This window comes from Sciurus vulgaris (genome assembly GCF_902686455.1).
Source record: "Sciurus vulgaris genome assembly, chromosome: 2".
NCBI classification, from domain to species: Eukaryota; Metazoa; Chordata; class Mammalia; order Rodentia; family Sciuridae; genus Sciurus; species Sciurus vulgaris.
Window position 1 is genome coordinate 136,191,559 of NC_136462.1, and position 288,358 is coordinate 136,479,916.

General features: G+C 40.2%; 2 protein-coding genes and 2 long non-coding RNA genes across 5 annotated transcripts; 3 read left to right on the forward strand and 1 right to left on the reverse strand.

Annotated features, from left to right (window-relative positions):
• The first annotated feature begins 329 nt into the window (after positions 1-329).
• Positions 330-100,363, forward strand: TTC23 (tetratricopeptide repeat domain 23). The gene is made up of 11 exons (XM_079129076.1): positions 330-533; positions 17,842-18,041; positions 23,797-23,920; positions 28,276-28,426; positions 28,606-28,731; positions 41,052-41,229; positions 67,002-67,107; positions 78,523-78,650; positions 83,010-83,159; positions 97,727-97,809; positions 98,653-100,363. The coding sequence occupies exons 2-11, from the start codon at positions 17,862-17,864 to the stop codon at positions 98,765-98,767; spliced, it is 1,341 nt and encodes a 446-aa protein (XP_078985202.1). The 5' UTR covers positions 330-533; positions 17,842-17,861; the 3' UTR covers positions 98,768-100,363.
• A 1,345-nt stretch (positions 100,364-101,708) lies between these two features.
• Positions 101,709-127,267, reverse strand: SYNM (synemin). Of its 2 annotated transcripts, XM_079129074.1 has the most exons (5): positions 126,331-127,266; positions 122,074-122,198; positions 109,911-109,981; positions 104,593-107,012; positions 101,709-103,674 (listed from the first exon to the last, which is right to left on the reverse strand). In XM_079129074.1, exons 1-5 carry the CDS (start codon positions 127,138-127,140, stop codon positions 103,354-103,356), a joined length of 3,747 nt encoding a protein of 1,248 aa, XP_078985200.1. In that variant the 5' UTR covers positions 127,141-127,266; the 3' UTR covers positions 101,709-103,353. The 2 variants fall into 2 exon arrangements, with proteins under 2 accessions (XP_078985200.1, XP_078985199.1); XM_079129073.1 differs by having other exon boundaries at positions 101,709-107,012; positions 126,331-127,267.
• Positions 125,357-138,055, forward strand: LOC306654986. The gene is made up of 4 exons (XR_013762150.1): positions 125,357-125,593; positions 129,683-129,753; positions 130,197-130,279; positions 137,406-138,055. It is a non-coding gene; the product is annotated as an uncharacterized lncRNA (long non-coding RNA).
• Positions 138,056-173,002: 34,947 nt separating this feature from the next.
• On the forward strand, positions 173,003-181,179 carry LOC306653482. The gene is made up of 3 exons (XR_013761732.1): positions 173,003-173,205; positions 177,765-177,895; positions 179,222-181,179. It is a non-coding gene; the product is annotated as an uncharacterized lncRNA (long non-coding RNA).
• Positions 181,180-288,358: the final 107,179 nt, after the last annotated feature.

Below are 288,358 nucleotides of genomic sequence, written 5' to 3' on the forward strand. Positions count from 1 at the left end.
CCAAATTGACAAAAAAAAAAAAATGGACAAGTGATTTTGTGATATTAGAATATCCTATGACCACTCTTTAGATCTCTCAATTTATAGTCAATTTACATATATTTGTCATACTTAAAACAAAGTTGGAGAACCCTTTAAACTGGTGATTCAACAGTCTTCAACAAAATTTAACACAGGTGGCGATATCACTTTAAGAAAATTCCAATGAAAAGACAAACCCATTTTAAAATTCCCACCTCTGGCTTTCAAGGATTGGGTTGAAAACTTCGACAAAATGCTCTTCTCCACTTCCTATTGGTGAATGCTCTATCATTCATTCTTCTGCCTGAAGTTCTGTGAGGTACTGGGCTGCTTTACTGGGGGGAAAGCCTGTTCCAATTTAGTCTGAAACTGCCCTACTTTAGACTTTGTGGGGTAACCAATCTCTACAAGAATCCCAAACCAAGACAGCGGAAACCAAACTGACAAATCTGACTGTCAAGACAACTGTGATTCGATTGAAAAAGAAACGGAGATTTTGTCCAGCCAACTAGGTAAATTGACAAAGGATTTTACGACATGTAAGTGGAAATCTGAGAGTTGAAGAAAATTTTCTGGTTTTTCAATGTTTTAAAGAAGTATCAAAGGAAAACCAGAAAAAAAAAAGGCACTCTGTAAGGGAGGCAGGATAAGGAGTCTGCAAGAGGGTGTTTCTCTTTAGGACGAAGTTGGAAAGCATTTCCCCTAGATTATCAGTGGGGGTTTGGAAAGTAAAGCAACCAAGATAAGATTAATAATAGATTATTTTCTACTTTAAGAAACTGCTCTGTTGCTATTGTAGCTGAAATATGGATTGACAATAATATTGTAATTTTTAAATGAAATGAATGTTTGTATACCTGGTATAATAGAAGAATCCATCTATTAAAAGATATAACAAAATTAGAGTTGAATTTGGACCCAAATTTTGTATATATTTGTAAACTGTGAAATCCGGATACATCTGCCTATGTCCAAGGTAGTTCATGCAGTATAAATTTCCAAAATAGAAATCTGGCATTTATATTTTCGAAATGATATTTTTTATTAAAACTAAATATAAAAGTTCAAGAAAATATTGATAAAAAAAATTGACCACTATTAGTCCATATTAGAGAATATAAAATAATAAAACATAAGAGGAATGAGATGCTAAATTAATGTACCCAAAACCACAATTTTTCTTTTTAAAAAAATAAAACTAAGAAACTAACATTAATTTTTTGAAATTGTTTTTCTGTTGTTGATCTATTTTGCATGTATGTGATTATTCCAATATTAACAAGTCTAATTATTTGGATTGATTCTTAATAACTGATGGATTTTTGCTTTTACATAAAAATCCTCCAGAAGCTCATACCGAAACTCTAGAAAAAATGAGCCTCAGAATAATGTTCTGAACAATTCTTAATGCCCAAATGACTGTTGTAAACCATCAGTGTTTCAGGAGCTCAGATCAACATGAGCAGGATTCTTTAAGGAGAGCTTCACAGTGTGGTACCAGTTTGAGTAACTGGCAAATTTTTAGTAGATAGAAAAGAAGGGAAGTGGCATCCCAGATAGTGGGTAATTTGTCAGCAAATATGCATAGCTTAAGGAAGAGTAGGTTGACTGCAGAAGTGTGCTTTGGGAAGCTTGGCTAAAATAATAATTTTTGAAAAGAATGAGAAGTTACATGAAGAGCCAAAATTACCAGGATTCAGGAGTTTGGTCCTGGATTTTTGAATAGGAGGAATATCTTGTGAAATGAATATTTTAAGATGATAAAACTGGCACTGTAATTTAAGGTGGCTTGAGAGCAGACACCAACAGCCATGGTGCTCAGTGATACAAATACCAACATACAAAATGGTTGCTAAACTTCTTAAGGCGTTTTATCCATATAGCTTTACTTTACCATTGTTGTTGATGCATTTCTTTGTAGTCTCGGAAATCATTGAGTTTATTTCTAGTTTAGCACTACAAATAACTTATCACATTGAATGTATTCTTTCTCCTTTCCTTATAGAATTTACCTTTGATTTGTTTTGTTTTGCAGTACTGGGAATCAAACCCAGGGCCCATTGCATGTCAGCCAAGTACTCTACAGCTAAGTTATACCGACAGTACTTTTTCTAAATTTTATTTGAAACATTGTCTTGCTAAATTGTCCAGGCTGGCCTCAGACTTGAACTCCTCCTACCTCACCCTCCTGAGTAGTCAGGATATGCCAGAAAAATCTGACTTTTAATTGTGTTTCCTTGACTCTATTTAAGTGAAGGCACTTCCACCAGCAAAAACTTAGACTTGAAGATTACCATGGGAGGCATTGTGATTGAGACAAAACATACACTCTGTGAGCTGCTGCGATATACCAGACTCTATGCTCAATATTGGGAAAACAAATCAAAGACCATCTCCCAAAAAAGAACAAAGTGCTTTAGAGGACACCTACTGGAGTGTTTGTCTCCAGCCCATCTTATTTTTTGCAACAAAACTTGCTTCTCACAATCTGAAGCTCATCTATCCTAGGTCAAGGAAGAAGAAATCTCTAGCTGTGCAGGGTGGTACACGCCTGTAATCCCAGTGGCTCAGGATGCTGAGAAAGGAGGGGGTACAAGTTCAAAGCCAGACTCAGCAACTTAGCAAGACCCTAAACAACTTAGTGAGACCCTGTCTCAAAATTAAAAAATAAAAAAGGGCTGGGGATGTAGCCCAGTGGTTCAGCCCCCCTGGGTTCAATCCCTAGTACCCAAAACAACCCAGATCTCTAGCTGTGGAAAACAACTCTGAGACAAGGTCCCCTACTACAGTTGACTGATGTGGCAGACAGCAGTGCTCATCAAATATCCATTTAATTCCCCTGGATAGCCCAGCCCTCTTGAATTTTAGGAAAGCTAAAGAAATGTGATGAAATTGAAGTGACTTGTATCACTTCTGGGCAATAGCAACAAGAAGCCCATGAGTAATTTCCAATAATTCTCATATTCTCTCATGACTCTTGTCATGTATAGTTGAGTCTTGGTCAGCCTGGGTCTCTGAGTGAGTCTGTGAAGCAGTCATTTCCATCCCCAATCCTCAACCAAGTGAACCTGTAACATGAAAGAGTTAATACTTTACCTCCTTGTAGCCTACCCATTCAGGACTAACTCCACCTATTAACAGGATGTCCCCTGAAGATTTTGGCATTTCATTTTTGTTTTAAGTTAGGGGGGAAACACCTTAATCAACTTGTTTTAGGTATCAAATAGTTGAGGCATTTGGGGAGAAAAATCACTTTATAAGTATGATTTAATTGCTCATCTAGTAAGCATTTATTTGGGCCAATTTAGATGCCAGGCACTCATGTCAAGTGATCCATCTATTTGTACAGTAATGATATTAATTTGAGATTGATTTTAAAGATTGTTGAAGCCTCTGCCATATTGTCTTTGGAAATCAAGGCTGCCCTATCTTATAAAAGTCTTGTAGTCATAAGACACATAAAAACCAGAATTATACATAAAACATTTGTGGTTTCATAGCCATTTTAACAGTTTTAGTGAGGATTCATAAACCCATAAAATTTGCTTATTATAAAGATAGAACTCAATGATTGTTTTTTAAAATTTTACAATTGTACAACCAGTGCCATGTGCTAATCTTTAAAAGTTTCTGTCACCCCCAAAAGATAATTTGTGCCCATTTAGAGACAATTCCCCTTTGCTGTCCCAGCCCCACCCAACCACTAAAAGATTTTCCTTTTATTTACCTTCTCTGGAAATTTCATAACAATGGAATCATATACATAGGGTTGTTTGCATCTGGGAGCTTTCATTTAGCATAATGTTTTTGAGGTTTATTCATGTTGTAATATGTACTCTTGCTTTATTTCTTTTATTGCCAAATAATAATCTATTGCATAGCAATGCCACATTTAATTTATCTATTCATCATTTGACAGACCGTAGGATTGCTTTTGGTATTTAGCTGGTATGACTAACACCACTATGAAGATGTGTGCAAGTTTTCATGTAAATATGTGTTTTCAGTTCTTTTGGGTTCATACCTAGGAGTGGAATTGGTGAATTATACACCAATAACTTTATGAAGAATATTGCAACTGGTTTCCAAGGTGAAGCACAACCATTTTATATTTCTACCAGTAGAGTAAGAGGATTCCAGTTTCTCCAGATCTTCAACAGCACTTCTTAGGGTTTTTATAGCATGGTCATTCTGGCAGATGTGAAGTGGTATCTGATTATAGTTTCAATTTACATTCTGCTAATGACTTGTAATATTGAGCATCTTTTCATGTGCTTATTGGTCACTCCATGTATCTTCTTTGAAAATGTCTTTTCAAATATTTTGAATATCTTTTAATTGGACTATTTGTCGTCTTATTGTTGAGTTTAAATAGTATTTATATAGTCTGGATAAAAGTCCTTTATCAGATATATGACTTACAAATATTTTCTCCTAATCTGTAGGTTGACTTTCACCTTTACTAATAGTATCCTTTGAAGAAACAAGTTTTTGATTGTGACGAAATCCAATTAATCCATTTTTTCTTTTATCACTTGCCCTTAATGTTTTATCTAAAAATCTTTGCCTAACCCAAGCTCATAAAGACTTACTTCTGTGTTCATAAGCGTTTTGTTGTTTTAGCTCTCAATTTTAGGTCTTTGCTCCATTTGGAGTTAATTTTGATTATGAGGTAGAGGGCCAGCTTCATTCTTTGGCAAGTATTTATTCTGTTTTTCTAGCACTATTTATTGAAAAAACTGTTCTTTAACCCATTGAATTATCTTGGCACCCTTGTCAAAATAATATTGATGTGCAAGGCCCTGGGTTTGATCCTCACCAACACACATATCCCAAAATATTGACCATATATGTCAGGCTTTGATTTTGGATTCTTGACTTTTTTCTGTTGTTCTGTATGTCAACCTCATGTCCATACCACACTGCTTTGTTAGAGATGTTTTTCCTCAGCTTTATTGAGTGATGATTGACAAATGAAAAGTTGTACATGTTTAAGGTGTACAACATGCTGTTTTAATATAATTGTACCTTATGTAATGATTCCTACAATCAAGCTCACATAATCCAGTGTATTACATTAATGAATTCACATGTTAAACCAACTTTCTATTCTTGGAATAAATCCCCTTTGATTATAGTATATAGTCCTTTTTATATGTTGCTAGATTTGGACTTTGTATGAGATAATACTGACTTCATAGAATGAGTTTGAAAAGTTTTCCTTCTGTATTTTTGGACAGTTTGTAAAAGACACATTTTGTTTCTTCTTTAATTGTTTGGTTCAATTCACCATTGAAACCACTTGGACCTGGGCCTAGCCTTTATGTAATCATTTTTCATTATTAATTCTTTTGCTAGTTATAGATCTGTTTAGATTTTCTGTTTCTTCTTTATTCAGTTTCAGTATTTCATATCTTTCCAGAATGTTTTCCCATTGCCTCCATGTAAATATGGCTCAGATTGGTTTTTAATTCAGTCTCATACATTCATAATGGTTATCTCCTAAGAGCCACTTACCTGAGTGCCCATGCCCCTCCCTCAACCCTCCTATATCTATCTCCTCACAAGTCAGCACCCAAAAATTAACACCTGGAACAGCAGGGGACCTTCAGCATAGATTCCACCTATACAGATGAATTAATCCTTCTGTTCTTCCAGTTATTAAATATTTTAAACATCACCTTTTGGAAATGGAAGACTAAGACTCCTCTTCAGACCTCTTCTTCCTCCCACATTAATCTGGGGCTGATCATGTGCTTCAGTATTCTACTAGACAGGTCTGGCAGAAGGAGCAGCATCAATTGATTGGATAAACCTGAATGGCAGTTGTGGGTACAGATTGAGAATCCTGGGAAGCCAAGCCCAAGGCTGGCAGGGAGAGGGTGGTGTGTGGGGCCTGGGCTGATTTCTAATGAAATTTTAAGCCCCAGCTATGGCTATTACAAAGAAAAGGAAAGTGGCCGATGATAAGCATGTAGCTCAAAGTAAGTGAACTAAAAAGTATGTCTTATGCTAAAGGTGTTACTGTGAAATATAACACACATTGAAACTGACAACATATTTAAGGCAAGGTCACAGGATCCAAATCTTTTCAGAAGCCAGGCAGGTAACATGCCTCCTTTCATTAATTCAGAGACACACATTTCCTTTGGCATTTAAACATTTCTGAAATTAGAATGGACATTGCAATTGATGGCAAGTCATAAATGGGATATAAAATACCAATGTCCAATAATCAAGGATGCTTTTAGATTATTTGAAATGAGTGGCATGGGCAAGAAAAATCACATCCCTCTATTTGACCTTTTACTTTGAAAAAGATGAATACAGAGACCTGATATAATAAGAAACAAACACACACACACACACACACAAGTACAATGACAAATGACAACTACTTTGCTGCCTCTGTGCCCATGAGCCAGTAGGGAGTGGTGGCTACTGTCAAGCTAAAGAGTGTCGCTGCCCCCAGGGACAGCAGCCCCTCCATCCTGGCCACTGGTTGCCTATAGTGACAGAGGCCCAGTGTTGACAGGTGTTCTGAGTGTTCAAAAGAAGGCAAAGCCCAGTAGATCTTTATATGAAAATCCTGATTTTTGAATAATACCTCAATTTTTTTAAACTGGCAAAGAGAGAGAGAGAGAGAGAGAGAGAGAGAGAGAGAGAAAGGAAAAGAAAAAAAAATGCACACAAGTTAGATCCAGCCTATGAACACTCAGATTATTATATATAATCTCTGTTTTTAGGATGTTATATTGAGGCAGCATGAGACAAACCACTTTTTTTTATGGTGAAGCCATAAAAGTTTAGCAGGAGATTCAAAGGTCCAGAATAACAAATATTGAGGACATATTGGTTATGTCATTTTAAACATTATTTTCTGCCTCTCTCTCTCAGGAAAATAAGAGAATGTGGTTAAATCCACTGATGATTTCGCATTACCTTTTCATAAAAATACATGGTCACTTTTAAAATGCAGATTTATGTTTGCAAAGTAACAGTATTTTCTTCCAGTACTATAGACTGTGGTCAGTGAATGACAGGATGACATAGTAGAAAATCACTAAATTGTTTAAAAAGCAGAGTCCTGGACCTGGTCCTGTGATTTTGTGCAAGTAATTTAGCTTCTCTCAGCTTCATTGGCCACATTTATAAAATAGGGGTAGGAATGCCTGCCCCTTTTGTAGCTCACATGGTTATAAAGTAAGGGCCACATGAGGTAAAACATGGAAAATAGTGTGTTACATAAATATCAGTTGTTACTATTGCCCAAATAGTATGGGTAGCTGGGCAACACAGGTTATTGAATCTCAGATTCCTCATCCCAGTCTATTGCTCTGGCTCTAGACCATGGCACCTATGGAAACAGTCAATTCATCAGCCAGTGTGTTGAGTAGATGAAGATAGTTTTGTAACTCAGCCAGCATCCGGGGATCTGAAATAGTACTGAGTCTCTGAACAAAGAGGTTTAGGCAAATCTTAGATGGTAACCCTAAAGGATTAGTCTTTCACATTTTCCAAGGCTACCCAGGAATGAGAGAGTTGCCTGGATCTTACATCAGCCTCAGTGGCTTCTCACAGTTTGAACTTTGGCTGCTTCCTTCCCTGTTACATTTTTTCAATTCTGTATTGCTTTATAGGGAATAGAAAACCTCCTACCTTTTTCTTGGTGGACATCTCTTTTGGTGAAAATGTAAAGCTCTGTTGTGTATCCTTAAGGAGTCTATACACTACTATGGTGACTATATCTATCTGTTTCAACCTTTATCTCATTTAGATTTTTTTTTTTTTTTTTTTTTTTTTGGTGGTGCTGGGGATTCGAACTCAAGGCCTTGTGCTTGCAAGGCAAGCACTCTACCAACTGAGCTATATCCCCAGCCCTCTTCAACCTTTATCTCTATCTAAAATCTCAAATCCTATTGGAAGAAAGCATGGAATAAGTTATTCATTTTAAAAAAGGAAAAGAAGATTGTTGCCTTTGAAAAATGTCACTCAGAACTAGTGATGTTTTTAACTTCTCTTTTTTTTTTGGTACCACGGAGTGAATTCAGGGGCACTCAATCACTGAGCCACATCCCCAGTCCTTTTTTGTATTTTATTTTAGAGGCAGGGTCTCACTGAGTTAACTGTGTTGATATGTTGCTGAGGCTGGCTATAAACTCACTATCTTCCTGCCTCAACCTCCTACCAAGTCGCTGGGATTACAGGCGTGGGTCACCATGCCCAGCGTGTTTTTAACTTATACGTTGAACATTTTTCTGTAAATTTTCTTTCACAACCTCAACTTCAGTCTGGTTGAAAATAAGTTGTTTGTCTTATCAAAATGGTTACCCTCCTTTATGCTACTACTTTTGTTTGTGGTATCACAGTTTTTAGGGTTTGGTGAACTTTTTTCCGTAAAGGACCGGACAGTGAATATTTTAGGTTTCAAGGACTGAGGGTTTCCATCACTACTTACCTCTGCTGCTATAATACAAAAGCAGATATAGGCAATATGTAAGGAAATTAATGTGACTGTGTTCCAATAAAACTTTATTTATAAAAACTGGACCCAATTTGGCCCATGGCCATAGTCTGCCAACCTCTGTTTTTGAATCACAGAATGAAAATGTCATGGCTATTCTTGACTATCCTCCTTTAAGTTATATATCCAAGCAACTCTCAAACATCCAAGCTATGCTCACGTTATAATAATTATTCCTTTCAGCAGTTCCCTTCATCACTTCTCTCTCTTCCCTTCCCACTGCTGCTGTGGAACTAACTTCATTCTGTATAATCACAGTAACATTCTGTATTTTTTTTTCAACTGGAAGCTAGGGAGTGACTGTTTCATCATATACATTTACTGAAGCGGTATGAGAATTTCTTGGGAGAAGTTTCAGAAGCATAAGGAATTTTAAAAGTTTATTATTAAGGACAAGGCCTACGTAACCAACATATAAATTACAGAAAATAAAACTTGATGAAATCCTGGTTGATAGGTCATGGTTAAAAATGGTTATGCAACATTGCTAGGATTTCCCAAGGTCTGCAATGATTATAATCGTGATGTTAGGTAGAGCACAGACATACTTTTAAAAGATTAATACTATGTTTATATTTTAATGTGCATGAGGGGAAAATGTAGCTAGCATATCAAACCCATAATACCATTTACTCATTATTAGGATGAGTCTGAAGCAAGCATTTAAGTTTTTAAAAAGTATATGAGTTAAAAGAAAAAGTTAATAATAATGAGTGCAAGCAGACTACAAATACAGAAAGTCATCAGGATGGTACTAGAATGTTGAAAATCAGTGGCCATTTTGCCTCTTGTAGTTTGACTATTATATTTGTCCAGTATTTGCAGATCAATGTCATAGGAACATTTTCATTTCCCTTTTCTGGGGGAAACCTTCAGTGGCTTACCACTTCCTGTCCATTGAAGTCAATCAAACTGTTGGCCTGAAATCAATGCCTTCTTAGGCTGAAATCCATATTTCCACTTTTCCCTTATCATAGGGTTTCTCAAACAATGTTCAAAAAATGATAGTTCCATAAGATTTCATCAGTGTTCCTGAAAAAAAAAAAAAGAGAGAGGGAATTTCATGGTCAAAAGTTTAGGAAAATGCTTCATTCTATATCTTTCTCTGAGATATTCCATTCACAAGGTATTATATACCATAGTAAAAGTTTTGAGAGGAGAAAGGAATTGTTCATGTTTACCCATGTATTTGATCGTAAAACCCTTCTTTTGTGGAACCAATACTTGTGTTTGCTAACTCATTAGATCCCCTTTGTTAGTGACCCCTCTTTGTAAAAATTCTGTGCTCTCCTGTGGTGTGGCAAATGCTGTTCTTTACCCATGCCCCCCACCTCATAACTTACTAGTAGTCACATATTCATTTCACTTTAGTGCTTCCAATTTTTTTTTTACTAATTATTCACTTTACTTGGGATGATTTTTCTTCTCTGTCCTTGCTCTGAAATCTTTTCAAACAAACCAAAACATCAAAACAGCAATGATTCCTATTTCTGAAGTCTTAACCACTATTCCCTCTTCCAGCATGTGTACCAGCTAGTATCATGCTCATGTATACCTTATCTATTTTCCTGCTGGATCTTACATTTCTTGGGATTACTGTTTTCCATATAGTGTTTTAGTCTGGTACATTGCTTTTAGTCGTTAATAAATAAGCAAATAACAGTAGTATAGATTTTAAAAATGTTTTCTATAGTAAGTAGTAGATTTGGGCAATGAGAAGAATGAGGAGCCATCTCTGATCTATGTGTATTTTTAACAGCTTTATTAATTGGCATACCAAAGTATACAATTTGATAAGTTTTGACATACGTGTACACATGTGAAACCATCACAATCATGAGAACATATCCATCATTCCAAGAAGTCCTTACACCCCTTTGTTGTCCCTCCAATCCGCCTCCTCACATTTCCCCACCTCTCTCCACTTCCCTTCACACCACCACCCCCTTTGCTAGTGTAAGGACACCACTGATTTGCTTTTGATCACTGTACATTGCTATAGATTTTCTCTAAATTTTTATAAATAGAATCACACAGTATGTATTCTCTTTCATCTAATTTCCTTCCCTTAACATAACTATTTAGATATTTATTCATGCGGTAGTGTTCAATTCTTTTTAATGCTGAGTAGTATTTCATTATATAGCTACACCACAGTTTGCTCATCCATTTACCTATTGATAGACGTTTGAGCTGATTATAGTTTTTTGGCTAATAAAAATAAAACCACTGTGAACATTTGCATATAAATCTTTACGTGAACATATGCTTTCATTTCTCTCATGTAAATACCTAGGAGTGAAATGACATCAAAAGCACAGGCAACAAAAGAAAAAAATAGATAAGTTGAACTGTATCAAAATTTAAAACTTTTGTGCATCAAAGGATGCTATCAACAGATTGAAAAAGGAACCTATCAAATAGGAGAAAATATCTGCAAATCATATTTGCTGGGGGGTAAGATCTTGGATATCTAAACAACTCCTACAAACCAAAATGAAACCAAAAAACAACCCAATTAAAAATGGAGAAAGTATTTGAATAGACATGCAGGTCAATAAACACATGAAAAGATATTCAACACCTATAACCACTATAATCTTTAGGGCAATGCAAATCAAACCCTCCATGAGATGTCACTTCACACCCATTAGGTTGACTGTTATGTATAAAGAGAGAGTGTGTTTTGGTGAGGGTATAGAGAAATTAGACCCCTTGTGCGTCACAGGACTGGAAAGTGGTGTAGCCACTATGGAAATCAGTATTTTTTTTCAGATATTTCATGAAAAAACATAAAAATTATGACAAATCTTACCTTGATTCAGCAGTTCAACTTCTGGACACATAGATACAACAAGCAAACAAAAACAAAACAAAATCCACTAAGGCCCTTGTTTGTAGTGGCATTATTCACAATAGCCGAAAGATGGAAGCAACCCAAGTGTCCACTGATGGATAAGTGGATAAACAAAATATGGTTGTACATAGTATTCAACCTGAAAAAGAAAGAAAATGCTGACACAGGCTACAGCACGGATGACCCTGGATGGCATTATGCTGAGTGAAATAAGCAAGTCACAAAAGGAAAAATACTGTGTGACTCCACTGATAGGAAGTACCTCAAGTAGTCAAATTCCTTATCAGAGAGGAGAGTGGTTGTCAGAGGCTTGGGTGAGGGGAGCATGGAATGATACTGTTTAATGGATGGGGTTCTGGAGATGGATTGTTGGTGATGGTTTGCACAAAATGCAAATGTACTTCATATCCCTGAACAGTACACTTTTTTAAAATATTTTTTTTTTAGTTGTAGATGGACACAATAACTTTATTTATTTATTTATATTTATTTATTTCTATGTGGTGCTGAGGATTGAACCCAGTGCCTCACACATGCAAGGCAAGTGCTCTACCACTGAGCCACAACCCCAGCCCCTGAACAGTAAACTTAAACATGATTAAGATGGGAAACTTCATTAAATTTTGTATATTTTACCAAAATTTTGAAAACTCTCCTGAATTATACTCCAAAAAGATGGCATCATTTTACATTCCCAATAGTGCATATGCATTCCAGTTGTTCCTGGTCCTCACCAATGCTTAGCAAAGCCAGATTTTTACTTTCAGTCATTCTAATTAATATAAGTGACATCTCACTGTAACTTTAACTTGCATTTCCCTGATGACTAATGATGTTGAGCACAAAGCATGTGTTTAATGGTCCTGAGTCCATCTTCTTTGATGAAATGTCTGTTAAAATTAATTGTCCGTTTTTATAGTGAGCTATTTTATTGAGTTGTTGAGTTCTGTACATAGTTAAAATACATTTCCTACATCAGATACATATTTTTGAAAATTTTTCCCAGCCTGTCTTTTTATTCTCTTATCAATTTCTTTTGAAAATTTTACTTTTGATGAAGTTTTATTTTTCATTTTGCTTTTTTTATGATTCTTTTTGGTGGCCTAACTTGGAGTCACAAGGGTTTTCCTCTAGCTGTTTTTTTTTGTTGTTGTTGTTTTGTTTTGTTTTTGTTTTGGGTTTTAAATTTAGCCCTAAGTTCCATTTTGAGTCAATTCCTGAATATAGTGTGAGGTTTGGATCAAAGGATTTATGTTTGGTTTTACATGTGAATTTCTAGTTGTTCCAGCATATTTGTTGAACAGACAATTTTTTTCTCCAGTGAAATTCCTTTGACCCTCTGTTAATAATCCATTGTTTGTGTATTGTGGTTCCATTTTGGAACTCTATTCTGTTCCATTGTTCTATTTTTTTTTTTTTTTTATCTTAACAGTAATACAAAGTGCCTTGCCTACTGTAGCTTTATAATACCTCTTAAGGAAAAATTATGTTAATTCTTCAACTCTGTTCTACTCTTACAAAGTCATTTTGGTTTGTAGATCCTTTGTGTTTTCATATGAACTTTAGAAAATTTGTCAGTTCCTACCAAAACCAAAACCAAAACCCATGCACATATTTGAATTGGGATGGCTTTAAATGTGTAGATCAATTTGGGGAAAATTAACATCTTAATAATGTCGAGTGGGGAAAATTAACATCTTAATAATGTCGAGTCTTCTAACCCATGAACATGGTGTGTGTTTCCATTTATTTAGGCCTTTACTTTCTGCTTTTTTGTTTTGTTTTGTTTTTAGTTTCTCTTACTAGTGTTATGGAGTTTTTAGTTTTGTTCATCTTATTCATCTTTTGGAAGATTTATTTTTATTTCCTACTTTTATGCTAATGCACATAGTATTATAGTTTAATTTCAATTCGATTATTCATTGCTGATTTATAGAGAAATATTTTATTTTTCCATATTTTTATTGGTGCATTATGATTATACATAATGGCGGAATTCATTTTTGCATAGTCATACATGTACATAATATAACAATATAATTTGACCGATATCATTCCCCAGTATTTCCCTTTTTCCTCCCCTCTTCTCTCCTCTTGATCCCTTTACTCTACTTTACTTATCTCCCTTTGATTTAGAAATATTATTTTATATAATGATCATATCATACAACTTTGCTAAATACACTTATTCTTATTAGTAGACTTTTTCCATATTCTATCAGTATGCATTTCAACATAGATATCTTTGTGAATGAACAGTTTTACTTCTAATCTAGATACCTTCCCCCACACTCCCCCTTAGTCTTCCTCCTGATTGACTGTGCTGGCTAGATGCTTCAGTATAATGTCAAAGTACTGAAAGTGACTCCTTGTTTTGTTTCTGATCTTGGGTATAAAGAGTTCAGTCTTTCACCTTTGAGTCTGATTTTAGCTGTAGGCTGTTCATAGATGCCTTTTATCAATTGAAGAAGTACAATTCTGTTCCAACTATACTATGAATTTTTTTATTAGAGTTTTGTCAAGTGCCTTTTCTATGTTGATTGAGATGATCATATAGTTTTTCTTTTTAAAATTAATATTGTGAATTGCATTGATTGATTTTTAAATGTTCAGCCAGTCTTTAACCATGATGTATTTTCCCATTTATATATTGCTGGGTCTAATTTACTAACTTTTGTTGTGAATTTTGAATCTGTTTCTGAGGCATATTGATCTGCAGTTTTATTTTCTTGTACCATGTTTGTCTTGTTTTCATATCAAAGTGCCACAGAAAGATCAGGAAATATTCTCTTCTTCAATTTTTTGAAAGAGGTGGTATGGAATTGATATTCTAGCTTCCATAAATATCTGGTACAATTCCTTAGCAAAGTTATCTAGGCCTGGAGTTTTCTTTTTTAGGTTTTTATAAATTCATTTTCTTTAATAGATATTGAGCTATTTACATATCTTATCTTCTTGAGTGAGCTTTGGTAGTTTGTGACTCTAAAGGAATTTGTCCATCTATGTATAATGTTGAATTTATTGACATAAAGGTATTCAAAATGTTCTATTGTTGATCTTTTAGTATTTGTTGAGTTGGTAGTAAAGTCTATGCTCTCAATACTGCTAATGATGATTTGTGTCTTCTCCCTTTTCCTGATTAGCCTCATTAGAGATTATGTTACCGATCTTAAAGAACCAGCTTTTAGTTTCATTGACATCTATTATTCTATTTTTATTTTATTGAATTATGAGTTTATCATTATTATTTACTAATAATTTTTTTCTTCTGTTTATGTTGAGTTTAATTACTCTTCATCTTTACAAAGATAAACAAAGGTGGTTAATTTAAGGCCTGTCTACTTTTCTAACATAGGTATTTAATGCTATAAATTTCCCATAAAGACTGCTTTTCTGTCATTCTTTAATTCTTATATGTTATATGCTTTCATATTAATTCAGTTCAAACTGCTTTCAAATTTCCTTTTTTATTTCTTTGATGTATTGGGTGTATTTAGAAAAGTATTTCTTAGTTTCTAAATATTTGAACAAATATTCTCTTTCTGTTATTGATTTATGATTGAATCCATTGTGGTCAAAGAAGAATATGCTTTGTATTACTTGACTCCTTATAACTCTATTGAAACTTGTTTTATGACCCAAAATAAAATCTGTTTTAGTCAATTTTCATGTACACTTGAAAAAGATGTATATTCTTTCTTGGGTAGAATGTTCTAATAAATGCCAAATCAAGTTGCCCGATGATGTAGTCCAAATCTTCTATATCCTTAGTGATTTTCTGCCTACTTGGTATATCAATTATTGACAGAAATAATGAATCACCTGACTATAATTGAAGATTTATTGATTTCTCCTTACAACCCCATCCATTTGGGACCTTTTATTTTGCAGTTGCTATTAGGTATATAAACATTTGGGTGATTATGTCCTCTTGATGAATTGACCCCTTTGTCACTATGAAATTACCCTCTTTGTCCTTGGTAAATTCTTTGCTGCAATATATACTTTAATATTAATATAACCACTCCAAATTCATTTTTGATTAATTTTGACTCTTGTTTTCCATCCTTCCATATTTAATCTCATTGTCTGTCAATATTTAAAGTGAATTGCTTGTGAGCTACATGTACTTGAGTTTTGATTTTTATTCACTGTGATGATCTCTGTCTCTTAATTGGGGTGTGAGATCACTAAAGGTTAATGAGTACGATTCAGTTCTATTGCCTTCTATTTTATCTCTGTCCCATCTGTTCTTCCTTCATACTTTCCTCTTTTTCTGTTGAATTATTTGTCTAACTCTATCTTTGTCTCTTTTTTAAGCTTGATAATTTGCAAATCTTTCTTTTGTTATTTTAATGGTTGCCATAGCTTTATACTCTATGTCTTGAACTTATCTCTATCTTCAAGTAATGTTATACCAATGCACATCTTCTATAAGAACTTCACAACTCCATCCCTGTCCTTAGATCTAGATTTCCATTTGCTTTTATTTTCCTTCCTTCTGAAGACTTTAATGTTTCTTTAAGAACATTGCAGTGAAAGTTTGCTGGTGATTAACTGTTTCAAGTTTTATTTTTGAAAGGTATTTTTACTGGTAGAAAATTTGAGATTGACAGCTTTTTTTCTTTCCTTACTTTAAAGATGTTGCTTCACTCTCTTCTGATATGCTTTTTCCTCCAAGAAATCTGATCTCATTTTTATCTTTATTTTTTAAAGTACATAATGTTTCCTTTTTTAATTTATTTTTCTTTTTTTTCTTTCTGATCTCTTTTAAGCTTTTCTCTTTCTCATGGTTTTGAGCAATTTGGACACCATGTTTTGTTGTAGTTTCTTCATGGTCCTTGTATTTAGAGCTGTTGAGCTTCCTGGACGTCAAGCTTTATGCTTTTCTCAAATTTGGAAAAACTCTGGCCTGGTTCTCCCCATATTTTTTCTGCCTCACCCCCTCTGCTTGCCTTTAGAGACTTAAATTGCACCTATATTGAGTAAGTTGAAGTTGTTTCATAGCTCAGATATTTAGCTATCATTTTGATTATTTCTATTGCTATTTCTGCAAGTCTACTTACCTTTTCATCTGTAATATTTAATATGCCTTTGATCCTATTGTATTTTTCATCCCACCCATTATAATTTTTATGTCTCTAGTTCACTTTGGGTCCTTTTTTAATATCTTCCATGTCTCTATTTACTTTTTTTGTGGGGAGGGTGGGAGGGGAGGTTACCAGAGATTGAACTCAGGGGCACTTAACCACTGAACCACATCCCTAGCCCTTTTTTATATATTATTTAGAGACAGGGTCTCACTGAGTTGCTTAGGATCTTGCTAAGTTGCTGAGACTGGCTTTGAACTCACGATCCTCCTGCCTCAGTCTCCTTAGCTGCTGGGATTATAGGTATACAGTACCACATCCAGCTCTAGTTACCTTTTTAAACTGATGGAATACAATTACAATAATTGTTTTAATGTATTTTTTGTTAATTTAGCATTTGTGCTAATTTGTGGTCCATTTTCATCAATTCATTATTCTCTTTGTTATGGGCCTTTTTTTCCTACCTCTTTTAAGTTTTGTTAGGGGGGTCTGAGTAGTAGTCTAGGCTAATTATTCTCCACTGTGGAGATAAAACTTCTGAGTACTTCGCCCAATGCCTCCTAAGTTGAGTTTTTCTATTCCAGTTTGTGTGAACAGGCACTGCTAACCCTGTGTGAGTGCTCGGCACTGTTCTTTTAAGTCTTATTGGAGAATTCTTTTCTCCAGACTCCAGTAGTTTTCTTACATGCTGATCAGTATCTCTCCCCATACTTGAGGGGTCCATCTGCTCACTTCTAAGGACCTCTCTCTGTGCAGTCTTCTCTTCTACAATAATCTGTCCTGTCAACTTTGCCATCTTGGTCACCCAGACTCTCAGCTCAATATCCTCAACTTAGATAGTCCACTGGGTCACTTCTGGGTCCCCTCTCCCTAAACAATGTCTTGGATGCTCTCTCAAAGCAATGAACTGGGGTGATCTTGGGTTGAACTTTATTTTTTCCATCCTTAAGGAATCACTCTTATTGCCTGAGTCCTGTTTTATAGCTTATCTCTTTGGGGGTTGTTGATTTATTTATTGGTTGATTGGTCATTTTAGGCAGTAGGACAAATTTGGTTCCAATTATACCAGGCTGGCCAGAAGTAAAGGTTTAACATCAGTCATTTACTTTCTGCCTCAAGGTCAGTTGTGGTTCAGTTGATCCAGTATGAACCCATTGAGAGCTGTTCGGGCTCAGCTAATTTCTACTGGTGACCTTTTGGTATATAATGTTACTAATTTCAAACCAGTCATCAGTATAATGATGAAATTTTCCTAGATTCTAAACTCAATTTCTAGGAAAAAATATGTATTTCTAAAAAGTAACTATGGAAATTATCATTTAACTCCTTTCTTTTTTATTTAAAATTAGAGGACAATGTATCTAAAAATATGCAAGAATCACAGGAAACCCACATAACCAACCACCTAGATGAAGTTGTTGCTGCTGTCAGCATCACTCCTAAAACCAAGATCCAAAACAAGCTGCCACAGACAGCTCTGTTCCAGCCGCCAAGAGAGAAGCTCCACCTCTGTGAAGAGAAAGCAAAGTCCTTTTCCAGGAGTCACGATGTAAGGAACCTTTCACTTCCTTGCCTATACTCTGGGAATTTGGCTATCACACACTATCAAAGGAAGTAGAGTATCTTAGGCAGGTGTGGTGGCACACACCTGTAATCCCAGCAGTTCAGGAGGCTGAGGCAGGAGGATTGGAGTTCAAAGCCAGCCTCAGCAACTTAGCAAGGTCCTAAGCAACTCAGTGAGACCCTGCCTCTGAATAAAACACAAAATAGGGCTGGGCATGTGGCTCAGTGGTTGAGTGCCCCTGAGTTCAATCCCCAGTACCCACAAAAAAGGAAAAAAAAAAAAAAAAAAAAAAAAAGAAGCAGCAGCAGCAGAGTATTTAAGATTACATTCCTCATCACAGGTGAGTGCCTTTATTATGCCATGAGTGAGTGTGGACCCTCAGGGCTCCAAGCCCAGTAACTGGTGTGGTCAATGATAAATATGTGTTGAACTTTTACCACATCCCTGGTCTAAGCACAGTAATGCAACACAACGCAGATAAAGCTTCTAGAGTTTAGAATTCCTTGTCTTTAATCTTCTTGATCTTTGCACACTTCTTTCCCCTTCACCCCTCAGAAGTTTTTTTGTTTCTTTTTCCCCCTCAGAAGTTTTACTCATTCACTCATCCAGGCCATTTGTCCATTCATTATTTCACATATGCCCATTATATGCCTAATATGTACCAGGTGCCGTCAAGGTGCCAAGGGCCCAGAGGGGAAAGCACAGCCTCTTCCTCAGAGGGATGTGTGGTCTGGCTGAGATGATAGGCAACAGATAATGGTAGTCAGTGGAATAAATTCTGTGAGGAACACAAACTCAGAAAGACATACATGCAAAACAGAACGGGGTAGACAGTAAACCTGGAGGTGGTAGAGGGACAGCAAATAAAGCACAGTTTCTAGGATGGAAGTTGCTTGGTTAGCACTAGTTAGAGCACTTAAGAGTTGACCAGGTAAGGAGGAACATTTAAGTGCTCTGGGAAAAAAGTAGTAGATGCTGAAAAGCTGTGGACCTGAGGGGGCACAGTCTCACTGGGGAAGTACAAGAAGCTGTCTAGGACGAAGGCTCTTGTGACATAGGGAAATGAAGCTGGCTTATGGGTAGGAGCTGGGCCTGGAGGATACTTGATGCCCGGAAAAAGAGTTTTGGATTTCTCATAAAGATACTGGAGGAATGTTCTAGGATTATAAACAGACGAAAGCTATAAAGCAGGTTTGAGTTTAAGAGTGATCATTTCTGCAGCTCTTTAGTGGATGGATGAGAAATGAATTAAACTGGAAGAAGGAAAGGATATGTGCCATAATCCTGGCAAGGAATTATGAGGGCCTGAACTATGTAGGGCGGAGGCAGCAGAGGTGCTGAGACCTTTTGAAAGGAATGTAGAAATGCCAGTTGGTGGAACTGGATGATCAAGGGAACATAGGAGGAGAGGTGAGAGCAAGGCAGAGTGGGTATGAAAGACCCTGAGTTTGGTCTAAGTCTGCTCAGGTGATGTGCCCTTCACTTGTACAGTGAATATAGGAAAAGAGCAAGATTATAGCAAGAGGTCATGAGCTGGTTTTGGTTGTGTGCATATTCATTATACAACTGGTGTTTATTCAGTACCAGGCCCATGCTAGGTAAATTTTTGGTCAGTAACCTTCCTCAATGAAAGTATTATAAGAGAATTAATCCTAATGCCCGAAGGCATTTAGCATATGTGAAGAATTAACTTCTATGTGCACAGAATGGTACTTTAAAACATTTCTGTGATCTCTGGTTCCTGGGACACCAAAGTGAACAGGATAGACAAGGTGTATGCCCTCGTGGAGCTACAGGACAACTAACATAAAAAAACAGATGGTGGGCCCACTGGGGTCGGGGAGCTCTCTGTGAGGAGGTAATAAATGAGCTAAGAACTGAGGAACAAAAGAACCAGCATGGAGGAAATGAGTTCTAGAAGAGAACACAGGTAAAATCTGCAAGGTAGGCACAGTGTTAAGAGCAGAAGTCCTGGGATGCAATGAAATATGGTTGGACAAACCATCAGTTCAGTTAGGATCTTGAGGTTTCAATGCTCTGTGCCCTGGGAGATTTTCAAAGAATCAGTGAGGATCCACACAGTGTACTTCACTTTTAAAAATATCCATTTTGGGGGATGGGGCTATAGCTCAGTGGCAGAGCACTTGCCTAGTACTTGTGAGACACTGGGTTCAATCCTTAGCACCACCTGAAAATAAACAAACAAAATGAAGACATACTGTCCAACTACAAAAATTTAAAAAAAAAATAATTATCTACATATCTATTTCGAGGGTTGGTAGAGTGCCTGCCTCACATCTCACATGCACAATGTCCTGGGTTCAATCCCCGGCACCACAAAAAAAAAAAAAAAAAAAAAAAAAAAAATATATATATATATATATATATATATATATATATATATATACACACATACCCATTTTGGGGTAACTTTTTATTTTATAATAATTTTTGACTTTGGTTAGTTTTCAACAGTTGTTAACATTTTCTTTATGCTTTTTTAAGGGTTCGTTATTGTTGTTTTGTGTTGTTGGTGTTGTTTTTGCAGCTGGGATGGAACCCTGGGCCTCATGCATATTCAGCACACTCTGCACTATGCCACACCCCTGCCCACTTTATTATTCACCCTTATTCTTTCTCTCTCTCTCTCTTTCACTCTCATGTTTTGTCTGAGAGTAGGTTACAGATATAATGATCCTTTACCTCTAAATACTTCAGTGTCTATTCCCTAAGAATAAGGATTAAAATTAGGAAATTATTATTAGTATAATGCTATTACCTAGCTTATAAACCATAATCCATATTTCTCTATGATAAGCTCATTTTGGGGAAAGAAAAAAATCAGATCCATAGTTCAGTCCGTGATTTCATGTTAAATATAGATGTCATGTCTCTTCAGTCTTCTTTACTCTGCAACAGTAACCTATGTTTGTCTTTTGTGATGTCAATACTTTTGAAAAGTATACTCCAGTGATTTTGCAGAACATCTCTCCATTTGAATTTGTGTTATCTTTCCTTGTGATTCAATTCAGATTATGCATTTGCAGCAGGAGTAGCACAAGCACTACCCTAGAGCCTTCTGGGTACATAGGAGGAGGTACATAGTGTCTCTCGGTCTCATTACTGTGATGTTAATCTTGAATACTTGGTTAAGGTTCTGTCTAACAGGTTTGTACACTGTAGAATTACTATTTCCCCCTTTGTTATTGTTGGGACTAATGACATATTAACTAACTCAGGCTGACTCCTTACTCCTTGGCGAAGTTATTAGTATTTTGGGGGGAGAGGCATCAAAACTGTGTATATACTTAAAACTTCACCCCTTAGTTTTAGCATCCACCAATGATTCTCACTTGAATCCATCATTACTATGATATTTGTCAAATAGTAAATCTCTGACTTCAGTATTCTTTCAGCATTTATTTGTTTGCATTCCATATAAGAGCTTTTCCTTCTTCACATTTTATTTGTCATTCATTTATTTACATCAGTACAGGTTCAGAAAATTGTGTTTTACAACCTACCATTTTTATCAAAACTTGAAATTGTCCAATATTTGCCAGTGGGAGTGCCTACAAGCTGGCTAAGTCCTTGATTTACCACTCACTTTTTGAGCACTTTCTTAAGTTATGACACAGTAAGACTTTTTAGGTTTGTTTTGAGCTTCCTTGTTCCTTATATCCATACAAGCTATTTAAAGAGTAAAACACTAAGTAAAAACTAAATATCCAGTAACAGTGGACTGAGTAACTCAGTTATGCTATGCCTATGTAATAAAATATGATATTGCCATTAAAACTTTTATCATAGAAGATGACATGGGGGATGTTCATAAATTGTTAAAACAGCAGGTTGCAAACCTATAGCTTGTCAAGTCTATTTTGAAAAAAAAATGGAGATATATTTATACAATAAAGGGATATTTAGTTACCTCGTTATCTCCAGGAGGTGAGCTCGCAGGTGATGTTTAGTTTTCACCTTTTTTGCTCTTGTACATTTTGACAAGCATGCATTACTTTTGTAAAAAACAGCCACAGTCACACCTTATTTCAATGCTATGGAGTAAGCTTCCTCCCTCAGCTTCCTCTGTTGGGTCACAGAAGTGACTCTGTGGTTAACTGGATGTGCATTTTTGTCAAAAATGTTGTTTCAGGGTTAAAGTGTTTCTAGTCGGCATTGCCCAGGGTGCACACTGGGTCTTCTAGACTTCTCCACAGCTCTATTCTCCTTCCTATGTTTCTTCCTCTTCTTTCCCTACTTCAGCTGGTTTTTATTTGGTGTCTTACCTCTCATCTCTTCTCTTGCTGTTCTGGCTTATCTATTACTACAGAACACCCTGAAACTTAGTGTCCTGAAACAAACCATTCATTTAACTCATGAACCTGCAATTTATGCAAATCCCACTGGAGTCTGGTCAGTTGTGCTTCATGTAGTATATACTAGCCTAGGTGGGCATGGAGACTCTACTGTCAAGATGGCTCACTCATATGGTTGACTAACTGGTGTCAGCATGGAGCCATTTAGTCCTCCTCACAGTAAGGTGGTTGGGTTCTGTATTACTTTACTAGGGCTGTCATGAAAAAATGTCACAGGCTGTGGGGCTTAAACAGCACAAGTTTATTTTCTTGCAGTTCTAAAGGTTGGAAGTCCATGGTGCAGGGGTTGGTAGGATTGATTTCATTCTGAGGCCTCTGTCCTGGGATTGCAGATGACTGCTCTGTGTCCTCACATGGTCCTTTCTCTGTGCACATGCATCCCTGGTGTCTCTTCCTTTTCCTTTGTAAGGACATGTCGTAGTGGATTAGGGCCTTCCTAACAGCCTCATTTTAACTTAATCACCTCTTTGAAGGCCTTATCTCCAAATATGGTTGCATTTGAGGTACAGGACATTGAAACTTCAATGTTTGAATTTGGAGGGGAAATAATATAGCCCTTGTTCAGGTTCCAAGGGTGACACCCAAAAAGAAAAAGTGGAAGCCACCAGTTTCTTAAGACTTGGGCCTGAAAACTAGCACCACGTCATTTTCTCCACAATTCATTTTGACCAAACTGTCACAAAGTTCAGATCCAAAGAGAAGGGAACATAGATATCCCCCTGCCATCTCTAGGTGGAAGGAATGTCAAAGAATTTCAAAACTGTCGTGTTTTGAAACTATTAGCCTTGCTTCGAATATATACCTCCTCTGAACTGACCTGGAGCTGGGAATCCACAGTTCCTATTCTCTTTGTCCTGGCTCTGAATGAAAATGTGCTTCTCACTGCTTTAATAAAGTCTGTTTGCCAGTCCTGCTGATTTTATTTGCTATGCTACTGACATAAGCTTTGAAGGAAGGTTTCAAATTGAGAATGAAAGTGTGTTATTTGAAAACCACTACCATTTGTCCACTTGTACCTGAATATGTAGGAGCTGTTAATGGAGGGACAGTTGGAAAACATAGGAAATAATTACATGTCAGTTCTACTTTTTCAATTTTTTTCTTTATTCTATTATATTTTTTACTTTTAAATGTACTAAAAGTTGTATTCATTCCTTATGTTTGCTGTTATTTCACTGGAGCATACAAGCACTCTACCACACAAAATGAATCTTTTTTTGTGATGTGTCCCAAGGGCCTAGAGCCATGCTGAGAACATAGTAGACACTCAATAAATATTTGTTGAATAAATAAAAGTATAAGTAGATATTATACTTTGTGACTCTAAAGTTTTAAGCCATCTAACTCATTTCTTTTTCTAACAGTATAAACAGGCTGTGCAGGAGCTTGTACGTTGTATACCATTGACAAGAATTTGCTACGGCAACTCCCATTGGAAACTAGCAGAGGCACATGTCAATCTGGCTCAAGGCTACCTCCAGCTGAAAGGTGAGCTCATCTCATACCAAGGAGGACCAGTTGGTTGGCTATTGCTGTTCTCCCCAAATCTGATTCACACTTAAGTAGAAGGACTAGGTTTTTGGATATTCTCCTCAAATACTGAGAAGCCATTTCCTTTTGAAGTCAACTAAGTATATAACATATAAATAATCAAAGGGAAAACTATAAACTTTTGGGTTTGTTTTTTCATGATCTTAAAATTAGGTTTCTTAAGAGATAATCTATTAGATCAGAAGAAAGAAAACACAAAACAAGAAATAAGAGCTCAGAATGGAATCCATTTGCATTTTTAAAAATTTTGTTTTGTTGGTACCATGGATTGAACCCAAGGATGTTTAATTAGTGAACTACATCCCCAGCCGTTTTTTATATTTTATTTAGAGACAGGGTTTCCCTGAGTTGCTTTAGGACCTTACTAAGTTTCTGAGACTGGCTTTGAACTCATAACCCTCCTGCCCCAGCCTCCCTAGCCACTGGGATTACAAGTGTGCACCACCTTGCCTGGCCATTCACATTTTTGATGGAGAGTCTCTTCACAGTCAATAACCAAAAAATTATAAATAAATAAATAACATGAATTGGCATAACTAAAGTGTGTTGGCTTATACAACTTAAAAATCCAAGGGTAAGGCTTGCTTTAGACTTAGCATATCTGATGTTGGAAGTAACCAGGATTCCATTTCTCTTTTCTCATCACTTGGCTCTATTTTTCTTTTCTCTTTTAAAATATTTTCTTATTCTTTTTAGATATACATGACAGTAGAGTATATTTTGACATATTATACATATATGGAGTATAACTTATTCTAGTTAGGATCCCATTCTTGAGGTAAAACATGATATGGAGTTGCATTGGTCGTGTATTCATATATGAACATAGGAAAGTTATTTCCGATTCATTCTATGGTACTTCCTATTCCCATCCCTGTTCCCTTCCCTTCATTCCCCTTTGTATAATCCAATGAACTTCTATTCTCCCCGCACCTCTTGTTGTGTGTTAGCACCCACATATCAGAGAGAATATTTGGCCTTTTGATTTTTGAGATTGCCTCATTTCACTTAGCATAAAAATCTCCAGTTCCATCCATTTACTGGCAAATGCCATAATTTCTTTCTTTTTTATGACTGAGTAATATTCCATTGTGTATATATACCACATTTCTTTATCCATTCATCTGTTGAAGGGCACTTAAGTTGGTTCCATAGTTTAGCTATTGCGAATTGAGCTGATATAAACATTGATGTGGATGCATCACTGTATTTTGCTGATTTTAAGTTGTTTAGGTACATACCAAGGAATGGGATAACTGGGTCAAATGGTGGTTCCATTCCAAGTTTTCGGAGGAATCTCCACACTGCTTTCCAGAGTGGTTGCACCAATTTGCAGTCCCATCAGCAATTTATGAATGTACGTTTTTCACCACATCCTCGCCAATATTTATTGTTATTTGTATTATTGATAATTGGCCATTCTGAGTGGAGTGAGATGTAATCTCAGTGTATTCTTTTTTTAACACATGTTTATTTAGTTGTAGGTGGACACAATACCTTTATTTTATTTTTATGTGGTGCTGAGGACCAAACCCAGGGCCTCATGTGTACTAGGCAAGTGCTCCAGCACTGAGCCATGACCCCAGCCCCCTCGGTGTGGTTTTAATTTGCATTTCTCTAGTTGCTAGAGATGTTGGACATTTTTTCATATATTTGTTGACCATTTGTATTTCTTCTCTGAAGCGCCTGTTCAGTTCCTTTGCCCATTTATTGATTGGTTTATTTGGTGGTGGTGGTGGTAGTGATTTTTTTTTTTTTTTTTTTTGGTGTTTTTTGAGTTCTTTATATATCCTGGAGGTCAATGTTCTATCTGAGATGAGATACAGGTGGCAAAGATTTTCTCCCACTCTGTAGGCTCTTTCTTCACGTTCTTGATTTTTTTTTTGTTTTTGTTTTTTGTTTTTTGTTGTTGTTGTTGTTTTCCATGAAGAAGCTTTTTAATTTGATACCATCCCATTTATTGATTCTTGATTTTATTTCTTGTGCTTTAGGGATCTCGTTGAGGAATTCAGTTCTTAAGCCAACATGATGGAGAGTTGGGCATACATTTTATTCTTGTAGGTACAGGGTCTCTGGTCTAATGCCTAGGTCCTTGATCCATTTTGAGTTTTGTGCATTTTGCTACATATGGATTCTGGTTTTCTCAGCACCATTTGTTGAAGAGACTATCTTTTCTCCAAGTATGTATATGTTGGCTGTTTTTCTTAGTATTGGCTCCATTCTTAGACAAACTTTGTCTACATGGTGGCAGCAAGCCTGCTGAGAACTTTAGGTTTCATTTTTAAGCATTCCCGGGAAAGAATGTCCCACCACCAAAACATCTCGGGGACATCCCACTTAGACCAACTTGAATTGTATACCGCAGGCCAGGAATAATCTGATTGACCAGACCTAACTTTTCACTTCAGTGGGTGCTTGGGAAGAAACTGGCTTTGTAGGTTGCACAGATTGGATGTGCAGGGACCAAACATCCCAAAAGGAAAAAGAAGAAGAGAGGAGGGATACAGGAAGGGGAAAACAATAGATAGCAACCAGGATATATCTTCTAGTCACTGACTATACAGCCTAGGGCAAGATGTATAAGACTACATCTTTGCACTCAGTTTCTTCAACTGAAAAGCTATGATAAGGCTGACGATGGGGGCATTGAGTTCCCAGGGTTGGTTCCATGAGAAAATAAAGCAGTAGAAGTGGAAAATGCCATAGTGCTAAGCATAGAATTATCACTCAATAATTTTGGCCAGAACTTATTATAGACTAGTCTTACCTATTAATTCAAAGACCATTGGAGCCAGAGGGAACCTTGAGGATCATCTCATTTACCTACCCTCCCCACCACCCACCATTTTCTAGATTCTGAGGAAACAACAAATCTGAATTGAAACAGCTTGCCCTAGATCATACTGTTAATAAGTAGCTGATTCAAGGCTCCAATGTAAGATTTTACATGTCAGTCATAGTGTCCTGCCATCTTGGTTTTCAAGTAATGCTTTCCTTCTACAGTCTGCCTCTTTTCTGCATGAGTCTTTCTTCTCAATTAAAAGTAAAAGTAGTATCCAGTATTTAGTAAGGTCTTACTGACTGCCTGGTGCCTTGCTGTTTTCCATGTGAGGTATGAGGTCCTGTGAGGTGGTGTTATTACCTTTTTGTACATTTGGGGATGCTGAGGACAAAGTCTTCTAGTAAGTGGTAGAGCAGCAAATTTTTCTTGGATAGTCTGACTTCAGAGCCAATGTTCTTGAACCTCAACCTATGCTACCTCCAGTAGATTCAAATTCATGTTCTTAAGGGAAGAAACCCGAGTTGGAAATCCAGTTTGCAATGTCTTTTGGTATATCACATGCACCATTGGCACTAATAAATTTCTAGCAAGCAGTTGAGTATATGCTTTAAAAAAGAATAAGATCCATAATGTTCTGTTAGAGATTTCACATAAAGAGCATAGCCTTGACTTTCTCCTTTAGAAAGTATATTGTTTCTGCTTTATAGACATGAGAATAGAATTAACTTCATATTTTGACAGTCTTTTCAGAGATCTGAGTTTCAGATCCCAGCATAGGACCAGGGGTGTATGGGCGTGAGTGGAAGAGGGTGTCAGTGTTGGAGAGGAGGATGGGAACGTGGGAAGTATGAAGCATGGGATCCCAGCTGGTGATCCTTGTGTCACCCCACCCACAGATTAATAAACCTGGGGAAGAGCACTGGAATCCTCTGGGAAATCAGTTCTCAGGAGTAATTTTTCATTGTTCTATTTTGTTTCATATTAGCCTACTACCCCACAGGAAGAGCTTGTGGCACAGTAGTCCATGATCTCACTGCAATTGTGTTTGTATTGTTAAAATAACTGTAACATCACATTTATAGATGGGTGAGCAGAAGATTCAGAATTCTTTGTATTTCATTAAGATTGCTGTCACAAAGCCAGGATTAAGGTTCATGATTATCTTACTTCCTTCCCAGAATGCTGTAGTCCTTGTATTCCATTTGTTTTTTTATGATTATTGGTCACATGTTTTACATCTGATATTGGTGAGGTTTCAAATTTGTTCAATTCCAGCTTGTTTGTGTATTTTAATTTCTAAAAATGGCCATTTGGGGAAATTTTTTTCTTGAGCACTTGATATGAAACAATTCTTTGGTTACTATAGTCATGACAATATTCCCTGTTGCCCAAATACATCTCTGTGTGACACTTGACAATACCGTGAGACTTTGTTAAATTCACTAGCCATAGAGAACTGTATTAGTCCAACCGAGATCAAGAGAAACTGAGACTTCTTTTCTGTCCACAGGATTTGCACTACAAGCAAAACAACACACAGAGAAAGCCAAAGAAATCCTCACCGACTCCATTGTACCTCCTTATAACGACAATTCAGATGTTTTTAAGTGCTCCATAGAACTCTTCCATACCATGGGGAAAGCCCTACTCTCCCTTCAAAAGTATCCTTTTATCTGTGATCTTTACAAATAAAGATGCTGGTTATATAATATTTATATATAATTCTCAAGATCAAATAAAAAACTAACAGATGACTCAGGAAGGGTGAGAGCCAAGAAAATTCAGGACTTGGGGTCCCAGAATCTAGGACCAAGAGGAAACTTTCCTAAACACAGTTCAGATTTAAGGAAGCTGCAGAGAATTTGAGAAAAGCAGAAAGACTTTCAAAGGAGCTGCTACAATGTGGAAGGATTTTAAAGGAAGAGTGGATAGAAATCCAAGCACCGATCAAATTGTCTTTTGCACAGTAAGTGTCAAGTCTAAGACTTTGTATGCATGGCAGCTAGAGGTTCTTTGCCAATAGAATCTGTCTTCAGATAGGAGGAGCTTCTACATGGGACTGTGATGGCTTCTCCCAAAGCCGTTGTCCAGATGTAGAAGAGGAGCACAGACTGTCACAGCAGCCCCCACCAAGACATACATTCGGGACACTTCACTTGATGTCAAGTGCTCTCATATCCATCCAGGGTCTTACAGTTCTGATCATTATCCCCTTGACTTTCTGCCTGATCTCCCTCTCCACCTGCTGCCCCTGCGTCCTTTCCCTTCCTTGTCTTCATTGTCTTCATTGCTCCCTTCTTCAGTAGATTGATTTTGGGATGAGGACCTCCAAGGAGAAAGACCTTTAAGCATATCCAGTCTGTGGCGTTGAGAGGATTGTTCTTTGTTCCTCATACCATGCCACACTCACCAAATAACCCCAGCTGGGTTATTTGTTGTAGAGAGAAAGTGATGGGACCTTGGTCCTGTGCCCAAGCCCAAGCCCATGCCGATTCCCAGAGTGTGGGATGGTAGAGTACCCATGCTCTTCAGAAGGATGGCTTAGTGAGGCCGGAGGGTGGAGAAAGGTCTATTCTAGAAGAGGCAGAGCATCCCAGTTGACCTACATGACCTCCCTTGGCCAAAGCTGGAAGGATTCAATTTACATTCACAACCAAGAGAACTCAAAGAACCGCTAGGATCATTTTGAGAGAGGTAATGGCAAAGGGCCCCAGGAGAACACACCTAATACTACCATATGAATAGAAATTGAGAAGGACCAGCCCTGACTCAAGCTTTTAAAGGTTTTTCTTTTGTGATTACAATTCTACCTTCTTATTTTGTTTTGTTTGGGGTTTTTCCGGACTGCTAGACCAGCATTGTCTGTCAGTCTAAGCCCTTTGGTGTGCTTTTTTAAATTAAAATTTTCCCTTAAGCTCAGATTTTCACCCTCATTCTCTTCCCTCCCATAGCATAGATATATATTTGAATGATGATCTGTCTTCTAAGATGGATCTCTGAATAATAAATAGTATTGTTTTATGTATTAGAATTGTGTATTTATGTGTTTTAAGTTTGCAAAAATTTGTAGTACATGTCTCACTGTTTCCTACTTTTTTCTGTTCAGTACTTTAATTGTTGCCTGTACTTCTGCTCCTATGCATTTGCCACATTTTGCTCCTCCATCCTCCTAGCAACTGACGTCCCCACACAACAGTGCTGTCACTGATACTCATATGCAGCTTCACTTATGTAAGTAAGTGAGACTCTTTCTGAGGTTTATGCCTCAGGGATTTCTGGGTCACTGGGGAGAACGGTACTTCAGGTTCTGTAAGCACTGGCTGATGGCTACTGCCATCTCAATTCCCACTTGCAGGACAGATGGGTTCCCTTTTCCTCACATCCCCAACACTGTTTGGCCTTGTTGATCTTTCTAATTGCTGCCAACCTCACGTGTGTAACATGCTAATTATTTTTTAGGTCTATTTACATTTCTCCTATTAAAGAGTTCAATTACCTCTTCATATTTTTCTTAGCTATTTCTGACTCCCCACCTGTAAATAGCCTATTAGTATTCTTTCTTATTTTTCTTTTGGGATTTCCTATGCTTTTCCTTTTGATAATCAAGATTTTCTTATATGTTATAAATATTAATGATATTACATCTATTTTCTTACATGCATTGCCCATTTATTAATTTTGTGTATAGTGTTCTTCATGGAATAGAAATTCTTCATTTCACTAGAGTCACATTCATTCTTTTGTACCTTTTGGTTTATATGTTAGGAGTTTGTTTAGAAAGTGTTTCCCACCCAAAGATATTCTCTGAATTTTCCCTATAAGACCTGCTTTAACTCTACTTCATATATTTAACATGCAACATTTATCACTGTCTTTATGTTCTTAGTTGGAAATTACCCCTTAGTCCAAAGATTATTCAATGATGTGTTTTAGTTTGCAGATATATGTGATCTTTCAAGGTATTCTGATGCACTGATTTATAATTTTATTGCCTGGTGGACAGAAACATATTTTCATATTATCGACCCTTTGAAATTTATTGACACTTCTTTTGTGACCTAGTCCATGGTTGACTTTTGTGAATGTTCCAAATATGGTTCAAGAGAAATTATAGTATTTATTTATTATGTTTAATGTTCTAAGTAAATCTGAATTAGGTTGACCTTATTAATTCTGTTATTTGAATTTACATCTTTATTTTTGCCAATTTAATATATTAGTTTTTAAGATGAGTATGTTTAAATCATCTAGGATCATTAGTGGTCTATCTACATCTCCTGGTTCTGCTAGTTGTTATATATACTATGGGGCTGCTTTGTAGAGGGGAGGAGAGTTCAACAGCAACATATCCTCTTAATCTATGACTCTGTTGAATCAGTGTATCTTCCTTGTCCTTTTTTGTCCCCGTCTCTGTATCTTGCCTGATACTATATCATAGCTCTCTTGGTACAAATTTTCCTAAAGTACCTTTCCCCATTTAAAAAAATCTTTATTTGTGTTTAAGTTTCCATTTGTCCTATCCATTGTCTGTTCCTTTCTTGCTTTCTTTTAGTCAAAATGTTTTTATCATTCCATTTTCTTACCTACTGACTTGTAAGTTATGTCTTGTTTTATCTTCTAATGATTACTACTGAGTTTGTAATTTATATACCTGACTTATTATAATCTAAAAATAAATTAATCAATTAACTGTTTACTGCACAATGCAAGGACATGTAACCATGTTAACACTCTTTACCCCATTTGGGCTCATACTGTCCTGTATTTAAGTCATCATATATTTTACACCACAGGTAAGCACCAAGAAGAAGATATTTATAGTAAATACAGTTGATAAAAAGTCTATGTATAGACTCTGTAAAGAATCCCCCTGGGGTTGGGGTTGTAGCTCAGTGGTGCAGCACTTGCTTAGCATGCATGAGGCACTGGGTTTGATTCTCAGCACCACATATAAGTAAATAAAATAAAGGTCCATTGACAACTAAAAAAAAAAATCCCCAGATGTCATTAAAATGAAAACAACTGAATAAAAAAAATTTGAACAAGAGACTTTTCACAGAAAAGGATAGCCACCTTACCAATAAATATGTTCAGGAAATGAAAACTAAAGTCATAAGTTACCACTCCAGTCTCACTTGAATGGCTAAAACTTTGTAAGAGACTGATAGTATCCAGGGCTGGCAAAGATGTGGTGCTCAGATATTCTCTCTGCTATGCTGCTGTTTGAAATATATTTGGTATAACTACTTTAGAAAACCAATTGGCATTTTCTACAAATTTGAACATTTGAATATCCTTTGACCCAACATTAAAACTCCTAAATATATATCCAACAGAAATGCATGCATATATCCACTAAATGATAGAGCCAAGTACATTCAAAACTGCATTATTTGTGATGACCAAAAATTGGCAACAGCTCAAATGTTCATCAAAAGTAGGATATTCAAAATCATGGTCTGTTCATACAAATTGTCAGATTTCTACCTTAACATCACAGATGACTTACAACATAATTAGTTATAGAAACAAGACACAGAAGAATCATACTGTAGGATTCCACTTATGTAAGAAAAAAGAGGGTTGGGTGATTGAGAAGAATTACACAACCAGGCCCACCCAGAATCTCTTCCTGCCCAGAATATTAGACACTATTCTATATTTTAAGGCAGAAAATATACAAATCAGAGGTACAAGATCTGATAATGTGTTGCATCTGCTCAGACCCGACTAATGTATCAGTACTTAGTGTTGAACAGTGTTGCTACAAAACAGTAAACTATCCTCGGCCGCCAGAATCTGGCACCGCCTCGAGTACTTTCCAAACTAGCAGTACCAAGCCTTGCCAGCAGATGGCGGGCTGTGTACGCATCTATGCCGAATGACCAACAAGAACTAAAGTTCAGGTTCCAGGCTGTTCTACAAAGTTACTTCAGTGTTTAGCAGAGTTTTAAATTTTGTCATTTCTTTTCTTTCATATTCTTTATCCTGACATCTTCACTGGAACGCATATGTCTCAACCATAGGATTATCATTCATTTACTTTGCTTTGTTTCCTTGTTGAAATGTGAATATTTGGTTTAAACTGAGATGCTTTAGAAAAAAAAAATAGGGCTTCATTTTTATACATTTCTGTAGTTACCCTTGAACTACAAGGGCCTTTTGTTTTGCCAGGTCTTGGAAGTAGAAGGTCAGGATAATTTCTCAGGCAGCCCTTGTAGGATTTATGTTCCTCTTAGAAGGTTATCTTTTAGTGTATTCTCTTCCTCTGTCTTTCTCTCCTTTTATGGTACCCATCAGGCCTGGCCAGTGCCTTTCTCCCTGGCCTGACAGATAAGTACTTCAGGGTGACTCATGTTCCATACCATCCATCCCTGACTCGGCCTGAAGCTTCTTCCCTCTATGTTTCCTCCTCTGTCCCAAACTTACTTCATTCAGTAATGGTTTTTGGAGACTGAATCCCAATCATATATACCGGTGTAATATTTCTTTATATCTGCTAAATTTAGAGAATCACGAGAAAAAAAGCAGGAAAGCTTCCCCCACAGATTTTAGAATTGTGTTCTGTTCTGATTACTGACAGATAGATCCCAGAGACAGATCATTGTCTTTATGTATATAAGCTTCCACCATTGCACCTGTGCACACGCACGTGCACACACACGCACATTCCTTTTAAAATCACCTTTCTGTGTGGCATGAGATTGCTGCTCCAGAACATATGACCTGACTGCCTATGACTTCCTGACACTGTCTTTGGAGACTTCCAGAGCTTTCCCAGTGTGAGCAAATGGCCTGGTATGGCTGTGTTGAACTAGCCAAGGAATAAGCAAACACTTTTTTTTCTTCAGAGTATGAACAGGACACCTGCCAGGTATTTCTAGGCAGTGTGACATGGTACAATTAATAATGTGGACTTTGGAGTCAGAACCCCTAGGTTCAAGTCAGTGTTTATTCAGATTATCCTGCTGTAGAAACTTGGGCAAGTACCCTGCTTCTTATGAGGCTCACTCTACTCCTCTGTTAATATCAAAATGACAGGACCTCAAAGGGTTGCTATGAATATTAACCATGGACACCATGTTAAAGCATCGAGGTACATAGTAGACCCTCAAAAATAGAAAGAAAAAGAAAATAAAGAGGAGAAAGGAAGCAAAGAAGAAAGGAAGGAGGGAGGGGGAAAAAAAGAAAAGTCCAGATCACATTAACTACCTATTATTGACCACCTTCTGTGTCAAGCTATTGCTAAGTGCTTTGCATACTTCATCCATTTCATCCTCAGTTCATCATGTGAGGTGGATATTCTTATATTTCTATTTTCAAATGAAGTATCTGAGGCTGAGAGAAGGGAGGTCATTTCCAAGGTCACACTGTGAGGACATGTCCGGGCAGAACCTAGTCTATCAAACTCTGGTGTCCAACCAGCTAACCACAGCTTGGATCACAGTTCCCTAATGCAGAAGGGAATTCTCAAAATGTGCTCAACAGCAAAGCTTCCACTTGTATGGAGAGAGATCTAGGTGTCTTTCCTTACTTTGACTCTAGAAAACTCCCACTATTCTCTTTTGGGATTGGTTTCTCATCAGATTCCAATCATCGGTGACATTTCTGCAAACACTTTCCTCCTCACTGTTGTACAATATTCTCGCCAAACTCTAGAGTTTTTATATGGAAGCTCTCTGTTGCCTTAGTAATACCAGAGGAGATTGCATTTGTTTATTGCATGTTAAAATGACTCTCCATCCCTGTGAGATCTCTGAAACTTGTCTGAGATGAGATGTCATCATGTGCTCTGTGGATATATTTTCATTCAATAAAATATGCCATGGTTTAAGTTGTGGACCTGCCAAATTAACATACTGCCACATTCTGTTGTTCAAAATTATCTATCTTTTCATCTGTCTAGTATGTTTCCTAAAGCTACCAAACACGTTATGGACACACTAGATAATAAATCCTCAAAGCATCCCCCACAGGTAAATGAAAATGGAAAGGAGAAAATATTGCTATCCCAAACATTGCATAGGAGAAAATGGAAACAGACAAGATTATCTGAAATTGACTGATGCTTTAAGTGAGTTGGAGATGGAGGTAAGACTATAATTTAGTTATTTCTTGATATAGTACTCCCTCTCAATTCATTTTTTATTAAATATATTGTGAAACTGAAGTAATTTTATTTTCTATTTCGCCTTTTCTTTTATGTGAATAGTGTACTCTCGGTGAGCTTCAGAAGGCTCATTGTGGGCTGCATTAGCTCAATAGCCTCCATTTCTGGCTGCATTAGTGCCAGGACCCTGTAATGGTACAGTACAGTGATTTCAAGGGAAGCAGGGTAGAGCATGTGCTTCCTCCTGGGTACGCAATGAACAACAATGTTGTCTCTGTTCATCTTTTTAATAAAACATTTGAGGCATAATGAAGGATAGATATTATTCAAATTCTCATGTACACATCGCCAAACTTAGACAAAAAGAGAAGATTTCAGATAAATGAAAGTTTGCTATATGTTCTCTCCAATCCTGTTTTCTTCCCCCACTTTGCAGGTAATTGTTATGCAAAATTTAGTATTTTTCACTCTTCTCAATGTTTCTGTACCTTTGCTGCAAACATGCATGGCCATAATAATGTTATTTTTCATGTTTTTGAACTTCATAAGATTCTTTCTGTGGCTGCTTTTTTCTCTGTAACAGCTGTAGTTTTGAGTTATATCCATATCAATTGATAAATACAATTCTAGTCTCTTTATACCTCCATATAGTTTTAATTATCTGTTTTTTCCCCCTAATTTAATTATCCATTCTCATGAGAGTGAACATATGAATTGCCTCCAATTTTTTACTACCATAGACCCTATTTGCATGATCATTCTTATATATGTCTCTTTGGGGACATACATAACACTGCCTCTGAGGTATACACCCGGGAATGTAATTGCTTACTTGGCAAGAATCCACATCCTCAACTTTACCAGGTTTTCCTGAACACTTTCCACCAATTTATGCCCCTATTAGCAGGGTATATAAATTCCTGATACTCCACGTTCAATATCTGATGTTATTGTCCAGCTTTTTACCTTTGCCAATCAGATAGATATAAAATTATATTTCATGGCTTAATTAATTACATTTTCCTGATGGTGGGATTGAACATCTTTTCATGTTTCTCAGTCATTTAGAATTCCTTTTCTGTGATTTATCTAATTCACATTGATTGCTCATATTCTATTGGGTAATTTGAATTTTTAAAAACAAACTTGTACAGCCTTCATAATTCTGGCAACAAGTCGCATGCTGGCTACAGGTAACCCTGTGTGCTCCCAGTGTGTAGTTTGCCTCTTCAACTTCCTCTGTGCTGCTTGATGCACAGGAATTTTTCTTTAATGTGACTGAATTTACCTATCTTCTCTGTTGCTTGGCACTTATTTGTTTCTGTGTAAGAAATTCTTCCCTACCTAAAGTCACAGGATTACTTTTCCATATATTTTCTATCAAATATATAATAGTTTTGATTTTTAAATTTAGGCTTCTCATCCATTTGGAGCTTTTGTATTCATTCTGTGATGGTCCTAATTTCATATATTTAAAAATTTTTGTTTACCTGTCTTTTCTAACTTTTCATCATGAATGTGTATTGTTCTAATAGTAACACACTAAATTTTTCAAAAGTTCAGTTGGGTAAGTAAAAATGTTTGCCTCGCATAATGCTTTCATCCCTTTGAATTGAATTCTGCCTATTATTTTGACTTGCCAGAATCTTACGTGGGTAGTTGTGGGGTAGAATGAGACCACAACAGAACCTATTTCTACATGAGGACAGCCTGAGGCAGAGTGCAGGTTGGGAGGGAGAAAGAGTAAGATAGGATTATATATAGGCATTTAATACCAACCTGTATGGCTCACTTCCATTTGCAAAGCACCTTGACTGACATCTTATTCAATTCTCATAGTAGTCCTATCAGACACCAGAGTTCAGATGAGGAAACCAAGGTTCAGAGACATCTGATTCTTGTTCAAATTTTGTTAGGTGCAAATGCTCAGAATACAGTTTGCATTTTCTCTCCTGCTGCAGTACTTGTAACTGACTGACCTGCCTGTGTTACCTTTCTTTCTTTTTTTTTTTTTAAAGGGGTTTCACTGGGTAGTCTAGTTTGTCCTCAACCTTGTGATCCTACCACCTCAGCCTCTTGACTAGCTGGGATTACAGTTGTGCCCCATCAGGCTGGGTTTCCTCCTGCATTCTTTTCCATAAAAATTTCTATAAGAAGCAGTATTTGAAGGATGACTTTTGACACCTGAAGAGAAGATGTGGCATTAACATATTAGTAGTAATATGCTGTACTTTGGGCTAAAATAGTAGGTGGCTACAAGTTGCCCACAGTCTCCATCATTACAAACTCCCAAACACTTCTCTTTAGTATCCTGTCTCAGGAAAGGAAGAATTGTTGCTATGTGAATTAATACATACATTGTTATTGTTTTCTTTTTTCTCATTTATAAGCTTGATTACTAAGCTTTGACATTTGCAACTTGTTGTTTATATTTGCTTTATTAGTCTTCCATGACTTTAGTAGGCACCCTTAGAAACAAAAGACCCATTCTTTACTTCCTGAGCACAATCTGCATCATTTTTGAACATAGAGAGGAAAAAGATGAAGAAGATTTTCCTCTGCTCAAATATCAATGGCATTGTCTGAGTTCTCTAGGATAAATTAGGTGGAAAAAAATCTAAAGTCATTTCGAAAGTATACAACTTTCTCTAGATTATAAACAGAGATCAACAAACTTTCTGTAAAAGCCAAGGTAGTAAATATTTTAGGCTTTATAGGCTTTATGATCTTAGTGACAACTACTCAACTCTAGCATTGTAGTTCAAAAACAGCCATAGGCAAAATGTAGACCAGTGGGCACTGCGGCATGCCAATAAAGTTTTACTTACAAGAACAGACGGTGAGCAAATTTGGCCTCCAGACCAGAGTTTCCTGACCCTCGTTTTGCATGACTTCAGCTTTGTCTACCAGGTATCTAATTCTTTGACTAAGTGATTTCTTATCAACCACATATTTCAGAGCCTCTTTCTATTACCAAAGCTTCTAATGGTTTTTTTTTTCTGCAAAAGTAAAGTATGATAATTGCAAAGATAATGATGACCCACTACATTCTAAACTCATTAAGAGTCAAAGGGAAGTCTGGTATTATAGGTCATCTATTAATCTCTTTGTTTCCAAGATTAGGGTTGCTGTGAGCTATATAAACTTACTTGGTTCAGGCATATATTAATCCCCAACCTCTTACTGTGTTTTAAACCTCTTCAACAATGATAGAAGACACACAGATTCATAAATTGTCCAGTCAGCATTTTATTCCATTATGGTCATCAGAACCACAGATCTGAAAAGTATCTTTCCTTTATCAGTTAATTCCTTTAGAGAGCAAAGAGGTATGAAAAATATTCAATGACTGAGTTGAAAATAAGACCTGTTTTTTGCAGTCATTTAGTCACTTTCTCCCATTAGGTCTCAGTTTACCCATGTGCCATTTGGGAATTGTAATCCCTTTTTATATTAAAGACTTTTGTGGCACCAGAATAACCAAAGCAATCCTGAGCAAAAAGAACAAGAGGAGGCATCACAATACCCAATCTCAAAATACACTATAGAGTCATTGTAACAAAAACAGCATGATATTGACATTAAAGAGTGATACATAGATCAGTAGAACAAGATAGAGGACCAGGAATAAACTCATGCATCTATAGTCATCTGATTTTCAACAAAGAAACCAAAAACATACATTGGAAAAAAGACAACCTCTTCAACATATGGTTGAAGAGGAAAAACTGAAAATCCACCTGTAGAAGGTTGAGACTAGATTTCTCTCACCCTGTACAAGAGTCAACTCAAAATGATGAAAGACCTGAAACTTTGACATTGCTGGAGGAAAAGAGAGGAAGCACTTCAAGATATTGGTACTGAAAAGGACTCCATTAGCTCAGGAAATAATAGTAAGAACTGAAAAATGGGATTGCATCAAATTAAAAAGCTTCTACATCGCAAACAGTCAACAGTGAAGAGACAATATATAGAATGGAAGAAGTTCTTTACCAGCTAGTTACCTGACAGGATTAATATCCAGAATATATAAAGAAAAAAACTCAAAAAAAATTCAACACCAAAAGGACAAGTAGCCCAATCAATAAATAGACAAATGAGCTGAACAGAAGAAGAAAGTATAGATGACAAATAAATATATGAAAAAAAAAATACTCAACATCTTTAGCCATCAGGGAAATGTGAATCAAAACCATATTGAGATTCCATCTCACTCCAGTCAGAAGGGCTATTATCAAAAAAACAAGAGTGACAAATACTGGTAAGGATTCCAGGCATAGGGAACTCTTATACACTGTTGGTGGGAATGTAAATTAGTACAGTCACTATGGAAAACAGTATGGAGGTTTCTCAAAAAAACTAAAAATAGAGCTATTGTGTGATCCAGCTAATTCACTCTTGGGTATATATCCAAGGGAAACAAAGTCAGCATACAAAAGAGACCTGCATACTCATATTTATAGCGACTCTGTTCACAAATACCAAGTTATGGAATCAACTCAGATGCCCATCAACATATGAATGGATAAATAAAATGTGGTATATATGCACAATGGAGAAATATTATTCAAGAAAGAGTGGAATCCTGTCATTTTCAGGAAAATGGATGGAAATGGAGACCATCATGTTAAGTAAAATAAGCCAGTCTCAGAAAGACAAATATCACATATTTTCTCTCATATATGGAGATAGGAAAGAAAAGAAAGACAACATGAGAGCAGAAGGTGGCCTATCAGGAAGGGAAAGAAGATCAGGGGAGAAGAAATAGGGGTAAGAGAGGGTAATAGGGAGGATGGATCAAAGCATGTTATATACGTATATGGAAATATCACAATGAAGCCCGCTAATCTGCACAATTAAAGTGCATCAATACTTATAATAATAATAAAAAGATTCTAAGATGGAGGGCAACATAGGAGGGATTGATTCTTTCATTATGAATTTTGTACATAAAATCTTTCCATGAAAGAAAATAGTCTTAGAAAATATTTTGGAGAATATTTTTAAATGTTTGTCTTTCTGTTTGTTGGGCAATATCTAGGGACACATTTTTTATATGCAAGATTCTTATCCTAAGAAGGTAAAAGAATATTTTCCCACTGCCACCTTTACTTATAACATTTAAATTAGCATTTTCTAATATAAAAGTAATACAGCTTTATAGAAGAAAGTTTGGGAAATTTAGAAAAGCATAAATAAGAAAATTAAAATCACTCAAACCCAACTGTTTAGAAAATGAACAGTTGCTAACATTTGTTGATCATTTTTTGACATATCTCTATGCATTTGTGTCCATGTAGATTAGCTATAACATTTTCACATGCATGAGATGATGTATAAACCATTTTTATAACCCGCCTTTTTACTGAAGAATATAAAATGGATATGTTTCTAGGTTGATGAGTAAGGACTGACATTCATTTTAATGGCTATATGACATCCCACAGTATAGATGTACTTAGGGTAACCTGCTTGAACTGTTCCCTAAGTGATTAATTTAAGTGATTTGTACTTTTCCTTTATTTTAGAGAGTGGCAAAGTAAACATTCTTTTGTGTTTCTTCTTGTCCCTGTCAGAGCATTGCTTCAAGATAAATTCCTAGAAGTGATATTTGCAGAATTATATATGTGCATATATACCATGTTGTATAATTTTAATACCAAGAAGTGTATGCCCAAATTATATTTTCCCTAACAGTTAATGCAGCCTCACCAATAGTGGGAAATTTCTCAGCAGATCAGTTATCAGGATCTCAGTATCCTTCCTGGTTGCTATTGTTGTTTTGTAAAGTATTTTATATTTTTTAAACCAACACCTGCATAACACTTATTATGTGTCAGAGACTATGTTTGGTATTTTTGTGAAAATTAACTAATTAATAAACTAATGGAGTGGACACTGTTATCATTCTTAAATTACCCACAAGGAAACTGTTGCATGATTTGAAGGTCATATATCTAGTAAGTGGGGGAGTCAGTACTTGAACCCTCCTGGTGATCCCATAGTCTGTCATCCCCTTGACCACCACGCCCAGCTGCCAAGAGGAGAAAAAACTCAGCCATCAAGCAAACAAGCCTGAACATCAGGGGTTAGAGAGATCCTGGCCACCAGACCACAAGTATTTTTAGCATTTTCTATTTTAATTACTTAAAAAATATTGTTGAATTTTTTTTTAGGATGCATCAAGCTCAGAGGAAATCAAAAGAAGCTTTGCCCTTCTACAAAGAGGCTTTGGAATATACTGAGATCAGCAAAGGTGAAAAAAGTCCTGAGCGTATATCAGTCTTGAGGGAATTAGCAGCTGTAGAGCAAGCGCTGGGATTGCATGACATGGCCATTAATCATTTCCTACAGGTAAGGTGTGACATACTGGCCACCAGAGCTGTGTTAGACCCAATACTTTTCATAAACAAAAGTGGTACAGCATCTTTGAAAGTGCCTGACTTTGTTGTTTTTTATGGATAAAGCAGAACACTTGGCCTAGAGTGGATGTTCAGCAAAGATTTTCTTATTAGGTGGCCAAGCAGGTGGGTGCTGGGTACTGTTCCCCCGAGTAGTTGTACATCCTGCCAGCAGCCTGAGGTGGATTTTCTCAAATTATGTGCCTAACTTAAGTCCTGTTTCCAAGATGAAGTATTTATTCAGAGTTCATATTGCTGAATTGATTAGGACTTTTTCTTTAAGAACAATGTAAAAACTTTACCTGGAGCCACTTAGAGTTGTTATCAGTTAGCTAGTATTCTACTTTGTCACCATAAGCTCCTACGGTAAGTGTCTCAGTCAGAGTACTCTGGAGAAAAAGAACCAGTAGGATCCATCTCTTTCTCAATATATATATATTTAGAGAGAGAATTATTTTAAGTAATTGGCTCATGTGCTTTTGGGATTGGCAAGAAATCCACAGGACAGGCCAGCAGGCTGGAAACTTGGGCAGGATTTCTCTGTTACAGTCACAGGCAGCTTGGAAATGTGGGCAGGATTTCTATGTTACAGTCCTAAAGCTGAATTCCTTCTGCTCTGGGAAATTTCAGGATTTTTGTTGTTGTTATTCTTTAGGTCTTCAACTGAATGGATGAGGTCCACTTATATGAGTGAGAGCCACTTCCGTTATTTAAAAGTAAATGATTGCAAATGTCGATCACATCTACAAAATATAGTCACAGCAAAATCTGGACTGGTGTTTGACCAAGCAACTGGGCCCCATAACCTAGCCAAGTTTGCACATACCATCAATCATGTCTTTATATCATAGCATAGGTGAAAGCACTTTTTAAAAATTTTCTAAGAATGCAAAATATAGACTAACCCATTCCTGTTATTTCTCAAAGGAGATATAATGACATGGTACTGAGAATACGTTTTTGCTGTGTCTTTTTAAATTTGTCTGACAATTTATACTCCTACTCACGGTGTTAGAGTGCCCCATTCTCTCACTTTATCTGGATCATCTCTTTTAATCATTATTACCACTCTGTAACATGTTATTTCCAGCTTATAGAGAAGGAAGATAGGAATTAAAAAGGTTGAGTGATATGCCCAGGAGAATGCAGCCAATAAATGGCATAGCCCAGATTTAAAACTGGTAATTTTTTTAAAGCACGATTCTCCTGGCTGATGTGTAGAGAATAGATTGGGAAGGTTGTGCCAAGCATGGAAGTGGAGAGATCAGTCAAGAGGCTACTGAAGTAATGAAAGTGAAAAATGATAGTGGCGTGGAGTAGGACGAAGGTAACAGGGATGAAGAGATGTAGAACCTGAGAAATATTTAGGAGTCAGAATTGATAGCACAGAGAGGTTGTTTGAATGAGACAGGGGAAGTCCAGGATGGCTCCCAGGTTCCTGGTTTAGAAGACTGTGGGGATGTTTGGGCCATTTACAGTGGAGGAATAGGGGTGACCCAGTAATGCAGAGATGGGGAGCCCTGTTTTGGATGATGAGTCGGAAAGGCCTGTGAGGCATACAAGTGGGAGTGACAGCCTGGCAGCTGGGTAACCAGGACTGCAGCTCGGGAAGACATTCATTTATATACAGGGAGGATGTGGTCACCCAGGCAGAAGGAGGAGGAAGAGAGGAGGGAGCCAGAAGAGAATACTCTGACTGATGACAGAATCTTGAAGAACTTCCATAATCATTGGTTAAGTGAAGGATAACCTGGTACACACACAGAGAGAGAGAGAGAGAGAGGAATTTGCCAGGGGTTAGGGGTGCGGGGAAACAGAAGGAAAAGTAAAAATGAGAGACCTGCCTTGTTTATCACTCTTTTCTGATATCTTTTACTATGGAAACAGGATATGTTCGTAGGATAAATGTTACTATTTGTAAAGTGCTTAGCACAGTGCCTGATACATAGTGCTACATGTAGATTTTTAAGAATTTCTCTCTTTCTGAAAGGTCTTTCCTTTTCTGTCCCCCCACCCCTACCTTTTTTTTTTTTTTTTTTTTTTTAATTCATTTCATTGGTCTTTAGGGAAAAACTGAAGACAGAAAGCAGATTATATAGAGAGTGAGATGTGAGGAATTAAGACACTAAATGCAGTTACTAGCCCAGCAAGAGGGAGGAGCTCAGGAAAAGGCCTGAAGGCGAGACAAAGAGTAAACACTGAATTCTGAATATGATGCCATGCCCTGGACCACAGGAATGATGAAGGCAGTAGACAGATATCCTACGGATAAGAGTCGGAAATCATGTTAAGGAATCTGCGCTTCCTCCTCAGGGCATTGGAAGGTTTTCAAGCAGGGAGATTGATCAGTCTAGAAGGAATTTTCTAAGGAGTGGAGAACATGGTGGTGGATAAATAAGCAGGTGATCACCCAGAGATGACCACCACAGGTCAGGCAGGGGATGATGATGGCCTGGATTCAGGATGTGTCACTGGGAATGGAGACATGGGGTCAGATTTGTGAGATGTGGGGAATAGAGATGACAGGTGGGGGGGTGCAGATGAGGGGGTGTGAGGGAGGGGAGGAGTCCAGGCTTATGTCAGGTTTCCATTGACTCTAGGAATCACCGCTTATCCATTCACCTACTAAAGGATATCTTGGTTACTTCCAAGTTTTGCCACTTATGAATAAAGCTACTGTAAAAATCTGAATATGGGCTGTTATGAGGACATAAGTTTTCAACACCCGTGGGTAAATGCCATATGGTAAGAATAGTTTTATAAGAAACTGCCAAATTATCTTCCAAAGCAGCTGTACCATTTTGCATTCCCACCAGCAATGAATGAGGATTCCTGTTGCGCCCTATCGTTAGAGTTGTCAGTATTCTGGACCATTTTATTGGTTTTAATTTGCATTTTCCTGATAACATGATGATGTGGAGTATCTTTTCATATGCTTATTTGCCATCTGTGTGTCTTCTTTGCTGAGGTGTTTGTTAAGGTTTTGGGCCCATTTGTTAAGCAAGTTTATTGTTTCTTATTGTTGAATTTTTAGAGTTCTTTATATATTTTGGATAACAGTCCTTTATCCAGAAGTATCTTTGCAAATATTCTCCCAGTCTGTTGCTTGTCTTTTTATGCTCTTGATATTTTCCCTCATAGAGCAGAAATTTTTAATTTTAATGAAGTTCAGCTTATAAATTCTTTCATAGATCATACTTTTGATGTTGCATCTAAAGAGTTATCACAAACCCAAGAGCAGCTAGATTTTCTATAGCTTTCTATTTTACATTTAGGTTTGTGGTTCATTTCAAATGAATTTTTTTTGTAACAAGTTTAAACTGTATTCCTAGATTCTCCCCCCCCTTCCCCCGCCCGGCGTGAATGTCTAGTTATTCCAACACTGTTGAAAAGACTGTCTTTTCTCCATTGTATTGTCTTTGGTTCTTTGTCAAAGATCAATTGAGTATATTTATGTGGATCTAGTCCTGAGCTTTCTGTTCTGTTCCATAGATTTATTTATCTATTCTTTTGCCAATACCAGACTGAAGCTTCATAGTAAGTCTTGAGGTGATATAGTGCCAGACCTCCAATTTTGTTCTTCTTCAATAATAAGTTGGCTATTTGGGGTCTTTTGCTTTTCCATATAAAATTTAAAATCAGTTTATCAATATCCATAAAACAACTTGCCTAGATTTTTATTAGATTTGCATTGAACCTATAGATCATTTTGAGAAGAATTGACATCTTAACAATACTGAGTCTTCCTGTCTGTGAATATGGGATAATTCTCCATTTATTATTTTTTAATTTCTTTCATCACAGGTGTAGTTTTGTAGTTTTCCTCATATAGGTATTATACACATTTTATTAATTTTCATTTTGTAATGAAATTAAATCTTAAGGAAATCCCATTATTTCATTTTGGGGGTGCTAACATAAATATTATGGTGGGTTTTTGTTGTTGTTGTTGTTGTTTATGTGTGGTACTGGTGGTTGAACCCAGGAGCACTTAACTACTGAGCCACATCCCCATCCCTTTTTTATGTATTTTATTTAGAGAAAGGATCTTGCTGACTTGCTTAAGACCTCACTAAGTTGCTGAGGCTGGCTTTGAACTTGTAATCCTCCTGCCCCAGCCTCCTGAGCCTCTGTGATTATAGGCATATGCCACCATGCCCAGTGTTATTTGCTTTTAATTTCAAATTCCATTTGTTCATTGCTGGTATATAGGAAAGCAATTGACTTTTGTATATTTAATTTTATATCCTACAACTTGATATAATTCCTTATTAGTTTCAGGAGTATTTTTGTCAATTAATTTCAGATTTTCAACATAAATTATCAAGTCATCTATAAACAAAGACAGTTTTATTTCTTTCTTTGCAATCTGTATACCTTTTATTTCCTCTTCTTATATGTTTGCATTATCCAGAGCTTCTAGTGTCATGCTGAAAGCAGTGATGAAAGGAGATATCTTTGCCCTATTTCTGATCTTACTGGGAAAGCTTCAAGTTTCTCATCTTTAAATGTTATGTAAGCTGTAGTATTTTTAAAATAGATATTCTTTATCAAATTGAGAAAGTTCCCTTCTATTCCTAATTTACTGAGATCTTTTTTTTTAAAATCATGAATGGGTGTTGGATTTTGTCAAATGTTTGTCTGTATCTAGTGATATGATCATGTGATTTTTCTTCTTTAGCCTGTTGATGTGATGGATTGTATAAATTGGTTTCAAATGCTGTCCCTAAATTTTTTATGACTAAATATAGATCAACCCTTCAAGTCTTTGCTCTACCTTTGCTCTACCAATTTCTAAAGTTGAAAGACAGATATCAAATGATAATATGTTCAGAGTCATTCACCAAGGGCCATTACCCCTGACAAAATTCACTGGAATGAAAGATGGCTTCTGAGACCCAACATCAACAGTATGCGTTCAAAGATTCGATTTCAGTTTAGAGAAGTATTCTCCAACCTAGGTTATATAGCATACTAGTTTGTAGGTCTTCCTGGAAAGTGTGTTTATGGTTTAAAACAAAAATCAATATTAAGTTAACATTAAACAGTTACTTAACACATGCTTTTACAGTACATTAAATGTGCCAATGTGGATTTTTAATAAAGAGGGTAATCTAATGAGTCTGTAAGACACTAATGTCATCCAAGTCACAGTTTAGGACACATTGGCTAAGAGAAAGTAATATAAATGTTCAAAAGCAGGAATCAGCAAAGCGACCTTTCAGAATAGCAGGCCTTTTCAGTCAGAAGTCCTTAGTACTGTATGAATGGGAAGTGAGTTCTGTTCGTGAGGCCCAGACTCACCATTTTAAAGTAATTTGTCCCATTTGTTTTCCTTACCTATGTGTATGTGTCTGTATTTACATATATATTTGTATATAGATATATATTTGCACATATTTATATACAGGTATGTATTTATATATACAGACATTTACATAATTTGAGGAATAATTATTTATGTACTTAATCATTTGAAAAATGTATCTAATATATATTATGTTCCTTTACCCATGAATATGTCAGTGTACTGTAATATGTGTTTTATAAGCATAACGATACTCTCTTACATAAACATAATATAGTTATTAAATTTAGGAAATTAAACATAGTACAAGTCCTGTTTATTTTCTTGATTATCCCAATTATGAGCTTTTCCCCTCCCATACAAGATCCAGTGCAGGAACATGCGTTGCATTTAATTGTCATGGCTCTGGTCTCCTTTAATCTAGAATAGTTTCTTACCCTGTCTTTGTTATTTATGATGCTGAAATTTTGAAGAACACAATTCAGCTGCTTCATAAGCTGTTCCTCTGTTTGGATTTGTCTGATGTTTTCTCGAGAGTAGATTCTGGTGATACATGCTCAGTAAGAGCATTATGAAAGACTGGGCAGGGTTAAGGTATTGCCCAATGTCCATCTGTCCTTCATTGGTGATGTTAATTTTTATCATCCATTCATGATATAGTTTCTTTACTACATAGTAATGATTTTCCCCCTCACAGATAATAAGCATTCTATTATGAGATATTTTTTCTCTTTTGTTATTTATTCATTTTAGATATACATGACAGTAGAGTGTATTTTGACATATTATACATACATGGAGTATAACTTACCATTCTTGTGGTTATACATGATGTGGAGTTACATTGGTCATATATTCATATATGAATTGGAAATTTATGTCTGATTCATTCCATCTTTCCTGTTCCCTTTCCCCTCCCTTCCCTTCCTTCCCCTTCATCTAATCCAATGAACTTCTATTCTTCTGTCCCCAACCCCTTATTGTGAGTTAGCATCTGCAGATCAGAGAGAACATTTGGTTTTTGGTTTTGGGGATCGGTTTATTTCACTTAGCATGATAGTCTCCAGTTTCATCCATTTACTGGCAAATGCCATAATTTCATTCTTCTTTATGGCCGAGTAATATTCCATTGTGTATATATATATATATATATATATATATATATATATATATATATACCACATTTTCTTTATTCATTCATCTGTTCAGGGACACCTATATTGGTTCCATAGCTTAGCTTATAATGAGATATTTTTAGACTATGTAAATATTCTGCTTCTCATCAAAATTTCCCCTGTAGTTTTAGCATCCATTGATTAACTTGGAAAGGAACCAGTCTTAATTGTGATCATTGTAAAATAATGATTTTCCTTTCTGGTATTTCATCTACACTTATTGTTGACATTCTGCTATTAGAAATATCCCTTTTTCTCTCCCCACCAAGTTATTTATGTTTATTTGTATGTTTGCTTTTTTTCATTTATTAGAATATCTAGAAATCATGTTATAGCAGTTTAAGAAACCTCTATCATTGACTTGTGCATATAAATAATACATTTTATACATGTTTAATAGGGTGGGTTTCTTTCCAAATAATTTCCTGTTTGGACATTTAGATAGGTATCAATATTTTGCAATTATTTTCATATTATTGGCATTGTATCTTCAGAGTAAATTCCTAGACATGGGACTGTTAGGTCAAAGAGAATATGCTTTGTTATTTTCATATGATTGTGTAACTTATTAATATTTTGTCTTATTGCTATTGTATCATATTGCCAAATTGCCTTTCAACTGGGCTTTTATACCCTTTGCATTTCCACAAGCGATGTGTGAGAATGCCAGTTTCTGCACAACTTGTTCCAACAGAGTATATTGTCAAGCTTTTGAGTTAGTTCCAATCTGATGAGTTTAAAAAAAATGACATCTCAGTATAGTTTTAATTTGCATTTCTATTTTTTAAGTGGAGTTTTGAATATCTTTTCAGATGCTTAAGGCATGTTAGTATTTTTGTGGATTGTCTTTTTTTGTGAATTATTCTTATCACTTGCCAATTTTTGAACAGAATTTTTTAAAATCTATTTTGCCTCAACTGTTAAAAGTTCTCCATATCTTACACATATTGCCCCTTTTACTATGATAATATGTACTAAATATTTTCACCCAATTTGGTCTCATTTGTTTTTTAATTTTGCTCATCACATTTTTATTGAGGTAATTTATATACCATGAAATTCATTATTTTAAAGTATCCAATTTATGGTTTTATTATGTTTACATACTTTTTTTTTTTTTTTTTTTTTTTGGTACTGGGGATTGAACTTAGGGATGCTTGACCACTGAGCAACATTCCCACCCATTTTTTATTTTTCATTTTGAGACAGGGTCTCCCTAAGTTGCTCAGGGCCTTGCTAAATTGCTGAAGCTGACTTTGAACATACTATCCTCCTGCCTCCGCCTCCCAAATCACTGGGATTTCAGGTGTGTGCCACCACACCTAGCTATATTTACACACTTTTGCAACCATTACTATTTTCTAATTCCAGAACATTTTCAAGAAACCATGTACCCATTAGTAGTCCTTTTCCATTCTCTTCTCTGTCCTTTCTCCTAGCAACTACCAGTTTCCTTTCTCTCTATGAATTTGCCTCTTCTTGATGTTTCATGCAAATGAAATCACATGATATAGGTGGCATCTTCTATTTAGCGTAATATGTTTATGGTTCATTGATGTTTAGCATGTATCAGTACTTCATCTCTTTTATGGTTGAATAGTATTCCATTCTACAGATAATACCACATTTCTTTACTGATTCATCAGTTGATAGGCATTTGACTTGTTTCTACTTTGGCTATTTTGAATAATGCTGCCATGAACATTTGTATTCAAGTTTTTTTTACATGGACACACCTTTTCTTTTCTCTTGAGTGTGAGACTAGGAGTGGAATTTATGACCCATATGGTGACTCCTCTGTATTTAACTTTTTTGAGGAACCACCAAGCTGAAATTCAAAGTGACCTCACTATTTTATACTCCTGTCCACAATGCATGAACATTCCAACTTCTCCATATCCTCATCAACACATTTTATTTTCTGTCTTTTTGTTTTAGCCAGTCTAGCAAGAAGAGTGAAGTGATATCTTCTTGTACTTTGTTATTTTAATTTCTTTCATAACTAATGCTGTGGTGCATTTTTATGTGTTTATTGGCCTTTCTATATTTTATTTGGGTGAATATTGAATCCAATATTTTCCCCAATTTTAAATAGGATTATTTGTCTTTATTGTTTGCCGAGGATTTATATGTTCTGAATGCTAGATTTTAAATGTGCATCAGATGTATGATTTGTAAACATTTTTATCCTTTCAGTGTATTGTCTTCACTCTTACTAGTGTCCTTTGAAACACAAACGTTATTAATTTTGATTAAGTTCACTTGGTTTAGTTTTTTCCTCCTCTTTTTGTTGGGGCTTTTGGCTTCACATCTAAGGAACTGTTACCTAATCCAAGTTCACAAAGGCTTACATTGATTTTTTTTCTAAGAATTTGATAGTTTTTAAGCTCTTACAGTTAAGGCCTTTGATCCATTTTGTTAATTTGTTTATGTGGTACAACATAGAAATCCAACATCATTTTTTTTGCATGTGACAGTCCAGTGTCCCAGCACAATTTATTGAAAAATATGTCTTTTTATTATTTTTATCAAGTTTTTAACCATTTTTTTACCATTGGCACCCCTTGTCAAAATCAACTGACCATAAATGTAAGGGTTATTTCTGAATTCTCAACTCTATTCCATTGATCTGTATGTCTATGCTTTGCCAGTATCACATCAATCATTGTTGTTCCATAGTAAGTTTTGAAATCAGTAAGCATGAATCCCCTTTTTCCTTCTTTTTCAAGAATATTTTTACTATTTTGGATCCCTTGCATTTTCACAGGAATTTTAGAATCAGTCTTTCAGTTTCTGCCAAAAAGCAAAACAAAACACCAACAAAAACCCTTTGGAATTTTGATAGGCATTATATTGAATCTGTATTTCAATTTAGGGATTATTGACATTTTAACAATATTAACTCTTTCAATCCATGAACATGGGATATCTTTCTATGTATTTGATTCTGTTTTTTTTTTTTTTTTTCAACTGTGTTTTGTACTTTTTAGAGCTTAAGCTCAAAAAAGTATAAGCATTTTTTGGTAAATTCATTCCTAAGTATTTGTTCTTTTGATGCTACTGTAAATGGCTAGTTTTCCTTACTACCTTTTCTGATTGTTCATTGCTACTGTCTAGAAAAATGATTTATTTATGTTCATCTTGTCTTCTGCAACCTGACTGAACTTGCTATGAGAACTTTTTGCCATGCAATTTTTGTAGTGCATTCAAATTTTCAATCTTTCCCTCTATTGTGTTTGAATTCTGAGTCTAAGCTGGAAGGATTTCCCTGTCCCCAGGTCAAAGAAAAATTCACTCATTTTCATAATACCTACAAAGTTTGATGGGCGACTCTTCTTTTTATTTTTTCTTGAGATTAATAATGATTAGAGTATTCTAAATAGAAACATTTTGATCATTATTAAAGAAATAGGTTGATGAAGCGAGACTAACTTTGGGTTTAAAGCCAGAAAATATGGGTTGTAGTACAGATTCTGTTTACCAGCTGGTTGATTACAGGCAAGTCATTTAACCTCCACACCCTGCAAATAATAATAATAATTAATAATAACCTTCACAAAAGACTCTATCCACATCACAGAACTACTCAAAGTTTCAAAATGGAAAGTGCTTTGTGAACTATTAGGCCTGCTGCCAGTATAAGCTGTTTTTTTTTTTTTTTTTTTTTTTTTAACAATAATTATTAAACATTTGTAAATGCTTTCTTTTATTTAGTAGATTTACCTAAGATACAGAAAGGTACAGGATAGCCACCACTCTCCAAGAGAACCCATGTATAAAAGTCATTTATTAAGTATACACAAAGGGGTTTTGTTATCTTCCCTGTTGTTTTTCACTCTTCATTCCTTTGCAGTGAGAGAAGCACCCAGAGAGAAAAGACCTTTTATTTCTTGTAGAATGTAGAAAAGTTCTGCAGTATTTTAGGAACTGAACCATAAAAATGGAGAAAAATAAACCAAGTCCCGCAAAGCCACACAAGGAAGGCAGCAGTCCCAGGGACTGATGAAAGAGACTTCACCCCCTCCATCCATCCCTATGCAGCAGGGGTCCGTGAGAAAACCATGGAAATAGATTGTTTCTGAAACTCCTTATTGGCAGATTTTGGCAATAAAACCTATTTTCCTACCCAAAGAATAAGAAAATCCCAAGATTTCATTTATGTGTGCAAAAGCATGTTTATGGTGTGTGTTTCCAAGGGATATAAATTAACACTGGAGCTTGGGTTGCTTTTTCACATCTCTGACACTTGAATTGCATATCTCTTTTCAGTTTTCAGGGCTGCTCTGTCTGACTGGTTCCCAAATTTAGGAAATTTTTATTTGCAAAGTATGATGAAATCATTGAATTTATCAGTTGCCCTCAAAAACTAATATGAGGTCTGCTCTGGGCTTGTTATTGGCTTTGTTCAGGCCTAGGATGATGGCTGCTCATGCTTACATGTAATGCTGGGCAGGTACAGAGTGCTATTATAAAGAGTAGGTCTTTTTCTCCCCAGAAAAAATGGCAGTGATTATCTAATGTGTAATTACTTTAATACAAAATACATTTATTATAAATCATTAGACTAATGCTGTTTTTAATTTTAAAAGCTCTGAAAATACCAGTCTTTTTGTTTAAAATTTTAAAATATGTAGAATGTAATTTGATCTTACAATTATAAAAAATTTCTAAGAATGATATAAATCTCAGTGCCGTAAATGGAAAGATTATTGTTTCTTTTTAAGTAACAACTACCTTTTATAAATTTGATATATTATCTTTATTTTAAAAAAATATGAAACCATACAGAAAAATACAAAGACATGAGTCACAAGTCACCTAAGTCTTCCCTGCCCAGAAAAGCCAGTACTGACCCTGGTCAAATGCCTTTCCTCTGGATATGAACACATGGGTATAGATTAGGAGACAGAGTGTAGAAAAAAAAGGAAGGAAGAAAGGAGAGGTGGTGAATTTGACAGTATGGAAATGAAGGACTATGACAATATATCATAAAGTCAAAAAATGTCAAAAAGGGAAAATATTTTGATGCTACTGTAAATGGCAATAGTTCTTATAAAATCTTAGATCATTCTTATAAAATCTAAATGAAAAGACAATAGAAACATGGAGAGAAGACTTGAACAGACAATTACAAAAGAGAAATCAAATGGTCAATAACAATGTAAAAATAATTGTCAGCCTCAATTATTGCTGAAGAAATGCAATTTAACTGTCTTCCCACTGTGGCCAGAGGCCAGAGCAGGTCATGGGAAATAAAGCTGCAAGGACAGGGCCAGGTTAAGATCCGTGTGTGTGTGCGCGCACGTGTGTTTGTGTGTGCACTTCTATACACATATCAATATATTCAGGAAACTGTTCATAGTGATTAGCAGTTAGGAATTAGAGTAGGAATGGGGGAAAAGAGGATGAAACACATAAACAGAAGCGAGGGAGTACTTTTTATTTTTTATTTATTTATTTTTGTTGTTGTTGTTCTTTTCTACCACTAAAGATTTTTAAAGATTTTAAGATTTAATTATATGCATTGAAAAATCTAGTTAAGTTTTAAGGAAACTCATGCAACAAAAAGAAAACAGTATAAGCCCCTGACACATCTATTTCAGTGCTAACTCTTATAAAGAGTAGGGCTTGTTCTCTCAGCCCTTTGGAAGAGCTAAAATTGATATCTGGAAAACTGCCACTGAGTACTTTCTCTGACTATTAAAAGAAACTGGCTTAGTCCAGGGCCCTCAGTTTTCAAATGCTCTCTGCCCCCAATGCCTACTGGTTCATCCAATCCCCCCAAGGGATTCCCAGCTCCATCTTTTTCTCAGCTGAGCCTCTCCAGCTGCCCTCTACTCCATCCCAGGGAAGGGTTCCCTACTGGATAGAGATAGAAGAAGAAAGGAAGTGGCAACCTTGAGCTGCAACATAACCCTGTCTTGCTTAAGGGTGTCATCTCAAAGCTGAGGGGTGGAATGGCCAGCTTTGGCAAGGCTGAGAGAGAAAGCTATGCAGCTTCACAGCTGGTCAGTTATAAAACAAACACAGCAAGCTCACAGCTCAGTGACAAGAGGACTTGGACTTCTGTTGAGAAAACGCTTGAACTAAAGCAGAAGGTGGACTCTTGGTGGACGATACCTTAATGTCTGCTCCATCCACATGCTCTGCTTTCCTCCCCTCTGTGGTGTCCCTTTAAAGTCCTCAGAGGCCACCTGGGTCTCTCACTCTCTCTCTGGAAATCCACTCCATTTCTGGGAGAGTCTGCTGTTCAGCAACCTCTTTCACTGGCCCTTAAATAGCCCTTCATTATGTTGTTTTAAAAAATCATCTTTCTGGAACTTCTACTATCTTGATTACCAAGTGTTAGTCTAGAAAAGCATACTGTTCAGAATTACTGACCTCAGTTATAATCTCTGCTCTGCCACTGACCTGCCATGTGACCTTGAGGCTTCATTTCCTCATCTGTAAAGTGGGCTTTCAATATCACTCAGTGGTCATTTTGTGATTCTGCAAACTGGTATATATAATCTGCTTGGCAGCACAACTGGCAAAAGTAGGTGCTTAATCAGTGTTGGTTCCCTTCTCCCGCTATCCTTCTGTAGTGCCAGTCTTCAGTACATTGAGACCCTGGCTATTTATTACCAAGTTGGGGCTTCCCTGTCTTCCCCATGAGTGTGATATCATCTCCAGGATAAGCATAACTCAGTTTTAGATCCACAAATTATACAACGAGTTATTTGTATACTTATTCTTCACCTTGCTATAGGAGAGGACATGACCTCCCAGTCAGTGATCATTGCCAGGTTGGAAGAAATATATTCCCCTCCTCCAACACACCCTGTCCCTGATAGCTATGGTTGCACACTCCAGTTATTGAGTGTTCACATGCTGGGATCTGCCTGCATAAACAGAAATACTTCTTCATCCTTTTTACTATCATCAAGCTTTCTCCTGAAGAAATATTGCATGTTTTACAAATCCAAGGAGACAGGCCCAGTTAGATAAGAGTCTGCCAGCTCTGGCTCTGGCTGTGGTTATTGACAGCTGGATTTGCATGGAGCAATCCATGGTTCCCCCAGAAATGCACACAAGGCAGCAGAAGAAACAGCTGCTCTGTTCCTTGGCAAGGGTTGAGGTAGCTGGTCTTGTGAGTGACCTTTTTCAGTTAATGACCTTGTTCAATGTGTATATTAAAGGGTTTTTATTTGTTATTTTTTTTTTAACCCAGACCAACATGAAGCTGCTCAAAAGGTTTGGGAATATTAAGCATTCTTCCTCAGCTTTAAGATTACAGTTGATAAGCATATAACCATAAGATATTGAAAATAAAGGCTATGAGGAGAAACCAGAGCCCTCGGGAGATTAATAAATGATGCAATGAAAGAGTGGGTGCCATCAGGCTGCAGAGCCCCAGGAGGGCCCATTATTTAGGCTCTTCTGGAAAGCCAGGAGAAGCAAGCAGGGTTCTTACAATTCTGTTCACTGTGATTCCTTCTCCTTAAATGCTCTCGGTTGCATCTAATTGGGGTATGTATTTATTCTCTCAGCAAATAAAGTATGTTCTGAAATTGTGAACAGTGGTTAAGTTTGGCAAGATTGTATCATCTAATCACCAACCCTGTCAACAGCCTTCACACTCACTCCCTGAGGGCCTCCCTGCCCAGAGTGGTTCTCAATCTGTGTCTCCTGGAGCCCTCATGTTCCATGGAGGTTCTTCTGGGGCAGCTGTGTGGGAGTAGGTGTGCTTCCAGACCCCCTCTACCTGCTTCAGTACGAGGAACTCTGTTTACTGCTGTGTGTATTAGAGAACCATGGAAAATTTGATTTGGAATGAGAGGGGCACTTCTCCTTCAAAAAAGAAACTTGAAAGTCAGCGGTGCCAAGGTGTCTGCATCCTTTTGCAAGTCACTTTTTCTACTCACTGGTGTTTCTGAAATGTTATCAGGTTGATATATAAAGTTCCATCATTGTATGAATGAATCACAATATATCTGTTCCCCTGCTAATAGGTATTTAGATGATTTCCCATTATCACCACCTGAAATATTCTTCAATACAGGTGAGGACATTTTTCACATAGACAATGATCAGTGCACTCCAAGCTAGACAAGACGGAAAGGGAAACCAGGGGGTTTGGATGGCTATTGAGAGCACGGTGAGTGGGTAGCAGAGTAGAAGGCTACAAACTACATGGATGTAATAGAGCCAGGGCTCCTCTACAAAATATGGTCAGTAAGCTGGTAACCAGTAGTAAGGCCAGGAGTGTGACCTGGATACTGGGCATTTGAACATACCGAGGAAAATGAGTCTGTGAGAAACCCAGGAGGCCAAGGTGTTAACTTGGACTTTAGTTTGCTCCTTCCGCTCCTCTCTGCATGCTTCTCAGCCCTGCTCTGTGCCCTAGACGCTGACCTTTATGTCCCAGATTAAGTCTCTGCTGAAAGCCACATGACATGAACTGCAGACCATGCAGAGGGAGTGGAGACAGGGTTTTCAGCATCCCCAGTTCCTCCCAGGAGACTCCCTGCAGGCAGGTTGCATCCCTGTCCTGAAAGCGCTCACCTCCCTGCAATTATCTTTCCAGATACAGCAAATGCTCCTTGTCTTGCTCACCTGGCCAAGGGCAGTAAAGCACTTTGCCCTGGGATCCTGGACTCTCATCACTGGATTTCATCTGTGGGAAGAATCATTTCATTGACCACTTTTAATCTGTATGCGTGCGTCATCTTTCTTTTCTGATAGGCACAGGCTGATCATGTGGATACTGAAATCACTGGAAAGAGGAGCCTAGAGAGGAAGTTAGTGAGCCCGGTGCTTAAACCTAGTGCAGGAAGGTGTTTGTATAACTATGTGAAAATGAAACTATCCCACATTTTTTGTAGTTCATCTGTGGTCTCCTTTAAAATCAAAATTCCTGCTCGATTTTTTTGGTGAATTCCTAGTATTTGTGCGATATCTGGCAAGTTGAAGATACTTAAAAATGAAAAAAAATAAATAAATAAATCAAAAAGAAATGAATTCCACTAAACAGAATTGAATGGAATTTTACTGAATAAATAAGATACTAATTTGGCACATTCAAAATATCCTGGATGTTCCCTACTCCCTCTTCCTCCAGCATGTGGTTTCATGAACATCAAATAATAAATTAGATCAGGGAAATGAGTTTCTGAAATAAATAATAAATGTTTGTTAATACAGTATTAGTGTCTCACATAGAAAAACATTGAGGTCATGAAAAATCTGTGATAAATTCAGATTCCCTTGAGCTTTCAGGACCCACTTGCTTAATATCATGAGCTTTCTATTTATTTATTAATTTATTTTCCTGTCAGAAAAACATTGCTTTTTGTCTCCAAGGCAAAATGCAACACAATACTTCCAGAACATGTAATTATTCATTTGAAAATAATTTTGATAGACATGTATTTATTACATTTCCTTGAATTTGAGTAGAAACAAAATAGAAATATTTTTTGGATTTGAGTCTTAAACTAAAATAGTGTGTATTGAGTCTTTGTAACAGTCTGAGGAAAACCTTCCCTGGCATCACAGAGTGGTTGTTCTCAAATAGCAGATAGCAGAGATAGATAATCAAGGCGGAAATGCAAATAAACATGGCTCAATTTGCAGTTGAGGGATTTTGTGAGGGGAGGGATGTGTCACTCTTTTTTTCCCTTCTCTAAACACTAGACATGTGACAATTTAACTCTCGGTTGGCTCCTATAGCCTGTGCATTCCTAAAGTTGTATTTTGAAGTAGTCATGATTTGAAAATCGAGGACAGTAACTAATGTGGGCTTGCCAAAATCCCTTATTCAGTTCTTCATATCTGATAATGAGAAAAGGAATTTTAAAGCAAAGGATATTGTTAGCATTATGAATAAAGAATTCTGATTGTTCTGATGTAGCAGAAGTTACTGCCAGCAATCTTGATCTGGAGTAGCCCCTTCACCAGAAGTGCAGAGCTAGCCACCCAGATTTTAACATGTGACAAGTGATGCACCTGACTAGAATTGGAGATTATATTCCAACCTGATTATAATTTCAGCTGTTCATCAGAGGAGTGAGTGCTGCTTGGTGCAGGCTAGAAGGCTCTACAGGGATGACTTTATCTCCTATACCAGCTCCATGGATTCATTGGAGCTTCTGGAGGCTGGATCAGTGTGCTCCTAGGAGTGTGCTGGTATCAGCTAGTGACATTTGCTATCTTGGGTTGGAGAGACAAATAGCAGCATTCGGCACATGGTACTGAAAGCAGAATTTGAGATCAGAGTATCAAAGTCAGAATATCATCTCCATTCCTTATTAGCTGTGAATCTTGGTCACTCACTGTATTAGCTTTCCATTACTTTAATAATGTTACTGTTATACATCAACTTAAAAAGAGGAAAGCTTTATTTTAGCTCATAGTTTTGGAGATTTCAGTCTATGATGGGGTGGCCCTGTTGTTTTGGGGACTATAGCACATCATGGTAGGGAGCTCTTGTAGGACAACGTTGGTCAAATCATGACAGCTAAGAAACCAAAAGAAAGGAGGAAGAAGAAGAGACTGGAGTCTCACAGTTCCCTTCAGGAACATGTCCCACTAGGCCCCACCTATTAAAGATTTCCACTACCTTCCAATAGTGCCAACCTGGGGACTGAGGCTTTAACACATGGCCCTTTGAGGAATTCTAAATCCAAACTATAGCACTCACCCATTCAGGACTCTCAGTTTTGTCATCTATAAAATAAGGATCATAAAAATTATCAAGAAAATTAAAAGTGGTATCACAAAAAAAGTATTAATAGCTGCTCGAATCTTAGTTGTTGCTAGTACAATTTGCCTACCCCAACCTGGTGTTTCCCTCTTTTAAATTTACAGTATTTTAGTCTTTCTGTTACTTTCTGGCAATTAATTACAAACTCCCTACCATCTCACATTAGTTTATTATATTACTTTGCCATATTTTATTTCCGTTTTCTGTAGCTGCCCACACCTTCTTGCCCATGCCTCTCCTGTTGTAGGCAATCTGTAAGTATCTATTTATTGGATGAATGTAAAAATATTACTAACAGTATTTTTAAAACTAAGTATTGACAAGGAGATGAGTAGTAACTCTTTATTCAAAGGGATGTATTTTCTATTTTACTTGGAAAGATTATTATTATTTGGTGTTCATAGGGTCATGAGTGAGTGAGTGTGTGTGTGTGTGTGTGTGTGTGTGTGTGTGTGTGTGTGTTTAATTTTAAAATGAACTTTTTTTTATTGTAAACAAATGGGATACATGTTGTTTCTCTGTTTGTACATGGCGTAAAGGCATACCATTTGTGTAATCATAAATTTACATAGAGTAATGTTGTTTGATTCATTCTGTTATTTTTTCCCTTTCCCCCACCCCTCCCACCCCTCTTTTCCCTCTATACAGTGCTTCCTTCCTCCATACTTGCCCCCTCCCTAACCCTAACTCTAACCCTAACACTAACCCTTCCCTCCCCCCATTATGTGTCATCATCCACTTATTAGCGATATCATTCTTCCTTTGGCTTTTTGAGATTGGCTTATCTCACTTAGCATGATATTCTCCAATTTCTTCCATTTGCCTGCAAATGCCATAATTTTATCATTCTTTATGGCTGAGTAATATTCCATTGTATATATACCACAGCTTCTTTATCCACTCATCAATTGAAGGGCATCCAGGTTGGTTCCACAGTCTGGCTATTGTGAATTGAGCAGCTAGGAACATTGATGTGGCTGTATCTCTGTAGTATGCTGATTTTAAGTCCTTTGGGTATAGGCCAAGGAGTGGGATAGCTGGGTCAAATGGAGGGTCCATTCCAAGTATTCTAAGGAATCTCCACACTGCTTTCCAGAGTGGCTGCACTAATTTGCAGCCCCACCAGCAATGTATGAGTGTACCTTTCTCCCCACATCCTCGCCAACACCTGTTGTTGCTCGTATTCTTGATAATCGCCATTCTAATTGGGGTGAGATGGAATCTTAGGGTGGTTTTGATTTGCATTTCTCTTATTACTAGAGATGTTGAACGTTTTTCCATATGTTTGTTGATTGCTTGTAGATCTTCTTCTGTGAAGTGTCTATTCATTTCCTTAGCCCATTTGTCGACTGGATTATTTGACTTCTTGGAGTAGAGTTCTTTGAGTTCTTTATAGATTCTGGAGATTAGTGCTCTATCTGAAGTATGATTGGCAAAGATATTCTCCCACTCTGTAGGCTCTTTCTCCGCATTGCTGATAGTTTCCTTTGCTGAGAGAAAGCTTTTTAGTTTGAATCTATCCCAGTTATTCATTCTTGCTTTTATTTCTTGTGCTATGGGAGTCCTGTTGAGGAAGTCTTGTCCTAAGCCGACATGTTGAAGATCTGGACCTACTTTTTCTTCTACAATCTGCAGGGTCTCTGGTCTGATTCCGAGGTCCTTAATCCATTTTGAGTTTAGTTTCGTGCATGGTGAGAGATATGGTAGTTTAGTTTCATTCTGTTGCATATGGATTTCCAATTCTCCCAGCACCATTTGTTGAAGAGGCTATCTTTTCTCCATTGCATATTTCTGGCCCCATTGTCTAGTATGAGAAAATTGTATTTATTTGGGTTTGTGTCCGTGTCCTCTATTCTGTACCATTGATCTACCTGTCTATTTTGGTACCAATACCATGCTGTTTTTGTTACTATTGCTTTGTAGTAGAGTTGAAGATCTGGTATTGCAATACCCCCTGTTTCACTCTTCCTGCTAAGGATTGCTTTAGCTATTCTGGGTTTCTTATTCTTCCAGATGAATTTCATAATTGCTTGCTCTATTTCTGTAAGGTACGTCATTGGGATTTTAATTGGAATTGCATTGAATTTGTATAGCACTTTAGGTAGTATGGCCATTTTGACACTATTAATTCTTCCTATCCAAGAACATGGAAGATCTTTCCATCTTCTAAGGTGTTCTTTAATTTCTTTCTTTAGTGTTGTATAGTTCTCATTGTAGAGGTCTTTCACCTCTTTTGTGAGATTGATTCCCAAGTATTTTATTTTTTTCGAGGCTATTGTGAATGGGGTAGTTTTCCTAATTTCTCTTTCTGAAGATTCATCACTTATGTATAAAAATGCATTGGATTTATGAGCATTGATCTTGTAACCTACTACTTTACTGAATTCACTTATGAGTTCTAAGAGTTTTCTGGTGGAATTTCCAGTTTCCTCTAAATATATAATCATGTCATCAGCGAACAGGGATAGTTTGAGTTCTTCTTTTCCAATTCGTATCCCTTTAATTTCTTTGGTTTGTCTAATTGCTCTGGCTAGAGTCTTAAGAACAATGTTGAATAGAAGTGGTGAAAGAGGGCATCCCTGCCTTGTTCCAGTTTTTAGGGGGAACGCTTTCAGTTTTTCACCATTTAGAATGATATTAGCCATGGGCTTAGCATAAATGGCCTTTACAATGTTAAGGAATGTTCCCACTATCCCTATTTTTTCTAGTGTTTTGAGCATGAAGGGGTGCTGTATTTTATCAAATGCTTTTTCTGCATCTATTGAAATAATCATGTGATTCTTGACTTTAAGTCTATTGATATGGTGAATGACATTTATTGATTTCCTGATGTTAAACCAACCTTGCATCCCTGGGATGAAACCCACTTGATCGTGGTGCACTATCTTTTTAATATGTTTTTGTATGCAATTTGCTAAAATGTTGTTGAGAATTTTTGCGTCGATGTTCATTAAGGATATTGGTCTGAAATTTTCTTTCCTTGATGAGTCTCTGTCTGGTTTAGGTATCAGTGTGATATTGGCTTCATAGAATGAGTTTGGGAGGGTTCCCTCCTCTTCTATTTTATGGAATACTTTGAGAAGTATTGGAATGAGCTCTTCTTTAAAGGTTTTGTAGAACTTGGCTGAGAACCCATCTGGTCCCGGACTTTTCTTTGTTGGTAGGCTTTTGATGACTTCTTCTATTTCAGTACTTGAAATTGGTCTATTTAAATTGTGTATGTCCTCCTCGTTCAGTTTAGGCAATTCATATGTCTCTAGAAACCTGTTGATGTCTTTGAGGTTTTCTGTTTTGTTGGAGCATAGATTTTCAAAATAGCTTCTAATTATGTTTTGTATTTCAATCCTGTCTGTTGTGATATTTCCTTGTTCATTCCGAATTTTAGTGATTTGGGTTTTCTCTCGTCTTCTCTTTGTTAGTGTGGCTAAAGGTTTATCAATTTTGTTTATTTTTTTGAAGAACCAACTATTTATTTTGTCAATTTTTTGTATTGTTTCTTTTGTTTCAATTTCATTGATTTCAGCTCTGAGTTTAACTATTTCCTGTCTTCTACTACTTTTGGTGCTGTTCTGTTCTTCTTTTTCTAGGGCTTTGAGCTGTAGTGTTAGGTCGTTTATTTGTTGAGTTTTACTTCTTTTATTAAATGTGCTCCATGAAATAAATTTCCCTCTAAGTACTGCTTTCATAGTGTCCCAGAGATTTTGATATGATGTTTCTTTGTTCTCATTTACCTCTAAGAATTTTTTAATTTCCTTCCTAATATCTTCTGTTATCCATTCATCATATAATAGCATTTGTTTAATCTCCAGATGTTGGAATAGTTTCTTTGTTTTACTCTTTCATTTATTTCTAACTTCAATCCATTATGATCTGATAGAATATATGGTAGTGTCTCTATCTTCTTATATTTGCTAACATTAGCTTTGTGGCATAATATATGGTCTATTTTAGAGAAGAATCCATGTGCTGCTGAGAAGAAAGTGTATTCGCTCTTGGTTGGATGGTATATTCTATAAATGTCTGTTAAGTCTAAATTATTGATTGTGTTATTGAGATCTATGGTTTCTTTGTTCAATTTTTGTTTGGAAGATCTGTCCAGTGGTGAGAGCGGCGTGTTAAAATCACCTAGTATTATTGTGTTATGGTCTATTTGGTTTCTGAAATTGAGAAGGATTTGTTTGACATACATGGATGAGCCACTGTTTGGGGCATAGATGTTTATGATTGTTATATCTTGCTGATTTATGCTTCCCTTAAGCAGTATGAAATGACCTTCTTTATCCCTTCTGACTAACTTTGGCTTGAAGTCCACATTATCTGAAATGAGGATGGATACTCCAGCTTTTTTGCTGAGTCCATGTGCATGGTATGTTTTTCCCCATCCTTTTACCTTTAGTCTATGGGTATCTTTTTCTATGAGGTGAGACTCTTGCAGGCAACATATTGTTGGATCTTTCTTTTTAATCCAATCTGCCAATCTATGTCTTTTGATTGATGAATTCAGGCCATTAACATTCAGGGTTATTATTGAGATATGATTTGGTTTCCCGGTCATTTGGTTCATTTTTTAAATTTTATTTATTTATTTGTTTGACACAACTTGGCTCCTCCTTTATTTGACAATTCCTTTAGGATAATTCCTCCCTTTGCTGATTTGCTTTTTTGTTTTTCATCTCTTCCTCATGGAATATTTTGCTGAGAATGTTCTGTAATGCTGGCTTTCTTTTTGTAAATTCTTTTAGCTTTTGTTTATCATGGAAGGATTTTATTTCATCGTCAAATTTGAAGATAAGTTTTGCTGGGTATAAGATTCTTGGTTGGCATCCATTTTCTTTCAGGGCTTGAAAAATGTTGTTCCAGGCCCTTCTAGCTTTTAGGGTCTGGAGTGAAAAATCTGCTGATATCCGTATTGGTTTCCCCCTGAATGTAATTTGGTTCTTTTCTCTCACAGCCTTTAAAATTCTGTCTTTATTTTGTATGTTAGGTATTTTCATTATAGTGTGCCTTGGTGTGGGTCTGTTGTAATTTTGTGTATTTGGAGTCCTATAAGCCTCTTGAACTTGATTTTCCATTTCGTTCTTCAGATTTGGGAAATTTTCTGATATTATTTCATTGAATAGATCGTTCATTCCTTTGGTTTGTTTCTCTAAGCCTTCCTCAATCCCAATAATTCTTAAATTTGGCCTTTTCATGATATCCCATAGTTCTTGTAGATTCTGTTCATGATTTCTTACCATCTTCTCTGTTCAACTTTGTTTTCAAGGTTAAATATTTTGTCTTCAATGTCTGAGGTTCTGTCTTCCAGGTGTTCTATCCTACTGGATATGCTTTCTATGGAGTTCTTAATTTGGTTTATTGTTTCTTCATGTCAAGGATTTCTGTTTGTTTTTTTTTTCAATATCTCTAACTCTTTATTGAAATGATCTTTTGCTTCCTGTATTTGCTCTTTTAACTGTCTATTGGTGCGATCATTCAGTGCCTGCATTTGCTCTTTCATCTCATCGTTTGCTTCCCTGATCATTTTAATTATGTACAATCTGAACTCCTTTTCTGTCATTTCTTCTGCCATGCTGTCATTGGGTTTTATTGATGTAACATCTAGATTTGTTTGCAGCATTTTCTTTCCTTGTTTTCTCATATTGTTCAGGTATCAGTGGACCGCTGAGATATTGCAGATTTCCTTTATTGACTTACAATGTCCCTGAAGATTTCTATATATATCCCCTCTTAGCCTTCAGTAGGCTGAAGTCTTGGAGGAAGTTGATAATGTGTGCTCCACAAGGAATCTGCCTCTCTAGGAGTGGTGGCCTTCAGGTGGGGTATAATCCCTGCTAGTGGGCAGAGGTGTCTCCACTTGTTGACCAATGGTCATCCAACGGGGAACTAGGCTGCGGGCTGAGGCAAGGCCTGTTTGGGCCTGTGTCTCTGGTTTTGCTGTCCTTGTGGGGAAACCTCACCCAGCAGGGAAGACTCACCCGGTGGGGAGGTCTCGCTGGTCAGTTCCCTCCTAGAGGTTCCCCTCAATTTACAGCTACCGCCTGGGCTGGGCTGCCTTCCTCTGCAAAGTTCCCAGGGGCCTGGCCCTACCTTCTGGGCCTGGGAGCCTCACCCTTCGCAGATGAATCTCCTTAGGCTGTCCCTCCTCAGAGAATCTGCCCGCAGTCCTGGAACCTTTGCTCCGCCCCTAAGCCTGTCTCTGTGCGGCTCTTCCACCAAGAAGCCTCCTAGATCCTGGGACCCTGCTCTGCACCTAATCGCCTGGCTTTGCGGCCCCTCCTCTGAGCAGCCACCTGTGGCCCCGTACAATCGCTCTGCGTCCCAGAGAATCGCCACACGCTTCTTCCTCCAGACAGACGCCCAGTATTCCTGTGCGGTCACTAGGAGTCCAAGCAACTCACTGCATGCCTCCTCCTCCCACCAACCACCCGTAGCCCGGGGCAATCAATCACTCTGAGTCGAAATGACCCTCCCTGTCCCTCCTCCTCCTCCAGGTAACCCCCCGGGTGTTCAGGAGCGGTCACTCTGAGTGGCTCTGAATCCACGTGACCCGCTGCACGCGTCCTCTGGGCAACCGCCCGGAGCTCTGGTGCGGCCACTCGAGACCAAGGGACCCACCACGCTTCTCCTCTAGGCAGCCCCCCTGTGTTCAGGAGCGATCACTTTAAGTCCAAACAACTCATCAATCGCCTCCTCCTCTGAGCAGCCGCCTGGAGCTCTAATGCAGTCACTGCGAGTCCAAACGACCCGCCGCGCTCCTCCTCCTCCTCCTCCTACTCCTCCGGGCAGGCCCCTGTGTTCAGAAGTGGTCTGAGTCCAAACAGCTCGCCACGCAGCCCCTCCTCTGGCAACCGCCTGTAGCTCTGGTATAGCCACTCCGAATCCAAGCGGCCGCGCTCCTCCTCCTCCTTGTCCTCAGGGCAGTCCCGGTGTTCAGAAGCAGTCGCTCTAAGTCCAAAGAGCTCGCCGCGCGGCTTCTCCTCTGGCAACCGCCTGTAGCTCTGGTGCAGTCACTCCAAATCCAAGCGGCCACGCTCCTCCTCCTCCTCCTCAGGGCAGGCCCTGGTGTCCTGAGTCCACACAGTTCTCCTCGCCGCTCCCCCCCTGGGCAGCCTCCGGAGCCCCAGTGGTTGCTCCGAGTCCCAGCATTGTGCTGAGCGGCCTCCTCTACAACGCTCCCAGTTGTCTGAGTTCACTGCTCTAGTGGGGGGAGGGGTGTCTCGCCGGGCAGCTCTACTTCACAAAGTTCCCTGCTTCCAGGACTACCGCCCCATCCGGGACGCCTCCCCAATGGGAGAGACTCACCTGGCTGCTTTGAGTTGGTCCCAAGTCTCTCAATTTCTCCTCTTTTGAATCCTGAGTCCTGGAGCCACATGAAATGCAGCCACCCTCTAGGCCGCCATCTTGAAACTCCTAAAATGAACTTTATCTCCATGCATATTTCAGTGATAACTCTGGTCTTTTAGAGATATAGTTCAAAGTTTCCTCATATTTTAATAATTATGCAAATAATAAAAAACTACCTCGCTTTAATTATAGTTTTCTGCACATCATATACATAATTTGGTACTCATGGAAGAAGGTTTTATAAGTGTAGGTGTTCTCCTGATTCCTATAAAGGTTAATTGCTGTTTTTTGTTCCCTTGGTCAGTGTATGGTTTGTATTTTTTAACTTGACATGGATTATATTCCTCAAGTTGGATGATATGAACAATATCAGTGTTACACTTACTGTTGGTAAATAGTACTTTTTTGTTGTTTCAAACTGAATTTTACTGTGAGATACATCAAATGCTATATTGATAATTTAAAATTTTGGTCACTCAGTCTAGATTTTACATTATATTGTTTAACCTTATATTGAATATTTTGATTTTGTTCTTTGTTTTTGTTTTTATTGTAAAGGTGGACATTCCTGATATTAATTTGACACAGAAAAGCTTTGGGATTTTATACTTTGCAAATGCAAAGCTTAATTTGATTCAAAATAAAGTTTGCTTTTATTCAGAAAAAAAAAAAAAATGAACTCTATTTCCAAAGAACCTAAATGTTCAGGCAGCTCCCATTAGCGAGTTTGCAGAGGGTGCAGACACACAGGCTTGGTGGATCAGGCACGGATCATCACCTATGAGTAGGTCCCAGTTTCTAGGGTGATCAGTAGGCCAAGAGCTGGGCTTGTTCACTTTCTCCACATAGCACTGATGCTTTGTACTTCTTGACCACCACCCCCATCCTCTTTGCTGACTCAAATGATCGTAGACTTTTTAATGGTTTACTTAGTGATAGGCCCCAGCCATAGCATTAAGCCAAATGGATTCAGTACCCAGTGTTCTCTCCACCACTCAATGCTTTTAAAACCCAGCCCTCCTAAGAGTCAATTGTGCTTCCACATCAATCATTGCTTCCAACTTGCTTGACTTTCTGCTTATCATTGTAAGGACAGTTTGGGTTTGCTGCTGCCAAGCATATAAACAACTTGTTTTTTCTTTCTGTGGTACCAGGCCCATCTCATCGTCCTGAGTAGAAATCCCTCTCAAGAGGAGGCAGCCGACTCCTCACACTTTGTTGCCCGTGCTGCTGTCGCTTCTGGGAGGCCCGAGCACCATGGTGAGAACCAGTCTTTCTTCCTCCTGTCTCACATATATGCACCTAGGTGGTGGGTGAACAGGTAGATGGGGTCCCAACAGGATCCTTCAGAGAACCTTCACTGTTTCCTCTGATTTGTAGTTTTGCTTCTCTGCTGCTTCCCAGTGTCCTTCACTCTCTATCTCCCTGTAGCCTCCCTCCGACCTTCTCCTCTTCAATGTAGCTACTCTTCATCCATAGCTATTAAGAACCCAAGGGAACTGGTGCTGGGCTCACAGGGAAATCTGCTCTGCTTTCAAAGGCGACAGTTTTCAATGATTGTGGTGGAACTGCTGCAGGAACAGCTCTGACCTGCAGAGTATCAGTGAGAGCTTTCAACTGGGATGCACTTTCACAGCTTCAGGATCCCAAAAGGAAGTTGCCACCTATGGCTCATATGGTTTTCCTCATCTTTGTGTAATAGGTATCGCAGCAAGCTTCGGAAATTCTCTACTCCATCATCCCAGGCTCAGAGCATCTACTGACAGGAAGTACACATTCTAGTGATTTTGCTGTTGTTTGGGTCAGAATATTCAGAAATGGAATACAACTCATAAAGAAAGCCTAGGGGTGTATTCCAAGAAATCAGAGAAAAATAGTTATATACTGAGTAAAATAAGGTGCTAGAAAACATAAAATCAGTGCCTGGAAGACTTGGGGCTGACTCAGGAAGCAGGAATCAGACTAAGCAGAAATCAGCCTAGCAGGCTAGGCTTGGGAGAAAATGAAGGGGAAGCCCCGATGAGCAGCATGGTCTGAACAGATCCACAGGCCCAACAGGGAACTCTGTCCATGGATAAAGAGCTTCCATTTTCATCCACCTGACTACCCCACCTTGCAGACCCCTCATTCTGTCCTCCTAGAGCTTGGAGCAACCTGGCTAGGGACACAGAGAGGACAGAGAGAGATGACTTGTCTGATCCTCCCTCCCTAGAACACTCCACATTTAACAATCAGAACTGCCTTCAAAACTGTCAAAGAACCATTTTGACCAGTTTCTTGGTGCCTAAAACTCCTTTAAAATAGGCAAAGAAACTTCCATTCCATAACTACTAAGAAAACACTTAAAATGCAAATGCATCTTTGTTTTAAACCCCTAGAATTCGGGAGTCACATATCCAAATATCTACAGGAACCAAGTAAGCAGTGTGAGTGTAGTGGGTATAAACCAAGAGCAGAGGCAGGTATAATCATAAATGGCTACTTATAATCAGCTGCAGATGAGAGACAATATGGAGTGAGGCCTTTGGCATACTAGAGAAGCCCACACCCTGCTCCTTAGCTCCACCCCATCACTCCATGTGGCAGGCAGGCTTATATTCCCAGATCTGGTTTTTTCAAGAGACTGCAAAAATTTGGATTTTTATGTGAAATCTCCAGATTTTAATTAATGGTAATGAACTCAAATATGTTTCAGGTTCTATGTGAGTCAAAAACAAGCATTAGGACCAGATTCATAACCTGGGCAGCAGGAGTGTGAATAAGTAAATGTCAATATTTTCCTGATTTTCTTGGGGGATCCCGAGTTAAGACAACTGGAAGGTTCTCAACATTTAAATTGGTAGGAGGTAAGAGAGGAGGGTCTGTTCCTGAGATAATACCAAGTAAAGGCCAAAAGAGCCTCTTTTTAAGGCCTAGAGGGATTCTGGTCCCCAGCACTTCACCTAGCGCTCAGCATACTCATTTGTTGAGTGTGCCAACTGGGTGGGGACCAATAGAAACATCCCTAAGATGTTTTTGCTCCAAAACTGCAAAGTTAGGCTACTCTGCACAATTTATAGAATCGATGGAAATTCTATTTGAATTACATTTTTCCAGTTAAGATATGTTACTGATATTTCCTCCCCTATAAATTGAGAATAATATTAATAATACCTTTTTTAGTTATTAATCCACGTGAGAATTAAATGACCTCACAGTAATAGTAACTAATGCTTACATAGGACATAACTGCCCATGACTCTAACCATGGTACATTTATTAGCTCAGAAATCCTTACAACCAATCTATTACCTAGGTACAATTATCCCCAGTTTTTGGATGGAGAAACTGAGGCATCAAGAGATTAGATGATTTTCCCAAGGGCTGACAGCCAATGAATGGTAGAGATTGGAGCCCAGGCAGTCCTCCCCAGAGGCCATTTGTCGTTGTGTCATATTTGTCATTTGTCGGAATGGGCATTGCACATGTCACCTTTCCTTCCTACACCTGCCCGCTTAGACCTGCAGAGACTAGGCAGACAAGGCACCCCAGAAGAGCAAAGGCAGTCCAAAAAAGGGGTTTGGAAAGCCTTCAGGAAGGGTCAGGGCCCAGGAGCCTGTTCAGGGTCTCAGTTCCACCCTCGGCTCCACATCTCTGCTGCTGCTCAGGGCATCTGGTGACCTGCACTCAGAAAGCCACTTGCCAATTGGAATTGAAATGCATGAGGAATATGAAGGTAGAAAAGTGAGGAGAGGACTTCTCCCAGGAACTGAGCATTGGGGCTGATGGCTTTCCAGGTTAGGAGTTGGGGTGGCTTCTGCTTGAAGCTGGAGCATTAGTTGCTTGGAGCATAGACAGCATGTGACTCAGGGAATCGTAATAATAATAACAGTAAGAACAATAGCAGCAGCATTTGAGCACCTTTGGTATGCAGGTGCTGAACTTTCACAGATGGCTTGTTTAAGACTTTAATAACCCTTAAAAACAGGACACTACCTCCCAGTCTACAAAGGAGCTCACACAACCAGGTCTGCCTTCCAGAAAGTTCCATCAACTTTCTCTCTCCTTACTGCTTTACCCCAAAAGGATAAAGTCCAGCTCAGTCTGTAGGCTGCTCCTATGTGGACCCTTCTCAGACTCAGCACAACCAGCTGAAACATATGTCACTTTGGTGTCACTGGGAGAACATTTACCAAAGCCCTGAAGGCAAGGCAGTTGGGCAGAGAAGCAGCAGGAGAGAAATAGATGAGAATCCTCCCACAGAAACATGAAGCCCTGGAACAGGGGCAGAAAGGAGCACAGACCCTCCTTCTAAGGTCTCAGTGGATCACCTAAATGGGCAAACCAGATGAGTCAAAGAGAAGAGAAACCCCACGCTATCCCTACCTCGTGACTCTAGTTTGAGAACTATTGCTGTCAGAATCCTTGCTCCCTTACTGGCAAGTGTGGAAAAGGCTGAAAAAATGAGGCTGCTGGACCAGCATATGGAGATGCAGACAGTCCCAGCTCTTTGCTGCAAGTACCTACATGTGGCATGGGCAGAATAGGTGCTGCGGTGGAGCATGTAAGGCATTAGCTTCCCTCTGGAAATAGGAATGAGACAGACACAGCCCAGCCAGGGGCTGCTGCAGGAACCTGGGTGTGTACACTCCCCCATCCTTGATTGTCATCTTTCTTCTGTCCCCTCATGTGGTCGAAGCCCCTATAGTAGGAGTGAGAGAAACCAACCCAGGACTAGGGTTTCTTCAGGCCTCTGCTGCCTCCAGCAGGGGGAAATGAAAGTAGACAATTGGAACTCACCTTTGTCTAACAACTAAGGGGAGACCTGGTACCCCAGCTCTCACCCAAATAGGACTTTTTGACCTGGAATTTGGTGACTTCTAGTTCAGAAGCCCAGGCCAGATCCCACTGAAGCAAACCTACAGTTCTTTCAAGTTGTGTGTGTATGTGGAGGGGTGATCTGAGCTCCATTTATCTATATTTAAACCCATCTGTGCAGAGTAAGAGACCTTTTTGGGTTTTGGTTTGGGGAAAAAAAAGAATTTTAATGAGAAAAAAATCTCATTGGAGAACTTTCTGAGGCTGGCCTGCTTGCTTGCTGGATGCCCATTGAAGGCATTGCTCTCTAACAAACCAAGTATTTCAGTCTCCATGCTCAAGATAATCCCTTTGCCTTGTACCTTCCCTGCATTCCTCATGCAGATGAAACTGCCCTAGAAGCCAGGAGGGTTGTGATTGCATAAAGATTCCCAATTCAGGCTCCTGGAATGTCACTAACCTGAGCCTGGCCAACGTCCCAGAGCAACCATCGACATACTTGGTATTAACAGCTCTCCCAGCCTGGCTAAGTGTTCAGGACCTTGGCCTTGTGTTTATAAATCTTCTAAAGGATATGAAAATGAAATGGTTTGAAGCCAAGTACATCTCAGAGTGAACCTTTGGGCAACGGAGCCTGCTGAGTGGAGAAAGCCTTGTTTGGAAGTGGCCCCATCTGTGGCCTGGGCTCCTGCAGCCTGGGGAGTTCTGCCAGATCCAGTGACAGTGGATGGAATGGGCTCTGCCCCCTTGGAGCCTGGGGGTAGGAGCAGGGATCCCTGACTAAGTGGATTCCCAGCATATAATTTTCTGTGCACAAATATGTGTATCTCCCCAGCCCCCACCGACCCTAGCCCCCCCACACTTTCACACAGTAAACATGAAAAAGGCACAAATCTGAGGCTAGGCACTGTGTCTCACCCAAGTTTCCTCTTTTTACCTTATATATCCTCCCTTCTCTCAATTCTTCCTCCTGTGTCCTTCCTCCTCAGCTTGCCTTGTGCTGCCCCCCTCTTTCTCAACCCCTGTTTCCAGGGTCCCTGAACTTGGCCTCTGAGCTCCCCATGCAGGTGTCAGTGTCCATGCTGGCTCTGTGCTCCACAGGGAGCAAGTTAGAGAGGGGAAGACAGTGCAGAGGGTGAGGCCAGAAGAAACTTTTTATAGTTTGTTCCAGTGTTAGAAGTATCCCCTCTCAGAAACTTCTGGAAGTTACTTGGAATCATCAGATCTAAAGGATTGGAGACAAAGGTCACTCAGCAAGTTAGAGGCATGGCTAGGCCTAGCATGGAGCTCAAGTGCTGCCTTCATACCATATTCTAAAACCAGAGAATTAATCATGCTGTGGAAGCCTCCACCTGATTGCCAGAAGTCCAGGGAGACAAGAAGCCCCAGAAGACAGCTGGGGGGTGGGGGCTGCAGGGATGGGCAGCCCTTGAGGCCAGCAGAGGAGGAGGGGGTGACCATTCCCCAGTGCAAGTCTGTGCTGTTGGCCTTTCTTCCCAGAGGGCAGCCAGCAAGCCTGGCTGATCAACTGCTTTCTCTCCTCTGTATCTAGAGCGAGGCTGCAGCCTGCTCATGCCTCTTCTAGGGAAGGCAAAGTGCAGGGGCATTGTGGTGGCCACTTTCACCAGGATCAGGTCTTCTACTTTGACACTGTCTCATCATTTATATTCAGAACTTTTCAGAAAAGTCTGCTATTTATGCCCTAACTTGGCTTCAGAGGATTTTTAAGGTGGCATATACTTCACCGAGACAAGTGACTAGAGCCACAGGTCCTAGGCCACTGGGTGGCCCCAGGTGGGACCCTGAGTAGTGGCCAGCTTCTTGAGAGTGAAGACATTTAAGACAGGCAGATCTGATGGGACTGCTCACCAGGACCCACAGGTGCAAGGCCCTCTGTGGGTACTTGGCACCTTTATGCCCTGAGCCTCCCCCACCAGCTGCCCTCTTGGGCACCTCCCTTTCCAGACGCACGCCTGTCCCCATAGATAGCCTTGGACTTCCTCAGATCACACAGCCAGTGAGCAGCAGCTCTGCTACTCCCAGAAGCCATATCATAGGTCAGCACCAGTATCCCTCCCAAAGAGGGTCTGCTGTGCAGAAAGGATGAGAGGAGAGTGTGCTGGGCTTTGTGTGTCCTCAGGCCTCCCTTGTGGCCCCCACAGATGGCAGGTAGCCTTGGGCAGCAGCCACAGCAGGGTCCAAACAGTTCAGTCTGTTTGTTTGCTGGATGAATGCCAGGCCAGGATTCGAGACTTTCCATTTTTAAATTCCCTGGGATCTTTAAAGTCTTTGCAGTTAGTATAAAGACTATTTTCTAAGACTATTTTTAAAAAAAGATAATTATCACATTGTACACGGAGACCTCCCTCTTAATGAAAGCTGTCCTTAATGTTCCAACTCTTGACTCAGGATCGCCTCAGGAAGCAAACCCCAGGTTACCAGAATTTATTTTAATTAAAGCCTCTGACCTCCAGTGGGCCACATTGCAAGCCCTCTTTAAAGGAAGCCTCATTTTTCTCTTGCCTGTATGTGAACATCTTGACGACATTCTGCCTGGAAAGGGCATGACTTTGAATCCCAGACAAAGACAGTAAACCACTCTGTCCACCCAGCCATGCTCTTCCCCCAATACCACCCCCACCCCCTGACTCACAGAAACTAAAACTTTCTGCTGGGGTAAATATTGGAAGCAATTCGTGGCCTTGGAACACCTCTGCCACAGGGCTCAGATTTACAAGCTAGGTCATGTTCCTGTGTTTTAGAAAGTGACCTCATCTTTCGCCCAGGCCACCAGCATCAGGTTGCAGAGGATTCTAGAAGTGTTTTTTAAAGGTAGGGACAGTCATGTGCAAGAACACAGAAACTTCTGGCTCTCTGTGAACCACACCCAGGACCCAGGGACATGAGGGAGGTGGCTTCCTGCCCCAGGGGCTATGGCTTCCTGTCTCTCCGGAAATCCTGCTGTCACTTATCCCAGAGGGACCTCTGGGATGCCCATCCCTGACAAACTCAGTTTATCAGGAAATGGCTCCTTTGCTGTGGGAATAGGACTTACTTTCCCCCAAAGGCTGGACTTGTGGATTGTCCTTCACAAAGTTAATTTGGGAGGTTGAAGAGGTTGGGGAATGTAAGTCAGGGTCTTACGGCGAAGAAGTTTTCCTGAATCAGGTAAAGATAAGAGTGATTTCAAATGTACAGACAGGAAGGGGACCACTGTGGATGACTGAGACCTACTTTTGTTCCCATGATTCAAGGTTGTCCTAATATAGATAGGTCCTACCACGAGGTCATAAATGCCCGATGTGTGATACAGCTGGCATGTGACAACACTGTCAGGAAAACCCTTCTCCCTTGCTTCATTGCCCCCACTTGACTACATTGCTTCCAGGAACAGAAGTAGGAAAACACACAGACTTTAGAGAAATTGGGGGCTCAGAAAGGGAGGAAGGGAAGCAGGACCTGAGGAGCCTGTTCCTGGAGAGCAGATTCCCAGGCAGGGCCAGTCCCCTCCTACCCACGCAAGGCCTCTGTAAGCTATATGGCCTTAGTTTAGGTAATACATTCCTTCCTTCCTCCGTCACTTCCACTCCCTCTTTTAGAGATTCATATTTGCCTACAGGCATCCTCTTTGGAAAATATATATTGATCTTCCTGAGCCCTTCTTATAAGTCATTTGCACATGAGTTTGAATTAGGCCCAGCAGCTTCCTTTCCCAGAGTCTCTGTCAGCTTAGGTGCATTGAGGGCAAGCAGCATGCTGCACTTGGAACCTAAATGGGGTGATTTAGGGCATGATTGACCAGCCCATGACCATCCAGGGGAGGAACACTGGGAGGTAGGAGGATGTTAAAGGTAAAGGTGTCCAGCACAGCTGTCCACTGTGCCTGGGGGACTGGCTCCTGACCCAGGAGAGGGGAGGAAAATGCCCCCCAGTGCTTTTGGTTTTCACCTTTCTATGTGCAAGGCAGCACCACTTCTGCTAACACCAGGGTCTGAAACTCAGTGCATTCCAGCTACGACTCCTTCCCATACCCCTTACATCCGCTACCCTTCACAGTTAGGGCCTGTCTCCAAGGGGATAGGACTGGGTGTGGAAAGAGATTTACTTTTTTATTTATTTTTGTACTAGGGATTGATCCCAGGGACACTTAACCACTGAACCACATCCCCAACCCTTATATTTTTTGTTTTAAGACAGGATCTCACTAAGTTGCTTAGGGTCTCGCTAAGTTGCTGAGGCTGTCTTTGAACTCGCAATTCTCCTGCCTCAGCCTCCCGAGTCACTGGGATTACAGGCATGCACCACTGCACCCAGCCTGATCTTTACTCTTAAAGAAGGGCTGAGTTTTATTTTTTAGTTAATTCTCAATTACTCAGAAACTTAAAATATCAAAAGTACTCCATTTCTGAATATCCTCTATCACTTTAGACATGGAATGTCCCGTTCTAAAATGCTTTTAGAATTAACAAAACAAATGATACATCACCCCCAACATTTGCTGTCATCAGATTATCAAAGTAGCCAAAGTTAATAACTTAGTTTGAGCATTAAACCTGTAATATTTTCTCCTATGAGTCAGTTGTGAGCAAAAGAGATGTAACATTGTCCATGTGGTGGAATTTTCTTCTACCAGGACAAAAACTTGAGCAATATGGCAGGAATGTACCTGCTGGTCTGAGAGAGAGGAACAGGGAAACTTCTGCCCAGCTACAAACCCTGGGCGGAGACCTACCTCCCTGGGAGCAAATGCGGGGCAGAGGGATTCCTGCATCTGTCTAGCATCTGCCTAGAATCAGCACAGTGAACGATGTGGATGAACACAACTTATTTTCAGACTGAAGTTTTCTTTAGGTTGACTAGTCTTGGCAGACATATTTCCCAAGGTTTGCTTCTCTCCTTTCTAAAGGAGGTCTCACAGAATGTACTTGGATCTTTTCTCAACATTTAGGACTCTCACTGTGAATTTCCAGCATGTTTTCAGAGCTGTTGAGGTGTGCAGGGTCATTTATCTACACATGATCTCAGACTTCTGTGTCTTTGAACTTTCTGTCCATTTTCATAACATTTCTGTCCTTTCAGTGTCCAACTCTGCTGCTTGCTGCCTCCAGTGCACCTGCTCTTCAGGCTGGTATAGAGGAGAAACCCATAGCAACAATTATGAAACTGACATATAGCTGGGTATGGTGGCACTCAACTGTAATACCCGTGACTCAGGAGGCTAAGGCAGGAGGATTGCAAGCTGGAGGCCAACCTTAGCAACCTAGCAAGACTCTGAGTAACTTACAAGACTCTGTCTCAAAGTTTAAAAAAACAAATAAATAAAAGTACTGGGATATAACTCAGTGGTAAAGCACCCCTGGGTTCAATACCCAATACCAAAAAGAAGGACTGAAAAATAAAAAAGAAAACTGACATATAGTTGACTCTCAATAAATGTTAACTTTTAAGACAATTTTCATAATTGTAGAATTCTACTTTCTTCCAAATATTTATTTTACGGCTGTGGCCCCTGGATGGGCAGGCTTACAACCTCCCCTCAGACCAGGGCAGTGGTTCTCATCACCATTTTAGGGATTCTTGGCTGTTCTATTCTGTTCAAGCTACTATAACAAAATACCATAGATCAGATGGCTGATAAAAAACAGATAAGAGGCTAGGCACTGTGCTTCTCAAAAGTTAGAGACTGGGAAGCCCAAGGTCAAAGTGCTAGATTTGGTACCTGAAGATGGCGTGCTTCCTGGTTTATAGACTTTTCAGTGTCTTCACGTGGCAGAAAGGGAAGGAGAGTTTTCTGGGGTCCCTTTCATAAGGGCACTAATTCCATTCATAAGGGCTCCACTCTCGTGCCTAATCACCTCTGAAAGACTCTACCTCCTAATGCCTTAGGTTAGGATTTCAACATGGAAGTTTGAGGGAGCATAATGTTCAGATCACAATATAAGCTATTTGTTTGCTTTTACTTCATGAGAATTAAAGCTGTTTAAATACCCATTTATTAGCTTACAGCTCTGCAAATCATAAATCTGGCACAATAAGGTTGGCTTCTCTGCTTAGGCTATCTCCGTCGTCTCCTGGAGTTTGGGTTCTTTTACAAGCTCATTCCTGCTATTAGCAGATTTCAGTTCCTTGCTGCTGTAGGACTTAAATCCCTCTCGTGACCATTGGCCAGCGACCCTCTCAGCTCCTACTGGTTGCTCTCCGTCCTTGCACCACATCCCTCTCCATAGCAGTGGAGAACTTCCTTCTTGTCATATCGTTCTAAGGCTTCTGTGTTTGTCAGATTTGTGTGGCTGCAAAAAAATACCTGAGATAAACAACTTAAAAGGTGGGAATTTTTGTTTTGGTTTATGATTATATAGGTTTTAGTCTATAGTCACTTGGCCCTGATCCTTTGTGGTGGCCAGGGAGCAAAGAAGAAAGGGCTGTGTTCCCAATGCCCCCTTGAAGGGCATGCCCACCAGTGACCTTACTTCCTCTAACTAGTCCCGACCTTTTAAAGGCTCTGCACCCCCAATAGCAGCACAGACTGAGGACCAAGCCTTTAAGCTTTAGGGGACATTCCAGATCCAAATCTTAAAAGCTTCTGATCTGACTTCCTTTTCCGATACCACCTGGAGAATCTCTCTACCTTTAAAGGGTCTGTATGATTAAGTCAGGCCCCAGGAATAATTTTGCTTTCTTAAGACCAACAGTGCCCTATAGCATGACTCATCACAGAAACCCTTATCACACTCACAAGTTCTACCCGGAAACAAAGGGTAGGGGATTATACAAGGGTGAAGGTTACTGGGGTCATTTTAGGATTCTACTGGCTACCCTGGCTTTTTGCCAGGAGCTCCATTCAGTTTCCTACCATGGACAGGCCTCAGGCCTTATCCCCAGTCCTACTCAAGCTTAGAAAAGAATAAAGAATATGTCATTTTTTCTAATATGCTCATGGACCATTCAACCTCAGCTCTATTCTGGTATAGTTTGGTAAGTGTCAAAGTCTTGGCCCTGTCCTGTAGCACTATTGAAGGTGGGGCCTAGTAGAAGGAAGTTAGGTCATTTGGGGCATGCTCTTGAAGGCAATACTGAAACCCAAGCCTCTTCTTATCTCTGTCTTTGCTTCCCAGCCACTTTGATGTTCTTCCTCACCACAGGCCCAAAAGCAACAGAACCAATGATCATGAACTGAACCTTCCAAAACTATGAGACAAAATAAACCTTTCCTCTTTTTAAATTGGTTTATCTCAGGTATTTGTTACAGCAATGGAAAGCTAATGAACACCCACTCACTACTCTGGCTTTCAAGTCCCTCTTCATACCTAAACTTTTCCCTTTTTGCTTTCATGATTGGCATGTATTTTAAAATATTTTTGTTAAATTATAGCCAGTATTTTTAAGGACTTAGAATGGTTGGGGATTTTCCCTCAACAGCATGTCAACTATTTTCCAGATTTTTTCATGTTGTAGAAATATGTAACAAGATTACAGTTAGAGTCCATTAAAAAAGTGGGCCCTGAGGATCCTAATGTCAGTGAGGAGCAACCGAAGTTATAGGAAGAATTATTGAACTATCGGCATGGAAACTTACCACCGTCCTCAGGTTATGGGGGATGGTTTCTCCTCTTGCATTAAGTTTGCCTTTTCTATTACAAGGAAAGCTAAAATGTATGAAAATTAAGGAAAGGAAATTGCAATATCCTTCTGAGACCTAAATCTTTTCTGGTAAAACAGGCAGGTTAATGGGGAAAGAGCAATCTCCTTAACTGGTTTCTCTTGTCCAAACACTTATTATTTTCAAATAGTTTACCACTATTAAAAGCATAATTGTTCTGTTTCCATTTCAAATCTGTGAACAATTGTCAAGATTGTTATTATGATGCTTTTCTTCAGATATGGCCGAACAGTATTTTCAAGACAGCATGGCTCTTCTTAAGGATTCTGAAGGGACAGGAAGAGCCAAATTTCTTTCAATTCAAGATGATTTTTGCCATTTTCTACAAATCACTGAACAAAAGGAGGTGAGTTCAGATGTCGAGTTGTTCATATGGCCAACTCAGCTGATATCTGAAGGGCTATTCCTTACTCTGCAAGTATCCATTACTACCTATTATGTGCAAGGCATGTTTCTCATCCTGAAAGGACACAAATAAATAAGACCAGGAGGCCACTTTGGGTAGCTTCCAAACAACTTACAGGAAGAAACTAGAAAACTGTTAATGAGAATGTAGATGTCACGTTCACATACAAAAGCTCACGAAGGGTTAGAAACTTTGAGAACCCACTGGACAAAACCCTGCTTACCGCAGCCTACAGTTCGGGCTGGGATAGAGTGAGACAGCTAGTGTGTCTATTCTTCTCTCCTCACTTTGGGTAATAAATGGTATTTGCATATCTAGTGAAAAACTACACAGTGCACAAGTTTCAGCTCACTCTCTTTTACCATGGATCCATCCAGGCATGCTTGACGTGGACTCTGAAACTGAAATAAGACCCAGAGTTTGTATTCTTTGGTAACGAAACCCTTGGGAACTTATTCTCTGTGAAAACTAAAGCTACCAGGAAGCCACGGTGCATAGCTCATTTTTTTTCCCAACCTATCATAGCAGATCTTGGAGGTGAAAACTTTGTTTTCCTTGCCATCTGTAGACCTCCTCCCCTTCAGCTCTTCCCTCATCCTTAATCCTCTATCGATTAAGGAACACAGGCTTTGAATCTAGATGCATCATGTTTCTTAGGCCAAAGTAAGGCCACAGTCACCATAACAAGTGGAGTTTCACTGATTTTCTAGATCACTCAAACAAGGAGAGAGGGGCCTTCCAGAGGCCTCAGAGTCCCACCCTCAGGTCTATCTCTAGACATTCTATGAGGAGTGCTCAGGTAAGAAGAGTCTGGGTAAGTCTGCCCCTCATGCCTCACCCCACCCAACTCCTCAGCCATTTTTCTCTCCAAAATAGATCTTGAGTCCATCCATTGTTTTCCCCTTTCCTCCCATCAGGCATCATCTCTTGCCTGGGCTATGCCAGCAAGCTCCTATCTTCTAGCTACTTCTATGCTTGCCCCTTTCTAATCCCTTCAGAACAAGGAAGCCCCAGTGACCTTTCAAAGAGCAAATCAGATTAGTGAACACTCATTTGTAAAATATTCCATTGGCCCCTCAGTGCCTTTGGGATCAACCAGAAGCCCTCTATGCCCCATAATACCTTCTATGACATGGACTCTGCTGACATTTCTGATCTCAATTTGCCCCTGCTCCCCAATCTGTCTTCCTGTGACACTGGCCTTTTCTAATTCCTATGTTTGGGCTGTGTCTGCTTTCTTCTCCTCCCAGATGCCCTTCTCCATCCATTTCAGTTTAACACCAGTGCATCCTTCAGTTCTTACCAGGTTCCCTGCTTCTTCTCCCCAGTCTGTATTTGACTCTCCCCATGAGTCTACAGAATTCTGTATGCTATTGAAAAGTATTCATATGTATAAATTTGTGTAGACATTTGATGTCTCTTGTGTGACTATACTGAGTTCCATGAGAACAGGGACCTTCTTATTTATTGTAGGAAGTGATGAGCAGATGGGTGGGTGACTACTTGACTGCAGGCCAGCTGACTTCTCTGATGGCCACAGCCATGTGTCCCATTCCTATTCCCATCTGCTTTCCTGCCATGGTGTCTGCTGCTAAGGCACTGATGCCAGGTGTCACTGATGCTGTGCCTCTCTGCCATTGGTTGCCCAGTTTACCCAAATCAGTAGTGTTGATTAAAAGATGCTCCTTGCTCTCCCAGGCTGCCATTGAAGATTTTAGCAAACACTGTTTTCATTCTAGGGTCACTGATATTCCTTCCAGTGCAGCTTATAAGAACAGAAAAGCTATCCCTTGCTCAGGTGGACACAGCCCATGCCAGAGCACAGTGCACAGAGGGTGCAGCATGGGCTGGCTCCAGCCCTCTCTCCTCTGTCAGGTGCCCTTGTGCATGGTGTAGCCTGCCCAGCTGAACGTGGCAGCCTCATACTGTTCTCACAGACTTCTCCCTGTGGGGTCTAGCAGGAGTTAGTCAACAAGGGCTGGGCCCAAGGACAATCAGAGAGACAAGCAAGACGTTCCCAGATGTGCTTACAGCCTACATGTGAGTCAGAAGCTTGCATCAACAGGAAAGTGATCTTTGGGAGGGAAATACCTTTTACAATAAAATGTAAGTGAAGGTCACTCTACTGCAGGTTAAGATGTAGGGGGAGGGAGGAGGAGCTGCCTCTAGTGGTGCCACTCTCCTTCTCAAGAACTTTCTCTGACTTCTTATTTCATGTAAGAAAATCCAATTTCCTGAGCCTGGCACAAAGCAGCTCATCTACCAGACCCATCTCTCTCTCTTCTCTGCTTCATAGTTTGTTGCAGTCAAATGAACCTATTCACTTGCCTTAAATAGGTTCTGTGCTTCTCCTGGAGCTCTCCCATTTTCTGGAGCTCTTCTCACCTAAGTCCTAATTGTTCTTCACTCCTGTCTGTTAAGCTTTTCCTATTTCTTCTAAACCCAACGTCATCCTTTCCGTTGTCATCTTGACTTGCCATCCATCTCTAGTCTCCCCAGTCAGGCTGTAAACAGCATCAAAAGCTTCATTTAGGAAAAGGGATCTCAGCTTTTCTTTCCATCCATAGTTCCCTAAAGACTGACAGTTCAATTCCCATCACAAAGCCACAAAACAGAACACTCCCATCAGTCTGTGCCCTTGCTCACAGATGTTAGAAGGGGATGCAATGGTCCTTACCCTCAGGTAGGTTCTGGATTGAAATCTTAGTCCTTCATGTTCTTCTTTGGACCACATGTGGCAAGTCAATCACGCTGCTCCTAAAGCAGTTTTTCTTTCTTCCTAAGAAATTGATTTCTGCCTCATCAGCACCTTTAATGTGGTGTCCCTACCACCACCATTCCGGCCCAGCCCCTAACTCACATTATTGCCAACCAAAGGATGGAAACCCTTCATCCCTTCCATCTGTGGGACACCATCAGGACACCTATGGGGCTGTGTTATGGGAAGCCCTTTCACAAGTCCCTGCTTTATTTGGCTGTTGGATACAGCATTTTTGCTTTGCAACTCTAAGTGTGCTTTCATGTGGAATTTCATAGAAGAATTTCAGGAGGAAGTGTGGGAGACCAGCATGCCTAAACAGGGTCTTAGTCCTGGTGTCTGGAGAAATTGTCAGGAAATATTGTTTTCTGACGAACTAACATTTTTTATTCCAAGTTGACATAAATAAGTTGAATAAACCAAACAAAATGTCACATCATGTTGAAATGTTTACTTTTGGTTTCCTGAACTATTTTTTCCTGAGAATAGAAAATCCAGAGCATGATCTGGATGTTCTCTTTAGTTTTCTCTTGTAATAAAGAACATCATAGAGGAAGAAGAGCATGGATCTGAAAGGTATTAAAATTACCAGCCAGATACAGAGCCTAGCTCCATCATTGGTGAGCTGATGCTTGAGCAAATTTCTGCTGCCCTATGCTTCAAGTTTTCCCCTCTGACAAATGAGGATTAAAATTGTAGCTGTTTAATTAAGACAGAATTAAATGAGATCATACATACAAACTGTACAGTGCAATTCCTGAAACATAAGGACGCCATTAATACAGGTTAGCTTTTATTCTTACTACCCAGTGGAAGTGGACTTCAGTAATAGCTGAAGTGAGTTCCCTTCCCAAGGTGGCCTTAGTGCATGCTCTTTTCACACTTTAACCTTCTCCCTCCAAAAAGTTATTTTCTGTCTCCTATTTAAACAGAGAACAGTAACCCCAGTCCATGAGACCTCCAAGCCCATTCCTCTAAAAAAAGAAAATCTACATCAGTTATATATTAGTCAGCTTGTCATCACTGTGAACAAAATTCCTGATGTAAACAACTTAAAGGAGGAAAAGTTTATTTTGGCTCATGATTTCAGAGGTGTCAGTCTGTGGTTTGCTGGCTCCAGGTGAGGCAGAACATCATGGTGGAGAAAAGCTGTCGACTCATGGCAGCAAAGGAAGCAGAGAGAGACAACAAGCAAAGGGTCAGGGACAAGATATTGTCCCCAAGGGCATGCCCCTAGAGACCTACTTCCTTCAACCATGCTCCACCTGCTTAAAGTTTCCACCTCCTTCCAGTGGTCCATTCAAATTATTAATCCATTAAGTGGATTAATGCCCGGAAAAGGTTAAAGCCTACATGATCCAATCACTTCTCCAAAACCTGACATCTGGACATTGCCGCACTGGGGGCCAAGTCTTCAACACATGAGTTTTGAGGGACAATTCAGATCCAAACCATAACAGTTAAATAATTATCTTAAGAAACCACTGATCTTAATCAGTCTTTGAACTTTTTAACCAGACAGCTTTTTGTCCCTTTCTCAGAGAGCAACCTTGATCCTGAGAGATTCCCTGGAAGCCAAAGTGGAAGTATTTGGCGATTTCAGCCCTGAGGTGGCAGAGACATACCGGCTCCTGGGTGGGGCAGACCTGGTGCAGGGGAACCACAGGGGGGCCCACAAGAAACTGAAGAAGGTAAAGTAGAAGCCAATACTAACCCAAAATGAGTCTCTTCCTTCCTCTCCCCTGTCAAGTTAAACTATGTAAGTGGTTTATTTAGGTAAGATATCAATATTTTTGCAGTAGACCTAAGATAACACTTGAGGTAAAAATTTCCTCTTAGACACATACATTTTTTAAATGATTTATCAATTATGTTTGACCCTGCAAATATTTTACAGGGTGTAATTTATCAAACCTTTGTTTTTATTGGACTCTCTCTGTATGTTCAGTTAATAGAGGAATTCTTATACTTTTCTCCTATTCTCCTTTTATTTTTACTTTGGAATTTGTTTCTGTGGTAATGTAATGTATCTGTCTAATGTTATCATTTTTCCAGATGACAACCTCATTGTCCAGCATCGTTTCATTTATTAAAGAGCCCACCTATGTACCAGGGATTTAAGATAGCACATTCATCATATACTAAATTTTCACATATACTTGACTCTATTCCCTGATTTGTACTCTAGTCAACTAATCTCTATTTATTCATGTGCCAGTATCTCACATTTTCAGCTGTAGAGATTTTATATAATGATTTAATGTGAAATAGAACTGGATAGCCCTTGTGACTCTTTTTTTTTTTTCCTAAAATATCAAGGTTTCTAGATATTTGCATGTTTATTTTTCTACATGATTTTTATATCACTGTATTTAGCTGCATAAAGAGTTTGCTGGCATTTTGATTAGATTATATATATAAATGAATTTTAAGAGAACCAACATTCTTATGATGTTGAGTCATCAACCCAAAAAGAAGGGCTATCTTTCCATTTGTCCGTGTCAACTTTTATATCTTTTGGGTACATTTGAAAGTGTTTCTATAGGTTCTGCACATTTTTTATTAAAATTTATTTCTAAAGCGTTTCATTATTATTATCATAAGTAGCAATTTATTCTATTATCTTTTGATTTGTTTTGTGATTATGAAGACCATTGGTTTCTCCACCTTCTTTTATTGCTTAAGTTAATTTGAGGATTGATTCAGATTGAGGTATACTCTTGCATTATCTGCAGATAGGCATAGTTTTACTTTGTTTTCAAATTCTCTGCCTCAAATTGATTTCTCTTGTCTATTTGCATTGACTTGTGACTCCAGAGCAATAATGAATAGGAGTGGAAATAATAGGCATTTTTGTCTCATTCCTGATCTTAGTGGAAATACTAATAGTGATTCTTTACTTAATATATGGACTAAAGTTTATATATTTTATCATGTTAAGGAAGTATACATCAATTTCTAGTTTCATGGGTGTTCTTTAAGTTAGAAATAAATTTTGAATTTTATCAAAGGCTTTTTCAGCATCAATGGAGATTATGAGATTATTCTTCATAACTCACTGAAATGGTGTGTTTTACTGTGATATTGAGTCAACTTTGCATTCCTGGAATAAATCTCCCTTAGGTTTAATTATTTTCCTAACACAATATTGTCTGAGTTCTTTTTGTGCTGCTGTGACAGAATACAGACACTAATTCGTAAAGAATAGAAATGTATTTCTTATAGTTTTGGAGGGTGGGAAGTCCAAGATCAAGGGGCTGGCATCTGTTGAGTGTCTTCTTTCTGTGTCATTTCATGGCAGAAGGCAGAAGGAAAGGGAGTGAGAGAAAAGAGAGTTGAACTCAGTCTTTTTTTTCTTTTGGTAATATTGGAGATTGAACCCAAAGGCATTCTATTACTGAGTAACATTCCTAGCCCTATTTATGTATTTTTTTGTTTGTTTGTTTTGAGACAGTGTCTCCCTAAATTGCCTAGACTGGCCTAAATTGCAAGATTCTCCTGCCTTAGCCTCCTGTATAACTGGGATTACAGGGCATGCGATGGTAGAACTCAGTCTTTTATAATGGACCCTCTCCTATAATAATGAATACACTTCTAAGGCAACAGCATTAATCCATTCACAAGGGGACAACCCTCATGACCCAATACCTCTCATTAGATCCCACTTCCCAACACCATTGCATTGGAAGTTAAGTTTCCAGTACATGCTTTTTAGGGGACACATTAAAACCATAGCAGATATTTTTTCTGTTCACTAATATTTATTCTAGGATTTTTGCACTAATATTTGTATGTGGTATCCATTTAATAAATAGTGTTACATTTACTTCCAAAAAATAATTTGGAAGTTACCTTTATTTTTCAAGCATTTAAAGAATTCATGCAACTTTGAAACCACGTGGTGTTTGAAAGGTTAGACCTCCTGCAAAATCCTTTAAGCATGGTTCTGTGGTTGTGGGACAATTCCTTTAAAACTTCTTTCACTTTTACACAAAAAAGTGATCTGTTGAAGCTTTCTATCTCTAATGAAGTCATTTTGAAAAATTGTATTTTTCTAGGTAATTATCCATTTCACTTATACTTTCAGATTTATTTGCATAAAATTTGCTGAGTAATCTCGTGAATTTAAAAAATTTCCACTTTTTAGTAACTATTTCCCCAATGTTATTTCTTGGTTTTATTTTTTTTTTTTTTCCTCCTCTTTCCTTGGTTTGTCTGTTAATTTTTCCAAAAATAAGGATTTTAATTCCATAGATCAATTGTCTTCCTCTTCTCCATTTCATTAATTTATTATTTAAATCTTAATCATTTCTCTCCTTGTGCCTTATTTTATTTTGCTTTATTGACATTTTCCCCCATCTTTAAGAATTAAGAATTTAATTGTTTTCACTTTTATTGATCTGTTTGTAGCTATGAATTTTTTCTTGTCACTGCTTTAAAAAAATCTCTTAAGTTTTGTTATATTAAGTTTTCATTATACTAATTAGTTTTATAATGAGGAAATCCTGGTAATCTCTCAGTAACATAACTGGCTAAACCTAAAAAATTTACTTTTGTTCTGAGTAAGTTGTTCTATAAGTTAAGTCATTTTCTCTTCTTCTAATTTTTCTGACTCTGCTGCAAAAAATAACAGGATTGGTAACGTGTGGTACCAAGGTACCAGTTTGTAATGAGATGATACATCTCTTTTGTCAACAAATAATATTGAGTACCCTGTATGGACCAGTTGCTGAGCTAGCCAGACCTGGGGGAGGGGCCAGAGTTAGGGACCAAATCAGGTATGAAGGGGTATCTATTTATTGACTTGTGGTTTCCAAAGAGGGTGGCATAGCCAGATGAGCAGCAGACAGACCTGCAACCGAACCCTGGGAAGAACTGCCAGGAGGGCTCCAATGCACAGGACTCCTCCCTGCCTCTCTCTGCACATGCTCCTCCTCATCCTTCACAACACTATCTACCCCCAAGATGGAAATCATGGCTTCCAGCACTCCTGAGTGATACCTCTGTCCCTGTGCCTTTTTTTTTTTTTTTTTTTTTTTTTTCCTCAGCTTGAAAGACCTTAAGGGAAGACTGTGGGGTATGTCTTGAATCCAGTGCCCACCCTTAGATCAGTCAGCAAGGCCAGGAGAGTGGTAGACTATGAGAGCAGGATGCTTCCAAGGTAGCTAATGACTTAGAAGAGGTGGCACAAGAAAGCAGGGATGCCCTCTTTCACCACTTCTATTCAACATCGTTCTTGAGACTCTAGCCAGAGCAATTAGACAAACCAAAGAAATTAAAGGGATACGAATTAGAAAAGAAGAACTCAAACTATCCCTGTTCGCTGATGACATGATTATATATTTAGAGGAACCTGGAAATTCCACCAGAAAACTCTTAGAACTCATAAGTGAATTCAGTAAAGTCGCAGGTTACAAGATCAATGCCCATAAATCCAACGCATTTTTATACAAAAGTGATGAATCTTCAGAAAGAGAAATTAGGAAAACTACCCCATTCACAATAGCCTCGAAAAAAATAAAATACTTGGGAATCAATCTCACAAAAGAGGTGAAAGACCTCTACAATGAGAACTATACAACACTAAAGAAAGAAATTAAAGAACACCTTAGAAGATGGAAAGATCTTCCATGTTCTTGGATAGGAAGAATTAATAGTGTCAAAATGGCCATACTACCTAAAGTGCTATACAAATTCAATGCAATTCCAATTAAAATCCCAATGACGTACCTTACAGAAATAGAGCAAGCAATTATGAAATTCATCTGGAAGAATAAGAAACCCAGAATAGCTAAAGCAATCCTTAGCAGGAAGAGTGAAATAGGGGGTATTGCAATACCAGATCTTCAACTCTACTACAAAGCAATAGTAACAAAAACGGCATGGTATTGGTACCAAAATAGAAAGGTAGATCAATGGTACAGAATAGAGGACACGGACACAAACCCAAATAAATACAATTTTCTCATACTAGACAAAGGTGCCAAAAATATGCAATGGAGAAAAGATAGCCTCTTCAACAAATGGTGCTGGGAGAATTGGAAATCCATATGCAACAGAATGAAACTAAACCCATATCTCTCACCATGCACGAAACTAAACTCAAAATGGATTAAGGACCTCGGAATCAGACCAGAGACCCTGCAGATTATAGAAGAAAAAGTAGGTCCAGATCTTCAACATGTCGGCTTAGGACCAGACTTCCTCAACAGGACTCCCATAGCACAAGAAATAAAAGCTAGAATCAACCACTGGGATAGATTCAAACTAAAAAGCTTTCTCTCAGCAAAGGAAACTATCAGCAATGCGGAGAAAGAGCCTACAGAGTGGGAGAATATCTTTGCCAATCATACTTCAGATAGAGCACTAATCTCCAGAATCTATAAAGAACTCAAAGAACTCTACTCCAAGAAGTCAAATAATCCAGTCGACAAATGGGCTAAGGAAATGAATAGACACTTCACAGAAGAAGATCTACAAGCAATCAACAAACATATGGAAAAACGTTCAACATCTCTAGTAATAAGAGAAATGCAAATCAAAACCACCCTAAGATTCCATCTCACCCCAATTAGAATGGTGATTATCAAGAATACGAGCAACAACAGGTGTTGGCGAGGATGTGGGGAGAAAGGTACACTCATACATTGCTGGTGGGGCTGCAAATTAGTGCAGCCACTCTGGAAAGCAGTGTGGAGATTCCTTAGAAAACTTGGAATGGACCCTCCATTTGACCCAGCTATCCCACTCCTTGGCCTATACCCAAAGGACTTAAAATCAGCATACTACAGAGATACAGCCACATCAATGTTCCTAGCTGCTCAATTCACAATAGCCAGACTGTGGAACCAACCTAGATGCCCTTCAATTGATGAGTGGATAAAGAAACTGTGGTATATATATACAATGGAATATTACTCAGCCATAAAGAATGATAAAATTATGACATTTGCAGGCAAATGGATGAAATTGGAGAATATCATGCTAAGTGAGATAAGCCAATCTCAAAAAGCCAAAGGACGAATGATATCGCTAATAAGTGGAGGATGACACATAATGGGGGGGAGGGAAGGGTTAGTGTTAGGGTTAGAGTTAGGGTTAGGGAGGGGGGCAAGTATGGAGGAAGGAAGCACTGTATAGAGGGAAAAGAGGGGTGGGAGGGGTGGGGGGAAGGGAAAAAATAACAGAATGAATCAAACAACATTACTCTATGTAAATTTATGATTACACAAATGGAATGCCTCTACGCCATGTACAAACAGAGAAACAACATGTATCCCATTTGTTTACAATAAAAAAAAAAAAAAAGAAAGAAAGAAATACAAAGTAAGAAAATCTGGGACAGGGTCACTAGAGCCCCTCCTTATTTGGGAAGGAGGATATGCAAACAATAAAATAGGAGGAAGCAGTCCCTTCCTTTAAGAATGTCCCAGACCATGCTGGATGCAGTGGTGCATGCCCGTAATCCCAGCAGCTTGGGAGGCTGAGGCAGGAGGATCCTGAGTTCAAAACCACCTTCATCAAAAATGAGGTGCTAAGCAACTCAGTGAGACCCTGTCTCTAAATAAAATACAAAAAAGGGCTGGGGATATAGCTTAGTGGTGAATACCCCTGAGTTCAATCCCCAGAACCCACCCATCCACAAAATAAAGAATGTCCCAGACCAGTGAGGGAGTTATAGACTGTAAACTCCCAAGTATATTTTATGCAAAGTCCCATGCTACGAGTTCAGACTGGGATCTATGGGAGACAAGGCTTTTACGGAAAGCATATAGATAAGTAACCATGAAAGAGTAGAGACAAGTAGAACGAGGAGTTCACTGGCTGGGAAATGGAATAGAAGAAGAAGGCTCCAGGGCAGAGAGTAAAATATGTTTAAGGAACTAAAAACAGTTAGGCTTGGGGACAGATCTCTGAGACTGTAACACAGATGTGCACAGAAACCGGAGCAGGGCTACACAGGCCTTCAAAGCAGTGGGTCTGGGCTGGTACTCTGCACCCCCCCATGGCCCCACCACAACCCCCTTCAAGGCCCCACCCACTGCTGCCAGGGGCAGCTCAAACATCATTCCCCGCAGCCCAGTTTATAGAGAAAGGGACTGAGGCTCCTGAAAGTTGTCAATTGTCCCCAGGGCAGTTTACTCTTAAATAAAATCCAGCTCTTTATAAGTCTTAAAGTTCCTGCATTGGGGTCACCTTGTGAATCATTCTCTGTGGAAATCTTTATGTTTGTCAGCTTCCTGGGGAAAGAGAGACTGAGATTCATTGCTTTGGACCATACTGTCACTCACAGGGCTGAAAATCAGCTCAGCTTCAAGAAACTCTTAGGTTGCTTCATCCGTAAAACCTGCAGTGGAAGTTGGAAACCTCTTTTTCCTTTCATTTGACCTCATTAACCATCAGTCCTGAAAACAGTGACTGACATCTTAAAGCTCCCTGGCCCTCTGCCAGAATCAGAGAGAAAGCGTTGGAACTTGTATGCACGAATGTTGTCTGCTGTGGTACATGTGGTTCTCGTTTCCACTTCTCCACATGCACCCATCTGAGGACAAGGCTGGCTGCACCAGAACACCAGGGCACAGACAGGGACTTTAAACATGCCTTTGACATCTGCAGCTCACTGGAGTTTCTCAAATGTCATGTTTAGCGCTGTGCTCTGTAAACTAGCAACTTTCTAAAGGGACCAGAGAATATTTCTCTTGTTTATGTAACAACAGATGTATTGCCTGAGTTTTCAACTCAGTAGCAGGAAGCCACTGAATAGGGGTGTTTTCAGATGTACCCTCCTGTGCTGAATTGTCCAGGCAGAGGCCTGCAGGCATGGAAAACAGGAAGGCTGGAGAAACAAAGCAGACAGCACTATTCAATTACCGAAAAGGAAACCATATTATTGATCTGTCTTTTAAAGGCATCTGCCTGCAGGGGAAAATTGGAGAACTCTGTGGGCTCCAGATGGAAATTTCCACAGCAAAAGTTCACATAGAAACCTGGTTTGCTTCTCGAATAGGCATCCTAAATCATTTCCATCCCTGTGAAAGGCTGCAAAGATAATTTCTTGAGGCTGTTTCCTAGGTCAGTAACATCTTGGGAACTTACTGGGCCTGAGTACCATGTGAAGTCAGGCTGGGGTCCAGCTTTGATCTGGCCTCCACAGCAGTTACTGTCCATGGCAGGATTTGGTCCATTGCCTCTGTATTTTGCAATGTGAGCATTATACATGACCATAAAAGAGTAACATAATTTTGTGACCTCTTTCTCTAAAAAATCTTAAAGCCTGCTATAACGAATCTTTTGAAGATAGGAGCTGAAACATGATTTGTATTCAGATTGTAGACAAGAAAACCAATGCCAGACTGGTCTTCTGAGATCCTGGGTCAAGGCTGAAGAACAAGTTGTGTGGTCCTTACTGTGTCCAGTCATTCCTCCAACCAGCTACATACCTAGAACCTTCTTAGAGATAGTCATATTTTATACACAATTCATAGCCCATGATTCCCTCAGTGGTCCACTTCATTTTACTTTCCCTTTTGCACATTTGGTGTTTTCCTTGTGGCCCTGGAGCCACAAGGAAATTCTGGAGCCAAGAACCACCAAGCCAGCCATCTCACCTTCATGTGTAGAATCTCATTTGTCCCTGACACTGATTCTTCTAATTGTCTTTGACTGATCCCTTGTTGGGTGCAGCAGCCCATTGTGTTTAGAGAAGAAGCATGATGATGTTGATTTCATTAAAAAAAAAAAAAAAAAAATACTGTCTTGGACTGAGAAATGCACTTAAAGGTTTGAAGATGTTTGTAAATCAGCTATATGAAAATGAGAACTGATACATAAAGGGATCAAGTCATTCATTCTTAACTTTCTGAAGGGAAAATGTGGAGTCCTCCTTCTCTGCTGTAGCCTGGTTGGAAGGGAGAATTCCAGGTCCCCTGGATACTGGTCACCCTGGTGTAATCTGCTGCAGGAAGGAGGAGCTCTCCTGAGGTTAGGACCCTGGCAGCCCAGACACAGTGCCCTGCTCCCTATTTTTGCTGTCCCTTAGAAAGCCCAAATGGAGAGTGGACAAGGACTGTCCACAGATCCAGCTACATTTGCTCCTCAAATATCAGAACTCTTACTGGGGCTTAACAAGTGCACAGTGCCTTCAAATTCCACAGTTGGCATCATTGTCTGGAGGGACACAGAACTGTGAGTCCTGGCCTGAAGCTATCTGGCAACTCATCAGAGCTTCACTAAATGACCGGAGAACAGGATTTTTTGGGTGATGGCCAGGCAACCAGACCTCCTCCTGCATAAAATGAGTGTAACCTTAAACAAGTTGAAAGAATGTTGGTCAAGAGTGGCTGATACAGATGGCATGAATTCCAGAAGGATCAACTGAGATCAATGAGCTCCACATCATCAGGGAAATGTGCCAAGAAAAAGCAGCACAAAGGACTTGGTCTTAGGAAAGTCTCCTCCCCACCCTGCCTGCTCAAACAGGCCAGCCCAACCTTTAAACAGCACGCTGGCACTCCACTTTCCAAATGAAGCCCTTCTTTGTGCATGGGTGCACAGCAGGATCTACCTCAATAGCATGTCCTCCTGGTGCACCTGTTTCCTAAATATTTTTTTTTTATTTTTTTAGTTGTAGGTGGACACGATACCTTTATATTATTTATTTTTATGTGGTACTGAGGAGCGAACCCAGTGCCTCATGGTTATTAGGCATTCGCTCTACCACTGAGCCACACTCGCAGCCCCTGTTTCCTAAACATGTGTTGCAGTTGTCCTGGAGAAGGATGATGGTAACTTGCTTCAAGACAGCAGCCAAGGGGTGGAACAAATCATGGGGGAGTCAAGGTATGATGATAAGGACACAGACCCCACAGTCCTTGGCAACCTGGAGGTGAGGAGAGAGGAAATCACAAGGATGGTGTCCACACCCTCAGGCAGGCACCCAGGAGGTACTCAATGACAGCTTTCTCAGAGGGTCCACACAGAGCCGCTATGCGGGCAGCTGTGCCTGGGCCTCTCTCTCCCTCATCTCCCACTTCTCTCCACAGCTGAGGATCCTTCTCCCACCTTACCTGTTTTTCTCACAGGAGACTCCCTACCCACCCATCAGTGTATCAGATCTCAGATCTTTGGTTAGTGACCTTCCAAGGAAGGGAGCTAGGGGGTGGGCGTGTGTATGAGAGACAGACACACAAAGTTTCCCCAGACACTTGGAATTCCTTCTCCCAGGGATCCCCATCACCACTACCTCCTCCCTCCTTGTGGTCTTCACCTGACTGACTCACCATCCTGCCATTCTCAACTCTAATGCCACCTCCTCACAGAGTCCCTTCCTGACCCAAGCGCCCTCTGCCACCCACTCACATCCCTTTTATTCTTTCCCTTGGCCTGTTAGTCCTCCTCCCCGTCCTCTTCTTCTTGTAGTTCTTATCACAAGTTGAGAAGTCATACATGTGGTTCCCTTCCATTGCACTAGAAGCCCTAGTGCAAGGCACACATCTGCTCATTACCTGCCACATCCTAATGTGGGTACAGGGTAGGTATATTACAGGTGCTCAGAAATCAAAAGCTGCCAGCAGGAGTGGATGAGGAGGATTGTGCCCTGGGCTGGGCCCCCGGCCCTTACTGCCTCCATAGTGGAGTGCTGTGATGAGCTGTGCTCTGCTTGACCCTTTCCATTCCCCTGAGTTCTCCTCTGCAGTCTGCCTTGCAATGATTTGTAAATGAAAGCCTATTTGTATTTCTTCAAGCCTTTAACATTTCACACTTCCATGTTTGATGGTTTCCAAGTCTCTTTCTCTCTTAATAGTAGCCTTGGGAATTGACATGAAAACAGAAGCACAATTTGTGAATTGAGTTTCTCCTCCATGTAATAATCTGGCAATCAGATAATATGTGTAAAAAAAGAGTAGTGATTTCAGATCCTCAGCATTAGAGTAGTCCACACACTACCCTGGCTCTTTTCTTTTTCCATGTAAATAAAATACAAGTAATAAATAGTGTGACAAATTTGACTTGGACCCTTACCAGAAATGAAAAAATTCATCTTTCTCAATTTTCTATTATGGAGTCATGTAGCCTTGTAATTTAGATGACTCTTTTTAGTCATAGTCCTTGCTGTACTGCCTCTGTTAATAAACAGGATATGTTTCATCAGCACTTTCATTATCTGAAATTTCCTAATAGAAATCATGCTATGACTCTGGGACCTTGGACTGGAGGGTAAGAGAGGAAGGAAATATACTTCTGCAGAGGTCCTGCCTTGCAGACAGCCTAAGTCATGGCAGTCCATTTTCAGAGATCCCCCAAAACAGAAAACATACTTCCTTGTGAGTTTGGGTATTTAACTCTTGTGTTTTATTTCTAACACAGAGTGTAGTTGGTTAGCTAATCTCTGTGCCAGCTACCCCTGAGCCACCCTCTATCTACAGCGGGAGGGTATTAGCTTAGAAGCACAGAGGTAGGCCACAGCTAGGAGGACAGCAGACCGATGGCTCTATCCCAGCTTCCAGGGCTCCTGAATTCCTTTTAAACCTAGCTTTCAAACCTCAGAGTCACATCAGAAATAATTCTTAGCCTGTAATCCCAGTGACTCAGGACAGAGGCAGGAGGATTTCGAGTTCAAAAGCAACTCAATGAGACCCTGTCTCTAAATAAAACACAAAATAGGGTTGGGGATGTGTCTTAGTGGTCAAGTGCCCCAGAACCCAATCCTCAGTACCCCCTGCATAAAAATAATAATAATAATTTTAAAAATTTGCATCAAATACTTACTTATCTCTTAACTTTTCAAATGACTCCTAAGAGAAACCAGCAAATAGTGACAGCACTCTTCATACTACTGAGCTTACTTGGAGTATGATTTTGAAGGTTTTCAACCCTGCGCACACCATGGAGCTTCCTCACCAGAAGGTTCAGTAACTTATGAATCCCTGCAGCCCAGGGTTCCAACCACATCTCAAAGCTCCATATAAGAATTTCCTCAGTTTATCTGCTTGTTCACTTATTTAATATTGGTTCATTTAGTAAATATTGCATCTACTTGTGTTCCAAGAACTGTGCCAGGCCCTGGAACACCAAGGTAAGCAGGACAAACGCAGCCCCTTGTGGGGACAGCTGGCTGGCTAGTGTGAGAGGCAACATCCCCTGTTGTCTTCCACAGGAGATGGAAAAGCTCCCTGTTTGGCATTTAAGGAATAATAGAAACACAAGTGACGGCTTACAGCTCCTACATGCAAAGTCAGAAGAACAACAATATAAGGACTCCTTAAAATTTATCTGGATACTTTGAAGCCAGCCTCAGCAACTTAGTGAGACAGGGTAATGGTGGTAAAGCACCCCCTGGGTTAAATCCCCAGTACCAAAAAAAAACCACAACAGTTTCTGGTGGAAGTATATGTTGCTATTTAAAAGGGTATCTTGCTTCATGGTGGCTACTGAGTTCAACCTTTCCAGGCCTCACCTCTCAACTGTCCCTGATGTATTTTTCTGTGGTCATTCTTTTGACTTGCTGAAAGGCAGTTCTCAAAATGCCACCTGACAAGAAGCAGTCGTTTGAGAATCTGGTTGAGGAAGACAAATCTCCTGTGTAAGGTTGGGGGTCATTGGAAGCTACGGAAGAGGCACAGCGTGTGCTGTTGTGTGTTGTAGGGTTGACTAAGGAACTTGCCCTTGCTGTCACTGTGCACAAACCGAAGGAGAGATGATGGATCATCAGCATTCCAGTCTCTTCTTTAGTACTTCTAAGATTTTCTCTGGGAAAAAGTTAATTTTAGCTTCACAAAGTTATTTTTGGAATTTTAAAAATAAAAAGCAAAGAATTTTACCAAACTGATGTGAATAAATATAAAATTTTATGTATGTCCAAATGAGGACATGGAGTTGAAAATATTATTTTAAAAATCTCATTAAAATTGAAGGAAATTTGGAAAATACATAAAAGCATAATGGAAATTTGAATCCCCTTTGTTAATGATTTTCTTTCTTTCCTTTTTCTGTGCATTTGTTTTCATCTTAAGTGACATATTATATAAATGCCTTTTTAAAAATTAATTAAAAATAAGAAAGGTATGTTGAAGAGCAGTTTGGTGAATGGGTGGATTTGTAGAAATCCTATTGATTACCTTCTCATTCTTCCTGGGAATTCGAGACTATTCACCAGACAGCAGCATCTCTTCCCTGGAGAGTGAGAGGCCAAGGAGAAGCTCAATCACTAAAACAGTAGGATGGAAATTCCTCCCATGTTTTGATTTTAGGGGCCATCTGTTAAGGCAGAGTGAGCTGAGACCTCAGACTCTCTCAATCATTATTGTCAGTAAAAGTCTAATGCCACGCTGAATGAATTAACACCAAGCCACATCAACTTCAGCTCCTCTTAAAATGGGCGGCATCGAAGGGACTCATAAATATGTAAACAGGGAACTTGGGGTGGGTAAAATTAGATCTCATCTCTTGCGTGCAACAAAGGAGGAAATGAAGTCTATTCTGGCAGGAAGAGTGAGCCCTTGAGAGAGGGGCCTTTCGCTGACTGCTTGCCTCTCTTGTCCCCTGTCCCTTTCTGAGCACCCCCTCCTCTGTCAGGCCTGTGTGAAGTAAGTCTTCCCACCTCCAGGGTCAGAGGTACCAAGGCTTCCCACAACTGTACCCCAAGCCGAGCAAGCACTGGAAGAGTTTTCAACCAGTGTCATGGCTCTCAAAAAACATGCCCCACCCCTCTCCTCAAAGCAGCAGAGCTTTCTGAAGGTTCCTGAAGATCCAAGGTCACAATAGTCGATCTGTGGATTAAAGCAGCACTGGTTTAACCCATGGAACAAAGTAGCTCCTTGCCGAGACCAATCCAAGATCTCAGTGCAAATTTAGAAAGTCAGAGATTCATCGGAAGAGAGGGGCTGGGTCCCTTGCCTTTGCAGAACTTGATTTATGTACTAAGTAAAATACTAGTTTTCTACTGCTGGGTGCTCTATACTTCAAATAAGAAACAGTGAATGTTTTCTGTTATTAAAAAAAAAAATCTGTCATATTCTTGTTTGATATTTCCTTCCTCCAAGATAACCACATTTCCAGATTCCAGGACCCCAAACATTCTCAGGTCCTTGAGACTGAAATAAATGTTCAGAGAGTCTTGATGTTTTCCATAGCTTATGAAGACAAAGCAGTTCGACTACTTGCATTTTCATGTTCTTGAAGACCCGAAAATGGTTGGCAGAACAAAATGAATCAAGTCTTCAGTTCTACATCCTCAAACTTCACACTTTTTTTAAAAACTCAAGCTGTTAGCCATGTAGAAAACTTAATTCAATCTTTAAAAAAATTAAGAAATATTTCAGATATGAAAGTATGAGTAATATAACACCTGTGAACTCACTATTCGATGTAAGACTTAAACATGAAACAAACAGTTGAAGTTTCCTATTAGCCCACCCAGAATAAGCACTATTTTGAATTTGATATGACTTCTATGCTTTTCTTATTTTATTGTAGTTTTGTTTTACATGTCTTAAAGCTTTATATCATATGCACTTACTTGGAATTTGCTTTTTCCTCTTAACTTTAGAATCTTGAGAATCATCTATGTGAGTGCATACACACACACACACACACACACATACACTCATATGCATAACATTTGTATGATGTCATACATATGCATACAATCACTCTTTACTTATGCATTACTAAATATAGCTAAATTGTTTTACAAAGGGGTTGTACTAATTTTAACACCATCAATATATAAAATAGTTCTTTTTGCTTCCTATCTTTGACAAAGCTTGATATCATCAGAGTATAATTTTTGCAGTCTGATGGGTAAAGGGGCATTCATTGAAGTTTTTGTCTGTGTTTCTGGTTATAAGTGAGATTAAGCATGTTTCTTAGCCAGTTTTCAACTCTTCAAATAATCTGTTTGTATCTTTTGACCATTTTTCTATCAGGAGGATGTGGGTGGTGTTTCTCCTTGCTTTTTAGAAGTCTGTTATGTATTCTAAAAGCTAAACCTCTCTCGGTTATATGCATTGCAAATATCTTCCTTCGGTCTGTTTTGCCTTTGTATTTTGCTTATGATGAATTTTGGTGCAAAGATATTTGACATTTCCGTGTAGGTCAGACTATGCCAAGGATTAACCCCCAGAAGGCACTAATTCCTTTGCAGTATGGATCTCAAAGTGAAACAGTCTTTCTCTCATCCAAGGGAGACTTTATTTTCCTGCAACGTGCTCTCGGGAACATTTCCATAACCTCATGATGTCTCCTTGGTGTTCTTCAGTGTCTTCAGATTCAGATGCTCTTATATGGATCACAAGACAAGAGGACCCTGGCCACCCAGCAGTCCGTGGACACTCTATCCAAGTGAGTTGGCTTTCCCTTGCTCTTCTCTAAGTATCCCATTCCTTCACCATTCAGAATCCCAGAGAAGGCTGATTCTATAAGTTTCTGTGGAATGGTTTACTGGCTTCCCACAATTTGCATAGTTAAATGCAGGACCTGTTCCTTTGAAAACTCAGTCGTAAAATATCTTCCTTGCCTAAATACTAGAAAAGAATTTGCTTTTAAATAAGTTCAAAAACACAAACTAGATTCCATCCTCCCACAGATTGGCCCCCTGCAGGTTAAGGCACCCATTGTGGCGCAGGGAGGCGTTCTGCTGGAGTTCTGCCCAGATTCTCTCAGCCCTTGGGGTACCCGTCAGGATAGGAGCCAGAGAGTCCCTGACCTCATCTTGAAGGCTTGCCCATCCGTTTGCAGACCCTGAGCAGAAGTCCAGCACTTTGCCAAAAGATCCCCCACTTCACATAGCCTATGCCTGCTATGTCCAGTATACCAGTAGACTGGGGTGGAACCCTGGACCAGCCAACAGGAGCATTGTCACCTTTTAGGGTGGGGCAGGTGAGCCAGCCTGGCCTCCTGTGCAACCTTGATACCCTTTCCTGCTCTTGTCCCACTCACTGAGCTAAAAGGATTGAGTGGCTCAGCTCAGCCAGGGTGGTGGCAAAGAATCAAGACAGAAGAAAAGTGTCTTGTGTTTGATGCTCTTGTGCCATGATTCTCTCACTCACACGCCCTCCTGAGACTGGTGAAATGTTTCTGGTCAGCCGCAGGGTTCCCATCACAGCAGCAAATAAACTGTGGAAGTGGAGACCTTGCAGAGGTCCGAAGGGGCCACACTCACCCCACTCTTTTCCTTGTTTACAGGGCCCCCGAGGTCACCGGAAAGCCAAGGAAGTCTCCAAAAGCCAGAGTGGCATTCTGCACCACTGTCCCTCAGCACACTGCAGTGGGAAAGGCCAGGCCCAGCCTGGCAGACTGAGACCACCACCCCCACTTACACCAGAGAAAGCCTTGGGCAGTCCTGGGCACTGCCATTGAGGGGTGGTACAAACCTGTTCAACTAGAAGACGGAACTTACCCATGCACAGGTTCTCCAGGCCAACCGTTTGCTCCAACATGCAACAGTAATACCAAAACCTCTGTGGGTCACATTTTGACAGTGGATGCCCTTCAGGCCAGTCTGGCACTTGTGTATGTTGTCCTTTTGTCACCGCTTGTGGGTTTTCTTGCCAACAAGAATTTACCCATCAGCACCACTGTGGCCGAGAGATTTCTCTGCAGAAGTTCAGAACTTCCTTGTGCATGTAGCCCCTTGCACAGATCTGGAGTCAGATTCAGAACACAAGATTCTAGAAAAGGCCCTTTCTTATAGGAAGGTAATAGGGGTTGAGAATAGAATGCCAATAAAGGGAAACACAAAAGTACAGGTGTTGGTGTGTGTTTTTAAAATGAAGACTAGGGTGTAGCTCAGTGGTAGAGTGCTTGTCTAACATGGTCAAAGTTCTGGGTTCCATGCCTCACACTGGAAGAAACAAACAAATGAATACTACCCAGCATTCCTCAGAGCCTGAAAAGGTGCACAGAGATGCTGTCCATTCTTGTTCTTGGTTGTTCAGTGAATTTTGCTGAGCACCTAGTATATATCAGGTCTGTGTTAAGAACTGTGATGTAATAGACAACACACATACAGTCCCACTTTTCGAGTTTGTGACCCAATATGACACTAGTATCAAACATGATGATGGAATTAGTAAATGATAGCAGAGATTAATAAATGTCCTCAGAGAACTGGGGACAATGGGGTGGGTGGAAAGTGGTCCTCACTTGGACATGAGTTCAGGGGAGGCAGCTGTAAAAGGATCAGAAGAAAGGTGAGCAGGATGGAGGCCTGCACGGAGGGGTACTACCTCACCTCTTGCCCACAGCAATGAAATCTGCTGTCCATGGACCGAACCTATGAAACCATTAGTCAGAATAAACTTTTCCTCTTCTAAGTTGTTCTTGTCAGGTTTTCTGGTCCCAGTGATGAAAAAGTTGACTAAAACAAGCCCTAATTGATGGTAGTTGGAGAGGAGGCTTTCGGGAAATAATTAAGTCACTTGTTTATTTCCCTGGTGAATGGGAATGGTGTCCTTAGAAGAGAAGGGAGAGAGATGATCTCTAGTCCCCACATGACGCCAACTAGAAAGTGGCTGTCTGCAGGCCAAGAAGCGAGCCCTCAGAAGAAAGTGAATCTGCAGGACCTAACCAGTGTCTGGAACCATGAAGTCAATGTTGTTCAAGTCACCCAGGCTGTAATATTCTGTCACGGCAGCACATTTAAAGAAATATGGATTATAATTTGGTTTTTCTTCATATCTGTATTTCTTGGAGGGTGTCTTGGAATTACAAAAATAAACACATCTTTTAAATTTGGTGCCCCACCGCAAGCCTGGGAAAGAGTGCATTCAGGAATGTCTCATCAAATGTCACCTATCAATTAAATCTAACTTCTACAAGAGAGGAAAAATACAGCTATTTGTGTTTTTGTTTTTGTTGGTAGAAGGCTAAAAGTTTACAAACAGGTAAAGATATCTAGCTACAATTTTTTGAAGTATCTACGAAACAGTCATGACTAACTAACCTTCTTGTTTGCACTTAAGGTAAGCAACTGTCCCACGACAGTTTGATTTTAGCACAGAAAGTCCTCTGTCCCAGGAAACCCCTTGGTCCTGGGCACAACGAAGAAGATGGTCACATCCTGCTGGCACTTGTCTTCCAGGCTGTGATGACATTTTTACCACTAAGTGTCCAGGCTATACTTAAACACCAGCCAGGTGGCTTATGCTCTGTCCACCATCCTAATTCTGTGCCTACAATACTGAGTTCTGACTCAGGTGAACTAGAACTTCCTATATATATTCTCCCCAGTAATTCTGTGCTACCATGAAGACATGCATGTAAACTCATGTTTGCTTTCATTAGAGTTTAAAAGAAAACACATCAAGTTCGAATAGAAGACATTCATTCTCTTTAGGAACAATACAGGTTTTTTTTTCCCCTCAGATTTTTTATTTCTCCACATTCTTGTGACATTTCCCTTTATGAACAGGAGGTTAGCAAAGTCATCTTCTTAGATGATTCCATTCTAAACATACATCCTAAACAAACTATCAAATCAACCAGTGGGAAGTTCAAAAACATTCAATAAGCACTGTTTTGTCCACATAATAATGAATAGGAAAAGACTGTATTCCCACCCTGGCCAACCACAGTAACTGGTTTTAAAGAACATGGAGCTCTGGAGTGACCTGCCATGATGTCAAGAGCAAGCCCTGCTCCTGGGTGATCCAGAGACTTAGCAATTGATGACAGCTCATGACTCCATACTGGTAAATACTTCTGGCACAATATTTCCTTGAAGACATGCATTCCAACTTGGAGATGAATATTAAGGTCTAAGATGTTTATTTTCCAAAATAAGTAGAGGTGGGTTGTCCTGCTTACATCAGCATTCATTTACAAGTCAATGAGCTAGGACACTAACATCCAGTTAAGCCCACTTAGACTCATAATAGACTCTTCATTGTCACTTTGTCTTGTCATCAAGCAGGAAGTTGTCACCTGGACCAAACTCTAATAAATCACTTAGACAAATGCCATTACCAAATACAGTGAAAATAAGTCAGCACATCTCCAACTGTGTCGGAAAGGACAAGCCTTTGCAAAGCAGTCACCTCTATGCTATTCTGATAACCACTAGTTCATTTGGCAGATGGATAACAAAGATCTAAACTTGAAATTCAAATTAACTTCCTTTCTTTACCTGGATTCATACTGGTTTTTTTTTTTTTTTGTTTGTTTGTTTGTTTGTTTTTAAGACAGATCATCTTGAAAGTCATTCTATATTTCTTCTCCACTTATTGACTAAGAAAACTAACTTTTCCTAACCTCCCTGTCATCGCCACCATCCTTACAACCTACCTGCAGGTGGCGTTACTGCGGATCCTTCTTCCTGAAATCACTACAGTCAGATCTATCACACTGCTACAGGAAGCAAAGCTGAGCCCACATTTATGTGAGAGCAACTAGTCTGGACTAAAATAAATCTGTGCTGCTATAAACACTATTAATATGTGATGCTGCATCTTTTAAAGATGGGAGCTTTAAAAACAAGACACATGTGCAAAATAAAACGAACCCAAATGAGCACACTCCTCCTAACCTCTTAACTCAGTGGTGTACATCTGCAGGTCCACATTGCGTGGCCTGTGAGAGTGGGGCCTCTGCCAACTTCCAGGGCCTGTCCTGGGTGCCTCACTGATGGACTGGGGCCTGTCCTGGGAGAGCCACCCAGTTTCTCCCCACACACACCTTGTTTGATCTAATATGTTATGTGTTTCATTGGGCAAAACACCCCCACTGTCAGGATTTCTGTTTAAAGTGCAAAAAGCTTCCATGAGGTTGGCTTATGGTTGCTGCATTTTCATCCTTCACTCTTCGAGCTCAGACAGAGCTCCAACTCACAAGTGGGCAGTTGAGAACAGCCTCTTTGGGAGGCACGGTTCACCTTGTCCTTCTGTTTTCCTGCACATGGTCACCTTGCCAGTCCAGGTGCAGTCTGAGCATCAACACCCTCCTCACTGTGTACAGGGTTCTACCTCTCACCAGTGAAACAGAACAGTGGGGCTAAGGGCTGAGGCACGGAGATGCTCAAGAATGCAGACTCTGACAGGAGCCAGTTACTGCATAACTTAGGCCATTACAAAAAAAAGAGTATTCAGGCCATGCGCTACCTCATGGCTTGTACTGCAAAAAAACAAAATGGTACTATAAGTAGCTTCCAATAATCATTTTCCCTATCATGGAGCCAGTGCAGGGGAACTGGTGCAAGCATAGCAGGTATGTTGATTTGAAATATCGCAGTAGACTACAGCTGTCCTCTCCATAAATAAAACACTACATTTTTAAAAGTTCTGCACATAGAAAGCAATTCATTCAAGTCTTAAAATGGATTTAAGTCACTGACAAGTGACTTTTCTAAAGATGAAATTATTTTGATTTTTTTAAAGATAAAGTCTTGCTTACTTCAAAGACTTTGAAAAGAGAAAAATGTACTTATTTTTCTCTTATAATGTTAGTTTATTATTTCGTGTTAGCACATGCAAACAAAATCTACTCTTAAATATATTATTTTAATCTGGTTAATGTTTAGGCATCTTGTTCATAGATGATTAGTCACAGTTTCAAACAGATGGAAGCTCTGCCTGTGACCAAGTGCAAAACTGGTAGAAACTATCTCCCAAGTGGAAAAAAACCTAAGAAAAAGGAAACTTTTAAGACTAAAAAGATAAAAAGTGTTTCGTAAAAGTCCCAATTCAAAACTAAAATTCCAAAGCCTTTAAAGGCATGAATTAATCTGAAATTCAGAGTAACTCAAGTAAATTGACATCGCCTAGAGTTCTCTAAAGAAAGCAAAATAGGGGCAGTTTTGATAATGAACCTCCCCAACCCCATAAAATAAGGCCTTGGTATGGTAGTACATTACCAAACAAGATGCCATTTAAAACAAAACATTTCTACTTATCAAAACCAATGTCCATCTTCCTCCTCCTCCTCATTGTCTAGGTAGAGGAGGGCAACTTTCTTTTCATCTGAAATCACCGACCTTTGGTCTACCATCCTCTGCATCTGCACTGTCTTATCGAACCCGGCCTGCTCCGCGCCCTTCTCTCCATGGGCCTGGTGTCCATCCCCAGCAGAGGCCTGAAAGCTCACGCCAGCTGCCCGGTCATTCCTACTATCAGCATCTCTCCAGACACCACGGTCAGATACACTGTGAGCATCCACTTCTGTCCCTGCCTCTTGTTTCCAGCTGGGGATCGCCTTTGTGTTACTCACGTCCATCTGAAAAGTAAAAGAAGTTTCTTTGGGCCCCAGTGCAAAGTGCCTTAGTGTTCTGCTGCTGTCTGTTAACTTGCCTAGCTCAGGGGAGTCTGCTGAACCAGCAAGCGCAAATGTTTTGGCCATGGGTTCTTGGATGACAATGTGTTCAGAGGATTTGGTCTCTATAGGACCTAACTGAATGTGCCTAAAGGATCTGCTAATACCTGATGTCACTTCTGCCCCTGACATGTCCCCTGAACTACCCTCCTGAGGAGACTCAGAAACAAGCCTTTGGAATGTACTCTTTTCAGTCATGAGGATTTTTCTACCCAAGGTATAACTACGAGTGTCCTGGGCCATGTCTGGTGAGCCCTCTCCTTGGACGATGCCTTCTGAGTCACTAAATTCCACAGGTCGTGGAATGGTCAGCTCAGTGGTTGGTTGCCTCTGAGGCCCAATGTCGATGTGCCTAACAGATGTGCTGCTTCCTGGCAACTCATGGGTGCTTACAGACTCCCCTCTGATACCCCACTCCACTTTGTTTGAGAGTGGGGCTATAAACTGAATTTCCTCCCTAAATCCTTCTTTAGGGCCTAACAGAAGATGCTTTATAGAAGTCTGGGTACCCACTGACTCTTCAGTTGCAAAACTCTCACCAACCTTCCCTGCCTCAGAAATGGGACCCTGAAAACTAATTTCCTTTTCAGCATGAAACTGCCTGGAGCCAAATGTGCTGTGTCTCTCTGATCTTTCAGTATCTGTGGTGGACAGCTCTGCCAGGTCAGGCTCTTCTTTGCCCTCTGCCTCCTGCCAGGCAGAGACAGAGCCTTGAAAGATGACTTCTGTGGACACTTGACTTTGATGGGGACCCACTGTGAAGTGCCTCTCAGACCGGCTGGCTCCTGCTGAGCTGCCTGTCTGACTGAGGTCACTACTTACCTCCACTACCTCTGCAGTGGGTCCTCTGTGGGAGAATTGCTCAGTCCTCCAGATTTCAGTGGGGCCTAGTTTAATGTGCCTTGGAGACAGGCTGACATTCTCCAGCACGTGAGACTGCCCGAAGCCCCTGGGGCTGCTGACTTCCACTGTGGCTGACACTGGGCCTTGGGCAGAGGCCTTGCTGGCATCATCCCGCTCACCAGATGGGCTGTACAGTTCCCTGGTGGCCCAGCGCTTGAAGCGAATGCCACCAACTGGCACTTCAGCTCCATCTTCCCTGTCTGGACTTCCAGGTGACTGGCCACGTCGCTTGGTCAAGCTCTCCCTTACCACTGACTCCACAGCTTTCTCTATTTCCCCAGCTTCGTCTCTGCTCAGTTCCTCTAGGTCCAATTGATCAGCATCCACGGTTTGTGAGAGGTTGACCTCAGCAACTAAGGTCACAGGCCCACCACCAGAGGCCTGTACTTTCTTCACATCTACTAAAACGCTCCCTGATTCACCGTGACCCTCTCTGGTCAGGGTGGAGAGCTCTTCCTTCATGCGCTCAGGCAGCTCAGGAAGGGTTTCTTCCAGCTGCCCGATGACCTCCACCAGCTGGTGTCGGGGCTCCTTAGAGAAGCCGCCCTTAATGGAGGTATGGAAATCATGTGGTATTTTGATTTCTTTTTCAATGACTGTGGGTTCAGCATGCAATTCACCACTAGCTTCTTCCTTCCAGTGAGCAGAACCCATGCTGCTTCCCAGGGAGGCTGCTGGAACATCCAGGGTCTCCACATCCTTCTCTGCTGCGTCATCCCTCTTTCTCCTTCTCCAAGTCCCCTGCACGATTTCATCTTGCCAGGAGTACCTGATGGTGGATTCTTCTTCAATGTGGATCTGCCCATACACTGAGCCTTCATCTCCATCATGCCCCCCGGGATATTCATCTGGGGTGGACACGAAATAACTCTGCTCGTCCTCTGAGTCACCTGCCTCCATCACTTCTTCCACGTGTGTTATGTTCTCCCGGGGCTGCTGCTTGGTCCTTTGATGCTGATGAACTGAAAACATGACATCGGTTTCTCCATCATCTACGTCTTCCTCAACAAGCCCCTTGGAGCTGGGAGACACATCATCAACCTCTTCCACTTCGAAGGGGGTGGAAAACTCCTCTGCCCCCCCACCACCTGCATAGCTCACCGGCTCTTCCACGATCTCCACGTTGACGACCTTTGCTCTTCCCTCCCTTCCCTTCAGACCAAGATTGATTATATCTCCTATCATCCGCTCTGCTGATTTTCCCTTCAGCTCCACTTCCTTGACATCCTTGCCTAAAAGGCGGTCCAGAGCAGCTTCATCAGAAACATCAATTTCTTCCATCAGTTTAGACTCCACTACTATTTCCGTCTTTGTTTTCCTGTCACCAGGAAGCTCTTTCCTACCCACGTAAGTGACTTTTGTGTCTGGAAAAGAATTAGCAGACACTTCTGTGTCAGGAGACTGGGTAAACTGCTTCAGGATATTGGTAACAATGTTTTCTGCTATGGTTTCTGTCATGGAATCACCTTGTAGGGAACTAGCAGGGTCACTGGTGCCCAGACTGAACCTTGTCTCTTTTGTCACCGTCTCTCCACCTTTACCGTCACCGCCATCCTTCTTCCCTGGCATCTGTAAGCCTTTCAGAGACACCTCAGATCTGCTGCCCTGGGATACCTCTAGACTAATCGGTATCTCCCTTTCTTTCACGCTTTTCTCCTGCAGTGATTCCTTCCCTTTGGCCTTTTCCCTCAATTGCTGGCTTTCTCTCTTTCTGGCTTCTTTATCCAACTTTGTCAGTTCTTCCCATCTTAAGTTTCTTTCCTCTGAAGCTCTTTCTTTAGAATCAAACATTTTCTCTTCAGGCTTCATTCTGGTGGCTCCTGATCTATTTCTTTCATGCTCCCTGGTGGTTTTCACTTCTATTCTCTTTCCCAAAGTGACGGTCCTCTCATTGGGTCGAGTGCTCTCCAGAACACCTGCTGCCACCTTATCCCGGTGTGCTCCACAGGACTCACGGACAATGGTGGAGTCTTTGCCTAAATAAGTGGGGGCATCCCTTACACCTTCAGGTTTTGGTCTACTAGGGAATGTTTTTACTTGGGTGTCGGTTGTTTTTATAAGACTGGGGGTTGGAGAGAAAGTTTGGAAATTGGTTTGACCATTGACAATTTTTTCGTAAGAGTTTTCCTGCCGGGTAGTGACGGAGGAAGAATATCCTCTTCTGGCTGCACTTCCAGGAGACATGGTGGTCTGAGATCCGAGGTGCCCTGACCCATAAGAATGCAGAGCCAAGCTGTGGTTGATACCCGCCAAGGGTGCTTTCTGCCTTGGAAACAGATTTCTTTCATTTTTTCTCTGTAATACTGAGTCGGTATATCGATAGGATACGTTTCTGAATTCTGTAGAAATTGAACAAACAGTTCATTAAGATGATAGGCATCATTACCTTTTTATCATAAAAGCACTATTGCAGGTCAAATCCCTTTCAACATAATATATCCTACAGGAAGGCCCCTGTAAATAAAGCATCTTTAGTCCCCCATTTTTTTTTTTTTTTTTTTTTTTTTTTGGTCATTTAAAAAAATCTGTCACAGTAAAATATAGCACTACAAATACTTCAACCTAACACTTTTCTCCAGTTCCCAGTTTTAAAATATTCACTCATCTTAAGAGAAATATCAAAGGTCTGATTATAAAGCATGGCACATATGCTGGAGAGGCCAGAGGTGCTGGGTTTTGTAGCTGAAATTTCATAATATTATGATATTTCAGAATCATTAATTTCTACTTTTTTGTGGCAGTTTTTTTTTTTTTACTTATTTCAGCAGAGAACTCTATAATTATAAAGTGTGTAATTACTGAACACCTAATAGTATAGCTCTCCTCCATTTAATATACTCTTATTTTTTACTCATTTCCCTGTTGGGCCAATAGGTATTGAAGACTTTAACTCTCTTAAGCTTCCTAATTTCTTCTACTTTTATATCTGACAACCTCCTTGTCTGATGAAGTACCCATGCAAAAAGCAGACCAGTTGTCAACACTACCATTTGTCCAGGAGAGACAACCATCAGTCTCTCCTAGAGTTGAGAAGTATCCTTAAGGCTTCCAGCTTTGGAGTGTCACCTTTTACGTGCCCAAACTCCATCAGGGCGACTTGCTCTCAGGCATGGCAACCAACGTTTTAACATGGCCAAAGCACCATCCTCCCAAGAGTGCCCCCTAGTGACTTCCCACACCCCATCCAGCTGAACTGGGGCACAGACCTCTCTCCCACTCAATCTCCCTCATGACAACTGAGGCCAAAGGACTCCTTGGGACAGATTCTAAGATACAGAAAAGAGGCCAAGCCGAGACAATTCCCACAAAAATTCCTCTTTTCAGGCTAAAATACTGATCTTAAACTGAGAAATCTCAGAAGATGAATCCCCAGGAAACAGTACAGGAACCACCTGGATTTTAATTATGGTTCAGCAAGATTAATATGGATGATCACAGACTGGTTTCAGGTCTATCATGAGCAAGAGGCCAACATTATTTTAGGCAATATGACAAAATCCATATTAATGTACTAATATGTGTTGATCAATTCCCTATCTGGGAACTCACCTATCGATTAATTTAACAAAGAGTTCATGGGTGCACACCATGCAGGGCACAATACTACTTGGAAGCTTAACATCTAATTTAAAAAAGTTCACAACTAGTAATCTTTATTCCACAGTTTCTTTCTTTGGTATAATATTTAAATGCTAAAGTAAATTTAGTTACAAATATGAAGTCTCTATGTCCTTCAAGAAGCTTAAAAAACAATGACAGAAAGAAACAAGTTAACAGAGATACCCATCAGCCCTTTTCCTAGGCTCCAAGGTCACCACTTGTAAACTATAACCAAGCCCCACTCATAGAATGCTGGTCCCCTCACGGCTTAGCCCTGGACCCACCTTCTTAAAATTAGAAAGCAAACTTGCAGACATTATCTAAGGCCAAATCTGTTCCAGTCACAGTGCTTAGAACCAAAGTTGTTATTCTGAACCTAGTGACCTGTAGGGCCTAATAGGAGCAATGACGACTAAAATTATGAGAGGAAGGCAGACAGCTGGCCTCAGGTTCTGCGTCCACATATTCATCCAACTGAAGATAAAGCATACTTTTAAAAATGCACCTGTACTGAACATGCACAGACTGTTTTTTTTCTCATTATTCCCTAAATAATACCATATAACATCTATTTATATAGCATTTACATTATATTAGATATTACAAGTCATCTAGAGTTGACCTAAAGTACACAGGAGGATATGCATAGGTTAAATGCAAATATTCCACCATTGTATACAAGGGACTTGAGCATCCATGGATTTTGATATCCAAGGGGTGGGGTGTGTCCTAGAACCTATCTCCTCTACATACCAAGAGATGACTGAGCCAGGACTTACTTTGGTGGGGGGTGTTTGTTTGTTTGTTTGTTTTGGCAATACTGGGGATGGAACCCAGGGCCTTGTGAACGCTAGGCAAGTGCTCTACCACTGAGCTACATCCCCAGGCCCCAAGAGATAACTGTATATTAAACATACCATATATAATTTAATCTGCCATTATTTAGAAGAATCCCTTAAAAATTATATGAGGTTTAAAAAATGTTTTTAAAGTTATCTTACAGGTCCTTAGGGTCTTTCAAAGGAACATTAAATTCCCCTATGTTGGTTCTATGGCTATAGGAAGGATGGTCCTGTCCTGCGGCTTTGGGCCCAAACTAAGACAGTGCTCAGGGCACTCAGACACATCCTCCTGAGCTGCCTCCACCTAAGGTGGGAGAAATGCTATAACCATCCCCAGCCCTGCCCAGGTAGCAGGTTCCAGAATGCTGACCACCTGCTGTCCAAGCAATACCTTCCTAAGATGGATACAATCCTAATGCTTCAGTTTGGGAAGGGAAAGCATGTCCCTTCCAAAGGCATGATGAACAGGTCCATGTCCACAACCTCTTCACGCTTCACTCTGCCTGGCTCACCACATTGGCTCCTCACCACACTGCCTGGGAAGCAGCTCAAAATATTGGCTTGATGAGCACATGAGTTTAAAAAGCACTTTCCCACACAGTCTCACCATTATAATTTAAATAACATTCCATTAAACTAAAATCTATTTGTATATAAAAGAGAGATGAACTGTTATCTGAAAACATAGCCAAGCCCTGTTCTTCCAGATCAGTGGGGTTCTGCTCTTTACCCATGGAGTGCACAGTTCAAATGGAAACTTTTTAAAAGTTAATAATTAGTTTTTCTTATATTTACCTTGTGGCACATTTTCAGTGTGCTCTGTCCAGATTGTTATCTCCGGATTACTTTCTCCTTCCAACAAGGCCCTGTAAAAATAATTTTTAAAAATAACATATTAAAAAATGAAAACAGCCAGGTGTAGTAGACCACACCCATAGTCCTAACTACTTGGGAAGCTCAGGAAGGAGGATCATTTGAGCCTAGGAGGCTGAGGCCAGCCTGCACAACATAGTGGGATGTTGTCTCTAAACAAACAGACAGACAAATAAATAAATCTGAAAGGAAAGGAAAGACAAGACAAGAAAAGAGAGAGATGTGCCTTTTATAAAATATATTGTGTAGCATTTGGTCAATGACCACATTGTCACAGTGCCATGTGTTTTAAGACCTGTGTCTGGAGATGTAGCTGGGCAGGGGCTGCACCATGGATGGTCAACCCACTCACCAGCCTCCCCAGACCCAGGCCACGCTGCATTGCTAAGTCACAGCCAAATCCCTGGTACCCAGCACAGCTCCTGCCACCTTGCAAATGCTCAACAGATACCAGCCAACTGAAGAAAATGAGTGGGCTAGGGTTTCAGAAGTATTGAAAGCAAAGACCTTCTGGAAGGCTTTCCCCACCCAGGGCAAGGAGGAATATGCACAGGGTGGTATTTCAGAGACAAGGACAGAAGGGGAAGACACAGTCTGGCTTCCCAGGCCAGCACTTCACCCTGGCTACTGGAGACGAAGAACAACTTCAGCACCTACTGGGGTCTTCCTGGAGCTGCAAATTGAGGGCAGATTGCAGAGGGCTGGCCTAAAGAGTGGCACCATGCATAAGTAAGGCAGTTAGACTGTATCTGTGGTTTTCAAATGGGGTTCCTGGAGACACCTTGGAGATGAAAAAGAGCACACGAGAGAGAAAGCTGGAAGCAGGTAGGAAGGAAAAGGAAGACCTAAGGACCATGAGGCTTCGTTTCATCTAAACGGTCATTCTGTTGTCTCTTTTAGAAAAATAATGGAAAGCACCCACCTAGGTGATTTCTTTGGCTATGGTTGGCAACAAGATTCTAAAATTGCAGTGTCTTCTTTAAGTTGTTACTCATGGGCTGGGGATATAGCTCAGCTGGTAGAGTGCTTGCCTCACAAGCACAAGACCCTGGGCTCAATCCCCAGCACCACAAAAAAAAAAAAAAAAAAAAGTTTGTTACTCACATCTACCATTTCAGATCCTGTCACTGAGTTGGGCGTGGGCCCGACAGACTCAGCATGCTGGTAGGGTGGGGGTTAGCACAGGGCTGCCAATCAATTGGTGGCTCCCAGGGGCCCCCAAAGACTGCTGGTAGCTATGGGCGCAACAGTTGTTTGGTTGCTAGAGCAATGTGTGACATCACTAACCCGAGTTCCCAGAAACACACTGTATATGGCAAAGGGCAACCAGAACCACAGCCCACTTGGAAATGCTGATATTACTACTGAGAGCCAGGCAGGAAAACAGAGGAGGGAGCCCAGATCTTGGCAGGGACTTGGCAGCTCAGGCAAACCACACTGAGATTTATTTCAACTGAGTTAACCATAGTGATCCCCACAAAGGCGAGGAAGGACCCCATGGGCAGCCGGAAAAAAGCAAAGGAGGCAAGGAAGAGTCTATGGAGATGTGCGTGGGTGGGCTTGCCACAGAAGCAGACACTGAAGTGCACGTGTGCGGAGATGCAAGAACACCAGAGCCCAGAGCCCCAGCCCTTCCACTCAGGATGGAAGCCAGGAAACAGGACACCTCCCATTAATCCCACACCCTCATGACCAAGCAGTTTAGGTTCCAGGAACACAAACAGCTTCCATCACCGAGAAAATTCTGAAGTCTATATAATAAGAGAAACGTTCAGAATAAAAGGCAGACTCCAGGGGTCTGCACCCTAGGATTACAACAGCAGAGGAGGTAGTGTCCTTCAGCTAAGGGGGCCAGTGGAGGGCACAGGGAGACAGTCAAGTTCTAGTTCAGATCCTACTCAGGTTTCCACAGAAAGACGTGGGTGCCTCAGGCCCTCTCATCAGTATGAGTCATGAAGGAAGGGGTCTGTGAGGAGTTCAGGCCAGCAGAAGACATCAATGGCAGGTCCTAGTGGACCGATGACAGATTCCCTGGGGGAAACTCTGTCTTCCTCCATCCTGCAAAGGAGAATGGTTCTGTTTTTCTTTGGGGGGAAATTCAGAGCACCACCAAGACAGGTGTGTGGTCTGGGACAGGGTTGAGAGGCAGCACCAACGCCTCCCACACCCAGGACCTTTCTTAGCCCTGGCCATCTCTCAGCACCAAGCTCAGCTCCGCCTCTCATACCCACTCACTCATGTGCTCCCGGCTGTCCACAATGCACAGCCTTGATTGGCACCCTTGCTCCGCAGGTGAGAAGGCTGGATGGAGTATAGAGATGGCACCTTGGCCAAAGGGCCACAGCTTACAGAATAGTGAGCCACAAACCCTGGCAGTTGGCATTTGCAACCCTTCCCCTGCCAGAAATCCTGCAGACCGACCCTCTAGACCACATTCATGAGAGTAATTGAACTTCTCCTGGTGATTTCATCCAAAATAGCACATCAGTGCTTTCCTTTAAGAACCCCTCCTGTGTCCCCTGTCAATGGCTAGATCCTTCTCTACCCTGAGTGCCAAGCACAGGGCCTGACAAGCGCAGCTGGGGTACTGGTCATTCAATTCATGCCCCAGCAGCACATGCACCTCAGGGGTAGGCACAGAATCCTGGCCCTGCCAAACTCAGCTCCTGGGACTAACAGGGCAAAGGCAGAAACAAAGCTTCTGAGGAGGTTTCCTCTAACACTCTTCAAGGAACAGTTTAAGAAACAACTTCTTCTTTAATAAAAGCCCAAAGCATTCTCTGAGGCGCCCATCAAACCTGGTTATTTTGAGTGGTGGAGGAGAACTGCCTCCAGGCCATGGAGACTGTGAGGAGTGCCAACCCCTGAATCACAGGCTATTAGTGAGTCTTTCACAGAACCCCACAGGTTGGCAGCCCCTCTAGCAGGAAAATAAGCAAACAATCAGGAAAACCCCAGTCTCTGGCCTCATTAAGAAGTCCAGGACAAATCCATAGTGCGGAAGGGAGCTGTAATGTGGCCTCTGGCCTGGCTCCAGGCCCTAATGGGCCACCCAGCATCCTAACTGGCCCCAACGCAGGGCCAACTGTCTGGGATAGATGACCCTAATGGAATTTCAAGGCATATCTGCTGTTGTTCAGCACTGGGGGCACAAGGCCACCTCACTGTTCGCCTCTCACAGATGAGGACAAGAGTAAGGGGACAGGGGCAGGCAGAGGATGTTTCCAGAAGCACTATCCATACACATCCTGCTCTGGCCCTGGGGTCCATGGATGGGTCACAAGGCACTTTCTAGCTAAACGCAGGAGTGGAGCTTCAGGAGAAGGCAGGGGAGCCTGGGGACACTCAGAGAAGGGAGAAGGAGCCCCCGAGCTGCACGTAGTGGAACATGAATTCCTCAGATGGAGAAGCGCTGCCTGGGTCATGGAGACCTGGTCCATAGGAGGTCACTTGACTGGGAAGACTACAGAATAGAAGGGAGGAGAGAAGAGACTGAATTGAAAGGGGTCAGAAGCGCTAGTGGCTTTATAGGAAGGATAACAAGGAGGTGGTGGTGCTGGGCCATTTCTGGCCATTCCCTCTGAAATCAATACTCGATCCCATCCTAAAAGCCTTACTAGAGACTTAGGAAAAAAAAGTCAGAAGACTAACAGACAAAAAGGTTATTCACAGAACAAAAAGAAGCACACAGGGAGTATGTAAGGGACTAAACTCTGCAGGCAGGAAGTCTGCACTCAAATCCTGGGCCCACCAGGTCCTAGTTTTACCACTCATACCTGCTCTGACTCAATTCCATTTCTGAAATGGGGAGAACTCTGGTTTGTGGTGGTAATCAAGTAAATAAGTGAAAATTCTTAGAACAATATCTGTCACAGAGCAAGTGCTCAGCGAATGTTAATTATCTCATCATTACCACTACCAACACCACCTCCTTCTTCAACCTCAGAAGTAAAATGATTTTTAGTTAACTAAAGTGAGTTAAGAAGGCAGGGAAGGGACTTTGAATCATTTAAATTTCTGGTTGACTGGGTGTTCATTTGTTTATTTGGCTAGCAACCAAATATGTTGGTTGGTCCTGTCAATTATATATTTTTAAAAGTACAAGATTTTCTTCATTCCAAATATTTCACTTAGAGACCAAGTAAGTCCCTGCAGTACCGGGTATTGACCCAAGCTTCCCACATGCTAGGCAAGCACTCCAGCACTGAGCCACAACCCCAACCCTGCTTAAATTTTATTCTGAGACAGGGTCTCACTAAGTTGCCAGGTTGGCCTCAAACATACCATCCTTCAGCCTCAGCCTCCCCCACAGCTGGGATTAAAGGTGCATGCCACTGTGCTCAGTCAAAAAAGTAGGATTTAACTTTTAAAAACTGAAATGTACTTCTCTAAGACTTTGAGGACCCCTTAAGAAATGTTTTCCTTTGAACACACATGAAAAGGTACAAGTAACCTAAAAAAGTAATGGAGCAACCAGACATACCAGAAGAACAATGAGATTGCAAGCATTAGGAGTTCTCTCTGATGCTTCATGAGCAGTAAAGTCTAGGTTAGAGACTGAAATGCCTGCACTCAGTTAAAACACACCCTCACTGCCCACTGGGATCAGGAGGAGGAAACAGGAAGCTTCACAACTCCCTGTGCAGACACACAAGAACATTTTTTGATGTTATTAGTTCTAAATTAACCTTTTAAAAGGACTTTTGCCTTAAAAATCCCAGGCAGTACATGTCTGCATTACAGTTTCATAGCTGGTTAGGCAAGACTTCTTTTAGGGTTTTTTTCTTTTGGGAAATGAGTTTGGCCTTGCCTTCCTTTATTTATTTATTTTTTCAGATGAAATATAGAGTAATCATCATATTCTTTCTCCCCACCACCAACACATACACACACAAAAAAAGACCATTAAAACATTTTTAAGTATTTAATTCTGACCAAGACTGTATTATCTGTCTCCCAGATTAAAAATCCAGGATGGGCCTTCTTCCCATTACTGGAAATTCAGTTTCCATATTTTTCAGATTTGCAGTTTTTGCTCTTAAGTTTTTTCCTGAGTTTGTTCTTGCTTTGGTTGTTTCACTTTTGATTATCTTCTTTTTCCCACTGTATTTTCTAATGGGTTATTGCTGATGATAAGTTTGCTGTTGCTGTTGTTTTGTAGAGGAAGTTACCTATTTTCTAACTGTGCTTCCACCAGTTCTCTGCCTAGAGCAGCTGGACCAGATCTTCACACCACAGTGAGACAGGTTGGGACAATGGGTTCTGGATATTGCTATCATTTTTGTCATCTTCGGATTACCAACCAATCCTCTGAAAGCACCCATTAATGGAGAGGGTTCTGTGCGGGGTGGTCTAGCTTGAAATAGCACACTTGGGTGGCACAATTCTCAAGTTTCTACACAGAAAACCTCCAGTCCCTTGGGTTCCTTGCTGACTCCCACACCAGCCAGGCTCTGCTGTGGCTGCAACAGTCACTTGTATCAGGCCCACTCCAATGGAGGAGACTCCAGTTTTCCCTGCCTCCTACCCACAGACCCCTCCACCTCCACCTCACATGCTAGGCCTCCTGCTCCCCACCTGCCTGTGGCTGCCTCCCCACCCCCTGCTGCTGGCCTGGGGACTGTCCCTACCTGCTGTGGAAAGCCCCAACTCAGCAGCCTGGCAGCTGTGTTCCCCTGCAATCAGCCACCTTCCCAGATCTCTGCTCACTTATCTTAGGTTTCTGTCCTTGGCTCATTTCATTTTCTGATTTATTCTTGCCTACCTGGAGCTCTCTCCTGATTTCTTTCTGATGGTCCAATTCCTAAATCCCTGCTTCCCCCACCGCCTTCAAGACCCTATTCAAAATCCATGCTCTGAAAATTTCTTTGTCACTGAACCATATTTATTAGCCTCTTCCATTTGGCAGCGAACCATCTCCAGTATTTCCTTGAGAACATTCATTCTGTTATACTGATATCCTGTTTGACATTTTACCTGAATGGGGAGATGTCCTACCACATCTCCCCTACTTGCCACCCCCTCCACCCCATACCTGTGAAAATTCCTCCACATCCTGCAGGGCCCTGGCCAGTCTCTCCTCCCTGCAGAAGCCTTCCCCTTTTCTCACAGCCCCTTGTGATCTCCAGAAACCTATACCTGTTTTCTACCATGGACCAGGCTACTCAGGTCCATGCCCCCTTATCTACAGCTTAGGATCCTTAACGCCAAGACCACACTGGTCATACCTTTGTAGTCCCCTTAGTCCAGTACTGAACTCTACATGTCATGTGTCTCTGAAGCAGCTTGAGGGCACAGACCCCACCTCATAAGACACAGTCTCACGGGTGTGGCTCCTGTCCATCCCTTACAATCTTCCATGACAGGTACCCAAAACCAAGCTGCCCAGGGACACCCAAATGCCTGGCACTACCACGTATGCCATGCTAGCTCAGTCCTCAGGTCCCCTCCCAGGCTGTTTGCTATGATTGGATATAAGGTATCCCCTAAAAGCTGTCTTAATGCAGAAATGTTCAGAGGTAAAATTATTGGATTGGAAGAACTGTAACCTAATCAGTCCATCCTAGTTTGAATGGACTGACGTGGGAACTGTAGGCAGGTAGGGCATGGCTAAAGGAGGTGGGTCACTAGGGACATGCCCTGGAAGGGTCCATTGTCCCTGTGACCCCTACCCCTCACTTTCTCTGTATCCTGGCCACCATGAGCCATGAGTAGAGTAGCTTCCCTCTGTCACATCCTTCTACCATGATATTCTGGAGGATTGTTCTTGTCAGGTCTTTCGGTTACATTAATGAAAAACTAACACACTGTTCCTTTTGCCTCGAAAGCCCTTCCCTATGGGCTGCCCTTCCCACAAGAACCCAGCAGTGCTTCCTCCAGGAAGCCTTCCTTGCATGCCTCATGGGCTCCCACTGCACCACAACAGCACCATCCTACAGTTGAGGACAGGGGCCGAGTCTTCACCATCTTCCGCCCGTAGCATCCCATTACATCCAACACCTTTCAGTCTAACAGCATATTCATCAGGGCATGAAGAGGCAAAGCCCTGGCTTAAGATCTGAGGTTAGAATCTCGGGCTCTCCACTTACCAGTTGTGGGATCTTTTAAGTAACTGCCTTGAGTTACTTACGTGGAGCTTGGGTTTCACCACATGAAAATATGCCTTTGCAGTAAAGTTATAAAAATTGGAGACACTATCTACAAATCACTTAGGACATGGCAGGTACTGAACAAAAAGCAGCTATCATTACCTGTCATGCAGTAACAATCAGAGGTACAGGCGGGCTACCCTAGGCTGCATCAGAAATAGGATGGATAATAATACAGGGATGGACAGGTAGAGAGTCCTGAGATAAAGAAAATTTAGTTCTTTGGACAATTCAGATGGTAGGTACAAGGAGTACCTATTCAGCTTTCCTTAGGTTTGAAATTTTTTACAATAATATGTTGGAAAGAATTAGACTGTTCATTTTAACATGAATCTGCAAAATAAGGATTCAAGGAATGAGTAGTGTTGCTTATCTAGGATGCTCAGAGCTTCAGATTCCATCTAATTCAGGTCACTATCAGGTGGCTCCACAGGATTCTGTGACCTCAGGCAGGTCCAATATGGCCATGTGGGGATGGCCACATATGCTGCCAACAGACAAGACTGATGCCTGGTGTGAGCCTGTACAGCATCCCCACAGTTTCCCTTCTCCAACATCAATCCATCCTTGATCTCCTACTGCTGAGGGACAGGCTTAGCATTTACCAACACCCCACTCCAGGGTCACAGAGTATACACAAATCACCTGGGATCTTATTATAAGACGCTCCAGGATCCAGTAGGCTGAGGGAAGGACTGAGATTCTGCATTTCCAACAAGCTTACAATGTCTCATGCTGCAGTTGCAGGTGGGTGCAGACCACCCTCTAAGCAGGGAAGCTCTGGACCAGTGGTTCTCTCTGCTGGCAGTGCCCAACAATCACAAAGAAAGGGTTTAAAAGTCATCACACCTGATCCCACCCCACATCAATCTAATCGAATCTCTAGGGCTGGGCCAGGGGTCAATGCCTTCTCAGGGTCTTCGGGGGATTCCCAGGTGCAGCTCAGGTTGAGAACCCATCTTGCATCTGAGCATCTCTCTTGTAACCACTCAGATGCTGGTGTAATCAACACTCATACTGCAGGGAAAACTTTGGTATTGCATGTCAGGCAGATAAGTACCTCCAGCCCCACACAGCAATGCTGGTGACAGGGAGACCGGAGCAACCACAGACCCTGCCAGCCTGTGGGTGGGGCAATGTCTCCTCTTCTCTTGGTATTCAAGGCTACAGGCCCAGCCTCATGTCCACTGCTAATCACCACTTACCACGCGGAAGACAAAGGCAATGACCCTCCTGACTTCTGGCACTGAAAGGTCTCATTCTCCTGTCTGAGTGCCAGGCAGGATACCTGTATCTTTCTGTCTACAAACAGGTCAATGGGGATTCATGAAAATCTCCAGTGTTGAACTATGACATTTACTGTCGTCACTTTATTACTTATGTTTACTTTATTAAATTATACATTCATTTATAAATTACAAACCTATATTTGGAAACCATAGACATGTAATTTTGTTATTTTATGATCACTCTAATGTTTCTCCTCCACTCTGACGGTTCCGGGAAGGGTTGGACCGAGAAGGGTGGAAGCTCTTTGAGAGCTGGCCTTGGGCAGCAACAAATTGCAGCAAAATGTGCCTTAATCTTTAAAGAGCCCCAGTCCCTTCCTTTTCACATGAGATCCGCCATCCATCCACAGGAGGATGACTGTCCACGAGGCAGTGGTGGGGGCAACGGCCACCACTGGGAAGTCATAGGTGGGAGCGATTCTAGCCCCAACTCACCACCATCAGCCTCTCTTCCCTGAGAGGCTATGTCCATGTACTACCTTCAGTAAGCCCAGGGTGGGAGGAAAGTCAACTTTCTTAAAACTGGTGGGTGTGAAGGTTTGTAAAGATCCAATTGGCACTTTAGTGAAAGGGCAAGCATCATTAGGTGGAAAGTGCACTGACATAAATATAAATTTCCACACCTACCCTGAGAATCTGAGCAATAGCACAAATGATGAAAAAGAATCACATGGAGGGTGACAAGGGCTTACTTCAAGACACTCATTGGTGATTTTAAAAAAATATAAAAAAAAAAGCCCAGGCTCTCTTATACAATGAAATGAGTTATCTTCAGTTGCCTATGTCGTTGATGTCTGTGGGCATCTTCCAGACTTACCCTGCATGGAGGCAGGGAGGCCAGTAGCAATTCTAATGGCTGAGGCTGGTCATGTGCAGCTGGGCAGGGCCGGGCATGGCCAGGCTCCTGGTAGGGCTCCTCATCTTCCCCATGCAAATACAGACAGCAGAAAGCAGTCCAGTGAAATCCATCGCTCACCCCGAAAGCACTGATGGCTCCTAAATCATTCCGAGGAGATGGCCAGGTCAACTCATAATTGGGTTAGGGAAATGCCAGTAATAAACAGAAGCAAGAAATTCCGTCCTAGCCGACAGGAAGACTACTGACAGTGAGCAAAAATGGCTCACAAAACATAGCCTTGGAAAAAGCTAAGCAGATTGGATTGTTAACACCTTACCAAAAGGGCAGGCCTTGGACTCGCAGACAAGATACCCACCTAAGTACTCTTTTTCCCCAAGAGCTGGAGACAAGGCAAAGTAGGGAAGAAAAGGGATCAAAAGTCTGGAGAAACAAAGTACAAAATGAAAGTCTGATTCTAATCCAGAGAACTATTATTAAAAGGAGATGGAAAATTCTAATCACCTCTGCAGGGAAGAGATTCCCCTGACATCAGGTGTTCCCCTAGTCTGGGCACAGAGTCAGCTTCCTAGGCCTGCCTGGCATCATCTCTAGAGCAGCACCTGGTTTGGGATACCACCCCTGCCAGCCTCCAACCACATGACTCAGCAGAAGCTGACCCCACCCAACTTTAAAACACTTCATCCACCTGACCAGGAACAGAGCCAGAGAGCGTGCCCAGAACTGAGCTGGAATTGTTGGGTGGGGACAAGATCCTTTCCTTACTAGGAGTACGAGGCTGAGGTCCTAAGCTTAGAGCTGCTCAGGGTTATTCTGCCACAGAGTGGAAGAGCCCAGAAGAAAGAGAGTGGAGAAGGCAGGGTCAGAGCACTGTTATCCTCATTCAGCCATCTAGATCAATTATGCCTGGAACCCAGGACATTTTTCAGTTTTAAGAGGAATTAAATCCCTTTTTTTTTTTTTTTTTTTTTTTAATTTGAGCCAGTCTGAGAAGGATTTCTGTCACAGGTAGAAAAAAATGCTGATTAATGCTTTCCTTCTCCCAAATAAAGCCTGTTTTGAAGTACTCATTATTAGCAAAGTTTATATCATCTTAAGAAGCATAAGTGTAAACACCCAACCAATTTAATTTTGCCATTGTTCACTCCATGAGATTTCCAAAAATGCCAGAGAAGGACCTTGGAGGGGTGGGATAAGAAGACACTCCTCCTTTTCCCTCTCTCTGAGCCCTAAGCCTGGGATGCCTCTGCAGAACTAAGCCAAGGCCCAGCTCTCAGATGTCCCAGAACCACCCCTCAGTTCACTTGAGGTTCCTCAAAGGGCAGCTGGGAAGACCACACCCCTTAGCAGCCTCCTTGCACCCAGGCCGGGGCTGTCCCGTAGCCTGCTCCCTCAGTGATGGAAATGAGGGCTGGGATGAAGACCAGGCTGACACAAGTCTTCCAGGTGATAGACTGTGAGGCCACCAAGGCGGCAACGTGGACTGCAAGCATACATGGGCCAGATGTCCTGTCTCTCAAAAGGCATCGAAGCAACCCAGGCCACTTTGATATTTGAGAGCAAAAGATTATGATCAAAGATTGCCGAGAGAGCATGCATGGAGTGATGAGCCAGGCCCAAGTCTTGTTCTTATCCTCTCCAGGTTTAATTCCACCATCTGTTAAGCATGGTGCCATTGCAACATGGCATCTATGACCGTGCCTTCCCTTCTTCTGCCAGGGTAGTTTCCAAAGCTCTTCACACCTGCAATTGATTTGTGCTCACCACAATCTTGTGAATGAAGTGGGCATTGTGTCCACTTTACATGGTTTGGTGAAGAGAGCACAGATCTGGGATTAGACTCAGCTGGCTCCAGCTCTCCCCTCAGGCTTGCAGCCCTAAGTCGCAGGTCTTTCTCACTCACCTATAAAAGGTTGGCCTGTCATTCACCTCAGAGAGTGACTAGGAGTAGAGCTACTAAGTACTTAGCACCTTGCCTGACAGGCAGCACTGACTGCATCACGCTAGCTGTAGTTCTCGTTCTTACAAGTGGGAACCTGGGTTTCTATCCTTCCATCATAAGTTGCTGAGCCCTGGGGTCCTTCTGTAGCAGTCCTCACTGAGCTTGAGAGCTGCTAGGAAATAAAGGGAATCATCTCACTGAAGGTCTATGACCACTTGGGGAGAGGCCACACAAAGCAGGGTCTATGGAGGACCAATTGCCTTCTGTCCCCCACCCAGCCTGAGTACTCTGTGGCCTTTCCATGTGGATTGGTTATATTGAATTCAAGTCAACATTTTGATAAAGGCAGCTGACCAAGAGTTCCATTCTAATCTCATGGTAAAGATGCGGTTTTTCAAGGCCAAACTGATGCTGGGGTGAGGGTGTGCATTAGTGCTCTGGAATTTGAAGCAACAGCACAATAGGCAGATGGATTCACATGTCCTGAGTCCAAATCCTGGCTCTCTCTATTCTAGCTCTGTAACTTCTCTAAGTTTGTTCCTCTATAAACACAGTATCTAACTCCTAGCATCTAATAAGTTGACATGTGCAAAGCTCCTAAAAGATGCAGAAACACTAGACAAAGATCCAAGACTCAGCCATTGCCAACACTGAGGGACCCCTGGCCAGTGATGTGAGCAAGACCTTGTTCTTCCTCTTCATCCTCCTTTCAGCCATAGAGGAATTGACTCCTCACCTGACCATGGCAAGAGATGCTTACTGCTTATCACAAAGCTACAGAGATGCTTCAAAGGCTATGGTGAGTTTGTACCACTGGCTTCATCATGACAAACCTGCACAGTATCCTTACCGGTAGGTGGCCACTTCCAGGCTGAGGCCAGTCTTCACCTGCAAAAGCTCCTGATAGTCCCGCAGTCGATCAGCCATGGCCAAGGTAAGGGCCGCCTTCTCATCCTCCAGGCAGTTGATCACCCTCTGTGAAGAGAACAGAAGGGCTTTTAGATCCAAGAACTAGGTTAAACTGAAGGTGCCAACAGTTCAGGGCATAAAAGGAGATGGAAAACCTCCAGGTTTATTAAACAGGTGATCAATTGCAAGGATGGTTTCAGATATTGTCTCTCTTCTATATGGAAGATTTTTTTTAATGCATGTGGAAGATTTTGATAGTTCACTGGCTTCTCTGCTCGGACTCTGATAATACTGAATGCTAAGGTGTTTACTTAAATCATCTTTATAAGTTCAGGCATCAATCTACTTAGAAAAGCCAATATATCCAACAAGTCAATTGATATGCAACTGAAAATAAGCCACAACTAGAAATCAGGGGATTTACAATACTCAATACAGAAGACACTCAGATATGAACCCAAATTTCCCCAAAACTCATGATTTTTCTAGTAATTATCAGGTAAACTGATAATTTCACCTAGAGAAACTACTTTAAAATTATCAGGGAAGAAATACATTCTGGACACAAATGATCATTCTGAATTGTTCTTGCACAACTAGTTAATAATAAGCACTCCCATGGTGCCCTCATGCCTGGCTAATTATCTTCACCTGGCCGTCCCTCCCTCATTAGGAGATGCCACTGCCCTTTGCATTCAGCTTCTAGACCAGTGCCCCCCAAAAGGCAGTCACAGAGCACACACATGAAATGATTCACACATTCTATAGTAAGTCCCAGTGTTAAAATCTATGTTCCCCTGTCCTACAGGGAATATGAATCCAAGTACAAGGTTATAATATAGAATGTACTATAAATACATGTGAATGAGTGTGTATGTACTCACACCATGTATCTTTTCTAATATAGGAAACTTGAGAATTTATAGTAATGTGTTCTGTACAAAGTTCAAGTGTTGCTAGATTACTTAGAAAAAAAAATCAAATAAACTCAGTTCTCTACCTACAAAACTCCTGAGCAGATGGAGATGGCTCAGTCATGCCAAAGGGGTGTGCAAGAAGATTCTCTCTCCTCCCCAAGCACACAGAAGAGTTCCATGTCCATAAAATCAGGAAAATCAAACCACACTTAAGTTGAAATTAGTATTGTTCCAACCACATTTCCATGTGAATCAACTCTTCCTAAATTGTCAAAGGAAAATTCTTGGACTTTTGGAAGCAGGAAGATAAGCACGTAAGAATTATTGGCTCCCAACAGCCTCCACAGAAATCACAACTAATCTTGCTGATGGAACAAAGCTTCACACATGGACTCTGCTTTGCCAGAAGTTCTCAAGCTATGGACCAGGCTGGAGTGCTAGAGACCAGGCCCAGGACGCTAGTTACAACCCAAGCAAAACCATTTCACCTAATGTTGCAAAAACCTGGGGGAGAGGTCAATTTTTCCAGCTGCTGTGGAGAAAGTTTTAAGATAGCATCACAACTGATGGTGAGATTGAGCTCCGCACCAGAGAAAGTGTGCTGCTGTTCATGTCAAGAGAATTAACTCTACCACATCTTCTGAATGTCCTCTTGTTGAGCACATCACACAGACAGGACAGGAAGAGTTGCGAATGTCCAAATCACTCATGATCTTAAATATTAGAGCTTAAAGGGACTTACATACTGTGATGACCTCATTCAAAATACAAATACTAAATATATTATTAATAATAAACATGAATTTGTTGCTGCCTAAGTATTTATAGCTCTATCCAGACAGCACCCTAAACTCTAGACTCAACATCTTACAATCCCAGATGGGCATTTGATTGCTTTAAGAGGTTTCTCTTGGATGAAACAGAAGAGAGGAAATGTGACCCAGTGATTGGTTGCTCAGGCACCAAGCCTGAGCAAAACCCTGTTTTAGCTACTGGCAGACTAGGTGATCTATATACATGTTTCATCATCTATGAAATGAGGCTAGGATTTGGAGCCAGGATCAAGAGTGAATACACATGAAGTGCTTGGTACCAGTGGTACCTGGCATATAAGATGCACTCTGATAAAGGTTAACTGTTAGTAATAAAACATTGAGTACAGGAAATCAGCTAAAGCAGTTTTCAGTCTCCACAGACTGAGTTTGTATGTAATCTGAATAAATTAGAGGCTTGGGATTAAATCACCAATACCCTTTAACATAATTCTGAGCATATTTATGGTGTTTAATCTTTTGGAGTGCAATTCAAAATATCATTGGTTTAATCTGACTGGGGAAATATTCAGGATATGGATAAAGTTCTAACATTCCATAAAATGAAACATAATGAAACAGAAAACGAAACATAACATTCCATAAAATGAAACCTCCACAAAGTGGGACTAAAAACAAAGCAAAACAAAAACCAGGTCCTTATCAACATGCTCTTTGCTTTTTACTTTTAGGGGAAAGAAGCAAATTCCAAGAAGACAGAGGTATCACCAGACAGAAAGTTAAGGGTAGGGTCCTATTCTGGGTCAGGTGTTACCTCAGGGAGGCACTTGCCTAGGTGGTCAGAATCCTTGTATGGAGAAAGGGCTGGACAGTGATTCTAACTGCACTTTCGAGTCCCCATCTCTATTCCGGTCAGGGGAACTCTATTTTCACCTGTCTCAGATTTGGGGTTCCTCTGAAGACTTCATTAGAGGTAAAGGGTTCTGCTGCTAAAAAGAACACTGAAACCAGAGTTTTAAGGTCTGAAATGAGCCAAAGTGACCTATGAGATAAAGACAGACATAACCCAGAACCTCAAAGATGAAAATTTCATACAATTTAGTCCCATATTACTTATTATGACTGCCCACCTAGTCTCTAGCTCTTCGAATACTGAAACTATAGTACAGTGCAGGGGACCAAAGATAAAAAGATATTTGCTAACTATTTGTGGATACCTGTCACATCACCCTAGTCATTCCATAGCAAAACCCACAAGTGCCTGTCACTTCTAATTTTTAACAAAGCACAAAATAACCATATCATAAACGTTTAGCTGAGAGTTGCAAACTGTCCTCTCAAAATCTTTCTGAAACTGTGCTTCTGCTATTCAAACTATTGTTCTGATAACTACTGATTTGGGAACATTTCCAACCCTGGCTGAGGCTAGGTAGGGCCAGAGCCAAACACTAAGACTGGACTGGGTGTACAGAAAATAAATCAGCCACAGGTGTCACCCTGCTGGGGTTAGAAGGTGAGGGCTTTGCTTCTCTGAAATAGTAACTGTTTATAGAAGTCTGCACTTGTAATAACATCCACCGCAGGGACCTGCTTTCCCACAACTTTTATACTACCCAGAGATCTGACATCAGTGAGCAAAATGACTCTGGACCTTTACTGCAATACAGTTGCTGCTCCTCTCAAGAACAAAGAAGGCAGCCACAACCATCTGAGAAATCATTCCAGCAAAACAAAAACCGTTTAGGAAACCAATTTAAGATTAGAAGGCCAGGTAAGGACTTGACATTGCCTTGAAACTTCCCAACATGCTGACATATCCAAGTAGGAATGTGCTGTCACTGTGGAAGTCAGAGAAATTTCTTGGTTGACTTTTGGGTCCAAGTTTACTAGGTATACAAAGCACAGGAGACTGGAAAAACCTAAAGCCAAGAAGGTTGTCAGGATGTGCCCGTCACGTCAAGATTTAAAGTCGTGCCCCATGGTGAACGTCTTGCAATTCCTACTACTCGGGAGGTTGAGGCAGGATTGCAAGTTCGTGGCCAGCAGGAGCGACTTAGAAAGACCCTGACTGGAAATTAAAAATAGAGCTGGGTATGTAGCTCAGAGGTAGAGCGCTTGCCTAGCATATGCCAGGCCCTCAGTTTAATCGCCACTACGGCAAAAACAAAAACCAAAAAAAAATACCCCGAGGTTGACAACCTAACAAGATGATGGGGACTGGGCGAGTCACAGGACCTGTTACCCCGAGCTAGACTACTGACTTAAAGGACCAATGGACTGCACTCTTCTTCCAAGACTGGCGAGGTGCTGGACCTGAAGGCTCCGCGGCAAAGGAATGTATCGGGCACCCTTTGGGCAGGCCCTAGTCTTCCTTGACATCGCGACCCGATCATGGGTGAACTGGCTGCGGTTCCTGGGAACCCTACTCTCCCACCCACACCGTGAGCATGGTGACCAGCTGGGGCCACAGGAAGGCGGGGGGGCGGGGGGGGCGTTCCGGGCACGGACCTGACGCTCCTCGACTTGCAGCCCGTACTCCTCGCGCATCCGTAGCAGCTCATCCTCCAGTCGCGCGCGTAGTTGCTCTAGCTCGAGCGCCTCGTGCTGCAGCACCTCCGCCTCCTTAGCGCACAGTTGCGCTTCCTTTTCGGCTTCGCGCCGGCTCTCTTGGCCGCGCCGCAGCGCCTCCTCCAGCTCGCGCACCTCGTCCTCGTACAGCTGCACTGTCTCCCGCCACGACTCGGCCACCAGCAGCGCGTAGCTGTCGTGTACCTCCCGCAGACGAGGCGGGGGCGCGGCAGGACCGGTGGCGCGGGCTCGGTAGTGCATGGTCAGGCTGGAGGCGCGTGAGCGCAGCTCCCTTACTTCGCGCTCGTGGGCCGCGTCGAGGCCGCGGCGCTCAGCCTGAAGTCGGCCCAACAGCGCTTCAAGGGCGGCTCTCGCGCCAAGTGCCTCCTGCAGCTCGCGCCGCTGAGCGCCCAGCTCGGCGTCCAGGCGGCCGCGGGCGGCGTTCGCTTCGGTGGCCAGCAGCTGCAACTCCCGCAACTCGCGTCTCAGAGCGTCGCGCTCGCCTTCTGCCAGTGCTGTGGCCCAACTCAGCTCGTCCAACTGCTGCCGCAAGCTGCGCGCCTCCTCGGCGAAGCGGGCCTGCCCCTCGGCCCGCAGGTCCTCTTGTCCAAGCCGGGTGCGCAGTTCCTCTTCCAGGAGCAGGTTTTCGCGCTCCAATTCCCGCACCCGGCACACATATTCGTAGAGCCGGGCGTTGAGCTCCTGCAGCTCAGCTTTCTCGGACCCCGTCTGTAGCCGCCAGGACAGCATCTTGCTGGGTATGCGGGTCTCTCCCGGCTGGCCGGTTCCCTCCTGCCCTGATCTTGTCCCCTCCGCCGCGCCGCTCCGGCCCAGCCGCCGCCTCGGAGGCCCGCAGACTGGGGCGGGAGCTGGCGAACTGCTGCACTTAGCGGACGGGTAGGGTAGCGGTGGGCACGGGCCACGGCCCCAGCCAATCAGATCGCGTCCAGGCACAGCCATTGCGGCCGGACAGCGCCCCCTGCCGAGATGACCGTGGAGCCACAAAGCTGCCCAGCCTCGGCCCTTGGTCATCTTTGCTGCCGTCGGATTACAGCTGGCGGTGGCTGGCGCGCTGGGCAAGGCTCGGAGAAGGGATGCGAAATAGGTCTCCTTCCTGCTGCGCCTCACGCCTATCTACGGAACTCAAAAGGCTCTCATGGATGTAAAACAAGTAGCCCCTGAGGCAGACCGAGTATCTGTGAAACTCATTATTTATAGAAGACTTTTCATCCGAGGCTCTGAAGATCGGGAGGTTTTTCTAATTTTCTACAATTTGGGGAATGGGGATGGGTATGTGGTTCAGTGATAGAGCACTTGACTAGCTTGCGCAGGCCCTGGGTTCCATTCCCAAAGCAGGAAGTGAGTAACGAAGATGATGATAGATAGATAGATAGATAGATAGATAGATAGATAGATAGATAGATAGATAGATAGATAGATAGATAGATAGAAAGATAGATAGATAACCTGGGTTCCATTCCCAACACAGGAAGTAACGAAGATGATAGATAGATAGATAGAATGAATATTATACACATATACTCATGTATGGTGCATTATACTCTTTTTTGGCTTAAAACATAAATATATCTCCATTTGCCAATATTTTGATGTACAAGTAAGACTTTTTTCCTTCAATACTGGAGTCCTGTTTTTCTTCTCTAACTACTAACTACCTCATGGGACATAGCACTTCACAATATCAGTTTCATTCCATTGGAGTAAAAGAGACCTTGAAGTGCTCTGATTACACAATTTTCTGAACATCTATTGTCTCCCCAAACTTTTACAATAGCCCAACACACACCTAATATGACAGCAGGTTTTCTTTTCTTTCTTTCTTTCTTTCTTTCTTTCTTTTTTTTTTTTTTTTGTTTTCTTCAACGATGTGCCCTTAAGAAAGCACTCAATTTAATTACCATAGAAACCACAGCTATTTTTTGCATATTTGCATTTCATTACCTTTCATGACAGTTATTTAAGTAATAAATGAAAATAACCAATAGGAGTGTCAATAAAAGATCAAACACAGGGGCCCTTGGTCAGAGTGGGGACAAAAGTGTTCAGGGGAGACCTAGAGAATCACCCACAGGTCACAGGGCTCCACCTGGCAGGTAGAGGGCAGGGAAAGGTGAGTCAGTTAGCAAGTTGTCCAAAGAAGGGCAGAAGGCAGTTGTCCAAAGAAGACCTTGAAAAGGTCTCCAGGGCTTTCCTTGTGACAGGCTTGAGTCTCTGACCACAAATGGGGCAAAAAGTGAGTCTTTGTTTATCTGGAGACCTCAATTCAGAGATCCCATTGTACCAGTGGCAGAAATTTTTGTCCTACAGGTAAGAATTCCCTCTCCCTTTCTGCTAAGGATAAGTGGAGGTGGAACACGGGTTTCCCCAGTACCAAGGCACAGTGCAGGAGCCTCTGGACCCCCATCATTGTCTACCCTTCTCCCACTCACTCAAGTGCACATCGACAAGCACAGTAATGACATCACAGTAACATCATCACTACAGAACTTCCTGGGCCGTACTGAGACATGGAGACACTGTGGGGTCATTCACACAGTTGCCTGAACTCAGCTGTAACTGTTTGTTCTCAGCTCTTTTATTCCCCATGCCACCAGGGGTTCTATTGTCCCTGTCTCCTGGCTGGCAGGGCACAGCTCTACAGGGTAGGAGTACCTTGTTAGGTACCAAAGGGTCTCACAGCAGGATGCTTTGCTCTGACTCCTAGGATTTTTTTTTTCTCTTTTCTTTTTTTTTTTTTTTTGGTCCCATGCCCTTCAAGGTCTTGCATTTTAAAACTCAAAACTTTCCCCTCATTTCTGCTTTAAATCCTGTCCCTGAGGAAATGATTGGTTCAGGGTACAGATGCTCAGTTGGGAAAAGAATTATAGGACACCAGAAAATAGCAGGAGAAAAAAAAAGTGCATTGGTTAATTTTTCAAAATACTATCCTGATGCGTCATATTTAATCCTCACAAAAATGAGGTTGTGCCCATTGGAGCAGACTTGAACAGTCAAGTCTAAGCAGAAAATAGAGGCACACTGAAAAGGAGGGGAATGGCTGATGGGATGGAAAAAGAGGGCTATATGCAAAGAGTTGGATAGAACAGAGGGGTACCAGGCACCGGCAAGAATGGGAAGCCAAAAGATCACACCCTAGGGTGTTGGTGAGCCTACAGGAGCCTGACTCTCTAGAAGAGGGCTCATGGAAAAGGAGGAGCTGCAGAGTGCATCCTGGGAAGGTACAGAAGAAAAAACCAACCTTTCTCTTTTCCTGCCCTCACACTCCTGCCAGCCCCTCCCACTGTGGAAGTCAGAAGTTGCTGGAACCTGTTGGAGTGTGATGGAGGCAGTTCCCACTGGCTTGTGAGTGCCAGCTGTTTTATTTTGAGGAATGTGGCGAACCAGTTATTAAACACAGCCATTATTAAAAATTGAATGATAAAAACTTAATTATACAAAAGAAGAAAATATTCAAAAGCTATCACTTCTTTTTTGTGATTACATCTTTTTTGTCTGCTCTTAAAGTTCTGTATGCTCATTGTAAATGTACAGGGCAAATGCTATTTAATGTGTGCTACTAACTCCATGTTCACCAATATCATGTTGGTAGCTTGAATACTTGCTCTGCAGAAATCAGCAAATGATTCATTATTGCTAGCTTCATTTATTATTTTGTGGATTGTCTAGTTTGAAGAAAGTGGTGAAGAATATGTTAACAATGCAGATTAAACTTACTAATGTGTTAGTCTATAGCTGTTGAATTGTGCATAGCATAAAATTTGAGAAATATTCTTTCTGTGTTTCAGGCCTATTATCTAGGCCAGCAAATAAGTTCTTTCATGATGAGGAATGTATGAAGTGTCTAAGTTATTTCACCTTTCTTGATAAGGTAAGCAAAAATACTAACTCACATTCATATTGTGCTGCTACACTCATTCATCACTTGTGAACACTGAATGACTTAACACCAGAGTCCTGCAAAAAGTAGTGAAAACATTCTGGGAGAATGAATTTGCTACATGGAGTTTATGATAAGGAGTATTATATATTTTATTATTGCTTGTAATAAAAATTTGAAATTTGCCTTAATGTTGCCACCATATTGAGAAATATACATTTTTATTAATAGCATAATGCTGTTCATTTCTTATTGATATTCTTCTGTAGAGTGAGTAATCTGAGCTGTAAAAAATATACATATATTAGGAGATATATATTTTTTTACCATGGATTCAATAATGAAAAAAAATTATCTGTAAATATTTTCTTAGTAGAATTGACCTAATATCAAACGAATTGTTCACCACTGTGTTAAGGCAATGGTTTAAATGATTTTTTAAACCATAATCCCCTTTGGCAGGCTAAACACCTCAAGAACCATTTACCCTCCCCATTATCAGAATTCAGGAACAGCACAGAATTGGAGAGAAAAGAGTTTAACATTTTAACCCACTTACTGATACCAGAAGGTAAACAGTAGAAGCACATGATCAGTTGTAAAATTGACCGCTCCCTGGGAGCAGCGCCGACCTCCCGGCAGGGGGCGCTGGAGGATGGAGAACCCAGAAGCGCCCCAGGATCGCTCCAGGCAAGGGACTCTGTTCCCCACTAGGGGAAGAGGTGCAGCGAATGGGAAGCTAGGCGGATCTGCAGGCAGTATTTTCGAAATCCCGAGAAGAGGAGTGCTGCGCGGGGCGGGGAGACCCAGCCTTGTCCATTAGGCCCTGGGCTGGACTGGGGAAATAGGAATAACGGGTCTTTTCCCTACTTGGGGGATGTGGAGCAGTGGAGCCAGGCTTCACTGGGTTCCCAGACATAAAGAATAATGGGAGTGGGGATGGTCCCCTCTCTTTCCTCCCATTCAACTCACTTCTGCTCTGGCTCAGGAGAAGGCTGTGCCCCAGGCAGAAAGCCAAAAGGAACAATTCTGACTGACTTTGGCATCTTAGGTTCACGCTCTTAGGGACTTAAGGAGTACCTCCAACTAGAAAAAAAGGTGGAGAGAAAATTCTGAGGAAGAGCAATGGAAGAGCAGGGAGAGTTGGGTTCCGCTAGAGACAAGAAAATCTTTGGGAGCGGGTGCTGAGGAATGAGAATGAAGGTACAGAGCTTATTGGGTTCTGGTGTGGGGAGCTGCAAGGAGACAGCAAAACTCTAATTCCATTGTGCACCCCAAGCACAGAGGCCTTGTGCCTTACTTCCCAGGGGTACCTCTAAGAGAGCAGCAGACTTGAGGGGAAGGGCTGTAGCCTGGCCCAGGAGAGCCTTTCCCAGGTGCCTGCCCTAGCATAAGGGTGCCAGGAGTCCCAGCACCACGAAGAAGTGGCAGAGGAACTGCAGACCTGAGGGAGCCACTCCAACAGGGCCACAGCCTGCTCTAAGATGCCTTTGTGAAAACCAGAAAAAGCCATCACTTCTGGGCAGACAAATGAGTCAACAGTTCCTGGTATGGTGAGTGGATGGTGAAGGTGTCCCTTCTTTGGGTTGAAAATGACCCTGCACCCCCATCCAAGACTGTGAGTATAGCACAGGAGGACTGCAGTCCTGCTCGCCCCCTCATTTAGGCATGTTATGCAGGGGACAAGCTGCTTCACTGTCCCTGGTGGCTCATGTCCCAGCCTCTGCCTTAGTAAATGGAGACCAAGGACTCGTCTAAAAAGCTAGTGGATGCCAGCACAGACAGGTGACATGAGGAACAAGTAGGCTCCTGATTCTGGTGCCATGGCCCTGTATACATCTTCAACAATTTTGGTGCCACCTCAGGAAAGAGGGTCCGACCCTCGAACTGACAGAGATTGAGTTTTCATCACCATGGTAGAAATAGGGGCTTCAAATAGAAATTAGGCTAAGATATAAAAATGATAAATCTGCTAGCATTTCCACACATCTAAGTTTGTGGACTGAGAGACACTCCTGCCCTGATAGGTTTGGCCAGGTGGGAAATGAAGCAAGTAGGGGACAGGAAGTGCAGTGGGTGTCTGGAAGGGTTGATCTGGGCTCAGCAGTGTAGAGTGGACTGAACTGCTTTGTGTCCTGGCACTTAAGACCTGCATGGCATTGGGCACAATAACCTCTCTGAGCCCCTTTCCTTATTCATGTCATAATGAGAACAAAATATCAGCTTCTATAGAGGTATTGAAAGACTTCTGCATGCATTAGCCTCACTGTAGAGGCTGTTGATTGCTGGGACCCCTGTGCAGGTGTCCAGGTCAGTAGCCTGGGGAAAGGCTGAACATTGGCATGCTCTCAAGTGATGCTGCTGGCCCAGGACCACACAGAAAACCAATGGCTATACTGGGAGTTAGTCCTTGCATAGTCCTTTCATGTACCACTGTCCTGAACTCTTTTTTTTTTTTTTTTAAGCATTCTTTTTTTAACATTTGTTTTATTTATTCATTTATTTTTATATGGTGCTGAGGATCAAACCCAGTGCCTCACATGTGCTAGGCAAGTGTTCTACCACTGAGCTACAACCCCAGCCCTATCCTGAACTCTTTAAGTGAATTAACTCATAACGGCAACCTATGAAAGGAGTATGACCAGCTCTATTTAACAATAAGTAAACAGAGCCACAGAATTGTCAGCTTGCCCAGGGCCACACAAGTAGAAAGTGGCAGAACCAGAATCTGACCCTGGCCTTCCCCACTTTGCCACTGTCCATCACAAGTTGGGAAACACATAGAGCAGCGTTGGGTACACAACACTCAACAAATGTGGATCATTCTCATGAGTGATGTCTCAAAGGCCAGTAGTCACATGGAGGGAGATGGCCAGAGGTCTGTCTCAGGAAGGCCTGGAAGAGATGCTGAAGAGACACAGGACTCATACTCAGCTGGATTCACAGTCAGGTGAACTGGAAAAGAAGGACAGACTAGTCCTTGAACTGTCAAGATTCATTTTCCTCATCTATAAAGTGAAACTCTGTAGGGTTGCTCCATGAACCAAATGAAATGAGAATATCAGATGCCCAGGACAGAAATCTTTGCACCCTACCTCATTCCAAAAACCATTTGAATCCAGCTACTTTTGCTCACAGCCCAGGGTGTTCACCATTTATCATAGCTCTTCTGGCTATTTCAGGCGGGCAGATCACTTGTTTATTGCTTTTTTGTAGGAGCACAGCAGGTGTTTGTTGGGGGTACAGGCTGCTGTTTCAAAAGGTGCAAAAAATAGCATTCGTCATATGAAAAAAATGTGCAGTAACTTTAGCTGCATAACTTCCTTCTCTTAATTTGGAAAGTCATGTCATATACATTACAAATGAACTTGGGAAGGGCCCCAAGTGGCAAAGAAACACCCCCTGGTTAATCTTCCCAACAGGAACCAGACTCTCACTTCAATCTAAGAACTAAAAAAAGAATAATTTGCCTTCAAAGAAGAATAGCACGTTTGCCCTTACTATCCCTAAAAGCATATTTTCCATGGAGTTCATTGGTGGCATTCCTGATGGGATCATTCAAACACTGGCTTTGTGCCTGGTGCTGGGTGAGCCCCAGGAACATGGAGAGGAGGGAGGCATGGCCTATTTCTTCACAAACTCAGGGTGCAGAGTACAGGAGGATATACCCTTTCCTGACCTGCCACCAGTATCTGCTACCTCCCTCATTGCCATCCACCAGTCCTTCAGCAAACATCTCTTCACTGCACAGACTGCTCTTCTGAACCTACTATGTCCTGGGCCTGGGCTCTGACATGAGCCCCATCTGTCTCTACCCTAACAAGGGCCTGTGATGGTGTTTTGGGTCCCTGGGTATCAGTGTCAACTTGGATCTAGCATTAGATGTCAGCTAGGGTTTGAAGGTGGTTTGTCCTCTCCAAAACTCATGTGGGTGTTTAATTACTATTGTGAGGTACTAAGAGGGTAGGAACTTAATCCAACTATGGTGCTTAGAGTTGGGACCTTTGGGAGGGATTAGGATTAGATAAGGTCACAACCCTATGGTCGAATACTGGTGGTTTGTGAGAAAAGGAAGAGACCAGAATACACACACTCCATCTTTCACCATTTGGTATCCTGTAACATCTTGGAACTTGGAACTCTGCCAACAAGAAGACCATCACCAAATGTGGTCCCTCAACCTTTGTCCAGAATGATGAGCCAAAACAATCCTTTTTTCTTTAAAACTTCTCACTCTGAAGTACTGTGTTATTAGGTAGAACACAGACCAAGATAGGCCCAACCACTCTGAAAAGAAATGGGTGTTTTGGTTTCCCTGTGATAGGTAACTATAGTCTTTTAGGGGAAGAACCAGGGATCATAGCTCTATTCACTTGCCATGGAGTTAAAGCGGTCCTTTTTCCATGGGTGGGTTTGGGGTCTAAGAAGTGACTTAGGCCTGTACATTGGGCAATTATTTTCCATAGGAAAACTGGATCATGAGTTTACATAGCGGTGTTCTTGGTTATATATATTTAGTGATGTTTTTGTGGGCAGCTCATTTATCTTCCCCCTAGGAACACTATGTTCTATGAGTCATCTTTGTAGATCCCTTAGGAGAATACACACACACACACACACACACACACACACTGCCATTCCAAGCTTTTAGCTCATTACAGTAATTATATTCACCTTGTTTCTGATACTTACAAGCTGCCATCTGCTCTCTGCAAGCCAGTAGTTGTCAAACTTTGTCCCTGGACTTAGTAACAGTAGCATCACTAGGAAACTTTCTAAAACTGTACATTCTTGGGACTGGGGATGTAATTCAGTGGTACAGAGCTTGCCTAACATGTGCTAGACCTTGGATTCAATCTTCAGTACAGCAAAAGAAAAGAAGAAACAAACAAAAAAAAAGAGCGGTCAAGTAGGTCCTCTGATGCTCATCCTGCTTTAAGTTGCTGAGCAATAGATCTGAGACAAACATTTTTCTATCTTAATGAATCAGTGGCACTTAGGAAAAGTCAGTTGAAAGAGTGAAAAAGGAGAGTAATAGTTCTAGTTAATCTTTCCACCAAACCTCTCCAAAGCCTTTCATATGTACCCCTTCACCTGCTTCCCCCATTTCACCTGCTTCCCCTCCCTTCTGTATCTTGTCCCAATTGATTGATTGTGAAAGTCTTGGCAAACATATTTGAACAACATGATATCAAAACTCTACTCATTAGCAGCCAACAATCCAAAAGTGAAATTAAGGAAATAGTCCCAAGGCTGGGATGTAACTCAGGGGGAGAGTGCTAGACTAACAAGTGCAAGGCCCAGGGTTCCTCAAAGAAAAAGGAAAAAAGAAGCAATTCTATTTACAGCGACATCAAAAAGAAAAAGAATACATACTTAGGAATAAATTTAACTGAAAGACTTAAGCACTGAGAACAAATCATTGTTAAAATAAGGTTTTATAGAAAGATCTAAATCAATGGAAGACATCCTCTGCTCAAGGAATGGAAGACTTAACGTTGTTAAGATGGCAACACACATGCGTGCATACACACATGCACACACAAAGCATGGGTATGTGCATATCTATATTTATTTCTCTGTGTCTGCACATGAGTGTGTACTGATAAACTCTTAGCTTTTAGCAGAGGATCCAACCAATGTGGTTGATTGGATTTGCTGCTTTTCTTTCACACTGAGCAAAATCATCATCCATCCATGACTTTCAAACTTTTTTGTCAATGGCCAAAATCAAGAAGAAATATATTGTACATTGCACACATGTGCAAGTAACTAAAACAAAAGTTCCATAAAACATGACTTATCTCTCCAACTTTTTAATCTTTTTTTTAATGCTGTATTAAACTGACACACTTAAAATTGTGACTCATTATCGGGTCTGGATTTATAATTTCAAAACTGTCCATCTAAATGACACCAGCTACATTTTAATCAATGGCATTGCCCTGGCATTCATTAGCACTTTGGGTTTTCCAAATGTCCTGGAGAATGGTTGGGGTTCAGCATATCCTCTAACTGCTGGCTGCCCTCCATTGCCACCTTCCTGAAGGCAATGCAGCCCCCAACCCAGGTCTACCCTTTCTAACCTCTTACCACCTCCTCAGTAGTAAACCTCCCACATTGACTCACAGGCAGGGGAATCAGTGGTCAAGAATGATTCTCTAAGAAGAGCAGACACTGACTCATCAGTGGTGCTTTAAACATTTATTTTTCATTGTACTTGGGAATTGCTTTGACGACATAAGATAGCCATGGTCAGGAAGCTGATTTCAATTTCTCAATCACAAAGTATCAGCACCACCAGTAAAAATAGTAGCAGCAGCCAAGGCAACTGGAGCTCTGGAAAAGCTGCCAGGGTTCTCCTTCCAGAGTGCTCCAAATTTCAGTCATCATAGATGAGGTGATTTGGAGCTTGAACCTTGGATTAACACTGCTGTATTTGAATTTTATAGAATTAGATTTGGAGATAGTATCATCAAATCATGGACTCTCAGACTAACCTCACCTCATTCATCCTTTCCTGCCAAAATCCATCTACACTGAATGTAGCCTAAGTCAAATGTGAGCGCCTCCACACAGCCTTCCCTGATGGTGCCTGCGGACATCCGCCCAGCCTTTGAATTCACAGAGATCTTCAGCTGTAACTCTCTGTTGAAATGTGCTGTATTCTACTGGGTAATCCCATTCAGCATATTCCATTTCATACCTCTCCTGTGACCTCAGGGATCATGATTTATTCTTCATCCTAGAATCTTCATGGTGCCTCATCCAGACCTTGACTTTTTACTGAAAAGGTAAACACATATAGTTGCTAAATTGCAACGTCTGAAACTATGGAAAGCCTGGGTTCAAGTCAAGGTTTGGGAATTAACCTGTGGTGTGATCTTGGCCAACTCACTTAGCCTCTCTGGGCCTCAGCATCCTTAGCTGTAATTGAGGAAGTCAGAGTATTATTCTCTCAGGTTCTGTGGTGGTCAACCTCCAAGATGGCTCCAAATGATCTCTACTTCCTGTTGTTCACTCCCTTGTTGTACCAGGGATAGACAGTATGTCACTTCCAACTCTGGGTTATAAAAGGGACCAAGGCTTCCTTCTTATCCCTCCCTTTCTCTTTTAGATCATTCACTCTGGAAAAAGATGGATATCATGTCATGAGTGACTCTTTGGAGAGGTCTAGGCAGTGAAAAGCTAAAGTTGCCTTGAAAAACACAGAACTGTGAGCTTAGAAGTGGATCCATCAGCCCCAGGTGGTCCTTGAGATGATCACTGCCTTGGTCTACAGCTTGACTGCAACATCATGAAAGAGTCATGAGGTCTAAAACAACCCAGTTAAGCCATGTTTGGATTCCTGACCCTTCAAAACTGGGAGATAAAAATATCTGTTGTTTTAAGGTCGCTTGTTATGCAGCAACAGGAACAGATACAGACTGTTTCTGGCTCTAAAATCCTGTAAACCTACAGTCCCTGAAATATAGCTATTATATTCAGGAAAAGGCTGGTTTCTGACAATCTCTCCCCTCCTACCCCTAGCCAGAATCATAAAGAGATAATATATATCAAAATATATTTTGGAATAACAATATTTATCTTGTTTTTATGAGTTCCAAAGGATTTGTTGATTTTGCTTCACTGAACCCTTTATTTCACAAATGAAGGTGGAATCCAAATAAATTAGGTGATTGGGACAATGCAAATATTCTTCACTCTCAAAAACATTTACATTTCTTCAGTGGGAATAAAAATGAGGTGCAGACTTACTTTGTTTCATTCCAATCTCATATTGAGAAATTTTTCTTGAGCAGTGATGATAATTTGCATTCCTTCCTAGGTGGCCCTAGGCCCAGTGAAACCCCCAGGGAAAAGGGAGTGCTTTGCTTACTAAGTTACCTCCAGAAAAATAGCTGAAGGTTGGCAAGAGACAGCCAGCAAAGGGGCTGCCACTAAGAGAAGGACTAAGAGAAAACTTTTGATAGGACAAGAAGTGATAAAAAATTTTAAAAAAATCAAACGCAACCAAGATCCCATGATAAACAGGGAGAAAGGAAAGAAATTATAAGCATGGAGGGCTAGTCAAGAAGACCCATATCTCTGACTGTGGATATGAGTCCTGGTAGCTTCCTAAATGAAAACATGGTGGCCTCAGAAATCAGGGCCAATGCCAATGAAGTACAGTCTGAGTATTCCTTATCTGAAATGCTTGGCACCAGTATTCCAAATTTTGGACTTTCCCAATTTTGTAGTGTTTACATATATGTAATGACCCAAGTTGAAACATGATATTCATTTATGTATCATACACACCTGATATGAAACATAGCATTTCAGATTTCAGAGTTTTAGACTAAGGATGTCTAACCAATAATGAGTTTGGAAAGAGTGTAAAAAAGGACTGGAAGGGAATAGAGGAAGCTGAAACTTATACAGCACATTTGGAGGTCAAAAGTCTGTTCTGCTCACAAACATGTCCCAGATTTGGTGTTTCATGGAGGAGAACCTCAATATAGATTTGTTGCAAGAGAAGAAGAGCTTGTGAAAATGAAATTAAGGGAAAAAAATGTATGGGTGGGTGGAAGATGATGCTGAGAGATTAAAAGTATGTCATTCTGAAAGCATCTTCTTTATCAAATAGGGTTTCATTACAATATTTTCTTATTTAAGTAATACTGTCATTTTGAGAAACTCCATCTTGAACTTAATAATTGCCTTTTGGATCAAAAAGGTTGAAATGCTCTTAGCTAGAGGGGAATTTTTAGACCTCCTGGTGTTGCTACATAATAAAGGAACAGGTTGGTTAAAAAGCAAGATGTGTGAAGACAGAGGTAGAAGGGAGGTTAAGAGGATGCCCAGCCTATGGGCTAAGTCTTTCAAGGAACTTACTACTAGAGGTTTCTTTGGCATTGCTGCTAACCTCCTGTTAATTCTAGCAAATTTGACTAAGACAATATCACTGAAGTAGATTCCTCCTTCCTTGCAGCAGATCCCTTTCAAGTTGTTAAAACACATGGAGCTAAACACAATTTTGCTCCCGGATTTGAGTTTTTTCTTTGTTAATAGAACCTAGATGTGCTTGGGGAGCAAATAGCTAAAGAAAAAAAAATCAATCAAAATGGAAATATTAGGAAATGGAATTCTGGAAGATAAAGGAACTTGAGCATTTTTTAGTGGATTAAATAACAATATCTTCCTCTTCTATTTGTATATTACATGAAGGTTATTTTTCTTTCCTTTTTTATTGATACATTATAATTACACATAATAGTGGAATTCATGGTGACATATTTGCTCATGCACATAACATAATTTGATCAATTTCATTCCCCAGCACCCCTCCTTTCTATCCCTCCCCTCCCCCATCCCTACCTTCTACTCTACTGGTCTCCCTTCTGTTTTCATGAGATTCCCAAGTCCCTCTTCGCAACTGCTTTTTTTTTTTTTTTTTTTTTTTTTCCTTTTTTCTTTCTAGCTTCCACATATGAGAGAAAACATGACCCTTGACTTTCTGAGTCTGGCTTATTTCATTTAACATGATGCTCTCCAGTTCCATCCATGAGGGTTATTTTTTTTCCTGAAACCAAGTGGTTGGATAGATGTGATAATAGATGGGAAAGTGCTTTCAGTCCAATAAACTGTTGGTTTACTAGTGACAGTAGCATGGATATTTCACTCATTCTCTCCACATAACTGTCAGGAAGGGAGGAAGCAAGTGTCATTGACGTTTTGCAACAAGATCAGGCCACAGAGCTTTGAACAACTTGCTCAGTGTGTGGGAATGATTCAGAATGAGTCACTGAGTAACAAGGATCAGGCCTTGGGTCCTAGACACAGTTTTTCCACTGGGACTACATTGGGGTTTAGCTCAGAGATGTCAGTGAGAGGCAGCAAATCTCCAAACAATCACAACTTCTCTTGTCAAGTTAGTGAAGGACCATGGTATAAAGATAACCCCAGACCACACCTAAACTCAGAAGTAATTTTGGTTGAGCTTTGCAAAGCAGGACACAGTGTCAGGACGCCAGACCAGGAACGATGATTGGATTCGGTGGAAACTTGGTCTTTATCTGTGATTTGATCAGACATGAGTGAGGTACAAGAGACCCAGAGATCCTTGGAGAGTGGATAATATTTAAAATAATGGCCCTTTCCAATCCCATCAGCTGGACTTTCCTAGTCACTCAGGGAAGGATGATTGCAGAAAAGAGGAAAAGCAGAGACTCGGGTCTTGACCTCAGCTTTTCCAGTGCTTCAGTTATGGGAATTACAGAAGGATCTAAGCATGGGTGGTGGAACCGGGGAGACTTTCCCAAGAGCAAGAGCACAGATTTCTGCCTTTTGCCCTCAGCGCCCCAGACCAGAAAAAATCCCGGTGTTAGGTGGAGTAGAAGAGGTGTTGCGACAGCCTGGAGCAGAGAGAAGGTTTCCTAGCAAGGCCTCCTGGTTCCTAGTCCCATGATTGCTGTCCTAGATAGAGAAACCTCCAGAAGGCTGTGGCATCCCAAGGATGGAGACTGGCTTGGGAAGGTGGCAAGGTTCCAGGGAAAAATAGACCTGTCCAGTGAATCTAGGCAGAGAGGCTTTGGACAAGCTCACGGAAGGACCTGTCAGCCACAGAATGTTACCTGTGTTTCTAAGAATGTCAAGAAAAACCTTAACACCAAAAAAAAAAAAAATAATAATCCAATCTATAAATGGGCAAAGGAAGTGAACAGACACTTCACAGAAGAAGAAATATGAATGGTCAACAAACATATGAAAAAAATGTTCAACATCTCTAGCAGTTAGAGAAATGCAAATTAAAACCACACTGAGATTCCATCTCACTCCAGTCGGAATGGCCATTATCAAGAATACAAGTAACAATAAATGTTGGCAAGGATGTGGGGAAAAGAGTACACGCTCGCATTGCTAGAGGGACTGCAAACTGGTGCAACCACTCTGGAAAGCAGTGTGGAAATTCCTCAGAAAACTTGGAATGGAACCACCACTTAACCCAGCTCTCCCACTCCTTGGTATATAGCCAAAAGACTTAAAATCAGCATACTATAGTGATGTGGTCACATCAATGTTTATAGCAGCTCAATTCACAATAGCTAAGCTATGGAACCAACCTAGGTACTCGTCAACAGATGAATAGAAAAAGAAAATGTATATATACACAATGGAATATTACTCAATCATAAAAAGAAACAAAATTATGGCATTTGCTAGTAAATGGATGAAACTAGACTATTATGTTAAGTGAAATAAGCCAATCCCAAAAAAACCAAAGGTCAAATGTTCTCTCTGATATGCAGATGCTACAGTGTTGGGAGTAGTTAGGGGGAAATGGATGTATTTTGGATTAGACAAAGGGGAATGAAGGGAAGGGAGGGGGAATGGGAGTAGGAATGATAGTGGAATGAATCAGACATTACTTTCCTATGTACATATATGAATACATGACCAATGTAATTCCATATTACATACAACCAGAATAAAGGGAAGTTGTACTCCATATATGTATAATATGTCAAAATACAACCTAATGTCATGTATTAAAAAAGGAATGAATATATAAACTATAATGTTGCAAAAAAAAAAAAGAATGTCAGGAAAGATAAAGTAGAATAAGAAGCAAAGAGTTACTAGATTCGAAGGGGTCTGGGAGGAAGCAGCAGGAACAAGGACATTTCCTTAAAATCCTTAAAAGGGTCTCTTTACATGGCTTCTAATGCCCAGTCCCACTTTGCCACATGCTGTGCCTTGCCTCCAACATCTAGCACCATGTAAGTCCTCAAAGTCAGGCACCTCTGAAAAGAGCCTGGAGACCTCTCTGAGCCAGATTACATTTCTACCATCATGAAGGTTCTGATGACTATGGAAAATTAAGGAAGGTAACTTTCCTGCACTACCACTTACAGATTGAGAGCAGAACGTGCCACGAGGGGCCAGAGGATTAGGTTGCCTGAGCAACTGGGTGTGGCTTCAGGTTGTGGTTTCAGACTGTCCCCTCCAGTAATAATAAATGCCAGTCTACTTTGTGCCTCTCTGATCCTCTTTTTTCCCCCCTTCCCCCAATTTTGCCATGCATTGTATTACTTCACCATGGCTCTCTTTTTGAGGTTTTCTCTGAGCTCAGCAAAACAAGGCGTGATGATTGAGTTGTGATGTGTACTTGGTGTGTGGGAAATGGAGCGAGGTGGCAAGTTGACTGTTGCTGTTTTATCCTCAAGAGTGAGAATGACTGAAAAATGGAGGTGCAGAGAGAGAGGCAAAAGGCCAAGTTATTCAAATCCTCTAGAAGGGCAAGAGGGAGCTAAAATGGCCAACTTAGGGACCTGTTCATCCAGATGTCTGGGCATTGGACACTAGGCAGTCTACGGTGGCTTCCAACTCCTGAAGTAGGGACGGCTACCTGGCAGGATGTGCTGGGCATCATCATGGGTGGAGGTGGGGGGTGGTGAGCTTGCAAGTGTTTCAGGGTCATTAAGGGCAGATATGGGGAAGACGAGCAGGCAAGGAGTGACTTAGAGTGACTTCAAGGAACTGGAAGTCATTTGGGGTTTAAAAATGTTGTAGGATAATTCCAATAAATAGGAAAATTCCAATCCATGCTAGATTTGGTTGTATGATTAAATGTGTTTAACTGATTTCCAAACAGATATCATGTCTACCAAAAGACATTGAATTTAGAAACGCCCTTGTGTGACAGTGTGATCAAAATCAATGTCAGATTTCCAGCCAGTAGGAAATGTATACTCTAATAAAATAAATAGTAAAAATATATACTCTAATAAAATAAAATATACCATATGTAGTCAATACTCCAGTTGTCAAATAGCCAAGCAGAGATGCCTAACAGAGAAAGCCCCTGAAGCCATTAGCTATTTGGAGACGCTCCACCAAAGCCATCATTCAGAGACTGTTGAAATAATACTGGCCTGGGCCTTTTCATTCAGCTATATCCAGAATTTTGTAATGAAGAAAATTTGTTTATTTGTTTGTTTTTCTGAGAAAGCTGATGTCCAGGATGGAGAGAGGGAAAGAGAGTAGAAACAAATATTTTTCCTAGCATGCCTGAAACCCTGGATTTGATCCTCAGTACCAAACAAAAACCTTTGTGTCCATGTAACAGAATTTAGGGCAGTTAAAAAATAATCTTGCTGGGGATGTAGCTCAGTGCTTGCCTAGTATGCACGAGGCCTTGGGTTTGATTCCTAGAACTGAGGAAAAAGAAAGAGAGAGAGAGAAAGAGAGAAGAAAAGAAGAAACAACCTTTCTAGGGTTGCTTCACCCAATTGCTCATTGCTGCTAATAATTTACTTACTTAGGTAAAGGAAGTCCACAGAAGAAGGGATGAATTCTTCTATCATTTGTACTTAGTGTACATAGTCAAGGATAGAAAAGTCATCCCAACAGCTCTGAGGGTGGGATAAAGACTAAGGGAGATTGTGAATTTGGGGTGCTCAGGAACCAAATCAAAAGTATGGTAGTCTAGCAGAAAAATTTGAACCTCTAATTAATACCCAAGAAAAATGCACCCGGGACAAGCATCTCTCTGCAGTAGCTTCAGCTTGCCTATCCTCCTAAAGAGTTCCTAAAAGGCTTTAGCAGCTTCTGGATAAAAAAAGGAAATATATTGCTCAATATGTTCCCAAGTGAGTTTTGAGTTTCTTAAGTAATTTTTTTTAATACCAGGGATTAAACCCAGGGTGCTTAACCACTGAGCAACATCTCCAACCCTTTTTATTTTTTATTTTATTATTTAAAAAAATTTTTTTTAGTTTGTAGATGGACACAATACCTTTATTTTATTTTTTATGTGGTGCCGAGGATCGAACATAGTGCCTCACATGTGCCAGTCAAGTGCTCTACCACTGAGCCACAACTCCAGCCCCTTATTTTTTTTTAAATGTTGATAGATCTTTATTTTATTTGTTTATTTTTATGTGGTGCTGAGGATCAAACTGGTGCCTCACACATGCTAGGCAAGCGCTCTACCACTGAGCCAAAACCCCAGCCCCAGCCCCTTATTTTTTATTTTGATATAGAGTCTTGCTAAGTTGCTCAGAGCCTCAATTAAATTGCTAAGCCGGCCTTGAACTGTGATCCTCCTACCTCAGCCTCCCAAGTTGCTGTGATTACATACATGCACCACTGCACCCAGTTCTTAAGTAGATCTTAATTGAAGTGTGGAAGGGCCCAATTCAAAAACATACTATTCACATTATCACAGCACCAACATCAAGAAAAAAAAGATAACTAGCACTCAGAAGCTTTCTGCCTGTCCCCTCCTAAATGCTACCACTCCCTTTAAATCCATAGACTGAGGCAGGTGGTGAGGTTGGGTGGGTTGGCCCCGCAAGTCCTAGTTACTAAGTGAGCTGAGTAGGGAGCATTGCAAGTTTGTGGCCAGCCAGGGCAACTTTCTGAGACCCTGTCTCAAAAAAATAGGAGGGCACTGGGGATACAGCTCAGTGGTAAAGTATCCCTAGGATTCAATCCCAGTGTGGGGAACAGATGGGATCATAGACTGGTTTAGCCAGTAGAATGGAATCTCAGTGTGTGTTCCCATCTACCTGACTTCTTTCATTCAACACAGCAGTAGTATTTGTAATATCTAAGAAGTGGAAACAACCCAAATGCTCAATAATAGAGATAATGAATAAGTAAACTGTGATCTGATCATATCATGGAGTACAACATAACAACCAAAATGAATGACCCGTGGCTGCATACAGTCACATAGATGAATTTCTCAAACATCAGGCTGAGTGAATGAAGCCAGGCTGGAAAGAACATGCCATTCAAAGCAAACACAACGAAGCAATGGGGCTAGAAGTCAGAGCTTTGATTGCCTTTGGAGCGATAAGGAAGGGTAACGTCCCAGAAGTTTCTTGGTATTTTAAACTGCAGCATCTTGTGGGTGTTTTACAGTGAAGGCCTATGGTCAGTGTTAGGGGTAGTATGAGTATCAGGGCTAGGGTTTTACATTTTCCTGGTTACTAAAGTGTTTGAAAGGTTTTTTTTATATATTTATTAATGATCTGAATAACCACTCATGTAAAATATTCATATGGGGGTTTTTTTTGCCTATTTTTCTGTATGACTGTCTACAATTTGCTCATTGATTTGTTCTCTGTATGTTTTGAATGCAAGTTCCCTCTTGTTTCTATGATTATATCTCTCTGGTTGTACATATTCCAAGTATCTTCTCCCACTCTGAGTTTGATCTTTTTCTTAATGATGTCTTTTAAAAACTGAGACATAATTCACATACCATAAAACAAAAATAAAACTATTTTTTGCAAACCCTAAAAGCTTTCATAAAATTTTATTTGTTCTTTTTAGTTATACTGATAGTTGAGTATCTTTTGACATAGTTATACAAACATGGAGTACATCTCATTCTAATTAGGATCCCAGTCTTGTGGTTGCACATGATGGTGAGATTCGCCATGGTGCATTCATATATGTTCACAGGAAAGTTATGTCAGAATAATTCCACTGTCTTTCCTATTCTTTTCCCTCCTCTCTTCCCTTTATTACTCATTATCTAATCTGCTAAACTTCTATTCTCCTTCCCCTTGCCCCTTGTTGTGTGTTAGCATCCACATATCAGAGAGAACATTAGATCTTTGGTTTGGGGGGATTGGCTTCTTTCTTTCTTTATTAATTTTTTTACTTGTTCTAATTTTTTTGTACATGACAGTAGAATGCATTTATACATTTCAATAAATCAAACATAAATGGAGTATAATCTCATTTTTCTGATTGTACATTTTGTAGGATCACATTACACATTGTACATTTTGTAGGATTACATTTTGTAGGATCAGTCATGCAGTCATTCATGAACATGAGTTAATAATGTCTATTTCACTCTACTATCCTTCCTCCCCCATATCCTTCCCCTCCCTTCACTCCCCTCTACCTAATATAAAGTAACTCTATTCTTCCCTATCCCCTCAACCCCTTTATTGTGAATTAGCATCCGCATATCAAAGAAAACATTTGGGCTTTGGTTTTTTTAAGTCTGGCTTATTTCGCTTAGTGTGATATTCTCTAACTCCATTCATTTACCAGGAAATGCAAGAATTTCATTCTTCTTTAAAGTTGAGTAACATTTCTTTTATGAAATCATTCTCTTTTATTTATGGGTAAATAATATTGTGTACATATATCACATTTTCTTTATCCATTCATCTGTTGAAAGACACCTAGTTTTGTTCCATAGCTTAGCTGTTGTGAATTGAGCTGCTATAAACATTGATGTAGCTGCATCACTATAGTATGTTAACGTTAACAACATACTGTTAACATAATGTTAACAATGTTAACTCCTTTGGTTAGATACCAAAGATTCGGATAGCTGGGTCAAATGGTGGATCCATGCCAAATTTTTAAAAAATTTTTAATTTGTTCTTTTTAGATACACATGACAGTAGAGTGTATTTTGACATATTATACATACATAGAATGTAACTTATTCTAATTAGGATCCCATTCTTGTGGTTGAAGTGTGGAGTTACACTGGTCATGTATTCATATGTATATGTAGGAAAGGTATGTCAGAATCATTCTGTCATGCTGTCCTCCTATTCCCATCTTCCCCCCTTCCCTTCATTCCCTTTTGTCTAATCCAAGGAACTTCTATTCTCTCGGTCCCCCCACTCCTTATTGTGTGTTAGCATCCACATATCAGAGACATTTGATCTTTGGTTTTTTTTGAATTGGCTTATTTCATTTAGTATAATAGTCTCCAGTTCCATCCATTTATTGGTAAATGCCACAATTTCATTCTTTTTTATGACTGAGTAATATTCCATTGTGTATATATACCACATTTTCTTTATCCATTCATCTGTGGAAAGGCACCTAGGTTGGTTCTATAGTTTAGCTATTGTGAATTTAGCTGCTAAAAACATTGATATGGCTGTGTCATTGTAGCATGTTGACTTTAAGTCTTGTGGCTATCTACCAAGGAGTGGGAGAACTGGGTCAAAAGGTGATTTCATTCCAAATTTTTTGAGGAATCTCCATACTGCTTTCCACTGTGGTTGCACCAATTTGCAGTCCTGCCAGCAATGTATGAGTGTACTCTTTTCCCCACATCCTTGCAACCTATTTTAAAATGTACATTTCAGTGGCATTTAGTATATTCACAAAGCAGTGCATTCATCACCATTAATTCCAGAATATTTTCAACACCCCACAAAAAGAACCCACATTCTATTTAGCTGCCACTTCTCATTTTCTCTTCCTCCCACCCCTGGATACCATGAATCTAATTTTTGCCTCTATGGGTTTGCCTACTCTGAACACTTCATGTAAATAAAATTACACAATATATCACCTTTGTGTCTGGCTTCAGCCCTCCCTAGAGCTGAGTACTATTCCACTATAGGGACAGAGCATGTTTTATCCATTCATCAACTGATGGACATCTGAGATTGCTGCACTTTTTGGCTATTACAAACAATGCTGCTATGAACATTTGTGTACAAGTTTCTGTGTGAACCTATGTTTTCAATCTGAGTTCATGGTTGGAAGTGGAATTGCTGGCTCATATGGCAACTCTGTTTAACTTTTAAAGGAATGCCCATACTGTCATCCAGAGTGATCTTGCCATTTTACATTCCCACTAGCAAGGTTCCAGTTTCTCCCCATCCTTGCCAACAACTCATTAAAAGCATTTTTAAAAATTATAGCTATCCCAAGAGGACATGGATTGGCATTTTATTGGCATCTTTCTGAATAATGATGTGCAGCATCTTCTCATCTGTCTTCTTTGGAGAAATGTCTATTCAAGTCCTTTGTTCAGCTTTTAATCATGTTGTTTGGTTTTTTGTTGTTGTTGTTGTTGTTGTTTTGTTGTTGTTGTTGAGTTGCAAGAGTTACTTATATATTTTATCTACAAGTTCCTTATTACATACATGATTTGCAAATGTTTTCTCCCATCCTGTGGCATTTTGTTTCACTTTATTGATAGAGTTCTCTGAAGCACAGAAGTTTTGAATTTTGATGAAGTTCATCTATATTTTTCTTTGGCTACTTGTGTTTTTGGGTGTCTTATCTAAAGAATCATTGCCTATTATAAAGTCATAAAGATTTTCATTTATATTTTCTTCTAATAGTTTTGTAGCTTACGTTTTAGCACAAGATCCATTTTGTTAATATTGAGGGTATGATGTAAAGCAAATATCTAATTTCATTCCTTGTATGCGGATATCCAGTTGTCCCAGCACTATCTGTCAAAAAAAAAAAAATCATTCTTTTCCACCATTGAATTATCTTAGCACCCTGTCAAAAAATAAATTTATAATAAAGGTAAGGGTTTATTTCTGGACTCTGAATTCTATTTCATTGATTTATATGTATACAGCTAACCTTATGCCTTTATCATAAAGCCTCAATCAGGAGGTGTAAATCCTTTAACTTTGTTCTCTTTCAAGATCGTTCTGACTATTCTGGGTCCCCTGACTCATAAAATTTGATATGAATTTTTAAATCAACTTTCAATTTCTGCAAAAAAGTCAGCTGAGATTTAGGTAGGGAGTAAGTTGAATCTGTTGATCAATGTGGAATGCGTTGCCATCTTAACAATATTAAATGTTCCAATTCATGAACATGAATGTCTTTCCATTTCCTTAGATCTTTAGTTTTTCCAACATTGCTTTGTAGTTTTCATTATACAAATCTTGTACCTTTTTATTGTACTGGAGGTTGAACTCAGGGGCAATGGATCACTGAGCCACATCACCAACCCTATTTTGCATTTTATTTAGAGTCAGGGTCTCACTGAGTTGCTTAGCACCTCACTTTTACTGAGGCTGGCTTTGAACTCTCCATCCTCCTGCCTCAGCCTCCCAGTTGCTGGGATTACTGGTGTGTTCCACAGTGCCCGGTGCACCTCCTTTGTTAAACTTATTCCTAAGTACATTGTTCCTTGCGATGCCCATCACAGAGGAAATTGTTTTCTTAATTTCATTTCAGATTTGCCATTGCTAGTATATAGAAATATAACTAATTTTATATAGTGACCTTGTATCCTGCATTGTTACTGAATTATTTATCCTAATAGGTTTCTTTGATGTACACAATATCATTTCTCTGCAAATAAAGATACTCTTACTTTTTTCTTTCCAATCTGTCTTTTATTTCACTTTCTTGCTTACTTGCCCTTTCTAGAAGCTTCAGAACAATATTGAACAGAAATAAAGTGGGCATCCTTGCCTTGTTCCTGATCTTTGGAGAATCTTGTCTTTTACCATTTTGCTATGTCATCTTTCTCCATTATGTACGACATTAGTTGTAGGGTTTCAAAGATTCCATTTATTAGGTTAAGGACATTCCTCTTTATTCCTAGTTTGTTGAATGTTTTTATTAGATTTTGTCAAATGTTTTTCTTGCCTCTGTTGAAATGATTGTATTTATAAACATCTTTTATTCTATCATTATGGTGTGCTACATTGATGATTTTCTTATGCTGAATCAACCAACTGCATTTTGATGGTAGAAATTATTTTTTATTTGTTCTTTCTAGATATACATGACAGTAGAGTGTATTTTGACTTATTACACACATATATAATAAGTATAACTTGTTCCAATTAGAATCCCATTATTGTGGTTGTGTATGATGGGGAGTTACATTGGTCATGTATTCATATATAAGAATAGGAAAGATATGTCAGTTCATTCTACTGATGACAGAAATTATTAATCTTAATATAAGTCAATTTATCAATGTTTTACATATTCTGTTTTTGTACCTGTATACAAAAATCTTTGCCTATCCCAAGATCATGAAGACAAATTGTTGTTTTACCTTTCACATTTAGATTTAAATCCATCTGCAATTAATTTTCGTGCAAAGCGTTTACAGAGATCAACATATATTTTGTCCATATTGATTTCCAGTTGACCCACCACTATTTATTGAAAAGATCCTTCCCCATTCCTCTGATGACAAAAGTGAGCTTTTGTTATAGATTGAACATTTGTGTGTATTTCCAATCTCCATTCTGGTCTATTGGACTTTGTCTAAACTTACTCTAATACTTTTCTTAATTATTGAGCTTCATAATAGGTCTTCATTGCTTGCAAAGCAAGATCTTTTTTTTTTTTTTTTTTTTTTTTTTTGTTCGTTTCCTTCAATATCAGGTTGGTTAGTTTGGGTCCTTCATGTTTCTGTACAAATTTTACAATCAACTTGTAAATTTACACAGACACACACACACACATGCACACACAATCTCCTGCAATTTTTATTGGAATTGCACTGACTTTACAGGTCAAGTGTCAAGTTAGGGTAGAAATGACATTTTTATCATATTGAGGATCTATGTGAGTTCATCAGTGAAGAGTTTTTAAAGACTTCTCCTTTCTGTGATTTTATTTAATGAGAATAAATAAAGATAATAATCAAAATAACAATTACAATAATGCATAACATTTTTAATATTTACTATATACTGGATGCTTGTGTTTCATTCTTCAGTAGTACTATCTTACTTCATTATACAACTTGACTGTTAAAATATATCAGAATTTAGGAGAAAGCCATGAAGTAAACCATAACATTTTGTCACAGAGCATAAAAACAAAATTTGAACCAATGGCCAGACACATTATATCCTTGGATGGGAAGATTTAATAGTCACAAAGGTTAAATATTTCCAAAGAAATATGTACCTTAAATTGATTTCAATCAGAATATCAGTGTTTTCCTGGGGCTGTACAAATACTATTTCACATTTATGTTGAAGAAATTCTAAATGTTTTAGAACTTACAACAAAATCTTTAATTGTGAAAAAATGGTGAGGTAGGACTGGCTTAACAGGTATTACAACTTTCTACAAAGCTAATGTAACTTTTTAAATCTGTGTGGCTTTAACTCATATAAGAAAGCTTCTGGAGTAGAAGACCACGAAGTCAAAATTTTAAGTATATATTCAAATTTAATGCATGACAAGGATGACATTTGAGTTCAGTGGGGAGAAGACGGTTTATTTAATTAATGCTATTATCATAATTGATTATTGATCTGAAAAAAATAACATCAACCATGAATAAAATCATTATGAATGAACTAGCTCTAAGTGAAAATCATAAAACGTAATAGGATAAGTTAGGAGAAAATTTGTATAACTTCAAGACTCCCTGTGTGTGGGATGGGGTGCAATACAGGAATCCTGAACCCATAGGGAAAAAGACAAGCTTGACTATAAAAATTTTAAATACAAAAGCAGACTGGGAAAAATATTTGCTCTTGCAACTGATAAGGAAAAAAAAGGCTCAAACCACTAGGAACATGAGCAAAGTGTATGATAGGCAATGCATAATGACATGGCCAACAAACACTGAAAAACGTTGAGGTTCAGGACATACCACCCCAAAACACACCTCTTCAGCGCATTTTGAGCCAGAAAAAGTTGTCTTTTGCAAAAGGAATCTGTTTCTCTAAAAGAAATCTACATTAGTAGAACTAATTGTATCAGAAACAGTACTGCTCAGAGACAACGTTTATTATTTCAGCGACTTTTTGTTTACATAACAAGACACCCGGTACTCTTTGTACCATTCTTTCACTCGCCCTCCATGACTGGTCACCACCTCTGTCCCAAGCCTTATTCCTTGTCATAACTCAGAATGCTATAAAATCGTAATCATCTGGCCCTTCTTCAAGTGGGACTCTCATGCAGATGCACCTAATTAAAATACTTTTTCTCCTGTTAATCTGCTTACTGTCGGTTTATTTCATTAACTCAGTATGGAACCCTCAGAAAGTTTTCACTCCCTTACACAAAGACCTCCAGACTCCTAGATAGACAGCTACAACTTATATCAACATGGTAGCATTTCTCACAGATCAGATTGACAACACTTAAAAGTTTTGATAGCATTCAGAGTTCACAAAAGTGTAGACGAGACCACATTTCATACAATTCCATATGGCAGCTTAAGGAAGCTGCCTGGCAGTATTGGTTAAATTGCTAAACATATTTAACCCAGGAAATTCACTAATAGATACTATACCTCAAAGGATATATATTCGCAGATTATTTTTATGTATGTACAGCTAATGGAAATGAGTTAGAATTAGCATAATGCCTATGCGATATGTCCTTTACATACTGTATTTCACTGTATAATCATTACAGATTTTATGCCAAATTTTTCTTTGCAAAGAAGTGGGGTGTGACCCATTATGTGAATTTTTAAAAATTTTGCTAGTATTACTTAAAAATCATTTGTTACTAAATTGTCTTTGGTGCAAGATTAGGATGAAAATACTCATGAATGCACAATAATGTGATGATGATTATGTGAGGAAATACATATTATTTTGAAAAAACAAGTTTATAAGTAATGTATGGGCTCTAATAACACACATGTAAATACCATATATTCTCAGTCAGGCAAGTTTTAAGTGATTCACTGGGATTTACTCATAGAAACATCAAGACAGTTCAACAAGTTTGGTGCTCCCATCAGTCCTGGTTTATAGACAGAGGCTATGGAACCAATAGGTCACAGGAAAGGTGTGTGGTAAAGCCAGGACTTGACCCCAAACAATCTCATTCCAAGACTATTGATTGGTCCTCTGTGTTGGTAACTCCTCTGCAGGTTAGTTTTGCTAAATAATAAGTTCCAATTTTAACGAAGAAGGGAAAGAAGAAACCTCTGTATGTGAAATATTTCTTATGATGCATATCACCATACCTATGTCTGGTCTGCTTGTCACTTGAAAGCCAATAGTTGGGAGATGAGAGTTGGTGAGAAGGAAACCAGGTTTGTTCAGGGACTGGTATTCTGTAAAGATGGAAGGCTTTCATTCTCAAAGTTCCATCTTGGGGGACTCAGATACAAAAATAAAATAAAATAAAAAGAAGGCTTTATAAGGAGGGAAAGGAGTAGCAGAGACAGGGCAGGAAGGCTAGTGCTGAGCAGGGTCTTTGTCAGCCAGGTCGGGTGTCACCCTTTTTGTTCCTTTCCTGGTTGGGACAGTGCAATGAAATTGAACCTCCTGGAGCTATCCCTGTAGCTCTTTAGAAAAGTGTATTTCTAGGGCTGGGGTTGTGGCTCAGCGGTAGAGCATTGCCTATCATGTGTGAGGCACTGGGTTCAATGCTCAGCACCACATATAAATAAATAAAATAAAGGTCCATTGACAACTTAAAAATTTTTTAAAAAAGAAAAGCGTATTACTTTTCTGCAAGTAAAAGCTAACAGCAATTTACATGTTTTGTGTTCTTTGATGTACAGAACGAAAAGACTAAGGAAGGGCATTACATGTTCTGTTATCTGAAAAATCACTAGATGTTCTGGATTCTGAAAATCTAAAGAAAGATTATTTATCAGTTAAGATCTTAATCATTCAGGTGTGGCTTCTTTTTAGAATTTAGAAAGCCACGCAAAGGCAAGGGATGTAATCTTGTATGGGGCAACTTGCAAAAGAGTGGCTTCTGTTACAGTGATATGTAATAACTGCATGAAATCTTCTACCTGTTAGTCCGTTTCTTTGTTTCCAAAGATCATTCTCTCAAGTACAGCTGCCCATTTAAATCACCTGAAGAGTTTTAAAAATGTTGATATCTGGGCTCCCCTCCCAGAGATTCTGATTGAATTAGCATGGTGTATAGCCTGGGCATCAGATTTTCACAAACTCCCTGAAAGATTCTAATGTGAAGCAAAGTCCAAGAACTATTGGCATAGATAACTTATGTTCCAAGCCCAGTTTTAGAAGTTTAGCATATGACCCATAAGGCTATTTTTGCAATTGTCCAGTTAACCACTAGATGGAGTATTGTCCACACGACAGTATTTTAACAACCAGGTTTTTGCAGAACTTTTTTTTGGTAGGTGATGCTGAGACAGGCAGGAAGCATCCAAAGTTTGAACAGAACAGTTGTGTGACCACCTGTTCTGTAAGGTTTGGCCTCAACCTGTATCATATAGTCAGTCAACATCTTTTTTAAGTTCTAGAAAGGAAACTTATCATCTATTAACCCTGGCTTTCTCTTAAGTCAGAGAGTCACTTTTCCTTCATTTCTTCTTACTCTGTGTCTCTTCATGGATATGAATTACAGAAAGTAATTTTTTGTGGGAGGGTCACACCCTCTGTTGTTTGGCTGCAAGTATCAAATGGAATGAGACTCTTTGGAAATCTCTTAATTAAAAGTATATAATTGACTACATAGTAAATAGCCTGGAGGGCAATATTTATTTGTTATTATTATTCTTAGCACTACGGGGGATGAAGCCCAGGACCTTGCACATGATAGGCAAGTACTCTACCACACAGCTACACCCACAGTCCCAGGAGAGCAATATTCAAACCCTATTTATAAATTCAGAAAAAAATTTGTAAGAGTAGCTAAGATGGTCGGAAGAAAAATGTGAAATTAAGAAGATTCCTGTCACTCTAATGCACAAGAGTGTAAGAAAACAAGCATCTCTGGGCTTAATTTTTCTCCCTTTGATCTGGAAACAAATACCAACCTCTACACTCCTTGGTCATGCACTGTTGGTTCATTAAAAAGCCATATGCTGATTTCCTGTAATAGCTTAACTTGTAATGATTATGGGCAAAGACCAGAAACAATTTAAGGACAAATTTTTGCAATAAAACTATGTATTACTACTGTGTTGGTATGCTCACTCTTTGGACTTTTGCTCACTGAAATGTATTAATATTTTTGCTGAATGTACAATTTATATGTTTCTAAGACATATGTTTATATGTCTCCAATTCCATGAAGAACAAGATGCGGTCTATATTCCCAAGCAGAGAATTAATGTGAAGGATTTAGGGTTTCCTTCATAGCTATTCATTCACAAAACCTGAACTATGAGGCATAAAGGGTCATCCTACAAAAAAAAAAAATTGTTCCAAAGTCTGAATTAGTCAGGGTTCTCCAGAGAAACAACCAATAGAATGTACAGAACTGATTTATTATAAGACGTCGACTCCTGTGATTATGGAGGCTGAGAAGTCTTAAAGTCTGCAGTCAGCAAAAAGGACATCCAAGAGAGTCAATGGGATTGTTCCACTCAGAGTCCAAAGACCTAAGAACCAGCAGAGACTGCTGTACATTCTAGTCCAAGTTCAATTCCAAAGGCAGAAGATGACTTATGTCTAGTGAATTCTCCTTCACTCAGTCTTTTTGTTCTATTCAAACCTTCAACAGATAGAATGGAAATCTAAGGACATTCTCCAGGGGTGTTCCACAGAATTCTAGTTCCTTAGGATGTTAATAAAGGTGATTTGATATTTTTAACAAGTTCCAATGTCAAATAAGTTTGAAAACTCCTGGATAAAATGTTCAACCAATGTCTTTCATGCAAGTCCTTTCTCAGAGCCTTTAATATGTCAGTGTGCTTTGTGGTTATCCAAGGTGAGATGACAGTTTGCAGAGCTTTCCAAACTTATTTAATACAATATCCTGTTTGGCATCTAGCACCTCTCCAAATACTAGGGGATATTGCTTTATAAAATACTTCAGAGTAGAGATTGTGTTTTTTCTGATTTTGTGCCCCAACCTCTAGCTCTTACCTGTAAAACAAAGAGGTTTGATACATGTTTGCAGGTCTGTTAAATGAAATGATGAATGAGGAATGAAATGGCAGTAGAGATATGGTGAACCCAAAAACAACAATTCTGTACCTGACTAGCCTGTGTCTATAGCAAGGACTTCCCAGACTACTCCAAAGGCCCAGAAAATTCAAAATAGAATCATGGCTTACCGTAGAATCACAGCTCTCATCATTATAGTAGGTGCTACAGTGGAAACAGGTAACTTTATACTTCCTTGGCGACATGGATACTACCTGTGCCCTGCCCGCATCCCTTGATCCTCCCTACTGCCACCCGCTGCATGTCTGTCTGAGGTTTTCTCTTGCTGCAAGAGGCAGCTCTGCTGTCCATTCAGCAGGCCTCTGAGAGCAATCCTCCATCCACAACCAACTGAAATTGGGGTATAAGTACCCCCACTCCCTCATTCCTCAGATGGGAGAATTCTAGGGAGACTCTAGGATGGGAGGGAGATGTGCTTAAATTGCCCACAGTGGTAACTTAATAATTCACTGGATTTCTCCCTAGTGTCCCACATTTTAGTGTCTTCTAAAATGACATACACTACTTGGTTGAGGTTCAGGGATTCTGGAGGAAACCTAATAAGGCAATGCTCATCCTTTCTGTGGACTTTCTCTCCAGTCTGGAATCCAACTTAGCTACAAGAGTTCTGAACCACTGGAAATTTCCACTAAATTATTTCTAGGAGTCCTCAAAGGGAAATCTGGGATATGACTATGATCCTGTTTATCAGCACCCCCTCTCATGTGCCCACATCATTCACTCATTTGGCATTAAGGAAAAACCCTGTGATGACCCTGGAACTATGCTGGATGCTGGTTGGGAATACAAGGGGACTGAGACAATTTGGAACCTGCCTTCCTGAAGCTTCTAGTCTTTTAGGAAAGACAAGCACAAATCACATTATTACATGTTTCAGTGACCTTTTGTGTTTCTATGACCAAAATACTCAGCAAAAAACAACTTAGAGCATGAAAAGTCTGTTTGGTACTCATGGTTTCAGACGTCTCAGTCCATAAATGGCGAACTCCATTGCTCTGGGCCTGGGGTGAGGCAGCTTATTGGGAGGGAAGGTGGAAAAAGCTCCTGTATGAGACAATGCAAGCATGTTTGGAGGAGAAATGATTTGCTAATAGCCTTGGCCTAATCAGTGAATTAATCCCTGATGGGATTAACTGAGTGGTAACTGGAGGCAGGGGGAGGTGTGGTTGGAGGAAGTGACTCATTAGGGGCGTGGCTATGGAATATATATTTGAATCTGGCAAGTGGAGTCTCTATCTCTCTCTCTCTCTGCTTCCTGTTCATGATGTGAGCTGCTTCCCTCCACTGCACTCCAGCCATGATGTTCAGCCTCACCTTGAGCCCCAAGGATTGGAGCCAGCCTTCTATGGACTAAGACCTCTGAAACTGTGAGCCCTTATATAAACTTTTCCTCCTTTACAGTTGTGCTGGTCAGGTCTTTTAGTCACAGCAGTGAAAAAGCTAACTAAAACAGAAGGGCACAGTAGGGAAACTGCTTCCCTCACGGCAGCAAGAAAGCAGAGAGAGGGAGAAAGGAAGGGGCCACAGGAAGAACAACTCTCCTAGGACATGCCTCCAGGGACTCACCTCCTCCAGCCACACCCCAGTTACCTATCTAAAGTTACCACTCAGGCCATTCAAACTAGGATGGACCCATTAGATTACAGCTCTCATAATCTAATCATTTTACCTCTGAATATTCCAGGAACTTTGTGGGGGCAACTCATCCAAACCATAACATTTTATAAATTAGCATATGGGAATAAATTTTGTGTCCCAGGGATTGAACCAAGGACTTTGTCCATGCTAAACATATGCTACTGAATTACACCCCCAGCCCACAAGAATAATCTTTAATAAGTGTCGAAAAGTAAATCTCCAGGGTACTGTGAAGAATAACAGGAGGGTCTAATCCAGTAACAGGTGTGAGACTTCCCAGAGGAATTGAACTTCTTGCTGAGATATGAAGCATGAATAGGAACTTGGTAGGTCTGGACGTGGGGCAAGGAAAAGAAACCTGGGCAGAGGAAACAGCATATGCAAAGACTCTGGTCATTAGAATATGCCTTTTTCCATGATGACATCTTTTATAGGTGGGCCTCCTGAGTTTTCTAAAACCATCAGTCCTATGGAGAGAGTTGCAACAGAGGTAGAGAGAAAAAACCCTTTCCTAATTCCATGCAAACTTTGTCCTCTGGGCCCCAAATAGCTTTGCTTGTTCCCCGAGACTCATGAGTGTTGCTCTTGCAGATCAGCTCCATCTTCTCTCCTATATGTGTTTCACCAGTTCCTCTCTTTGCAGGAGGCTTGTGTTGCCCCAGGTCCCCTGGGTTTGGGCATGGTCACATTATTTGCTTGACCAATGAAACCTGAGCAGCCATGATAAGGTCCACTTCCTAGAAGAAGCCTTTAAGAGCTGATGTTCAATGGCTGTTTCCCTTTCTCTCTGCCCTGGTAACTGGCAATGCTCCAGATGGGCCAGCTTCATCTGTCCAGGACCACAATGACATCAGCTGACCCTCAGTAATCACGTGGCATAAGCAAAAAATAAGCCTTTGTTGTTTTAAGCCACTGAGATTTGAGGGTTGCTACTGTAGCATGGTCTGGCCCATCCTGACTAGTAAAACTTGTGCAATCGGGAAGATTTTTCCCTCTCTGATTAATATGTGAAAACTGCTTCAGGAAAGCCACACTCAGGCAGGATAGCAGGATAGCTTAGCAGTTAACTGTTCTGTCTCTGGGGTCCAGTGGTTTGCATCTGAATCCTGGCTCTGCCACTTCCTAATGGAGAGATGTTGGACAAGTTTCTTGAGCTCTTTATGCCTCTGTTTCTTCCTTTATAAAATAGTACGACTTGTAGTCACTGCATATTCTTGTGAGAATTACATAAGTTAATTCATGTAAAGAGTTTGGAAAATTGCCAGGCACTGAGTAAGTATTCAATAAATATTAGCTTTATTATTAATATTTTTTCAAAAACAAACAACAGTTGGATACTGCAGGTGGCCCAGATCCCTCTTTTAGGAAAAACATTATTGAAAGGGAACCTCACTAGCATCTGCCTCCAGGAGAAATAATCTATTATAGCAAGGGATTGAAACTCAAATCTCTTCAAGGAGCCAGTGAGCAACATTAATGTATTTCATTTAGGATACAAAGAAAGTAGGTTCTTCTATAGGGAAAAGCAATGGTGCAAATGAAGCCATAAATGACAGCTGAAACTCAGCTTTCATGCTGGGGGTGCTGTGGTCAGTACAGAGGCTATGGGAGGAGAGACGCTCTGGAGAACATGCCGCATCCAGAGGGACAGCTGAGGGCCATGCACAAATGTAGGTATCGCGGTGCTAAATGTTCAGAGGTGTGTGGGTGTGAATCCATTTCTTTTTAAGACACTGTTTAGGCCAAACAGATCATATCAGAAGTTTAGGTGCAGTCTGTGGTTTGCATTCTGTTTTCAAGACCCTGCATTTGCATGGCCAGATTTTCAGATGTCTGCATCATTAAATGTTTGGGTATTTGTTTGGGGGCTTTTCCAGAATCTAGGAGACACCTTCCCAAAGATGCACTTAGGCTTCCAAATTCTGCAAACATAAACGCCTTCCAGTTTTGAAACAACAAGTTCTCCAGGATCCATCACCCTCTCCAAGGTGTCCAGACTCCATATGAGCTCAAACAAATGTGAGCTGTCTCAGCAGTTCTGAAAAAGAGCCAGCTTGTTCCTAGCTCCTGGCCTCAAAATAAGAGCATGTGTATATGTGTGCATATGTGCATGCACGGGCATAAAATTCATCTTTCTTCCCCATCCACATCCCTCTCAGGGTCATTATCAGTAAGGCACAAGTTTGGGAATTTAAAAAAATGTTTTATTTTTAAAAATTGTTCTTGATAGCAACATAATAATCGACATAACTATGGGATAAAATTTGATACTTCCATATAATACATATATTGTATATTGATCAACTTAGGGTAATTAGCACATTCACTACCTCAGACATTTAGCATTTCTTTGTGGTGAGAGCATCCAAAACCTTTTCTTCTAGCTGTTTTGACATAAACAACACATTGTTGTTAACTACAGTCACCCTACTGTGCAACAGAACACCAGATCTTATTCCTTCTATCTAACTGTACCCATTGATCAATCTTTTCCCTTCCTCCCTTCCCCTTTGAGGCAGTCCTGGAGCAACACCGCCATGTGTTAGTCATTTGGAATTGGTCCTTCTGCTCCCGGCAACGACCAGTGAACAGCAGGTGGGTGCTCCTTGAGTGCTGGTCCTTGCCGGGAGCAAAGGTTATGTCTCTGTGGGGCTACACCCAGACTTCCTCTTCTCCCCCGCACAAATGGGGAAATGTCCAAAGTCTAGGGGGTTCAGGAAGTATCCTGCTCCCCCTTTTTTCTGTTAAACTGAGTCCTGGGAAACAGCGAATCTGCATCAGCCAGAGTCAAACAGCAGAATCCTTCAAAACCATCACCAGTGATTTCTAAGTTGACACCAGGAGGTCACTTAAATTTTTTGATGACTCAGCCTCTCATCTGTAATTTCAGTGGAATAATAGCATATTCAGAGAGTCATGTGCCACACGATTCATTACCATTTCCTAAGCCCAGTGATCTCTCCCAGGGAGAGATCATGTAGCAGCAGCACCACACCATAGGATCACATATGTGAATATCTCAATTTCCTGGTAGCAGTGAAATGAGGAAAATGATTTAGAGAAATGTGATTTAAAATACTTCCCATTGTGATGCATTAATACTTCACAGGACTGTCAGAGTTTCTCCCTGCAATTTGTCTTTCCATGTGGGTTTCTTCAAACAGAGCAAGAGCACTTTTTTCTCACCAATCTGACCCCAATTCCAATTCCAGTCTTTGTCTAATTTCTTGCATGTGGTCTAAGCACATAGCCACACATGCACATGGGGAACAAATTGGTTTTTAATACCATGGAAGAGGCAGAGGGGAGTGAGCCTCCACTGGGTAATGAAACGTGGACTGCCTAACATTCTGGAAGAACAAAAAAATCTTTCTAGAGATTTTTGTTTTCTGGAATCATGCTCATTAATATTATAAGACATTTGCTGCCACCTTAAAAGATGAAGCTTTGTAACATGACTGTAACAAGCACAGAACTGATTCATTTACTTCAGGCGGATTCATAGCAGCTGTGGGTGAAGCTCTTGCTCACATTTCAGCCCTTCCAGCAGGTACAGTGGGATAATTGTTTCTTTGGGGGGAACTTTGAATATGGCAAGTCCTTAAGGAAGGGTTGTCACCAAAGCAGGAGGAGCAAACTATTCCTTCATCTCTCGCAGATAGCCATCAGAGCAAAAGATGCTGGCTTTCAGCACAGGAGGAGAATCTGGTTTTATCAATAAACTTTTGTTATTTTCCCAATAGTCTTGGCCCTGTATTTGTAAGAAAGGCTGTATTAGGGACAAAAGCGGGCAAGGGGGTTAGGAGTGGAGTCCATTCACATGCGCCTGCTAACCTTTGGTGACCAGCAGCACAGATGGGCTTTAGTCAGTAGGGGCTGAGTGGTCAGTGGCTCTGGGTAACTTTCCTTCATTAGATCAGGGAGCACCTGCTATCCAGGACTGTTCATGCATCTATTTATGAAAATGCAACAATACAAGACCAGTTTTCAGCACCCTGGCCAACTCAGTTCTGACCAGTCCGATGTCCCTCCTCATAGGCCAACACCTATGCCTCTGGGTTGTTCAATACTTAGAACATAATCCTTGCCCCTGGGCATGGAGGTGGGCCCCAGTCATCCCAGTTCACAACACTGTTGTCATGCAGGCACTCTCATTCTGCCCATTTAAAATATTAAAGTAAAATTCACATAATACGAGGGGTTTTCAGGATGGCGGAAACTGCTGCTCTGTGGTGTGAAACCAAGAAATAGAAAGGCAGCTTCTCTGCAAGGTGGGTGACCAAAACAAAAAGGCAGGTCTTTACTGGAATTTAAAACCAGACATTCTAAGCAGATTGGGGACACAGCAGGTTGGATATAATAAAATAAGGAAGAAATCCCCAGCAGCACAGCCGCTACCATGGCTGGACCAGAAGCACCAGCCAAAGTGGTCCCTTCACAAGCAAAGTGAAGGGATAAGGGAATTAAAGAAACATGCATTTTTAGGAGTCCTGAGGCATGTCTGGGGATGGAGCACTTAGAGATGGAAGACACTGCCCAACAGACCTGAAAGGCATGCTGCATGATATCATTGTGCCAGAAAGAAGTTGCCATCTTTCCAGGCTCTGTGTGGAGGACAAAGGAAGGAACCATTCTGCAGACTTGATGGGGGTGCTGGCAGCTAAGGGAGCCAATTCCTGGGAAGCCCAAGTTTGGCCTGAAGTACATGTGGAGTAAACACACACTGCATTATATAGACTGTGCTTTAGTGACCAGGAGAAAATCAAACATGGAAAGAGATTTACACAGGGGACAACTGGTCATGGAAACCCACCTGGCTCTACCCTTCACCCTCCAATCTGGCTGCTTGCAGGGCCAACTGGGAGAGACCCATCTGGCTCCGAATTTGGAAGGGTGGGACAGGAGAGACTGAGTTTGGAGACTGAACCCAAGACCAGGAAATGTGGGGGCCACATGTGACATAGGGGACTAAGAACTGGCTCCCTCATCACACAAGTGGAACCTAGGGGAGACCCCTGGGGTAAGGCCTTCCAGCATAGATCAGCAATTTCTAGGCCCTGGGGGTGTGCTGAATTAAAATCTCCAGACCAATTGGCAGTCAGTGAAGAGTCTGGAGCCCACCTAAGCCTAAACTCTGTCTCTGGGAATTCTGCCTACGAAATGATCTCTCTCACTCCAGCAACCCAGAGGGTGGAGGATCACGCTCCAGATGACCATCTAAAACTGCCAAGAAGAGAAGCTGAGAATCTTTTGAACTCCAATGGGAAGAATTCTTTAACTTTTCATCAAATATTCTTTTCTTTTTTCTTTTTTCCTTTTTTTAAAAAATTATTTTCTCTGTTAATTGAGACCTTAATGTATGTGGACATTTATGCATATTCATATTTGTTTTTTTTTCTCATTTCTAGCATTTTTGAAGCCAGTTATTTTCATGGATTAGTTTCTTGAGGACATGGATTAGATTTTTGAGGACAAGTATGTTTGATTAGTATATTTTAGATTTGTTTTGTATTCTTTTATTTTTATTTTTAATTTTTTTAAAAAATTTTATTTTATACATTTTTTCTTGCCTGTTGCCCTTGATTCTCTTTTCTTCTGCTTATAGCCAATCTCTATTGTTCTCTCTTTCACTCTTCCTTTAATTTTTTTACTTCTATCTTCTCTCCTCTTGTCTCATAATCATCACATCCTATATCAATTATGTTCTCTCCCTGTCCACCATTTGAAATTGTAAACACTTTTGCAAACTTATTGTGTTTATTGTAGGCAATAACTGATCAAATCATTTCTATTTATTGTAATAATTAACATTGTAGACATCATAGTAGGAACTATTTGGTTTAATGCTATATATTGCTTGCCTTAGTTGTTGTTTTTATTTACCTCCCCTGAAACAGTGAGGTACTAGAATCCATCAGGGACACTATAAGTCCACAGGGTAGAAACTCTATAGCCTCAGATCCATACAGTCAGATTGGTAGATACACAAACAACGTGCGTGAAAAAGCAAGGGAACAAATTGCCCCAAACAAACCAAGATACTCCAATAAGAGAATCCATTGCCACCAGAGTGGAAGAAATATCAGAGAAGGAGGTTAGAATGCACATAGTTAAACAGATCTGAAAAGTAAAGGATGGTGTAATGAGTGAAATCAGAGAGAAAATACAAGGAGTGAAAGATCACTTCAATAAAGAGACAGAGCTTCTGAAAAAAAGTAGAAATCCTTGAAATGAAGGAATCAATAAACCAAATTAAAAATTCAATTGAAAGCATCACCAACAGAATAAGTCACATGAAAGACAGTTTCAGGCAATGAAGACAAAATATATAATCTTGTACACAAAGTTGACCACGGAGAAAAGATGTAAAGAGATCATGAACAGAACTTGCAAGAAATATGGGATAACCTGAAAAGAACAAATTTAAGATTTATTGGGATAGATGAAGACTTAGAGATACCAACAAAAGGAATGAACAATCTTTTCAATAAAATAACATCAGAAAATTTCTCAAACCTAAAGAATGAAGTGGAAAATCAAATACAGGAGGCTTACCAACCTCAAATATACAAAATTATAACAGACCCACACCAAAGCACATTATTATGAAAATGCCTAACAGAATAAGGATAGAATTTTGAAGGCTGTCAGAGAAAAATGACAGTGACATTTAGAGGGAAAACAATGTGTATCTCAGCTGATCTCTTACCCAAGGCCTTCAAAGCTAGGAGGTCTTGGAATAATACATACCAAACTCTGAAAGAAAATGGATGCCAACCAAGAATACCATACCAGCAAAATTAAACTTCATAATTAATGATGAAATAAAAACCTTCCATGATAAACAAAAGTTAAAAGTATTCAAAACTAGAAAGTCTGCCCTACAAAACATAATATTTCATGCAGAAGAAATGAAAAATAAAAGTGAAAATCAGCAAGGGAAGGAACTACAGCAAAAGAACAGTGAATCAATGGAGAAACTAATTCAAATTAAAGACCAGAGATGAAATGACAGGGAATAAAAATCATATCTCAATAATAACATTGAATGTAAATGTCCAACCACAAAATAATATAGAGTATATATATGGTACAGGGCCCATGTCCCCATCTTCACAGAGTCCCCACTTACAGCATTTGAGTTCATCCAGTAAGTTGACTGGGGAGACAGGGTTCTCCCTGGACAGGGTCCAGGGCTGACACACTTCTCTCTGTATCCCCAGAGCTGGAGCAAAGTTGGTGCTCAGGAAAACACTACTGAAGGAATGAATGTTAGAGTGAATGGCAGGAGTAATGTCCACGAGCCCACACACCATTCCATTTCATGATCATACCTCCTTGGGAACTTAGCGTCTGATAAGTGAGTCCCTGACTCATAACAAAGCAGTCTGGTAGAAGAACCAAGCTCACCTCGGGGCTAGATGTGCCATTTTCCCACCATGGCCTCTATCCAAGCTCCACTAACCCTTGAGGCTGTAGTGCCCTCCAGTGGCCCTGACATGGGCTCTGCCCTCACTATCTGCCCTCACTAGCTGTATGTCCTTGGCCAAGTCATTTAACTTCTCTGAGTTGCAATTTCCTCATCTATAAAATTAGACAAATAATAAGGTTTATTGTGCAGATAGGAAAAGGCCAAGTTTGTGCAGGGTTTAGCATGATGGTCCAATTATGACAGTGTACTTGCACAAAGTGTCTTTCATGGTGTGCACATGGAGTCCACTGTACTAGTGTCTCTACTTTTGACTATTTGAAATCTTTAATATATTTTTAAGGGAAATCCATTTTTAAGGGAAATTCATTTCCCTTAAGGGAAAGGAAGGGAGAAGCCCCACTAGGGGCTTAGCACATGCCTGGAAGGGTCATAGAGGGCAATCTATGGGCACAGTGGTGCACACCTGTAATCCCAGTGGCTGAGGAGGTAAAGCTGGAGGATCACCAGTTGAAAGTCAGTCTCAGCAACTTAGCAAGGCCCTAATCAACTTAGTGAGACCCTGTCTCTAAATAAAATATAAAAATGGTTTGGGGATGTGGCTCAATGGTTAAGCACTCCTGGGTTCAATCCCCAGTACTAGAGAGAGAGAGAGAGAGAGAGAGAGAGAGAGAGAGAGAGAGAGAGAGAGAGAGAAAGAGAGAAATCTAGAAAGTCTAGAAAGCAGGGAAGTCAGAATTTCTTCCCTGGGCTCAGGAGGTGCCAAATTCTCAGGAAATAGAAGCCAGCCTGGAGATTCCCAACAGAATCTACTAAACCTACAAAGAAAGCCTCATTGTTGGGTACCCAGAGAAGTCAAGGAGGTGACAGTGAGAATTTCCTTACTCATTCCTTATTCTTTTTGGGTTCTGATTTCTGTTCCCACCCATCTACACAAGCCATTTCTCTTAAACTTACCCTCTCAGCTACCCATGGGGCCCACTAACCCACTCTTACAGGTATAACTTTCTTCTGGGTCCTTTATTTTTATCTCAAAGTATTTAACCCATTTCTGACCCCCATCCCTTCATACTTTTGTAAAAGGTTGTCCTCTGAATGGCTCTGACAGGCTCAGAGAAAGGCCCTGGTGTAATCCTCAGTGCATGCTGCTCATTAAACATTTCCCATTCTTTTCTTGGGTAGTTGGTAGGATTTGAGTTAGACAAGTGACTTGCCATATGACATGGAATTAGTTATGTGACTTGCTCTAACCAATAAAATGTGATGTGGCACTTCCTGGTGGAAGCTTTAAGAGCCAGCTAAGCTCTTTTCCTTGTATAACTGGCAATATTCTAACAGCTCTGTCAGACAGTCAGGTCCTGGAGTGAGGGTGATTCACAGAAGAGCCCCCAGTCTGCCAACAGTGAGCCTGTAACACAATGAGGAAATCCATCTTTGTTGTTTTCAGCCACTGAGATTAGGGTGTTATTTGTTAACCCAGCAGGACTGAACTCATGCAGACTGCACAGGAAGTAGAGAGATGACAGGCTGTTAGAAGAAGCCATTTGGTTATGGTTAATGGCTGATGACTAATCTTCCTCTCAAGGGTACCAAAAGACAGAGCAGAGGTGGTGGGCCAGAGGAAGTACATTCTTCCCAGTAGCCACAGTCAAGAGTAAGGACTTCAATGGGACCATGAGGAGAGCTCAACATGGGTCAAAGGTTCACCTCCAGATTTACATCATGCTTCACTCTCTACTACATAAGAACTTGGCTAATCATAAGATCCCAGATCATAATTAAAATGAGCATTGACATTTCTTGCACTCTTTTTCCAGGAACCAACCCATTGTCCCTTCTTCCCTATATGATGTGGTAGTAAAAGCATTAGGATTGCAACATGTTTTATCTGTTCTTTTTCTTCTTCTTCTTCTTTTTTAATGAATTTAGAGAAAAGTGCCTAAATCCTAAATGTCTGATTTAGCAAATTAGCATCAGGCCCAGACCCCTGCCATTATCACTCAGTAGGTAAATTCTTGCAGGATGCAAACCAAGGCAGTGACATACACAGAGCCTGCATCCCAAAGGTGGAAAACCAGTGACGTGACTCTTGAAACCTGGACCCACTTGAGGGTACAGAACAATTGGGTCATTGGATATTAAAGGTGATTTGTAAAGAGCTTCTCCTTAGAGATGCCCGAGCTGAGAGAAACCACATCCTACTGCTGTAGTTCAGATCTTGAATGTCCCCAGAAGCCCACATGTTGAAGGCTTGCTCTCTAGATGATGGCACTTTTGGGAGGTGGTGAAACCTTTAGGACTGGAGCCTAGTAGAAGGAAGTTAGGTCACTGGAGGCCTGCCTTTGAGTCTTTGAAGGAGATCCTGGGACCCCAACCCCTTCCTCTCTCTTTGCTTCCTGGCTGCCATAAGGTGAGCGGCTTTGCTCTACTGCACACTCCTTGCCTGACATTCTACCTCACCACAGACCCAAAAGCAAGGGAGCCAACTACACATGAACAAAAACCTCTGAAACCCCCAGCCAAAATAAACGTTTTTTCCTTTTAAGTTGTTCACCTCAGTTATCTGTCACAGCAATGGAAAACAGTCCAACACACCCACCCAAGAGGGGAGGAGTGGAGCTGCTTCCTTCCTTCCCCCAAATAAAGGTAAGGGGCTTCAAAGGGACCACATGGAGGACTCAACATGTGTCCCTGGCTGTCGAGGGGACCCAGTGGGCTGGTATGTGACAACAGCTCAGGAAATCCTGAGCTCTGGGAAGAGCTGGGGTAGAGGGGCTGTTGCACGGGGTGGCCTACATTCACACAATTTGTTGGGACAGAAACATGGACTAGATCTTTCCCCGTGGACTAGGTCTGGCCCTTTTGGGCAATAGGATCCCAGCAGAAAATCTATTTGGACTGGACTACCAAAAATAGAGGCTGGCCTACCTGAGGAAATGCATTATCCTTCTCCTAAGATATGCAGTCAAATATTCCAGTGGGGGCCACAAAAGAACCTATGAAAGCCCCTTGCCAAGCCTTGAGAGAGGGACTCCCCTTGTAACAAGTATGCCCTGCCTCCTTTCCATCTCCCCTCTTTCCCATCCCTACTTCCAATTCCAGCAACCAGGCATCCCTTCAGACAGGACATTGCATGATGGTTCTTAAACACTGTGAATTTCACTCAGCTGAGAAGAGTCCAAATTTGTCATTGTTATGAGTTGGATATGTGGTGTCCCCCAAAGCTCATGAGTGGGACAATGCAAGAATCTTCAGGAGTGAAATGATTAGGTTATGAGAATTTAACCTAATCAGTGGTTTAATCAATAGGCATGTATTAACTGGGCTATAACTGTAGGCAGGTAGGGTGTGGCTGGAGGAAGTAAGACACTGGGGTGTGATTCTGAGGTTTCTATTTTGTCCCTCGTGAGCACAGCGCTCTCTCTCTCTCTCTCTCTCTCTCTCTCTCTCTCTCTCTCTCTCTCTCCCCCCCCCCCCTCTCTCCCTCTCTCTCTCTCCCTCTCTCCCTCTCTCCCTCTCTCTCTCTGCCATGTCCTGGACTGCTTCTCTCTGCCATGCCCTTTTGCTATAGAGTTGGCTGACCATGGACTGAACCTCTGAAACTGAGCCAAAATTAACTTTTCCTCCTCTAAGTTGTTCCTGTTCAGTCTTTTAGTTACAGTGATGCAAAACTGACTAAAACAGTCCTCTTCAAGCTGTCAAGGAAGAGTAGAAGGGAAGACCATGACTGCTTCCCCTTCCTCATTCCTGGGCAGCAGCTCTCACCTGCAGTAGATTCCACAATAGAGGATGAGCAGCTGTCTCTGTGGATGGTAGCAGAGACTCTGGTTATCATCTAGCACTGCACATTTCATTCCTAGAACGGAAGTTGTCTCTGCTATCATCTGTGTCCCTAAGCCTGACCAGAAAGTTCACAGGCTTGACTTGAAACATCATGCACAGCCAGGAAAGGACAACCCTGAGGGAAAATGTGAAATGAAAAGCATATTGCTTTTATGATGATATCCATGATGGTTGCTGCTTCATGAGCTCCAAAATGTGATGATGACATCACATTTTGATGTCTTCACCTGTAAATTGATGAATGAATGTCTCTAAATGAGGTCTGAGAAATAATTTCAAAGTCAAAAATAAATAAATGCCCATACTAATTCACCTTATGTAAACTATCACAAAACATGCATAATGACATTCATGCACAGTTCTATGACATGTGGGGTGTCACGTGCCCTCAGTGTATTATCTCATGTAGCCTCCACCACAGTTCTGCAACTAAGGATTGGGCATCACTATATCCATTTCTACAAAGGAGGAAGCTGGTATCCAAGATACCAGTCTAGGTCAATCTGACCACATTGTCTCTGCAGTCTCTTTAACCTAATGTTAGCCTATATGCTTCAGGATCTCCATTTTCCAAAATGTAGGCATGCCATGTGGTTCACTCAAAGACAACCACAAATGGCCACAAATGGGGCAGGTCAGGATGGCTTCATAATCAATAACATGGACATTGGCATCAGATTGCCTGTGTTCAAATCTCAGAGGGATTGTCCACTAGAGACCTAGTGTCAGAAAAGTTGCCTAGGTAAAGGATTAAGTTTTAAACCCTGCCTGGCACGTGTACAAAACTCTCTGGACACAATAGTAGCCATTGCTATATTTATTCTGGCCCTTGGACTCGAGACCTGGCAAAAGAGGTAAACCCCTCCTGGAGAAGGCCTTCCTGCTTCACGACTATTTATTAGATATTCAGGGCTGGTTCTTTTTCTTGGAAGGCTGATCATACAAATACAGCAGGGACACTGCCAGAGGTCTGGAGGATACAGATCTAAGCATGTCTCCCACCATGATCCCATTAGGTCCCCTTGTAGAGTCTATCGGTCATCTTCCTTTAGGGATTACCTGTAAAAGCTCCTGGTAACAAATAGCAGGTAGCATATTAACCTATGGGTCAGTTAATGACCCTGCTATACTGCTCTGGATTGCTTTGTGGACATGTGTTGTTTTTCTTTGGAGGCAGGGGCTACCTGGCATCCCACTGTACTTCCTTTCCAGCATTTTTCCCACTGTGGGAATCTCAGTCATCAGGATGCACACAACAGGGTTATGTGATGTTGGAGCATGACTCAACAGCCCAATGCCACCAATTTTTAAATTCTTAGGAATTTGTTGAGCTGGTCGTTAAATGGTAGACAGATAAAAATCTGTCAGAGCATCAATGTTATTGCCATAGCAGCCAGCAAATGCTACAAATCAGGGCTTTTCCTTCTGGAAGGCAGGTTTTTAAATGTTCACCAGCACACCACTAGGCACACTACTTTGGTCTGGCCGGCTGGTCCCATCAGAGGCCTTAACTCTCAGACAACTGATTCAAGACACAGGGACAAGACAGCATACACTTACTGCAGTGGCATCTGGCCATAGCAGGAGCACGTTTCGGGGGCAAGGGATGGCAGTGCTCCCACCAGTTGCCCTTCTCTCACATGGCTTCCGCCAGGTCTTCCTCCTGTCTGACTTCCTTTGTTTCCTGCCCAATTTTCAAGTCTTCTCCTGTCTTCCCATCAATTTTAAGAGCTTTCCTTTTCTGCTGTTAACCAGAGTCAATTACTACTAAGGCCCCTGAGAAAAGGGAGGAAACTCTCATTTTGATTTCTCAAGAAGGGCTGCGCTGGAGCAGAGCTGTCTGGGCTCATTCAGGCAGCAAACATTTATGGAGCATCTACTACAAGCCAGATACTGCCCTAGTGTCAGATTATGGAAATGAATAAGATTGACACATCTCTGTCCTCAAGGAATTTACCATCTAGCTAATTGAAGGCAGACATCAAACAACTAATTATGTTATTACTTCTGTGGATCATTCCATCATCATTGGGTCATATCAATCTATAGCTAAATGTTTGAGCACCGCAAAGAAAGCAGCAAAACAATCTGTGCCTCCCTTCCTGAGTTTACAGTTTAGCCAGCAACATGGGTGTGTGCTCATATAGCTGAATAACTGTTCCCACAAGTTCCCACTTGTAAGGAGCGTGGGGACGCATAGCTTTCAACTTTGAAGTTCAGGGGAGGTTTCATGGAGAAAGTGGGTTTTGCACACTTTGCTTGGCAGTGTTAGCAAAAAGAGTTCAACAATACAGAAAACATACCCATAAAATTAGCCACCTGAAATTCTACCACCTAATGGGGACCACAAGTTAGCACTGCTGTGAGCACACTCTACACAGCCACAGGATCCAGTTATGCAGTGTTGCGTAGCCAGCTGTTTTCACTCAACAATATGTCATGGACATTTCCCCCTGCCAATTATTCCCAATCTACATCACCACTTAAGTGAATTTGGAATATACAGATATATTCCAAATTAATCAAATCCCCATTGATAAACATTTAGTGTTGTGGTCAAGGGTGCAGACTCTGGAACCCCAGAGCCTGAACATAAATCCTGGCCATGCTTTTGATGGCTGTAGTGATGATACATGGAAATCCATCCTCTCTGATAGCAGTTTCTGTCTCTATAAAATGGAGGTATTAAGCTGGTGCAGTGGCAAATGCCTGTAATCCCAGTGATTCTGGAGGCTGAGGAAGAAGGATCTTAAGTTCAAGGCCAACCTCACCAACTTGGCAAGACCCTAAGCAACCTAGTGAGACCCTGCCTCAAAATAAAAAATAAAAAGGGTTGGAGATGTAGTTCAGTGTTAAAGCACCCCAGGGTTCAAACCCCAGTACCAAAATAAGTAAATGAATGTATTAATACCCACCGGAAGGATGATGAGGGTATTTGTAAAATATTTTAAATAGTGTCTAGCACATAGTAAATGCTCAATTAAGGCTTACAGTCCTAGGCAGAGCTGTAATCATACTCTCTATATAATGTCTTGTCCTGGGGCACCCTTCCTAGGACCTTATTAGGAAAAACACTTTCAAGTGGAAATAGTCAAACGGCACACATACTTAAAATACCAATCCATATCATCCAATTGCCCTCCAGAAATGTACCAACCGTTGGTGGGCAGGAGGCTCCTGCGGTCGGCAGGAGACAGTGGGAACAGCCACTGCCTCCTGCCTCAAGCCACCAGGACCCTCACAAGCAATCCACGAACCAGCCCGCCAGGTTTCCTGCCTTGACCAACCTCCTGGGTGGCATTCTGGAATGTCAAGCTAGAGGAACATTACCAGTCAGTCAAGTCAGGCTCTTTCACTTTGATTTCTAGAAGGAAAGCTGAAGTCTAGGCCATGTTCGAAAATATAGGTCAAATCTCGGTTTCTGTGGTTACCAAACACTGTCAACCACAGTGACTCCCTCCCTCGGGGGTGATGCCAGGGTTCCGAGGCCTGGCAGCCTGGCTTGGTTCCCCTCGCGCTGCGCCCGCCGCCCCTGCCGGGGTCCCGGGTCTGGCCGGCTCTGCCGCCCATCCGGCTTGGAAGGTCTGCAGCGAGTGGCGGGGCGGGGCAGCACCCAAGGGGCCCACGGACACCCTGCCCTTCGCTTCTTCGGGGGGAGTGTGGGAGGCTTGACGGCGATGCCCCAGGGGTCCGGGGTGGTCCCGATCCGCCGGCAGCCCTGTCCGCCCAGCCCTCCGCGCCCGCGGCTGCAGGGAGCGTCAGCCCCGGCACCCGCCGAGCCCGCGGGGAGCAGGGAGGAGGCCGGGCGCTGCGGGAACAATGTGGTGGGTTGTTTTGCCGACTGTCAGCCTCGTTCCCGGATCCTCCTTTCCACGCCCCTTGGCCTAACCGCCACAGGCCCAGCACGCACAGGGAAGAGCCCCCTTATTTGGTCTTGGAAAGAAAGGGGAAAGGTTATCCTCAGATGCCTGCGGCGTTGGGTCATCCGCCCGCAGTCGCTGGCCCGCACCCGCGGGCGCGGTTCCGTCTCCCGCCGGTAGGTGGCGGCGCCGGGCAGCGCCTGGGGAGATGCCGAGCTGGTAAACAACCGCGGTCCCGCCACCTCCGGCGGAGGGGCTGTTCTTTTGTCTGTGTGGGTGGGGAGCGGGGAAGAGGAGGAGGCGGGGAGCGGGGCGGCACGCGAAAGCAAGGAGGAGGAAAAGAGGAAAACAAAACCTCGCTGATGGAAGCTTCAGGCTTCCCAAATGGGAAAATGTGCTGCGGTGTGAGGGTGTGACTGCCTGGTCGGTTTCCTGCGCACCATTTGAGAGTGCGCGGTGGCAGGCGGGAATCGGTTTTGAAGCCAGCCTTGCCGTTGGGACGCAAGTTTCTAGAGGTGTCTTAATAAGGTACCATGTGGGGATTAGTACCATCTGGAAGGCTTACTGTCGTCTTCCCCCACCCCCTTTCCTCTCTTCCTCTCTTCTCCTTCCTTCTCCCTCGCTTTTCCAGCCTCTCAGGTGAGCCTGGTGGTGTGGAGCGAGCCACCTGCCTTTCAGTGGCCTGAGGATGGAAGCGAAGGTTTCTAAGCGCTAAGCCACCGCAGGCTGGCCCTTGCACAACCTTACTGTTGATCCTCACCCCATACTAGCAAGATAAGAATCACCACCATGTAATCTGGAGCTCAGAACGTCTAAAGCCACCCAGACAGTAAAGATAAAGCTGGGATGGGAACCCGGGTCCTTCCCAAACGCCAGGGCTTGTTTGGTGATGAAGAGCGCATTACCTCTCCAGTAACTCCTGAGTAAAGCTCATGTAATATGTATCATTCTCCAGAGACGGTAAAAACCAAAACAAAACAAAAGTAACTGATTGGGATTCCTCAACTGAACAAAGCAAACGCACTAAGAGGCCAGTGTCGTGGGTGAACTTACCCCAGGAGGTGGGACAGGCGCCAGCTTCCGCTTTAACCGCCTCCGGGGCTCTTGCATGTCTCCAAAGAAGCTCTAGGGTAGCATTCTGAAGAGGTACTTGTTGCTCCATCAAGTCCAAGTGGGCCCTGCCAGGCGTGGAAGCTGTTGCTAGCTATTATTTTCTATTTTAGGCAAATTACAGGCAACTCTTTTGTGGGCACATCCTACAAGCTCCTCCGCCCCTTCCCATTGTTCCATCTGCCTCCTGAGGAGGGTACCAACAATTTTCACTGGAAAGACCTGCTTCGGGTTTCTTCATCTGGAAAGAAATTAATTTTCCAAGTCACACAATTATAGACAACTTTTGAAAGAGTTACTGGAGTGACAGTTTCATGTTTACCTTACCACCCCCCCCCCCTTTTCTTTAAAGAAAAGTTTGAATAAAATTCAAGAAATATTTTTCTTTTTCACGAAATATTTTTTTAAAAAGCTGCTCTATCAGTTTGTTTGTTTCTTCTTTTTAGGTGGGGAAGAGGTTTCCAGGTTTCCAAGAGTTTACTTAGCTGAATACATAGCATATTTCTGTGGAAAATTTCAGGAAGGATATCTTGTAGATCCTCATTTTCTGGTCATTGTCTGTTGATTACAACTGACTCTACAGATGTGAACCAGTTAATTCACTTGAGTGAAGTTGCCTATTTTGAAGCTGATCCTTCCTACTGATCCCATGTCCTGCTCCTAAAGAGCCTTTAGCCCCTAATGGCACTTGTGTCTTATATTCCCAGAGGACAGGCTTCCTCTCCTTGGCAATTCCTCTGCTGTTCCCAGGAGCCAGCTTCAGTGAGAATCAACACTGTCCCTTCCAATGGCAGCTGCACCATCTAGATTTGTGCTGTCATCCTAGAGCCCAGTCCCCAGCCCAGGATCCATGAAAGTCCCTAGTGAAGGTCTGGAATATGGCAGTGTGACTATACTGCCTTGTCCCTTCCCAGACATTCTGGCCAATGGAGTGTATTCTTGTTCTGTGCTTCATATGGAAATTCTCTCCAAACACTCCCCATTCCTTGATTTGGTTCCATTCAGTTGCCTGGATTCTGATCTCTGTATGCCTTGAAGCAAGTGGAGCCCAAGGAATATCACACTGTACCACCATCAACCTAAGGATGGCCCCTGTTCAGAGGGGTAGCACACCCAACAGGGAGCGTTGGCTTGGGGGACAGAGTTGCACAGCCCTTAAACCCTTCGTGCTGTTAGGAGGATTTGATGATTTCTTCATGTGCAGGTGACTTTCGACAGAGTCACCTATGGGGAACACAATAGGGCACAACCCCCCAGGTTTGTGGGGAGGATTCAATGAAAAAAAAAGCCTGTAAAAACCCTTATCCCCGAGCCTTGCACTTATTAAGGGCTCAAAGTCTGGTTAGCAGTATAAACAGCTATCTTTTTTGGGGTGTCAGTTCTATAAACTATTTTAGGCTCTTTATATATGCACTTGAATTCTTAGGAAATCTAGGATGTAGATAAAATGCTGGTGTGTACAAGGAATTCAGATCGGAGTTAAATAAGTTACCTGATGTCCCACAACTGGTATGTGGCAGGGCCAGGAAGCATCTGATGAGAAGCATGTGCCCTTTTGACTATAAACAGCTTGGGAGGGAAAAAAAACAGTATGACTAGTGAGCTGAAAGGCCTTCCTGGGAGGGAAGTTACAATTGACTTCTCAATATGAACTTCTTTCCACTCTCCCTTTGTCCTTGTAGTGGCTATAGAAAGCAGTGACATGAAACTGATTATACACATAGATATAAGTTTCAGTGGTCAGCAACTACCTTTCAGTCTCCTGATTATCTGCTTAAATCCCAACCCACGTGGAGCCCTTTTAAGCTCTTAAGAAGTCTAAGTCAGACTTCTTTCTGTTTTTGTGAAAGACAGAAATACAACCCAAACTGGTTTAAGAAAAAAGAGGTGCAATTTGCTCTCAAAACCGACAGGGAAAGGTCCAGCTTCAGGCATAGCTTGATCCAGGAGATTAATGACATAATCTGAATTTGGTCTTATCCTGATCTCAGCAGTGTTGGCTTTATTCTCAGGTTGGTTCTCTCACTGACCTCTTTTTTGACCTTCATTGGCCAGGCCTAAGGAAATTAAAGAGAATTGATTCCCTAAAAGAAAACTCATGGTTCTCTTTATTAAAGGAGGCAAGAATGCTGGGCAAGCAAGAACAACAGAAGACTATCTCACCCGGGCTCTGTAGCACCATCAATCAGAAATAGGGTAGAGACAAAACTAATAGTGAACATTTCTGCCATGAAAGGCACTTCCAAGTCAAACAGGCAGAGAAGGTCTAACCAGAACTGTCCAGTTACACAAGGGACCAACACTCTTCCTGATTCAAGTCAAACTAGCTAATTTTAAATGACAGACTAAAACCTTGCTCTCCATAAGGATTGTGTCTGACGGTCTCTAGAAAGTCCCAAATGTCCTGTTGCGGCAAATTGTTTTAACAACGTAATGTATAATAAAATAAATAAAATAGTGTTATGGTTTAGCTTATGAGGTGTCCCCCAGAAGCTCTTGTGTGAGACAATGCAAGGAAGTTTGGAGGTGAAATGGTTGGGTTATGAGAACCATAACCTAATCAGTGCCTTAATCCATTGGAAAGGATTAACTGGGGGTGACTATAAATAGGCAGGGTATGGCTGGAAGAGGTGGGCCACTGAGGGCATGCCTTTGGGGTTTATGCTTTGTCCTTGTTGAGTGGAGCAGTCTCTCTCTGCTTCCTGGTAGCCGTACCCTGAACTGCTTTCCGCCACCACGCTTTTTCACCAAGAATTCTGCTTCACCTTGGGCCCAGAGCAATGGAGTCAGCAGTCTATGGACTGAGACCTCTGAAACCGTGAGCCCCAAATAAACATTTCCTCCTCTAAAATTGTTCTTATCCTGATCCTTTGGTTGCCACAGGAAAAAGGTGACTAAAACAAATAGCTAATAAAATGTCCTAACAACATAATATACACAAATAAGCATACATGTACATATGTGTTATTACAGGATAATGACATATAAATGTGAAAATGCAATGAAATCTTACTGAACTAACTGAACTAAAAATTCCTCTAGACCCTTAATGGGCATCACCACACAAACAACTATCAAGACAACCTTACAAATCTGCACTTGGTGGATGTCAGACTGTTGTGATTGTTTGGTCACAAACTACGTGATGATTTGTTCCTTTCACCAATCTGATGCAATTCAAGCTGGTGCCTGAACAAATTGGCAAATTATTAGATGTCATGGACCTTTGGTCACTTCTCAAACAGTCAAGCTTGAGAACGTTCACTGGACAAATTCTCAGGTGTTGCTTTCCTGCCATTAAATGTGCCCAGAGCTGAGGGAGAAGCCACTGAGTCTTTTCCCACATTCAGGAACACCCCAGGGGTTGGAAAATGGGCAAGCTTCCCTTGTTCTGTATGGGGGTGAGTCTCCCCTCTGATCTTTGTACCCAACCCCCTTGCTGCACTGTCCCCTGGGATGGAGACTCTGGCCCCCAATCAGAGGAGATCACTCACAATGAAATTCTTTTTGATGTCAACCAAGGATGTCCCATTCATCCAAGATCACTTCAGTGTCATGTCCCACCAAAAGAGCAAGGACTAGGAAGAAACCACCCCACAACAGGTGTTAGCATCTCCAGAGTGTATCTGCCTCCTGCTGTCTGTCTCTCCTAAGTCTCTGACCTCTGGACACTGTCCATTTTCTTCTTGGGGTCCTCCATCACGCAGGTCTATTTTAGACCTAAGGATGATGACAGTGGTTGCCATTGAGTGCTCATTATCTACTAAATTCTTTCATACCTCATTTCATTTCATCCTCTATTAGCCTTGGGGGGTGGTGGTCAACATTATTAGGGTCATTTTACATAGAGGGAATTGGGGCTTTGAAAGTTCATGTTGTCACTTGTCCCAAATCATACAGGAAGACAGTGGATGAAATCAGACACAGTCTAGGGCCCAAGTAATTTGTTCATCTTTTTTCCTTCTTTCTTGTTTTAGAAACAGGGTCTCACTATGTTGCCCACACTGGCCTTGAACTCCTGGACTCAAGGAATCCTCCTGCCTCCTGACTAGCTGGGACTGGAGACCTGTTACTACCACGCCCAGTCTTTCATCTTCTCATTGCTTAGGTAACTACTGAGCATTTACTAGGTGTCAGGCAGAGTCCTGGAACCTGTGAATTTGGTGATCAGCAAAACTGCTTTCAGGGAGTTTAGAATCTATGAGAGTGACAGACACGAAAAGAGGAATTATAAATAATATTATTTCAAATCATCTCTTGCAATGAAGAAGAGGTACTGAGGGCTGAAAAAAATATGACATGGAAATCTAACTCTGTCCTAGTTCACCCTAAAAGACAGAGTTTGGATGCAAGGAGTTCATCTGAGAGGTAAAGGCAGAGAGTAGGGAAGAGAGACTGGAATGGGCATCACTAAGCAGCATACCCATGGCTTACTTTCTGCTGCAGCCAACTGGAGCTCAGTTCTGCTGGGGAGGCTCTAAGAGACCACCCAGAACACATGGCAGAGGTATGCTACCTGGAGTGAGGGACGAGGTGCTTAGCACCAGCCTCTGCCCTGGTGGGTTGAAGAGTGCTGTAGGGGCTTGCTGACGCTTGCAGCACTCTCATCATGCATCTGAGTTGGTGGGATACCTACCTGCAGCCACAAAAGACCCTCAGGCGGAGAGAGGCAGTTGCTCGCTGGAGTGAGCGGTCAGACCACGAGGAACATCCACGAAAGTCCCAGGACTCATGCGTGTCAACTGTGTCTGGTCCACTCATATGACCTAGGTGGGTCAGAGGGAACAGAACATACAAATTTATATCACATCCTGCTATAATACATGTTGAACGCCTTCTAACCTGAAAATTTAAAACGTTCCAAATCCCAAAACTTTTTGATCCTGGACATGACACCACAAGTGGTAAATTCCATACCATGAAATTGTTTCATTCTTTTCATTTTTTTCTTTCTTTTTTTTTTTTTGAGGGTATGGGGATTGAACCCAGAGGTGCTTAACCACTGAGCTACATCCCCAGCCCTTAAATTTTATTTTAAGTCCGAGTCTGGCTGAGTTGCCCAGACTAGCCTTGAACTTATGATCCTCCTGCCTCAGCCTCCTGAGTAACTGGGATTACAGGCATGTGCCACCACACCTAGCTCTGAAAGTGGTTTTTAAAGTGTTCACATATTTATCACAGTACCAACCTACTAGAGCAGAGCATGGAAACAAAAAGAAAAACATTCTTTTCCTAATAACCCATGTCCTGTCCAGATAATGGAGACCCCTTCAGCTTGATGTGGCAGAATGATTGCCATCTCATGAGCAATTCCTTACACACCAGCTTGGTTCTTCTCTGGGGCCTCTGTTTGGAGTTGTACCTGATTTTATGAATAGTTTTCATCTGAATCCAGTGGGAGACTGAGACGATTTTGCTTTTGTCTCTTGGGCAGAAATGACTTGTTCCTGAAAGTACTGTGAGAAGACATGGGGAGGAATGAGGTCAAATGTACACACCATGATGATAAGGAGGAGAGAGCAAGCACTTAAAATACCGTATAGCATTACCTCAGGCTATGTGTCTGAGGTGTAGATGAAACACAAATGAACTTCCTGTTTCAATTTGGGTCCCCTCTCCCAAATATCTCATTACATATATGCAAATATTCCAAAATCTGAAACATTTCTGGCCCCATGATTTCAGACAAGAGACACTCAACTGACTTTCAAAAGGATGAGCGATAAAGGAAATACGTCTCTTTAAAACTAATTTTATTTTATTAATTAATAACACAAAAATTTCTTTATCACTAAATATTTCATTAGTAATATTTTAGAGTGGTGTGATTAAAAATGTTTTACTTTTTAAAATTGATTTACTGCTCTAATACTGTAATGTGAAAGCCTGCTTCTAAGTTCAGTTGACTTGAAGATTTGGGTTTTTTTTAATATATATTTTTTATATCTTTATTTTGTTTAGTTAGTTTTTATGTGGTGCCGGGGAATGAACCCAGTGCTTCACATGTGCTAGGCAAGCACTCTACCACTGAGCCACAAGCCCATTCCCCAAGACTTGGTTTTAATAACTACTCAGGGGCTGGGATATAGCTCAGTAGAGTGCTTGCCTAGCATGTGAGAGGCCCCTGGGTTCAATCCCAAGCACTGAAAAATAAATAAACATTCAGGTGTAAGGTAATTTTAAAAGATGATTGATTCCAAATGGCAGGCAGGAATCCTTGGCCATAGTGAGTTGTGACTTTTATTTTTCAGTCCAATCCATCAACTGATCAAAAATTTTTTTAAACAAAATGCAGGTAGTAATTCTCCATCTCCTTTGAAATTATTCAGGTGTTATTGAAATTGATTTAGAAGGCATTGTAATCTTTTATTATTTTAGTTGTGATAAAATACAACATAAAAGTTATCATCTTAACCATTTTAGCTATAAAGTTCAATGAGATTAAGTATATTCTCCCTTACACACCCAATCTCTGGAACTTCTTCATCTTTCAAAACTGAAACTCTTTACCTATTAAATGATAATGCAGTTTTACATTTTTAATAATTGGGGTCAAAACTCAATTACATATTTCATTTGGTAGATAGAAATTTTGCTTCTAAAATGTTAAATATATACATACGTTTAAAGAGGATGTATTGTGGCCACCCATATTCTTTCCAACAAATTCAAAAAGCACAACATGTTGGAAACATCTAAAAACATCTGTCTTCAAATTATCTTTGTAACACATTTCCTTCCAAAGCAGTTAATTTCTAGTTCATTATTCAAAACAGCACATTTTCTTGAAGGTATGGATAAAATTTCTTTCTTTCTTAAATTTTACCTATTACATACCCGTAGTATTGAATGCCACTGGTCACTCCAGGAAAGGTCAGCCAAAAAATAGCACTTGTTTCCTGAAGTCATCACCTGGCATGATAGCATCATGTAGCGATGTACCCACATTTGAAATACCTTGTTTGTATTAAATTAACCATACCGATGATCTTTTATATCATTTTGTGTATTATTGGCTTCCAATTCTCCTGTGTATGTAATTCTGTACTTCTGAACGATACGGGGAGTGGCCTTCATTTGTAATGTTTTTTGTGAATTCCAACCTCAGCCCTTTTATAAAAAGTTTCAGTTAAAGCAACCATCCCTGATGTGGTCACATTTGCACTGTTTTCCCACAAAACATCATCTTTAATAAAATCATGTAATACTGAGAATATGTCTTTAGTATATATTTTCTTTAATAGCTTCCAAACAACATATTGAAACAAATTTTAGTAAACACCATAAACTGATATGTTTCTAAAACAAAACTCATTTTGTTTGCAACTGTATAGCAAATATCCCCTATTACGCACCTTTCTAATTTTTGTGTTTTAAAATCTTCAATAAATTCTTTCAACAGAATTTGCTGATAGAAATTAATGCATTATAGTTTGTCTTTAATTTTACTATTTATTATTTCTGCTATTTTTACTTAACAAAAGAACAAATATCCATAAAGATATATGAATTTTCTTTTTTTATGCAAAAAATATCTTAGCAGAGGTGTTTGCACATTTATCATTGCATTTAATGAAGTGTTTTAAAATTTGGATTTACTATTTCATTAAAGATTGACAGAAACAGACAAACCATAGAGATTATCTTCATGTTTTAGAAGTTAAAAATTTCCAACATCACTCAAATACTTAGGTATTCAGTTCATTGAATTTTTGCCTCTATACTGTCCTGTGTAACTGGGACCCAGATCAAGATATAAAATTTTTCCTGAGCTACAGAAAGCTCCACTTTTGCTCTTTCTAGTCAAAACCAGTATCCTGACTTCCACCATGATGGATTCATTTTATCCTTTTTGTATAAACAGAATCATACATCTTTCGCTCCTTTTTTAGCTCAATGTTTTTAAGATAAACTCAAGTTTTGTGCGTATCAATAATTCATTCTTTATCGTTGTATGTAGTATTATTCCGATCTCAAATATATGAATAAACCACAATTTGTTTATCCAGTCTCCTACTGGACATTTGGATTGTTTCCAGTTTAGAACAATCATAAATAAAGTTGCTATAAACAGTCTTGTACAAGTTTCACAGAGTAGGTGTTTATGATTGAACTTTATTTGAAACCTGAATTATATTCTCACCAGAAGTGGATGAGAGCTCAGTCTCTTTAATCCCTGGTAGTCTTGATCTTCATTTTTAACTACTGTTTGGTACCTACTGATAGTGCACTGTGGTTTGACTTACATTTCTCTAATAATGGGATGCATGTCTGCTGTCCATTTACTTATCTGCTTTTGTGAAATGCTTGTTCACATATTTTGCCCATTAAAATTCTGTTGTCTTTTTATTATTCAATATATGGGAACTCTCCATATATTCTGGATCTGAGTTCTTTATTAGCAAATATTTTCTCCCATTTTGTGTTTTGTCTTTTTGCTTTCTTAATGGTATCTTTTAAAGGGCAGTTTCAAATTTTGATGAAATCTAATTTATCAGTTATTTTACATCATGGATACTCCTTTTTTGGAACTCTGTACCACTCCTAGGTATGAGTGTATTCTCCTATGTTTTTATAGTTTTAGGCTTACTTCAGTCACTTATCCATTTTGTGAAAAATGTCTCATATTGATTGAGGGTTTATCTCTTTCTCTGTATAATCTTGTTGATTTTTAATTTATATATTTTGAGGATATAATACTAGGTTCACATACATTTTAGATTATTATATATTCCTGGTGAATTTAATCTTTTATTATTGTAAAGTGATCACTTTATCTTTCATAAAACTTTTGGCCTTAAAATATACATATCTATTATTAATAAGGTCACATTCATTTCTTTATTTCACCTCTCCATTCTTTTAATTTCAATTTTGTGGCCTTTTATTTTAGATGTTTTTTTCTTTAAATCAGCTTATAATTTAAAATTTTTAAGAATAAAGAAATCAGTCTATTGTTGTTATTTAACTGGAGAATTTTATCATTTACATTTTATGCTATATTTGGGTTAATTTGGCATCATATTTTCTGCCTTCCCATAGTTCTATCTGGTATTCATTTCCATATATCGGTCCATGGACGAATGGATAGATAGATTTATGAAAGAGATAGATTAGATAGATAGATAGATTTACTATTCAATGGGCTTAGTTGATGATGGCGGCTGAGAAGTTCAAGATCTGCAATTGACTCTAGACCCAGGGAATGGTTAGTGTAAGTTCCAGTCTGAGTACAAAATCAGCAGAAAACTCATGACTCAGCTTAAAAATAAACAGGTTGTGAGAAAGAATTCTTTTTTACTCATCTTTTTATTCTACTCAGGCCTTAACTGGATTGATGAGGCTCACTCACATTGGGTAGAGCAGTTCCCTTTACTAGGTCTACTGATTAAAATGTTAAACTTATCCAGAAAGAATGTTTAACCAAATATCTGGGTACCTCATGGCCCAGTCAAGGTGACACATAAAATTAACCATCACACTGCCACAAGAAAGTACCACAAGCTGGGTGTCTTCAAAGCAACAGTTATTTATTCTCTCACAGTTGAAGAAACTTTGATTATGAAATCAAGGTGACAGCATGGCTACACTCACTCTGAGGTTGTGGGAAGACACTTCTCTTGCCTCTTCCAAACTTCTGGTGGTGGCTGTCATCCTTGGTGTTCCTTGACTAACAGCTGCATCACTCCAGTCTCTGCCCCCGTCATTACACAAATACCTTCCCTCTGTGCCTCTTTTCCTCTTGTAAGAACACTGGTCATGTTAGATTAGGGCCCACCCTAATTCAGCATGACTTCATCTTAACTTGATTACATCTGCTAAGACCTTACTTTCAGATAAAAATTCATTTACAGGCACTGGGGTGCATCTTTTTGGGGGGATAAAATTGGACCCATAACGTACCTGTTCCATGCCTTCTCTACTACACTGAGAATTGTTTCCATTGTTTCAGTCATTTTAGAAATTTCGATATGTATATTTTTGTGTGTATACAGTATATACATGATAATAATATATATTTCATCAATACCTTACCCTCTGCCAAAACAATTCAAGAACTTTAAACTCTTTAATCCACTTTCCCCTTTCTCAGTTTTATATCGCATCATCCCCATGTGTGTCAATCTGAGTGTTAAACCATTTTCTTATTGTACAATAAATCTCAGAGACAGAGAGACATATAAATCAAATGTATGAGTTAATGAAAGATTTAAAAATGAACACCATTCAGGTTAGAAACTATCTCAGGTATTTTGTAATAGTAACAAAAACTTAACTCACACCCACCAGCCACCCACAGGCACCTTGGTGTGCATCTTCCCACCCACAGCCCCACAACTCACCCCTTAAATAACAACTACCCTATTTCTATGCCTGTTTTCTTAACTTTCTTTTAAAAATAGTTCTATCGCCCGTTTCAAGATGGCGGCCTAGAGGGTGGCTGCATTTCGTGTTGCTCCAGGACTAAGGATTCAAGAGAGGAGATATTGGGACGCTTGGGACCAACTCAAAGTAGCCGGGTGACTCTCACCCCCTGGGGGGGCATCCCGGATGGGACGGGGGTCCCGGAACGCAGGAAACTTTGTGAAGTAGAACTGCCGGCGAGACGCCCCTCCCCCCGCTGGAGCAGTGAACTCGGATAGCTGGGAGCGCCGTAAAGGAGGCCGCTCGGCACAGCGCTGGGACTCGGAGCAGCCACTGGGGCTCGGGCGGCTGCCCGGGGGAGGAGTGGCGGGGAGAACTGTGTGGACTCAGGACACCGGGGCCTGCCCTGAGGAGGAGGAGAGGAGCGTGGCCACTTGGATTCGGAGAGACTGCACCAGAGCTGCAGGCGGTTGCCAGAGGAGAAGCTGCGCGGCGAGCTGTTTGGAACCAGAACGACGCTTCTGAACCCCGGGGCCTGCCCTGAGGACGAGGAGGAAGAGGAGCGGCCGCTTGGATTCGGGTGACTACACGGGAGCTACAGGCGGTTGCCAGAGAAGGGGCTGCGTGGCGAGCTGTTTGGACTCTGACCACTTCTGAACCCTGGGGCCTGCCCGGAGGAGTAGGAGAAGGAGGAGAAGGAGCGCAGCGGGTCCTTTGGACTCGCAGTGACTGTATTAGCGCTCCAGGCGGCTGCTCAGAGGAGAAGGCGAGTGGTGAGTTGTTTGGTCTTAAAGTGACAGCTCCTGAACACAGGGGGGCTGCCTGGAGGAGAAGCGTGGTGGGACGCTTGGTCTTCAGTGGCCGCACCAGAGCTCCGGGTGGTGCCCAGAGGACCCGTGCAGCGGGTCACGTGGATTCAGAGCCACTCAGAGGGACTGCTCCTGAACACCCGGGGGGTTATCTGGAGAAGGAGGAGGAACGGGGAGGGTCACTTCGACTCGGAGTGATTGATTGCCCCGGGCTACGGGTGGTTGGTGGGAGGAGGAGGCACGAAGTGAGTTTCTTGGACTCCTAGTGACCGCACCGGCATACTGGGCGGCTGTCTGGAGGAAGAGGCCTGTGGCGGGTCTCTGGGACTCAGAGCGATTGTTCGGGGCCACAGGTGGCTGCTCAGAGGAGGGGCCACGCAGCCAGGCGATTAGGTGCAGAACAGGGTCCCAGGATCTAGGAGGCTTCTGGGTGGAAGAGCCGCACAGAGACAGGCTTAGGGCGGAGCGAAGGTTCCAGGCCTATGGGCAAATTCTCTGAGGAGGGGCAGCCTAAGGAGATTCATCTGCGAAGGGTGAGGCTCCCAGGCCCAGGAGGTAGGGCCGGGCCCCTGGAAACTTTGCAGAGGAAGGCAGCCCAGCCCAGGCAGTAGCTGTAAATTGAGGGGAACCTCTAGGAGGAAACTGACCAGCGAGACCTCCCCACCGGGTGAGTCTTCCCTGCCTGGTGAGGTTTCCCCACAAGGACGGTAAAACCAGAGACACAGGCCCAAACAGGCCTTGCCTCAGCCCACAGCCTAGGTCCCCTTTGGATGACCATTGGTCAACAAGTGGAGGCACCTCTGTCCACTAGCAGGGAATATACCCCACCTGAAGGCCACCACTCCTAGAGAGGCCGCTTTCTTGTGGAGCACCGCATTATCAACTTCCTCCAAGACTTCAGCCTACTGAAGGCTAAGAGGGGATATATATAGAAATCTTCAGGGACATTGTAAATCAACAGAGGAAATCTGCAATATCTCAGCGGTCCACTGATATCTGAACAATATGAGAAAACAAGGAAAGAAAATGCTGCAAACAAATCTAGATGTTACATCAATAAAACCCAATGACAGCATGGCAGAAGAAATGACAGAAAAGGAGTTCAGAATGTACATAATTAAAATGATCAGAGAAGCAAACGATGAGATGAAAGAGCAAATGCAAGCATTGAATGATCGCACCAATCGACAGTTAAAAGAGCAAATACAGGAAGCAAAAGATTTCAATAAAGAGTTAGAGATATTGAAAAAAAAACAAACAGAAATCCTTGACATGAAGGAAACAATAAACCAAATTAAGAACTCCATAGAAAGCATATCCAATAGGATAGAACACCTGGAAGACAGAACCTCAGACATTGAAGACAAAATATTTAACCTTGAAAACAAAGTTGAACAAACAGAGAAGATGGTAAGAAATCATGAACAGAATCTACAAGAACTATGGGATATCATAAAAAGGCCAAATTTAAGAATTATTGGGATTGAGGAAGGCCTAGAGAAACAAGCCAAAGGAATGAACAACCTATTCAATGAAATAATATCAGAAAATTTCCCAAATCTGAAGAATGAAATGGAAAATCAAGTTCAAGAGGCTTACAGGACTCCAAATACACAAAATTACAACAGACCCACACCAAGGCACATTATAATGAAAATACCTAACATACAAAATAAAGACAGAATTTTAAAGGCTGTGAGAGAAAAGAACCAAATTACATTCAGGGGGAAACCAATACGCATATCAGCAGATTTTTCAATCCAGACCCTAAAAGCTAGAAGGTCCTGGAACAACATTTTTCAAGCCCTGAAAGAAAATGGATGCCAACCAAGAATCTTACACCCAGCAAAACTTACCTTCAAATTTGACGATGAAATAAAATCCTTCCATGATAAACAAAAGCTAAAAGAATTTACAAAAAGAAAGCCAGCATTACAGAACATTCTCAACAAAATATTCCATGAGGAAGAGATGAAAAACAAAGAAGCAAATCAGCAAAGGGAGGAATTATCCTAAAGGAATTGTCAAATAAAGGAGGAAACAAGTTGTGTCAAACAAATAAATAAACAAAATTTTAAAAATGAACCAAATGACCGGGAAACCAAATCATTTCTCTATAATAACCCTGAATGTTAATGGCCTGAATTCATCAATCAAAAGACATAGACTGGCAGACTGGATTAAAAAGAAAGATCCAACAATATGTTGCCTGCAAGAGACTCACCTCATAGAAAAAGATACCCATAGATTAAAGGTGAAAGGATGGGGAAAAACATACCATGCACATGGACTCAGCAAAAAAGCTGGAGTATCCATCCTCATTTCCGATAATGTGGACTTCAAGCCAAAGTTAGTCAGAAGGGATAAAGAAGGTCATTTCATACTGCTTAAGGGAAGCATAAATCAGCAAGATATAACAATCATAAACATCTATGCCCCAAACAGTGGCTCATCTATGTATGTCAAACAAATCCTTCTCAATTTCAGAAACCAAATAGACCACAACACAATAATACTAGGTGATTTTAACACGCCGCTCCCACCACTGGACAGATCTTCCAGACAAAAATTGAACAAAGAAACCATAGATCTCAACAACACAATCAATAATTTAGACTTAACGGACATTTATAGAATATTCCATCCAACCAAGAGTGAATACACTTTCTTCTCAGCAGCACATGGATCCTTCTCTAAAATAGACCATATATTATGCCACAAAGCTAATGTTAGCAAATACAAGAAGATAGAGACACTAGCATGTATTCTTTCAGATCATAATGGATTGAAGTTAGAAATAAATGAAAGAGTAAAACACAGAAACTATTCCAACATCTGGAGATTAAACAATATGCTATTATATGATGAATGGATAACAGAAGATATTAGGAAGGAAATTAAAAAATTCTTAGAGGTAAATGAGAACAAAGAAACATCATATCAAAATCTCTGGGACACTATGAAAGCAGTACTTAGAGGGAAATTTATTTCATGGAGCGCATTTAATAAAAGAAGTAAAACTCAACAAATAAACAACCTAACACTACAGCTCAAAGCCTTAGAAAAAGAAGAACAGAACAGCACCAAAAGTAGTAGAAGACAGGAAATAGTTAAACTCAGAGCTGAAATCAATGAAATTGAAACAAAAGAAACAATACAAAAAATTGACAAAATAAATAGTTGGTTCTTCGAAAAAATAAACAAAATTGATAAATCTTTAGCCACACTAACAAAGAGAAGACGAGAGAAAACCCAAATCACCAAAATTCAGAATGAACAAGGAAATATCACAACAGACAGGATGGAAATACAAAACATAATTAGAAGCTATTTTGAAAATCTATACTCCAACAAAATAGAAAATTTCGAAGACATCAACAGGTTTCTAGAGACATATGAATTGCCTAAACTGAATGAGGAGGACATAAACAATTTAAATAGACCAATTTCAAGTACTGAAATAGAAGAAGTCATCAAAAGCCTACCAACAAAGAAAAGTCCGGGACCAGATGGGTTCTCAGCCGAGTTCTACAAAACCTTTAAGGAAGAGCTCATTCCAATACTTCTCAAAGTATTCCATAAAATAGAAGAGGAGGGAACCCTCCCAAACTCATTCTATGAAGCCAATATCACACTGATACCTAAACCAGAAAGAGACTCATCAAGGAAAGAAAATTTCAGACCAATATCCTTAATGAACATCGACGCAAAAATTCTCAACAAAATTTTAGCAAATCGCATACAAAAACATATTAAAAAGATAGTGCACCATGATCAAGTGGGTTTCATCCCAGGGATGCAAGGTTGGTTCAACATCAGGAAATCAATAAACGTAATTCACCATATTAATAGACTTAAAGTCAAGAATCACATGATTATTTCAATAGATGCAGAAAAAGCATTTGATAAAATACAGCACCCCTTCATGCTCAAAACACTAGAAAAAATAGGGATAGTGGGAACATTCCTTAACATTGTAAAGGCCATTTATGCTAAGCCCATGGCTAATATCATTCTAAATGGTGAAAAACTGAAAGCATTCCCCCTAAAAACTGGAACAAGGCAGGGATGCCCTCTTTCACCACTTCTATTCAACATCGTTCTTGAGACTCTGGCCAGAGCAATTAGACAAACCAAAGAAATTAAAGGGATACGAATTGGAAAAGAAGAACTCAAACTATCCCTGTTCGCTGATGACATGATTATATATTTAGAGGAACCTGGAAATTCCACCAGAAAACTCTTAGAACTCATAAGTGATTTCAGTAAAGTAGCAGGTTACAAGATCAATGCCCATAAATCCAACGCATTTTTATACATAAGTGATGAATCTTCAGAAAGAGAAATTAGGAAAACTACCCCATTCACAATAGCCTCGAAAAAAATAAAATACTTGGGAATCAATCTCACAAAAGAGGTGAAAGACCTCTACAATGAGAACTATACAACACTAAAGAAAGAAATTAAAGAACACCTTAGAAGATGGAAGGATCTTCCATGTTCTTGGATAGGAAGAATTAATATTGTCAAAATGGCCATACTACCTAAAGTGCTATACAAATTCAATGCAATTCCAATTAAAATCCCAATTGTGTACCTTACAGAAATAGAGCAAGCAATTATGAAATTCATCTGGAAGAATAAGAAACCCAGAATAGCTAAAGCAATCCTTAGCAGGAAGAGTGAAACAGGGGGTATTGCAATACCAGATCTTCAACTCTACTACAAAGCAATAGTAACAAAAACGGCATGGTATTGGTACCAAAATAGAAAGGTAGATCAATGGTGCAGAATAGAGGACACGGACACAAACCCAAATAAATACAATTTTCTCATACTAGACAATGGGGCCAGAAATATGCAATGGAGAAAAGATAGCCTCTTCAACAAATGGTGCTGGGAGAATTGGAAATCCATATGCAACAGAATGAAACTAAACCCATATCTCTCACCATGCACGAAACTAAACTCAAAATGGATTAAGGACCTCGGAATCAGACCAGAGACCCTGCAGATTATAGAAGAAAAAGTAGGTCCAAATCTTCACCTTGTTGGTCTAGGACCAGACTTCCTTAACAGGACTCCCATAGCACAAGAAATAAAAGCTAGAATCAACCACTGGGATAGATTCAAACTAAAAAGCTTTCTCTCAGCAAAGGAAACTATCAGCAATGCGAAGAAAGAGCCTACAGAGTGGGAGAAAATCTTTGCCAATCATACTTCAGATAGAGCACTAATCTCCAGAATCTATAAAGAACTCAAAAAACTCTACTCCAAGAATTCAAATAGTCCAGTCAACAAATGGGCTAAGGAAATGAATAGACACTTCACAGAAGAAGATCTACAAGCAATCAATAAACATATGGAAAAATGTTCAACATCTCTAGTAATAAGAGAAATGCAAATCAAAACCACCCTAAGATTCCATCTCACCCCAATTAGAATGGCGATTATCAAGAATACGAGCAACAACAGGTGTTGGCGAGGATGTGGGGAGAAAGGTACACTCATACACTGCTGGTGGGGCTGCAAATTAGTGCAGCCACTATGGAAAGCAGTGTGGAGATTCCTTAGAAAACTTGGAATGGAACCACCATTTGACCCAGCTATCCCACTCCTTGGCCTATACCCAAAGGACTTAAAATCTGCATACTACAGAAATACAGCCACATCAATGTTCATAGCTGCTCAATTCACAATAGCCAGACTGTGGAACCAACCTAGATGCCCTTCAATTGATGAGTGGATAAAGAAACTGTGGTATATATATACTATGGAATATTACTCAGCCATAAAGAATGATAAAATTATGACATTTGCAGGCAAATGGATGAAATTGGAGAATATCATGCTAAGTGAGATAAGCCAATCTCAAAAAACCAAAGGACGAATGATATCGCTAATAAGTGGAGGATGACACATAATGGGGGGGAGGGAAGGGTTAGAGTTAGGGTTAGGGAGGGGGGCAAGTATGGAGGAAGGAACTACTGTATAGAGGGTAAAGAGGGGTGGGAGGGGTGGGGGGAAGGGAAAAAATAACAGAATGAATCAAACAACATTGCTCTATGTAAATTTATGATTACACAAATGGTATGCCTTTAAGCCATGTACAAACAGAGAAACAACATGTATCCCATTTGTTTACAATAAAAAAAAAATAGTTCTATCAACCAAATATGCATAGGTAGATACTATGGACATAGCATTGTTGTGTCCCTTCAAGGATTCTGACATTTCTTTTTACATCTCTTTTAATCTGTAAGTTCCCTTTCTATACTTTTCCCCTCTTGGCTTATCTCTTAAAGAACTCGAGCTGTGTGATAAATAGTTTAGTTTCCTACAGCTTTATATTTTGCTGATTGCATCTGATGGCACAACATATTTCTTGGCCATCTGTATTTCCAGAAAATTGGTCAGCTGGTCAGGAATCTGGATCAGATTCATGTTTGAGCCTTTGATCAGACTGTAGTTAGAGTTTGGCAAGACTATAAGAGGCACATAATGCTCAGTTGTCACTCTTTTCTTTCTTTTATTTCTCCTCTCTCTCTCTTTATCTTGTGAGATGAAATTTCGCTATGTTGACCAAGCTGGTCTCATAGTCATAATCCTCCTGCCTCAGCCTCCTGAGTAGCTGGGATTATAGGCATACACCACTGCATGCAGCTCCAGCTGTCACTCTTGTTGATGTTTGCAGTTGCTGATGCTAAGTACTTGTGTTAGTTTTTTGTTACTGTAATAAAACACCTGAGATAATCAATGTAAAAAAGAGAAAGGGTTTGCTTTGGTTCACAGTTTTGGAGGTTTTGGTCCATGGTCAGTTGGACACATTGCTTTTGGGCCTGTGGTGAGGCGGCACATCATGTTCGGGAGTGTGAATAAAGCAAACTGCTTAGTTCATTGTGGGGATACAAAAGAGAGAGAACAAGAGATCAATATCCCACAATACTTTTCAAGGACACACCCCAATGACCTAAAACCTTCCACTAGGCCCCACCTCTTAAAGGTTACACCACCTTCCAATAGTACAAAACTGAGGACTAAGTCTTTAACACATGGCCCTTGGGAGGACATTCCAGATACAAACAATAGCAGTTCCCAAATCTATTAATTCATTGGGGTTGTGAGACGGTGATTTTTTATATTTCATTGTTATTTAATAGCTGTAATACTATTATGTTAAATAGTATTCTCTATCTTTTACCTGGTTGCTCAGCAGAATACAGTTCATATAGGAAACACAAGATACATGTTGGACTCTTCCTTCATTCCACAGATTTTAAGGAAATGAATTATTTCCCTATTATCCTAAAAGTGTAACCAGTTCCTTTTTATCTGTAAAATATTATTATGAACTCATGAATTCAAACATGTTCCACTGCAGAGCAAGCTGTCCCAACTTTGGCCCACAAGATCCTCTTCAGGTGGTTCCTGGGTCCTTTTGACATGGCACTAGGAGACCTTAATAGCTTCTTTGCTCTCTGATATGACAAGATGTTCCAGGCTTATCTTCCATTTCTTGCACCAGACTGGAATCAGTCATTCGTTCAAGAACTTCTTTTAGTGAGAAATGGTATGTGAATGTGTTATACTTGTAAATATATCATTTCAGCTACAAGAATGCTCATTTCTCTAGATCAGTCATTATTTCTTTTCAAAGAAGCTCCACATACATGCGCGCGCACACCCACACACACACACACACACACACTCTTCTGGTTTTTCTAATTGTAATTTTCGCAAATACAAATATCTTGTATACATATATACAAATACATATTTAAAGAGAAAATAGATCATGCTCAATATTGACACTTCCAGTCTAATTCAAAACTACCAAAAATTTTTTACTTCTATTTCACACCTGCAACTCTTTTTTTCTACACCATCAATTCTGGTTCTCAAAAACATAGGGGATGGTATAATTAGACTTTCCCATACTTAGTAACTTGTTTTATCCCATACAACACATACAACAGACTTGGAATAAAAATACTAACATGTTAATCAAAATCAATATGAATTTATTTAAAATATCACAATGAGTCTTTCTGCACAGGTCTTCACCTTCTTTCTGTTTTTTTTGTAGCTGTTCTGTACACCGTTAGAGCATATCGCAGTGTGTTCTGTACTCAGCCTCTCAGTCATCAGTCAGTCTTAGTCCCACTAGTTACTATCAATTTAATCTCCACCAGCTGCCCTCATACCAGTGAGGGTCATTTTGGTGTGCAGGCTTGTCTTCTAGTATGTTTCCCAGGAAGAATTCATGAGAACAATATTCCTCAAGAGCTTACATGTTAACAATGATTTATTTTTATACTTGAAATTCAATTTTGCAGGATATGATATCCTGGGTGCACATTGTCTTAAATATGTGACTACATCTGTTTTTCTATTATTTATTAAGTACAGCTGTTAAAAAGTTTGATGATAACCTAGCATCCTTTTTCTTACAAGTTCCATTCTCTTTTTTTAATGAATGTTTGAATAATTTTTGAATTTTATAAATTTTCTTTAACCTCCAGTAATTATAGTAGAATACCTCTAGGTGTTAATAACATTGGATTTATATTCATATGGACGTGGTTTTCTCTTTGACACGTAATTTCAAGTCCTCTAAAAAATTTTTAGACATGTTTTCTTGCATTCAGTCTTAAGGATTTGTTTTGCTTCCTTGATTGGTTTGCTTCTTCAGGTCTTCTGTTATTCATATGCTTACTTTCCTCTGCTATTGTGTGTGTGAGTGTGTTACGGGGAATTGAACCCAGAGCAGTCTACTACTGAGTCACATCCTCAGCCCTTTTGATTTTGAGACATGGTCTCCCAAAGTTACCCAGGCTGTCCTTGAACTTAAGATCCTTCTGCCTCAGTCTTGCAAGTACCTGGGATCATATGCATGTGCCACCACACACACACCCAGCTTCTCTGCTATTTTTTTGTCACTTTCTCCTAAATCCTTATTAGTCCTTTTCCCTCCTCCTCCTCCTCCTCCTCTGAACTTTCTTTTTAAAATCTATTTCTCTTAAGGCATTATTTGTTGTTTAGTCTTTCTCATTTTTAGTCTTAATTTCTGAAATGACTTTTGCCTTTTCTTAACTGTTTGTTCTTTCATTTCTAAGTTTTTAAATTCTGCTGTATTCCCACATCTTTAATCATTTTCTTAATTTTTTTTAGCTTGTTTCAGAATAGTAGATTACATTTTTAATCTTTTGTGTAGGCATACTTTTTTCATGTGTTTTATTGTCTTTGCTCCTTATTTTGTTTTTTTAAAAAAATTCTAACTTGGTACAGAATTTGACCTTCTTATTTTTTTATTACTTAGTTCTAGATGGAATTCATTTTCCTGAATTTTAGAATGAAATAAGTTTAAGGAAAATTTCCTACTATCATAAAATTTCTTGTTTTAGTCAGTTTTTTTTTTTTTTTTTTTGGCGTTTGTTTTTTTGTTTTGTCACTGTGCCACAGTGACCAAAACACCTGACAAGAACAATGTAGAGAAGCAAAGTTTATTTTGGCTCACTATTTCAGAGGTCTCAATCAATAGATGGCTGACTCCATAGCTCTGGACCCAAGGTGAGGCAGAACATCATGGTGGAAGAGCATGGAAGTGGAAAGCAGCTCAGAACATGGCAACCAGGAAACAGCAACAAACTATAAAACCCAAAGTCAACATCCCAGTAACCTCTTCCATCCACACCTCACCTTCCTACAGTTACCACCCGGTTAATGCATACCAGTGCATTAATCCACTGATCAGATCACATCTCTCATAGGCTAGTCATTTTACCTCTGAACATTCTTGTATTGTCTCACACATAAAGTTTTGGGGGACACCTCATGTATAAACCGTAATATCTCCTTTTCCACTGTTTTTGTTTAGCATCAAAAACATGATAGATTACTTTCCAACATTTCCTGTCTCTGGTGCCCTCTCAACTTTTAGGATAAGCCATCTAACTCTTCTACATTGTCTTTATTCTCTTCAGTTTTAGTTTTGCTCCTACTACTCTGCCCTCAGTGTAATGTCATACCCTAGAAGAGAGCCCTGGAGGGTCAGTTATTACAGTTCATGAACCTAGTACTCACCGAGGTTCAGCGCCTCCAAGTGTCACCTGCTCTTCCCTACTGGTCCCCCAGCTTTTCAGTAAATTCCTGCTGGGTTTCTGCTATACTCTGCATATCAATTGCTACTATTGCTTCCTTTTCCTTCTTTATACATAGATTCCAATATCTTGAGGGTCTTGTGGTTCCTGGCAGTTTGTCCACACACACACTTGCACTTGAGGGTTTTTTGAGGGGTTTTGGAGATATCTTCTCATCAATTTTGTTGTTTGTTATTATGTGGAGGTTCAAAGCAAGAAAAAAAGCCACTGCTGCCACTGAAGTTTTTCCTTTCTGTAAGTCAGAAGACAATATTATTATTTTATACCATCAATGGTTATTTAGAAGTAACTACATGTTTTCTGTTTTCTTCTTCTTCATTCTTTCTTAAATTTGTTTCTGCCTTTAGAACATCTTTTATTTTTCTTCCAGCAACTGGGTATTCAAACCCAGGGGTACTCTATCATTGAGCTCCTGAGCTACATCCCCATCCCTTTTTGTTATTTCATTTTATTTTATTTTGAGATTGAGTCTTCCTTAGTTGCCCAGGTTAGCCTTGAACTTGTGATGTTCCTCCTTCTGCCTCCCAAGTATTGGGATTACAGGTGGACACCATCAGACCTGGCTAGAATATCTTTTTTTAAAATATTTTTTAGATGTTGATAGACCTTTATTTTATTCATTTTCTTTATATGTGGTGTCGAGAATCAAACCCAGTGTCTCACACATGCTAGGCAAGCACTCTTACCACTGAGCCACAACCCCAGCCTTAGAATATCTTTTAATGAAAGTCTGCTAATAGTGAATACATAGTTTTTGTTTCTGAAAGTATATTTGTTTTGCTCTTATTCTTAAAACCACTACTTAAGACTGTAAATCTTCTTTGCACTGTGATTACTACTCTTATGTGGGAGCTGAGGACAGATCCTCTTGTTCTTTGTAGTTAGCCCTTTGACCTGTTCTTGAAGCTGGGCAGGAATGCTGGCTAAGCTGGCCTCATGTGTGACACCTGCTCCTCTTGCTCGTGGAAGCTCTGAAGGAAAATGAGTCCTATTTTGCCTTTATTCTTGAATAATGCTATTTCAGAACACAGATCTTTGGTCATCATCTACTTTTCTTCCTCGTATTAAAGCTATCAATCCACAGTCTTATGGTATCCATTCTTACAGTTGATAAATTGGCTGTCAGTCTCTTATTCTGGTTCTTTGATTGCTTTATACTTATTTGCAGGGTGTTGATGTTTCACTACCTAGGTTTGCATTTTTTAATTTATCCTGCTCAGAATTCATTGTTGTATACATCACAGAATGGTTCATGATTGAATTCTCAGCTATGATCTCTTCAAATCCTGGCTCCACATCATTCTATTTACTCTTCAAGAACTCTGCTTAATGTATGTGAGACCTGCTCAAGTCATCTTCCATATCATGTAACCTCTGTTCTGTACTTTCCATCTTTTTGTCTCCTTTTATTGCATTATGAAAGTGTTTGCCAGTGTATCTTCATCTCGTTATTTCTTTTGTTATGTCAAGTAGGTTTTTATATGCATCTACTAAATTCTTTAAATTCTTAAACTTTTCATTTGTAGAAACTATTATTTGGTTCTTTTTCAAATCTTCTATGTTACTTTTTATGGTTTCCTGTTCTCAGCATATACTTTTAAGATTCTCTCCTTGCAGTTCTAAACATAGTAAGCATGTTTATTTTATGGCCCATGTTTGACAATTCCAATAAATGAAGTCTTTAAATGTTTCTATTTTGTATTTTTTTCTGATTTTTTCATTCATGGAGCCCATTTGCCTATGTGCTTGATTTATTTTTAGTCGTGTGCTGCATTTGTCAATAGAAACTCCTTATAGGAATAATTTGAGATCTAGAAGGGAGGGGTCTTTTCACAGTAAGATTTGTATGTGCTTCTACCAAATACCTCAAAGCAAAACAGTCTGAGGTTCTTTCAAATGAATTCATAGCTAGCAGCATTTGGGTCTGCCCATGTGGTGAAAACTTGACCTTCAAATATATTCAAGTCTTGGTTCACCCTTAACTAGAGAACATATTCCTCTGGGGTCCCAGTTTATCAGATGGAGGGTTTCTTATGATTTTGATTTCTGTTCCTCTAATGTAATGTGTCTATATGTCTAGACCAGCAAGTACTCTGAGAACAAATGATTTTAGGTTTCTCAATTTTCTACCAATTTTCAAATACATAGTAATTCCTAATTATGTTGCCAATTCATTGGTATTTTAAGATTTTAAAAAATATATTTACAGTGGGATGGTGGGTTTAAATAACCTAGCTCACCATTGATGCTTCTAGTGATTTTGCTTGTCCATTTTGTTAGTTTACTTAAAACTATATACTATAATGTATGAAATCATTTAATCTCATATACTCAGACAGTCTTATGTTATGATGAGAACTCAATCCCTTACTCCAGGATTCTGGAAACTTACACAAGTGGAAATATCTGACCAAAGAACAGCAGAACTATTATTCATATATGAGAGTTGGTGCTCCATATCTGTGGGTTCTACACCCACAAATTTAACCAATCTTGAATGTAAAATACTTGAGAAAAATTGTATCTATAGGGAACATGAACAGAATTTTTTCTCATCATTATTTTCTGAGTGATATAGTATAAAAACTATTTACATAGCATTTAAATTGTAACAGTATTATAAATTATATAGAGATTATTTGAAGTATACAGGAGGATGTGAATGTTATATTCAAATAGTTTGAAATTTTATATAAGGGTATCCATGAAATTTGGTATCCATGGGGATCCTAGAACTTAAAACTCCAAAAGTGTGAGCCCAAATCCCATGGCTACAAAGGGACAGTTGTACTACTAAAACCAAATTTCTTCCTTACTTTTTACATAAAAACTTAAAACAGAGTCTAATGTTTCCTTTTAATATCCTAAAAGATCATCTCATACATTCCTTTTTGAATCTGGGATCTACCAACCCAAGGGTCCTAAGATTCTAGCCAAACCTGTGATTCTATCAAAACTTGCTTTGGTCAAAAGATAAGTTTAGGACCATCTCACTCCATCTCTTTCCTTTGCTGCAGGAGATCTTGACTAGTTCATTCAACTTGGCTTTCTACTCTGCATCTGTAGTACTATAGCTTGACTTTATTGGGGTAACAAATCATACTTTTAATTGCGAAATGAAATATTTATTCCTGCTCTTTGGACATCTGAAAACATATGATTTGAATAAACAAGATATATAGGATGTGAATGTGGTTTGGGGAGTGGGCAGAGTGAGCAGTTGTGAGGATTTCCTGATATCTTTTCAGTGAATCCATTGGACACTTTTTTACTCAGTAAACAGAAAACTAACCCCATATGGGCCCTTTGTTTTTTTCTCCTTCTAACAGTGCTGAGTAAATTTCTTATTTTAAAGTTGCTGAGATGCCACCTGTAGCCCTATGTTCTCATTTAGAAGGATTTTCAGTGAACCTGTGGATCATTTTCTCATTTTGCGTTTGGAGGAATAAACAGATCTGCTTGAGGCAGAACACCTGAGTTCTCTCTACCTGTCTGCCGCCGCTATAGTTTGTATTTTGAATGTTCCACACAGACTGGTTTGTTAAAGGTTTGGTCACCAGTGTGGCATATGAGGAGGTAGTGGTAACATTAAGAGGTAGGGCCTAGTGGGGAGTCTTTCTGTCATTGGGAGTGTGCCCTCAAAGGGGATTACGGACCTGGAGTTTCTTCTTTTCTTTTTTTAATTTCTTGTCCATTAAGTGAGTGGTTTTTGCTCCACTGGGTACTCCTGCCATGATGTGCTGCTTGACACCAGGTCCTAAAGCAATGGAGCCAATAGACCTTGAACTGAAATCTCCAAAACTGTCAGCCCACATAAAACTTTTCTCTTTATAAATTGATTATCTGATATTTGTTATAGTGATAGATAGTTGACTGACACAGTTGCTGACCACTTGGTACCCTTGAGTAAACTGCTCAACTTTTCCAATGCAATTCCTGCTACTGCAGATTGAAGGGATTGGTTTGGTGTGATGCTCTTGAAAATTCCATCTGACCCTAATACAACACTATATCCTGTATTCTAAGATTCTTTCTGGTTCTGTAAAGATTTCTGTAGTCCTGATGCCTTGAATTTGTAGAAACTGGAAAATCAGAACAACTCTGTTAGAATAGCCTAATTTCTAGTAATTTTTAAGTACTCAGTCAAAAAACTGCCACTGGGACTGAAAGATGAGTTTGCCACCAGGACAAATGTAATATAGATACTCGATCTCAAGTTTAACAAGAAGATGAAATAATTTGTTGTAATTTCTTAGACTATATGCTGCACTTGTTGTCTCATTTATTTTTTAAGACTCTGAAATCATTTGGCATACAAGCAGAGATACCACCCAGTGTAGTGGTGCACACCTGTAATCGCAGCCACTGGGGAGGCTGAGGCAGGAGGATCACAGGTTCAAAGCTAGCCTCAACAACTTAGCGAGACCCTGTCTCTAAATTAAATACAGATAAGGGCTGGGGAAGTGGGTCAGTGGATAAGTGCCCCTGGGTTTAGTCCCTGGTACCAAAAACAAAGAAGAAGAAGAAGAAGAAGAAAAAAAAAAAAAAAAAAAAAGCAGGGATACCTTACTAAGGTATTTCTTCACAATTAAAGCCAAGATTTTTCTTTCCACCTTAAAGACATTATTTGCTCAGATTTCTTTTTCTTACCCTATCAAGAAAACAGCAGGGAAAAAAATTCCTTGCTTGATCTTTGGTGCTAAAGATGATATAGATTTGTAGTGAGTTTTGCTTTCTCAAGGAAAAAGAAGGTACCATATTGCATTGATTTTCCTTTTCTTCTCTTCACTTTTTTTTATGATCTAGTTTTCACAACTTAAGCTTCCATTTAGAACCTGGAAGAAATTCTGTTATTTTAAGGCAAGCATAAAAATTTGGAATGCTTTGCTCCACCTCATCTCTGGAATCTCTGGAGATGTTTTCTGAGTGACCAGGTTTGGTCAGGATGCTGTTAGGTCTCTACCTCCTGACTGCAGCAGCATCTCTCACCTTGAAGATTGCCGGTGCCCAGCCCCCAATCCCAATCTCCTGGTACATGAAAATATGGCGAGAACACTACTCCATCATGCCAGGCAGAATGGGCTCCTCTTGGGCTCATCCCATTTCAGTCTTTTTTTTTTTTTTTTTTTTTTTTTTTTTTAATCTCTCTTTCTCTCTCTACACCATGTTTCAGATCCCTTTTTTTTTTTTTTTTTTTTTTTTTCGTGCCTCAGTGGGTAGACTGGTGGGTTTCCAGGATTCCTGAGAAAGGTGTCAGCCACCATCTGTTCAACTACTTTTCAATTTGGGAACATGAGAAGTTAGCTTGACATTGGTGCGAGATTGTGGTGGGACTCAGGCAGAGAGAGGGCTGTTCACATCCTCTCCAGGATCCGATTTCAGTAGCAACAAAATACCAAGGCAGGTCTAATTGCTTTGTGCTGGGGCTCCTTTTGGGGACACTGAAACTGCACAGTCTCCTGAAAATAATGAAAATCGTAGCCTCCTCTCTGCTGCAGTGATTATTGATGTTAATCATTTACTTCAAATCTGGTCTGCCTTTCCTATCTCTTGCTCTCCTCCCCCCAGGACTCCTTATCCTAAAAGAATGAAGTGATATGGTCCATTTCTTTCTGCTCTGTGGATTCACCACTCCAGCACTGAGACACCTCAATGACCAGGGATAGGGAGACATGGGCAGGATGCTGCGGGGCCTGATGTATACAGACATCAGGTTGTTTGTGGCCTTTCAAAGGGGCACAGTATAGAAACCGTGGTAGGGAGGCAATTAGAAAAAAGTTTTTAAAAGCTCCTTAAGGGTGGCAATGATGAAAAACAAAGGATTGAGAATCAGCACTTTGGACATTTTTTTCATGTTCACTTGATGACTCCCAACTACCTGGATCTGCATCTCTTTCCTTGAGAATCCATCACCCAGCAAGTGACTGGTGTTGGTGTATAAAGACTCCCATTCCCTCACCCCCGGGATGACCAGGCACTTCTAAAGCATTTTTCTCACAGGTTAAACTCCAGTTGCCCTCTGTGGCTGTGGTTCAGGAATGTTCCTTTTACTTTCTGCCTTCTTTTTCCTGTCTCACTTCCCCGTTTTTTTGCTTTTTCATTCACCTTCTAAATAAACCACCTACACTCAAGACTCTGTCTCAGCGTCTGCTTCTGTGGGAGTCATGGGTGCATGTTTGTATGTGATAAATGATTTGTAGCTTCATTAATTGTAAGCAAAAGAGGACCCAAGCATGAGAAAGTGTGTCATGAACAAGGATTATAATTAATCCAATTCTATGTACCTGAGGTTTTCACTTTTTTTTTTTTTTTTAAGCTTTTCAAGCATGAACTCTGGAGCCAGACTGCCTGACTTCCACATTTCCTAGCTGTGTGGGCAGGTTCCTTATCCTCTCTCTGCCTCAGTTTCCTCATTTATGAAATGGGGATGATGCTAGGAACTCCTCACAGTACTATTGTGTACACAAAAAGGGTTAGCTAATGGAAAGTTCTCAGGGCAGTGCCTAAGGTAAATGTTAGTCACTATCATTATTGTTGCTGCGCACACAGCTCTGGTACTGCTAGACTATGTACACAGCCCTCTTCTCACCAAGAGAGTAGGAAAGAGAAAGGAACAGTAAAAGTTTTGAACTAGAAGTCACCTTCTGTATGACTAAGAAGGCCCAGTCATTGGGTTATCTGAGCTAACAAGTCCTTGCTGTATTAATAGTCACATTATTTAGTGTCTACCCAGAGCAATCTCACGACCTCACCTTTGGAATTCAAAGACCCATCTCCAGTAAAATCCATGGTTGGCACCCACTTTATGATCCACTGGGCTCCTGAATCCAGACACAGAATTATTAAACAGGTAGGCACTGGCTTAATATAATGAACCCTATTAGGCAATAGGTCCCTTTGACCTGAGGGAAAAAAAATGATGCTCCATGTTTCTTTACTCTTGATTGGCAGCCACAGTACTATGCAGGTGATGGCCTTCACATGGAGCCTTAAAAGTCAGAGGACACAGCTCCTTTAAATACTTCTACCAGTTGGCCAGAGAAAATCAGAAACCTTTACTCCCATGGTGGAGCTTCCAATGAGATATTGTGCTCTACTGAGGTTCTGACTTTGACATGATTTATTTGTGAGTCAGAGATCCCATGAGTTGATAAAATGTTTAATGCCTCTATAAAAACCTACATGGTAATTTTTCTTTGTACCCAGCATTTCCATTTAGATTTATATTCCACATAGACTGCTTATTAAAGAATGGAATCACAACCCACGTAACTCTCTCCTCACCCTGTTCACATTTGAACCCACCTCCTATGGAAGGGTTCAATTTTCCCTGCCTATGCGCTATTGTTTCTTCCTTCCCATTACCTTGGCATGTGGCTTTTTCTTTGCCCATCCATCTGGCCATCACTTCACCAACAGTACATGAAACTTCTTTGAAATAACTTTCCAATAGAACATGGGCTGGTGAGTTTTTCCTGTAAAAAAGACACACAATAAATATTTTAGGCCTCCTGGACAATATGCCCTCTGTCAAAATTACTCAACTCAGTCATTGTAGCATGAAGCTGTCACAGACAATGAATGTGTCTTTTTACAATAAAACTTTATTTATAAAAGTAAGCAGTGGGCCACATTTGGCCCACAGGTGATGTTTGTTGATCCCTATTAAAGAACAACAAAAACAAACAAATTGGTCATTCTGCAGATCCACTCTATTAGGTATTAACAAATTGTCTCAATTTTTAAAAAATGATTTTTCCTGTAATATGATGTACACAAGAATTTCTACATTTACTTCTAAAGTTGCTTTGAGCAGAGCTGTACTGCAACATTCTATGTTCACCATACTTTGTCAATTGAAAGTAATAATTAGGGTCTGCATATTCATGCATTCATTTCATAAAAACCACACACTGACCACTGAGGTTACACCCCTTGGTACATTCATCAATGCTTCTTATTTCACCTTTCTTCTCATGGCGTACAGTATAATTTTGTTTACCACATTAGGCACAGTAACAAGGTTTTTCTCTACCATGGACACACAATCAAAAGAAAAGACGAATGTTGACTCTTCTAACTTTGGCCCAAAGACATCTGTACAGAAACTTCAGAACAAAAATACAATTTCTCTGGTTTCCTCTGCTCTCCTGAATTCAACTTTGCACAAATTACTTGTCATTGTGGTGACACAAATAAGACTTCATTAACATGGCCATTCTGATCCTGGTAAACACGTTTATTTACACTTGAGCACGGCTGAAGAATGAAGTCACAGAGAGAAGTTCATGGTAGGTGGCCCTGCCTTTTTCATTAAGGCAGGCTTTGACAAAATCCATGGCACCTCGATTGGACAAGCTGCTATTCAGCTCCCTGGGGTTAATGAAAGTTCGGGGTGTGCGCCTGCTAAGAGAGGACAACAACACTTGTAATCAAGGCTGCTCACATTTTTATTTAATGATATGTGTTGGTGCTGTTTGTAGCATTTTTTCCTAATTCCTTGTTCCTTTGCTCCCCCAATGGATCTAAAAAGGATTAATCATGACTCTGGTGACATGTAGTGGCTGGTTAGCTATTAGTTAAACCTCCTTCTTTTCTTTGACTTATAATTAGATATCAAGTAGTCCTCGAAGATGACAAAATCTGGAAATATAAGTTAATATAAGAAAATAAACATAAGAAAAAGTCTGATTATTATACTGTGAAAAAACACTATGAGGATGTAGCCATCTCCTTCTTTGGAAGCAGAATACATGTTGCTCTCAGGTGTTGAGAAGGCTCCATCTAATGTTCAGTGTCCTTCCTAAGGCAGGATGGGTTGATGGGTCTTCACATAAGGGAAAAAGGAGAAAAATTCAAATTCCTGATGGTGCATGTGCTGGGAAATACATGCTGGTGGACACACATGTGAATGAATATAGATCCCTGTGAAGGTTTTGCCCACACATAGAAGACCCCAAGGCTGGGTGGAATGAGCTCATCTCCCCACCTGAGCTTCCTAGTTCATGGACAGACCCTTCCTTTGGGATGACCAAGCCTGGTCCTGCTCAAACACTCAGTGAGGTAATCAGTGGTTTGCATTCCACCATTCTGGGGACTAAAAGAAAACTTTCTTGGTGACAGCTTGGAAACAGACCCCAGGATGGTCTCTCTAGGAATCAGCTGGGTGAGGACAAGCTCCAGGCAGAGATAGAGGAAGGGAAGAAGGAGATCTAACAGTCATAGAGGGAGAAGATCACCCTGGACATGGAGGGAGTGACAGTGACAGTGACATTACAGGAGACTCTGATGGTGATTTTATCTGTACCCCAGGCAGGATGGTTTCCCCCTTGCATCCTTCTCCCAGGAGGTTGGCTTTAGCTAGAAGAAGAGGCAGAGCCTGGGATCAGAGCCTGCAAAATGAGGAGTTGATAGCAGCCAGAGAAAAGCTGCACGACAGGTAGGCTTCCATCCTTGGGCACAAGAAGCCACCTCCCTCCAATTTGCAATTTCTGAAAGAGGAAAACTTGATGGATCCAGTAAACCTCAAGCTGGGAATCTTTTGTGGATCTGGAGAGGTGAGGTGTAAGGGTTGGGAGAGAGAGGGAGAGGGAGAGGGAAAGGGAGAGAGAGAGAGAGAAAGGGAGAGAGATTGGGAAGATGCTGCAGGAGGAAAATGAGGGAGAACACCAAAGAGGATAACCAGTCCCCTAGGTGCACATCTGTTTGTACCAATAAATAACAGGAAACATTTAAAAACATCCCACACAGTAGATCTAGATTCTACATGGATGAGTGATTATTAGCAGTAAGATTTCTTTCTGGTAACAGATGGACCAATGCTTCAGGCACAGACAACTATAGGACTCCATCTACTTAGGCCCCTGGGTTTCAGAGGCTAAGTGAGTGTCAAAAGGTTTACCCTCTTAGAAACTGGTCATACCTTACCCTGTCCTGGCATGAGCAAATTGACCAGCAAGTCCACACAAATGGAATGAACATCCCAAGGACTAAGCTTAACAGCAAATGGATGTTTGCAACTGGTGAAGAGTAGAGGTTTTAGGATCCAAGGAGTTTTCAGTCCATAAGGAGAGACAAGATGAGCCAAGTAATCCCTTTGTAGGATAAGAATAGTTTATTGGATACGTTTATGCACTTAACTTTGCTCTACATGCCAAACATACTTTAAATCACTACAGCCTCACAGCAGTACTATTAGTATCCCCCTTTTAAAAACTAGGAAACAGTACAAAGAGATTAAATTGATTGAACAAGTCATATACCTCCTTAAGTGGCAGAACTGGGATTCTAACTAGAGCCAATGGCCCCAGAAGTAGAATAAGAATGAAGATGGAACAACATCAAGCCAGATAAAATTTTGTAAGACAAGAGAACTTCAATCACTTACCAAAATAACCATATTCCATACGTCTAGTTCCCACAAGGTAGGAATATGCCCTATTTTGCAAATGAAAAACCTGAGTATTTTAGCAGAGTTGGGATTCAAAGTTGGGTCTGTCTAGCTTGCAGCTTTGTCTCTTTCCGCCATTCCAATGACTGATCTCCTAGCCCACCCAGGGTTCCATGTTGTCTGGTTCTAGATTTCTAGAGCTATGAGTGTTTATCCCAACTTGTTGAAAAGGCAAGATTTATCAAGAGTTGTGACCAAAATAGACAGGTAGATCAATGGTACAGAATACAGGACACGGACACAAACCCAAATAAATACAACTTTCTCATACTAGACAAAGGTGCCAAAAATATGCAATGGAGAAAAGATAGCCTCTTCAACAAATGGTGCTGGGAGAATTGGAAATCCATATGCAACAGAATGAAACTAAATCCATATCTCTCACCCTGCACAAAACTCAACTCAAAATGGATTAAGGACCTTGCAATCAGACCAGAGACCCTGCAGATTATAGAAGAAAAAGTAGGTCCAGATCTTCAACATGTCGGCCTAGGACCAGACTTCCTCAACAGGACTCCCATAGCACAAGAAATAAAAGCAAGAATCAATAACTGGGATAGATTCAAACTAAAAAGCTTTCTCTCGGCAAAGGAAACTATCAGCAATGCGAAGAAAGAGCCTACAGAGTGGGAGAATATCTTTGCCAATCATACTTCAGATAGAGCACTAATCTCCAGAATCTATAAAGAACTCAAAAAACTCTACACCAAGAATACAAATAATCCAATCGACAAATGGGCTAAGGAAATGAACAGACACTTCACAGAAGAAGATGTACAAGCAATCAACAAACATATGAAAAAATGTTCAACATCTCTAGTAATAAGAGAAATGCAAATCAAAACCACCCTAAGATTCCATGTCACCGCAATTAGAATGGCGATTATCAAAAATACAAGCAACAACAGGTGTTGGCGAGGATGTGGGGAGAAAGGTACACTCATACATTGCTGGTGGGGCTGCAAATTAGTGCAGCCACCCTGGAAAGCAGTGTGGAGATTCCTTAGAAAACTTGGAATGGAACCACCATTTGACCCAGCTATCCCACTCCTTGGTCTATACCCAAATGACTTAAAATCAGCATACTACAGAGATACAGCCACATCAATGTTCATAGCTGCTCAATTCACAATAGCCAGATTGTGGAACCAACCTAGATGTGCTTCAATTGATGAGTGGATAAAGAAGCTGTGGTATATATATACAATGGAATATTACTCTGCCATAAAGAATGATAAAATTATGGCATTTGCAGGCAAATGGATGAAATTGGAGACTATTATGCTAAGTGAGATAAGCCAGTCTCAAAAAACTAAAGGACGAATGATCTCGCTGATAAGTGGATGATGACACATAGGGGGGGTGGGAGGGGTTAGTGTTAGGGTTAGGGTTAGGGAGGGGGGCAAGAATGGAAGAAGAAAGGACTGTATAGAGGGAAAAGAAGGGTGGGAGGGGTGGGGGGAAGGGAAAAATAATAGAATGAATCAAACAACATTACCATATGTAAATTTATGATTATACAAATGGTATGCCTTTAACCCATGCACAAACAGACAAACAACATGTATCCCATTTGTTTACAATAAAAAATAAATTAATTAATTAAAAAAAAAAAGAGTTGTGAACTATTCATGGAAGGTTTAAGGAAGAACGAGATTTTACAGACCTAAAGGAAGCAATACCTGGTTCGTGACCAGGTTTCACAGTCATTCTGCCATTTGCAGGGCCTGCTTTTGACTATATGGAATATTTGAAGCTTGATGAAAGAGCCAACTCTGAAGTTAGTTTTTTTTTTTTTTTAAATCCATATGTACCAAGTGGAGTATTAAAAATTTGTAGATAAAAAGTTTTTTAATCATCAACTGGGAAGATCTCAACCTGAAAGGCTGCTGCAATAAATGCTGGATGTAAGTCGTCACTCGCTAATTGAGTCATCTGTCAGGTTAGTGTGGATTTTTGCATGTCGGGGTGCCCAGCCCTTTAAGGTGGAAGGGCTGGTTCCCTGAAGTAACCTGGAGGCATCAAACAGCATTCTTGGAGTAAATGGCATTTTGGAGTCTCTGAGGGTCAAAGCTGGATACACTACATTTGATGGAAACCCAAAGGTCAAAGTCAGATGCCCACTGGAAAAAAATAAGGACAAAAAGCAAAGTTAGGGAAGCAAGCGAGAGGGATCAAAGCAACTACCACTTTCTCTATTAAGATTATATCCATCTGAATATAGGAGGAAATATCAAGTAACAAGTAGGAATTATAGAAGTTACATAGAGAAAACGCAAGAAGCGTGACTTGTTTCTCTGTCATCTAGAAGTCCCAATGTGGGCTCTTCAGGATCAGTGTGGCCAACGTGTTGCCCAGTGGTCTTGAGGACCATTCAGGCCAATGCTATCTGTGGTGGCAAGCAAGTCTGCAAATTTTAAGGTCTTAACACAACCAAAGTTGTTTCCCATGGTTATTCGACAGTCCAATGTTAAGTGTTCCTCATCAGCAGGCATTTTTCCTCCTTGAAAGTCCAGCCAATTGTAGGCTTACTAGAGTAAGTCCTTGTTAAATAAGCCATATAGTGAAATCTATTCAGAGAATCAGGAACACAGCTTACTACCATCTTCCATTTTCTAAAGCCTCAGAATCCTGTGCATGTAGCCAAATGATGGGAAGAACACAGGGGAAGGAGGTGGATTCTAAAGAACGATCTCTGATAGAAGCACCCATCATTTCTATGCAAATATCATCCAAACCCATTGGCTAGAAATTATTAGAATCTCCAAGGGAGGCTGGAGAATGTAGGCTAGCTTTGTGCCCCAAAAGAAGGGCAAATAGCTTTGGAGAGCAGTCTCTGCTACAAGGACCTAGGATCCGCCCAACTCCTTGCAGTTCAGTGATGTGTCACCCTCAGGGCCTGGCCCTTGGTCAAAAGTGGCAGCCAGCAAAGCCGCTTTCTAGTTGGCAACCTGAAGAGCCACTGAACTAAATTCTGAGAATGTCATCACTCTCTAAATAAGTCAGTTCTTGGGTCAGTTTGGATATTTGCATCTATCAGATGGAAGAAGGAAAAACTAACATCAAACAAACAAACAAACAAAGAAATGAGGGCACATGCCATGTGTACTTCAGTCTCCTCATCTGTAAAACAGAGAAAATAAGAATACTTACTTCAACCAGGGTTATGGTATAATCCCGGTGACTTGGGAGGCTAAGGGAGGAGGATCACAAGTTCAAGGCCAGTCTGGACAACTTAGAGAGGCTCCCAGAAACTTAGTGAAACCTTGTCTGAAAATAAAAAATAAAAAGGGCTGTGGATGTGACTCAGTGGTAGAGTGCCCAGGGTTCAATCTCCAGTATCAAAAAAATAAATAAAACTTTAAAAGAATACTTCTGGGGTTGTGAGAAACAGTTGATATTCTTAAAGTATTTAGAAGAGTACCTGATTCATATTAAATGCTCAATAATAGAGAGTTATGGAAAGAGGACAGGAGAAGAGAAAGGAGGAAGTAAAAAGGAAGGTTTCCTTGAAGCAGAATGTTTGCAAAGGCAGAAGTTTCCTCGGAATTTCTGTTTATTTCTCATTGGTCAAACTTAGTCGCATGATCACACATAGCTGCAAAAGAGGCTGGAAATGAAGTTTTAATTTATTTTAGTCAGGACTTACGTGGCTGACTAAAAACCAGGGGATTATTACATGGAAGAAAAAGAGAATGGATAGTGAGAAAAAATTAATAGTTTCTGCTGCAGTTCTGAACAGCCTAGATGAGGCTCATTTTCCATGACTGCTAAGTTCCCAGGGAATAAGCAAAACTCTCTGGTTTAAAAGTCAGAAATGGGGACCTGTGACAAAGACTTTAACCAGATCTGTGGAGTGATGGGCACTTTATCTTCTCATTCTTACTGAGGCACACTGGTCTTACCACCATTTCCATACATGTACCATCAGGGAACCCCATTAGGGGCATCCCTGAGGTTATGAATGCTGGGTGCTACTCCTTCATGGCTTGAATGCCCCATTTCCAAATGCATACTTTATGAAGTATGCAGGAATCTGAATGACCTCCAGGACTGAGGCTAATGCACCTTGCATGGGCCCTGCTTCTCCAAATCAATCAGGAGCTCTGAGTCAGAAGCCAGTCTTCATCTGTGCCACAGCTATTCCCTCTTCTTTCCTTGATTTTTGAGCCCCTGGGACCCCACTTCCACCCCATGCCCCATTGACTGATTGCCCAGCCAGGATCCAGGCCTCATCTTGCCCAAAAGACCTGGTGTTACAGGCTAAATTGTTCCCCCACTCCAAATTTAACGTCAAAGTCATACCCCTGTGAATCAGACATCATTTGGAAATAGGATTGTTACTGATGTAACTAGTTAAGAGGAGGTCACATTGGACAGGTCCCTATTCCAAGATGACTGATATCCTTATAAAAAGGAAATTCGGACACCTATTTAAATACATATCTGCACAAGGAGAACACCTTATGAAGGTGAAGGCAGATACACAGGTTAGGCATATGCACACTCAAGAACACCAGCAACTGCCAGCAAGCCACCAGAAGTTAAGAGAGACACCTGGAACAGATTTTTCTTCAAAGTTCCCTAAAGGAACAAATGTCACCAGCACCTGGATCTCGGACTTCTGGCCTCCAAACAGTGAGACAATAAATATCTGTTGTTTAAGCCACCCAGCCTGTGCTACCTTGTTATGGTGACCCTAGGAAACAAACACACCTGGCCTAGCTCCACTCATCACCAGGGTTTGAGGCAAGCTTGCCTCAAGTATCCAGACTGGGATTGTTTAGCTGGTCCCTGCTCTTGGCTCCATCTCTTTCTTGATTTTTGACATTCCAGGCCCACCCTACTCTGTCCATCAGTCCTCCCCCTGGGGCCCCAGGTCTCTCCCTCTGAAACCCTCCAGGCACTACAGCCAACACACCTAGTATTGATCACAGTATTCAAGGACCCCCCGCTTCACTTTAAGAATCCTCCTCTCACAAAAATACCTATAACCTGTGAGTGAGTATTTTAGGGGAAGTCAGAATCTTTCACCTCTCTCTAGGCTTTATTTGTGCAACAAAATGAAACGGAGAGGAGCATCCCCAGGATCCCCAGGATCCCCTTATTAACATTGACAGTCAATGTTAAACAATGAGGCCACTTTTCTTGGGAAGGGGATTTTGCCAGAATTAAAGCAAGAAGTGGGTTCTTAACACTCCTTCTCTGTAGACTATGTGGAGGTGGCTGTTTGTGTCCAGGTCATCTGGTTTACCTAGAACTTCCAAGGTACCTGGGCCATCAATGCAAGAAGTCTCAATTGTTACTTATAAACAGTTTTGCAGTAAATGAAATAAATAAATTTCATGAGGCAGAAACCTAGGAAACAAGTAAAATGGAAACACATGCCACTAGTCTGACCATATTCAGAAGGAAATTCCCATTATTGGAAGGCTCCCAGGCCACTTGAGCAAAGGTAGATACACCATGTGCTTCCCTGGGTAGCTGTGATTTCAAAGATCTACTTCCCTCAACACCCCAAGAATTTTCACGCACACATGGTTTACTTTTGGATTTAGAAAATAGAGTCACCACAGATGCAGGGCTCATGAAGAAAGTTCCTGCTTATCTGAGGGCACAAGAAAAGGAGGGTCTCTAAGGGGTATGGAGGAAGTTTGGAAGAAGGCCACAAATTGATAGAGCAGCCAGCCCTGGAGATGTCAGCCCTGGAGATGTCAGCAATCCCAAAGGCCCATGTCTGGGGCAAAGAAAATCTCCTCCCTCAGACTACTAAGCAAATATCATCTGGTTAAGATGAGCACCAGAGACAGCCTTCAAAGGAAAAGTCCCAAACGAATAACCTAAGAGAGAGCATGGAGAGGACAGTCCCTAGCTGCCCCACTCCCTGTGCTACTGAGCGCTTGCCCACAAGTGAGTAAAATGAAGTGAACCCCAGGTCTCTGCTGCTCTCTTTCAATATCAGCCTCCAGGAAGAAGAGGACACAGGAGGATTGCCCAGGAGCACTGGCACTGGGTGACGTGGTGATATGTCGCGGGCTTTCCTCCTGGCTGGCCCCTACCTCAGGGAGCCATGAGAGGCCTCCTCCCTGGGCTAGTGGCTGCACCTCCATGGTATGCCCCTGCCTGAGCTCCATTCCCCTCCGAGTTCGGACAACATGTAGTCCTCAGGGCTGGGGACCCACACTGCCCCCATGAGAGGACAAGAGGGAACATGCTTTCCTTGGCACTGGCTACGGTAGGAGATCAACCCCCAGCTTCACTTCAAAGGAAGAGGTTGGCAAAGAGCAAAGAGCAGGAGGATCCAGTTTATGTTACATCAGAGTTTTATTTATTTTTTTTTTTGTTTTTAATTTTCAGATGAATAATTCAGCAGTTATGCCAAGGTTGAAATATTTTTCTGTTTTCAGTAAGATGTGAGAAAAGGAAATGAATTTTAATGAAATGTTTTCGTTTACTTTATCTGAGGCTTCCAGTGTGGTGGGATTCCCACGCCCTACACAGATGTCAGCTGTTTTATCCTCTTGCCTGCAAAAGGCAACAGAGAGCCATGTGGCCACCCTGTTCAGCCCTCGAGCATCCTCCCATTCCCAGGATGGACAAAGCTACCTGTGAGCACAGGGCTGGTAGAACACCGATGCTGTGTGAATATTTCAGTCCTTCAGAAAACTAAAACTGCAAGCAATGATTATGACGCCCTCAATGATACAAACCAACAGGTCTCCGTAGGTGAAGCAAAGCACCTGCCCCACATTCTTGGGGCCTGTACATCTCTGCCTGGTCAGGCAGTTCAGACTTTGGCAGATGGCCCAAACTTTCTGAGCCGACCAGGAAGAATTTAAGTATTATATGATTCTGTAAACAGGATTTAAGGGGAGGTGGAGAAATGTGGCAAGATCTCTAAGAAGAAGACAGGGCTGTCAGGTAGAGGTGATGTCACAGACAGCTGAGACTCTGCCAGAACATGAGCTAATTTATAGCTGCAGGCTCAGGACATGTTTTTGAGCAAAAGTTTCTGAACAAAGCTGGCAACTAACAGACCACATGAATTCTCTTAAATAGGTTTGCTGATGGACTTCCTCCTGATTCAAGAAAGAAAACACCTGCCCCAAATGAGTTGTCATCAATAGATCAATTAAAGGAATGATTCGTCGAGCCCTTCCCAAGTGTTAGAACTGAGCTCGTTCGGGGAGAAGGAGAGGTAAAGATAACCAGACCCTGCCTGCACAGGCTTATGAAAATAAGCTTGCCCAGGCAATACCTATGAACAACAAACCAAAGAAAACCCAGAAAACACCTGTAATCAAGTGCTTCCTTGCCTGGATTCTCAGCTGCCACCATCCCTGAGGTCACCTTGTCTAGAAACCCAAGTGAATATCTAAAAAGAGAAAAAGAAGAGCAGTTGTTGAAAGAACTCAGCCATAAAGGATTTATGTTGCCACAGGGGGCTCATAATAATTTTCTTTCACATGTTTTACCATTTAGGGGTTTTGACTCACATTCTATATCACACACATCACCATTGTCCTGGTAAGGAAAGGGTGAAGGTCTTTGTTCTGATCTTATGATGATTTAGATAGGAGTCTTGGGATTCCCAGTCCAGCTTCCCAGGAGCATATTCGCTCCATTTCTCCAGATTCCCTGGAGGAAGGGGGTGGTTCGGCAGGCAGAACACTCATGAATGGATGACTTCTAATGGAAAACAAACCAGAGCCTCCCCTTTCTATTCCTTTCTCCCCAGGACAGGTTCCCTCATGAGGGAAAGGTCCAAAGCACTCCTTACCAGAATGCTACTGTGCTACTTATCTTTCCAAAAGTGGCCAGTGGAGAGACAGATGCAGTTGATCGACTTGTAATTTTCTCTCTGCCCTGAGCCTTGACTCTAGTGGTGTCTCTACACTGGGTTAGTCCTTCACCCCCTACTACACATGCTGTTGGCTGTCCACTGTGCTCAATTTAATCAGTCCACACTAAGTAGTGGCAAACTAGGAGCCCTTATCCTCTCTCAAGGGTATGAGAGTGATAGAGGGAACACCAGGAGACCACCAGGAGCAATGCCTAGCTTCACAGGCTCTGCAGGTATCCTGGAATATGCTAATATAGAAGGACAGGTGAGCGGGGATCTGATATAGCTCAGTTTCAAGGAATGCATTGATCAGGGGAAAAGGGATTCAAAGAGTGAATGAAGAGCCCCAATGTGTGGATAGCAGTAACTAAGGGGTGAACGAATCCAAAACCCCAGTAGAAATGTAACATAATCCTGAAGAAGAGACCTACTTCTTTTCCGCCATTAAGCAGGTCGATGGTAATGTTTATATAGGGGGAAAAGAAGCAAGCAAAACTGAACAAGAAAACTGGACAAAGAAGTACAGTGAGATGGGAACTAGCCCTCTAGGAAAAACGTATCACCAAGTCTTAACCATTAAACGGTGAGAAAATAATGATATGCCTCAGTTCATCTTCTGTTGCTACAACAAAATCTGGGTGATTTATAAGGAAAGAGGGAGTTTGTTTTTGTTTCTTATTGTTTTCGTTGGTGGTGGTGGTGGTTTTGGTTTTGTTGTTGTTTGGCTCCTGGTTCTGGAGGTTGGGAAGTTGAAGAGCAGGGTGCTGGCAAGGGCCTCAGGCTGCTTCAACTCATCATGGACAGCAGAAGGGCAAGCGATGGCATGTGAGGAAGAGACAAAACAGGAGGGGCAGCTACGCTTTAACAACCTGCTCTGTTGGAAACTAATCTGGTCCTGTGAAAGTGAGAAATCACTCATGTGAGAAAGGCATTTGTCCCTCTTAATGACCTCATCACATCTTAAAGACTATGCTTCCCAATGCCCCAACAATGGCAATCAAATTTTAATGAGTTTTGTAGGAGATAAACCACATTCGAATCATAGTACCAAGTACATATGGAAAATTCATAAGTAGACTCAGAAATATATAAGAATTTAGAAGGTGTCTCATTTCAGTGAAGATAAATGTTAATATTTTTAATAAATAATGCTAGGATGAGTGGATAACAAACCAGTAAAGATAGAGCTTATATAGAACTCATGTACAATAATACTATGCTTGAGAATGAGCTCCAAATGCACTGAAATTTAGACATGAAAATGCAATTATAAAAGTGTAAGAAGAAAACCTGGACAAATATCTTTGGAATCTTGCAGTAGAGATAGCTTACATATGATTTAAAAATCTGGAGGTGACTAAAAAGTTTTATTACATAAAAGTGATTATTTTTACTTTCTAGAGAAGTAGAAACTACCATAGAAAAGTCAAAAAACAAATAAGAAAATATATTTTCATTTCATTTCTGCCCAATAGGTAAAGAGTTCCCAGAAATTGAGAATACAAAAAAACAGTAACTCAATAAAAATGGGCAAAGGATTGGAATAGAGATTCCACGAACAAAAAATATTAATGGACCTTAAATTTATGAAGGATGTTTAATGAAGGGAATGCAAAATAAAACTACCCTGTGATACTGCTCTTCATCCATCAAAAATTTGAGAAGGGGATATAGCTCAGTTGGTGGAGTGCTTGCCTTGCATGCACAAGGTCCAGGGTTCAATCCCCAGCATCAAAAAAATATTTTAAAAAAGTTTGAGAAGACACTCTACTGTTGAGTCTGTGGGCACAGAGTGATAGAAAACAAAGTGGCTCAGCTGTCTTGTAGGACAATCTGGTGCTCAAACATATATCAAAGAGGCTAACATACTCCCTATGTTCAGCAGTCCCACCTCTGAGCATTCAAATACAGCTGCTGATGGACAAAATTATGCATGAACAAGATTCATTATTGTAAGAGGCAAAAAAGGTGAAACATCTCAAGTGTCCATCAATAGGAGAGTGGTTAAATAAACCATGTGATAGCATGCAACTGTTCAAAAAAATGAGTCAGGGGACTTGAGTTGTAGCTCAGTGATAGAGTGCTTGCCTAGCATATGTGAGGCACTGGGTTCGATTCTCAGCACCACATAAAAATAAATAAATAAAGGTCCGTCAACAACTAAAAATTAAAAAAAAAAAATGAGTCCAGAGCTCTCTATAGCCTAATAGGGAAAATTATCCATAAAATAGTAAGTGGAAGAAGCACATTTTAGCACTATGCTCTTTTCTGCAAGCAAGGAGGAACATCAGATGACATGTTTACATTAGCATGTATTTGCATAAACAACAGTCAGTGAACACACCAGAAAATAACCAAAGTGGTTATGGGGGGCATTAGATGTAACAGAATAGCCAGGGATAAAGCAATGGCTGAGAATTTGGAGCTGGGTCTGATGCCTAGAGAGGGGTTCAAAACCTTACCTTGAGCACCAAATGGATTAATAAATTTTAAATAAATATAGAAAAAACCAATAGGAAGAAATTCAAATAAGAAAAAAGACCGCTCTGAATCTCCATTGACCCCAAATCTTAATCTGAATTCCACCTTCCATTCTGTCAAGCATCAACAAGAAATTCCAACAAGTTTGGAATTGGTGCTTCCTGAGGACATAAGTTACAACTGATTTCCAAGTACAGTTCACCTATTTGCTCATCATAAAAGTCTAAACCAGATTTCTACAAAACAAACAGTACAATTACACCATGACTGTAGGAGTAGGCATGTAAGTCTCTCATATTTCTGATATTGTATTACAAATATTTAAAATAAAATAATAAATAAACTAATCCTTTATGACTTTTTTCCAGTACTGGGGATCCAACCCAGGGGTGCTTTACCACTGAGCTGTACATCCAGTACACCTTTTTTTGTGACAGTATCTCACTAAGTTGCCCAGGCTGGCCTCTAACTTGCGATCCTCCTTCCTTAGCCTCCCAGGTTGCTGGGATTATAGGCATGCACCTTAATGATGTTCTAAAAGGGCATGAAGAATGTAGTTACTTGTTCATGTAGTGTCTTCTGAGCATGACTTGTGTGGAAGGTTCTGTGTCAAAGCACTGGCCCACTTGCTATGATGAGGACAGGCAAAGTGCTTTAGGGGAGCTCCATGACTTCAATGGCATGCTGGCTCATACCCTTCACCCTCATATCCTGTTTTCTGGTGATGCAAATTCTCTGTTAATTCCTTGTCTGCATTTTTCCTCTGCTTAGATGCTGACCATGAGGCTGTCACCCAGAAATGGTCTTCCCCTCTGTTTGACAAGTTATTTCTATTTATGCCTCAGATCCCAACTCAAGAGCATTTCTTCACATAAAACACATCAGTGGCTGCGGGAGTTGCAGGGAGTGGGAAATGCAGAGTGAATGCTCATGGGCACTCTTTGGGGGGTTAATGAAAATGTTCTGAAATTAGATACCAATCATGGTTATAAAACTCCATGAAAATTCTAAGAACCACTGAACTGTACACTGTACCCTATACCAAAAGGTGAATTTTATGGTATGTGAATCATATTCAATAATCTTTTTAAAAATCCTTTCTTCAATGAAGTCCTCCTTGATACACACAGATACCCTACTGTCTTAGGGTACTCTGTGATTTCTGTTTTAAGTATCACAGTTATAAAGAGTAATTGGAAAACTGGTTGATAAATTCAGTATACTGAAGGCAAGATGGTGGGAAGATACCTTGTGCACAGAGAATTTAAAAACCAGAATAAAACCAACTGAAAATTGATCTTCTCTTTACAGTGTCATCACTTGGCAGTTCTAAATAATGTCTATGATAAAATATAATTCCCCTCCCCAAATATTTGTTTGGTTTTTCTTCAAGTTGTAGGGATCATCATTGAGGTGAGTGATACGCAGCCTGTCCCCCAAGGCACAACTGTTTGAGTCACACTTTTTCAACTTTACAGTGGTGCAAAAGACACATGCATTCAACAGAAACTGTACGTGAAATTTTGAATTTTGGCCTTTTCCTGGACTAGTGATATACAGTACCATACTCGAGTGGAGGCTGGGCAGTGGCAACAAGCCACAGCTCTCAGTCAGCCCCGCAATCATGCGAGTAAACAACTGATACTTTACCGTGTGCTGTGTTGCTAAGCTAGGGAGTTTGCTCGCTTATGTGTACTGAATGCATTTTGGTCTTATGCATGTCAATTTATGATGGGTCTTCCTGGTCAAAAGTTGAGGGGCATCTCTATATACATAAGTTTTAAATTAAAATATTATTACTTATCTTTTAATAAATAATCTTATTCTATATGAAAGTTAATTCAGGGAATTCCAAATCCCAGCCCATCTCTCATAGGACTCCTCTGCCATCAGGATTCTGTTTGAGAAGTTTGTGACTATAACAGTTTAGAGCTGCCCACTGGCATTTCCAGCTCTGTGCTACTACTTATACCTACTTATTAAAAAATATTTTTATTAGTGCTTTATAGTTATACATGATTGTGGGGTTCATCTTGACATAACCATACATGCATGGAATATAATTTGCTCCACTTTGGTCCCCAGTGCTTACTCTTTTCCTCCCCTCCTCCATTCCCCTATTCCCCTTCCTCTACTTCTCTTCCTTCTGTTTATTTATTGTTTTTTTTAAAGTGATGCTTTATAGCTATACATAAATGTGGACTTCACTGGGGTTTATTTACATATGTACATAGCATGATTTTGTCAATTGACATATACCCGCTTTTGAAATGTAGATTCAAAGTAAACACTGATAGCAACCTGATTATATAAAAGGAAAACAGAACTGGAGGTACATCAATTCTCTCATTCTATGCAACCACATGAGTTTTTATTTGTGTTTTAAAATTTAAGACAGTGAAACAGTGAGAATTACAAGGCATAAATAACACTTTCCTTTCATGAGTGCAAATTTTATCTAGTACATACATGAAATATTTTACTGAATTTGACACTGAAATATATTCTTTTCTAATTGTTTGTTTTAAACAAAAGGACAAATCAAGGAAATAAATTGTTAACAATGGTATTTGCCTAAATTGTACCTTTTATAGATTATTTCAGTTGTATTAAAATTCATTCAGAGAATGAACAATTACCTACATAAAATAAAGATCAAGGTTTAATCTTAAGATATAAAATAATATCAGGTTTTTTCCTTTTTTGCACAATATCAATTTTATTTTTATTCTTTTTTACTGAAAGATCACATAAACAAATATTAAATTCAAGGAAATTTTCGGCGTTTGTATTTTTTTCTGACCATTTTTGTTATTCATTTCACTTATGATTATTGCTGAAAATGTTTTAATTATATAAAGGAGGAAACTATTTTCTAAACTCTATTTGATTAAATTAGATAGTAATATTTATGAGGAACCTATTAATGTGCCACATAGAATGTAACTAACTTTATATATGTATGTTTTTGAAGAATATTCATAGTCATTTAATATATGAAAAAAATCTCTAATGTTTTGGTAAATTGCTAAATTTGCTGAATTGTTTGATGCCTTAGCCATTCAGCAAGTTGTTTTCACTCCTACCAACAGTTTTATCTCCATTTGTCTCCATGGGAAAACTGAGGCATAGAGTCTGTGAAAGAATTTGTCCACAGTCAGAAAACCAGTGACCTGAATAAGGATTTTCTAATTCTCCTGGTCATCGTGCTAGACTGTTTCCTCACACACCTCCCATAAAATGACATTTGACTTCATTCACCAGAAAGGCCACCTGGGTAAAGAAGAGCAGCCAAATGAGGCTGCAGACCATGCTCTGCACACCTGTGGGTCCAACTCTCACTCAGCCCAGTCACCACATGTTTCGGTTTGTTTCTGGAACATCCTCACAAAGACTCATGTGTTGAAAGCATGGTCCCCACTACAGCAAGGTTCAGATGTGGGGCTTTTAGGTAATGGTTGGATCTCAAAGGCTCTGACCTCATCAGTGGATTAACCCACTGATGGATGAACAGACTACTGAGAGGTGGGGCCTAGTTGGAGGAAGCAGGTCACTGGGGACGTGCCCTGGAAGCGTGCCCTTCTACCCTAATATCTCTGCTTTGGAGCCAGTCAACTACAGGCCTGAATCCTCTGAAACCATGAGCCAAAATAAAGCTTTCCTCCTCTAAGTTGTTCTTGTCAGGTATTTTGGTTACAGTCAGGAAAATTTAACAAACCAGGAATTAGAGATCACAAGAGGAAACCCCATAAATGCCAAGGACTTGCTTCAAGGGTGGTTCACAGGGTCCAACTCCTGACTCAGCTTCTCGACCTTGCTAAATTCACTTCTGCCCCCAGGGAATTTGTACTCACTGTTCTTTTGACCAGCTTTCCCCTCTGGCTTCTGAGATAACTTTCCTCATGTTACCTCCACAGAGAGGCTCACCCTGACTGTCAAATCTAAAATTACCCCTCCCAATCATTAGCCAATCACTAACCATTCCCCACTTTCATTTATTTTATAGCCTACAGCTTTGCTTTTGCTCACCATCCATGATAGGTCTTTATCTATATCAGATCGCTGCTTGGTCTATAATAGGTTCCTAATAAACACTTTCTTTCGAAGAATGAAGCTATGAAAGGATTAGCAATGCAGTTCTAAGAAAGATTGTGAGGTCACATCCAGGCTCAGTAGGACCAAGCACTGGGAGCAATGTGCCCCTCTATGTGTGACCCCTGACCTGTCATACTATCCAAAAGGGTGGGGTTCTCTCTCATTACCACCCAGCAACATACTAGCAGGGTTCATTCACTGATGGGATTCCCCAGCCCACTTTCTGAGCCCCCAGGGGGCTAGTCCTTAACTAGGGCAAGTGAGAGCATCCCACTACTCAGACTCACCAAGCCTGATGTCAAGGACAAGAGGGTGAAGACTCTGTCCTCGAGTTCTACTCCACTACTACCTGTATACCACCATCTCACTTTCACATGAGGACTAGAGATTTGACAGGTGAGCAGAGGTTATTCAATAGGTTCAAAACTCAAGTCCAAGACTCTACCAGTTCCCACAGTCTGAGTTCAGAGAAAGGAAGCAGGCAAATAAAATCAGCCTCAGCCTTCTGGGATTCTCTCCTTCCCCTCCCAAATCATTAACAAAGACTGACACTGTAGTATTTATCAAAAAAATCTTGTTCCCTAACTGGTGATACAGAATAATTATCTCAGCATGCAATCAGCGCAGCGATCTTCTTCAAAGCAATTTGTGGCAAGGATATGCATTTTTAAAATAGATTAAATTTTCAAGAGCTCGCCTCTTAAACCTGGTCAGAATGTATTTACAACTCACCTGGTGAGATGATGCCTATCTCAAAGCTGGATTTTGCTTTCATTAGGTCTTACTTAATTGAATCAAGCAAAGTCATTTTGGGATTGTCCCAAAAGAAAACCTTTTATCTCAAGGCAAATGTGTCTTAACAAGGCCCTAAAGTAAATAAAGGCAGATTCCACTCACCAGAGCTCTCTCTACTCCTTCTTTTAAAAGCCTACCACCCTACTTGGTTTGTTTTTCTTTTAAGTGAGGAAATTACTTGTGGAGTTAACTGTTGCCAGTGAAAGGAACACGTTCACTTTTTGTTTGTTGGTTTCATTTAACTATTAGCAAACACCTTGTCTTTCTTCCTTCCCTTCCTTCTTTTTTCCCCCCAGTGCTGGGTTCAGGGCCCCACACATATTAAGCAAGAGCTCTACCACTGAGCTACACCCCAGCCCCTTCCTTCTTTTTTTTTAATAAATAAAAAAAGATAGCTGGATGTGCTTGCAATGCTATGGCATGGTGGAGGTATAATCAGGGGTGTCATATTCAGCCCTTTTTGATTTCCACTGGGTTGGGTCTAGAATATAAGCTTCCCATACTTACCAAACAAATGGAAAGTCAAAGATTCCGGTACTGCACAACCCCCAAACCCCAGAATACAGTAGGACAACACATAAGTTTTGTGACAGGCTCCTTTCTTTCCTCGGTGGCCAGAGCACTTCTCCCCACATCTTGTGTTCTTGGGGACCTGGCCATATCCTCCAGGTAGTCTCTCCTTCGGGGAGACCTGGATGCAGCAGACAGCATTTCTAACAAATTCCCTGGTGGGAGGGATGGAACTGGTCCCAGGGCCACACTCTCTAACCTAGGGAAGTTGTGAAAGGCTATAGATTATTAAACCAAAAGGTGTGTCCAGGCAGATCTCATGCAACTTCTAAAACCAATTCATAAATATGGAGCACGGCTTGAGTGAGCTGTTGTCTTTCAGAATTCTCTGCCTCCAGCCCAGAGGAATCTAAGGACTCTAGAGAAGAGACCTTGACTTCCCTGACAATTTCGCAGTAGGTTTCCTTGACTCAGCCTAACCTCCCGTTTCAAACAAAATCAGAGGCGGCTGGAGCAGCGTTCCCTCACTCCGCCCCCACTCCTCCATCATCATCCACGTTGCCATTTCCTAGTACCGAGCTGTTGCTCATATCAAATGTCACTCAGAGATGACTGCGAATCGATGTTGATTAGAAGCCTTCAGCCTTACCGTAAAAGAGCCGGTGCAAACTTAGAACGCAGGCATCTGACGGGTCACGTGGGCGGGGCGTCATTGGCCCCCTCTCTCCGCCTCCTCCCCTCCTCTCCCCCATCCTCCGTGATTCAGTGTGTCACACGATCCTGCGTGAAGGGCAGGAGTTACATAAACGCCCGCGAGTTCACGCCGTGCCACGGGGAAGCCGCGTGAACGCTCCGACCCAGACACCTCTTCTTTTAGCTCCGGGACTCGAAGTGGGGGCCCCTCTCCCAGCCACAGAAAGGGCTGCGAGGCCCCGGAGGTTTCTAGAACACAAAAGCGGCGGGACCCAAGAAGTTTCTCATATAGGGAACTGGCCCCGTGCTGTAAACCCAGAAAAGGCACCTTCCATCCTAGATCATTCCTGAATTTCCGAGAAAGCGTTTCCTGCCCCATCCCCAAAGCCGGCAGGGGTGGGGCGGAGGAGGGGAGGCCCGGGAGACTTGTTCTATTATATAAACTTGTAATTGGCTCTGGCTCCTGTGGCTCGGGGCACTGCGGGATGTTTCCAACCAGATGGGTTGTGAGGCCCAGAGGCTCCCTACTCCTCCTTCCTCCCCTTTCCTCCCACCATCCCCTGGCTGGCGGAGCCTCACCCTCTGCCTTCCCAGTCTACTAGAATGTCCCTTTCTTTACAGCCCTCCACTGCAAAGAAGATGGCACCCAGAAATACTTTAGCATTTAAAAATGGCATTCTATTATTAACCTAATGGGTTTCCGGTCTGCTAACCCTGGCTCCCAGTCAACGTTTTAGGAACACCTCATTCATTCAGGTGTCCCAAAGTGGAAATCGGTGATCCTAAGCCAGCATCCCTAAACTTTTTTTGAGTGTGTGTTAGAAGGCTCTGAGGGAAGGGGTTTGTTCAAACTCAGAATGCCGAGGCCCCCTACATACTTCTTTCTGTTCAGCAGATCTGGAACCAGCCCCAGAAATGTGTACTTCTACAAGTTACCAAGCAATACTGATGTTATTAACTCTAGGATAAACAGAGGCCATGGCAGATTCTATTTTTTTCCTCTATTAAAAAAGGTTTACCAAACAAATTGATAGTGTGAACAAGATGTCAGGAAGACCAACCTCCTCTCAGGGATTCTCTGGCATTAGAAACATACATTGACAAACACAAACATTTCATTATAAATTATAACATCCATCCCTGTGTATGATGAAATGACTCTTTAGAAACACCTCCAATTAGCAACCAAGGCTGGATCTCTCCAGGAGCTGGAAAATCAAATATTTTATAGCAGCAGGTGACACAGAGACTGTCTAGGCCTAAACGTCATCTACCTGGTGAGAAACAAAGGTCGATAAAGTTGAGGCTTTGAGGGCAGAGCGAGAAGCCAGCATCCAGGGGAGCAGATGTAACTTCCTGGTAGGCGCAAACTCTAGCTCCACCACTGGCTAGCTGTGTAATCTTAATTTTCTTCTCAGTTTCCCAGTCTGTGAAATGGAATCAGAGTAGTATTGTGAAAAGGATAAATAATGCACGAAAGCCACACTATTGACGCCAGACTTGCTTATGTGTCATAGTATTACTGTTAATATTTGTTGACATCTGAGCATGATGGCACATGCTTGTGATCCCAGTGATTCAGGAGGCTGAGACAGGAGGACCACAAATTGAAGGCCAACCTGGGCAACTTAACAAAGCCCTCAGCAATTTAGCAAGACCCTGTCTCAAAATAAAAATAAAAAGAGCTGGGGATGTACCTCTGTGACAAAGCACCCCAGAACCAAATAAATAAATAAAATTAAAAATAAATATATACATATATATTTATATTTATTAGGGACAAGGCCACTGTGCTAATTAACAGGGCCTCTGATTTCAAATTCAAACTAAAACTTTAAAGACTAAGAGTAGGATCTTTAATATTTTAATAGGAACTAAGATAAAAGATTAGAACTTTTGTGATGCAAAGAATAATGTAAAGGTTACTACAAGCTATTCTTATTATTTCTTACAAAATACATTATTTTTTCCTGAGTTTTGCTTTTTTAAAAAAATTGGCACATAAAAATTATATATATATATGGGGTATCTTGTGATGTTTTGATACATGTATACACTGTGTGACGTTCAAACAAGGTATACTTATCTGTCTCCTCAAACATTTATCACTTCTTTGTGGTAAAACCATTAAAAATCCTTTCTCCTAGGTTTTTGAAATATATAGCACCTTATCATTATCTATAATCACCTAACTGTGCAAAGGTGTTTATCAGTGCCCTAGTGAGTAAAGAATTTTTTTTTAATAAATGTATCTATGGCACTGATACCTTCAAGTTTTTCACTGATTCCAAATCATTTTCTCCTCATTAGTCCAAGTAGGTGAAGTGTGTTGCTTTTCTGGTGGTTTGCAAGCCTAATGGAATTAGCATTTACAGCCCAAGGACCAGAAAGATTAAAGATGCTGTGATATGTGTACTGTGCATTGGCTCCCCCATCTCTCTTGTTTTCTAAGTCTGGGGTTTTCAGTTGTCTAGGACCAGGAGTAAATGTTGAGCAAGTTATTGCAGACCCACCCCCACCCTGAAGCAAATACCCCAAGAATTACAGAATCCTTGACACTTCAGCCTGGAGTTTAATTTTACCCGCTCTGAGCCTGTGAACAGGCAATATTCATTCCTACATGGCTTCCCCTATATTTTCAGCATATAGGGCTGCTAGTCACACACATCTTCACACCCTCTCTGAGAGACTTCTGCTGCTTGGAAAGTCCTAGGAAGGAAAGAGATGGAGGAGGGAGTGAAAAGTCAAATAATGCAGGTGGCTAAATTGAAAATACAGAAGCCAGTGTGGCATGGAGCACCATTGTCGATACTTGAGTCTCTGAGTACAGGGAGTACATGGCATTTACATTCCCACGTGAAATGAGATGCTAAATTGCTAATAGCCTCCCTGGGGTTCAGTTTCCTGCTGCGACACCTTGCATGATTTTATCAGAGGTTAGGCGCATTTAAATATCACAGTTTAAGCTCACTTATAAGGCATTCACTCATGCTCTTGAGGTGGATGCTGAAATCCTGCAAGGAACGAAAACTTCTTTCCCACGTAATCCAAGTCAGTATCAACAGACAATTCCAGATGAGATCATTCTTACTGTAAACACCACTGTGACGTCTGTGCCTTTGAAATCGGTTGCAGTGATGCCTAGAACAAGTTTAGAGCTGTTGCTTTTCATTCTCAGAAGTGGTGTCTTTTCCACATTCTTTTGGGGTATCCCCCCCCACACACACACACACACACTTCAACCTGCCTGATTCAACTTTCAGTTTTATTTCACAATTGCTCTTATTTGTAACCCCTTCCCCCACTCTGAGATTCATTTGAGCTTTAAGATCTTGAATTTCCACTCTGGTTCTCATGACTTGTTGAATCATGAAACTAAAAATCATGGTTTAAATATCCAACCTGGCATAGTGAGATTTGTACAAATAGAGCACCTTCAAGTAGGTGGCGTCTGTCACTAGACAGGGATCTATTTCAAATCAACATACTTACAAGACTGAATATTTATTCTATTTTTTTCCGTAAGTTTTCATAGAGGAGTCACTTATTTTCTCTTTTTGTGTCCTTGGTATTTTCTTGGGTCAGTAACTTTTCAGTATGTCCTTAGGGTACTTTGAGAGAAAGATTTTGATTACTTAACCTTTTACCAATTCACGTTTGATATTGCATGTGAAGTTTTTGTTGTTTTATGACAATTATTGATGTATGTAATAGATGCAGCTCTGTCCTTTACAGATACATTGAGGGGTGGAGTTGACATAAAACTGAAATGCTATCATTGCTCACTTGGCTCCCTTTCAAAGGTGCAGCATGATTGTTCCACTTGAGTTAATCACTTGGGTGTTAAACACAGTTTCTTATCCAGCAAATACACTGAGAACCTGTTGTGCCAGATACAATGCCTAGTGCAGGGCATAGAAATGGAAGGAAGGAGACATCTTTTTCCTGTAGGGAATGTGGTGATATGGGCAAAATGTGGTTAGATTTGATTCATAACAGTGCACAATGGGAAGAAATGCTGGGGGTGGGGGCACTATGGAAGTCAAAGGAGAGCGTCTGACCTGTAGTTGGAAGGCCAGAATGGCTTCTCAGAGTTGGTGATACTTCAACTGAATGTTACAGAAAATACAAGGGTCAGATGGATAGAAGAGGAAATCAACCAGTTATAATGGTACATGAAAACATTATTAAAGTTAAGATCTTGTTTATCTACAAAAAATAAAGATCTAAAATATAATGATTAAAATAACATGGAAGCTATTTTTTTTCTCACATAATCAAAGTCCAGAGGTGATATGGAGGCTTTATAGTGTCAGTAACCCAAGATCCCATATCATGTTGCACTTCCATCCTCCCAGGTTACTTCTTGATTCATAACGGCTGCAAGTACAACCCTGACATCCTCATTCCAAGCAGCATAAAGGTGGAAGGGAAGGAAGGAAATCTTTTGCCTTTTAAGAAGAACTTCTGATATGCCATACTTTTCTCACTGACAAAACTTAATATGTTGTTCCACATAGCTATAAGAGAGGCTAGCGAAAGAGGTCTTTGCATGCCAGTATGCCAGGTAACAGCCAGTGTGGTTATCTAAGAAGAACGACTGAGAAGCAACTACCTGTCTCTGTCAGAGTGGTGATTGGTGGGTAGAGACAATGCTGTGTGAACAATGGCGGGAAGGAAAGCTTATCTTGTTTCAGGGAATAGATACAGCTAAGTAGGTCAATTTGACTTGATGTTTGGTTTGCCAAGAGATAAGCCTGGGCAAATAAATAGATGCTGGGTCATGGGAGGTTTTTATAAACTGTGCCCTTCTGAGGAGCTGGAGTTTTAACCCAAAGATGATGGGGAGCAGGCGAAGGACTTTCCTAGAGGAGAAAGTGCCCTGGGAGGTGAGGGCAGGGCCATCATTAGGAGGCCATCACAATCCTTCAGGAGAAACTGTGACAGCCTGAATAAGCAAGTAGTGGCATGAGGGACGGGAAGAAGTGAGCAGATTCCTGAGATATTCAAGAGGTAGAACTGGTCAGATGTAGGTGGGGAAGACAAAAGATGGCGGACGCTCAGGGTGGATATGATACCATTCATCAAGATAACAGGGAATGTGGGAATGCGGAAGAAGGTGGGTGGAGAAGGTGAGCTGGTTTGGATGGTCTATCTACACATATAGATTGGGTTGATCCACTTTTTAGCAACTTTGCTGAGGAGTAATTTGCATACCATAAAATTAACCCGTGTTCAGTGTAGAGTTGAGTGAGTCGTCATAACAAAGTTAGGCAACCATCGCTATGAACTAGTTCTGGAAGACTTCCACTGTCCCAGAAAGTTTCCTCTGTGCCCATTTACAGGTCCTTCCCCCGCTTAGCTCCAGGAAATCACTGATTTGCTTTCCTCAGATCTTTTTAAAATGCAAATTGAATAAAATAATGCATACAATGACTTTTCTGGTGGGGAAGGGGAATCATGACCTCCAGCAGAGTGTACAAGAATCGTCCAGTGGGCTTTTTCAGATTGCATCTGTCCCACCCCGACCCACAGACTGAGTTCCTGTCCTATCCCATTCCCCCAGGAAGCCACTGGTAAGTCAGGCAACAGGGTAATCTTCAGTGCATAAAATGGTAGAGAATCCCTGAGCCTCCTGGTTTTTAATAATTATCTTGGTGGACATTTTATTGTTTTCAACCAGATGTTGATGATTATCTAGCCAGAGCTCAGATTTTAGTCATGTCCCAAATGCCAGATGAGATTGTACCTGGAAAGTCTCCATTTTGGGGAACATCTCCTAGTTTTCCTATAGAGAGTGTCTGAGTATTACCAACAGTCTGACCCCAAACATGACTCCTTCCACAAGGTTTTTCAAGTGCAGGTCAACAAATTGGAAAACCAAAGACCCCACCCCCACCCACATAACAATGGATAATTCGATTTTAGCAGCAGTGCAACTCTGGTGAGTGGTTCCAGGACAAATCAGTTTAAACGTCCCTGGTTTCTTCAGGGAGACTGTTTGATCAGAGACCCCTTTTTCTTAGTACTTGACTTTAAACTTTTTACAGATAACTAAAGACTCTCTCAAATTCCATTTCAATTATATCTATCTTGAGTAATGTCAAGATTTCTTAATTAGTTGCTAACACTATCAATACTATAAAGCCTAAGACTGCACACAGCCTAAGAAATGAAAATTATGTAGGCACTTTTTCCTCTGCTCTCTTAATTGTCTCAAAGTATTAAGGACTTAAAACAACTTAGGGTGGAGACAATAATTCTATCATGTCCCCATTCCTCACAGGGGCTTCTCCACTGTTTTAACCTCCCCTACTCTGTCTGTTACTTGCATGGATAGTAGAAGTGAGGTTAAGCACCATAGAAACCTAAAGTTTTAGAAACCATCATAGGAAAGACTCTTCAAATTGGACTTTCCTTGTAGCAGGCAGCATTGGTATTGCGGTTTATTGAAATTAATGCACATCTTCTCTGGAAAAGGTGGCAAAAAGAGATTACCAGACATTCCTTCATGCCACAAACATTTTTTGAGTACCTACTATGTGCTGGGGCTGACACTATGCACAAGAGATATAGTAGGAAATAAGGCAAGAAAGGACTCTGCTTTCAGGGCCAACATTCTGGCAAGGCAAGAAGTGGACAATAAGTAAAATAGTTTTGAAGTAGTAAGTAAATAGGGTGCTTTTTAGTAGTGATTTGGAGAAGATCCTCAGAGAGGCCTTTGAAGAGTAGAATTTGCTTTGAACCCCAAATGATGAAAAGGGAATAGCTGAGAGCAGGAGGAAGACTCTTTCTGAAAGAGTGCCCAAGAGAGGAGATGGTCTGGCATGCTGAAGTCACCTGCAGGAGGCTGGGAATCTGCGGAAGAGTGATCTGAGAGAAGACCGGTGTGTAATGGGAGGACTGGACTATTGGCTTACCTTCCTCTGCAACAAGGTATTTGGATGCTATGGCAAGGGCTATGGAAAGTCTCTGGAGGGAGGGATCTCACCAAGACTGAAGCATAGCCTGGGCTCTGCAGAAAGATCACTCTGGCTGTGAGTGGAGGCTGAACTGGGGGCAGGGCAAGGGTAGAGGCAGGGAGATAGATTAGGAAGCTATTACATAATGGAGATGAGAGATGATATGACCCTGAGTCAGATGGCGGTGAGGCTGGTGGAAGGATGGGGGTATATTTTGGAGTTGCAGTGATTGGTGGGATGGGGGATGTGAGGAAAGAGAAAAATCAAATATGGCACTAAGGTTCTTGACTTAGACACATGGATGGTGGTGGTGGTGGTTTACTGGGTTGAGGGAAGGAGAGTGTGGGGAGTGAGAATTCATGTTTTGAACATGTTAGGTCTGAGATGTCTATCCCCTCATTCATCTATCCATCTGTCATTCATTCACTCAACTCTCTAAGAATGTGCATTCTGTTTTAGACACCAAGCACTTTTGATGAGATCATAGAGATAAACAAGCTAGAATTCTTTTTTTACGGAATTCTGAATCCAGTGGAGAATGCAGACACATAGGAAAACGTTTTTGATATGGGGTGATCAGTGACAACAGCCTTGATAATGAAGATGGACTAGCCATGCCCAACCGAAGGGGCATTAGTGATGCTTAGAAGACAGGAGTGGTTTGAACTAGCTTTGGGGAGTGACAGTAGCAATTGATTTTCTACATAAGGGAGATTTTCCCAGGAAACTAGAGAGGGTTGCCAGGGTCAGTAATCCAGCTCAGGAAGAGGAGACTGGGGAAGTGAATGACCCCAAAAAGGAGCCATCAAGCTACATACCTTGCTGTCTTTTTTGGACCTATACCAAATTGAAGTAATAACACATACCAGATATCAATGAGTTGCAAAAATACAAATCATTGTATGAAAAATACATGCTACTATGTTGACCATTAATAAGAATTTTGTAAAGGAAAACATTTTCCATCGTAATTCTGGAGATGTCCCTCCATATGTAAGCAAACACAGAGTTCAAGAACTTGTTCAACATTATTCAACTGTACCTAGCCAGGATTTCATCCCAGAAGGTCTGACTCTAAAGCCCTGACTTGCCTTGTACCATAAAAGCCATCATGGAACAATTAGGTAGTGACAATGAGGACATTACAGAGCCATATGTTCAGCATAGTCACGATCCCATTTATGTTTCTGGTGGACGGGGAGGGGCACCTAATCATAATTATATATTCATACATACATTCTGTGTTTAGCATTTTTCTACAAGAATTATTTTAAAGCCTTAAAGATAACCTTTGAGAAGTTGAAATGAGGTTAAAGGAAAGGAAACTTTTAATGTTATATTTTTCTGCTTGGATTTTTAAAAATGTAAGTGTGTAAATTTACAATAAAAATATTAAAGAAAGAGAGGCCAGGATTCATGGACCACCTCACTGACCACTCATTACACCATAGACTTTTTAGGATGCTTGGCCACTTTCCCAAGGCTACTTTCCCATTGCCCCAGAGTGTTCCTGGGTCACTGCTGGAAGCTTGTGTTTTGCAAGTTCCTGAGTCTTCTTACTTACACCTGACACTAATGTCTATTGCCTCCATCTTGGAGAGATTGTCAAATTCTACATGCTTGCCCTGGGAGGAACATTCTCTATTGTTTTACCTTGAGAGATGGTAATACAGGCCAGAAATGTTTTTAGGGATGGAAACTCTAGATTCTGGATTATTTAGGATGACTACAGAGTATAGTTAACCCAAGTGGGGCACCTTCAGACAGGAATAAGAAAAAAAGGAGCAATCAATGTTTCTTTTCTACATTATACATTTGACACCATTTCAGTGTGATAAATAACCACAGATGTGGCAAATAGGTTGTTTCCACAAGTGCCAAATAGCACAAAATTGAAAAAAATTCTAAGGTAAAGTCTGGGCTCTGCATGAAAAAAATGGAGTTAATAATTGATTAGTGATGTCTACCATGGGCAAGGTATAGAAAAGTATGTATGTCTGGCAATTCTCATCCTTGCTTGAATAGTCCTGCCTTTGGTTTTGTCCTCAAAGGAGATGAGTAAGTGAGATTCTCCCAGTTGAGATGTTTCTTATTCTTCCCACTACAATCATACCACTTGTTCATACTTCTGGAACCACACTTGCTATGGCCTGCCTCATGCCCACATTAGTCACACGTGTCTGACTGTCTCCCTAGCTCACTGCTCCTGAGGACAGGGGCCAGGCCATCTTCTTGTTTCCAACCCTACTGCACCCCATAGCATTCTGCACATAGTTGGCCCACAGATTACTTATGGAACTGAACTATGCAGAACTGAATGTTAGTGGAGCCCCTAAGACATGAGTAAATAGAGAATCCTGAGGTAACACAAGGACAGGAGAAGCTATGAAGAGGCAAGGAAACAAGTATGTAAGAAATATCATTTACTGTCTCTTGTATTCATATTCTATGGCTGCTCTTACCCATTCCCACAAACTTAGTGACTTAAATCACAGACTTATCATCTTATAGTACTATTGGACAGAAGTCCAACATAGCAGAGCCACATTCCTTCCAGAGGCTGTAGGAAAGAATCCCTGGCTTTTCCTTCTACAGGTCACCTGTATTTTTTCATCTTCTGAGTATCTTCAGTGCATCTTCTGATCTCTGTGATTCCCAGGTATCATCCTGGAGAGTCTCCCTATGTCAAACTCAGTTGACTGGCAACCTTGATTCCATCTGCTACTTTGTAATTTCCTATTGTCATGTAGGTTCTAAAGATTAGGGCAGGGACATCTTGGTCGACCTGCCAAATCTTCAAATAAACTTACAGAAGATTCCAAGTCTCCAGCAGGTGGAGTTGGGGGTCATTTCTGCTGACTTAAAATCAGAGATCCTTCTTGCTATTTCACAAAAGTCAGAGAAGACCCAGGGGTGTGGAGGGGCCACTATATCCCTATCCATCGTGATGGCATGACAGTGGCATCCATCAAACTGAGCGGTCCTATAGGTTCCTATAGCATTTTCCAGTCTAGAAATCTCTGCAGTGGGCATCCAGTTGTCCTGAGGACCTCCTTTTCAGGTTACTGGAGAGTTTTTAGAATAGAATCCTATTCCTGAACACACACACACACACACACACTTTGAGCTTTTAGTGGAGCCAAAATCACTGAGGTAAAGGATTGCAAAAGGCCCAGCTACTTGCTTGCAAATAGGGTGGAGGAGGGAAAAACACAGAGAAGGAAACATACATTAATACCTCAGAAATGTCTCAGACCACACCTTTTGCCCAGCTTTGCCTGGGGCTGTCTCAGCTCCATAAATGCCTCATTACAACCCTGCCTGGGGAATGCTTCCCATGTGGGTCACAGGGACCTGATCCTATCTGAGCTCTGGGCAGGAGGCAGCCCCACTGTCCGCTGGCTGCAATATCGTAAATGCCCAGGCCAGGCTGGGCACGCCAGAGCATCCCCAGGAGCTGGCGAGTGTTTATACCGCTGGCAAAGAGGCTGCCTTGGCTTGAGAAGAGGCCTGTTTAGGGTAGAAGGCCCAGGAGGATTTATGGAAGGCCGGCTGCTGAAATAGAGTAGTCATTAAGGGAGACGTGGGCAGCCGTTGGAAGCGGGAATATTTAGTAATGACATGGGCACAAACATTGGTCAGGGAGGGCCTTCCTAGAATGTGCTGTTTTCTATTTGCTTTGTGGGGGAGGAGAGTCTACTGCTGTTTTTGGAAAATGGGGATAAAAAGATGTGAGTTTAGTGCTTATGTGAGGCAGAGGAAAGCTCTAGAACAAAAGTCCTTAGCTCAGCCCCAGAGGCACAGGTGGGCCCTGTCCACAACCCTGAGGCCTTCTGTAGAGCTGAGACTTAGAGGAGAAGCCAGAACAGTAGACAGACCCTAGAGACTATCTGGACCTTAGAGATTTATCCAGACAAATCAAATCACCCCAGTGCTAGTGAGAGGCTTGTCTCAATTTCATTTTACTTGAAAAGACAAGCAAGATAAGCTTTTACTCTATCCCTTTTAGAATTCATTTTAAAATTCCCAACACTCTTTACCTTGGAGTCTAAGGTTAAACAGATACAATTTCCACACATGCTACTTAAGAGTATTTGCAAACTCTTCCTGAAATGTTTGTTATTCTTCTGCATTGACTTTGCTCACGCACAAGTAGTTGCATCCAAAATAATTTTCCTAATAAGTTCCTGAAATTGGAAGCCCCCAGTGTTGTGGTCATTTTGTCTGGATCTGCCCAGCACTCTTTTCTATGGGGAACACTATTTCTGTATGTGGTCCTACTGGTCTGTCAGTCACAGGCCTCTCATTTCCCTCCAAAGAGATTGACACATAACCCAGGGTGGTCAATGATGGGCCAGGGATAGACACATGACCCAGGCTTCCCAAGTCATAGGACCACTTCTTCTGGACACAGTGATTAGTCCATGCTGATGGCACATTCAAAGACAGAGAGTTCCTATGAGGAATGGATACACAGGGCCATCTTACATGGCCTTGACTAGAACAGGAGAGACAGGGCCATGACATGAGGGAAGCAGACTGGGCAGAGGGAAGGTGGAGGAAACCAAAGTCATTTGTGCCCTGAGATTGAGCTGAATGTCACTAACACTGTTGGGTTTTTTATTTGGGTGAGCTGAGAAATTCCCTTTTCATATTTATGTTCTTTTGAGTTGGATTTCTGTCATTTACAACCCAGAGACCTAGCACATTTGGCAAATACATTTTTTAAATGGAAAGACATTTTGTATATCCAAATGAGCATTTAAAGCACTGTTTTCCCAGTTTCTCTCCATCACTCATAATGGCTCCATCCTTCATGTGCTATGTTTGTACCTAACTTGTTTGTACATCCTCATCTGTCCTGCGACATTGAGACACCGGCTGCCTGTGCTTGTCCCCACTTCATCAGCAGGACCTTGCCCCAGTTCTTTGGTGCAGCACATGCAGCTGAGGAACGGCTTAAAGGCACCACCACCCTGTTGTTGATGGAGAAATGTCCAACACAAGAATGGAAGTCTGGACCATGATTTTGTGCCCTGATGTTCTTGCAGTGTCCCCAGAATGGTGCAAAGGAAGAGAACTAGTCACTGGGAGGCAATGTGGTATGTTGGTGTAGGGCATGGTTTCAGGAGCCAGAATAATGGTCCCATCCCAAAGGTACCATTTTCCAGCTAGTGTAATGTTGAAGTTGTTCCCTAAGCTTCCTGTGTCTCACCAACCTTATCTGTTCAATGGAGCCAATAATGATATCTTATCCATAGGGCTGGGATGAGCATTCAATGAGTTATTAGTGTAACTAATTGGACCCCAGAGCCTGGAAATGGACTGCTTAGGCTCAGACTCTCGCACACTCTTTCACAAAATCCTGCTTCAGCTCATTCCTAGCTGCATAACTTTAGCAAGTCATTTAATGTCTATAAGCCCTATTTTCCTACCCGAAAAAAGAGGCTAATAACAACACATTCCTTACAGGTCTCTATGAGGACTGGATGAAATAGTACTTGTAAAATCCTTGGTCCATAGCAAGCACTCAGGATACACATGTGATCAAGGTGACAATCAAAATAGTTCTTTCCCAAGAAACAAATAGTGACCCGCCCCAGCTATCCTTGCAAGCAGCAAGCCTCTGCCAAGTATGAGGTGTGGCAAGGGGGACTCAACTTGATGAAGGCATCAAAAATTCTCCTTCTGGCACATTCCCCTACCCTTACACTCTCAAACACATGCACTCATATGTGTGAGGACGTGTTATGCCAGGGGCCTCTGCTTTTTCATGGAGGAGAGGCAACTGGTGTGACAACTGGTCCTGTTTTCTGTTTGCTACTTACCTGTTCTAATTCAAATGGGATGTCGTGATGCCTTCCTTAAAAAGAGTTTTTCCTTTTGCTATATCACACAACTCCTTCCTCTCTACTTTTCCAGGTCAGGAAATCCATTTCCTTAATACTTTACTGTTCCTTGAAGAGGTCTATTTTGAAGAGTTCAATTATCATATTGTAGAGAAATAAATCAACATTATTTATTTTCATGTATATGACTTAAACGTCATCAAATTTTACCTTCAATCAACTGTGGTTTTAATCCACTACTTATTTGATGATTTAGACTTTGTATAGGTATATGCTATTATTATGTTAAGATGCTAAGATGATTTGGCATAGTATAATATATGGATATGTTTTTTGTTTTGTTTTGTTTTGCATTGTTGAGGATCAAACCGAAGGCTTAGCACATGCTAGGCAGGTGCTCTACCCACTTAGCTCCACCCCCAGCCATTGCTATAATATATTCTTTTTGTCTGAGAAATGCTAATCAAATGGGAAAAAAGATCGTCAAACTAAATTTTTTAAGAAAATCAATAGGCTTTTGACAGTTTTAATTTGAAAACGAGTAAATATTGACATGTTTAAATATGCCTCTGAACCATGTTTTTTTTTCAAGGATGAAAAGTATGAGGAACTGGAAGAAGCAAGGATATTTCTGAGCCACATTAGTTGAGAGGATGTGAAATCAGTATAAGCATAGCCCTGCGAAAGGACAAGGACAGACCCCAAATGTAGGAGCAGGCATTCCACTGGCTGGACACTGTTGCCACTCTGGCTCCCCAGGGAACACAGGAACCATTTGCAGATCTGCCCTCAAACTTGATGGGCAGGCGCACCCAGGAGCACATGAAAGTTCCATTCATATGGCTCTTTTCATCCCAGAATGAAGGACCGCTCAGCGCCCAGGTCAATGAGCCGTGGTGTAACCGCAGACGGGCAGCCACCTCTGAGACGAAACACAAACCCAGGCTCTTGCCAGAATATTCCACCAAGGAGATGGGCAGTCATCACACACATCTCCAAGCAGCCATGAGCCAGATTCTCATATTTCCTTATCTATGTCAATATTTTGGCCCATTAGCGTTCAGCATGGCATTTTAATCCTTTCTGCCTTGTGTTTGTCTCTGTTTCCTGCTTTTGTATTTTCCCTCCCCAGCCTGACTGGGAGATGGGATGGACAGTACAATCAGCCCAGGTTTTAGAACCGAACAGACTAGATGTCAATCTCAGCAAAGTGCCTTAAAGGCAAAGAAGAATTTGGCACATGTTTACTACCTATGCGTTTGAAAGTTTTAAATTTAACATCCTTTCTGGGTCTCAGTTTCCTCATCTATAAAATACTAATAGAACCGGCCTTATAGGTTTGTTGGAGGATTAAGTGAGGTAACCCAGAAGAGGACCTTGCCCAGAGATTGGTACATGGTAAGTTCTTAATATTGCCCCCCATTTATCTTCCGGGGATATGTTCCAAGACCCCCAGTGGATGCCTGACACTGCAGGAAGTGCTGAACTCTATAATTTAATGACTTTTCTGTCTTAACTAGGCACTTATCATACACCGTGGCTGAAACTTTTTCAGTTTGTGGTGCAATAGCAAAGCTAGCATGAATTTTTTTTTCCTTCTTCACAGTTTCACAGATTGAAGATTCATTCTTACTGTAGATCTTTTGTTTTTCTTATTAATTCAAGAAGTTTCAAATTTTCATCTAAAATAATCCCTTTATGACTTCTCTTTGGTATATCCAAATTACTGACCTCACTACTTTTATGCTTTGGGGCTATTATTGAATAAAGATTACTTGAACTCAAGCACTGCAATACTGCAAGTTGATCTGACAACTAAAATGGCTACTAAGTTGATCAATGGGCAGGTAGTGTACACAATATGAATATACTGAACAAGGGATGATACATACCTGGGCAGGAGGGAGGGTGACAGCCAAAATTTTATCACAATACTCAGAATGGCATGCAATCTGGAACTTATGAATTGTTAATGTCTGGAATTTTCCATTTAATATTTTTAGACCACAGCTGACCACAAATAACCAAAACTGTAGATAGCAAAATTGCAGATAAGAGGAGATGACTGTATTTATTATCTATTATTATTTGCATTTTTGTTATCATGACTGGAGTAAATGTGTAGCCTTCCAGGCTTTAAATGTCCTACTTTGAAGAATAATAGTCACAAGTGACTTCTATGATGCTAAAAAAATTAAAACTCATTAAAAAATAACTCCTTCATCACTACAATCCCACATCAATTTTAGGACATGACACCTTCTTTAAATTTGGACACAATGGCATAAAGCAATTAAAATATGTAGAAATAAAATAGGAGCTCAGTGCTCACCAGCAACATGAAAAAGTGAAGAAGGAGGCATATGTGTGAGAGATTCTGTCTAAAATAATCCTCTGATCCCACAGTCTAACCTATGTCATATAGGTGGTGGCCAATTTCAGAAATTCCTCCTGAAGGGTTTTGATTTTTTTTAGTTCCTTTGTTGCTAATTGGAATTCTATCACTGGTGTTGGAGCCCTGCTTGTTTTTTTTTGTTGTTGTTGTTGTTTTGTTTTGTTTTTCCCAGAAGGCTTTGCATTCCGGAGGCTGGACCCATACTCTTAAGCAATAGACAACCTGTGGTCACTGTAAGTCATGGCTTAAAAACATCCAAGCCAAGACATTTGTCTAGACTTTAATTGTCATTCAAAGTTCAGACTTCTCCCCTTCAGGCTGTTAAGGACAGGGTGACCACACATCAGTTTGCCTAGAACAGTTCCAGTAAGGGTATTGTCCTAGCATCCTGTCTTTGTTGGCAGCTGTCCTGGATTTCCCACTTTTAAGGAAATATCATTAGTTAGAGTTGCATTGAAATAAGCTGTTCTGAGCTTTGTAGATCTCAGCTCGGTACTTTCAGCTCTTCCAAGGTCTCAACTAGGAGCATGGAAGACTCATACTCAACCCATAGTGTTCTCACTTTAACTTAATGGGAAAACTGAAAGATGAATGAAACTCTTTTTTTCCCAAACTTTTCCAGACTCAACGTAACTCACACCTCCCTTTTGGGGACGGCAGGCAGGGTGGTGGCTAAAAGAACAGTGTACTCACTCACAAGCATTTGGGGACAGCTGGCTCCTTCCAGTCTCCCTTCCAGTGGTGGGAGAATACGAAATGCTGCTGGGCTGACCGGTTGCTTGGTGTACCAGCCAGCCATACCATGGTCTGTGCTGAGTCACAAAGCTGCCAGGCTTCACTGAGCAGAGTTCCCATAATGTGGGAAATCATAGGTTAGGTGTGAGCAAAATATGTGCAGAAAATAGAAGCTGCGATCCTGCAAAAGAGCATTTAGAAAGTAGTCTGAAAGTTTCCCTCTGGTCATTTTGTTACTTATTATATGGTATGTATCCACAACTATTATAATAAATATTTTTTATTTTATAATAAACTTTATCAGCATTAGTGAACCCAAAACAATCTAAGTGCGTGCTCCATGAAATAGTAAATACTGCATTTTCATTCTTTATGATATTCAGTAAAGAATATATAACTTGCACAAGATGTCTGTCAACATCTCTCCCATCAGAGGAACTGTAGCAATTTTACTGAACATGTGAAAACCAAGACACCAATCTGCTGAAAAAGTACTAACATCTATTATGTTTAATATATGCAGCTGCAAATGGACTTTTATATATCACTGTGATGCATGAGTTTTCATCTAGATCAAATGTCTTTTAAATTAATTTTGCTCATTCTCCATTCTACATCTTCTTAGAAACATAGAAAAGAGGAACCTTAGCTGTTACTGTGTTGCTTCACTGGTAGCAGAAAAATTTTGCAAATGATCAATTGAAGCCTGATTTATATAAGTGATATCAGAATCTCCAAGCAGGAAATCTGTTAACTATCAATAATGTTCATTCAATTTGTAGATTCAAAGTCAAGTTTTGGGGGGTTCACTCTGTCGACACTGAAACATCTGATATTATTTGTCAACTTCATAAATCCAAATAAGAAGTTCAACATTGAAGAAAGAAAAAGTTGCTTTTATAGTGATAATAGAATTGACAAATTTTGGTGGAAGATAGTATTGTATTTAAAACATTGTTATGTCTAAATTAATAATAAAAGTTATTAAAAAAGAAAAGTTATTTAAAAAGTTATTAAAAGTTACTTAGAATTATTTATGGTGCAGGGTGATTTATAATTACATCTGAAACATTTTATTTCCAAAATATTACATTGGTTATATATTTGTTACCTTTCTACCTAAAAATTAGTTATTGAACTATGCAATTTTTATAACTAAGATGATGCCAAGTATACAAACATACTTTAGCGTGGCAGTATGTGTGTGTGCTTAGCTTTCTTTTCTTTTTCTTTCTCTCTCTCTCTCTCTCTTTTTTTTTTTTTTGCAGTTAGTCATGAATTAAATGAAAAATCAGAAAACAAGTCATCTAAATGTTAGATACATTTTGATTACATTTGTTCCAAAAAGAAATTACTTAAATGGATTGGTTGAAAATATTCAAATAGTCAAGGAATGAAGTTTTTAAAAAAAGCATCTTTTGAAGCTTTATAGTAAAATGTGATCACTGAAAACAAAATTTTAAGCAGGAAGATATTAATTTTTTTTTCACTAAAGCAAAGGAGGACCAATGAAATACCACTTCACATTCACTTGGATGGAAATAATAATAATAAATTAAATGGACAGTAACAAGTGTTGGTAGGGAGGTGGAGAAATTGGAATCCTCATACACTGCTGGTAGGAATAGAAAATGGTGTAGTTGCTGTTGAAAACTGATCAGCAGTTCCCCAAAAAGTTAATCGTAGAATTTCCTTATGACTCAGCATTTCCAGTTCTAGGTAGATACCCAAGAGAATTTAAAGTGAATCTACAAATACTTGTGTAGGAGTGCTCATAGCAGCACTATTCACAGTAGCCAAAAGGTGTAAACAACCCAATGTCCATCAGTAAATGGAGAGATAAGCAAAATGTGGGTTAGCTAGAGGATGGAATATTATTCAACCATAAAAGGAATGAAGCACTGATAAATGCCACAGCATGGATAAACCTTGACGACATACTAAGTGAAAGAATCCAGAAAAAAAATCACATACTTTATGATTTCTTTTATTATGAAATAGCCAGAAGAGATAAATCCAAATAAAACAGTGACTGCCAGGGGCTGGGGCTGGGAATAGAGAATGACTACTAGTAGGTATAAGATTTCCTTTTGAGGTACTGAAAATGTTTTGGAAATATAGTGGATGGTTGCACAGCATTGTGAATGTAGTAAATGCCACTGAATTGCACACTCTTAAATGATGAATTTTATTTTAGTTAAAAGGAGAGGAACTGAACACATTAAGCTAAATGATTTACAATTTTTAACTTTAAAAGTGATTGTGCTCTGAAATACCTTAATTTATGGAAGGAATATTTCAGGGGGCTCCTATTTTTATTAAATGTTTAATATCATGTTTAAAACTTTGTGGTACTCGAATTTGGTGAAACATCAAAAAGAATCATAAAGAATCATGTTTAAATGAATTTTGTCAAGGAAAGATTTTTCTAAACGAACGCAAAATGTCAATACCTATGAACATATTTTAGATAAAAACTTTGCACATTTCAAATACTGGAAGAAAAATAGAAGACTCTATTTAAAAACCAAGTACCTTAATACCTACAGAAAGAGTATTTTATTGTTAAAATTATTACGGTCTATAGAGAAAACTAGAGACGTCACCAATTTAAAATTTATTACTTATAATAAATACACAATAAAATGCATCTTTGAGGATAGATGTTTCCAATTTTGTAGGAAAAAAAGTCATATTTCAAAATATGCTAGTAAAACAAGGCAAAGAAACTAATAAAAGTCTATAAATATGCACCAAGATAAGTGATTATGGTTTTTTTTTAATTTAATGTCCAGGTATTCAACAGAAAGGAGTTTTTATATTTTTCTTTAATGTACATAGATTTTCTTTTTATTCTTAAAGAAATATCTTTCAAAATAAATTTTGACTATTTTTCATTTAATAGAACAAATTATCATGTAACAAGTATTGTTAAAATAATATTTTATGAATATCTAGTGTCTACTTTCCACTCTCAAGAGTATCTAGTCACCCCTGAGGAGTCCCAACTGGCAGGGGAAGGGGACACTCTACCCCATCACTTTCCATCCTTCCTCCCATTGGCTAAAGAAGATGGAAGAAGAAGACATAAAGGAAGAAGAAGGTCCCTGCAGGACTGGAAGCTTTCAGGATCTGAAGGAAATTTGAAACTGACTGTCTCGTGGGCAACTTCATGGGTTCTTTGAAGATTCCCTGTATAGGAGCCTTCACTGAAGGTCCCAAGTAGACAATGCACATGTTTTGGGCAGCCCCTCCCTAACAGGTTCTCCCACATACCATTTCTTTGCTCCAGTTCTGCCTATTGAAGTCTTATTAGTCTTCTAGGAGGTCCTGTTGGATTTAGAGTAAGACCTGACATTAACTTGGAAATCTCACACCAGAAAGAAAAGAGATGCAAAACCAATTTAATCTCATCAAAAGTATGTAAGAGAAATTTGAATGAGTTCCTGCTGGCCAAGTTTAGGATAATTTGTGCATCAGAATAATAATAACTCTGATTGATTATAATATTTAATGAATCAATATTCATTGATGAATACACAGAAAATAATGAAAATGCAAGGGGAAAAAGAGAAGTTATTCTTTATAGAAACATATCAGGTGATAAATGTGCATGAAAAATATTAGAAAATCACCCATTGGCAACTCCAGTATAACAACCGATTCAGATAAGTGTCTCCAATGGCTGCTAAAAACCATTAGATGAAAAATTGTCAGGGAACTGAATGCTTGAATTGCCCTTTTAAAAAGATACTGAGTTATGCGGGTGCCCATCTTAATGAATGATCAATCACTAACAGTGGAAAAACTGACTTTACATACTTTCAATTGAATGCTATTTGAAGAAAACAGAAAAACTAAAGAGACTCTTGTCAATAAAGAAAGAAAAAAAAAACTAGCTTAAATATGATCAAGCTTCTAGACTGAACTGTCAAATCATAGAAAACAGAGAGTAGAGTAACAAGGTCAACAGTAGCATGAGGAAAGCCTCAAGTCCTAAATCTGGGTAGTGCATGACTATGATTCCTGAGACTCAGGAGACTGAGGCAGGAGGATCCCAAGTTCAAGGTCAACATCAGCAACTTAGCAAGACCCTGTCTCAACATAAAAAGGGTTGAGGATGTAGCTCAATGGTAAAGCAACCCTGGGCTCAATCCCCAGTTTGAGCCTCCCTGCAAAATAGAGTATTCTACTGGAGAACTAGACTGAATATTTTAAAAAACAACAGTGCCATCCACCACCCATATTTTCATCTCTAAATATCATTTCCCACTAAAAGGACTCAAAACTCTTTGAAGAATTGACCAAAAACAGATCTGGAACAGGAAAAGTTTACAAGCAGCCTGTAACTTGTAACAGAGACTAGGGAAACCATTGCAGTCTATTAGGGTTAAGTTAAAAACTTAGGAACCAACTTGAAGATAATTGGGACAATCTGAGCAATGATAAGAATAAAGCCACAATGAATGGAGACACATCAATGAAGCAAACATTAACGTATTCGGATTTTTAAAAATTGTCACTGGATCTTCTTAGACATCAACTCATGACTCTCAAATTTGATGAATAAAGGTGAAGAACCATGCTTTTATACTGTATTTCTTTTAATATATTCCAAAGCTACTTTACAGACGTATTTCAACTAATAAATGAAGAAGAAATGATGGAATTATCATCACTTTGCATCCGCTAATAAAATAATGTATCTAGGCTAATAAATCCATTAGGACCACTAGTTAAAGATGGATTAGTATGAGAGTGCCTGACCTCACTGATAAGTTGTAGTACCAAGAGATATAAAGGAGGCATAATTGGTTGCAACAACAACCACACAGTACCAGCTTCCCAGCGTTCTTGCCAAAATCTGATCAAGCCTTTAGATCTAACTACCAGTTTGCAGGAAGACAGAGGAACAGGCTAAGGCAACATGGATGCAATCAGCAAAATCCAGGACATGGAAAACTCTACTGACAAATTCCACTATCTTTACTAAGTTGCAATTAAAGACAACAGAAAAAATTAGTATAGATTAAGACTCTCAAGAGACATATGCACATAATGTAATGTGTGATCTTGTTTGGATTCTCATTCAAACAAGACCTTTAAGGAAAAAGAAAAATAAAGAGATAATCAGGCAATCTGAAGGAAGGGGGAGAGAAAGGGAGAAAGAGAAGGGGAAGAATGCACTGGAACACTTTCTCCAAGCAGATTCTTCCATAGAGACCCAAAATGATACGCCAACTGGACCTTGAGCTACTCGGGACAGGGTTGGAAAGTCCTAGAAAGGTATGACTGAGTGAGCATGTAGACACCAGGATCCATTGTCTTAAACACAGGAGATCCTGCCTCCCCCACCATCACCTCTAAGCAACAAGACTCATCCTAAAACTAAACTCTACCCCTTGTACCTCAGCCCCCAAATTTCCTCAGGGACACCACAGATGGACCTACTATGAAGTTAATGAAACGTTTTATCAGAAGCTGTCACTTGCAGGACCTCCTTCCAAGGCCCTGAGAAGGGCAAACTTATTGTCAAATTTTTTTAAAACTTACAAGTCAAACCAAAATTGGTTAAGATCCCTGTCTCTTCCGTCTTTAACTTCTTTCCCCACACTTTCCATTCTAGCAGCAAATGATTTTGCAAATGCTAAGATGGGGATGTCTTTAGTTTGAGTTAAGTGGATATATACGAATACGTAGTATTGGTTATAAAAACCCTGCAGATACAAAATTCTTTGATACTGAAGTTTCTTATATAAAATGGTAAATAATTTGCATATAATTTATGTGTATTATTCTATGTACTTTAAATTATTTCTAGTACTCAATACAGTATAAAAGCTACATAAATAATTGTTACACGGATTGTTTAATGACAAGAAAAAAGTCTGTAGATGTCTAAGGACAGATGCGATTTTTTTAATTTGTTCTAATTGGTTATACATGACAGCAGAAAGCATTTTGATACATTGTACACAAATGAAGAATAACTTTTCATTCCTCTGGCTATGCACGGTGCTGAGCCACACCACTAGTGTAATCATACATGTATATAGGGTAACAATCTGTCTCATTCTACCATCTTTCCCATCCCCACCGCCCACCCCTCCCCTTACTTCCTTCTGCACAATCCATAGTTCCTTCATTCTTCCCTATGCCCCCCCTCTCAATGGATCAGCAACCACTTATCAGAGAAAACATTTGACCTTTGGTTTTTTTGTGATCGGCTTATTTCACTAAGCATGATATTCTCTAGTTCCATCCATTTACCTGCAAATGCCATAATTTCAGTCTTCTTTGTGTGTATATAACACATTTTCTTTATCCATTCATCTTCTGAAAGGCATCTAGGTTGGTTCCACAGTTTAGCTATTGTGAACTAAGCTGCTATAAACATTGATGTGACTGTGTCACTGTAGTATCCTGACTTTAAGTCCTTTGGGTATAAACCAAGGGGTGAGATAGCTGGGTCAAATGGTGGTTCCATTCCAAGTTGTGTGAGGAAGATGCAACTTTTTTTGTACTAGGAATTGAACTCAGAGTCACTTAACAATTGAGCCACATCCCTAACCCTAACCCTTTATTTTTTATTGCTGAGGGACTCATTAAATTACTGAGACTAGACTTGAATTTTCAGTCCTCCTGCCTCAGCCTCCTGAGTTGCTGAGATTACAGGCATGTGCCACTGTGCCTCGATCAGATGGAATTTTTTTCAAATATTTTCAATCCACATTTGGTTGAATCTGTGCATATGGAGTAGAACAAGCTGAATGCATTTGGTTTCATTCATTTTAATACATAGTGGAGTTACTGGTTGGTATTCTGGCATCAGAGTGACTTCCAGGGCTACTTCTACCTCACTCTGTTAGTTACCCGATAAAGGACATAAATAATATAAATGTGTCCTAATTGTATAGGGCATCAAAAGTCCACACGTAGAAGAACAGAAGCAAGGAAGGCACAGGATAGAAGCCAGTGTGGAAAATTCTGCCAAATCTCTCCAATCATACATGAAATAAACTTGGTGGAGCTTTCTCCAAATCTGACCACAGTCCTGACCATGTACAAGACAATGCCAAGTTGTGAAGCTGAAGGAAACATTTCACAACTATCCATAATAAAAAGCAAATGTCATCAACCAATGCTAAAATAATGACTAGATTATCTTCCCATAGTTTAGAATCACAATGCAAAATTGTTATCAGGAAATTTGATTAAAGAACATGCAGACAAATGAGGTTATAGAGATATGTCAAAAAGTCAATTAAAATATTATGGGATTTGGGGAGAGAGGAGATTTTATGCTGCAATATTTGTAACTTTATAAATTTTATAATTTGTTGCCTTTTCTCTTCTAATTCTGAATAAATACTCTCTTTTAAGTCTAGATGATATTTGTAATACTCTACTACAAATGAGGACTTCCTTGGACAGCTCAGGCCTACAAAATCTGGGTCCCTTTAGAAATATCTTACCTGAACCCCAGGATTACTTAAATTATTCTAGCAATGCTCCAAAGGTGCCTCACAGTTATGCTTGGCAGATCTGTGGTTTGGAGTTGTGCATTTATCAAGGTTAATTTTTTTTGTTTTGAGCTGAGTGTCTTGCTGTGTTGCCCAGGTTGGCTCCCAACTCCTGGACTCAGTGCTCCTCCTATCTCAGCCTCCCAAATAACTCAGAGTACAGGCACACGCTACCTTACCCAGCTGTAATGGTGAAAAATTGATTGACATCTATCTAATCCTACAACTTAGGTTCCATTTGTGAGAACAAGGACCACATCTAGTTTTATTCTCAATTGTCAACAGTGTGACTAGAATATAGTAAGTGCTCAGTAATGTTTGTTGAATAATGAATGAATGAATGAATGCATCTATGTTTTAGTCAGCTTTTTCGCTGCTGTGACTAAATGATCTGACCAGCACAATTACAGAGGAGGAAAGGTTTATTTGAGGGCTCATGGTTTTAGAGGTCTTAGTCCATAGAAGGTCGGCTCCATTCCTGGGGGCTCAAGGTGAGGTTGAACATCGTGGCAGCAGAGGAAAGGAGCTCTCATCATCAGGAAGCAGAAAGAGAATCTCCACTCTCCAGATACAGAATATATATACCCCAAAGTCATGCCCCAATTCCCATCTCCTCCAGCCACACCACCTACTTCCAATTACCCCTCAGTTAATCCCATCAGGGATTAATTCACTGATTAGATTAAGACTCTCAAAACCCGATCATTTCTCCTCTAAACCTTCTTACATTGTCTTACATGTGAGCTTTTAGGGGACACCTCACATCCACACCATAACAATATACAAACTTGCCTTCTTTTCCTGTCAACATTAAGAAACCTGTACTCCTCTAAGTCTGATTCTCTGATTATTTCTATGCTAGTTTCTCTATTTCAACAGGTGTCTAAAAGGGCAAAATTGGGAAAGTATTGACTTGGCATGTTTTCTAGGCATTAGCTGCTTCTATGTGTTTATTTTTCAAAAAAGACAGTTTATTATCTGTAATAATAATACATCTGTAAAGTGTTACACTGTAAGATTTTCCTATTTGTTACTAAAAAAGAGAAAATTCATTTTTTGTCTCAAAAATATGTTTTCTCTCCCTAATGTACTAAGCTTTCAATACTTTAACTATAACTATCCCAGAATTTTTTATGTATGAAAATTGGATACAGCAGAGGAACTCATTCAGCAACCTGAAGGTTTGTTGGTGGGTAGAGTGTGTAAGCAGATAGGAGTAGTCCAAAAATGTCAAGTTAACCATAGGATCACTCACTAAAATGGAAAGGAACTCTCCCCAGGGTAGCTCCAAAGATAGTAGGGGAGAAGCTGTGTTGGAAAGTACTTTCAAAACAATAACATTTGGCCAGCATCGTAGCTCAATGGTGAAGTTCTTGCCTGGTATGCACAAGACCCTTCTAAGTTCAATCCCCAGTACTTCAAAAAAAAAAAAAAAAAAAAAAAAAAAAAGGAAAAGAACCCATAACATTTATTGTGGATATTTCACCACTATAATCATCACCATCTTCATCATCATCAGTATAACCAAGATTTGAACATGATTAAATATATAATTTGTACCAACTTAAGGTACAATCTTAGAAAAAATGAATAATTCATATATTTATTACTTCTCTTACCAGATTTTAAGAAAATCATGTTTTTCTTAAATCAAATGTTTTCTCGAAAATAAAATATGGTACTTTCTACTGTAGCTCAGGTTTTTTGAAAATTATAAATTGAAAGTTCTTAGGAATAATTTTCCAGGAACAATAATCTTATTTTGATTCATAAATCCACTGCCAGTTTATTCTTCAGTAATTTTACATGAATGAGAGGCTTGATCTCTTCAAATAGCAATTCCTCTTTTGATGTCTGTCATGGTTTAGATATGAAGTGTCCACCAAAGATTCATGTGTTGAAGACTTGGTCCCTAACACAGCAATGTCCATAGGGCTTTTGGGAAGTGACTGGATCATGAGGTCACTGAGCTCATCAAAAGATTAATCATTGAAGGTCGAATGGACTACTGGGGGGATGGGGTGATAGAAATTGTAGGCAGGTGGGGCATGGTTGGAGGACATAAAGTCACTAGGGCTATGCTCTTGGATACTTTATCTTTCTAGGTCTCTCTCTCTCTGCCCACCCCCCTCCCCACTGCCATGAAGTGAACAACTTTCCTCTGCCATGTCTTTGCACTATGTATTCCACCTTGGTCCCAAAGCAATTGATTGTCCTTGTCTATTACTATCTTGTGAACTAAAATCTAGAATTATTTTCTCAATGAAAAAACATACTTTTATTGAAAATGCTGTCAATTCAATATAAATTTTGGTCTTGTTTCTATGCCAAGAATAATAAAAGGGGTAGAATGCATGAAAACAAGTTCATTATTAATCCTCTTAACCCAGTGCCACTTAAAAAAAAGTTTTTAAAATGTTCCTTTTAAAAAACTAAAAATACAGTAACATAAATTTGACCCAAGATATTTCCGTTTAGCTCTGATTACTCATAAAACCCACACAGAACTGTGGTCTTTGACAGACACCTGGGCATACCTAACTTTCCCATTTCCTTTACTGAAAATTACCATAGACATACAAATATTTCAGAGTTATTATATTTGCATATGAAGTGAGACTGGTAGAGGATGAGCTGATGGTTCTTCCTGTTTGCCGGTGATTAGTCATGTGACCAGCAGGTCTATCACAGTTCACCCAGGAGGAGCATCAGATGGATCACAACCACAAAGGTAAATTATGCTTATTGACGAATTTAGAAAAGAAAAAAAAGCACAAATCTTTTTAAAAAAAAACTTCATAAGACTAGAAATAGCCTACTATAAACATTTTTATGGAAGTTTTACCGTCTGTTTTCCAAGTATATATAGCAATTATTTTTTTCTTTCATGGTTGTCATCAATATGATTTGTAACTCAGTTTTCTCACAGAGTACACCATGAATGGTATTCGTATCATTAGGTATATTCTAAATGTGATTTTAAAACATGCTTATGACCTTCATTGGATAACTTACCAACTCAATATTTAGCAATATTTGCATTAGTGTTTTAGTTGTTGTTTTGTTTTGTTTCCTGGTGCTGGGGATTGAACCCAGGGTTTCATACATGCGAGGCAAGTGCTCTATCACTGAACTACATCCACAGCCCTGTTTACAGTTTTGATCACATCAGTCATACTCAGGTTACATCCTAAAAGTGGAATTTCTGGAGCAAGTTTAGTAATGTTGGATAAATAGTTTATAAATGCTTCCTAGAGGGCTTCCAATAATTTAAACCCAAATTTTCTTTCAAACTTTTGATACTATTATTAAAGCAACAACATGCCTAAAAGAAAAATCTGATGACTACTGAGCTTGAATTTTTAATTACATGTTTATTAATCATGTGTATAGGTTTTTTTGGGGGGTAGGGACAATCATTTATCCATGTTTACTGGAATAAGAAGTTGTTTTTTTCTTATTAATTTGTATAAATAAGTCAGTTTTTTAAATGATAACAGAACAAGTGGCTGGTGATGGTCAGATTATGCTATACTGCACAAAATACCATAATTGGCTTTTGGATGAAACACTAGATGCAGAAAAGAAAAATATTGTTGCAATGGTGACCTGTAGCTAAACTGCTGAACTGTTATAAGCCTACCCCTGGCATTTTGATGGGGTTGTCCAAGGAGTAGGGTCCAACCTTGTGGGGTCCTCTAAGACAGACCCCTTCTGAGGACCCACTGAACCTTAAAGACACAGCTCCAGTTCATTGCAGTATTCTCATTAGGAACATTTCTGTGAGACCAGGTCTCCCAACAGGAGGGGTGGGATTATTCTTTCTTGCATAAGTTGCCATAAAGCACATGGTTTCAGGCAGACCCCACCATGTCCCAGTTTATGACGCTGCACCAGCCCCAATGTCCTCATTTGTGAAATGAAGGAATAGTAACACTTTGCTCATGGATTTGCAGTGAGTAATTAATCAGCTCAGGGAGCTGCAGCACTTTGTGTAACACACAACACATATTAAGTATTTAATCCACATTCCAACTGCAGGAGGCAGTTGTTTTTTTCTTATTGATTTATTTTAAATTTTGTGTGTGTGTGTGTGTGTGTGTGTGTGTGTGTGTGTGTGTGGTTCTGGGAATTAAACCTGGGGCCTCATACATTCTAGGCAAGAAACTGTACCACTGAGCTGTATCCTCAGTCCTAAAAACTTGTCTTTTAGAAACACCCACCAAACTTACACTTCCCAAATGACTAAAATAACTGGTTGATTGCCGATGACTTGAATGTGGGTTCAAAAACAATTCTATATTCCTTTCTTGGATAAAACATGGAGCGCTAAAAGTATTATTACTTCTGCTATTTTTCTGCAAGACTTGTGGGTCTGGTAAAACAAGAGAAAAGTGGGCAAGAGCTGGGAGTATTCAGTTCTATTTTGGTATGTTAGGGTTGGGGTTCACCCTACCCATATACCCACAAACAACTCCTGCTCACCTCCTACTTAAAGAAGGACAGTCTCCATAAACCTAGCCACAAAGCACATACTTGCTCTCTCCTGAGAAGCTACAAAAATGCAGATTCCTCTCTGAGCCTCTAGTCCTATCCTATATTGAGTCCTCCCAGTGTGACAGGCAGAAGTCACATGGAAAGCATCAGAGAACCCCCCCACCCCCGCCCAAAAGGCTCGCTGCAGCCAGACAGCTGGCTGGCACACTGCTGTCCGTGGAGGATGTGCGCGTCACCAAGGATTCCAAAGAATTTGGCTTGTTCTGGGGTCTGCCCCTCCAGTAAAACGATTACCATTTGTTCCCTGCATCATGGGTTCTGTCAATTAGGTGAAGTGGTGGTATCCCTTCCTGGCACAATTGACAACACTAATAAAAATAGATAACGTATTTTTAAAACCTACAGCAGATTGTCATGGCAATAAATAATTGTATCATGTTGCTGTCATAGCAACGAAGTCTGTGTAACAGAGACAAATCAGCCTATATGGAATTTTTCTAAATTTAGGTGTTTGAAAAGAGTTAAAATAGTCTATAATCATGGGGAGGTGCATTAAAAAAAATCCTTAACCTTCATTAGAAAACATATTTTAGTCATTTTTTAAGAGCTGAATTTCTTATTGTTATATTTCTATTCTCTTCAAATTATAAAACTTGACTTCCATTTTTGTCATATATATTATATATAATGTGGACAAATACATACATCACATGTAGGTATTCCTAAGACCTTTTATGAACAGTGGAAGATAAGAGAGCATTCCCACTCTCTTCTCTCTCATGTCTCTGTCTCTGTCTCTCATTTTGTCATTGTTTCACTGTCTCTTTTTCAAAAGTAACTCATGACGAAGCATATCGTAACTCTTGTACTCTCCCTGGCAGACAATGACACTGAATTAGTGGAATAACAAGTTACATTAGCTAAGCCATGCCACACCAAATTAATAAGTGGTTTCCAGATTCTCTTCTTCATTTCTTAAGAAAGTATTTATTACCACATGATATCCAGTGTGTCATTAAGAACTATGGACTATCAGAGCAAACCATGATTATTTTCTGACACAGTAAACTTTCCCTCCTGACTTCAACTAAATCCGACTGAAATGACAAATAAATGACTTTGCCCAAAAAAGGAATGATTTTTTTTCCACAGATATGTAATTATTGTGCCATTAAGAGAAATCCGAGTCCAAAATAATTGCATGAAAAATGCTGCAGTAACCCACATGACGAAACAAGCCCTCCATCACTTGATTCTTTTTCTTTCATTTGATTTTGATGAAATAAAAATGACTCTTTTTTTTTTTTTTTTTTGCTAAGGAGATTTCTTCTGAGTCTCCAAGAGGGACTATTATACCATTAGAAATTGGTTTAAATTCCAAGTTAGCTGTGTGAACTTGAAGCACCAATAGCATATATTATTTAACACTTTAAACTATGTATAGATATTATTTAGGAAAAAAGTACTTTATAATTTGTGTGTGTGTGTGGTAGTGGAGATTGAACCCAGTGATGCTCCCCTGTGATTACATTTATAACTCTTCTTATTTTTTTTAATTGCTAATGCATTATAGTCATACATAATAGTGGAGTTCATTTTGACAAATTCATAAATACATATAAAATAATTTTCTCCATTTCAATTCCCAGTATCCCCCTCCCTCTCCTGTTTCTCTCCTGTTTCCTCTCCCTTATCCTCTTCCTCTACTCTATTGGTTTTCCTTTTATTTATTTTTTTAAACTGGAATGTTATAGTTATATATAAAACTGGAATGCATTTTGATATATTCAGATATGCACATGTCCTAATTTGGTCACCTTTTTATTTTTTATTTTGAGATAGGGTCTAAATTTGCCAAGACTGGCCCCAAGCTTGGAATCCTCCTATCTCAGACTCCCCAGACACTAGGATTATAGACATGTGCCACTGTGTCTGGCTAGATTACAAAAGTTTTTAAAGATAAAATAATTAAAATAATTGAATTTAGCTATTTTTAACTCAAGCCAGTTTGAATTCTATATTCAACTTTGATAAGTAAAATGATAAGATCCTTCAACACCTTCCTTCTATGGTGTAGAAAAAACTACTATAAACAATCATACACAAATCTGATTCATAAATCAATGACTCAAATGCTATTATTTTTTTTTTCTTTACTGTGTTCATTTATTATTTTCATGGCTTATTTTCCTCAGGTGCACTTTATTCAAAGGCAAATGAAAGTGTGAACAGACTGGCCTTAGTCAAGGGGAGAGCAGAGCCAGTCAGTTCAATACAACATTTACCACACAGGTGACCTCCGATTGCTGCCTGTTCCCTGGAGCTGGTGGGGTGTCATGGAAGGGGAGGAAACCTAGGCTTCTGAGCCAACCTGAAAATGTGATGGCTCAAATAAATGTCTGTGAAGGAAACTTGGGAAAGAATTAGGGAGATTTATGACTTGTCCCCAAACCCAGATGTGAATACATTCCTGTGAGTTAAGTCTGCAGCAAGCAGAGAGAAAGAGATCCTGCTGCCTCCTATGGATTCTTCCCGGAGCTGGCCCTTGACCACAGCAATGGACGTGGTCTTTTCTCCTGTCAGCTGTGTTTAGGCACAAGAGAGAACTCAATGTATCCATGGACAGAAAACTTTCTTTGGGGTGTGGTAGCAGCTGCTTTTACTCCCTTGGAAATTCCTTTTCGCTTTTTCTCTTTGAAATTGTTTGTTTGACTTACTTCATTTTGTTTTTTAAAGATCTTAATGTCATCAAGTGGTTCAAATTTAGGGTAATATTTTCTAAGCAAATCATGTCATTTAATATGATACACCTGTAGGAAGTTATCGTCAATGTGAAAATTCCTTCACTAAATACAGAGACACATGGCTTTGTCACTGCAAGACCTGATTTTGTAGAACTACCATCCCTTGTATAAAGGATATGAATTTCAATACATGTTCCTAAGGAAGGAAGGAAACAATGAAATTAATAGATATTATTTCTAAGTGATGATACTATGGATTTCTATTTTTTCTTTCATATTTTACCCCATTCCTACAACTAAAATTTTTATCTGAAAAACAATATCCTATAGGGGAAATCAAATTTATCTTTTTGTGTAGGTGGTGGCTATAGTCAGTACTGCACATCTCTGCCTTCTGTTTTCAATTGTCCTAGTTGTAATTAGAAATTAAATCAAAATGGTGGGCTTGGGTCTGATGGATTCTGTGACCTTTCAGCTATACATGCCATGGGTTCAGTTTCCCCAGCTGGGAAGAGGTGGCAGAGATGGAACCATCCTAACTAGGCCCTCAATCCTATTTATTGTTTAGATGCTATCATTAATTTTATCACCACATTGCATGTGGCACCATTAAATATTTTCTGTTGTTTGTATGATAGTTTCTCCTGAGACGCTAACATAACTTGACCCATTTCACAGAGGAGAAGATGGAGCCACCTGCATTTTGCGTTTCAGAGCCATTCCTTATACTGTATTTCGGTAGGAAAGGCAAAACCTATTTAGAGTTGACATTGATTCAGTAGTGGCAAGAGATTTTTTGTGTGTGCATGTGTGGAGAGGTGGCAGCAAATTTATCTTCCTGTTTATGTTTTGCTTAGGCTAACATACAAATCAGCTTGCGTGCTCTGAGCATTTGCCAGCTGGGAAGTGGATAATGTTCTGTGATGGGGGGAAGCTACCTTGAGATTCCAAGTTGGCCAGGTTTAAAAGCAAACAAACAAGGAAATATTTGTAGCACATGACCAAGCACGTGCAGCAGGTGTAGCAAGAGTTAATATCTTTATTAAACAATGAGCTGGCAAATTGATGACAACACCACCAAAACCTGGCAGATGAAGGCCAATAATTTCCGTTTCTAACGTTTTCTATGACTAAGAAAATAAATATTTCTCGTTGAAAAGAGAAAGTTTTGCTCCAACATTGGGTTTTCACTCAACACTTTAATAACCAAAGAAGTTAAATTTCAATCAAATAGGAAGGTGGCTTGTTCTAAAACAAGCATCTAAAATGTGAAATCAATGCACTTAATCTTAAAAATTATTTTTTCAAAAAAAAGTCTGTCAATTTCTCAATATCTATTCAGAGACTTCAAAATGTCCAGTAATTCCATAAGATAGCAATTATATATATGGAAAAATGTGAGAAGACATTTGTGATATGTTAAGGGACTATTCAGCAATGTGGGAAAACACTTCTCATAAAATGCACACTGGTATTTTTTATTATTTCCATCCCTTTCCCTTCTCCATGCTTTCATGGGGAAAAAAAAAAAAAAAAAAAAAAATGCAGCCTTGACCCATCCATACCTGGAAAACCGAGTGTGGGTTTGCTACACAGAAATACAATGGAAAGCAGACCAGTCTCCCTCTAGGTTAAAGAATGAATAAAGCCACCCTATAAAACAAGAGGAGCTTGGAGTGATTTTATATGGAATGATGTCTTTTTGTATGTGTTTTTATCATCAAAACTACAGAAACTCAGAGACACCTTTACTCAATTACCATTTAAGGGTTTCTATTGAGGATGATTCTGAGAACCATCTGTGGGAACAGAATTTTTCCTCTCTTGTAAAATGTTTCAAAATGTTGTTCTCTGGGTCAGTCCTCCTTCGAACAACAACCTGTGTTACAAATTCCTGTTTGAATTTTAGTTCTAGGAAAAAGGTTTGTTTTTTTTTTTTTCACAGGAGTGGATGAATTTATAAGCTTTTGTCTTTGAAAACAAACAAACAAAAATACTCTGTAGCCCCGACACTGTTTTTTCTGTTATCCAGAATTTGCCAGGGAATTGGAGCCAGAGACATTGCTTACTTGATGGTGATCACTGCCACCAATCACTGCCTTCTGTTCCCTTCAGGTTGTCTGTGTCCTGTGGTTTGAATGCTTTGATGTTTTATCTTGAAGTTTTCTCAGAAGTAGGTAGGTACAGAAATTGAAAATAAACAAATGAAGAAAGGATTTTTGTTATAAAAACAGAACGTGGTAACTGTTTTCCTTTAAGATGCAAACAATCTGAGGGATTCCAAAATGAGAAAATCAAAGGGGTCTCCACCCAACCCCATTCCCAGCCATAATCCAGTTCAGAACGTATCCTTTTATATCTACAAAGAGACAAACTGATTTTATCCAGAGGAGAAAGACACGTGGAAATGTTTGCCTTTAATACTGAGTTTAAAGTTGTCTCCAGAATTCAAAGATTTTTAAAAGTTTATACTCCTTTGAAAAATAGAGTATAACATCAGGTTTGTGTGATTACTCACAACCCCACAGAGGTAAAAAGTACTGAGGTTCAGGGGCATTTTCCACAAATAGCAGAATTATGGTTCATGTGACATAGGCAAACTGGAATTTTGTACACAGATTAAGAAATTACCTATAAATTCAGATATTTAGTTGAACTCTTTTCTGAAGACTTGGAACTGTGTAGCTTTTCGAATTCAGATGAAAACCTTGCAGAAACAGGAGGGGAAGTCCTCAATCATTTTGGGATTTATTTGATGGTGGTATGCTTGCCTTTTGTTTTGCTTCTTCTCGGAGGGTGGACTTTCTGCCCTGACAGTTCAGACGTGAGGCATGTTTCACCACTGATCTTGTTTTCTGAGCAGGCAGGTCTAATGGGCTCCCAGAGAAGAGTGGACACAGGGCTCTAATGACTTCACTCTGAGAACTTTCTGGCTAAAGAGAGACTTTTGTCCTTTTTTTTAATAACAAAGCAGAGACAGAATTCTTAGTGACTGCAGTTATAGAAGACACAAAGACAGCCTGGATGTATACATTGTGCTTCACATAAAAATTAAGTCACGTTTGAAAGCTTAAAGGAAAAAATATAAGAATTAATCTAATAAGCACAATAAATAACTGCAGAAGATTTGTATAAATATTAGTGTGTATAAATTGATTTTTTTTTTTAATACCATGGGCTGCTAGGGATTGAACCCAGGGATTTGTGTATGTTAGACTTACTGAGTTATCCACCCCAAGCTCATGAAAAGTTTTTTAAAATCCTAGAATTACTAAAGAGGAGTTAAAATCAGAATTATTTGTTATTTCCATGATTTTCTTTTAAATCTAATACTTACTGGCAAAGGATATACTTACAATTTACTAAAAATGGATAACTGTGTCATTACAAATTAATGAGGTGGGGTTCTATCATCTAAATGACTACCGATGCTTTAAATTATTTTTAATAGTAAGAGAGGGTGTTATTCCTGTTAAAATAATAAATTAGTTAATAGTTCATTTCTTCCATCTGCAAGCAACCTGGAAATGGCTATACCATTTACAAAAGAGGTGTTTCATTTATTTAAAAGACTATGCTCTTTTAAGGGTGGCTATTAAAGAGAATAATTGAAATTTTTGTTGGAAGGCCAACTAGACATATTTCACAGGATGACAAGAGAATGGGCTTAGGTATCCTATTAGATGACAGAAATAACTAAAATCAAGGGTATTTGTATAATAAGATTAGGAAAAACAAGAAATATTAATTTGAAATATTCATATGAACACTGCACAATTCTCATCTGGTGCAAAGACAAGTGCTTCTTCTGCATGTGATACTCCATATTAGTTTTAGGTGGTGATTAGGAACTTCTTGTGATTCAGAAAAATTTCCTCCAAACTAGATACACACATCTTAAAAGCAAAGTTTTCTTTTACATTCACCTTTTAAAATCCTGTATGAAAATAATTTCAAAAATACATTTGACTTTTTAAATTCAACATATTTTCCCTCTTTAAAATGGTTATCATTTTAGGATGAATGGTTAAATAAACTATAGTGTGATACCATGGAATACTATTTGGCAATAAAAAATAAGAAAGCATTGATACATGCAATGACTTAAATAGATCTCAAGGAAAATCTGCAGAGTTGAAAAGTTAATTCCAAAAGATTATATTCTGCATGATTTTATTTACTTATATAATAATTTGTACTAGGGATTGAACCCGGGATGCTTTTACACTGAACTACATCCCCAGTTCCTTTTATCTTTTATTTTGAGACAGGGTCTCTAATTTGCCCAGGCTTGCCTCAAATTTACAATCCTCCTGCCTCAGCCTCCCAAACTGCTGGGATTACAGGCAAGTGCCACCATGCCTGGCTAAACAATTCTATTTCGATAGCATTCTTGAAATGACAAAAAATGAAATGAAGGACAGATTGGTGGTTGCCAGGGGTTAAGGAAAGGAGCAGAAGGAAGGAGGATACAAGATGTGGCTATCAAAGGGCAACTGATGTATCCTCATAGTGATGGAAGTGGTCTTTTTCTTGACTGAGGTGATGGATATTCAAGGCAACACATGTGGGCAAGTTGTTTAAATATACATACATACAATCCAGTATCAGTGAAACTGTGGAATCTGAACAGGACCTGTGAATTGTACCAATGCTATTTTAGTCAGCTTTTTCCTCACTGTGACCAACAGACCTGATGAGAACCACAGAGGAGGAAAAGTTTATTTTGGCTCATGATGTCAGAGGTGCAATCCATAGACAGCCTTCTCCACAGCTTTAAGCCCGTGGTGAAGCAGAACATCGTGGCAGAAGGGAATGGAAGTGGAAAGCAGGTCAACATGACATGACAACAGGAAGCAGAGAGAGAACTCTGCTCACCAGGACCAAATATAAACCATAAAGACACACACTCAGTGACCCACCTCCTCCAGCCACACCCTGTCTACCTATAGTTACCACACCCAGTTAATCCATACCCATGGATTAATCAACTGATTAGGTTACACCTCTCATAACCCAATCATTTCACTTCTGAATCTCCTTGCATTGTCTCACACATGAGCTTTCGGGGGACACCTCACATCTAAACCACAATAAACACTCATATCTTCTTTGTGGTATTGTACTATCATTTTGCCAGGTATCATCAGTGAAGGAAACTGAGCAACAGGTGCGTGGGATTTCTCTATTATTTCTTACAACAGTGCAAGCATCCACATTTTTTTAAAAAGTTAAATAAAAAAATAAGTTGCATCATTTTAGGATTCTGCCTCCTAACCGATTTCAATCAATGTGTTGCCTCTTAGAATAAAAACATTAGTAAGACATTAGTACTGAAAGAATAACGTACCATCCTCACCTGCCCTGAATCTCCTCTGGATCCTAATGACACAGCTAATGGAAGTCAACAAATCTCTAGCCTTTAAAAAACCCAAATTCCAAAAGGATTCCAAATGCTCAGAAGCTCCAGGTGGTGCCAAACTTCTAACCCCAGTAGAAATGCTTTCAGATTCTGTAGAACTAAATTCTCATCTTCTTGTTACCACACATCAAAACATCAAACTTCAAAAAACAAGCATCAGTTAAAACATTTTTCTCCCTCTGTGTGGACTTCCCTCTTTCTCCAGCTAGTGTTGATGTATTTAGATAAGATCAGAAGAAATATCCTCCCTTGCAAGCATGCATCCTTCACTCTTTAGGAGTTAAATATGTAGGAAGTTCACCTCCTAACTTGATGTCCTTATCCATTGTGGTCCAACAAAGGCGATGCACCTCCACATCCACCTTGGGTTGCTCTTGCTCCTTCCTTGTTTCCCAAGCTGTGGAAAAGGTTCAAGAAAACAATTGTTTGGAAGAGCTCCGAGCTGCCCCCTGTCGTGAAGCCCTCAGATCCTCCTGGCTCAACTCTACAACTGTGCTGTGATTCTCCAAACCAGCTGGTCTTACTGGGGAAGCTGTTAACAACTGCTCCAGAAAGAAATAACTTGTACTGTTTCTAAAGTCACTCTGGCCATTAACACCCTGAAGTGTTCTCCTCATTCATCTCTTTCTATGCCAGAACCTGTCCAACTCTTGGCCCTGACTTGATTTTCACCATCATTCACTTTCTTCTGCTTTTATCTTACTGAAGGCATGCCTGCGTCCTTGTATCTTTTCTCTTTCAAATCTGTAGAGCCCACACATCCCCAGAGCCATTAATTAATTCAACAGGTCTTTCTGGAGAGGATGCCACCTTCTCTTTTTGTCATAGGAGTCTAGAAACATGACTTTTGCCATTGCGGGTAACAGGCTACTGGAGGGTAGAGTTGCAATGTTCTTTGTGAACAAGTGATGCAAGAAACATTAACGTTTTTATCTGTTGGAAAGAGGCACAGTGTACTCCTTGACAAGGATATTTAAGATTTGACCTCCCAATAAAGCTAGTGTGAATTGGGATTCTCAAGTGATTTAGTAATTCCAGGAGACTTTGGTGTATGTAAAATGGCTTTGAAGCTTTCCCTTCTTTGGTTTGCCTATTATGATAGTTCTGAAATATTCAAAATAAATAAATAAATAATAGAAAACTTTTTGGTGGTATTTGAATGAGGATGGGGATGTCCACACTCTACACAATGGTTGATTCAGACTCAGCCCTGTCTGGAGGTGAGGTGGGAAGATGCTCACAGTTCTCTAGGCTCTATCACCTCCCTGCACATTTGTGGGTCCCCTGGCCCCATCAGAAATTTTGCAGTCAACCTGGTTAACCCAGCAGGTGACAGGCATTCCCTGTTGGGGAATAGGATGAGCCAACCTTCCCCCATTTGGCTAAAGTGATGCCCTCTTCTCCCTTGCTTCCCCAGCCCCACCTATGGCCCACCTTGTGGTGAACTGACCTGGTAGATGTGGAGATTCCCAGTCAGGCAAGATAGGCATCAAGGAGTGTGCCATTGAGACCAGCTGGAGCCAGCATCACACTCTAGTTCAGCCCTAGCTCTAAGTGGGAAGGGCAATCCCCACTCACCTGACACACTGATTCACACCTTGCTCTGCCCTTCCCAGCCCCCAGCCTCAGATTCTGGCCTCAGATTCCCTCCAACCTTCCTTGAGGTCAGCCTCTTCTTAAAGTCTCTCTGACTTAGTCTCACATTCTCCCCACCTCTGCTCTCCCTGTCAGCCCCCTTGAGCTTCCCAAAGAATGGGCTGAGCTAGACAATGGAAAGGTGTATTTTCTTTCATAGTTCTGTTTTCAGTTCTTGTTATTCACAATATTGTGAAAGGTTAAAAAAATGAGTCTGATAAGATTTTGAGCATTTTGTGATGTGAAAGACACAAACATTGGACATCAGGGACTTAACAAAAAATCCATATGAAACTAAACATGGGCTTTGAGTCACATCAACCCAGTAGCCTCAGAAAAGGCGCTTCCTTTTTCCAAATCTCAGTTTCTCCTTCATTATTTCTGAGATTATTTTCAGCGCTAATACCCTGTGGTTCTAGGAAATATATTGAAACTTATTTTAAAGAAAAAAGGCACCAAAATGGAAGTATGAATTGTAAATAAAGAAATGTCCAACGCCTCATCAGCACTGATAAAAAGAAAAAAAAAAAAAATCACATTGTTTTATCCCTCTAGAACCATTTCTCCAAACCCCTACCAGCAAAATGACAACCAAATCATCCTTTGTTCTAAAAATCACATTATTACCTAGATATTTAATTTTGGTTAAATTTTAGCTCTTGTTTTGGTTATTAAGTTCCAATTAAACTTGTTTCCCTTCCCTTTCCCATTTGCTACAAAAATTCAGTTCCTTTTTAAAATGGATTTATTTTAAGAGATGGCATTGAGAACCACTAAACTTACTGAAGAACAAGAGTTTATGCCAAGTGTGGCTGATATGTCTGAAGAAATCTCCAGAACACCGATCACCCAAAGCTTGTCCCGTGGCATCAGTCCAGAAGGGATTTAGAGCATCCATCTAGAGAGAAGAGAGCTGCAGGGAATTTGTCAAAAATCCTGTTAGTATAAAAACAGGTATTGTTTACTGAGAGTTTACTGTGCTTCACAGTTGACACACACCATCTCTTTTAATCCTCCCAACAATCTTACAAGATAGCTACTGTCATGACCCCAATTTTACAAACTGAGAAGCTAGCACAGAGCTGTCCCAAATTAATGCATCTACTAAGAGGCTAAGGAAGAGACAAACCCAGGCAGTCTGGCTCTTTGAATATCAATGGTTCTTAAGTTATGTGGAGTCACTAGGGGGAGGCCAGGGGCCTGGGTCCTTTTGAAAGTTTCCCAGCTGCTAGTGCTGCCCAGACAGGGAAAAGACCCTGCCTTGCACAGTACTTCTCTACACCAATGTGCGTGGGAATTCCTGGGGATCTCGTTAATGTGCTGACTCAGGCCTGGAGGTGGTGGAAATTCTGTGATTCTATAGGTCCAGTAAACGCCCAGGAGAAGTTCATACTTTTGGTTCATGAACCACAGTTTAAGAAGTAACTTAGAAGGTCTCTTGCTTTAGAGGTGGTTTTGAAAGGCTGAAAAGATTCTGGGAGAGGGGATAACACCCTACCTGACCTCATCTGAAAGATACTCCTTGGTGGCATTTTTACAAAGACCCTTGAAAACTCATCCTCATCCAATTTTTCACAAGCAGGTGGCCTCTGTTGTTTAATGGGGCTGGGAAATATAGAGAAAGTTAGTTAGCCTTTCAGTCCCAAGCCATGGAAATGCCAAGTGGAAATACAGGTAGGAATGGAGAGGAAAATCACCTGACACTCTCCTTGTCCCTTCTCCGTGTTGTCATGGCCCTTATCGTCAGCCTGAGGAACTGTCTACCAGTGCCCAGGACTGAAAACTGCACCTATTCTGGCACCTTATGAGCAACTTCTAGTTTCCAAAGGGATCCTGAGGTCGTTTGGTGTCTTCTGCAGCACTAGGATCCATAGTACTGGAGAGGGAGACCTGCTCTGAAAGCCTTCTGGGAGGTTAGCGAGGGAGCTCCTCCTTCCAGCACCCCTTGCCCTCCAGTCAGCAGTCAGTGTTGTCTCAGGGAGGCACACACGTTGCTGTCATTAAATAACACTTATTGTTTAACGGTAACTGAATACATGTGTACAGAAAGATACAGTCATTACCAGATGGACCTAAAATCTAAATGATACAAACAGGCACCAAACAGACACATAGAGAAAGCATGCGTGCCAGTGAATTACATAAGGCTGGGACAGATGAGGAGTCGCAAGGACTGCAAGATGATTATTGTCATGACGATATCTGTGTCAAGAAAGAGCTGTGCGGCTTAACTTCAAAGTGGATGTGAAGAGCGGTGTATATATTCAAGAGCTGGTGAGGCGAAGCTCAAATGCCGGAACACTCAAAGCTTTTGGCTTCTGCCAGTTCCAGAGGGCCACGCGCACATATGTGCTTGTGTGTGTATGTTTCAAAGGGAGTGATGCAGACAGAGCTATTTAAAGGTAATAAGGATAATACAATCTTCCCTTCCGTTACATTGTGCTCCATCTGGAGCTGGATTCCACAAGTTTAGCATTTTTGCTATGTTGCTTGGACTCTTTCACTTACCAAAAAGAAGCACCAAAGTCTCCTTAGGATCCCAGGAAAGAACACACTGCACACTATATTTCCCACTCTGAAAACTTCTCCAGGTCTTAAAAAAATGTCCAGACTCAGGTAGGAAGAAGCCTTGTCTCTCTGGAGGTTAAATTGTAAATGACTCATTTGTTTGTTTCATTTCTTGTTCTTGCCATTTTGTTCTGTGTTGAGTTCAAAAGTTCCTGAAGTCTCTGGCAAGGCAAGAAGATGGACATGCAGTTTGGTGCCTCTATAATTGCTGACATCTGGCTGCTCTCCTGTCCCCCACCTGCTATCTCACTAAGTCCCCTCCTCTTCTCCTGGGACCCCTCTTTTCAGGAAACATCAGCCCATGTCCAAAACCATTCTGCTTTGTGGAAGGGTTCCTTGACCCAGTTTGATGGGGTTCACTTTTTCTTCAAACTCCTTTGCCCCCAAGGAGTGTCCTGGGGCAAAATCTGTGAACCAGGAGCCACTGCCCTGCATTCCTCCCCCATAAGGAGAACATCAGGAACAGAAATGACCCAGGCCACTGTCTAGGACAGTAATGGCATCCCACAGGAAATGTGAGGGCCCTCTGGACCCTCCAACAGCCCTATGAAAATGAAACATACATTTTAAAAAACCCTAACATCTTCCATCCACTGCTACATCCTAAATTCTCATTAAGATGACTCTGTGTTCCAAAAAGATTCCAGTTGGCATTAAAAGATATTTCTTTTTAAAAACTACTTAAATATCTGATGTGCGAAAAACATTGAATTAAATTTATCATTTGTAATTGAAGCTAACATTAGAGTTTGTCAACAAGTTTTATGTAGAAATGTATGTAAATATACAGACTCTTAGTGTACATCCATAGCATGTGTTGGATGAAGAGATTTATGAAAATGTACAACATTCAATTCCATAAGGCAATGATTTTGTAGGCAAGAGAAAAAAAACACATTTCAGGATAAATTTTAGAAGACTGAAAAAAAAAAGAAGAAGAAACTTTAGATGAGAGCTGGCTTTACGAGATGGCATTCGCTGCTTTTAGATCTGATTGGAAGTTCTGTCTTTCCCTCCTGCAGTTTGTTCCACATTCTGGGGAATGGGAGTATGTGTCTGTTCTATTTGCTACTATATCCCTGGCTAGCATCCAGCACTTGGCACCCAGGTAGGGTTTTCTGAGCACTTATTGAATGAACTAATTCATACCTGACTGCTAAGAAAGCCCACAGTTGCATTAAAATGGTGGTGGAGGGGAGTTTTGTCACTTTTTAATGAATTTCCTTAATTCTACCATTAGAAAGCATTCCTAGGTATTCCAGCTTTGATTATCTATGCTGCTTTTCATCATAGTGACTCACACTGAGGGCTGACCATTTTTCACAAGTTACCATATTGGATCCTGACAACACTCTTTAGGTAGACAGAATTAGCAACTTATCACTGTGCCCATTTTACAGATACGGACAATGATGTTAAATTGTTGCCCGAGGTCACAGGACCAGCAGGAAGCTGAGCAAGTACTGGAGCCCAGGCCATCTGGTTTCCATATCTCAGACCAAATAGCTGCATATGCAGTTATGCAGACCCATTCCTGAGAAAGAATACTTTGACTTTGGATGATAAAGACAAGCCATCTGCTTCCTCCTAAATCATATGTTTTTGATTTAAAACCCAAAGTTACCAGACTCCAGAATCAGGACCTTTTAGACTCAAATCAGAACTCAAAACACGTAACTGTCGGCAAATTACTTAACCTCTGTGAATGCTGGAAAAACACCTGTCTCCCAGAGGCGATGTGTGGCAATTGTCTGGCCCATGGTGGGCACGTAACTAATGATCACTAAGCATGTTCTATGTCATTGTTACAGTGGACAAAGCTTGTGGCTCCTAGTAGGTCCTCCATATCTGTTTCTTCCTTCTTCCCTCTTTCATACACATTAAGAGAAGAATATGAATTTTTTTTTGTCCATGTCATTGAGATAAAAGATATTTGTCAACAAACAACGGCAGTTACAAGAAGAAACAAACACAGGGGTGTGGGATCCATGATCTGCATAAGTGCAGATAGCAGGAATGTGATAGCATACATGCTGGCAAATATTTTGTGCCTAAAAGCTAGAGAACTGCAAAACAAAACGTCTCTATTTATAGCCGAAAATAGACAGCCCGCTGGCTTTGCCACCACGCCTTCCTCTTGCTGCTTCGGATGAATGGGGGTTTCAGCTCAAGTCCCAAGTTTTGAATGACAATCCACACCAAGTTTTAGATTTAACATTTCCAGGGCCCCTATGTCATGAACTAAATATGTGAAGTTCAAAAAAGTGGAATGGAATTTAATTTCCAGAGGGATCAGGACCTTTTGCGAGTAACGGAGTACCTAGAGTGCATATCTTGTGGACACAGGAGCAGGAAAATGCTTTTAGTATGAGAGCAGAGCTGAGGCCTCCTTTAAAAAGAAATGGTAAATACAATTCCGAGAACAAGCAGGTCCTTATATATTCCTTGGACTGGAGAGAATTGGACCTACAGGTATGTTTACAAAGACTAGGCTCCCTGAAGAGGTTTTAAAAGAAAAAAAAAAAATCTCAATGGGAAATGATACTCCCCTTCCTCCCACTTCTTTCCCCTTCTCTCTGCTCATGTGCGCACGCGCACGCATACATATATATATATATATATATATATATATATATATATACACACACACACACACACACACACACACACACACACCATCCAGGAATCCATCCTCAAGGCTACTGGCTCTTGTGGGTCGTCACTCCCCAAAGAATGTGCTCTCTTGGGTTCCCCTGTTAGGAGCCTCCAGCCCTCTCCTCTGGCCTCTGGCCTGCGTTCTGCTGGCTGTTTTTTCAATCTCACTTTCTCTCCACGAAAGCCCTTTCCTGATTTCCATTGACAGCCTGACACCTACAACTCTGAAGCTGCCACACTGTGTTCACTGTGAACATGAAATGTATTATTTAATTTCTTCTCAAACTACCAAAATACTTCCTTACAAACAAATTGCAACGGGAACTGGTCACGATTTCAAAATAAGAAATAACATATCGGCCACAGAAAATCTCAATAAACACTCAGAGCATAAAAATTAATCTTTTTAATATACATTTTTGTGTTCTTATAAAAATTTGCACCTTTATAAGTTTTCAGATTAGAACACTGAAAGCCAACAGTCAGAAATCTGAAATAGCAAGGGACCCGCAAAGAAATTACAGAAATGTCCAGATAATCTGAATAGGGTCAGTCCAATTTTTCTTTTAAATACCTATGGTTAAGAAAGTAAAGAGACAACAAACAAAATGGAAAAAGTAATACTTGCAGATTCTGCGTTTGATAAGGGACTGATATGTCCAGGATACGTAAAGAATTCTTAACATCTCCATAATGAAAAGACAAATGATGCAATTGAAAAAGGGGCAAATGATTTAAATAGGCATTTCTCCAAAGATATACAATAACTAACATGTACATGAAAAGATTTGCTCCATCATTAGCCACCAGGGAAAAGCAAATTAAAACCACAAAGAGATTGTGCCACACATCCTCAAAGGTGGCTTTGATAAAAATGACAGAAAATAGCAAGTGGTAAACAGGATGTGTAGAAACCAGAGGTGCAGTGCTGGTGGTAGGCAGCAATGGTGCAACCACTTTGCCAAAGAGTTTCACAGCTCCTCAGGATATAAGACATAGAGTTGCTATATGACCTAGTAATTCTATACCTAGGTAACTACCCAAGAGAAATGAAATCTGCATCCACGTAGAAGTTTACACAGCAATGTTCATAGGAGCATTATTTGTAATAATCAGAAACTGGAAGCAATGCAAGTGTTTATCAACTCATGAATGGATAAAATAAATTGTGGAATGTAGTATATCCGCACACCAGAATATTACTCAGTCATGAAAAGGAAAAGTACAAGATCTACCTCTATGAGGACAAACTTTGAAAACACTATGCAACGTGAAAGAAGCCATTAGTAAAAGAACATATATTATATAATTCCACTTACATAAAATATCTAGAATAGGCAAATCTATAAAGACAAAATGTAAATAAGTATTTGCCTAAGTCAGGAATGAGTGCTAATAGGTACAGGGTTTTTCTGGGGGGATAATGGAAATGTTCTAAAATTAGATCATAGTGGATGTTGCACAACTCTGAATACACTAACACCATTGATTTGTACACATTAAATGGGTGAATTCTGTGGCATGTGACTTATATTCCAATAAATATATTTAAAATGTAAAATTAGTACCTTGTTAAAAATTTCTATAATTCTTTGCTAAACACCTTACTTTATCATTTTGTTCATAACACACTTTAGCACATTGTTAGACTATTTCAGTCCTTAATGATAAAAAATATACATGCACACACGTTTTGCATATGTTTTGACATTAACATTTGAAAACAATGACAAGGGTACTAAGAAATACCACCACACAAAGGATGGAATTCATTTACTTTGGAGAGCAACAAAAGATAGGCTTTTCAACTACAATGCACTAAAAATATAATTTTAAAGAAGTATATATATTTCAAGGTCTTTCCCACTAAAGGATGCTAAGCACTTTTTAAAAAAGTAATTATCGTGAGAATGATAACAAAGTGTTTCTTTCCAAATCTTTCAAATAAACACATTCTAACAATTATTTTACTTCCTAGGGTACCAGCAAGATATCTTTTTTTTTTTTTTTTGCTTTTGTATTCTTTTTTTTTTTATTGTAAACAAATGGGATACATGTTGTTTCTCTATTTGTACATGGAGTAAAGGTGTAATCATAAATTTACATAGGGTAATGTTGTTTGATTCATTCTGTTATTTTTTCCCTTCCCCCCACCCCTCCCACCCCTCTTTTCCCTCTATACAGTCCTTCCTTCCTCCATTCTTGCCACCCTCCCTAGCCCTAACCCTAAACCTAACCCTAATCTTAACACTAACCCTTCCCACCCGCATTATGTGTCATCATCTTATCAGTGAGATCATTCGTCTTTTGGTTTTTTTGAGATTGGTTTATCTCACTTAGCATGATATTCTCCAATTTCATCCATTTGCCTGCAAATGCCATAATTTTATCATTCTTTATGGTGGAGTAATATTCCATTGTGTGTGTGTGTGTGTGTGTGTGTGTGTGTGTGTGTGTGTGTGTGTGTGTATCACAGTTTCTTTATCCATTCATCAATTGAAGGGCATCTAGGTTGGTTCCACAGTCTGGCTATTGTGAATTGAGCAGCTATGAACATTGATGTGGCTGTATCTCTGTAGTATGCTGATTTTAAGTCCTTTGGGTATAGGCCAAGGAGTGGAATAGCTGGGTCAAATGGTGGTTCCATTCCAAGTTTTCTAAGGAATCTCCACACTGCTTTCCAGAGTGGCTGCACTAATTTGCAACCCCACCAGCAATGTATGAGTGTACCTTTGGGGGCCTGCTCCTTCTACTCCCCAGCCCGCATGCAGGTGGTACCCCATAGGTCTATGTTAAAAAAATCCATGCATAAAGTTACAGTCCAACTGCCACACAGGAATTTGGTACTGCTGGTTTCACCATTTCCGTTAGAAACACAAAGGGAACACTGAATGATTTTCACACATTTTCTCTATCTGTTAGCGAGATCATGTAATGCCATGGTCTTTCTGGAGATTCCAAATCAATATGTGCTCATCTCCAGAGTGTCTGGGAAGCAAAGTCATGTAGCAAGTACTCCCAGAGAAGAAAGGCGAGGACAGTGGTTTCCATCCTTGTGGCACCTTCAGACCACATGGGGAGGAGATTAGGTGACACAGAGCAGGACCCATCTGTTGACGCCTGCAGCAAAAATCTTGCGGTAATTTATCTGAGGTGGACTGGAACTGAACTACTTCTATTATCTTTATCTGGGCTACTTCCTTGCTTGTTCGCTTGTTCGCTAGTTTATAGAGGAAGAGAGGCTTTAAGAGGAAGAAAGACTTTGCTTAGAGGAAGAGAGACTTTGCTTATCAGGAAAAGAGACTTTGCTGAATTTTTGAGGTGCTACTCTTTCAGAGAGGCTACAGCTTTCAGAGGAGCTATTTCTTAGAGGTCTGCTGCTTCTTCTTAGAGGTGCGTCCTGCATCCTGCATCCTAAAGGTGTGTGCTATCAGAGGTGCTTCGTAGTAGTGCGTCCTGTGACCTGCAACCCGCGATCTAGAGGTGTGTTGTTAGTTCCGTGTTCTGCCATCTGCGATCTGCGACCTAGAGTTGTCTGCTTAGTCCTGCGTTCTCCGATGTGTGACCTGCGACCTAGAGGTGTCTTCTTCATCCCATGTTCTGCGATCCTTCATTCTGCGATCTGCGACCTGCGACCCCTGCATTCTGCCATCCCCTCCCAGGCGAAGAGAATGTCTTATATACCCTAAGGCAGCCAATCAGCTTAGGATTAGCACAATTGAAGCATGCCCCACGGTACCAATCAAGAAAGAATGAGGAATATCTGTTGACCACTAGCGCAGAGGAGACATTAACTAATCAGGCAAAAGTAGATCACGCCGTGTTCACACTAATTATGCACCACCTTTTGGCCCAACGCCAGCCGCCATCCTAGAGCTCTCTGCACCCATCTTCAGTGTGGGCACTTCAAGAAACTTGGGCTTGACGTGGTCTTAAGGGTAAGAAGGGAAGTCAGCAGAGAGCAGGAGGGGGGCATCTTTCTAGGTGAGAAGGTATCATGAATAAAGCTCAGAGCCTGAAAAGGAAAAGACCAGCCTGGGAGAAAAATCTGGGGGAAGGTGTAGATGACTCAGGGAAGCACAAAATCCCATTTTCAATGCCAGTGGGTGAGCAGCCCTGCTGGGAGGAGTCGAAGGAGAGGGAGCTGGAACCCCTATGGGATACAAACATGGTAGAACATCGCAAAGGGAAATGGTGACATCAGCTGCCAATTCCAAGGGGCTCTGCTTTTTGACTGTGCTTAGAGGGGTAGATGTGAAAGTGCTGGTGTTAGAGAAGGAGACCCTAATGTCACTGATGTACTTCAGTGATGGCTGGTTCTGCAGTGGGCTGAAATGACCTAACACTGTAGCTGAAGTGTCAGGTGTCAAACATACACTTGCCATTGTTATATTTCCATTCAGTCTATCAACATATTATTACATAGCCTGGAAGTCTAAGGGCACGGGTGCTTGCCATTGTTCTATTGGTAATGATGGTCAAATGATTTTGATGTTGCTGTTGTTTTTCAGACAGGGTCTCACTATTTTGCCTAGGCTGGTATCAAATTCCTAGACTCAAATGATCCTTCTGCCTCAGTTTCCTGAGTAGCTGAATCTACAGGTGTGCACCACCACACCTGATTTAAAAACTTTACTGAGATATTTTATCATGATTCAAAATAGAAATAGAAAAAAACAGAAACATTTAAACAGCATTGGTTTGGAAATTTTGGAAGGACTCAAGGACACAGAATGGCCATTGACATTGTGACACATACCAAGCCCCAGAGGTTTGGACACTGCTCGCAGCAATAATTCCATCTTGTAAAGATCCCAGGCAGCTCCAGAAAATTAGTGGGGAGAAGAAAGATAACTAAATGGCTTCCCTTGCTCCTACCCTCATCCAGGGTACCTCCCATGACATAGATGGGTAACTTCTGGAACATACTTGACTGTTCAGTAGTGGGTGAGCAAGTTGGGGAGGGAGGGTAACCCACTTTGAAATGCAAAAGGTCTCAGGAGGGGAGCCCATCTTCTTTCTTATTCATTTATTCCTGGAGGAAATCATTCTATCCCCTTGAATTTCAGAGAGTTGTCTGAAATTTTTCACAGGGTGGTAGATTGAGAATTTTCTCATGAACACTGAGAGCCGAACGAGAAGGTTCAAGATGCATGGGCAGCTGAAAACACAGGGACATATATTGAATAGAAAACACCTACTCATCATTCTTCCCAGATGTATCTACCTCTGAACTCACCAGGTAACTCTGGCCCTTTCTGCAAGGCTCTGTTTGAGCCTCCCTTCCTCTAGAACCTTCTATGAACCCCTCTCCCAAGGTGACCAAAATGGCGGCAGCTCTCTTCAACACTGTGGAGGCTCACCATCCTCTGTCCTTGCCCTCACCAGACTGGATCCTAATCACTCATCTCTCCTTGACCAGCCAGCAGAGACAGGGCCAGGCATCATCTATGTGTTTCTGGTTCCTAAAACTACATCACCACCTTGTCACTCCCAATAAGTGTTTGCCAGGTAAAAAAAACAAGTGGATCTTTTCCAAATGTAATAGGTCACCATTGAAAAATTTTCTTCTTGTTTTACCCTCAGTGGAAGCCACCTGGCAAGGGACCTGACCACCTTATCCTTTGAGATGGAGCAGAGAATTAAAATGTGTTAGGATTTAGAGGGACCCAAAGATCATCTGGTCTAACCTCCTTATTTTATGGGTGAGAAAAAAGAACTTTGCAACACTAATCCAGATTTAGCCACATCTCCTCTTAATAAGATCATGTTTATGTAAGAATAGATACGACACTAGATAAGAATGTATTTCCACAACTGCAGAGAGGAACATGCAGAGGATTGACTCTAGAAGCGGGATACCTTGGTTTCAGTCCCAACTGTTCTGTGGCTTTGGGCAAGTCAGTAAATTTTCAGCCTCAGTCTCTTTATCTAGAAAACAGACAAGACTTTTTATTATACTGTTTTCATCACAGGATTATTATGAAACATTAGATCTGAGGGCTCTTTGAAATTTGTAAACACCTTATAAATGTTATTGCTGTGTTTGTTGTTATTCTTAATAAACTCAAGGCTATTTAAGGTGGGAGAAGACAAATTACAGTTTGGCAGTGAATTTCATAAATGCCAGAAGATGGGGGTGGGGTGGAGAGAGGTTATATAACAGTTACCAAAATATATTTAGATAAGAAGAATTAGTTCTGGTTTTCTGTAGTACATATCATATTATGTATTTTCTGTAGTACATTATCATATCATACTCCATAAATATGTACAGACTTTTTTTTTGGTACTGGGATTGAACCCAGGGGCCCTTAACCACTGAGCCACATCCCCAGCCCTTTTTAAAATATTTTATTTAGAGATGGTCTCACTGAGTTGCTTACTGCCTCACTAAATTGGTGAGGCTGGCTTTGAACTCATGATCCTGCTGCCTCAGCCTCCTGAGCCTCTGGGATTATAGGCATGCACCACCACGCCACCCCCCACCACCCCCATACAGATATTTTTGTTAATTTTTTAAAATAAAATAACTTTTTTTTAAAAAGGGGGACACCTGAGGATGCCCAGGATCATTTGATTTGTAAAAGCTTCCTTAGAGTATAGTCAAATTCTCTCACTGGGGAGTTGGGTGATCTGTTTGCATAAAAGCCTAAGGCAACAGACTATGAAATGGTGGGGCCAACCCTGTGATCTTGAACAAATCCTCTTGGCCCAGGTTCAGACCTCTGCCTCTTCCAAGAAGGAGTGCTCTACCCATTGCCTCAATGTCTGTCTAAGAGAATGTGGCTTGGATATGTATGTTATCATCAGAGAGCATCAAACACCATCTCTCTTGGTTCTTGTATATGAATAGAAGCTTTTCAAGGAGAATATACAAATAGGATTACACACATGATAATGGCAACAAAAGTCAAGCAAGTTCAGATTGCCTGGAAAGGCTGCAACGACAACTTCTTGGAGTTCATCTCCAATCCATTCCAGTTCTTCCCTCTGGGGCAGGTACGATCTAAGTCCAGTGCCTTGGGCCACAGTCGTCATTTTCCTCATGTGCCTTTTTTGACCAGCTTTTTCTGCCCTGCTGAAAAGAGAACAACATGAGCCCTTCAGTCATCACCATGGGTGACAAATGGGTAAGGGGGCAAGAAAAGAGGAGCAGCCAAGGCCCAAGAGCTGACAAGACCCTCTGCCCTGTCCTCCCCACTGGTTAGAGAATACAGACTCTCAGGAACCAGGTTCTGCCTCTTGACACCTGATTTTATGTGTTGATACCCTCATTAATAAACTGCCTATTATTTTCATAGACATATTATTTGTAAATCAGCACTTTCAATTGCTGAGATATGTGATGATTTTTCTAGATTTCTTTTTTACAAAAGAACCCTGTTCTTGATTCATTCTTGTTTCTGCAGATGCTTCCTGATTTGCAATGAGATTATATTCATTGTAAATTTAAAATGTCATAAAATGAAAGTGTACTTTTTTTTTTTTTTTTTTTTCAGTACTAGGGATTGAACCCAGGGGCACTTTACCACTGAGCTACATCCTCAACCTTTTTTATTTTATATTTTGAGGCAGGGTCTTGCTAAGTTGCCAAGTCCAGTCTCAAACTTGTGATCCTCAGCTTCCCAAGTCTTGGGCATACAGGTGTGTGCCATCAAACCCATCTCAGAACATCCCACTGTGCAGCACAGCACCCTGCGGAAGGCTGGCCATTTCCCTTCTGAAACTGTGGCTGACAGCAAGATGCTGTTGACCAGCACTGTGAGGGTTGAACTAGCCCAGGAAAAGATCACAATTTAAAATCTGAAGCACAGTGTCTAATGAGTGTGTACCACTTCACATTGTTGTAAAACTGAAAAATTATAAGTGGAACCATTGTAAGTTGGGGCCATCTGTACAACCATTTATAATTAATTCCCTCAAATACAAAAGCATTGCCAGTTTAGCCTCACCCCAAATTTTTTGAGGATGGACTAGGAAGTCAACAAGCCCAGGAGAGGGGCTGGGGAGATAGCTCAGTCGGTAGAGTGCTTGCCTTCAAGGCCCTGGGTTCGATCCCCAGCACCCAAAAAAAAAAAAAAAAGCCCAGGAGAGCAGAGCTCAAGCACTTCCCCCTGCACTGCAGATGCCTCGTTTCTATCGGAACTCAGCCCATGTCCACGATCATGGCCAAGACTGAAAAGAAAGGAATGGGCAGGGGTGGAAGACTGGTTGGGGGCTGGTGATATAGGGATATTCTATTTACAGGGGTGTTTGCCCAGCTATACACAGACAACTGGTACACTCTGTTGCAAACGTGTTACACTCCGACAAAAGCTTTCAAAATGACACATAGGGCTGCTCTCAGTAGTAGAGGTATGTGCTTGGCATATGCCAGGCCCTGGGTTCAGTCCTCAGCATGAACTGCCAACAACAACAAATGCACGCATGTGCATGCACACACACACACACACACACAGATTGTCATAGAAAGGTGAGCAGTAATTACCTTTCGGGTAGTTAACTTTTGAGCACTTTAGACTTTTTCCTTTCCTCTTTTCTGCATTGCTTCAATATTTTAATGTGAACAGGCATCATTTTACAAAATTAAAGAATTTATTTCAAAGCAAATCAAGGAGAAGAAAGGGCACAGAAAGCGAGAGAAGAAGGGAAGGGACATTTAATCACTTATTGAGATAGCTCTGTTGGTGTCTCATATTTGCACTGAGGCTAATAGTCATAATTTGATTGTTTTTGCAGACAGGTTCCCTAGCAAGAGTACAGCTCATATCTGAGAATGCTTTTCTACCCTGTTCTTGAGTGTCTCTCTCACCTTCAGCTCTCAGTGTTCTGTGAACAGTGGCTACCTGAACCACCTGGACCTTCCCTGAACCCAGGTGAGGCACAAGTAAGAGTTCCAGCATGCTCACACTGGACATCTACTATGGAGACTGGGGAAAGGGATTGGGAAAATCTAGACACAAGCTCCAGCAGAAGTCAGTTTTCTATGGAATGACCTAACTCCATCAGGTGTATGTTTGAATGTCCCCAAATTCATCTGGCAAGACTCATAAATTGAAAGTTAAGTTTCCCTCTCATATTTTATTCCTCCCTTAAAATTTGTCCTGCTAGCCAAAAAGGAAGAAGAAGCAGGTGTTATCAACCCACCAGTTTTCATGCTCTGATAGCATGAAAAACTTAACAATGATCACTTTTATAGAAAAAGTGCCCTGAATAATTTTATTTGGCTATTATGATGATTCTGTTATTGCTTGATTGATAGGAGAGAAAGAAAGGGTTATTTTCTGTCAACATACCTTGTAAACTTAAACAATTTTTTTTAAGTATCCCATTCACAATTTCCCTGTAAACAATGACCAAGTACAATTCGAGGATTACCCATAGCTGTGTCAACACAGGTTGCATGCCCCGTCCCTACCAGGGTGACTGCCCATGGCATTTTGAGAAGAGGGTGCAATGTCCACACTGTCCAGCTGGAGAATGGCTGTGAGTTGCTCCTGACTCCTTGAGAGGCAGAATCCTATCAGGTGGAGCCGAGTGCAGTGATGCATACCTTGTAATCCCAGTGACTCTGGAGGATTGCAAGTTCAAGGACAACCACTGCAATTTAGCATAACTCTATCTCAAAATAAATTTTCAAAAGAGTTAACATGGAGTTCAGTGGTAGAGTACCCGTGAGTTCATTCTCCAGTGCCTCCCCCCCCCAGATTGAGAACCTTATCAGAGGGAAATGTCCAGACTGCCATCTCACCAAGCACCTACTCTGAAGGGTGTTCAAAGTAGGCAGGGAGAGTCCTAAACTCCCCACTAACAAGAGAGCCAAGAAACTGAATTCTGTAAAGAAACAGCTTTATTTCTGTACATGTACTTGGTTGTTGGGGTGGAAAATAATAATTCCACTAGGATTTTATGTCTCTTTCTTTTGGGTGAATACAGTGGGAATACCACCAGAAAGAAGAGAGGACCCGAGTTCAAGCACAGGTCCTTTGTAACCTTCAGCAACCTTGAGCTTTGAGACTTTTATCTCAAAATGGAGATACCATGTGGGGATGATGGTTTTCTTCTTGGTCGTGTGTTGGGAAGATTTCATAAGCTGGGACAAGTGAAAGTGCTTTGCAGCTGGTATACCACCAGGCAAGAGATTGCATTGCTGTGACTGCACTCTCATTTTCTGTTGTCACCCCACCTTCTATTCCCCTCCTAGTCCCAGCTACAATATGCATGACACTCCTGATTGAGGGGCGGCCAAAGGTAAGGATTCACTCCACTGGGCTTGGAGGACAAGAAGGAATCAAATCATTTCACTATTTGTATGTTTATCTGCCTCATCACTTTAGAATGTCAGATCTGTGAAGGCATTCACTGTCTGCCATATCTTCTGTGGTAGCCAAGCATCTAGGACAGTGCCTGGACCTCTTTACCAATATTGTCAATTATTGATCTACATTAATATTATCATTAATACTTAAAATTGACATTGATTTATAACTATATATTACATATAACATCTATTATATATCTTACCAATTATATAATAAAATACCATCTGCACTATCAATTATAAACCCCCATCAAAAGGGTTCACCTGGGGCATAATGACATGAAGGATCCTGCCCGAAAGAATTTTACTTCCCTCTGATTAAAGGACCACAGCACTTTTGAGACGTGTTACTGGCACATTCAGACTTTAGGCCTTAGTGCCTCAGTAGTACATGACCCTCAAGCCCTGTCTATTTATCCAAGTAAGCTGGAACACCATGCTTTACATCTGCTCTTACTGAAATCTTGAAGATTAAGTGCCCCTAGGAGACTTTCCTTTACTCTGAATTTCCTGTGGGAGGGGTACTGGGGATTGAACCCAGGGGTACTTGACCACTGAGCCACATTCCCAGCCCTTTTAAAATATTTTATTAGCAGCAGGGTCTCTCTGAGTTGCTAAGTGCCTAAGTAAATTGCTCAGATTGGCTCTGAATTTGCAGTCCTCCCGCCTCAGCCTCCTGAGCTGCTGGGATTACAGGTGTGCGCCATTGCACCCGGCTACTCTGAATTTTATTTTTATTTTTATTTTTACAGTACTGGAAATTAAACCCAGTGACTTGGAAATGCTAGGAAAGTACTGAGCTACATCTCCAAGCCTTTTTTGAGACAGAGCCTCCCAAAGTTGCCCAGGCTGGGCTGGCTGGGCTTGAATTTGTCATCCTCCTGCCTCAGCCTCTCAAGTAACAGGGATTACAAGCATGCACCATTGTGCCTGCATACTTTTAATTTCGTATTCTGAGCTCCAGAGAACTTTCTATTCTGCATGGAATTTCCAAAGCTGTGCTTTAAAAATATTCTATTGATCTCAATCCCATTTTACACAGCTGGATAGACTTCTCCTGTAGGGGAAGTTTGTAAGGGCTGGTCCAACTAAACAAACAGAACACTAGATTTATTCTTTCTGGAATGGGGAACTCAATAGAATTCTAGAGAGCAGGAAAAGCAGTTGAGATTTGGCCTTGAATAGGAGTAGACAGGGGGCTACCAGCTGGAGATCACAAAACAATAGTCCCAGGTCATAGGCAAAGAAATTGCTGCCAGCCAAACAAGAGTGTAGGCAGCAACTAACCAGGAACCTGTACTTTGTGACAGCATTCTTTTCATTTCTTGTGTCTGTGTTCTTTTCCTCTCTCTCTCTTTCTCTCTCTCTTTCTCTCTCTCTCTCAATTATTTTCCCCTAGTGCTGGAGTTGGACCCAGGGCCTCATGCATGCTAGGCAAGCCCTCCACCATTGAGCTACATCCACAGCCAAATTTCTCTTAATTTTTTTTATTGAAGTTCTATGTAAAAATGTCCCCACCCTGTTCTAGCATTTCCAAGGACTAACAGGGAAAGGTCTGGGGAACCATTGTGTTAGAGACAAGGGAGAGAAGGGAACCCTGGCCCAGTTAGGTTGCAGACACCAGCACCCATTTGTATAGATTTTCCACAACCAGGGAACCCTTTTCTTTCTCCTTTTTATCCTTACAACTGTCCTATAATCATAGTCAGCTGGAAAAAATTTAGAGAACCCAGTGGGGAGGAAAAAACTCTAGGGGAGCCCACCAGGATAGCTCACCCCTCCTACGCAAGCAGAGAGCCATGGGTTCTGGGATCCTGGGTTCTCTGGGTTGTGGCAGTCACTTCTCAAATAGAGAGTTTCAAGGCCAAAGCAGAAAAGCTGCTCAGGAACTCTCGGAGTCATTGCTACTTGTAGTAGTCTGAACAATTGTCCCCGAATGATCCCTGAATCTTTGGTTCTAATCCCTGGAACTGAATATAGTAAACAGATCTTCACAGATGTGATTAAATTAAGGATCTTGAGATGCAAGATTATCCTGGATTATCTGGGCAGACCCTGAATGCAACTACAATCGTCCTTCCCAACAGCAGGTTAAGGGAGATTGGACACAGCTGGAAGAGAAGAAGGCAAAGTAAATATGGAGACAGAGCTCAGAGTGACTGATGCAGCCACAAGTAGAGGAATGCCAGCAGCTACCAGAAATCGAAAGAGGTGAGGAATATTGTCCCCTGAAGCCTCCAGAGGAGCACTGACCTATGGACACCTTGATTTTGACCTGTCTAACCCAGCTCCAGACTTTAGGTCTCCAGAACTGTGAGAAGACAAATATCGTCTGAAATCATCAAGTTTGTGGTCATTTATTATGGTCCCAAGGAAGCTAATATAATATGCTAATTTAAAACTGTAAATTTCCTAAAGTTTGGAACTATCTTGGTTAAGATATGAGCTCATGTGTAAGACGAATGCAAGAAAGTTTAAAGACGAAATGGTTGGGTTGTGAGAGCCTTAATCTAATCAGTACATTAATCCCCGGATAGGAATTAACTGGGTGGTAGGGTATGGCTAGAGGAGATGGGTCATTGGGGATGTGACTTTGTGTATATGTTTTGTCCCTGGTGAAGGGAGTTGCTCTTTGCTTCCTGGTGCCATGATCTGAGCTGTTTTTACCTCACACACTCTTCCACCATGATGTCTGCTTCACTTTGGGTCCAGAGTGATGGAGCTGGCTGTCTATGGACAGAGACCATGAAATTATGAGCACTTTTCCTCCTCTAAAATTGTTCTTGTCAGGTCTTTTGGTCGCCTCAGTGAAAAAGCTGACTAAAAGAGGGACATTGTCTGATTCGCTTCCTGTCTGATTCCTAGCTCCTAAATAGGACTAGGCTTTGGTATCTGCTCAATACATATTTGTGGAATAAGTATTGGATGTTCATAAATCTTCAAGAGGAAGGCAATAATTTGTGGTGCTTCTCATACTTACATACTAGCAGAACTCTTTTTCAAGACTTCTTTTGGTACAAGGGTTGCCCTCTTTAGAAAATGCTGATTTTTTTCCCCCTGAATCTGGGGGAATGGTATATTATACATCTGGGGTTTAAATGGTATATTATACAGTCCTGGCTCCTCAACTAGGTAACCTGGTTTCCACACATGGAATGCCCAGCACTTTACTAAATGTCCCATTTTTAGTGGGTGATGGGAAATGCTTGTGGCTGTTAATGCTCAGATTGCGAGGGAAAATATTTACGGGGATGAATGGCTCTGATCGCACATTTGTATTAACAAAAACGTGATGCTTTGAAATGTTTAAATGCTACCCAGGCACTATTTATAGAGTCTCCATTTAAAAGGAGAGGCAGTCAGAAAAGTCATGCTTGCCCAGCTTTACAGTAATAACACTATTTATTGCAGGGATACAAATAGTAATGCTAGCAATATTTAGCAGTGGCATCTAGCTTCCTGTTCCAGCGCATGCTAACACAGTGTTTTGTGTGTCAACTGCAAATTATCAATTACTGTTCTCCTGAAGGGATGACTTCCTTTCTCCTCCAAGGTGATTAGCTATCTCTACAAGAATGAGAGAAAGCCCTACTCTCCTTGCCTTTCCCAGCATGTTTATTTTAGGCTTTTAAAAGAAAAATGCACATGGCTATAACTCAAATTTGTAGAAACTGAATCCAGGGGCTGTGGTGGATGCAATTCTTTCACAACACACAATAACACATAACAGTAGGTCCTGCTGAGCCCTGTGCATGTGTTATTTCGAATTTACTCACAAGATGCATTCCTGGGAAGGAGGTTGAGAAACACAGGAACAAACCGGTGAAAGGTCTTGGCAAAATGCAGGTGGCAGTGGAGGTCGGATTGAAACCACTTCCAGTCTGTGTTTTAAGAAAGACGTTTTTGTTGTTGTTCGGAGTGCTTGTTTTTTTGCTTTCCCAAGAAAGATAACCATACTGACAAATTCTAAGAAGCTCTGGAGGAGAGGGAATTTTCCAGACAGAAGGAGGTTTCTATACATTAGATGTGTGGGTGTGCACATGTGTGTGAGTGAGAGTGTGCATGTGTGCATTTTTTTTTTTTTTTTTTTTTTTTTGCTTTTTGGTGCTGAAAATTGACCCCAGGACCTCATGTATTCTAAACAAGCACTCTAACACTAAGCTACACCACAGCCCAAATTATATCTAAAAGACTCATAATGAAAGGTCAAACTTCAGATACCAAAAGATGCCAAAGCAAAGAGTTTTTTAACTCTAAGATCACAGGATTCAAAGAGTGAAATAAGTTCTCATGTATGTCTCTCTTTCCTGTAGTCAAGAACATTTAGTTCTGTTTTATTATCAAGGTCATTTGAAGTAATGGACCACATTTGTTGTTTTACAAGATAATTTGCATTTTTCCCAGGTTCTCTTGGTAAAGTCAGGTGCCACAGGATGATTCCTCTCTGTTAAGATCATCAAAATACCAACAAAAATACCTGAAATATAGAGGCTCTTTAGTGCATATAGTAAAGCTTGAGAAAAAGAGAGAGGAGAAAGAGAGAGAGAAATTAGTTCCTTTTAGGAGTTATATAAAAAGAAAAAATAATAGACACTTTAAAAGTAAGTGAAAATGTTATCCAGTATACACTATGAATAGCAGGAAAACCACTAAAGGGCCTGCTCCTTCTTTTAAGAAGAACTAGACAAATCACAATCAGTATATAGCTGATCTTCATTCTCTAGAAGGAATGGGACAGAACAACCACTGAATCTGTTGAGATTTTAACAACATAAAATGTAGTGGTTGCTTTAAGCAGAATAATTCAGAACAGCCAAAGGCAGGAGGGACAATACTCTGCAAGTTAATCAATAAAATAAAGGATAAAGTGGAAAATTAGGTGTAAAATAAGGATTAAACCTTTTATTAATATCATGGAAGGAAAAAAAAGTAAGGGTCTTAAGAGTTTACAGCATAACTTTTCAAACACGACAATGAGGCAGTAAGTGGCAAGAGTTGTAAGTTGGCACTGGCTGCTGCTAATACTAGTATTCCTAAGGAAACAATCAGTGCCCTAGACTGTAACTTAAACTATAAGCAAATCGAATTTCCAGAACTGATTGAAGAGCTTAGACTGGAAACTGACACAGACAGTGGTGAATATACACTTGATTTCATAGGCATTTAAAGTATTCCACATTTCATTCCAAAAAAGAATCTCAGCTGTGTGGGGCAGTTACATAACACACAAGCTATAAATAAAGGAAGAATTAGATCAATCGACATATAAATAAATGAACTCTGGGATAACAGAACCATCAGTAGAGGCAGGCCCTTTTGACTACTTTCAGCAACTCTTTGAGACTGTCTCAATTCTTAGGGGAAGATGCCGTGGTCAGTGGCAGAGTTAATTTTTTTTTTCCTAAACTCCACGCTCCTCCCAGCAAGGGCCCACGAAGTCTGACAACCACAGAAAGGCAGCCAGCTAGTAACTAAAATTTCCCAGTTGGGAACAGTGAATGCAACCTTATTAGCTCAGTGTTCAGTGTGAAATGAATACAAGCTGCCAGTGTGGTTTTTACCTGTACCTTTGTGTCCTTATTTAAAATGTAATGGAGACTGGTGAATTTTCTGCTTTTAAAAAAATGCTTCAGATTAGGATGAGACTTAATGTAGCAAACTACATATAGAGACTTTAGCCTTCCTAAAGGCAAAGGAAAACATAATCTTGGAAGGAAGGAAGGAAGGAAGGAAGGAAGGAAGGAGGGAGGGAGGGAGGGAGGGGGGGAGGGAGGGAGGAAGGAAGGAAGGAAGGAGGGAGGGAGGGAGGGAGGGAGGGAGGGTGGGTTATACTTACAGATTTTTTTCCAGATTTGATAGCAGGAAACCTGAGAAATACCCTGATCAGACATTTCATCTCCAAATAGCTTTTTCAGACTTACGGCAATAAATAATGAGATTCAGTGATGGAAAATATAGAAAAGTATGAAAATTATTTGAAAACTGTGCTCCTCAGGTATACAAGCTATTTAAGAGGGAAAAGAGGAAAAAGAGGAGAGGGCAAGTAGAAAGTTAAGCATACAAAATTCTGTCATGTTTTTCTCAAGTTATCATCTTATGTTCATAAAATACCAATATTTGCTTTATATTTCTTTGAAGAATTAAATGAAATAAAAGATGTCTAATATGTCTCTACCCCTAGTGAAAATAACAAATAAAAAAGAAAGAAAGAAATATAACAAACAGAATAACAAAAATAAAATATGGTCACAGTGGCTTAAATGTAAGATAAGGTCGGTGGATTAATTCTACTTTTTTTTTTTTTTAAGTTTTGGTTGGATTCAAGAAAAAAACATCCAAGGATATTCTACTTAAAAGGGAAAGACAAGTCAATGTGGAAAGAGTAAAAATTGTTGGGAAAGAAAATGTCGTTCAAATATATTATGATATCAAAGTAGAATATAAAGAGTTCAGTAATAGAAGTGAGTTTGTTATGTGACAACAGAAGGCAAAATAATCATTGAAAACAAAAGTGTAAATTTTATATGAACTACAACATAGTGCATCAAAGTACATAAATTAAGAGATACAGACTCCCAGAAATCCCACCATAAAAATTAGATGAAGTAGGGAAAAAAGAAATAAGAATTTGTAAAACTAAAACCTAAAATTAAGAAGGGTGGATGAGGGGCTGGGGTTGTAGCTCAGTGGTGGAGCTCTTGCCTCACACAGGTGAGGCACTGGATTCGATCTTCAGCACCACATAAAAATAAATAAATAAATAAAATAAAGGTGTTTATTAAAAAAGAAGGGTAATGAGTGATTTTATGGTGACAATTTAAAGGGAAAGTATAAAATGTAGAAAACTTTCACAGGAAAAAAGATGAACAGACATTTTTAATAAAGGAAGAATACCCCAAATTATGCACATTTCCCTATAGAACCTTACTGCAAAAAGTGTTAATACTTTATTTTAAACAAACAAAGAAGAACTAAATACCAATGAAACAAATATTCTACCTATCACCTGATCAAATAAATTTAAAATATAATAATAAATCATTCTAAATATAGAAAACAAAGATACTACCCATAAAATCTTTGAACTTACAGGAAAAATATATTTAAAGAAAACAATTGTTTAAATATTTTTGCTAATGAGAAAAGTAAAAAAAAACTTTTAAATTAGAAATATACTTCCAGATAAGAACCAAGCAAAAAGCTTATGGAAAAAAATACATGCAGCAGTAAACAAATTTATTTTGTGAAATTTTCACAAAAGGAAGGTTCTGTGGAATGTTTAAGCAGAGTTCCCCTACTTTGAAGGGAAAAAAAAAGAAAGAAAACATTTTTTAATTCACTAGGAAATTTAGTGTGAAAAAAAATCTTTAAGAAACAAAATTTTTAAGAAATGTAAAAGGGCTAAATATCATTAGGATTATGTTGCACAATTATAACGGTGATACATTTGGATATTTAAAATGGATAATTTTCTAAAAGTTACAAAATTTAAAATGATACCATGCCAAGAGTGAGATTAATTAGCTACTAGCTAAAGAAGAAACTAAGGTTACCAAGAAACTGCTTTCCTTGCCCCAATGAGTTCTCTGGAATTTTTTTCAAATTTTAAAATAAAAACTAATCACAACTTAAGAAATTTGCTTAAGTTAAATATTCTTAGTTTACTCTAGCCGGCAAAAATTCTAAACACTGTTAACACTAAAAGGAAAACTCTTTCTCTGCAAAACTTTCATAAATATAAAAATATCTATAAATAGAATATGATTCTATATTTAGAGAATTGCTCACCATGAATGGATAGGGTTTATCATCATAATATGTTCAATTTAATAAAAATAAAATTATGAATAAAGTATGTGATTTAGATAAATTCAGAAATAAAATTTTATATGATCTTCTTAATAGAAAATTAAATTATTTGATAAAATTCAATGGCCTTTTCTGGTAACAAATTTAAAAACAGAAATAGGAAAATACTTCTTTAACCTGATAAAACCTACCAGTCTGTAACAGAAATTTTTGAAACATTCCACTTAATGCTTATTAAAAATAAGCAAAAACAGATTTTTTTTTGTTGTTGTTAAAATTATTTGCATGTCTTTGGAGATTCTTGTCATCCTAATAATGCTTCAAAAATAGAGAATCAATATTATAAAATGCAAATCAGAATCATTAATTTAAGTTGAACTCAAAGAAACTAAGAATCCCAAATAAAACATGTTAGAAAGAAAAAGTTCAGGAATATGTACCCAATAAAGGCAAAATCCACAAACTCTGCCACATTTCTAGTAAAAACCAACAAATAACAGGTAATTGGTTTGACTCTGTTGCATTCCCAATGCTGAAAAGAAATATACAATATTCCAGAATTTCCTTAACTCAAGATGTGCAAGCAAAACTAGAAAATGCTAAACATTAAAAAGAAATGCAAAGAAAAATGAACAACTTTTACATCAGCTGAATAAATATAAAAAAGAACACATTTTCCTACAAGTTAATTTTTAAACCTGATTTACTTTCAATTACACCTATAAAAATACTTACAAAAATTCTGATAAAAATGATTCCAAAGGTAGATCTTGAAAAATAAGTATATATGAATGGCAAATGCAATTTTAAAAGATTTTTTTCTCATTATGAAATACCAAAGTAAAATAAAAATAGAATGCATATTTACTGAAAAAATTTAGAAATCACAGAATAATATAAATAAGGAAATTAAAATCATTTTTGTTTAAACACAGAAACAAACTTAAACAATAGAGAATACAAAAGTAGATTATTCTTTATAAAAATTAGTAAATTATAAATTTTAACAAAGCAAACGGAAAAGTAATAATTATTTGATGAATGCCCTGGGGATGTTTAGAAATCAAAATGAAGAAAAATTAACTAGACCTAGACCTCTAACCCATTACTGTAATAAATAGTGGGTGGATTAAATGGTACACTAATAATAACAGGAAAACAAGGAGAAGACAGTAAAACCATGTATGAAAACGATTTTGAGTATTTGAGCAACAGAAAAAGTAGGTTGATAGATTTAGACCTCTAAAATCACATGAATAATGAAAATTATTTGAAATAAATAGTAAGCAAATGCTTATTATTTAAAATAGATGAAGGATTTATACAAATTTATTAGAACAGAACCAAATACTAATGCTCAGGAGAGAGATGCTGAAAGCAAAGAAATAACATAAACAAAGTAAAATATAAATAGAAAGCCAACATTTGATGAACCTACCACCTTTCCTAAAATTTAAAGAAATTCAAATGGAATTAATGTTTTTTCATTTCATAATCATTAAATTTAATTAATTAAAGAAAATGAGAAAATTCATTGCTAGACAGACTTCAGGAAAACAAGGTTTCTGTTTTGTTGACAGCAATAAAAATTGGTTCAATTGGTTCATTTTGGAAGGAAATCTAACAGTGCATGGCATGTACACACACACACACACACACACACACACACACTCAGAAAAATTTACCTTCCAGAATTCAACCTAATGAAGTTAATTTTTTAAAAAATTATTTACAATGATGCTTATAAAGGCATTGTTTAAAATTTCAAACACTGAAAAAATTTAGTCACACAGAAAAGGAGAATAGCAAATGCTGAAATTGACTAGTATGGTGGTTATAGTTCAGAGCAGAGTAGGTATCCCACTACATCAAGGAGGATTTTGTCTGAAAAAGAATTTTTCTGCTAAAGAAAGTTTGACTGCTAACTCCTTTCCAGGAAAAAAAAAAAAAAAATTAATTGCAGATACATTGAAAAATGTTTAAAATGTGTAAAAAAAAGGGGGGGGAGGGGGAAACAAAACATAAAAGTGTAGGAAAATGTGTAAAACAAAGGATAAAGGTAGTACAACACCCAGTAACGTATGGATAAAGATCAAAAAAAAGACTTAAAGTAACAGAAATAATTGAATGATTTAATCAAGGAAGGTGAATGTTGTTTTTAAATTGGTTTACTAATAAATAAAATAAATATCATAGCTAAAGAATAGAAAAGGAAAGGATAAATCCTTAAACTCCAGCTCGTGTAGGAACCAAACACTTTGTGGTATGCAGTTTTCACATACACCTTAGCAGGACCACTGAGTGGAATAGGAAGTACATTTACACCCTTTGTGGGGTTAGGGAGGGGAGAACCAAAGCAAAAGAAAATTATTCAGATCTAGCATCTTTGCCACTTCTTTCATTCATTACCTGGGGATCTTTTTCCTTTAGCAAAAGTGCTTAAACAATTGTGGGTTATTCAAGTAACTCAAAGCCAAATCTCTTAACTTATTCCTGTTTCTAAAGTGCCTCTAAGTTGATGTTTCTGGTATCAATTAATAAGATATTAGGTAAATAACCTTTTGATATTTTGTTTAAAAAGTTAAACAAATATTTTCATCAAGCACTATTCTTTCCCTCCCTTCCCTATGGATGTGAAATGTGTGTGTGTGTGAAAAAGAAAGATTCTAGGAATACATGGGAGTGAATAGGGTTGTGGGGACCAGTGATTCTTACTGGTTCTGTCAGAAGTTTTTGAAGACAACAACCATGTGAACTTCATCTTTGTAGAACACAGCCTAACCCAGTGCTGTTCCTGTTGATTAAAATAACCAAACCAAACAAAAATACTAAGATAACTAGAAAAGAAAGTAATGAATTAAAATGATCGGATAGATAGCAGTTAAAAAAATAAACGAATTTAAGTAAATTATATGCACTTTTAACGAAAATTTATCCTAAACCATTTAGAAGTAAAATAACACCTTAACCATTTATTAGTAGGATGTCATTCACCATCAACATACAGCACCGCCATCTCCATCTCTGTGCCTTTGTTAACCCCTTTTGGAAAGGGCACACAATATTGTTTTCAGAAGGATTGTGATGTAAACCCTTTAAAGGTTCTTTCTAAACTTTGTACCTTGGTGTGACATTTTCAAATCAGAAAAGTCACAAAGCTTACAGAGAGTGGCCACATCTCTCGAAGAGCTGGTTAGGTTATCAGGGAGAGCTCTCTGGATGTGGGGACAGTTTTTAGTGTGAGTGCTTATTGAGCTCGGCTTTCTCAAACCTCAGCACTCCTGTACAATCGGGACAGCACATGTACTGTCAATTTTAAAGCTGACTTCTGAGACTCAAAAACAATTTTAAAATATATAATGTTAAGGTGCTACACAAACAATTATACTGGAAGATATTATTGCTCATATTTTAAAATCTAAGCATTCTTCAAAAATTGAGCACTCAGCATAGAAAGTACCAGACTCCAGACAGTGAGGTTATCTGCCCATCTCTTCCTGCCTCTCTTGCCCCACTCCCAAGCCTGCCCCCAACCCAGATAAAGTACAAAATGCCAATCTGGTCCACCAGCAGCCTGCTGCCCAGCCCCATTAGTTCTCGCTTACCTCCTACCGAGATCCTAGAATCCTCACTTCTAGCCTCCCCTAACTACCTGCTTCAGAGACATTATGTGCCCTTGGCAATCTTCAGGCTCCCCTCAAAATCTGCATTAAAAGGAGTTTAGTACTGAGAATCAAACCCAGTGCCTCACTCATGCTAAGCAAGCACTCTACCACTGAGCTACAACTCCAGCCCTCCATTGCTTCTTAAGGGTGAATAATATTCCACAGTATGTGTTTATCAAAATTGTGTTTATTCATCCATCTGTTGAAGTATGCTTGGTTTGTTTCCACCTTTTAGCTATTATGAAGAATGCTGCAATGAACATCAATGTACAAGCATCTGCTTTTAATTAAAAGAGTCCCTGCTTTTAATTCTTTGGGGTTTACACCTAGAAGTAGAGGTTCTGGGGCTTATAATAATTCTACAATCAACTTTTTGAGGAAACTGCTGCTTTTTATAAGAAAAAAAATGACATTTAAAATTTTCAGCATGATCCAGCTTTTGAGAATATGGTACAGGAAGTGGCAGTTTGATGTCAATACCTATCAGTTGTAAAATCGAATGCCTCAAAATGTTCTGTTTTACACGTGCCCACACCAGCTAGAAACCTAGTCCAACTTTTAGAAAATGTCAATATAAATTTAATTTATCCAAATATTCATAAGAGCTTTATATATGCCAAGCATTTCAGGGCTAGATGCTAAAAGCAACTCTGTGATCAGTAACTCTTTTTTGGAATGTTTCAAGTTGCAAAATCATCCCTGAGTAAACCACATCATTTACTTTATTGCAGTCTTTTGCCAACACTTAGATCTTTTCCTCACATTTTCACACACTAAATTTTCAGTTCCAGGAAAACTCCACGTATTTTGATTTAGGAATTTTTTTGAAGTCAGAATGTCACTCTGAAAATTTAGTCTGAAATTCAATACTGTTTACTTTAAGGAAAATTTTCTTAGGTAACTTGTCAGAAAAGCATGATAGATTGCTTATGACTTGATTATTTTTAAAATGAGAATCATGGAATTTTATAATGTATAATTGTTTTCTCATGGGCTTAAGATGTCTACATAGGATTTGATTCAAGAAGGATGCTTAACCTTCCTGAAACTTTTCCACAAAAACCTTTTCCTCATTATTTTGGTAAAAGAAGAAAATCTGGCCAACAGTTGTCACGATGAGGGAATATCTTCTTTTGTCTACTTTGAAAACTCTTGTATACCCATAGAAGGTTCTAGAAGTAAGAGAATGGGTGAAGTAAGTATGGATATGAAAAGAAGAATCTTTATTAACATCTGAGCTTCAAACTCTTCTAGTTGTACCACCAACTTATATCATGTAAAACCACAGGTGCCCAGGACAGATTTCAGAAAGAAAGCAATTTAGTGTACTTTATAGTGGAGCATCATTGTCAAAAATGGGTTGTATGGAGAGTGGGAGTATTGAGAATTTGAAGTGGAAATTTTTAATAGACAAAAGACTCATATCTAGAAACACCCCTAAAAGTCAATAAGAAGAAGACAAACAATTTAGCTTAAAAATTGATGAAGGATGGAACTGGTAATAACTAGGAGAAGAAACTGAAATGTTCAACAAACGTATAAAGATACACTCAGCTTCCATAGTGACTGGGTAAATGCAGGTTAAAA

What these genes read in the sequence shown, in the direction of transcription:
- TTC23 (XM_079129076.1), top strand. Translation starts at nt 17,862, where the DNA reads ATGCAAGAATCACAGGAAACCCACATAACCAACCACCTAGATGAAGTT. An exon ending in CCTTTTCCAGGAGTCACGAT is followed by an intron (nt 18,042 to 23,796) that starts GTAAGGAACCTT and finishes TTTTTCTAACAG; the next exon opens with TATAAACAGGCTGTGCAGGA. An exon ending in CCCACAAGAAACTGAAGAAG is followed by an intron (nt 83,160 to 97,726) that starts GTAAAGTAGAAG and finishes GGTGTTCTTCAG; the next exon opens with TGTCTTCAGATTCAGATGCT.
- SYNM (XM_079129073.1), bottom strand. Translation starts at nt 127,140, where the DNA reads ATGCTGTCCTGGCGGCTACAGACGGGGTCCGAGAAAGCTGAGCTGCAG. An exon ending in TGCAAGTCGAGGAGCGTCAG is followed by an intron (nt 122,199 to 126,330) that starts GTCCGTGCCCGG and finishes TTCTCTTCACAG; the next exon opens with AGGGTGATCAACTGCCTGGA. An exon ending in CTGGAAGTGGCCACCTACCG is followed by an intron (nt 109,982 to 122,073) that starts GTAAGGATACTG and finishes TTATTTTTACAG; the next exon opens with GGCCTTGTTGGAAGGAGAAA.